General features: G+C 38.3%; 2 protein-coding genes, 1 non-coding gene and 1 pseudogene across 6 annotated transcripts; 1 reads left to right on the forward strand and 3 right to left on the reverse strand.

Moving 5' to 3' along the window:
- Positions 1-232: 232 nt before the first annotated feature.
- On the reverse strand, positions 233-38,731 carry SMARCA5 (SWI/SNF related, matrix associated, actin dependent regulator of chromatin, subfamily a, member 5). The gene is made up of 24 exons (XM_053901225.1): positions 38,106-38,731; positions 34,589-34,663; positions 30,652-30,818; positions 27,315-27,415; positions 25,714-25,814; positions 24,796-24,975; positions 23,513-23,668; positions 23,287-23,418; positions 21,474-21,542; positions 17,819-17,928; positions 15,761-15,987; positions 13,948-14,069; positions 13,714-13,866; positions 12,393-12,525; positions 9,651-9,799; positions 9,096-9,215; positions 8,195-8,305; positions 7,182-7,295; positions 6,957-7,079; positions 6,100-6,232; positions 5,407-5,525; positions 4,772-4,984; positions 2,175-2,282; positions 233-1,495 (listed from the first exon to the last, which is right to left on the reverse strand). Exons 1-24 carry the CDS (start codon positions 38,280-38,282, stop codon positions 1,430-1,432), a joined length of 3,159 nt encoding a protein of 1,052 aa, XP_053757200.1. The 5' UTR covers positions 38,283-38,731; the 3' UTR covers positions 233-1,429.
- Positions 38,732-65,954: 27,223 nt separating this feature from the next.
- On the reverse strand, positions 65,955-66,061 carry LOC128776733 (U6 spliceosomal RNA). Its single transcript, XR_008421911.1, has one exon. It is a non-coding gene; the product is annotated as a U6 spliceosomal RNA (small nuclear RNA).
- A 5,657-nt stretch (positions 66,062-71,718) lies between these two features.
- On the forward strand, positions 71,719-72,570 carry LOC109246796 (60S ribosomal protein L7a-like; annotated as a pseudogene).
- A 22,153-nt stretch (positions 72,571-94,723) lies between these two features.
- GAB1 (GRB2 associated binding protein 1) lies at positions 94,724-218,554 on the reverse strand. Of its 4 annotated transcripts, XM_019420408.2 has the most exons (12): positions 217,629-218,554; positions 136,727-137,021; positions 125,103-125,328; positions 124,654-124,734; positions 120,482-121,083; positions 119,176-119,261; positions 118,693-118,996; positions 109,904-109,993; positions 108,114-108,207; positions 106,976-107,099; positions 101,907-102,029; positions 94,724-99,033 (listed from the first exon to the last, which is right to left on the reverse strand). In XM_019420408.2, exons 1-12 carry the CDS (start codon positions 217,698-217,700, stop codon positions 98,875-98,877), a joined length of 2,256 nt encoding a protein of 751 aa, XP_019275953.1. In that variant the 5' UTR covers positions 217,701-218,554; the 3' UTR covers positions 94,724-98,874. The 4 variants fall into 4 exon arrangements, with proteins under 4 accessions (XP_019275953.1, XP_019275965.1, XP_019275960.1 ...); XM_019420420.2 differs by lacking the exon at positions 109,904-109,993 and having other exon boundaries at positions 217,629-218,549; XM_019420415.2 differs by lacking the exon at positions 124,654-124,734 and having other exon boundaries at positions 217,629-218,548.
- Between the last annotated feature and the right edge of the window lie 34,325 nt (positions 218,555-252,879).

Below are 252,879 nucleotides of genomic sequence, written 5' to 3' on the forward strand. Positions count from 1 at the left end.
GCAACAATTCCACATTTTGGGAAAGTGAGCAGTATTAGTAATACTTTAAAAAATCAACACTGAAAATAAAAATCTCAATGTGTGGGCAGATGACAAGTGATAGGAATTTTAGAAGAAATTTAGAAGAAAATTTTAGGAATTTTAGAAGAAATCTAAAGGAAAGAGATAATGTCCTAAGGAAAAAAGGTAAAAATCAAATGAGAAAATTGAAGAAATGGAAAGAAAAGACCACTTAAGGATTATAAAAGTTATATTTATTCACGATGCTACATTTATTGCATTCCCTTAGAAAAATGGAGAACTGTTTATGTACCCAATTTGCACATATAAAACTTTATACAAATTATGTGTAGCACATAAAGGCCTCTGGTACAGCTAAAATCCTGACACTACAATTTGGGTAAATCCTGCTTCAGGGTCTCCAGTTTATCAAGTCTGTTCAGAGAAAATAAACACTGGTATTATACTCAATCTTGCCATTCACACTTAGAAATTATTTTAAAATATAAAATTTTCACTCTAAAAACTCAAAAAAGGTAAACTGGAAGGGGACACATTTTGTTACCGATTTCAATTTAACAGTATGACAAATTCATACCTTATTTTGGCTGGGTCTTTTTAAAAAAAACGATCACCTTAGTTTTGACATTCTTTCTAAGTTGTGGCTGCTTCAAGAAGGTAGTATGTCAAAACATTTACCAAACAGTAAAAATAATATTCCTTTTACAAAATGGTACAATAACACATTACGGAACCAGAAAATACTAAATGTCTTTGGCTATACAACTAAAAGGCCAGTCTTCCAACAGAATAGGGCATATTCACACCTCAGAACCAACTACAGACACAAAGCATAACAGAAATATGCATAGAATTTAAGGATAATTTGTCTTGCCTTTTTTTTCCATTCTACCCATATAATAATCAAGGAGAATGCAATTTACATAATCTTCCCAGATGAGACTCCATATCGCACTACAAAGATACCCAAATTTCTGCAAAGGCAAAGTGAATTAAAACAATTACACAACTAAGACCAAAGGGACAAATGTTTGTTATCTGCAATTTTAGTTGTTTGCTTGTTTTTTTAAGCTTCTTTTTTTAAGCTTTGAGTGTAGAAATCATAGCTGATAAACAAAAAGTCACAATCTTCACAAATGAAACTATAATAGAAAAATAAATCAAATGAAACATTTATTAATAAATGAAGCCTGTTTTATTACTTCAAGTGTTAATGATAAAAAAAATTTCAGCACAGCTGTTGCATTTAAAAAAGTGAAACTACATACTATGTTTCTAGCTCAGTAAACAGATGAACCTGATGTCTTTGAATGACATAACAATTGAGCATTGTACAGTACATCTTATGAAGACCCGTAAATTAACGAACTACTGGTTTAAAGTTAGTGATTATGAAACAAATATGTATTCATAGTTTCAGCTTCTTTTTTCTTCCTCGACCATCAGGTGCTCCATCCATTTTACGTTTCTGTGTCTACAAATGAACAGAAGGATTGCTTTTCAGCACAAGACAACAAAGGTAAAACCTAGACTATTTTTACTTTATTAATAACTGCTACATAGTAATATGTATTTAGCCTTTCTTACCTATTATAATCTTAATACTCCAAATAGTCTTATCTACTCACTTTACTAACACAAATTTTATTGCTAATGAAATGATTTACAATAAGCAATAGTGAGTCAACACATCAAACCAGTATAACATGCCCTACCAAAAGAAAGCAGTACTAATTACTTTATGAAGTTACATAAATACCAAGGACATTAGAGGCATTCACTTATTCATGACTTTTTAATTACATCTAAATAAAAATATGACATTTTTTTCTCTTAAAATATCTGTATTCACAGTGCTAAGATATCACTGGGACAATAAGCCAAACCTTGGAAGTTTACATATTCTAAAATTGTAACTTGTACTCCTCAATGTCAACTGTAAGCTCCTGGCATTCACAGGACATGCCTTCCTAGGTTTTCATGAATGCCCAAATTATGAACTACCATCCGATTACCCACAGAATGCATAAAAGCAGCTTACTTAAAAAAAGAAAAAAAAAAGGACTAACACCTCAATGATAGCTAAGTAATGTTCAAATTCTTACAAAGAAAAGTCTTCTAAGAATGTTATTTACATATTCATGAATACTTACAGAAGGTTTTGGTCCTCTCTTCTTTTTCTCTGCCTTCTCTTTTTCTTCTAGTTCCATGTTTTCTCTTTCAATCAAGGTAATTAAGGTGTTACACCTCCTCTGGAGTTCCTGAATTGTAAAAATAAATTTATATGGTAAACATGTATTTTCCATTGTTTTCATGATACCCAAGTTATAAAGCTATAATGTTTTGGGGCGCCTGAGTGGCTCAGTTGAGTGTCCAACTCTTGACTTCAGCTCAGGGTCGGGCTCTATGCTTAGCATGGAACCTGCTTGAGATTCTTTCTCCCTCTCCCCCCACTCACACACTCCCTAAAATAAAAAGAAAATTGTAATGTTTTAATGTAATATAAAATCATTTATGCACCCCCCATAGATAAAATGTATAAAACAGACCTAACAGCAACTGAATCACTCTTTAATTATATTTATAATGCATTTATAGTGCAACGTTTCCCAAACAAAGATACACAAGACAAGAAGATGCCCTTAATGAAAAATAACCCTTCAGAGGTCAAACACGAAAAGACTGTGCACCATCCTCCATCTTAAAGAGTGACAACATAAATACGCTGAGAGAAATCTTACTATGAAAGATGTTTAAATTTTGCTTATCCCTGTATATCCCAAACCTAAAACTACAGAACATTTTTAGCATTTTCATCCTAAATAAAACAAGACGGAAGTTAAAAGCTCAGAAGCAGTAAAATGCACAATAAAAAGAGGAATTAATTCGCTGAAGCCCAACTTTCCTGAATTATAACTTTAGGAACTTACTTATCAAAAACAGCTTTTTAAAATAATCCAGACTCGGGGCGCCTGGGTGGCTCAGTTGGTTAAGCGACCGACTTCAGCTCAGGTCATGATATCGCAGTTTGTGAGTTTGAGCCCCGCGTAGGGCTCTGTGCTGACAGCTCAGAGCCTGGAGCCTACTTCAGATTCTGTGTCTCCCCCTCTCTCTACCCCTCCCCTGCTCACGCTCTGTGTCTCCCTGTCTCTCAATAATAAAGATTAAAAAAAATTAAAAAAAAACAAAAACAAAAAAATAAAATAAAATAATCCAGACTCAACATTCAAATGGGCAGAGGCCTAAGTACAAGTTCTTTCTTTATAGAAATGTGTTCATTTATGGGAATGCAAGCTGGTGCAGCCGAAAACAGTATGGAGGTTCCTCAAAAAACTAAAAATAGAACTACCCTACAACCCAGCAGTTGCACCACTAGGCATTTATCCATGGGATACAAGTGTGCTGTTTTGAAGGGACACATGCACCCCCATGTTTATAGCAGCACTATCAACAACAGCCAAAGTATGGAAAGAGCCCAAATGTCCATCAATGGATGAATGGATAAAGATGTGGTATACATGTATGTATATGGATATATACATACACACAATGGAGTATTACTCAGCAATGAAAAGGGATGAAATCTTGCCATTTGCAACCACGTGGATGGAACTGGAGTGTATTATGCTAAGTGAAATTAGAGAAAGACAAAAATATGACTTCACTCATATGAGGACTTTAAGAGACAAAACAGATGAACATAAGGGAAAGAAAAATATAAAAACCGGGAAGGGGGACAAAACAGAAGAGACTCATAAATATGGAGAACAAACAGGGTTACTACAGGGGTTGTGGGAGGGGGGCTAAATGGGTAAGGGGCACTAGGGAATCTACTCTTGAAATCATTGTTGCACCATATGCTAATTTGGATGCAAATTTTAAAAAATAAAATTTAAAAAAATGTTCACTTAGAAAACCAAAATTTTCGGGGCGCCTGGGTGGCTCAGTCGGTTAACCGGCCGACTTCGGCTCAGGTCACAATCTCGCGGTCCGTGAGTTCGAGCCCCGCATCGGGCTCTGTGCTGACAGCTCAGAGCCTGGAGCCTGTTTCGGATTCTGTGTCTCCCTCTCTCTCTCTGACCCTCCCCCGTTCATGCTCTGTCTCCCTCTGTCTCAAAAATAAATAAACATTAAAAAAAAAAAACAAAAACAAAAAAAAAAAACAAAATTTTCTGAACAATTCAAGTTTTAAATTATGATCATCACATTCAAAAGGTGGAACTGATGGTGATGCTTCCCATTTAGAACCTGATTAATAATATCAAAAACTAGCGCTTATCAGACGTGGTGATGTTACAAGATATGTGATACTAAAGGATAGAACCAGGAAATTTTTTAAGTTATCCATGATAACAGTTTAATTTTTTTTAATGTTTATTCATTTTTGAAAGACAGAGCACAAGCAGGGGTGGGGCAGAGGGGGGGGGGAGGGGGGGACACAGAATCTGAAACAGGCTCCAGGCTCTGAGCTGTCAGCACAGAGCCCGACACAGGGCTTGAACTCACAAACCGCGAGAACATGACCGGAGCTGAAGTCAGATGCTCAACCGACTGAGCCACCCAGGCACCCCTCCATAACAGCTTTTTAACTATAGATAACTGTTTTCTCATGATCTGATTTAACCTCTAATACTTACAATACTGTAACTACAATGTACTCCAAAGATGGAATGAAACCACAATTTTACCTATTAAGCAATACTTACTCTGAATGGTTTGCTACGTTACACAAAAAGGCCCAAGCACTCACCATTGCAGTTCTGGACTTCAAAAACCAGTCAAATCTGAACTGAGGAGAGTTGCGAATACACTGTCGTAATTCATCATAAACGTTTTCTTTGTCGAATCCAAGTTTGTGAAGCATACAGATTAGAAAACGATCCTCTTCTTCAGTATAGTTTTTTCCTTTGTTAGTACCATACGATATTCTCAGCTGATGAAAAGGTGCTTTGTACCGTCCAATCTATCAAAGTTAAATTTTATAATATTATGTAAATCCTGTATAATACATATTTCAAATCAACATTAGTAAAATTAGCTAAAAATGTTATGTTCCAAATCAGAATTTTCTACCCAAAGCATCTCAACTACGTTATATAACCTTTGTTGTGAAACAACCTTATAGTCTTTATTATTCTAAAGAGAAATATAGGCTGAGACTTTCTGATACTATGTAGGAAAGAGCAAAATCAGGGTTGCTGACCAAGATCCATCAACTGAAGTACTAAGGTAAATTCTGTTGAGACTTCATTTGAATGTTGTTCTTTGAAGAAAATTTACATTTGAAACCATCATTTCATTTCCTTTTAAAAAGTTACTTTAACTCGCATATTCTCAGGGAGAAGTTATATTACTGACTGCCAGATTTATTAATACACAAAGTACCTTCGTGTCAAGTGCTTTTTTGATACTAATTCTTCTTTGAATTCTTGCCTCTCCCCTTTCAATCTGAGCCATAATCTTCTCTATGTCCTGGAGTTCATTGCATCTTTCCCAGAATACAGCTGGTAAAAAAGATGGACAGATGGGACAGATGGAGGAAGGGGTAAGATATAAATAATTTCTCACAAATGCTCTCATTTATTTAACTTGCTAAGGATTAAGAAATATTTCCATTTCTCTCGTATCTAATACTACAAAGTAAATAAGTCAATTATTTAATTTTCTTAACTGTAAAAAAAAAAAAAAAAAAGATGAGCTGGATGATTTAAGTATCTCCCAACTCTTAAATTTCTATTATTGAATCCTAAGCAGACTCATCACAGCACAACCAGACCTATTGATATGACAATCCAATTGACTTCAGGAAACAGAGGCATATAATACTTGAGTCATTACAGAGAAAAATAAAATGAAAGCACAATTATTCAGTGTATTCAGTACCCTATTATTTTCTTGGCTATAGCCAGTTCACTAGGGTAAAAAAAGTATCTTTTTTTTTTAAAGAACATTTTCTAAATTGATTTTTTAAAAGACCTAACTTGATTTTTTAAAAACACAAAAAAACTAAACCTCCCCAACAGCTCTCCAAAGAACCTGAGAACATTCTTGTATCTATTAAAATAATAAGAAAATTACCTGAATATTCAATAACTTCTTCTGGAGTTTTTCCTTCTACTTCTCTTGCAATATTTTCAATATCATCACGACCCCACTTCTCATTAGCTTTGATAAACTGGTTAAAATCTCTCTTATTCCAATTGGTAAATCCCTTCAAAGCAGCAGAAACAAAATATTAACACACTGAACATGGATAAGACACTACTACACTTTTCTGTAACACTTAAGAAAAATTGGTAAATTTTCAACTACTCCTTGTTTTTAAGTTTTTAAAGTGGTAACTTTTCATACACACAGATGTGCATTTTTAGCAATATGTCATATATTGCTTAGATAACCAAGCAATTAAATCTGAGTGGAAGAGAGTAAGGAATGCTGCATGCAAAGGTGACCTTTTTGCTGAGTGCTGAGGATTAGCAGGACTTTGCAAAAAGGAATGAAAAACATATAGCAAAGAGCAAAGACATAACAAGTGGGAAAACAGAAGAAAAACAGAGCTTCAAAAGTAGGCCAGATACTGGCCTACAGTAAGGCCAGATTCTGAAAGACCCTGATTAAACCCTAATGGTTGTTAAGTAGAAACTTGTGTTTGAGAATAGTAACTTAATACCAGTGTGGAAGATTCATAGGAAAAGAAAATGAGAATACTGAAAGAAAGGTGATCAAAAGGTTATCCACTCTACCAAGGCTGGTACAAATCTCTCCTCTTCTAAACTACCTCAACAACTCATGACAATCAAAATGTAGCATGCTTTATCATCTCCAATTACTCCATTTTTTAAAGAAGACTTGTACTTTGTATACCCCAACACAACCTAAACACAGTACCTTACAAAATGATAGTTACTAAGTTTTATGTTGATTGAAGACTATACCTGTGTTAGAAGCTTCTCTTTTTCCTCTAACTCTTCATCATTAAGGGGTTCAGCTTCATCAATCTTAAGCTGTTCTTCTTTTTGTGCCTGTGCTGCATTTGGTAGGTCAGGATTTCGAGGCACCTAAAAAAAAAATAATAATCCAACCATGAAAAAAAATACTGCTATATACCATTTGTTAAGAACAAACCAGATTAGTTATGATCAAAGTGTTACTCCCATTACCTTGTACCCAATAGTTTTTCTGTAATACAGAATTTCTTTTTCCAATAATTCAAATAAACGCGGAGGAAAGAACTGGAAATCCTGAACGTTAGGTTGTTTCGGAGGTCGAGGAGCCTACAGACAAAAACAGCATTGTTCATTTAAAAAACCTGTTTTAATTAATGGTAACCTTCCTGTTTCCATACACCATGACAGCCAATTCTCTAAGCAACTGATCAATTATTAACATTGAATATTAATCAAATTTTTTATTTTTTTTTAAATTTTACTTTTTATTTTTAAAAGTTTATATCCAAATTAGTTAGCATACAGTGCAACAATTTCAGGAGTAGATTCCTTAGGGCCCCTTACCCATTTAGCCTATCCCACCTTCCACAACCCCTCCCGTAACCCTCAGTTTGTTCTCCATATTTATGAGTCTCTTCTGTTTTGTCCCTCTCCCTGTTTTTGTATTATTTTTGTTTCCCTTCCCTTACAGTCATCTGTTTTGTCTCTTAAAGTCCTCATGTGAATGAAGCATATGATTTTTGTTTTTCTCTAATTTCACTCAGCATAATACCCTCCAGTTCCATCCATGTAGTTGCAAATGGCAAGATTTCATTCTTTTTGATTGCCGAGTAATACTCCATTGTATATGTGTACCACATCTTCTTTATCCATTCATCCATCGATGGACATTTGGGCTCTTTCCAAACTTTGGCTATTGTTGATAGTGCTGCTATAAACATGCGGGTGCATGTATCCCTTCGAAAGAGCACACGTGTATCCCTTGGATAAATGCCTAGTAGTGCAACTGCTGGGTCATAGGGTAGTTCTATTTTTAGAACATTAATCAAATTTTAAATGCATACATTCACAACTAATTTTTAGAAAATTTCTTAACAAAAACTGAAGGAAATACACTGTAAGAAGCGACAAAAATACCTAATTCTCAATCTGATTTTACTGCAAGAATATAAGAAAAAAATTACATTTCCGGTATTTTTAAATGTTTTATTGCTCTGTCAACTCACCTTGGGTGCTTTAGGTTCACTGACACGAAGAGCTTCCCTAAAATAGGCATCAACAGCATAGTTGGCTTTTCTTTCTCGTTTTGGTGGTTCAATCCACTCTGTGAATGCTATCTAGTGTATGGGAAATAATTCATATTACCTATTTTTATTATATACAGTCACAAATCTTATACGAATGCAACTCTTACTGTGTACAATACAACTCTTGTTTGTAATGGAAAGACATTCGTAAAATGCTGGACTATAAGCTCTAGGAGGATAGGAACTATGCTACTTTGCTCAAAACTATGTAATCAATACATGGAACAGTGTCCAGTAAATAACATATATACACAGTAAGTACCTCTTGATCAAATGAAGAACATTCTATCGGGTAGGGGGAAAAAAATTACAGAATATGCTACAACCCAAACTAGGAGAAAAATGTAGGTGTGTACTTAGCCCAGAAAACATTCAGAGGATATACAGGCCTAAATGTTAACAGAAAAAAACAGTGAGTAGAATTCTTTTTTTCTTCCAACCTGTAGGTATTTTTAAATTTCTCTACAATACAAACAAGTATTGTTTAAGGAATTAGGAAGTTTTTCCCTTTAATTACCAGCCAATTCTGTTAAAAAAAAAAAAATCTAGTAAGGTTGTGACAAATTTCTTTGCCAATTATTTTAATTTTCAAAGATTCCAAACTATAATCACCCCATATTTCAACTATAATAGTATATACAGTAAGCCTCATTAAATTTTTAAAACATTTCAGAGATTACTAACTGAAAATAATTTAGATGTGAATATACAGAAATGACTGCTTTGAGACAAATTTACAAGGCATTACACCTAACACTTAAAATTGCAAGTTTCAAGTAAAATAAAGTGTTCAAGTAACCAAAATGTCTTTCAAAATTACCTTTTGTTTTTCTCTATAATCCTCTCCTTCAAAGTTATAAACACTCGACTCTGTATCCATTGTGAAGTTTCTAAGGGAGCTTTCACCCATCTTGGAGAGCTTTTCATTCATCTCTGCAGTCTAGGGAAAAAAACAGATTAGAGACCAAAAAAAAAAAAAAAAAAAAAACAAAAAAAAAACAAAAACAAAAAAACAACCCAGAAGAATTGTAGTCAAAATTAGGCTTTACAGTACACAAAAGCTTCTTTTTATGGTTCACATTAACAAGTACTTCCTCAAACAGTTCTGATTTAAAACTGTTTATATATTAAAAACATTATCACATTTAGGGGTGCCTGAGTGGCTCAACTGGTTAAGGGTCTGACTCTTGATTTCGGCTCAGGTCGTGATCTCAGTTTGTGAGTTCAAGCCCCGTGTCCAGCTTTGTACTGACAGCGTGGAGCCTACTTGGAATTTTCTCTCCCTCTCTCTCTGCCCCTCCCCTGCTTGTGCATCTCTCTCTTAAAATAAATAACTTAAAAAAATAAAAACATTGTCATTTAATCTGTACCTCACCTTCTTTGCACCTCTTTCCAAAATACCATCAATATCCTCATCCGTAATCTCACTTTCCTTTGAAGCAAATACATGTGTTGCCCCATGTCTAATCATTTGAAGCATTTCATCTTTCCCAATTTTGTTCAGATTCTGATCCACAAGCCTTCCTGGAAATAAAAAACAAAAACAAACAAAACACATGTTATATAATGTTAAACAAACTATATTTTACTGGAAACTTGGTATTTTAAATGTTAGATGTAATACCATGTATTCTGCCTCAAGCATCAATCATTTCTGTTTATTCATTTCTGATAATTTTCATTTTCACATAAACAATGCCAAATTCGTAGTTGTAAGCTTTGAAATATTCTAAAGTTTATCTATTACATAATGAAGCCTACTGTATACCATCTCAATAAAATACATTCTTATATGGGCTGAATAAAAGCAATTTGGGATTTTTGAAAATCAAATTAGCAAGGTTTTTAAGTATCAACAGATGAGATTATAAACACAAGAAATTTCTGATAAGCAGAAAAGCATTAATATTAACTCCCCAATCACCTTTTTCTACCTAGAAAAATTAAAAAAAAAAAAAAAAAGTGAAGTACTAAAAAACTTTTTACATTGCCAAACTTTATCTAAGGTCTGAAATATACATCAATTTCTGAAAATTTCCTAATTTTAAGAACTGAAACTCTTGAAAGTATTTTTTGATTGTAGAACAAATTCAACATAAGAAAATTAAGATCTTCAGTTGGTAGGAATCTGGCCAATACTGTAACTGTATTAAAAAATGCAGGCATCAAAACAAAACAAGCCAAAATACAAAAAGAATTACTTTCACCCAGAAGGGCCATTCACATACAACATACAAGCGTCAAGTTTTGTATTCCAATCAACTTGTAATAAGTGAATAAAGATCCAAGTTGTTCTCTCAGATCTTAAATGCTTATGTATCATGGCTCTGGATCCCTAACAGAATGCACAAACATCTATGAGTTACAAAGTTAGGATAGACCTACAGAACTTGTTTCTTTGGACTGAAAGCTCTCACTATCAAAATGTTCTTAGCCTTATTAAAACTACTTCCCTATTGGACAGGAGGGAGCTATTCAGACATAAAGTGTTCTATGGTTTCTTATATTTTTAATTATGTTCCTTACTCCATGAGACAGTAATACAAAAGTATACACCTGAGGCTTGCTGTTTGACTAATTCCTGTAAAGCTATTAGCACAAAATGTGCTCCAAAATTTGACACCCTCCCCTACAATAAACCCAACTAAGTAAAAAACTCAAACAGCTTTTCTGAGCTGACTTGTCAACTAATTTTTAATCTTTTTTAAAAAGTGTTTCAAAGATGAGAATTAAAAACAACACAAGGCAGGTGTTTTTCTAAAAACATGGATGAAGAATGTGAGGGGGGAAAAAAAGAAGTAGCCATTACATTACCCATGAGAAAACTCACTGTTGGGCAGGCCCCAGAGACTTTCATAATTAAACACTTCACTCTAATAGTTAATATAGTTCTTGGTCCTCGATGAGTCACCTCCTAGCTATACGAATGGTAAACTAGTGACTTGCCTCTACTTATGCCAACCTCAAGCTGCCATGAAGACTACAGGAAGTAATGGATGCAATTTAGCACCTTGCTTGGCACAAAGCAAGCACATGATAGTAATTATTAATAAAAACAGTTAATAAGCCATCATTTATTGCCACATCTGCAGAGACATGACTAACACTATGGCTGGCATTAATGGGATATCAAAGAAATGTAACAGTCCCTTACTCACATGAAAATTAAAAGCTGGTTGACAAAACGAAGACAGGTAACATGGAATCATCAGTGAGCAGTATTAACCAGTGTATCTCTGGGCTTTATAGACAGATAAAAAGTACATGCTCATAATGCAAATTTGAGAAGGAAAGAAACCAATGTGATTCCAAGGTTAATGAGGTTTTCCCCCCTATTTTTCCGTGTTACACATCCCATCACCAACCTTACTGTGATACAGCTCCATGAAAATGTAAATGTCTTCCTTAAAAGCTAATCTGGCACAAGAACTTCACTCTCTTCAATCAGCCCAAAATAAAATCCCACTCTTACCTTCTAGTCCTATTTACATTAATGTAATAAACATTACATTGTAACATTACATTACATCACCCACCCTCTCACTAAATTATAAACTCTATGGAAGTAAACACACTTGTTGCTTTCATTCATCACTGTATTCTCAGCAATAAGAACAATGCCTGGCATCTGGTGGCTGTTCAGTAAATAGCTGGCAGACTAGAAAAAAGAATAACATCAGATTCTTTGAGTTTCATTTGTATTTCTTCATTTTACCCCAGACTAATTAATAGAGTGCTTATTAGTACACGTAAATCATACTCACCACAGCTCTATTTAATGTGTACCACACTAAATGCTGGGTTTTTTATATGCATTATCCCCTTTAATCCTTAGTAGTCCTAAACAGTATTGCCATTATCCCCATCTAACAGATGAGAAAATAGGCTCAGATGGTATAAAAAAACTGCTAACTGACAAAGTCAACATGCAAACTTCAACCTTCCTGAGCCCAAACCAATCTTAATAAAACTAAAGCTCACTTTTCTCTGGAATATACATACTGTCCAGGCTGCTAGCTTGATTCCATAGGTGCTCAATAACAAGAACCTCCTAAAAAATCTAGGAAGCAAATGTGTCAATCCAACTTGGTAAATTTTTCAAAGTTCTAAGGCTCACCTTGTTGAATGACTATTGAATCCAGTCTGAGTTTCATCTCAGCACGTTCCACTATTCTTTCTTCCACAGTATTATCAGTTATAAAGCGGAACACTCGGACTGTCTTGGTTTGTCCAATTCTATGTGCCCGGTCCTAGGTAAATTACTATGTTACTTTGAATACAGTTAAAAATTCACATAAATAACATCTGATTATGTACACTGGCAAATAAAATATTCTCAAGAATGAAAGTTTTTAAGGTAACAAAACTACTCTAAAAATAGATTTCTATTAGATTAATATTTTTTAGATTCTCAAAGATTCTCCATTTCAATAAGATTAATTGGTTATCTCACAAGGGAAACTTTTAAGAGGTATGGAATACATCAGATGCTAAATCTGTGAGAAACTACCTGGTTACTTTTACTAGGTTATACTGACATAAAATTCACATCTCTAGCTAAAACAAAAAAAAATTATAATTTTTAGGTTGGATAATAAAAATCTTTCCTAAATCTATTTTTATGTTTACATTCAAATTGCCTTTCCACCTAAATCATATATAAATTTTCATTGCTTAATTAGGAAAAGAAGTAACATGAATAAAAGAACTCCACAACAATATAACCCAATTAACTACATATAAGTAGTCAAATTAATTTAAATTCCATTTCTGTTTAACTCCTGTTAAGTTCAACAAACACATTTTTATAAAACATCCCTTATTTCTAATTGATCAACATTCCCCATCTACCCTATAAATAGTATAGGATAAAAGCAACCAACATGAGTTATGGTCAACAACATTATGGGTCATTAATGGTACCAAACTTAAGAATTCGTTAAGTTTTCGTATTTATCTACAAATCACAAATTTTCTCAACCTAAAAATGATCTTCCTGATCTAGCCAAAGTACTCCCACACTCCCAAACGGGGAGGTTTGTAGCTCACCAAACCTGTTTCCCTTTCCCCCCAAGGCACAACTATACTATCATTTATCAATTCTCTTGCAACCCAGTTATGCTATGTGATTGAGTGCTGGCCAATGAATGTGGGAACACTTTCAGGTCTGACTCAGAAAAAATTTCCTAGGCAATCCTCAGCTCTCTGTCATACCCCTTCTGTCATCAGTATAGACAGGATATAGCTGGACTCCAAGGTCCTAAGATATGGCAAAGCTATAAAGACAGAAATATCCTGCTTTAGATGAAAGATCTATAAAATACCCTCACTGAATTATTAAGTCAGAGAAAAATAAAATGCTACTGGGTTTAAATCACTGACAGTTGTAGACTATTATCTTGCGCCAATGAAAATGTTAAGCATGGAACATCTCTTACCATAGCCTGGAGATCTACTTGGGGATTCCAATCTGAATCATACAAAATTACTACATCAGCAGTAGCAAGATTAATGCCAAGACCACCAGCACGTGTACTTAACATGAAAACAAACTTTGTGCTGTTTGGTTCATTGTATGCATTGATGGACTCCTATAGATATAAAATAAAACAAATGTCAGGAAATTGTTTTATCTGATTATTTTTTACCTTCCCTCCTTGGGTTTTACTTACTTGTCTCTCATCATGGGGTGTCTGCCCATCCAATCTACAGTACTCATAATTTCTCCACATGCAATAATCTTCCAAAATATCCAATACCCTCGTCATCTGACTGAAGATTAGTACTCGTGAACCTGTTAGCAAACAGAATATCCTATTTTCAGAAGCTTCAAAAGTAAAAAAAAATTATTTAAAAATTTAAGGCTAACCAAAACTAAGACTAACCAATTACCCCCCCTTAATTCCAAGTTACCTAGTTGGTCATAAGAAGAAAACTACACATTATTTATTTACCCAAGTCAGTCATTTCCACATTTTTCCCATTGTGGCACAAATGAAAAAGGGGAAAATCTGTACAACACACTAAAGTAAACAGAAAAGGGTTATCTGTTCTGGCATGGGAGGTCTTGCCATCCCAAGGCTGAGAGAACCATTCTTTTTATTCCACATACATTTAAAAATAACTTTCCATCACCACCACTGTAATTCTCCCACATGATGGCCCCAAACATCCCCTAACACATTCAAAACCATCTCCTTGTGGTTCTAAAGACCCAAATCCAGATCAAAAGACTAGAATATAAATGTGGCCTCACATCTACATCTACATTGGTCATCCTTCACTTATGCCATGATTCAAGTTATCCAACTGCCTTCCATTTTTTCAGCCAGCTGCACAATGCCTTCAGTGGAATGTATGAAGATCAAGTGATCATTATAAAAAATGATTATAAAATTATCTTGTTTTGGAAGCTGACGCCAATAATCTGCTGTTGTCTCACCTTCTTACACCTGAAATACTAAGGATGTTCAGTAGGCCCCCATTTTTCTTACAAGGTTTAATACAGCTTGCATTAATATCTGAGTATTCCTACCAAGGTCTTGCTATTTCTCTCCACCAATTCAATCCTTTAATTACTACTTAGCTTTCAAAGAAAGCATTTTTAGAAAATACATTTCCACAAAAAGGTATAAAAGCAGTAAAAAAAAGGCAAACCAATTCACTGACAACTCTTAGAAGGTTTTTGATAGTCAATATCCTAAAGGAGACTGGTATAAAAATCATTCTTATCAAAACACACCGAGAAACACAAATTGAAAAACTTGAAATTTCTATTATTTCACATTACAGAATAATTTGTGTATGAAATGCTTTGATGTCTAGGGCTTCCTTCAAAATAATCTAGGAGAAAAGCAGATATGTATAAACAAGTTTTGCCATAAGTTTGTAATTGTTGCAGCTGGCATCATACTAAATTTGTTCTATAGTCATGTATTTTAAACACATCTCTACACATATACTACAGACATACTCATTTTCATATAAAAAGTCATGTTATAAACAAAACTGCTTTGGGTCCATGCACATATTTAATAATTTATAATTTATTGTTTAACTTGTTTAAATTTAAATAATTTATTATTTAATTATGCAAATACCCATATAAATAATTGAACAATACCATGAACACAACACTGTCTACCAAAGTATCTGGGACCTGTGTAAGGTGGAAAGCGTATTCGTGGCATTTTATAACAAAAAGCTGATATATGCAGGAAAGCATCCATAAAATGAGAACTCTCTCCCAAAGTCCAGGAATATAACCGCCCTAATTAACTACTGATCACTATGAAGATTTTATAAGCCTAAAATTAGGGGGTAGAAGTGAAGCTCAGATAATGGATAGAAATTTGTAAATGTCCCACACTTCAACTTTGCAAGTACCAGATTAGTAATTTCAAATTGTAGTGGTCCCTCATTTTACATTAGAAATTTTAAAACAGTTTTCATCACTTCTCAATTTGATACTAAGAACATAGATACCTTGTTCTTTTAATTTAGGGAGCAGCTTGTCTAACACCACCATTTTGCCACTGTTGGTAACTAGATGCATATCTGTTGTATAAGGTGGACCAGGTTCAGCTCCATCAAAGAGATATGGATGATTACAGCATTTCCTCAACTGCATCAGAATGTTCAATAACCTCATTTTGTCCATCTTCCCTGCAGAGTTTAGTATATCTATATCCTTCATTAATATCCGAGTATACCTATTGAGAAGAAAAACATTTTAAAAGGGCTCAAGTTTTCCCTGACCAGTCCCTGTTACTTTAGATACTTAATTCCCTCCCCCACCTCAACCCAAAAATATCTGTAAAGAACCAATCAACTTCTAAGATGTGGTTAGGAGTTTACCATCTATTATAACATCTTTCTTTTTTCTTGTTTTTCTTTATTGCCCCCACTGTTCCAATGTTCACTTAGGCTTTGGGCCTTGAGATCCAAAACAGTGTGTCTCCTTGGGATGAATTAAAAGAAAGCAGTATGACACAACATTAACTAATCAAAACTAACACTTAAGCTTTAAATGTAATTTTAATTCGTAGTCTTTTCCTAATGGAAGAGTACCACTATTCAATGTAGCTAGTGTAGAATTTGGGTAAGAATGTGAGGATCTGGGGAGGTGGAAAGAATCATGTTAGGGTAAGGCATGATGATGAGAAAAAAATGAATACAATGTGATTTAAATATAAACAGAAGTACATGGGGGGGAGAAGGAGATATGAGGGCAGTAAAGCTATAGCCATATATGGATTGTAAAAAGCCTTGAATGCGTATCAAGAACTTAAACATCCTGCAGGTAAGAGTAATCTGTCTAAATACCAAAGTTTCAAGACCTTGAATCCTCTGAACAAAATAATTTCAATAACCTAAAGCCATCTATGCTTAACAATTCCAATTACGAGGCAGAAAATATTCATGATAGACCTTTCCATCACATTTCTGACTGATACAAAGTTCACCAAAGTTTTTAACTTAAAAAAAGACTTCTCTTCCTTTAACATGGACTCAATGTTGTAGTTATTTTAGAGCCACAAAAGACAAAGCCTAATAGCTTTGAACCTTATAAAAGCCTTCCAAAAGTTTTGAGGACATTTAGGATGGACTACCTTCCACAGTAGTTACCTCTTTCCCAGATAATGTGCCCATTTCTTACATTCTATCTTTTCTGTCCTTTTATCAACAACTCCAGCCCTTTGCAAATACTTATCAAGTACAGAATTAAATACACTTGAAATATACTGTAACCAGTAAAGAAAAGGGCGCTGTTTATTTCCCTCCTTTGAACACTATACTTATGTTAATATATGCTAAGATAATAATGTCTTTTTTTTTTTTACAGCCACTTCACTTTGTAGATTCATGGTGACCTATCTATAAAAAAAATTTTTTTTAATATTAAGTTAGTGGTTTATAGCCTTTTGGATTTCATACACACATAAAACCTAAGAAAAGAGAAAACTTACAAGGTTTTCAACATTTTTATTACGCCCTAGAGAGATGTTTAAAAATAGCTACCATGTATTACCACCATAAATTCACAAAAGGCCATTTTATCCTGCCTAAAATAACACATCAACTCAGAATGGAGTCTTATAAATTAAACATATGTAGCTTTACAAATTAAAAGAAAGCACCTGAATTTTCTATCTCTACAATCTCCAACTTCATCAGAGATTAGCACTAATCCACAATCCAGTATTTGTGAACCACCAAGTTAACTATATGTCTACATCTGTGCCATCAGTTTCTTTTTAAAAAATCCAAGTAGAAGAGTTTACATATATACCCCTGTTTAGTTAAATGCGAAGTTTAATCCTTGGATTCATGAACCTCCCACTCTGATTCTGTCAGCTACTAGTTTCAACTCTTTGTATTATAAGTTTGATTAGCAAGTCCTAAGTCATATGACCAGAAAACTCTTCGGTCTGAGTTCAGAGAGCAAACAGGAATTCCTTGAAGACACAATTAGGAAAACAAGGTACAAACAAAAGTTAGTGAAGAATCAATAGTGATTTCAAAATGTCTAAGAACACATACCATTCCCTTTGCATTTTGCTGAGACCCACATAGATTTTTACTTCCTTCTTTGGAGGCAAACTCTTTTCAACATCAGCTTTAATTCGACGAAGGAGGAATGGACGCAAAACCTTTCAGATCAAAAAGAAATGGAGATGACCTTATTTATAAGTATTATTTCAGGATCTCAAGATTGTTTATTACATGGAAATTTATCTATTTTTTAGGACTTCTCCCTTCTAAATACGTAATTTCTTATTACCAAATTCCTCAAGGGTAATACAAGATCATTACTTATTCAACACATACAATGAATATATACTTGCCAAATTGTCACAAAATACTGAAAACATTTAAGTATTGATGCTTTCAATAGTCACTGACTTTCAGGTTTAAAACCAGTCATAGTACTCCCTTATCTGTGTATTAACCACAGTCTGGAAGCAGATGATCCTCCTCCTAACATATCATAAGGTCAGTAGTAGCCTAACCCTATAGCACAATGCCTAATGTCCTTCATTTCACTTCATCTCATCATGTAGGCATTTTTATCATCTTATCACAACAGTACAGTAAGGTATTTTGAGAGACCATATTTATACAACTTATGTTACAGAATATTTACGATTATCCTATTTTATAATTACTGCTGTTAATCTCTTACCTTGACTAATTTATGAATTGAACTATCACAGGTATGTATGTATAAAAAAAACCCGTACGTATGGGGTTTGGTACTATCTGTGGTTTCAGGCATCCACTGGGAATCTTGGAACATATCACCTGCAGACAAGAGGTGGTGGGGAGGGAGGGGGAGGGACGGGACGGGGCAAGGGGCAAGGACTACTGTATTTGCAGGTAGTTTGTCCAACAGTACTTAAAGCTACGCTCACATTTAAATGTTTTTATGGTTACAGTTTTTAAGTTTACCACCCTTTTGGTGGGTGAGCAGATGGGTGAAATAGATGATGGGGATTAAGAAGTGCACTTATGATAAGCACTGGTGATGTACTGAATTGTTGGATCACTATACTGTACACCTAAAACTAATATAACACTGTATGGTACACTATACTATACCATTAAAATAAAAACTTAGTAAAAAAATTTTACTACCCTATTTTTTACAGAAGTAGACCATACATAAAGTACACAAATCATGACTATACAATTGAATAAATTTTAATCAAGTAAACACACCCATGTAACCAACTACCACCTAGATAAAAATAGAATACTGCAGAAATCCCTCTTACAACCATCCCAGTCACTATTCTTTTTTGTCCCCAAGGGTAAACAATATTCTTATTATTTTAACATCCTAGATTAGTTTTGCCTGTTATTTTTAACTTTACCCACATATATACAATATATCTGTATTTTTATACATTTTATCTCATTTCTTTTATTCAGCATGTTTGTAAACCTACCCATGTTATATTGTATGTAGTTCATTTTCATGAAATTTAAAACATCTACAAAACTAAAGATTTTTTATTTTTATCTTCCTATGTTCTATTTATACTAGCCTATAAAAATGTAACAAATTAAAAACTGGTGAGAATCAGCAACACTTCTCTAATATCATCATGTAAGGAAGCTAGTATAGTCTTAGCTGACAGCCAGCACCAACTGCCAGACATGTTAGTGAAGACCTTCAGCCCCACTGGCCCTTTTCTAGAATTGTCCAGGTAAACGCAGCTAGACAAATCCAGGTAAAACCAGCAAAGAAACCACTCAGCCAACCCATAAATTCTGGAGTTACTAAAATATGTACTATTAAGGGTTTTTTTTTTTGGGGGGGGGGGTATGTTAGGAGTATTTTGCAATAATAGGTAACTAATACATCAAGTAAGAAAAATCTCATTTCTAAGTATACCTATGCTGACTCTGAATATCCTCTTTCATCATGAGACCACAGGAACTACAGTGGGAACTTCAAGACAGAGTACAGAAAGGTAGCTACCAGGCCCCAACTTGATAAGCATCTTCATACTACTCTGAACAAAATAGAGATGCCAAAAGTGGATGGTTCTGTTATGTGGATTGTTTTAGTTTGCTTTATGTACATGTACCTATTTATTAAAGCAAAATCTACATATATACCCCACACTCCTAGTAAGTAAATCTAAATTGGGTGCTTACATGCTTAAATGCCACCTAAATTGAAACAAAGAGATCTAGGAGATTATCACCTTCAAATACTTAATATAATTAAATTTCAGTACACGAGAATTTTAAAACACATAATTAATTTATATAGAAACAAGTATTTGAACATTCATAAACTTAATTATTCCTCTGTTCAAATATCCACTATGAATGAGGCACTGTGCTGGAGATACAAATGTAAGACATGTTTCCTGACTTTGTTTACAATGCACAGCAGGAAAAACATTTGTAGATTAAACATTTCAAAACTCTATGCAAAGTCCTATTCTAGTTAGAATGCCATGATTATTAAAGATGGGATACAAAGAAATTTCTAGGCTGGCCTTGTCCTGGGTATTCAGTGGAAAAGGCGACATTACCACTGAGTGCTGGACTAGGTAGGGAAAGAGGGGGAGAGTAGGAAAGGGGACACTAGATGTAGCAGAAAGGATAGGCAAAGACAAAGAAACTGCCATTAGCACAATGTTTACAGAAAACTGACAGTGGGGTCAGGAATTTTAACAAATTAAATTGATGTAAGAAGTGTAACAGAAGTTAGAGAATGTCAGAAAAGTTAAATCATGGGGGTTGGGGAGGAGAGCTGCCCACACCCCCGCCAGGGGGCACCTACAATGCCCAGCAACACGTTTGGTTGTCACAAATAGGAACATGCTATTGGCATATAGTGGGTGGAAGTGTCAAAACTGCTGTTAAACAGGAAAACCACCTAAAACTATCTAGACCAAAATGTGAATATGAGTTGAGAACCCATGAGTTAGGTCATGAAAGGCCTTGTATGCCATGTTTACAAGGTCTGGCTTTATTCTGCTCGACACGCTATCTTAATCTGGGTTCTATTTGAGAAATTACCTACCAACTTTCACTTGTGAACCTTCATGAAGAAGGAACAAAGCTACATATCAAAACAAAAAATTACCAACTCTGCTCACAATGCACTATTAGCAGTTGCTTATACAGTCAATGGATTTAAAAACAAAAGACTGACCCCCTTTACCTTTGAGAACCACATGTCTTAAATTCAGATTACTTTTGCATTTATTAAATTAGGATTTCATCCTAGGTTCTAACATTAAAAGCACCATACCTCACCCTGCTCCCCCTTACTGTAAGATCAAATGGTTAAGTGATAGGATTCAAATAGATCTGATTCTGCAGTGCACCTGGGCGGCTCACCTGGTTAAGCAACCAACTCTTGATTTCAGCTCAGGTCATGATCTCACGATTTGTGAGATTGAGCCCGCACTGGGCTCTGTGCTGTGGGTGCACAGCCTGCTTGAGATTCTTTCTCTCTCCCTCTCTCTCTGCCCTAGCCCCACTGGGTGTCTCTTTCTCTCTCAAAAATAAAGAAATAAACTTAAAAAAAAATAAAAATAAAAACAAATAAATCTGATTCTGGTCACTATGTTTTGTTTGTTAACAGAAAAATAATCCACTAATTTAAACCTCTCTACTCATGTTTCCCATTAGAAATATGCTCTATTTAACCTTATTCCAAAATACTTACCATATGAAGCCTCTCAACTAGCTTTTGATCCCCAAGGCAATTGTTTGTATCAAACCATGAATCAAAGTCCTAGATTAACAAACCAAAAATATATTAAGATCAGAAATATTAACTACCAGTATTAACTACAAATAAACTATTTATGCTAGAGATAACAATGATTTCTAGAATTAGTTGAGTATTTGAGTTGTAGATTGCAAAAAATCATTTGGTTCAATCCCATACATTTCACGTGTCACTGTTAGCAATTAATTTTAGAACTACTTTGAGAATCAGATTACTTCCTAAACAATTTTCTCAAAAACAAAGATGACAAGTTTCACAATGAAAAAAACAATAGTTGGAAAAGAAATTCTGTAGAATTAGAGAATTAATATTCTTGAAAAATATCTTTCTTTAGAAAAGCTTAAAAATTAAAATCACTTTAGTTTGTTCTCTAAGGCTACTCAGACTACTCAAACACAAAGTTTGCAGAGCAATAGTCAATTTTAACTAAATTAATTTAAATTACCAACATTTCATTAGTATTTGGGTAGGATCTGAAAAAGAGTAACATTTCCATATTCTTACCTCTTTAGTATATCTGGTATATATTTGTGCTCTGTTAGTAAGCATAATCTTAGAATTAACGGTGTTAACTACAAGAAAACTTTAACTTATTGCTAAACAAAGTATCAATGCACTAAGAAAAAGAAATGATCTCAAACAAAAGCGTCTAAATACATAAAAGCAGAACTAAAGTATTTTTCTGAGTTAAATGTCTTCCAAGAACACAAATTTCTCTATTCTTTTAAAATGATCCTTAACACAACAATCCAAAATTACCCCTTTTGGAACTTAATTGAGTTCTTCAAAGCCACACACACACACACACACACACGCACGCACGCACACACTAGCGCGCACGCTCTCTGTATCTCTGTATCTCTGCTCTGTATCTCTTGCTCTCTCTAGCCATGGAAACAAAGTTAAAAAATGAACAAATGAACTCTGGTTCAGCAAAACAATGAAATTACAAACGGCATAGACTTTCAATATACATATTATATTCTTAGGTACAGCCAACAGTTTGAGTACCTAACCATTTTTATGAGTGCAAATAATCTATTAAAAGGTAACGTTTAGGTTCAATGTTTGTCAGACCATAAAAAAAGATGGCTAGACAGGTTTTACCGAATTTGAAGACAATCTTGGGAAGAGTACATTTATGGGACTTAAAACACAAGCAATGTGAAGCTCACAAATTCAACTGGGGTATAACCTGAGCAGTACTTAAGAACACAGGCAGTCCACCGACAGCCGCTGAAATTCAGGCCGTGACTACCTGTTTGGTATATGAATCTATGATATTCCAGAGGGGGAAAACAAAGGTTTGTAAAATGGTATTTGTCTGGGTGGCTCAGTTGGTTGAGCATGAGACTTCGGCTCAAGTCATGATGTCACTGTTTGTGTGTTTGAGCCCCACGTAGGGCTCTGTGCTGACAGTTGGGAGCCTGGAGTCTGTTCCAGATTCTGTGTCTCCCTCTCTCCCTCTGCCCTTCCCCAGCTCGTGTTCTCTCTCTCTCCCTCCCTCCCTCAAAAATAAATAAACTTTAAAAAAAGAAGTTAAAAAAAAAAAAAAAAAGAAACCCAAAGACACAAACAAGTAACTCTCAGGAGGCATAGAAAAAATTTGGTAGGTTATACCAGGCCATATAAAAGATGAAAAATTAACAATTATCTCAAGCAGGGCTGAAAGGTCAATTTTATTATAAAAATGTACAGCACTAAACAAAAACACTAACATTCCAACCAAACGGTAAGACATACTTACGTCTGCTGAATTAAAGACATCTGGCAACAAAAAATTAAGAAGTGACCAGAGCTCGTGCAAGTTGTTTTGAAGAGGTGTTCCAGTTAATAATAGTCGATTTGTAGTCTTGAATTCCCTCACTATTTCTGACAACTAAAAGAACCAAATTCATCATTAGAAGATTCTACATATTGATCAAATTCTAAATGAAGGTACAAATGATTTTCATTTCCAAATACTAAATTACCTTGGATTTTTCATTTTTGATCCTGTGAGCTTCATCTATAACTAAGTATCTCCAATTAAATTTTTTGAAAACTGACTTCTCTTTTATAAGCATTTCATAAGATGTTACACATACATCCCATTCTCCTGGTAATAAAACATCTCTGACAAAAGCAGCCTGTGCAGCAAGAGAAAAAAATTACATCAGGCAGAAATAAACTATACATTAAATTTATTGATGACAAGTAATCTAATACATAAAAGAGGGTAGAAATATTAAAAAGAGATAGTTACCTATAGTATGCAAACATCCAGAAATGGCTCAAACTAACTTCATTAATCATTTTCACTAATCATTTTTAAGTGTCAGAGCCATTTAGTAAAATAATTGACAAATTGATCAGTGCAAAATTCAATAAACTAAGTAACTCTTAAATGTCTTTTTTCATTTCCAACAGGTGCTAAAATTCTTAGGAGAGACAGGTTTAGGCAAAGGAGTGTACGGTTTGTGCCATAAAGTGAAGACTCAAGGATGGTTTGCAGAAACCATTTTCACTCCTTTCATATTTACAATCTATTAAGGCTTTGCTATTGTAAGTCTTATTTTACAAGAAAGTAAAGCAAGAAGTGGTTTAAATTGGGCTCCAAAACATAAAAAGCAATTTGGTAACTTAAAATACCCAAAATATCTATACAAGGAGAAAAAGAAATCTAGAATCATCACTGATTGCTAAATGAAGAGGAAACAAAATTAAGTACATTTACTTTTAACATAGTACACTTTAAAATCTGAACTTTATATTCTCAAAAGTATCATTATTTCCTTCCAAAAAATTTCAACTAACCAACATTTTAACTTATTTCAATAAATACCACACCAGCTAATCAAAATACTGTGATTGGCTCAATCCATCTTTAAAAAATACCGTGACTATTAATTACCATTATGCATATCAATCTAAACAAAATCTGGCTCCTCAAATTTCCAACCACTTCTCAAACTCAAAACTTCTTTAAACAAGGATTTTGCTTCTAGAATGAGAACATGCCCTTTGATTTTATACAACCAATCTCAAAATAAAAGAAACTATATTCATATGGCATCATAGTGTCTACAACTCCTTTTCCCCAGTAGGATTCTTGACCACCAAGATAATATGACATCTGTAAATTATGAATATTTGTGAAGACCCAAGTTTACTATTGGACTCCTTCTCTTTTATCCTCTTCTAGTTACCCCCCTCCCCTAAACCTAAACTCAAATTGTTTTAGTATCAAAAATGTAAAGGAACATGAAAAGCTTACTCTTTGTTCTTTATCTCCTATCAAGCAAACAGATCTAAGTGTTGGTACCCATCTCTTGAATTCACTCATCCAGTTGTGTAATGTAGACTTAGGAACCAAAACCATATGAGGACCAGGAATGTTTCTATAGTGTTTCATGTACCCAAGAAGAGAAATTGTTTGAAGAGTCTTTCCCAAGCCCTGAAAGAGTAACCACAAAGCAATGAAAAACAAAAACAAAGTAGACATCCATATTTGTATTTCCTGACATACAAAAATATTCAAAAGCAAAGCTGTGTTTGCAATAACTAACAAATTGCAAGCACATGGTATGTGTCAAGTTCAGCAGTGTTGTTTTTTAATCTTCAGAGGTCTATAAGGAGGTACTACTACCATGCCCATAAGGCCCAGAAGTTTAAGTGACTTTCCCAAAGTCGCATAGCGGGGCTAGAAGTAAGACCCATTTCTTTTGACTCCATGCAATTAAGTGTTTTAGCACTATCGCTGCATAGAAATTTTGAAACGTTTCACTACATAACTAATAAGTAGTAAATGAGGTAAATGTTTTGAGACAGAATTACACAAGCTGCCACATTGAGAAAATATTCATTGATGAGAAATCAATGAACCTCACTTGTGTTTTACAGAAGTGGAGGGAAACAGCCAAAACATTTTATTATAAAAGTCTGTCAAAAACATGTTTCTCAAAATGTATTACTTTTAAATTTATTACACTTTTATAAATAATAATTTCTCACAACTGAAGTATAGATTCTGCTTCTGCAGCTAAAGCAAGTCTGACAGAGTTTAGTTTGCTAACAGTTCTAGATTGTAATCAACAAAAATTATGTTCTACTGTCTTAACTTGTATAAATTTCATGGTACAAAGGATTTTCAATTACAAAAATATGGCCTTCTAAAAAACTATGAAACACATACCATTTCATCTGCAAGGATACCATTGATGCCATTCTCATACAAAGAAATGAGCCAATTCAATCCTCGGACCTGATAATCTCTCAGTTTACCCCATTTTACATCTGAGAATAAGAAAGAAAACACAATGCACGTTTTAAAGACACAAGAAATAAAGAAAGGCTATCCCTTTCATCTGATACTTGGGTTTAACTTGGACTTGCACAGGTTTACTCTGTGACTTTCCTGTCTTCAATTTGCAAGTCATTAGAAACAACCACTGTGATCTGGAGCCGAGAAGGAGCGGACGGATAAGGAGAATAACCAAGTGCAAAAAACATGACTGTAAAGCATCAGATTACCTACCCCAATCACTCAGTTCTTACGTTACCAATAATATATTGGTACTAGAGACTCTCTTTGCTCTTTATATCCTTCTTTTAATGTTATCACAAATGTTTTTAAACCAAGTGTTTTCACCTTCCATGAAAACCCATAGACATTCTCTGGGGATTTAGTTTTCCTCCTAACAAAGGGGAAATAAGACAAGATATACAGAAATTGTTTTTCCTTTACCTTTTATAAGTTACTTTTTTAACAGGCTCAAAAGAGACAATATCTCTTCTGGGGAATACTACACATTTCCCACCCCAGAAAAATTACTAAGTATATACATCATAATCACCAGATTTTTTTAAAAATATGCACATCTATACCCTATCGTCTTTCAAAAACCACTGCTTTCTGGGAAAACTAGCTACAACGTAGAAATGTGAGAAAGAAACAACCCAAATAATTCAAATTTCCTTCTCCCTTTGGACGAAACACCTGGCTCTAGTTTCTAACTTCATGAAAAGAAATGGAAACTGGGTATTCCACAGCCCAAAAAAACCCCTGAAAATACGTACTTTAAACAGATCGCTAAATTTCTAACCAGATCCTGTCTTGTCTGAAGTTCAACTTGCTAAGAGTTAAAATTACAGTTAATTTAAATAACAAGTCCAAACTGTAGGTCCTATAGTGACCTTTATAAAGTTTTGCTGTTGGTTAACAACCATTATGACCACACAAACAAGTTATCCAGTAGTAAGAGAAAGGAGATCAGGAAAAAAAACAAAAAAACCCAAAAAACTATCAGGCTTCAGTAAAGACAAACATGCCACCAGACAAAATTATATATATGTAAAACTTACATCTGGTTAACCAGGTTTTCTTTAGGAAAACCATTAAAAAACAAATGTTTCAGAAAAAAATTTAAAACTAACTTAATACAAAATCCTGAGATCAGTTAACCAAAGTGTTCATGAAGTGCTTTTCTTTACACATTAAGTTTTCTTATCTGGGGCAAAAACAAGGCAAAATCCATTCCTAGTTTTACACATACATTCAGGCAACAACAAACACAATGGCATTTTATGCCCCTTTGAAATACAGCATCGCTATTAATATGCTACCACTCCCATCCAAAAAAAATCTGAAATTTATTTCATGTTCAATAAATTTCAAAAGATTACTAAAAATTCCCTTTATAAATTACAGTCAAAACAAATCCAAAACATTAACCAAAGAATGTTTCAAAGGGGATTCTGGAAAAAATCAAGTAGTTATAAATGTGTATAACATACATGATGGAGAGTCTTCAAATCTAGTGCAAACATTGGTTGCTTTAGAGCTTTCGGTTAATAGTTCTTCATCCTCCTCTTGCTCAGTTCTACGATGTCGGTAGCTGTCAAGTTCATGATAAAATCAACTGATTAGCACTTTAGTTTTAACTACCAGCTACTATTTCAACATAATAGTCAAGTGGCTGACCAAGATTCCACAATAATTTTTAAGAGGCATTTACATTAAGACCAGAAAAGTGGAACAATAGATATTAGTAAATTTAAACCTGAAATATTTTACATGGCTTTCTAAATATATATAATGCAATTATTACAACAGTGTAACACCTGAAGTAATGTGCTAATCTCATTTCAAGGAACTACGCAGTCAGAAAAATTTCATAATTTGTAATTTGAAGTTATATTTTAAAGTATTTCCACCAGGAAAAAGAAAAAAAAAAAAAAGACTCCAGAAATCACATTTTAAAAACTACAACTTTCAAAAGGATAAGATTGTGCCATCTGAGACAATATGGTTGGACCTAGAGAGTATTATGTTAAGTGAAATAAGACTGAGAAAGACAAATACCATATGACTTCACTCATAAATGAAACCTAAAAAAATAAATAAGAAATAAACAAACAAAAAGCAAAATCAGAACTGTAAATACAGAGAACTGAGTTGCCAGAGGAAAAAAGGGTGGGGCACTGGACAAAATGGGTGAATGGGAGAGACATATAGACCTCCAGTTATGCTGTGAGTAGGTCACAGAAAGAAAAAGCAGAGCACAGGAACACAATCAATAATATTATAACAGTGATGCAATGGAACCGATGGTAACTATACTTATGGGGAACACAGCATAATGTATAAATCTGTCCAATCATTAAGCTGTACACCCAAAACTAATGTCAACTGTATGTCAACTATACTCAAAAATAAAAATTAAAAATATAACTGTGACTTTCACTGTGATAATAATATAGCATAATGTATAGAGTTGTGGAATCACTGTTGCACACCTGAAAGTAATGTAACATTGTATGTCAACTATGCTATTAAAAATAAATATACTTAAATCTACAACTTTCAGCAAAAGCTGCAGAATATGCAGAACAGAAATTTAGTGCTTAAGCAATGACTCTTCATCCAAGATTTCATCAGAACTACTCAAAGCCTATTACAGATGCCCAGATTCTACATCCCAAGAGAATTGGATACAGCCCCTTAAAAACTGATTTTCTGCAGTTTTAATATTGCCAAATTTCTTAATCTCTAAAGGGCTCAGGTTAGAAGTACTTCAATTCTCCAATTCTGAAGCTTCCAATTTTGAACCTTCATACTTCCAACAAATATTTTCATTTAAGTTAGAAAACAGTAGATTATGCACTCTTGTAACTTCTAAATCTAAGTGCTAGTTTGATCTGTACCAAAACTACATGCTTGAAAGAAGAGGATAATTAGCCTTCTCAGAAGAATTCTTCAGAAACTCAGACCAAGGCAGTAAATATATGCAAGAATATTCTTGTTTCATGTGCTTCAAAGTAGAATGTCTTCGTTATTTTTCATACTTCTCCTCCTTTTAGCCCTATAAATCTTAATACAAAGATCTACCCTCAATTCCAATTTATTCTCTAAACTAGGAAAGAACTTTTTTTTTTTAAACGTTTATTTATTTTGAGAGAGAGAAAGGGGAGGGGCAGAGAGAGCGAGAGAGAGAATCCCAAGCAGGCTCTGCTGTCAACACAGGGCACTGCATCGATCTCAGGAACTGGTTCGTAAGATCACGACGTGAGCCAAAATCAAGAGTCAGATGCTTAACTGACTGAGCCATCCAGGCACTTCCAACTAGGAAAGAACTTTAACTTTCTTTTCTTATTTTTTTTTTTTTTAAATAAAATCTCCTCACAGGCTATTAAGATGATTGATTATTATGGTCATAAAACTGAAGATAAAGGCTGGAATGTGCTTATTACTTCAAATTGAAGGTTAACTGAACATAACTGTGGATGATGGATTAAAATAAATAAATAAATACACACACACACACACACACACACACACACACACACACACACACATATCCTTATACTTAAGGACAGTACCATCACCCTAATTAGTTCACATAAGCTAAATTTCCATTTAAGATGGTCTAAAGGTTAAAGAAGAAATGTGCTAAGACTCCTTGTCCCCAATAACACTAGTAAGACCAAGCTAAACAATATATTATATATTTACTATAGAATACCTTTATGTTATATAATCTTAATACAAGTGTTTCTTTCCATGACATATTAACTACACTACAAAATACCCATTATAAGTAGTTCACATTTCCAGAGCACGACATCTGATGCTATTTAAATAGCTGAAACTTCTCAAGTCAGAACAATTTAAATACACCTGAAGTACAAGGGTCTCTTATAAAGTTTCGTAAGTATTAAAACAAAAGCACTCTGATTACACACAATGGGTAAGAAGATAGATTAGATGACTGGAATATCCAAGTAAAATTAAGGTATTATGCTTATGCTTTTTGACCATAATCCCTTCAAGATATAGCTCACACTTCCGTGTTTCTGTAAATTGTGTGGTAAACTTAACGTTACTGGTGAGTTTGTAATTTCCTCTTTTAAGTGTATTTACTGATTATTTTTCATTTTTCACCTTGGGAATTACATGGTCATTCCAGAGAACTGAGATTGCCCTAAATCTATTAATATTAAATCTATTAGTTATTACTAATTAAACATCCTAATTATCCAACCAGCACAAAAATTCCAAGGCAGTATTTATAAACCAAACATGTTAAGAGGTATTTTACACATTGTAAACAACCACCTAAGAGCAGGATACAATCTGGCACTTTCATTTACAGAAGGACAACTAAGTATAATAAAAAATTTTAAACAAACTGCTGTGTTATAAATCATCACTATATTCCATACACAAGCACAGACTTCAGACAAAAGCAATCCACTTGATGCATGTTTGAGGATTATGACTAGGGCCTATCCCAAATCAGACCGAAAGTCAAGCTTGGACTATTCTAATTACTTCTAAGGGATGTTAAACAGGTTGCTTACACTCTGCATTTGTTTTCTCTCCAAGGAATGGATGACATCTGAATTCCATAAACAGTATAATGCTGTAACAGCTAAGGCATTATGCATTATTCTTAATTATTTATACACGTATGGCTACATCTTATCAAGCCAACAACTAGGGCCAAATAAGTAACAGCCCTAAAACAATTTTCTTAATGAAGTAAATTCTTAATGAAGTGATTTTAATGTTTCTAATAAAGATTATCAAAAATAAGTTTGTTTCAACTATGAAATACAAACTATTACTCACTCGCCAACTGATAGCAAGTTTTGTTTCTCATCCTTTTTTATTCGTGGGCGCCCTGGTTTCATCTTCAAAGGTGAGGTTGGAGTCTTCTGAGCAGCAGGCTGAATGAAATGTGCAAACAGTTCTGTCTGCTTTAATAAATACTCAAATCTATTTGCTCGGTCGGTTTGCTGCAAAAAGTTTTTAAGACACATTTTATCAGAATATTAATACAACTTCAGAAATCAAAGCTTCAACATTCCCCCATACGATAAACTCAGCAAAAAGGAACTACTGAGACATGCAACAACATAGATGAGTTTCAAAAGCATTATACCTTATACATACATATATATATATATATACACACACACACACACATAAAAAACCATTATACTAAGTGAAAGAAGACAAACACAGACTGTGTACTATGACTTTACTTACACAAAATTATAGCTAGAGATAGAAAGCTCATCTGGAGTGTTCAAGGGGATAAGGACAAGAGCTCATTTTGGGCGGGATAATAAAAATGTCCTACATCATGACTATAAGGTGGCTAACTAATTGCATAAATTTGCCAAACCTCATTAACTTAAAATTAAAACTGTTGTGTGTCAATTATATAGCAATTTGGTTGACCAAAAAACATTAAAAAATTAAAACAGTTTTTAAAGAAGTGAATTTATTCAGAAATGGAAAAAAATGTGTTGGTCATTCATCAGTTAAGCTGTGCCAAATTTTAAAAAGGCATCAGGTTGAAATACATCTATTAAGGTGCTCCTGACCAGGGGCGCCTGGGTGGCTCAGTCGGTTGAGCACCTGACTTCGACTCAGGTCATAATCTCACGGTTCGTGAGTTCGAGCCCCACGTCGGGCTCTGTGCTGACAGCTCAGAGTCTGGAGCCTGCTTCCGATTCTGTGTCTCCTTCTCTCTCTGCCCCTCCTCCATCCATGCTCTGTCTCTCTCTCAAAAATAAATAAAACATTAAAAAAGAAACAAAGAAAGAAAGAAAATGTTTAAGGTGCTCCTGACTGGCTCAGTCAGTAGAGCACGAGACTCTTAATCTCAGGGTCATGAGTTCGAGCCCTATGCTGGCTGGGCACAGAGCTTACTTTAAAACAAAAACTATTAAGTTCATGAAATACTCATTAACCCAATGCAGTTATTAATACTATTTCTTCCTTTCATTTCTAACATCTGCCATTTGAAATCTTCTCTATTACCACACTAAGAGAATGGAAGAATTTCAACCAAAAAAACTTAAGATCACTGAAATCAGCATACTTCTCTCCATGATAATTTCCTATAGAAGACAAGCTTCAGTTTTTTGTTTTTGAAAATTACAAACTATTTTATAATTTTAAGCTTACTTATTTTGAGAGAGAGAGAGAGCATGCACAAGAGAGCATGCAAGGGGGGAGGGGGCAGAGAGAGATAGAGGAGACCGAGAATCCCCACCAGACTCTGCACTGTCAGCCTAGAGCCCAACGTGGGGTTCGATCTCACAAACCATGAGATCATGACCTGAGCCGAAATCAAGAGTCAGATGTTTAACTGACGGAGCCACCCAGGTACCCTATGAAGATTAAAAATTATTTTAAAGTACTGATAATATACGTATTTTACAGTATTTCATTTCTTTATATGTATATAATAAAAAAGGCAAGCAACTAGTAGATGTTGGGGCTGAAAAAAATCTATTCACTTATTGTAATTATATTTGGAATCAAGATAAATTAAGCTATGGAAATTAATTCAGATAGGTCAGAGCTAGACATTTTAAGGGAAGTGCTATTCTGCAGTATTTAAAAATCACTAAGTATTCTTCACTTCTTCCAAAGTTTTCAGTCAACATTATCTTCTTAAATAGCTTTTCAATTCAGCAACTACTTTTGTGTATCTGCCAGAAAAGGCACATTTGTTCATCAAATTCCAGTATCAAAAATAAACATAAGGCATAATTTAAGATGGTCAGAAGGTAAATGCTTGGAAAATAAAGCAGGATAAAAGGAACTGGGAATGGCACTAAAATTTTAATGGGGATGACCAGAAAAGTCCTAAGACATGATGTTTCAACAGAGAAGAGGGTCCCCTCCACCCCCATTCTTAGATCTTATCACATATCTCTAATGCTCAAAAACCTTTAATGGCTCTAGATGTCTTAAGATTTTCAAAGTGCTTCACAACCCATCAGAGCAAAAATATCCAAAACTTGATCTGCATGATCAAGTTTTGAAACTACAGCCTTAAGGAATTAAGTACAGACTTCACCATAGTTCTACACATGATCAACGACTTCAAAATTCTCACTACTCATTTATTCAAGTGGTAGTAGGATTATAAACTAGTTGCAAAGAACCAAGGAGGAGTTCAGAACAGCATTTACAGAATAATTATGGCAAACATTGAGGGAAAAACAGGCCAAGACCTTGGTTGTGAATGAAAATATTAACATAAAATGATGTGAGATCTTAAAGGGAAAAAACAGATCCTTAAAAAGTAAAAATAGAGTAAGATTAGGAACCTGAAGGACATGAATCATAAAATCAAATGGATGATTATTAAAATCAATAGCTTTAAACCAGTTTATCTCTCTGAAACAAAAGGAAATGACACAGGGTAGCAGAGGCCATACATGTTTGGAAATAGGAAATAAACTGAAGAAAAGCCTGTAATTCTTTGTGGAGGAAGACTGAAAATAAGGCTGTGGCAGAAATGGAATAGAAAGTTTAACCAGAATAGTAAGTAAAGTTTTAAAATGGCTAAATGGGATTGTTGAGCAATAAATACCGAAAGCCTGAGAGTAAAAACCATAAATTTATTCTGGTACCAATCAGCACTATTATTCAGTTTTCTCAAGTAGTATTCAGTATCCTTGGTTCAAGAATAAAGCGTGGATACTGAGACTTACTTACCTATAGTTAGGAGCTAGCAGATGACAGGGGAGCTTGATTAAAAAAAGAAAATGTTAGTCAAGACCATGATGTTGAAAAAGGAAACAATTAGGAGACTGAAAAATTTGGAAAAATGTATGAAGAGATCTGGAAGAGGCCTGATCATAAGAAAGGAAGCAAATACAGAAGCCAACGAAATAACCCATGCAACAGAAGAAAATGAATTAGGGCAATAAGGGAAAAAGAGAAGTATTTATGATGTTTAACTTGCAAGATTATTAAAATTATGAAGTACTGCTATAGACAGCTTGGGTATATATTAAGAGGAACTGTCACTGATTGAGGTAACACTAAGTATATGTGTGAGGCACAGAATAAATTCAATTTTGGATATTCCTAAGTAAGAGGTACCAAAGGGACTTAAATGTCCAACAAAAAATGAAAATACAATGGTTGGAAGCATCTGGGCTAGAGGTAAATATTGAGAAGAATTCAGTTTAAAGAAAACCAATGATGAGGTCACCTGACTGGCTCAGTTAATACAGCATTTGACACCTGATCTTGGGGTTGTGAGTTCAAGCCCCACATTGGACGCAGAGATTACCTAGATATAAAACCTTAAAAAAGAAAAGAAAAGAAAAGAAAAGAAAAGAAAAGAAAAGAAAAGAAAAGAAAAGAAAAGAAAAGAAAAAACCAATGACAAGGATCGAACTATTCAAGAAGAAATGTTAGAGTACAATGGTAAATAGATGCAGAATACACACATCTTGAATAACTACTTCTCTGGTCTTTTACTCTCCCCACTCTCTGATACTAAATCATAAAATAAAGGTAGATAAAATAACCCAAATATGTATATGATATTATTTTGTGCGTTTATGTAGTACTTCTATATTTGTATAGAAGTACTTTACGTATGCAAACAACAAAAGTTACAGTATCCTATGTTACACACACTTCAACTGAATATCTGTACCTCAACTATAAAAATTAAATGCAGAAATTTGGTCCATTCAGTTACTTAATTTAAGTAATTATAGACTCTATTCATATACCTAGAGCATACCATTTTTTCTTCGTAAGTGGGATCTGGTTCTTGGATTTCTTTTTGCTTTCCAGGAGATGCATCATCAAATACTTCCTGGTAGGAAAGAAAAATCATGGATTGTTCTTCAAAAATAGTCAACACATCATTATTAAACTAATTTCTGCTGAAAACACATTCTAAGTAATACATTTCTACTGCAAACTTGCTAGTTACTCAAATGGCTGTTACCTAACCTGATAGGATATCTTGATGAAATTAAACGCCATGATGAAAACAACCTATTTAACCCAAATATGTAAACTACATGGCTACTGGCCAAGATTTATACAACACAAGACTATTATCTACATCATCCTAGAATAAAAGAGTAACTTTCAACAAATCTGTCTATTTTTTTACTCAATAATTATGAAACCAAATTAAATAGTATATACTATGAAGAAATCATGTTCCTTTTTAATTATAAAACTGCAGTATCTACCTTGCTTGTATGTAACTATAAACTTGAAATACAGCATCATTAGTCATGCTGATTTCCATCTTCTGGAAAAATATAAAAAAATTTCATGCATCCTAAATCAAATACTCTAACAATCTGATTCCTAAATTGGTAGTAAATATCCTATCTTGTGAATTTATTCACCCTGACATTCAAAATGCCACAAACAAAAAACAGCAACAACTATACTGCAAAGTTCCACTCACCTATCAAAACAGCAACTAAGAATAGTTGGTAAAAGAATAATTTTCATTAAAAATGTACAAATCTGGGCTTGGTACTATGTATTATAATAAAGCTACCTGTGATTAAAAAATTGGGAGGGCTGGAGATGGTAGAGTAGTAAAGAGGTCAAATGACCTAAATTGTAGTCTAACTTCATTGCTAAGAGTTTTACGTACCTGTGTAACCGTAACTTAAGCTCATCACAAATCTCTGGTTTCCACAAGTAAAAAGGATAAAGCCACCTGTAAGCCTACTTCACAAAATAGTATTGGATGTCATGAAAGGCCAAATACACCCTAAAAAAATAAAATGTGGTTTCCAACAGTAGTCATTATTTCTTCCATAGTTAAAAAAAAAAAAAAAAAAAAAAAAAAAGGGATTTGGACTCCAAGACTCTTGAGGTCACATGACACACATACACAGTGTGTCTATCTGCCTAGTCTGTCGGCATTTAGTGTACCTATCTATCAATCAGTCTAGTCAATAGCGAAAAAAGGCAAAGATAGGCTTAATCTACAACGCCAAAAACATCATAATAAACAAAAACTGGAATTACTCCCTTGACTTATCAGTATCCAAGCAAAAATGAAAACTTTACTGAATACATGTGAAAGCTAACATTTCTGGGAAGATCAGCCTTGTCAAAAAAAATTCGTGAATGCAAGATTTCATTTGTTTTCTAATTTTGAAAAACACCCACCTTAAATTCTACTTTCAAACAAGAAAAAGGCATTTAAGACTGCCAAATATATTACATATTTTTGCTCAAATCTGTTTTTTACCAGGGAACCTCAATGACTTACAAATTCAGTTCAGAAAAGACTGAAAGTACATTTACTTAAAAAATTTTTTTAATCACACTATAACATGCAGAGAAAAAAAAAATCCAGGCTAAAATTAGTCACTGAATAAACTTATGAAAGATGAAATTACTGATGTTCCTGTACTGAGAAGGTTAAAATAACTGTCATTCTTCAAGAAATGAAATTGTCAAACATCCTTCTTGAAAAAATATGACAGTAAAATATGTGGGAAATGGATCAGTTTCAGAGCCAGACCTGGGTTCTACCACAGGTTCTACTTATCAGAAGACTAATTTCCTCATAGAGCAAATAAAAATACCCTGGACTTCATTTGGTACTGGTTATCAAACACGAATGTCCATACTTAAATTCCATTTTAGTTTAAAAACAGCAAATAAAAGCCAAATTAGGCTTTATTACTCTTTCTGATATTTAAATAACATCTCTAGTGAGACATTGGTTGTTATTCCAAAATTTGAATGGAGACTCTTTTGAGAAGCTTATAGAAACTATGGACAGCACTGTGCAGAGAATTGTCCATTTACACACAACTGCTTTTCAGTGTGACGGATCTTCAAACCCCCACGCCATGGAGCTGGAATCCAAGTTAAACAGCCCTAGTAATCCGAAGAACCACTTTAAACCTTAAGTAAGAAAAGTAAGGCAACACTAGTGAGGAATTTGAAACAGATCTAAAATCACTTGAAAGTACAGGATATCAATGTTCTATTGCACCAAAACTTACCCTCACCACTAAAAGTTCGCTCATAAACTATTAACATGTTACTTCACTCTAGATTAGACCTTGGGTGCCCAAATAGAACTCTGCTGTGCCAAAACCGCTTCAATGGTAAACTGCACTTCCATTTACTGATTTGTTAATACTGCATAAAAGATCATTTTTTTTAGAGCGGTATTACCTTCACCCCTTGTATCTTAAGGATGGAAAAATCCCAGAAATCTTTGGGCTACGACTTTAAAATATCTCAAAACCGATCGAAGGCCAGGAATAAAATTTGGAAGGAGCAAGCAATCACTTTGTTCCCAGACATCGCACAGTCTTGGAGCATACCCAAGAGACCCGCCTGGCAACTCCCCAAACTTTCCACCCCCGCAGCACTGTCACCATACACCCTGGCCAACCCCAGTCCTTAAAGCAGGCTCGGCAGCGAGCGGTACCAATGTTCAAAAAATAAAAAAATAAGTGAATAAAAAAGGCCAAGGCCTCAAAAGAGGAATTGCGCTGGACTGAAAGCTAACCGCCCCAGATTCATCAATTCATCCATCCTCCCATCCATCCCCCGACTCAAAATTAAATGGGCGTCCACGACGGCTGCTGCTACCTCGGTCGCTTCTCTCCCAAAGGAACAGTGCTTGGGAGGAGCCTCCGTTCCCTTCACAGGAGCAGCTGCGCCCCGCTTATCCCCACTGCGCACTCGGCCATCCAGCTCTAGCCATTGTTTCTGCCCAGAACAGATACCGCCCCCACAAGGACTGGGATTAAGAAAAGGAGGCCTGAATCCTCGGATGCGCAGCTTTTAAATGCCTTCCCCACCCGGTGCATCCTTCCCTGACTACTAAGGGGCATCTCCCTCGCCCATCCCGCAAGTTTAGTGGAAACTAAAACCAAGAATCGGATGGGCCAGGGAATTATGGGAGTCCACCGGGGGGGGGGAAAAAAACCCAAAAAAACAAAAACGGGTAGATCCCTCTCTGCCTCAGTAATCACTAACATCTGTTTAATAAAAGGGTTCGAGGATTTGGCAAGGTTCGCTAAAGAGACAAGTAATGTAAATGTGAAATGCCAGAAATCCATAGGAGTCGGCGTGGGTAGGTTAAGCACAAGGGCGCAAGGGTGAAAGAATCATTCCGGTTCCAAAGGGTCTGAGGCCGAGTTTGAGTGCCGAAGGGGTGGAGTACTGCTCTGCGTCTGAGCACTAAAATCTGGGAGAGGGAACCAGCTCCTCGCCCCCCTGCACGCTCTCCCCGCGCCACAAGCCACCCTCACCTCCATCTCGGAGTCCGCGGGGCCGGAGCTGGCCGCAGAGGGAGCCGCCTGGGCCGCGACACCCTCGGGGCCGCCTTTGTTGCTGCTGTTGCTCACGCTGCCGGCGGCCGAGGCTGCTGGCTTGGAAGGCGCGCTCTCGGGAGGCGGGGGTGGCGGAGGCTCGGCCGCGGACGACATGATGTTCCGTCTGCGTCACCCGCTGCTGCCAGAGGCCCGGCAGAGATGAGGAGGCCTAGGCCTGGGTGGCTACGTCGCAACGAGCTGACGGAAGTGCGAGAGGACCACCCGAATGCGCCCCTGCGCCGCGGCTCAGCTAAGAGCCTAAGCCCTGCCCAGCAGCCTCCCGGTCTCGTCTTCCTCCTCTTCCGCGGGGCTCGGGATTCGACCGGCGCTTACCTCACGGCGGGAATCACGTCGACGAGAGTGGGCGGGGCCACCTGGGTCACCGAGGTCAGGGAAGGCGGGTTAATTTACGGGAGGGCGGAGGGTTGGGTAAGGGGAAAGGAAAGCGAAAGAGACCGACGCGAGGAACTAGCTTCGCCGCCTCCTTTTCTTCCTCTGGTAGAAATCATCTATCTCGCCAGCATCCAGGACAACTACCTACGCCACCGACTTTCAACCCTCGCGAGATTAATAGTTGGCTAATTGACTCGGTTCTGAGTGCGCTTGCGCGGTCTTCTCGCCTCACCCTTGGCCACGCCCTCTCTTGGCCCCCGCGGGCTCTAGGACGAGGAGTGGGCGGGGCCCCGAGGGAGAGCTTGGGGACGTAGCTTTGTGCGTCGGTTCCCTGGCGTGACGCGAACGCAGTTCCTAACGGCTGTCCTCATCTGCCCTGTCTTCTGGGCCTGGCCGGGGGTCGGTGTCACCCCCTGAAAACTTGCCCAGGTTTTGCGGCGTCTGTTGAAACGTGGAGGCCTGTGCTGACTTTAACACTTGTACTGCCTCCGCTTATGGCATGACACTGTAGTGTTGACGTTATGGTTATCCCAAGTGACATCTTGTTTGTTTTCTCAGGAAAATTGTCCGTTAGTGTGATTTTTTTTTTTTTTTTTTTTTTTTTGTCTTCCCATGTTAGCTGTATCAGTCATTTCTAAATTTCTTCTACTTCGGTACATTGCCTCCAAATTTACATGCTAAAAGTAAGCAAACTGTGCACGCTGCCTTCTGAGTGAGAAACATGAGTAATCAAGGAAGAGGTGGTGGGTTGTATTGTTCCTCGACCACCAAATACTTAACAAAAAATACATTCTTTTCTCATTAAGAAATGTTGCAAGTAACCACTGTTTTGTACACTACCTTAGGCTCTCAACACAGCCTAAGGGTCTTAGTGCATCCATCCAGTACAGATTTTAAGCACATTGTATTCTATTTGATAACAAATATGCATATTACAGTAAATTATTACTTGCACTGCACAAGGTTTTATTCATTTTTGCATCCCCCTGTCAAGTATTCCATCAGTGAATGGAGGAGACATGCTTTTCAAGAATTAAGGTTTCAGCTAACTGGTTAATTATGTTAAATTCCACACACGAAGGACCTCCTTAGAACGCAAAGACTACAAACTTTTAACTAAATGATAATTCTTTGAGATCTAGAAAATGTCCACCAGTCCCTTAGAAATGCTATTTCTAAGACTGTAAAAAACTGCCTAAGGATATATGACAGAAATACCTGCAATGACATTCAACATAGTCTTCACATATAATTACATAAAGCTAGCAATAGGCTGAATTCAACATTGAACTGTTTTTAAAACTATGCTGTACACCCACAAAATTAATCTTTTAGCAATGATAAACATAGAAAATGTTTATTACATGGTGTTAATTGAAAAAAATTTAACAGTTCAAAAACATAGATAAAAATTGGAAGGATATACATAAAAGTATTGAAAGTATTGCTGGTGTATATTTCCTAAGTCTTCTTTGTATTTTTTTATTTTTCTAAAATGGGTTTCTATATTATTATACTGAGAAAACTTATTTTTAATATTAAAAAATGTTCTTTGGGGTGGCTAGGTGGCTCAGGCAGTTGAGCATCCAACTCTTTTTTTTTTAATTTTTTTTTTAACGTTTATTTATTTTTGACAAAGAGAGAGACAGAGCATGAACGGGGGAGGGTCAGAGAGAGGGAGACACAGAATTGAAACAGGCTCCAGGCTCTGAGCTGTCAGCACAGAGCCCAACGCGGGGCTCGAACTCACAGACCGCAAGATCATGACCTGAGCCGAAGTCAGCCACTTAACCGACTGAGCCACCCAGGCGCCCCGAGCATCCAACTCTTGATCTCAGCTCAGGTCATGATCCCAGAGTCATGGGATTGAGCCCCAAGTCAGGAACCTACTTAAGATTCTCTCTCTCTCTCTCTCTCTCTCTCCTCTCTCCTCTCTCTCTCTGTCTCTCTCTGTCCCTTTGCTCCTTTCCCCTGGTTGTGCACCCTTTCTCTCGCTACAATAATTTTTTTTTTAATTTTTTAAAATGTTCTTTTACCTAAAAAGATTTGGGTGGAAGAGTAAAAGGTAGTAGTGTTTAGGGTGGTACCTGACATATATAGACATGCAACAAGTAGTTATTGACAAAAATTTATTTAGTATTGTTAAGTAGGAAGAATATAACATTTGTTTAGTATTCAGTATATTTCTCTACTCTATAGTGATGGTAACTATCTTGGGTCCTGGTTTGAAAACTCTAAAAATTATATACTGAAGTATATAAATGGGAGGTTCCTAAGCCAGACAGCTGTTTAAGGAAAGCAGTAAATAGCAAGAAAAGCAATAAACAAAATTTCTTTTAAAATGACAATTGTATTTTAACATGTGCATTTATACTGTTTCTCATATGAACATATGAAAGCTATATAAGAATCTTAAGAATTGTAGAGGAAAGATACTTAGAAGAAAGGAGGAAGAGAAGACAGAACGTTTAAATCCACTAATCTAACATTAGGGACAGAGAAATTTTGAGCAGGATCTAGAAGCAGAGAGAAAGAGGAGAGAGAAGCTGCAGAAAACACAGGATGCCTGGACACTGAGCTATAGGGACATTAGCTAAGTTAGGCATATAGTACTTATCTGTGGCCAAATCACAAAGACCTATTTTTCTTCAAAGACTAGTAGGTTAAAGTAATAGCTAGTTCTGGAACTGATAGTATAACATGGATTAGTATAGTGGTAGGAAGGTAACTGGGGAGTCAGGCCAACATAGATTCCAGTGCAGGCTCAAGAACTTAGTAGCAGCATGAATGACCGCAAGTTATCTTTCAACTTCTTTGAAATCAGTCTTCTCATCTTTTTATTATTATCTCTACTTTATATTGGGGTAATATTCTTGCAATGACATCATAAAATTAAAGAGATAGTGTGTGTAATGTGTTTAATACAGTGCCTGACATGGAGTGAGCTCTGTGTTCAAGTATTAGGTATTCAAATCCTGAAGAATCATAAGCCAAAGCATCAGTCCAGTTGGAGGGATGGTAATCTAATTTTTTTTAATAAGAGGAAGGGAAGATGAATCATGTCAAGAAAATTCCAGAAAAAAAAATGCTGCTTTAACCATGTTCCCAGAAATAGAATGTCATAATGTGAAAACATGTCAGTGTTCTATCTCAAATATGCAAATATATATTGTTTACACCTAAAATTTCCTCTGTTAGATTTAGTGTACCCGAACAGCATGCTCTGTGCTGGAGAATAGAACAAAGAGATGTTGCCAGAGGACAAAAGATTCTCAAGAGCCAGGACTCAACATTTTGGCCTTGAATGATAACAGAAAGGAGTTACATTTATCAAGGACAAAGTAGGAATGCTGAGCCTCTCTTCATCACATACTTATTTTATTTTGTGAAAGTCTAAGAAAATAAAGTCTGTTACTACATGACAATAATAAAACAGTATTGATTGAGTTTGTATCTGTGGAGATTTCCAACACTAGATACCAATGATCACATCTTCTATGTATCTTTTTTCAGAATTCTCTTACATGGGTCATTTGCCATGTAAGAACATTTTGATTAAACAAAAACATTAGCTCAGCTCTAAATAAAAAAGATAAATAAGGTTTAAGTATATTTTCCTCATATTTGGTTACTAACACACAGTGGGTGACTTTGTATCCATTAGGTGTTTATACATATACTTATGTGATCATTTAAAGTTACCTTTTCCTTACTGTATACAAGTTAAAAATTCAAGTTCCCTGCACATATTTTCCTACTTGTGAAAAATATTTTCTTCTTTATTGAACTTGCTCTAGGTAAAATACTCCTAGGAAGCTAAGTATAATCCAAAGTTAAATTTTAACTACTACCACTCCTGAAATATTTTCAAAAGAATTAACTATGGCCAAAACTATGGTTAAGAAATTTCGGATACCTTTGCTCAAAATATTGAAAGTAATGGAAAAAGATATGCTTCCAACATTATTCAAAAGAAAGCAGGAGTGGCTACATCATTATCAGGTAAAGTAGACTTCAGAGCAAAGAAAATTACAGAGAGTGTCAATCTACCAAGAAGTGTCAATCTACCAAGAAAATACAACAATTGTAAATATGTATGCATGAAACGACACAGCAAAATATGGAAAGCAAAAACTGACAGAACTGAAATAAAAAATAACAAATCCACAATTATAAGTGAAGACTACAGCATCTCTCAATAACTGGTAGAACAATTAGGCAGTGGGGCACCTGGGTGGCTCAGTTGGTTAAGCATCCAACTCTTGATTTCCGCTCAGGTCATGATCTCACAGTTGGTTTGTGGACCCAAGCCCTTTGTAGGGCCTCCTACTGACAGCCCAGAGCCTGCTTGGGATTGTCCTTCTCCCTCTCTTTCTGCCCCTCCCCCACTCATGCGCACATTCTCTCTCTCTCTCTCTCTCTCTCTCTCTCTCTCTCTCTCTCTCTCTCTTTTAAAATAAATAAACTTTTAAAAAGTGTTAAAAAAAAAAAAAAGAACAACCAGGCAGCAAACCAGCAAGGATATAGAAGAGCTCAGCAACACTGCCAACCAGCAGAATCTACCTGACATTTATAGGACATTCCACACAACAATAGAAAAATACACATTTTTTTCAAGAACCCACAGAAAATATAACAAGATAGGCCATGAAACAAACCTCAACAAATTTTAAAAATTGAAATCATACAGAAGTGTGTGTTCTTCACCCCCAGAATTGAGCTAGAAACCAATAACTGAAAGTTACAAGAAATATCTCCAACTAAACAACACACTTCTAAGTAATCCATGGGTCTCAGAGGAGGGCTTAAGAGAAAAAGTAAATTGATATGAATGAAAATATATCAAAGTTTGTGGAACACAGATGAAGTGCTGAGAGGGAAATTATAGTACTAAATACTTATATTCAAGAAAAGGGAATAGTCTCAAATCTAAGCTTCCCTCTCTTGGGGCACCTGGGTGGTTCAGTCAGTTAAGTGTCCAGCTTCAGCTCAGGTCACGATCTCGGGGTTTGTGAGTTCGAGTGTCACGTCAGGCTCTGTGCTGTCAGCTCAGAGCCTGGAGCCCACTTCAGATTCTGTGTGTCTCTCTCTGCCCCTTCCCTGCTCATTCCCTGTCTCTGTCTCTGTCTCTCTCTCAAAAATAACATTTAAAAAAATGTTTAAGCTTCCATCTCAAAAACCTAGAAAAACAGGAGCAAAGTAAATCCAAAGTAAGCAAAAGGAAGGAAGTAAGAAAGGCAGAAGCAGACATTGATGAAATTAAAATCATAAAAACTTAAATAAAATAAAATGAAACAAAGAACGGGTTCTTTGAACAGAAAAAAATGACAGTTTCTAGGAAAACTGACAAAGTACACAAATCACCAATGTTAAGAATGAAACAGAACTTACTTATTGCTACAGATTCTGAAGACATCAAAAGGATAACAAGGGACTACCACAAACATAAATTTGACAACTTAAATAAACCATTTTCTTGGAAAATTCAAGCTACCATGATTCAGACAATATGAAATTGGCAATTTGAATAGCACCATAAATATTTAGGAAATAAAATTTATAACTTAATAATTTCCCAAAAGAAATCTCCAGACCCAGATAGTATCCTGGAGAATTCCACCAAATATTTTTGCACAATTTTATACCAATTCTACACAATCTCCTTCAGAAAATAGAAGAGGGTACACTAGCCAATTCATTTTATGACACTACTATAACCCTGATACCAAATCAAACAAAGACACTATTAAAAAGAAAAGAAATATCACTGATGCATATAGACACAAAAATGCTTACCAAATATCAGCAAATACAGTTATGCAATATATATAAAAAATTGTGCACCCTGACCAAGTAGAATGTATTCCAGAGATGCAAGACTGGTTTGATATTTGAAAGTCAACTAATGTTATTTGCCTATAAAACTCAAATGATCATATCAACCAATGCAGAAAAGGCATTTAACAAAATCTCAACACCCATCCATGATAAAAACTCTCAGGAAAAAAATAGAGGGAAACTTCCTCCGCTTACTTGACAAAGGACATTCACAATACCTACAGCAAACATTATGCTTGATGAGACTGAATGCTTTCCCCCTAAGATCAGAAATTGGCAAGAATTCTGCTCACACCACTAATATTCAATACAGAACTGGAAAGGAAAAATAAAACTGTCCTTATTTGCAAATGACATGATTATTGACATAGAAAAATCCCAAGAAATCTACATAGAACATCTTAATGCCTGGTAAGTGAATTACGCAACGTTCAGGATACAAGATAAACATTCAAAACTCAACTGTATTTCTATAAATTACCAATGAACATGTGGACTCAGTGCAAATAGGCTTTTCAACAAATGGTCCTGGAGAAACATCGATAAATAAAAACAAACAAACAAAGACAACACCTTGACCTAGGTTTCACAGTTTGTACCAAAATTAGCTGAAAATGGATGATACATTTAATGTAAAACAGAAAACTGTAAGAAACTTTTAGAAAAAGAAAAAAGAAAATACTAAGGACCTAAGGCTAAGCATAGAGTTCCTAAACTGAAACCAAAAGTATGATCAATGAAAGGAAAAACTGATAAACCAAATCACAAAATTAAAAAGATTTGCTCTTGTGAAAGACTGTTAAGAAGATGAGAAGACAAGCTACAGAGTAGGAGAACATATTCGCAAAATACATATCAGGCAAAGGATGAGTATCTACAATATACAAAGAACTCTGAAAACTCAACAAATAGAAAAGCAAAGAGTTTATTTAGAACACAAGGAAAAGAAATGAAGAGACAATTCACCGAAGAAGATATACACATAGCAAATCAGCACATGAAAAGATGTTCAACATCATTAGCCATTTGAAAAATGCAAATTAAAACCAAATGAGATATCACTTCACACCTAACAGAATGACTAAGATAAAAAATGATAACACCAAATGCTGGTGAGGATAGAGAGAAACTGAATCACTCATACATTGCTGGTGGAAATGTAGTGTAGAGTTTATAGACCAAAAAACTCTGAGAGTGGCTGCTTTTGGAAAAAACTTTTCCTTGAAAAACAAAAGCATGTGCACAATTTTATGTCTCTGAAACTATTGCTCCTAGGTATAGTTTCAATCATTTATATTAATTGTAACTTGTATAATTTTATTATTTTAACCAAAGTAACTTTTATTTCACTCAAAACTAGAAGTAAGTAATTATAAACTGTATGTCATACACTGACGTTTTAGCAGACCGACAAAACTCATGAATACACATAACATGATATTTTACAGCCATATACATCCTTTATAAGGCTTCTCTAAGTGGCAAAAATAAGTACACTTATTAACAAGCCCTCAGTGATAACCTCTTTATAGCACTTAAAATACAAATAGAAGCATATAAACTAAAAACTATGCTTAGTAATCAATGTTTTAGTGTTGTATCTTAGAAATGATTTCAACATCCAATGAAAAGTAATTTAATATAAGTCCAAGGTTTTTTTTTTTTTAAGTTGTTAATGTTTTTATTTATTTTTGAGAGAGAGACAGAGTACTAGCAGGGTAGGGACAGAGCAAGAAGGAGACACAAAATCCAAAGCAGGCTCCAGGTTATGAGCTGTCAGCACAGAGCCCAACCCGGGGCTCGAACCCACGAACCACAAGATCATGACCTGAGCCGAAGTCAGATGCTTAACCAACTAAACCACTCAGGTACACCTAAGTCTGAGGTTTTAAGTCACCTAAAGAAATTACCACCAAGCTAAACATACTATACAATGTAACTACTATTGAAAATGAGATAATGATTCAATTTGGCTAAACACAAATTTGTATTTTTTTATAATCTTAAAAATTAAGTGGAAGTAATGCTAGCTTATTTGATCAATAAACCAGTGTAAATTTAGAAAGAACATTCCCAACCAGAATAAGATACAGACTTGTACTATACTTAACAGTGATAAACCAGAGAAGACATAGCTAAACTTATTAAACCCAAAATATTGAACTACTTTTGTTTGCTTGAGATTCTCTTAAATTTTGTGAACTTGCCTTCTTCAAAAGTGATCTGTTAGTTTTGCTAAGAATACTTTTTCTTTCCTTTAAGATTCTAACACATTTAAAGTATTAGAATTTCATTGTGTTCTAGGAATTTTAGGAATATTCAATCCATGTAAGTGCTTCTTTACCTCTATCCACCAATCGGAACAGGACTGTTTCAGAGTTTATGATCTCATCTGTCAATAGCATCCTGAGATGGAAAAGATTACATACTCACATGATGAAAAGTAAAGATCTTTCTGAATTATAGACAAATAGCGCTTAAAGTTTCAATTCTAGAATTTTGGCCTCAAGGCAAGCAAGAATAAACACAACATCACAGTAAATGTCTGGTCCAGATATCAAAGAGGTATTTTTCCTAGTGTTGGGCAGGAAATTCTTTTTTTTATTATTTAAAATTTTAAAAATGTTTATTCATTCTTGAGAGAGAAAGAGCATGAGCAAGGCAGGGACAGAGAGAGGGAGAAACAGAATCTGAATTAGGCTCTAGGTCTCTGCACTGTCAGCACAGAACCTGATGCAGGGCTCAAACTCTCAAACCATGAGATCATGACCTGAGCCAAAGTCGACGCTTAACCCACTGAGCCACCCAGGTGCCCCAGGAAATTCTTAATTGATTTGAGCTCACAATAGATAAATATACAAAACACTACCAAACCTAATACTCTGTTGTCTCTCACCCAGCAGAGAATAGGTCTCTACAAAACCCTAATTCTTTTAGAGAAATCATCAAACGATCAGACCATAAAACCAAATCAGCAATCATTGCTGCCACCAATAGAAAGAAGTTTCTCAGATGCAAACGAACCAAAACAAAGCACAAAATTAGTGGAGAGGTAAATTTTAAATAGAAAAAACAGCACCACAAATTTATTGTTTGGGATCCACTTCTAAGAACCAAGAAAAGACATACATGTGCTTAACCCACCCATGAGGTGCACTTCTCCAGGAACCAAGTTACCTGGTCCTATTAGGGAATTCATCGGACATCATGGTGGAAGACTTTTGAAACTGATTAAAGAAAAAACTTTTTAAAAGTAAAATCATGACTCTCATATAGATCTGAAAAAGAATGCATGTTAGATGTGTGCTTTATTTAACTTAACAGTGAAGCAATTAATGAGGTGTTAGAACCAGTTTAAGGAAGTCAAAACAGCACAAATTTCTATGGAGTAAAGGAATGATGACAGGAACATACAAATGGAGGTAAAACTAGTTTCTTTCACAGTGGGGGTGGAATGTCAGTTTACTCTTTACTGAATAGGACAGGATTTGCATTGCTCTGGATAAGAATTATCTTGCATTTGTATCAGTTATTTGCAATTTAGAATTCTAAAATAGTCCCATAGAATCAGAATACCTAGAGTGTTGTCCTCTACACCCTAGATAATTCATAATTGTCACTGAAGCACATTTTTCCCTATATACCACTGCCTTAGATTATTATAAATATTTTCATTTGGACTGTTAAGTAGCCTCCTAACTGGTTAATTCTTCATTTTGCATTAAGTGTAAGAACTGAAATTCAACTCAAGTCCATGCTGGTAACCACTATTTTTGCCATTCTCCTTCATCTCTCTAGGATAGCTTTCTCTACTTTCTTTTTGTTTCCCTGCCCCCAGTTAAGTGCATTCCAATGGGCTATGCATTGTAGTACCTCATAGATTACTATCTGTATTCCAATTTCAAATGTTTATTTATTTTTGAGACGGGGGGGGGGGGGGGGGGGGGGGGCGGGGCAGGGAGTGTGAGCTGGGGAGGGGCAGAGAGAGAGGGAGACACAGAATCTGAAGCAGGCTCCAAGTTCTGAGCTGTCAGCACAGAGCCTGATGCAGGGATCGAACCCACGTGAGATCATGATCTGAGCCGCAGTCGGAAGCTTAACCGACTGAGCCACCCAGGTGCCTCAGGAGGCAGGTTTTCTTTAAAAAGAGACTGGTCAACACAAAGTCTGGCATCTCCAACATATGTCTATAGTCTATGCCACAGAAAGTAAATTATTTTTTATAGAAAAACCTACTAATGTTCCCATTTCAGCACTGTGGTCTTTTTTTTTTTTTAATTTTTTTTTAACGTTTATTTACTTTTGAGACAGAGAGAGACAGAGCATGAACAGGGGAGGAGCAGAGAGAGAGGGAGACACAGAATCTTAAATAGGCTCCAGGCTCTGAGCTGTCAGCACAGAGCCCGACGTGGGGCTCGAACTCACAGACTGTGAGATCATGACCTGAGCCGAAGTCAGACACTTAACCGACCAAGCCACCCAGGCGCTCCTGTGGTCTTTTTTTTTAAATAAACTTTTATTTATTTTTATTTTTTTATTTTTGATTTTATTTTATTTATTTAAAAAATTTTTTTTAATGTTTATTTATTTTTTGAAAGAGACAGAGACAGAATGTGAGTGGGTTAGGGGCAGAGAGAGAGGGAGACACAGAATCCGAAGCAGGCTCCAGGCTCTGAGCCATCAGCACAGAGCCCGACACGGGGCTCAAACCCACGAGCTGTGAGATCATGACCTGAGCCGAAGTCGGACACTCAACCGATTGAGCCACCCAGGCGTCCCTTTATTTTTGATTTTAGAGAGAGAAAGCACAAGTGGGGAGGGGCAGAGGGAGAGAGAGAGAAACCTAAGCAGACTCTATGCTTAGTGCAGAGCTCGATGTGGGGCTCAATCCCATGACCATTGGATCATGACCTGAAACAAAATCAACAGTTGGAAGCTCAACCAACTAAGTCACCTATTTTTCTTTTTTTAATTGAAGTATAATTAACACAGTGTGTTAAATCAGTCTCAGGTGTACAATATAGTGATTCAACAATTGCATACCTTACTTAGTGCTTATCATGATAAGTGTACTCTTAATCCCCAGCCCCTCTTTCACCCATCCCCTCACCCACTTCCCCCTGACAACCACCAGTTTGCTCTCTGTATTTAAGTCTGTTTGTCCGTCTTTTTCTTTGTTTGTTCATTCATTTTGTTTCTTAAATTCCACATTTGAGTGAAATCATGTGGTGCCTGTCTTTTTCTTACTTTCACTTAGCATATTATCTAGCTCCATCCATGTTATTGTAAATGTCAAGATTTCATTCTTTTTTTTATGGCTGAGTAATATTTCAGTGTGTGTGTGTATACACATTACATAGCACTATGATCTTTTTAATTTTTATAATACAGTTTAAATTTCATTAAAGGTGTCAATTCTAAGCTCATTGGTACTTGAAAGACATTCAGCCAAATTGTATTTGAAATATGTTTTTGTGGGGCGCCTGGGTGGCTCAGTCGGTTGAGCGACCGACTTCGGCTCAGGTCATGATCTCGCGCTCTGTGAGTTCGAGCCCCGCGTGGGGCTCTGTGCTGACAGCTCAGAGCCTGGAGCCTGTTTCAGATTCTGTGTCTCCCTCTCTCTGACCCTCCCCCGTTCATGCTCTGTCTCTCTCTGTCTCAAAAATAAATAAACGTTAAAAAAAATTTTTTTTTAAATAAAATAAAAAAAAGAAGTATGTTTTTGTGAGAGCTAGAGATTAATTTCACCCATTTGAAATTTGATTCTTAACTTTTTAGGTATGAAGTTATTATTCTATAATAACTCATCATGAAAGACAATAAGAACTTAGTATCTTGTAAATTCTAAAAAATTCTTTTCAGTTTTTGATGTATCTCAAAATAGACGCTCTTTATAGTGTTGAACTTTATCTTCTGTCTATAGTAGATGTCCCAGGGTGCATGTAAGGGGAAAAATTCTGTTAAGTCTCTGTTACCAGTCAGAAGACCCACTGAGTTGCATTCTTAAGAAAATGGCACAACTTTTGGTTCTGCCCTAGGAAGATGGGCCACTTCAGATCCTACCTAGTGGAAGGAAGTGGAGATTTTGTAAGTCTCACATTCAGAAATAAAAGAGAAGGAGGGGATGTCAAAGGAGGCTTCCACTTACTCTTTTGCAAGAGAGTCAGGAATTACTGCACAAGGACCTTGACAATAAGAACTTTGCAGGCTGCTCCTGCTTGATACTTTGGTCACTCCTTTTCATGGCCATTAAAATCCAAGTTCTTTTACCATTGAATTTTCTTGTTTTACATTCTTTCAGTACTCTGAATTGATGAACCATTATATTTGGAAATAGACTGAATTTTAATTCCGGATTTTAGTTAAGCTCACAAGGAAGTAGTTATTTATGATGCTGTAATTTCCCTTACTAAACTAGTAAATCTTAAGTACTTTGATTCCAAATCAGAACCTTAAGGTGGAAATTGTGTTAGGAATGGTATCTTCCAGCTGGTTGGCATTTTATTTACATATTGTGTCCATGTCCTCACAGAAGCAGACACTAGGATAGGATTGAACATGCAAAAGATTTATTGGGTAGGAAATACCTGCTAAGGGGGGAAGTAGGAGCAGGCGGGGAGCAACTTCAGGAGAAGATGCAAAGCTAATACTTGTGCAGAAGAAAGTAAAATGGAGGGCTGGGAAGGAGGAATTCCGTTTATAGCAGATCTCTAAGAGAGTTTTGACTACACCGTTGTGGAGTCCTCAAGCCATAGTCTCCTGTTAGATAAGTCCCATGTTCCATGGTAATGCTCCTGTTATAGCACCACTGCCTGCTGGAACCCCCTGGAAAAAGTGTGCTTTAAGCAGAACACAGGGGTGAGGTTTTTTATGGGGGTTGTAGTGAGGAGAAGATGGATGGGTTATGAAGTTTGATCCAGAAGAACAGAGGTTGGGCCTACCACAGTAGAGCTGAGGTCAAGGTGTCACGGTGATGTAGGAGGCCAGAACATGACACTTTAAAATACACCACTTCAGCCTGAGGATTATTTTGAGCTAAAGGTAAATGTGAATCAAGAGATGCACAAAAAAGCCATCCCAGGGCTTCTCTTCTCTGACTAAAAGCAGAAACATCTGAAAAATGAGGAGTGCTGCAAATCCCCTCTCTCCAGGGAAGTCTTATGGCTATGAAAAAGACTAAAGGTCAGCACCCAGATGGATCTACACAAAAAATATCCTACTCCGTTAGTTTCCCCTATATATTACCTTCTCACAGTTTGCCACACTTGAAAGCCTAAAACACTTTTTCTTTGTCTTGTCACTTCTCTACAAATGTATTGTTCTTTGGTTAAGATGCTATATAAGCCCAAGTTCTAACCACCCCTTTGAGTTACTCATCATTGGGGTTTCTCCTGCATCATGTGCCCTGTGCATGTTGACAAATTGTTTGTTTTTTTTCTTGTTAATCTATCGTTTGCCAATCTAACTTTACAAGTGTCCAGCCAGAGAACCTGAGAGGTAGAAGGAAAAAGAACTTTTTTCTCCCTACAGTCACCACAAATATATATGACATATTTTGGAAAGAGAATATGTACTTTTAATAAATTTGTCTTCTAATTTTAATTGACTAATTTCAACTGATTTTGTTTTTTTTTTTAAATTTTTTTAACTTTTTTAAATTTATTTTTGAGACAGAGAGAGACAGAACATGAACGGGGAGGGCCAGAGAGAGAGGGAGAAACAGAATCTGAAACAGGCTCCAGGCTCTGAGCTGTCAGCACAGAGCCCGATGCGGGGCTCGAACTCATGGACCGCGAGATCGTGACCTGAGCCAAAGTCAGATGCTTAACCGACTGAGCCACCCAGGCGCCCCAAATTTCAACTGATTTTGTACACACATGTATATGTACCCACACACTACACAATCTTCAGGATGGAAAAATAAAACATAAACTTATCATTGAACCCTTATTTGTACTCACAAAGATCCCTAAGGTACTCAGAGTTAGAAAAAATTTAGATGAAAGAAGACTTGGACTTTGATGATGATCATGATGACGACAATTAACATTTATTTGTTATCACATGTATTGTGCCATGTAGTGGTCTGGGAGTTTTGCATGTACTGACTTATTTGGCCCTCATGTTAGCCCTTGTGAAGTGGGTAATATCTGTCCCCATTTTGCAGAAGGAGAAACAGACACAGAAGGTAGAGTGGCTTGCAGAGCATTGTACCACCAGTGTGTGATATTGCCAATTAATTAGACCAAATTGCATAAGAGTAAAGACGAAACCTCTAGCTCAGGGCTGGTAGCTTATTTTGAGTGAAGTAAATGAAGGCCACCCAGATGAGAACACCCAGAGGCTATTTATTCAGAGCCTACTCTCTACCAAGGGAGAGTTAGGGAGTTAGGTACCATCACTTGCACTTGGCATGGTGGGAAAGTGGCAGAGTGGGGAGTGGAAAACTTCACGGTGATAAGCTCTGATTAGAGACTGTCGGCAGGGAAAAGCTAGAGGAGAACTAACTAGAAGCAGGGCATCTTATATGATTGGTTTGGGGAGAATGTTTGCCTTTCTCTGGTTGGTCCTGAGTTTGAGGAAAAAAATTAAAAAAAAAAAATAGGGAAGCTGACAGTCATTGACCAAGTCCTGATCATTCTGGGCAGATTACTGTAGAAGTTGTGGTTTAGCTTCTCAGACTGGTTGCTACAGACTTGTGGGTCAGAGTTACATTGTCATATTTGATCAGTTCATATATTCAGTCTCTCAGGAAGTCACCCAATTTGTGTTATTCCGCTAATAATAGTCTAGTTCTGTTTAATGGTAATGCTGATAAAATGCTATTTACATTATCATGCTATATATGCATGCTGTGAGGTTTCCTACAATAAAAAGTTAAATAAATACTACAAAGTATATGCATACACACACACACACACACATACTTGTAATATTATACATGTATAATATATACATGTATGTGTGTGTGTGTGTGTGTGTGTGTGTGTGTGTATAATTGTGGGGAAAGGCTAATTCTAAGAAAAATGAAAAGGTTGGTACCTCTACTAGTTCCTATATAATTTTTTACCTGAGAAGGTTCATTTTAAAATGTGTAATTATGATGGACTTAGAGTTCTTCTCCAAAAACCATTCTCCAGTACTCTCATTTTAGTTAGGCATGTGGTCATGCTGAGTGAAGACAGCATTTCCCATCCTCCTATGCAGCCAGGTGGCCATGTAAGTGAAGGATGAGCACAGTTTCTCATGTTCCACTTAGCTGAGAGAGAAATAAACTTCTATCTTCTGTAAGCCACTGTTATGTTGAGCCCTTGTTACACTCCACGAATCTACACTCAATAATACAAAGTTTAATTTTTCTTTTGTGCACGGTTCTGGCCTTGATACTGTGATTTTTTGTAACTAATTGAAATCAAGGGAAATAAAGTTATTTACAGATAAATACTCAAAAGTGTTTTTTTACATGGAGCAGGTACCCTTTAGAAGAAAACAAAAGATACTTTTCAAGTGTCTGAAAATTAATTTCTTTTTAAAATTTCTATATAAATGTGTATGTGTCACCTATCCAGAAAAAAGGTAAATGTTTGGTTAAAATACATTAATAATTATAAGTTTCATGATAAACTTCAAGAAAAGAAAAGAAAAAGGACAAATAAGATACCAGGAATGAAAAAAGAATATCACTACAAAGCCACTTGGCATTGAAATGATTAAAGCTTATTATGAACATTTTGTCAGTAAATTTGAAAATTTTATTTGAAATGTACAAAATCCTAGAAAAACATGAAATCTAAAACCAACAAAAGGAGAAATAGAAATAGGAATGTTGAATAATTTTAAGTCTACATGAGGTATCTCTGCTCCTATCAAAGTCTACTTGGGCTCTGAATTCCAGCTGTAGCCGTTTCAAAGAGTTTGCTCCTAAAGTTATTCTTTCTTTTCCCAATATCATAGCTATTTTTCCTGGATCCTTGCTATCAGCATGTAAACATGGGCTCATGTCTAATACTCTTTCTTTTCTTTTTTTTACTTTTTTAAAAAGTTTTTTTAGTGTTTATTTTTGAGAGAGAGAGAGACAAGGTGCTAGCAGGGAAGGGGCAGAGAAAGAGGGGGACACAGACTCTGAAGCAGGCTCCAGGCTCTGAGCTGGTCAGCACAGAGCCCAAGGCAGGGGCATGACCTGAGCCAAAGTCAGATGCTTAACCAACTGAGCCACCCAGGCGCTCCATGTCTAATACTCTTAAAAAAGGAAAACCCCACATATTTGATATCATACACTCCCACTCCTCAATATTTCTGAGTCTTTTCATAGAAAAACTCCTTGAAAGGAGCCATGATACTGATGTCTCTACTTTGGCCCCATCTGGACCGCCATAACCATGCTGTTGTCTTCAACGCTATACTAAAAGTGCTCTTGACAACCAACCATTTTCATGGAGCCAAATCATCTGGATGCTTCTATGTTCTTATCTTACTTTAAACTCTCTGTAGGATTTCACACTTTCAACCACTCCCTTTTTCCTGAAATACTCTTCCATGAGACCACACAGTCCCGGTTTCCTTTCTACTTTACTACCTGTTCTTTCTCAGTCTCCTTTACTGATTACTTGTCCTCTGCTTGATTTCTACATGTTGAATTTAGTTCTGTGATGAATTCTCTTTTCTAACTATGCATTCTCCTTAGGCACCTTCATCCATTTTTTAGATTTATACACCTATATTTTGAGAACTCCCAAATCTCTATCTTGATCCTTGCTTTCCCCCTGAAACTCTATCACATTCAACAGCCTATTTATCTTTTCTATAAGAATATTTAGAACATATCTCAAACTGAAAATGGCAAAACAGAACTTTGTCCTCAAACCTCAAGTCTATCCCGTCCCATAAATGGGTGCACAATCTAGCCAGTTAATCACACCTGACTTCTAATCTCTCAGGACCTCCTGTTGAATATATCCTAAATATATCCTGAATCCATTCACTTCTTTCCATGTACTAGTCCAAGGCAACATCATCTCTTGCCTCGATTACTGAAACTCCTAACTAGCCTTTTTACTTTGGCTCTTGCCCTGTAAAACTATTCCCCACATAGTACCCAGAGCAATCATTTTAAAACTTAGATCATGTCATTTACATACTTAAACCCCATCCAATGACTTCTTTAAATTTAGAATGACATCCTGTATGATATAGTTCTTCCTGCCTACTTTTGAACATCCTCGTATGCCACTCTCTAGCTTATTCACTACACTTCACTACAAATCTCAAATTGATTGCATCAATTATCTATTTCTGCTTAACAAATTACCACAAGATCAGTAGCTGTCACATTTATTATCCCACAGTTCCCATGGGTCAATCTCATTTATTTGATTGCCAGTGGGAATGGGGGGTAGTTAGAGTAGGGGGGAGGGTACAGAAACGTGTGAAAGTGGTCCAAGGAAACAAACTTCTGGTTATAAGATGAATAAGTTCTGGGTATGTAATGTATAGCATGGTGGCTACAGTTAACAATACTGCATTCTATACTTGCAAGTTGCTAAGAGAGTAGATCTAAAAGTTCTCAAGACACATACACACACATACACACACACACACACGGTAGCCATGTGAGGTGATAAAAGTTTTAACTAACCTTGATGCAGTAATCATTTCACAATATATACCTATATCAAATCATCATATTGTACAGCTTAAACTTACACAATGCCATATGTCAATTATAATTCAATAAAGCTTGAAAAAATATCGCTTAAGAGATTCCTACATCCCAGTGCATGGAGAAGCAGTTCATTCATTTTTGTTTCTGTGTAGTATTCCATTGGATTAATATACCACTGTTTTCTTAAACCATTCTACTGTTTATGAACATTTGGGTATACCCAGTTTTTTGGCTATTGTGAATAATGCTGCTGTGAATATTTTATCCATGTGTTTTGAGCAATACACATATGCATTTCTATTCTGTAAGTATCTAAGGAGTAGAATTGCCGGGCTTCAAGGAATGCATTGCTGAGCATTAGCAAATACTATCAGATAGTTTTCCAAAGTGGCTGGGCCAATTTGTAAGAGCATTCATTATGTGACAATTCCAGTAACTCTACTCCTTGCCAATACTTGATATTGTCACTCTTTCTAATTTTAATCATTCTTATAGGTGTATAGTAAATCATAATGTGATTTTAATTTGTTTTACTTGAAAATAATAAAGTAGGGAAAAGTTGAATGTGTTGCCATATCTCTTAAGTGCCAATTCAAGTCTTTTGTCTACTTTTCTATGGAGCTGTTTGCCTTTTCTAATTGATTTGTAGGAGTTTATTATATAGTTTAGATGTGAGTCCTTATCATTTACATATATTTCTTTTCCCTCTAGTGGCTTGGCTTTTCATTCTGTAATAGTATGTTTTAATAAACAAGAGTTCCTAATTTTAATGTATTGCAAGTTAACAATTTTATCTTTCAGTCTTTTGTTTTACAGCTAGCACTTTTTGAGTTCTATTTAAATTATAAAAGCTCTGTGATCTGGCACAATCATTTTTCATCTGAGCAAATTAAGATTAATTGTCCAAAGTTCTATGGGCAATTAGTGATCCTCTCAACCCTTCAACCTTTTGGACTCCAAGTCTAGTGCTCTTCTCAATTTTTAAGTTATTATTTCCCTCTTCAAATTTAGTAATATAGATTTTTAAATCCTAAACTTTATTGGTAAATCACTAAAACTGTCCTTTACTGTTACCACTACGAGTTGTGTTTATTTTTTTTTTTATATTATTTAGTATAGTCTAAGTGATTCACGTTATACTAAGTATTATGTAAGACTTTATGGGGTTTGGGGATCACAACAAAAATCTCATTGGGCAACTATAGTACAATGTCACAACCAGGATCTTGACATTGATATAGGCAAGATATAGAAGATTTGCATCACCACAGAATCATCTTGTGTCTTTTCATATCCACAGCCACTCTGTCCTACCCCCAACCCTTACTGATGTCCTGGCAACCATGAGTCTCTTCTCCATTTCTATACATTGCTATTTTAAGAAGGTTGTGTAAATGGAATCATACAGTAAGTAACCTTTTGGGATTGGTTTATTTCACTCAGCATAATTCTCCGAAGATTCATCCAGGTTGTTATATGTACCAATAATGTGTTTTTTGTTTGTTTTCTTTGGGTAAATATCCAGTAATGGAACGGTAGTTCTATTTTTAAGTTTTTAAGGGACATCTGTACTTTTTTCCACAGTGGCTTCACCAATTTGCATTCCTACCAACAGTGCATGAGGGTTCTTTTTCCTCTGCATCCTGGCCAACACTTGTTATTTCTTGTGTTTTTGATCTTAGCTATTCTTACAGGAGTGAGGTAATATCTCATTGTGGCTTTAATTTGCATTTCCCTGCTAATTAATTAGGTTGAGCATTTTTTCATTGGTCCATTGGCTATCTGTATGGAAAAATGTCTATTCAGGTCCTACACCCATTTTTAATCAGATTGTTAAGTTTTTTTGATGTCGAGTTGTAGAAGTTCTCTATATATTTTGGGTATTAACCCCTTATCAGATATGTCATTTGCAAATGTACTCTCATTCAGTAGGTTGACTTTTTGTTTTATTGATGGTTTCCTTTGTTGTGCAAGAGCTTTTTATTTTGCTATAATCCCAGCAGTTCAATTTTGCTTTTGTTTCCTTTGTCTGAAGAAATATATCTAGAACAATGTTTCTACAGCTGATATCAAAGAAATTACTGACCCTATGTTCTCTTCTAGGATTTTTATGGTTTCAGGTCTTGCATTTAGATCCTTAATCCATTTTGAGTTTATTTTTGGGTATGGTGGAAGAAAGTGGTCGTTTTCCTAACACCATTTATTGAAGACACTGTCTTTTCCCCATCGCATATTCTTGCCTCCTTTGTCATAGGTTAATTGATCATATAAGTGTAGGTTTATTTCTGGGCTCCCTTTCTGTTCTATTAATCTATGTGTCTATCTTTGTGCCAGTACCATAATGTTTTGAGTACAGCTTTGTAGTAATTTGCTTTTTATTGTTACAAACTCTCCTAATTATTTTTGACACGAAAGGAACAATGACATTAATCAATAGATGTCATACTTTAAGGAATCACACAACAGTGGTTTAATGATAACAGTTGTAACTTCTGTTTCATGTATGTCTGGAAACCAGTGTTGAAAAGTCATTTAGATTAAACTGAGATCACTTTAGTAGAGGAGGTGTATGACAACAATCAAATCCCCTTGGTAACAATCAGTTTACAACTTTCCATGTATACTTACAGAACGGTAAATTTTAGAAAATATAGCTTTTATTTGACATAATTGTCTCATCATTTAAAAGCCCTCATATACATAATAATTACCAAACACACAGGCTCCCCTGAAAGTCTGAGCACTTGCAGGAGCCATGATGATGTGAAGCGCTATACTGAAGAGATATCCTAAATGCTGTGCGCTCTAGTTCCTTGGAATTGCTTTGTTCTTTTTTGAATGAGAATCGTATCCTAGGATTCTCTGACCACCTCAGATGCATATTTGAGTGCATTTCCTCTCTCCCTCCGTGCCATCTAAATCCCAGCCTCTGGGTCAGGTTTGGATGGGACAGCCTTCCTAGGACACCCACAGCCTGCAGTTCATCCCAGGAAGGGCTGAATAACCCTAGAGCCCCAGGAAAACCAGGGACACCTGGGGCTGTATTAAAGTAGAGAAAGAGAGAAGGGCAAGAGCATTTGGAGACATAAAAGAAAATGAGGCCAGAGAGGAAACATATTTGTATTCTATTACGACATTAAAACACACACACACACACACACACACACACACACACACACACACACACACAAATTTGTAGCCTTACAACAACATATATTTATTGTCTCACAATTTCCATGGGCTAGGATTGTTGACGCAAAATGAACAAACTTTTTAAAAATTTTAAAGAGAAAGGAAAAGAATTTTATTCCAGCCCACATTAGGACAGCTGCCAGGGATACACAATCTTCACAAAGAAGAGAGTGCTCCAGGAAAGGGACATTTGATGCAGGGTTATATATATTTTTTACATAAAGAGTTACAAATTATCATGATGAAGGACATTCTAGAAAGTTACAGACTTTATCCTACGTGTTTAGTATATGCAAGGCTGTATGACTTTAATCTGATGGGAACAAGAGAGTTTTCTTCGTTTTTATCATCTTTATGTTCAGAAAGCCCCTTTTTGGTTATTTTCTTTTTTTAACGAAGCAGATGAACAATGTGTGCTTGGGGCAGAAATGGAGCCCACACTTTGAGGTTTTGCTGAGTCATTTTGTCCTTGATAAACATTAAAGTGTAGCTTCTCTAAGAGCCCAGGAACAGGTCCCACACACATTAAAAGTTGAAAATGTCCTTTATCATTTCCCCTTGTTGACCAGTAATCTTTCCTCAGAAAGCATTGATGATCAACCTTATGTTTTTATGTCCCTTGGTGACAGGGTGACTGATCTTCCCCGAGTCCATCGAGCCCCTCATTGCTAGATATGAATACATATATTTTTTAACCTAGTATTGCTCATTGGGGGGAACTTAGTGTAACACAAATGATGGAAAGCTTAAAAGTGATATATATTCTCTGTTAAGTCCCATTGACAAAAAAAACTTGTCTGTGTTTGTCTTAGATCATCTGTTTTTGCATTTGGTAAAGCATTTTTAACAGAGTGCACGGATAACAAAAGAATTCCAGTAAGTACAATGTGAAGGAACAATGCAACATTGGAATAGACTTGAACAGACAGGAGAAAAAAATCCAAAGAATCCTTTACATACATCTTGATAAAGGGTAAGGAAATTTATGATTATTTATGAGGAAAGATGGAGTATGTGGATTGAACAAACATGTATGTAATGTATATTCCCATGTTCACTTTGGGGTGGAGACTTGACATCAGAACAAGGCAAAGTTCAGTTCCTGACATCAGGAGATTACTTTAGAACGGAGAAGGGGCTATGGACTTGCTCCAAGAGCTGGTATAACCTGGATGGGTCTTAGGCTTGTGGTCTAGGTTAAGGCATGCAGGGCCTTGCTTGTTCCTAGGCTGGAACCGTATCAGTGGACCTTGAGTCCAGGCTCTTGCAGAGACAGCTAATGAGTTTGTGGGTGGGGTCTGAAAAGACACACTAGCTGATCAGGGGGAAACAGTTATCTGAAAAACAAACTTTAAACTTTCTGGTAGTTTAATCTCATTAACTCTATGGGGCACAGTTTCAGTTTCCCCCTGAGTTTTGATCACTTTTCAATCTTGAAGAATTGGGATGATGACCTCTCTGGCTACTTCCTCATTGCCTCAGATAAGGTAAGTTTTGGGTAAAGAGCATTTTTTGTAAGTCTTTTTTTTTTTTTTTTTTAATTTTTAGTTGACTTCTACTTAGTTAACATACAGTGCAATATTGGTTTCAGGAGCAGAATTCAGTAATTCATCACTTATATACAACACCCAGTGCTCATCACAAGCACCCTTCTTAATACCCATCACCCATCTAGTTCATCCCCCACCCACATCCCTCCACCAACCCTCAGTTTGTTCTCTTTTTCATCTTTCCCATATGTTTATCTATTTTGCTTCATAAATTCCACATAGATGAGTGAAATCATATATTTGTCTTTCTCTGACTGGCGTATTTTGCTTAGCACAACACACTCTAGCTCCACCATGTCATTGCAAACAGCAAGATTTCATTCTTTTTGATGGCTTAGTAATATTTCACTGTGTGTATATATATACATATATACATATACATATATGTATATATGTATATATGTATGTATGTATATATATACACACAGTGAAATATTACTATATATAGTATATATGTATATAGTATAAATATATATATATATATATATATATATATATATATATATGTCACATCTTTATTCATTCATCAGTCAATGGACATTTGGGTTTTTGCCATAGTTTGGCTATTGTTGATAATGCTGCTATAAACATTGGGGTACATGTACCCCTTCAAATCTGTATTTTTGTATCCTTCAAGTACATACCTATTAGTGCAATTCCTAGGTTGTGAGGTAGTTCTATTTTTAATTTTGTGAGGAAACTTCATACTGTTTTCCAGAGTTGCTGTACCAGTTTGCATTTCCACCAACAATTCAAGAGGGTTCCCCTTTCTCCACATCCTCACCAACACCTATTGTTTCTTGTGTTGTTAATTTTAGCCATTCTGACATGTGTTGAGTGGTATCTCATTTTGCTTTTGATTTGTGTTTCCCTGATGATGAGTGATGTTGAACATTTTTTCATGTGTCTGTTAGCCATCTGGATGTTTTCTTTGGAAAAGTGTCGATTCATGACTTCTGCTCATTTCTTCACTGGATTGTTTGTTTTTTGGGTGCTGAGTTTGATAAGTTTTTTGTAGACTTTGGATACCAACCCTTTATCAGATATGTCATTTGCATATATCTTCTCCTATTAGGCTGCCTTTTAGTTTTGTTGATTGTTTCCTTCACTATGTAGAAGTTTTTTATCCTGTGAAGTCCCAATAGTTCTTTTTTGTTTGTTTGTTTGTTTGTTTGTTTGTTTGTTTTGTTTGTTTCCCTTGCCTCCAGAGACATGTCTAGTAAGAAGTTGCTATGGTCAAGGTCAAAGAGGTTGCTCCTGTGTTCTCCTCTAGGGTTTTGATGGTTTCTTGTCTCACATTTAGGTCTTTAATCCATTTTGACTTATTTTTATGTATAGTGTAAGAAAGTCCAGTTTCATTCTTCTGCATGTTGCTGTCCAGTTTTCCCAACACCACTTTTTAAAGACACTGTCTTTTTTCCATTGGCAATTTTTTTCTGCTTTGTCAAAGATTAGCTGACCAAAGAATTGTGGGTCCATTTCTGGGTTTTCTATTCTGTTCCACTATGTATCTGTATCCATCTATGTATCTGTTTCTGTACCAGTACCATACTATCTTGATGACTACAGCTTTGTGATATAGCTTGAAATCCAGAATTGTGATGCCTCCATTTTATTTTTCTTTTTCAGGATTGCTTTGCTTATTTGGGGTCTTTTGTGGTTCCTTACAAATTTTAGGATTGTTTGTTCTAGCTCCGTGAAAAACGCTGGTGGTATTTTGATAGGGATTGCATTAAATGTGTAGATTGCTTTGGGTAGTATAGACATTTTAACAATATTTGGTTCTTCTAATCCATGAGCATGGAATGCTTTTCCATTTCTTTGTGTTCTCTTCAATTTCTTTCATAAGTGTTCTACAATTTTCAGAGTACAGATCTTTTATCTCTTTGGGGAGGTTTATTCCTAGGTATCTGTTTTTGGTGCAATTGCAAATGGGATTGATTCCTTGATTTCTTTCTCTGATGCTTCATTTTTGGTGTATAAAATGCAACAGATTTCTGCATGTTGATTTTATATCCTTTGACTGCTAAATTCATGTATTAGTGCTAGCAATTTTTTGGTGAAGTCTTTTGGGTTTTCCACATAAAGTATCATGTCGTCTGCAAATAGTGAAAGTTTGATGTCTTCCTTGCTGATCTGGATGCCTTTTATTTCTTTTTGCTGTCTTGTTGCTGAGGCTAAGACTTCCAGTACTATGTTAAATAGTAATGGTGAGAGTGGACATCCTTGTCTTGTTCCTGGCCAAAGGGGAAAGGCTCTCAATTTTTCCCCATTGAGGATGATATTAGCTGTGAGTCTTTCATAGATGGACTTTATGACGGTGAGGTACGGTGCATCTATCATTACTTTTTTGAAGGTTTTTATCAAGAATAGATGCTGTACTTTGTCAAATGCTTTTTCTGCATCTATTGCCAGGATCATCTTCCACTGTTTTGTTGTTGCTCTTTTTGTTGTTGTTTCTGTACCAGTTATTTCTGCTCTAATCTTTATTATTTCCCTTCTTCTGTTTGCTTTACGCTTAATTTGCTATTCCTTTTCTAGTTCCTTTAGGCATAGAGTTAGGTTGTATACTTGAGACTTTTGTTGCTTCTTGATGTAGGCCTGTATTGCAAAATACTTCTCTCTTAGGACTGCCTTTGCTGCATCCCAAAGGTTTTGGACTACTGTGTTTTCATTTTCATTTACTTCTATGTACTTTTTTTATTTGTCTTTAATTCCTGGTTAACCCATTCATTCTTTAGTAGGATATTCTTTTTTTAAAATTTTTTAAATATTTATTTTCGAGATAAAGCATGAGCAGGGGAGGGGCAAGAGAGAGGGAGACACAGAATCTAAAGCAGGCCTCAGGCTCTGAGCTGTCAGCACAGAGCCTGAGGTGGGACGTGGGACTCAAGCTCATGGACTGCAAGATCATGACCTGAGCCTAAGTCAGATGCTTAACCAACTGAGCCACCCAGACGCCCCAAGTAGAATATTCTTTAACCTCCATGTATTTATGGTCTTTCTAAAATTTTTCTTGTGGTTGCCTTCATGTTTCATAGCATTGTGGTCTGAAAATATGCATGGTATGATTTCAGTCTTTTTGTATTTGTTGAGGACTGATTTGTGACCAAGTATGTGTTCTATTCTGGAAAATGTTTCATGTGCACTTGAAAAGAATGTGTACTCTGCTGCTTTAGGATGAAATCCTCTGAAAATGTCTGTTAAGTCCATCCAGTGAAGTGTGTCATTCAAAACTATTGTTTCCTTTTTTTAAAAAATTTATTTATTGTTTAATTTACATCCAAAGAGCATATGGTGCAACAATGATTTCAGGAGTAGATTCCTTAATGCTCCTTACCCATTTAGACCACCCCCCCTCTGATAACCACTTTAGCAACCCTCTGTTTGTTCTCTATATTTCAGTCTTTTATGCTTTGTTCTCCTCCCTGGTTTTATATTATTTTTGTTTCCCTTCCCTTACGTTCGTCTGTTTTCTCTCTTAAAGTCCTCATATGAGTGAAGTCATATGATATTTGTCTTTCTCTGACTACTTTTGCTTAGCATAATACACTCCAGTTCCATCCATGTAGTTGCAAATGGCAAGATTTCATTCTTTTTGATTGCCAAGTAATACTCCACTTTGTATATATACCACATCTTCTTTATCCACTCATCCGTCGATGGACATTTGAGTTCTTTTCATGCTTTGGCTATTGTTGATAGCGCTGCTATAAACACTGGGGTGCATGTGACCCTTTGAAACAGCACACCTGTATCCCTTGGATAGATACCTAGTAGTGCAATTGCTGGGTTGTAGGGTAGTTCTATTTTTAATTTTCAAAACCATTGTTTCCTTGTTGATTTTCTGCTTAAATAATCTGCCGTCCATTGTTGTACGTGGGTGTTAAAGTCCCCTACTATTATTGTATTATTATCAATGAGTTTCTTTATGTTTGTTATTAATTGATTTATATATTGGGTATTTACAAGTTGGGGGCATAAATATTTACAATTGTTAGATCTTGATGGATAGACCCCTTGATTATGATATAATACCCTTCTTCATCTCTTGTTACAGTCCTTATTTTAAAATCTAGTTTGCCTGATATAAGTATGGCTACTTCAGCTTTCTTTGATGTCCATTAGCATGATAGATGGTTCTCCATCCCCCCACCTTCCATCTGCAGGTGTCTTTAGATCTAAAATGAGTCTCTTGTAGGCAGCATATAGATTTATCTTGTTTTTTTTTTAATCCATTCTGATAACCTGTGTCTTTTTTTAATGTTTATTTATTTATTTTGAGAGAGAGAGAGTGTGTGAGCTGGAGAGGGGCAGAGGGAGAGGGAGAGAGAGAATCCCAAGCAGACTCCACATTGTCACTGCAGAGTCTGATGTGGAGCTTGATCTCATGAACCATGAGCTCATGACCTGAGCTGTCAAGAATTAGTAGATTAAGCAACTAAGCCACCCACGCACCCCTAACACCCTATGTCTTTTGGTTGGAGCATTTAGTCCATTTACATTTAGAGTGATTATTAAAAGGTACAAATTTAATGCCATTGTGTTACCTGTAGAGCTGGTGTTTTGGTGATGTTCTATGTTCCTTTCTAGTCTTTGTTGCTTTTGGTCTCCCCCCACCTCACTCAAAGAGTATCCCTTAATATTTCCTTCAGGTCTGGTTTAGTGGTCACAATCTCAAGTTTTTGGTTTGTCTGGGAAACTCTATCTCTCCTTCTATTCTGAATGACAGCCTTGCCAGATAAAGTATTCTTGACTGCATATTTTTCCCATTTGGCACATCGAGTGTTTCCTGCCATTCCCTCCTGGCCTGACAAGTTTTTGTGGACAGATCTGCAAACATGATCTGTCTTCCCCTGTAGGTTAAAGAACTTTTTTTCCCTTGCTGCTTTCAGGATTCTTTCTTTATTTGTGTATTTTGTGAATTTGACTATGATATGCCTGGTGATGGCTGGCTTTTGTTGAATTTAATGGGAGTTCTCTGTGCTTCTTGGATTTCGATGTCTGTGTCCTTCCCCAGATTAGGGAAGTTTTCAGCTGTTATTTGCTCAAACAAATCTTCTGCCCCCTTTTTCCTCTCTTCATCTTCTGGGACTCCTATGTTATTATGTTTTAGTAAGTCGCTAAGTTCCCTAAGTCTACCTTCATGGTAAACATATGAAAAACTTCATGAATTTTCATGTCATCCTTCTGCAGAGGCCATACTAATCTTCTCTGTATCATTCCAATTTTAGTATATGTGCTGCCAAAGCAAGCACACATTTTTTATTTGTAAATCTGAGCTGTAACATGCCTATATGCAGGACTAAGCCGAAGTTTTTAATCTATAGGTCTTAGCAGCAAGGGAAATAGAAGCAACAAAGAGTCAGACATGCTAAATTTTCTCCTGTTATAATTTTCCATTGTCAATCTTTATTCCATTTCTATGGAACAGGGGCAGAGGTGGTCTTCTGTAACTGCTTCAAGCCAAAATAGGGCACAGAAGGGCTTTGGAATGGAAAGATTTAACATGGACAGGTTGTAACTCCCTTATTCTAAGGGATGGGATATCACAGATATTTCCTTATCTGAGAACTTGGATATTTTTCTGCATAGTTTGGCACTATATGACATTATTAGTTTTATCCCCAAGTATACTCCCAGAAATATTAACAGTAGAGTCAAATCCAGTTTTTCATTCCCTCTAAAACTGATCTGATATTGATGGGTATCCAATAGATCAGTAAACCAGTCCCAGCCACCTTGGAAAAGGGGGGTGGGGTATGGTGGTCAATGGTTTCTTGTAGCCAAGTGGCTTCCTGCTTGATTTTATATGGATTCTTATTTCCCAGGAGGAGTTAATATGGGTGAAGGCAAGTGGTATTAGCCATCGTATAGATTCTGCCTTTTTCAGCAAGCAATCAGTAATTAACAAGAGGCATTTCAATGGAAATAAAAGAAACACAGGTTAACTGTTGGAGCAAACTATAGGCCCAGTGTCTGAGTCCAAGTGCTAGAGAGAAGATTTTTAGGTGTCAGGCTTGAAGCATCCTCAGAAAGAGTGGGAGCACACAGCAGCAATCTGATGGATTTTTCTGTTTTGTAGTTCAAATGTCTCTGGTGCTCCTTTTGAGTGGCTCATAGAGAACAGGCATGAACATTGTCTATACATGAGCTATTGTGGCAATTTTTCTGAAGTTTATCTCAAGTTGTCCAACTTCAGTTTGCAGGACTTCAGGAAAAAGAAAGTTTTAGTTCTTAATGATTTTAAGATAAGAGAACAGGAGAAGATTGTAATCTTTAGTTTGGAGAGTCATGGTCAGATATTTGAGGAAACGAGAAGAATTCAGTGTCAGTCCAGTTTTATAGGCAAACAACAAACATCCAAAGATAATTAACCAGACGTAGAACCTAACACGCACAAAAATGTGTTATTGAAATACAACCTTTCTCTTTAAACTCATTTTCTTTCCTGTCAATGATAGCCAAATTAAGGGTAATTTGCTCATAAGGGGCGAAGCATCTGACTTCAGCTCAGGTCATGATCTCACGGTTTGTAGGTTCAAGCCCCACCTCTGGTTCTGCACTGACAGCCTGGAGCCTGCTTTGGATTTTGTGTCTTCTTCTCAATGCCCCTCCCCCACTCACACTCTGTCTCTCTCAAAAATAAATAAACGTTTTTAAAAAAATTTTTAAAGACTAATTTGTTTGTGAAATAAGTCTAGTTTTTACAAACTTGGCCAAATTATTTGCATATGCACAGTAAGAATAGTGATTGACCATATAGGTTTTTTTTTTTTTTTTCATTTGCTTTGCTAGACCTTTTTATAAAGAATTTCAAATGGAGACTCTAACAGCTTTTTAAGGCCAGACACCAAGCCAAATAACTCGCCATTAGATTCATCTGCAATATCTGTAGATTGGGTGAATTCCTCTCTTCTCAAGGTCCCCAAAATATCCTGAGGTTCCTGCACCTGCCAGGAAGTGACATCTACTCACCTGGTAAGTCTGCTGGGAACTCTGTAAGCAAGGTATCAGGCCAACATTTCCAAGAGCTCTATTGGTTCCTTAAAATCGACCTGAGCTCCTTAAAGTCATATGGTCATATCTGAGTCTATGCATGCATCTCTCAAATATGACATTTCAGTCAAAGCCTTAGTAATATAGCCAATGTTTCCAATGAGGTCGTGTTATAAGAACATATTTTTATTGAACTAATCCAAATAATTATAATTCCATAAGAGAAAGAAGAATATTCATTGAGAGTTTTTTAATTCTGGAGGGTTCAGTGATGGAGAAAAGGTAAATGCTTATATTTTTTTCATAAAGGAATATTTTATCAAATTTTGTAAGTCATAGATGTCTTAAGAGAAAAAGTTTCCCTGAATCTGGAAACGCAAACAGTAGAGAACCAGCAATGTTTGTTGTTTTCATACAATATACATTGTTTTCAGCAATGTTTTCATACGTTTCCTAACAGACCCAAATATCTTTAGCTTTTCTGTAATGAGACAACACAGACAAACCTTGTGGTTTAGTCATTAATGTTTAGTATTTTATCTTATTTACAAGAGACTTAGAAATCCAATGAATTCAACCCAATTTATCATTTAACGTAGCAAAACCCCCAAAGTTTTGGGTTACCAAAGATTTTGGAAGTTATTTGAAAGTGTATCCATAAACTTTTTTACCTAACCTACTGGCTCTTAACAATTACCCATGAAAACTTTATGAGACAGACAAAAATCAACCATCATTTTCAGTCACTTTTTGTTGGCAAATTGCAACTGAGATAACACAAGCTTATTTGACTTGAGTAAACCTTGGTAGAATAAAGGTTTTACATTCATGAGGATAACTCAAAAGACACGTTTATTTTCATTAAGCCAACAACCTTGAAGCAGCTTTAATACCAAATATGTTGCACCTGTGTCCGCTCACAAGTCAATCCACTGGTTCCCCACAGTCAGTGTTACCTGGGGCTTCCGTGGGGCGCTTTGGTCCAGGGGAGCACGTGGGCCTCTTCATGCTGATGGAGGAGGTCCTCCAGTTTGAAACTCATAGGGAGGTGGCCCAGCGGCTTGGGGTGCTTTTTGCTCCTTGATAGTGAGGGTGGGAGGAGCGGGAGCCTGTGACGTGGAGACACTGATGATGGAATGGGGCGGGGCTGTGTGAGCACCCAGGTGCCGTGTAGGAGGAGGGGGAGGAGGAAGCATCAGGTGTGCTGCTGGCAAGGCCGGAGGCAGATTGAAACTTTGGGACTAACGACATCTTTTTTTTTTTTTTTTCTTTAATAATTTCCATCTCCTGGGGCGCCTGGGTGGCTTAGGTCATGATCTCACAGTTCGTGGTTTGAGCCCTGCACCAGGCTCTGTGCTGACAGCTCGGAGCCTGGAGGCTGCTTCAGATTCTGTGTCTCCCTCTCTCTCTGCCCCTCCCCCGCTTGCGCCCCTGTCTCTGTCTCTCAAGAATGAATAAACTTAAAAAAAATTAAAAAAAGAAATAGGGGCGCCTGGGGTGCTCAGTCAGTTAACCTTCTAATTTCAGCTCAGGTCATGATCTCGTGGTTCAGGAGTTCCAGCCCAGCGTCCGGCTCCGTGCTGACGCTCAGAGCCTGGAGCCTGCCTCGGATTCTGTGTCTCCCTCTCTCTCTCCCTCTCCCCGCCCCTCCCCCACTCGTGCTCTGTCTCTCTCTCAAAAATAAATAAAAACATTAAAAGAAAATAATTTCCATCTCCTGTCTTTTCCTCCTAGAGAACAGGCTTTTTCTCTGGTTGACTTTCAGCCTTCTGGAAGAGCCAAGAGGAGCAGGCAGTGGGCTGGGCATTGGTTCTGGGGCTTGTGCCTGGAGGCGGGGCTGGATTTAGGATTTCTAGTGTCTGCCTGTCTTCCTCCTCCTCTTCCTCATTATCCTGACTATTCGGAAGGGACAGTATTGAGGTGTCTAAAATTTTTGTTCATCTTTATCTCCTTGGACCACCAGTTGGGTCCCTTCCTGTGATGCATCTTTATTATGGAGTCACATAAAAGTCTAAATGTAGGGAGTTTTATCCCAGATCGTGTGAAAACATCATTGAAAAATATTTGGGTTAGTTTTTATCTTTTTGAGTTTTAGAATGCCCACTTTTCACATGCGCTCGCCTTTAAATCAATTAAATAGAGCTCCGTTACAAGTTCATTTTAGCTACATACTACCCGGAGGTAAAGAAAATATCTCACATTTATAACACACATGGGCACAAACAAGATGCAGACAAAATTTAGCCTTTGTTTCACTAATATTTGTGTAGAGGACATTAAAGACCCAATTGCCAAATAGCCCCCTTTTATTAAAACAAAACTAATAATGAGACAGCATCATAATTTATGGAGCCCTTAATTATTTTTCATTTCTAGTTAGAACACGGCCATTTTTGTGCAAAGATACCAAAAGCCGCAGGAACAAACACAAACAAACAAGCCCCGAGAATCTCTATAACTGGAGACTCCTCCCCATAAGCTGGGGGCTTCACTGACTCGACCAAGTAACTCCCTAGTTTCTGGGTACTTGGTCTTATAGCCGGGTTTCTCTGCGCATGCAAGAAAACTAATTCAGACATGTCGAAAGAACATTATTTGGGTCAGCTGAGACCCAGGTTATCCTTAAATTTTCCCATCGAAGTAACCACTTCAAGTATAGGTTCCATATGCATTGTACATATAGCCTGCTGCAGTTTTCCATGGGTGGATGCTGGTTTTCTGGGAGCTGTTCCAACCTTGGAAGCACGGTTCCCCATTTCTTTCAGTCTCAGCTTTTAGAATAAGGCTTGAATAAGATCCAAGGATATCAAGTGTGGTGAGTCAAGAGGGTGCTACTTATGACAATCACTTCCAAATGGTCGTTATAGACTTTCTTATTTGTCTCGGTTTCTCTCAGTGAGGTCTAAGACCATCAAGGGGGCTCAGAGCACTGACAGATCAATCCTTATGGACGCATCCCTGAACTAGCCAATCATTAAGTATCTTATGAGATGGGAAATTCCTGTGGGACCACATCTCCAGGAATATCCTCAGACACTTCCACTAGGCTTTCAGTCACCTGAAAGCACCATGTGGCAGGAAGGAGCAAGTGTCCTTGCTCTTTGGAGCTCAGTGATTCAGTCTGTCATATTTCTAGACAGTAAATTTACTCAAACCTTACATTAATAACATCAGTATAATGCCACATTGAAACAACCAACACACCAACTCCAACCCCTCCAAGCTATTTCCACCTACAGAACATTCCTGGTAACCCTTAAGAGTATGAATAAAAGTCAGGACCATCAACTCAAATTGAGGAGGTCCAGATAGCAGGAGAACTCACCTCATATACCTGTGAGGTACTGAGATGTCGAAGGGGCACAAAGGGCCTTTGCTGGTACCAAGCACCAAGTTCCAGAGAACCCCAGTGATCTCAGGAGAGTTGTTCTATATCCTGCAGAGTATGCCAAGAAGTGTCGATGCAAAATGAGTTTTATACGAGCCCAGGGTAGGACAGATACCCAGGATACAGAATTTTCACAAAGAAGAGAGTGCTCTAATTTTTAATCTTGCCCAACTACAGTGGAAAACTAAGAAGTAAATAAGTTAGGATTTATAAAGTTAGTAATTTCAATTCTTAACATGTGAGAACACATAAAAACACATCAAATGGAACACAAGAATATATTGTATCCATGACTAGGAACAGAATTTATGGCCAAAAAGCAGAAAATAGGAAGTACAAGAACAGGAATCGTATTTTAAGGTTACAGAAGCATTGAAGATGGAGAAAATCATGGAAGTGGTACTAAAAATAAAGGGGTGGAGGGAAAAAGGTAAGTAAGTACTTTGGGGTGTTTTGAAATGTGCTTACAGAGAACCTGAAGTTCAGAGGTCACAACCCAAAGTTCAGAGGTCAAGGAACAGCATTTTGATGACTGTCAACCTATCACCAATGTTTTTTTTAAAAAGAAGTAGAATCAGCTCTCCTCCCGCTGCCCAAGATGCAAAAGGAAAGAGGGCTGATGGGAGGAAGACACAGGAGGCCAAGAAGGTATTCCATCCCCTGACAGAAAAGGCCCAAGAATTTTGACATTGGACAGTACATCCAGCCCCAAAGGGACCTCATGTGCTGCTTTGTCAAATGGCCCTACTACATCCGGCTGCCTCAACAGATGGCTCTTCTCTGTAAGCTTCTGAAAGTGCCTGCGGCCATTCAGTTCACTCAGGCCTTGGGCCACCAAGCAGCTATTCAACAGCTGAAACTGACCCACAAATACAGACCAGAGACAAAGCAAGAGAAGAGCAGAGATTGTTGATCCAGACAGAGAAGAAAGCTGCTGTTTAAGGGGATGTCCCCACAAAGATGCCACCTATCCTTCAAGCAAGGGTTAATAGTGTCACCACCGTAGTGGAAAACAAGAAGCCTCAGCCGGTAGTGATTGCACAGGATCCCATTGAGCTGGTTGTCTTCCTGTCTGCCTTGTGTGGTAAGATGGGGGCTCCCTACTGCATCATCAAGGGGAAGGCCAGGTGGGGACGTCTGGTCCACAGGAAGACCTGCACCACTGTCACCCTCACCCAGGTAAACTTGGAAGCCAGGAGAGCACTGGCTAAGCAGGTGGAAGCTAGCAGGACCAATGATGACAATAGGTACGTTGAGATCCACCGTCACTGGGGAGGCAACACCCAAGTTCAGAGTAGGTGGTCACTGCCAAGATGGAAAAGGCAAAGAACTGTCCACCAAACTGGGCTAAGGGTACACTGTTGGGTTTTTGGTACATAAAAGTAACAAAAACTGTCTTTCAGCCAGTGTCAAAAGGAAAAATAAGTAAATAAAGGGTGGGGGTGCCTGAGTGGGTCAGTTGGTTAAGCGTCCGACTCTTAGTTTTGGCTCAAGGTCATGATCTCACAGTTCATGGGTTCAAGCCCCGCCTCGGGCTCTGCACTGACAGTGTGGAGCCTGCTTGGAATTGGGATTCTCTTTCTCTCTCTAAATAAATAAATAAGCTTAATAAACAAACTTTCCCTCCCTTGCTTTCTCTCTCCCTCAAAATAAATAAATAAACTTAAAAAAAAAAAGTAGAATCTGATGGTTCATAATTAAATCACACGAAAACTAATTGTGAGAAACATTTCTGAGCATGATCAAATCTGAGATAAAAATCACTCTTAATTCCATTAAGTTATGGTAAGAAGGCAGGCAAGCAAGAAATGGGAAGTGGGGGAGGGAGAAAGAAAAGAGACAGAAACAGAGGGTTAGGGAGGGAGAGAAAGAGGAAGATGAAGAGGAGAAAGAAAGAGGAAAGAAGAAGGGTGGAAAGGAGGAAGGGAGGGAGAAAGGAGAGAGGGAAGGAGGTTAGGACGCCCACCAGCAGCTGGCTTTTATTGGGTGCCTTACCACAGAGAATTCTTTAGTTTTCTCTTAATTCTCTGGACACTCTTCCAACCAGGTCTTTCTTCCCCTTTCTCCACCTGACAGTCTCTCTGAATTAGCACCACTAGACTCATTAAAGACTCTGAGTCTTTTATCCAAATCAAAGTTATAAACCAACCACACTGATGACTAAAACGTCATTAAGCAGGTTATACATTTTAAAATCATGCAAGCCACAGTTAGCAGAATGTTTTTGACTTGTTTTAAACTGTTGTTCCTCCATCAATAGAATAGGCCCACCTCCTACTGCTAAATATGCATGGCTTCAATAATATTTAAAGAGCACTTTTATTTTTTTATTTTTTTTATTTTTTTTCAACGTTTTTTATTTATTTTTGGGACAGAGAGAGACAGAGCATGAACGGGGGAAGGGCAGAGAGAGAGGGAGACACAGAATCGGAAACAGGCTCCAGGCTCCAAGCCATCAGCCCAGAGCCTGACGCGGGGCTCGAACTCACGGACCGCAAGATCGTGACCTGGCTGAAGTCGGACGCTTAACCGACTGCGCCACCCAGGCACCCCTAAAGAGCACTTTTAAATAAGACTAAGTGCAACCACAAAGAGCACCCAATCTTTCATGATGCATTAACAGACAGGCCACCTTGGTTTTCACACTTCACCCAAATGCAGCCATCTTCTAGGAAAATTGTCAGTTATTTTTAATATTCATAAAACCAACTGACTTGTTTAAGAATAATACTTGTATAAAATTGCCTAAAATAGACATAAATTCCCTATTAGTATTCCCTGTCAGTTTTATACCATACAATTTATCGTCTACTTCAGGATGCTTATGAGACACAGAAAGCTTTTTAAAATTGCACCAGTTCATGGACAGCAACATGCAGAAGAATGAAACTAGACCACTTTCTTAACTCAAAATGGATGAAGGATCTGAATGTGAGACAGGAAACCATCAAAACCCTAGAGGAGAAAGCAGGAAAAAACCTCTCTGACCTCAGCCGCAGAAATTTCTTACTTGACACATTTCCAAAGGCAAGGGAATTAAAAGCAAAAATGAACTATTGGAACCTCATCAAGATAAAAAGCTTCTGCACTGCAAAGGAAACAATCAACAAAACTAAAAGGCAACCGAGGGAATGGGAAAAGATATTCACAAATGACATATCAAACAAAGGGCTAGTATCCAAAATCTATAAAGAACTCACCAAACTCCACACCCGAAAAAACAAATAATCCAGTAAGAAATGGGCAGAAGACATGAATAGACACTTTTCTAAAGAAGACATCTAGATGGCCAACAGGCACATGAAAAGATGCTCAACGTCACTCTCATCAGGGAAATACAAATCAAAACCACACTGAGATATCACCTCATGCCGGTCAGAGTAGCTAAAATGAACCAATCAGGAGACTATAGATGCTGGAGAGGATGTGGAGAAACGGGAACCCTCTTGCACTGTTGGTGGGAATGCAAACTGGTGCAGCCGCTCTGGAAAACAGTGTGGAGGTTCCTCAAAAAATTAAAAATAGATCTACCTTATGACCCAACAATAGGACTGCAGGAATTTATCCAAGGGATACAGGAGTGCTGATGCATAGGGGCACTTGTACCCCAATGTTTATAGTAGCACTTTCAACAATAGCCAAACTATGGAAAGAGCCTAAATGTCCATCAACTGATGAATGGATAAAAAAATTGTGGTTTATATACACAATGGAATACTACGTGGCAATGAGAACGAATGAAATATGGCCTTTTGTAGCAACATGAATGGAACTGGAGAGTGTTATGCTAAGTGAAATAAGTCATACAGAGAACAACAGATACCATAGTTTTCACTCCTATGTGGATCCTGAGAAACTCAACAGAAGACCATGGGGGGAGGGGAAGGAAAAAAAAAGTTAGAGAGGGAGGGAGGCAAACCATAAGAGACTCTTAAATACTGAGAATAAACTGAGGGTTGATGGGAGGTGGGAGGGAGGGGAAAGTGGGTGATGGGCATTGAGGAGGGCACCTGTTGAGATGAGCACTGGGTGTTGTATGGAAATCTATTTGACAATAAATTTCATATTAAAAAAAATTACACCAGCTCAACAGGTATAAAGCAGAAGGTAGACTCATCCTATGGTGGGATGTGGTCTGTATGTCATCCTAATCAGAGAAGCAGTTTGTATAGAACTGATGGTTTTAGAACACTTATTTAAGGGTAGCTTTAAAATTATTCACTATTTGTTTGAATGAAGTAGACAGTCAAAAAGGGAAAATGGAGTAGGACTAAAAGAGAAAAAGAAAAGAGTAAAGAAGAAACAAGATATATTAGAACCAAGAGGAAAGAGAAATAAGTATTTATGAAGACCATCTACCATATTATAAGATACAGTATCAGGAAAAGAACACATTAGGATAGGATAATATGGGGGAAAATATACAAATTAAATTTAAAAACCACAGAAGTTAGGAAGAAATCTTACCTATCAAACTAGTTTATTGCTCAGAGAGACAGAAAACATCTTCTCTAAAAACACTGTATATTGTTCAATGTAACTGCTCAAGGCTGCCATGCATGGTTGTTCAAGTTGTGCAGTATACAAGAGCGCTACATTTACATCATAGATATTGTGGTAACCAGCCTCTAAGATGGCTTCCAATAATCCTAGCTTCCTGGTACCATGTCCATGTATAGTTTCCTCCATGCTTAGTGGGAATAACCAACCGATAGGATATTGTAAAAATGATAGTGTATGACTTCAGAGGATGAGTCTTACAACATATTGAGGCATCCATGTTCTTCCTCAAATCACTTGCTTTGGAAGAAGCTAGATGTCAGGATTTTAGGATACTCACATAGACCTAAGGAGAGGGCCTCAGAGTGAGGAACTATCAGCCTCTGGCCGATACACATGAGAGAGTCACGTTGGAAGCAGATTTTCCAGCTTCAGTGAGGCCTTCAGGTCCCTGTAGCCTTGGCTGACATCTTGACTGCAATCCTAGGAGAGACCTCCAGCCAGAATTAACCACCCAAGCTGCTTCCAAGTTTCTGGTCCACAGAAACTGTGTGAGATGATAAATGTACATTGTTGTCCAAGGCCACTAAGTTTCCAGGTAATTTGTTAGGCAGCAATAAATAACTAATACAGATATCTTTATTGCTTTGGATGAGTTGCAAAATTATAGTGATAATTTTCCAACAGACAGCCCTGATGTGTCTTATGCTAACAAAATCACTATATTATAGTCATCCAACAGATGAAGGTTAAGGGTCATTTTCTAACCTGATTGATATTTTGTATTCCATTTTATGAAAGAGGCAAGAATTTGATAACTGAAAAATCTCACTGATTTATTATCTAAAATAATATGTGCTTATCATAAAAAACTGTTTTTCTGGCTGATAGAATGATTATCAAAGATAATGAAAATTTTTAAGAGCGAGAGAGAGAGAAATCTCTTCTTGGTACTGGTTGCACTGGTTAAATTTAACAACTCATGTAGTGGTTCAGATATTCCTCTATGTTTGCTGTACCAAATGCTATTGGTGAGTCCCAGTTTAAATCAACAAAAATTTTCACTATATGACAAATCATCTTTAATGAATAAAAAAGTAACTATAATAAAAATTATGTATTCATAATATAAATATGTTAATAATATGTATTATGTTATACATATGTAAATAATATATTTATATAAATATGTATGGATACAGTGTAATTCTTTATAAATGTAGACATATATAAATATAAAATTATATTATAAAATATATTACTACATGCTATAGGTAGTGTGTATATTATCCTAATGGAGATAATATATTACGTGAAAGTATTATATATCGTATACATGTATAATGTTTTTATGTATAAATAAACATCACATAAGTAATATATATTTTGAAAAATATAACATACAACATAGATACATAATAAATATTTATATTTATAAATATATAGCATAAATACATATTTGTATTATATATTTATAATATACTTATAATGATAACATATTATTATAAGTAAATGTGTTATACAGATATATTACTATAATAAACTATAAAGATATAAAGGAAATGTTGGTAAGTAATTGTAAAAATTGTTTTTTTTATGAACTTTTCTTCAATACAAAAATTAATTGGTATTAAAATTTCACTGGTATATTGTTTGCATACTATATCAAAATGCTACAAATGCTAAGTTAAAATATTAAGCTATATGTTACATTTCCGTAATGTCAGAAAGAATTTTTAAAAATATATATACATATCAGAAAAGGAAAAATATAAAGCTATCAGAAAAGACATGAAAGAAAATTACTACATTTCATTAATTCTAAGACATATTTATTCCTGTGTTCGTTATTCATGGGCTCAGTCCCACAAGACTGCCCCCACTTCAGATGCCAGTTGAAAGTCCCAGGTTGTCACTCGTACTTGTGACCAACTGGCTACATAGATCTATAAGTTGGGGATTCCCACAACCTTCTCCTCAGGGTCGATAATTTGCTATAATGGCTCACAGAACCCAGGGAAACACATTTACTGGCTTATTATAAGTGATATAACAAAGGATACAGATGAACAGCCAGATGAAGGTCTATGTAGGGTGAGGTCTGGAAAGGTCTCCCCCACAGGTGCCTTTGTCCCCATGGAGTTGGGGTGCAACACCCTCCTGGCAAGCGTATGTATTCACCAACCCGGAAGCTCTCCAAACCCTACAATTTAGGGAATTTTATGGTGTTTTCAATGATTAACTCTGTCTCCTGGGAGGCTGAGGGTGGGGCTGAAAGATCCAAACTTCTAATCAGGGCTTGGTGTTTCTCCTGACGAGACCCAGCCCCCACCCCACCCCACCCCCAAGCTCTCCAGGAGCCCATCAAGAATTGTCTCATCAGAACAAAAGATGCCCCTATCATCCAGGAAATTGTGAGGGACTTAGGAGCTCTGTGTCAGGAACTGGGGTCAAACACCAAATATTAGACCAAAAGATGCTTCTAGAGCTCTTACCACCCCAGAAATTACAAGCGTATTTAAAAACAAAAAAATTTAAGTTTATTTATTTTTGAGAGAGAGAGAGAGACAGAGTGCTAGCAGAGGAGGGGAAAAAAGAAAGAAGGAGAGAGAGAGAGAGAGAGAGAGAGACATAGAATCTGAAGCAGGCTCTAGGCTCTGAGCTGTCAGCACAGAGCCGAATGTGGGGCTCAAACCCACAAGATGTGAGATCATGACCTGAGCCAAAGTCAGATGGTTAACCGACTGAGCCACCAAGCACCCCACGAGTCTTTTAAAAGGAGCTCTGTGTCAGGAACCTGGGCAGAGACCAAATTCGTATTTCTCGTTATTCACAGAGACTATTAAATCTTTCTAGGTAATAGTCAAGTAATTTGAATGTTAAACAATGGTGCACTCTTGTTGAAAATAATACACCTCAAGTGATAAGTTTTAACTTTCCAAAGGATAGTTCAGACTGAGATTTTTCAGAAATTTATTATAGATATATTTTTCCTAATGGTGGTGGCGGGGGCAGGGGAAGGGAACCAAGCAGGGGAAAAATTGGTCTTTATTACATTAGCTTAGAAGATTGTGTATTTTGTCTGTTTTGCAAACTCTTTGGGAATGAGGGGAAAAGCAACTGAAGAATGAGAACAGACATAAAGACTGTTAGATTTTGTATTATATTCTTAGTAAACATGAAGTGAAATGAACATTGTAAAGTGTTCAAAGTTGATAGGAATCTAACTTTGCAGCAAAACAGGTTGTACTGGTAAGACAGTGTCCAGTCTATGACATAGATGATGCGGTTTTTGGCAAGGCCATGTTTAACCGTCAGAGAATCGTCCAATAAATGTTAGCGTGAGATACTGAGAATGTTTTTTCATATCACACAAACCACAGCAAAAATTCATAACATTATGGTGTATATTTATGCAAAATACAAACACTGACATGAGGTAATACGACATAATACAGAGAGAGTGAAATACAAAAACAACGTAAATAATAGCAACTGTGATTCACAAAATCATTTTCAATGAAGTAAGATGTGCTATTACCTGATTATTTTTCAGTTGAAGTAGTAGATGTAAATCATGTGAAATAGTTTAAAATTATCGTTAGATTCATGGATTTAAAAGTGCCATTATTTCTACCTTGAACAGTTTTTAGTACACTGCTTAAATTTCAATCTTGTTAAAAATAAATTGGGAAGCTCCTGGGTGGCTCAGCTGGTTAAGTGTATGACTCTTGATTTTGGCTCAGGTGATGATGTCACAGTTAGTGGGTTCAAACCCCGCATTGGGCTCTGCACTGACGGTGTGGAGCCTGCTTGGGATTCTCTCTCTCCCTCTCTCTGCCCCTCCCCTGCTCACTCTTTCTCTCTCAAAGTAAACGAATAAACATTAAAAAAAAATTGGGAGTTCAGGGATATGACAAGGCCATGCATCTGATGCAAAAACAGACACTCAAAAACATTCTAGGGATTCAGGTCCTTGTTCTATTTATTCTTTAAACTTGGTAATAAACGAAGCAACAGAAGAATGTCTTTTATACCCTGAATTTTACACACTAATTTTACAACTACTTTTTGGTTTCCATAACACATTGAAATGTATCAAAAACACATTTGCTAAACAGAAATTGAAACTACTGCCAATACATCATGGGAAAATTGAGATGATACCACCAGGCCATTAAAAACTCAATTATAGCTAATATGCAATCCTTTTGTAGACATTATTGATGTCATGAATAAAGATGGAGATTTTAAAACTCAAGCTATAGGCATAAATTGAAAATATCCCCTTTAAATTTGTTTTCTCAGGATAAACTTGACTATTTTAAGTAAAAAGTATGGTATAGCCAAAATGATACAAGACTTTGTAAATAATGCCCTTTACCCACAAAGATAAACACAGTGATGAAATTTACAAAGGCATATGTTATTGGGCTTGCTTTAACATCACATATATAAAAATTGGAATGATATGGATGTTGTTAATTGGTATAGATGTTCAGATTTGCAGATGAAAAGGTTCTGGAGATTTGTTTCACAATAATGTGCATGTACTTAATACGACTGAACTATGCACTTTAAAAATGATTAAGATGGTAAATTTTATATTGTGTGGGGTTTTTTTCTTTTTGTAAATTTTTTAAATTTATTTTTGAGAGAGCGAGTGTGAGCAAGGGAGGGACAGGGCAGGGGCAGGGAACAGAGGATCCTATGTGGGCTGTGTCTTGACAGCAGCAAGCCAGATGTCGTACTTGAACTCATGAACCAAACCGTGAGATCATGACCTGAGCCAAAGTCAGATGACCAACTGACTGAGCCACCCAGGCACCCCTATGTGTTTTCTTACCACAATAAAAAATGTTACTGGGGTGCCTGGGTGGCTCAGTCAGTTAAACATCTGACTTTGGCTCAGATCATGATCTCACGGTTTGTGAGTTCAAGCCCCACATCAGGCTCTATGCTGACAGCTCAGAGCCTGGAGCCTGCTTCGGGTTCTGTGTCTCCCTTTCTCTCTGCCTCTCCCCTGCTTGTGCTCTGTCTCTATCTCTCTCTCAAGAATAAATAAAAACATAAAAAAAAAAAAAAAGAAGATCTAGAAGGGTGAGAAATCGTTTTGATAGCAAATGTCACAATCAAGCTGTCTTTGATCCAACATCAAACTGTTTACACATTTATTTGGTTTGTTTGTACATTAGATACAGCAATAATATTTTTTTTTAAGTTTATTTATTTATTTATTTATTTATTTATTTATTTATTTATTTTGAGAGAGAGACTGCATGAGCAGGGGAGGGAAGAGGGAGGGAGAGAGAGAGAGAGAGACACAGAGAGAGAGAGAGAGAGAGAATCCCAAGCAGGCTCTGGACTATTGGTGCAGAGCCCCATGTAGGGCTTGATCCCACAAAACGTAAGATCATGGCCTGAGCCAAAATCAAGAGTCAGACATTCAACTTACTGAGCCACCCAGGCACCCCACAACAATAATACCTTCAAAAGAAAGATTGTGATGGTGATTTCCTGGATGTATACATACATCAAAGCTCATCATTTATAAACTTTAAATATGTACAGCTTCATATACATCAATTATACCTCACTAAAGCTCTCCTATCTTTACATAAAAAGATTAGCTTACGATACTGAAATATCATGGCTTTTCTAGTTCAGTGCTTCTCAAACTTTAGTGTACATGTGAATCACTACTGGATCACATTAAAAAACAAATTCATAGAATTACTCTATGACCCAGTGTTTCACAACAGAATGAAAACACTAATTTGAAAAGATATATGCACCCCTATGCTTATTGAAACATTATTTACAATAGGCAAGATATGGAAACAACCTGGGTGTCCATTCATAGATGAATGGATAAACACACACACACACACACACACACACACACACAGTGAAATATGAGTCATTAAAAAGATGAAATCTTGCCATTTGCAATAATATGGATGGATGTTGAGGTGAATATTTCTAAGTGAAATAAGTCAATCAGAGAAAGGCAAATACCATATGGCTTCTCTCATAAGTGGAATTTAAGAAACAAATGAAAAAAGAAAACAAAAAACCTCCAAATCCTTAACTATAGAGAACAAACTGATAGTTACCAGAGGGGAGGGAGGTGGGGGGTGGGTGAAATAGGCGCAGGGGACTAAGAGTGCACTTACCGTGAACAGCACTGAGTAATATATAGAATTATTGAATATTATACACCTGAAATGAATATAACATTGTATGTTAATTATATTTGAATTAAAAAAAAAGACCTTTGGGGTAAAAGAACTGCTGATAAAAAGTTAAGTTTTGACAATGTATCTAAAACATCAGAAAATAACAGTGATAATAATAATGGCTAAAGTTTGCTGAGATTCTTGTATATACTAGGCACCATGCAATGAACTTTACTTGATTATTTCCTAATGTTTACAACAATGTTTTCAACTAGGTAATAATCTTACATGCATTGCACACACACACAATGCTGAAGCTTAAGTATTCATTCATAAAACAGATAAAAACAAAAAAAGCAGATTCTGATACCCTAAATGTAATAGCAATAGTTCATTGATGCATACCTGAAAACCTTGTTATTTTCTAAAATCTACTATGAAATCTGTTTAATTATTACAATAAAGCAAGACTTTACTGAACACATTTCCAAATACTGTTGGAGCTCTCAGAGATATTTTTCTTTTCCAGTATTATTAGTCAGTGAGACTGGCTAATTTTGCAAAATTAAAGATTTTTGCAAACTACTTAAGCCTATAATGTGGCAAGAAAGACCATGAATCTGGTAACTATTGTGGAAAATGAGATGTGAGAGTAAGTAAGCACTGAAATAGTTCTAAAGAGTTTTATTTCAGGGCACCTGGGTGACTCAGTTAAGCCTCTGACTCTTGATTTCAGCTCATGGTTTGTGAGGTTGAGCACCGAATTGGCTCTGCACTGACAGTGTGGAAGCTAGTTGGGATTTTCTCTCCCTCTCTCTACCTTTCCCCTGCTTGTTCTCTCTCTCTTTCTCTCCCTCATTCTCTGTCTCATAAAATAAATAAACATTAATTTTTTTTTATTTTAAAAAAGAATTTTATTTCTATGATTTTTTTTTTTTAATTTTTTTTTCAACGTTTTTTATTTATTTTTGAGACAGAAAGAGACAGAGCATGAACGGGGGAGGGGCAGAGAGAGAGAGAGGGAGACACAGAATTGGAAACAGGCTCCAGGCTCCGAGCCATCAGCCCAGAGCCTGACGCGGGGCTCGAACTCACTGACCGCGAGATCGTGACCTGGCTGAAGTCGGACGCTTAACCAACTGCGCCACCCAGGCGCCCCTCTATGATTTTAATAGATTATTTTTTAAGTTTATTTTGAGAGAGAGCACATGTATGTGAACGGGGGAGGGGCAGAGAGAGGAAGAGAGAATCCCAAACAAGCTCCATGGAGCTTGATGCAGGGCTTGATCTCACCACCCTGAGATCATGACCTGAGCCGAAATCAAGAGTCAGACACTGAACCCACAGAGCCACCCAGGCACCCCTAGATTACTATTTTTAAAATTGATTATTACTTCATAGTTATTTCAAATTCTTGATTGTTATGATTAATTTTAAAAATACTGATAATTTCATGATGAATGAGTTCCCAATTATTTTAATTACAGTTTTAAACATCTTTTAACTTCATGTTAAAATTTGATGTATAAATTTATTTAGAAGGTTTTGTGTTGACTTTATGTATGACTCATTTGTAATTATTATTATTGAGAAGTATGTAATAAATCAACTTGGTGATGTTACGGACCCTGCTTGGGACTCTGTCTCTCCTTCTCTCTGACCCTTCCCCACTCATATGCATGCACTCTCACGCACACGCGGTCCTTCTCTCTCAAAATAAATAAATAAAACAAAAAAAAATTTTTTTAATTGGGTGAATTGTATGGTATGTGAATTATACCTCAGTAGAAAAGGACAGTAACTCCTGTTCTAATCAAACAAAATATGGATGCGACAATACTTGGGAGACCAAAAAGTACCAAATACATATGAAATCACTAAGGGAAGCATGGGGACACCTTTTTTAAGGGCTTAAAAAAAAAGGTCTAATATTTTGGAGCTGGCCTTAACTAAATAATTGATGTGAAGACACACCATATGACCTCAAGGAACTTTTACAACTGTAAAAGAATTTCGAGTTTATTCCACTTTTTGTCCGAACTTGACATGCAGATTCAGTTTTATACACAAGAGGGCACTGTCCACCAAATGACAAACTTGTTCAAACCTGCAGGAAAGTAAACAAAATCTCAGAAAAAACCAAAGTGTCATAGAAAAAAAAACAACTAATATTTATAAGTACCATATATATAAAAATATGTATATATTCATATATATATATATGAATTTGCTTATGAGTGCACAATATCTAGAAGGGCAAATAACATGGACATGGATGAGAGGGATACATTGGGGGGTTTGTTTTAATTTTTATTATTTAAGTATAGTTGACATAAGATGCTATATTAGTTTCAGGTACACAACATACTGATTTGACAATTTTATGCAACTCACCACAATAAGTGTAGTTACCATCTGTCACCATAAATGTTACTACAATATTAGTGACTATATCCCTATGCTGTACTTTTCTTTTTTTTTTTTTTACTTAAAAAAATTTTTTTTAATGTTTATTTATTTTTGAGAGAGAAAGGCACAGAGCGTGAGCAGGAGAGGGTCAGAGAGAGAGGGAGACACAGAATCTGAAGCAGGCTGCAGGCTCTGAGCTGTCAGCACAGGGCCTGATGTGGGGCTCAAACTCACCAATGATGAGATCAGACCTGAGCCAAAGTCTGACGCTTAACAGACTGAGTCACCGAGGCACCCCCTGCCCCCCACCCCCCGCCTTTTAAAAAATTTTTCTTAATTGTGCTCGCTTCGGCAGCACATATACTAAAAAATTTTTCTTAACGTTTATCCTTATGCTGTACTTTTCATCTCCTGACATTTATTTTACAACTGTAAGTTTGTACCTTAATCCCTTTCACCTATTTCACTCACTCTCCACCACCTCCAGTCTCCTCTCAATTTGTTCTCTGTATCTATCAGTCTGTTTTGTTGTTTTATTGTTGCTTGTTCATTTTTTCAGGTTCCTCATACAAAAGTGAAATCATATGGTATCTGTCTTTCTCTGTCTGACTTATTTCACTTATTTCATAATACCCTCTCGGTCCACCCAGGTTGTCACGAATGGCAAGATTTCACTCTTTTAAATGGCCAAGTAAAAGTCCATTGTGTATATATACACATCTTTTTTATCCATTCATCATCTACTGATGGACATTTAGGCTGTTTCCACATCCTCGCTACTGTAAATAATGCTGCAATGAACATAGTGGTGCATGTATCTTTTCAACTTAGTGTTTTCATCTTCTTTGGATAAATATCTGGTAGTGGAATTATTGGATCGTATGGTATTTCTATTTTTAATTTTTTGAGGAACCTTCATACTGTTTTCCACAGTGGTTGTACCAGCTTGCATTCCCACCTACACTGCACATGGGTTTCCTTTTCTTCTCTTGAGAGGGATACTTTTTGTTGAATATTTTATGCTTTTTATGTTCTGAACTATGTGGTTGTATTGTTTGTGTGAAATGTTACCTTACTAGGAAAATTATTTTGTGCCTATTTAGATTAATATACAAATTTGATAAAAAAGGATGTGGAGAATATGTACAAAATTTAGACAGATGATTTTAAAATATTTTAATAAATGATTGCCAATTTATACTAATAGCTTTTTTAAAAACATTCTTCTAATGAACTCAAGAATCTTCCCATGTGTTATTTATTATTGCCATTCTGTTTTCTTTCTCTTTCCCCTTCTTTCTTTCCCTTCCTCCTTCCTTTTTTCCTCTTTCTTTCCTTCCAGGTATAGGAAAGATTATTTAATTTTTAATTATTTTTCAATTTTCTACTACCAAACTCTTCAAAGGAAAGTTTGAAAAAAGTTTACAGTAAGTACTCACCATTTTGACAATAATAATTTTTTGTTTTGTTTAAAACTGTTTCTCTACATATACTTGTAAGGTGAGTATTTTTTCAAGTTTTTTTTTTTTTTCAGATACTCTAACCTTAAATATTTCAGTATGCAGCTATTTGATGAAAGATATTCAATTACACTGCCATAATGCTATTACCACACCTGAGAAAATTAAGGGTAGTTTTTTTAAGTTTATTATTTAAAGTATATTTATTTATTTATTTATTATTTTTTAATGTTTATTCATTTTCTGAGAGACAGAGTGTGAGTGGGGGGAGAGCAGAGAGAGAGAGAGGGAGACACAGAATCTGAAGCGGGCTCCAGGCTCTGAGCTGTCAGCACAGAGCCCTACGTGGGGCTTAAACTCACAAACTTCAAGATCATGACCTCAGCCAAAGTCGGATGCTTAACTGACTGAGCCACCCAGGCGCCCCTGTTTATTTATTTTGAGAGAGACAGAGAAAGGCATGAGTGGGTGAGGGGCAGAGAGAGAGAAAGAAAGAATCCCAAGCTGACTCCTCACTGCTAGCACAGAGGGCTCAAGCTCATGAAACCGTGAGATTTTGACCTAAAAGCACGAGTTGGACGCTCAACCGACTTAGCCACCCAGGTGCCCCAAGGGTAGTTTTTAATATAGTTTATTATCCAGTCCATTTAAAATTTTGTACTTGTGCCTAAAAGTCTGCCACCCAGCATCAAGGTTTAGACAAAGTACTGTGGTTGTTATGTCTCTTCAGTCTCTTTTGTTTTAGAGCATTCCCTCATTGCTTTAATTACTAATTTTTTGTAGAGACCAGGCAAGTTGTATTATATGGAACATTTGATCATTTCCTAGTGGTATCATTTGAATTGTTCCTCTGCTCTCTGGAAATTAGATTCAGGTTAAAATTTTTTGACAGTTTTTAACATTTGTATTATAAAACAAAATACATAAAACAAAAACAAAAAAGCAGTATAATGAATTATTACAAGATAAACACACTTTTATAGCTGCTGTCCTAATCAAAACATAGAACACTGTCAGCACCCCAGAAACCCTCCATGGACCCCTTCATAACTCTTTAATCCTCTCTCCCCATCCAACATGATCACTATTCTTTTTATGGAAATTGATTCCTTACTTTCTTTGTAATTTTACCATCCAAACATGCATGAAATGCCATGATTTCGTTTTCCCGGTTTTTGAACTTTATGATTAAAACCATAGATTAAGTGTTCTTTCATGTCTAGCTTCTTTTAGTGAACGTTGTCTTTGTGAGATCGTCTGTGTGTGTGTGAATAGTTGTAGTTCATTCATTTACATAGCTTCGTTGTAAGAATATATAATTCATGTTTTTTCCAGTGTTCATGGACACTTGGCTTATTTCACATACTTGGTTTTTATAAATAATGCTACTATGAATGTTCTTGTGTCTTTCTCTTGGTACACATGTGCATGCATTTCAGTTGGGCTTATATTCAGGAATACCACTATTGGCCCACGGGGTATGCATATGTCCAACTTTCATAAAAGATGATAGTCTTCAAAGTAACTGTACCAGTTTGAACTCCCATCAACATTGTATGAGAATAACTACTGTTGCTGTATATCCTTGTCAGCACTTGGTACTGGCAGTTTTAATTTTAATCATTCTGGTGGAGGTACAGTAATATGACATTGTGGTTTTAACTGCATTTCCTCTTTTTAGAAAGGTTGAACCATTCATGTTTCAGCCTTTTTGTATGTTTTTGTGAAAATTGTTTATTTCTCTTATCTTCTTCCTCCCTTCTTTGGATTACCGTATTTCTTGTTGATCCTTAACCTAAATATTTTTGGGGTATGAGTCCTTTGTTAATTACATGAGTTGCAAACATAATCCACAGTGTGTTTTGCTTTTGATTCTCTTCATGGTGCCTATTGATGAACAGATGTTCTTAATTTTGATGTAATCCAACCTATCAATCTTTTCTTTTTTGGTTAATTCTTCCTTGTCTTCTTTAAGAAATCTTCTCTTCAAATCATAAAATAATCCTGGATTAGCTTTATTATTGTTTTGCCTCCCACAATGTCTATGATTTACTGGGAACTGATATTTGTCAAATATAAATAAAGAATAAAGTCAATGATCTTTAATTACATGGATATCTGGGTTTTCCACCACAATTTGTTGAAAATGACATTATTTGCCCACTGCTCTGCAGACTGCCTTGTCATAAATCAAGTATCCATTTTTGTGGCCTTCTGTTTTTGTGTTGTCTTGAGTTTCATTAGTATATTTTTCTTTCCTTGTACCAATATTACACTGCATTAATTGCTGTCTCTTTATAGTAACTCATAAATTTTGTGTAGTGTATTTCACATTGTTTTTTTCAAGAGTGTTTGGCTATGCTTAGTCTTTTGCACTTCTATAAATATTGAAGAAATCAGTTTCTCAGGTTCATTAAAAAATAAGGAAACAAATAAAAATCCTCCTGGGATTTTGAATGAGATTGCACTGAATTTAAGGGTTAAATTTGGGGGAAGACTGACATCCTTACAGTACTGACTACTCAATTTCCCAATCCATGCATGTTGCATACTCCTTCATTCTGGTTTTATTTATTCTTAACAGTGTTTTACATTAGAGATTTTTAACATCCTATTTTAAGTGTATTCCTAAGTATTTGATGTTTTATGCTATTATAATCTCCAACTTTTACAAAAGTTTCATATTTGAATTTTTTGTTGTAGGCACATAAAAACTTAATTTTTACATATAGACCTTGTGTGCAGCAATCTTTAATCTGTAGATTTCTTTTGGATTTTCTACATGCAATCATATCATCTGTGAACAAGGGCAGTTCTATTTATTATGTCCAAATATTATACTTTTCACTGGCTGGGTCCCTCAGTACAATAATGAACAGAAATGGTAACAGTGAATATACTAGTCTTGTTTAGGTCTCAAAGGGAAAGTTGTAAATATTTCACCAGTTAAGTGTGAGGCTTGCTGATGGATTTTTAAAAATAGATACTATTTTCTTTGATGTTTATTTTATTTTTGAGAGAGAATGTAAGAAGGGAAGGGGCAGAGACAGAGGGAGACATAGGATCTGAAGTAGGCTCTAGGCACTGAACTGTCAGCACAGAGCCTGAGGTGGGGCTTGAACTCACAAACTGCGAGATCATGACTTGAGCCGATGTCCTTAACCAACTGAGCCACCACAATTTATTTCTTTGTAATAAATTTCCCTTTTACTTCATGTTGCTAAGAATTTTGTTTTTAAAATCGTGCATAGATGTTCGAATTTATCACCATCTTTCTGCACCAATTGAGATGATTGTATAATTTTTCCCTTTTATTTTATTGATTTGGTGTCTTACCTTTCATTCTTGAACTTGCATAAAATTGGCATTATTTATTTCTTAACTGTTTGGTAAAATCCATTTATCTGAGCCCAGAGTCTCCCCCCCCCCCCACCTTTTTAATGTTTTATTTATTTTTGAGAGAGAGAGACAGAGAGAGAATAAGCATGGGTGGGGCAGAGAGAGAGGGGAAAGAGGATCCACAGCAGGCTCTGTGTTGACAGCAGCAAGCCCAGTGTGAATTGAGAGATCATAATCTGAGCAGAAGTCCAACGCTCAACCGACTCAGCCACCCAGGTGCCCCTGTAAAAGTGTTTAATAACAAATTCATTTGAGTTGATACAGAACTATTCAAATTTTCTTCTCTTTTTTTTTTTTTTCAGTTTTGGCAGCTTGTTTTTTTTCTAGCAATCTGTTGATTTTATATAATTTCCAGAATATTGGCCTAAGGTCGTCCATCTTTTTTTACCTTTTAAATGTCTGTGATATCTGTGGTGATATCCTGTTGTTACAGGTAAACATAGGATTTACCATATTTAGTTACATAGCCTTAAGTTTTACACAGCAGTGTATCTTGAAAAACCATTAATGACATCAAATATTGTTTTATTGCACCACCTTGAACTTTTTCATGCCGTGGAACCTATTTTTCAAATAAAGTATTATTATCTTTCAATGTAGAAACAGAAAAAGTGGAGGTAGCCTGATTAAAGCAAAGTGAAGGGGTGTTTGGATCTCTCCAATACTTGGGCTCCCTTTCGTTGGAGGTCTCTCCTGTTGGAAGAACACGCTGAGAATTATATTCTATATTATACATATGCATATACATATGTATGTATGTGCAATTTAACCAAACTTCCATTGTTGGATGCTTCTAACTCCTTAAACTTTTGCGCACACTTTTTGTTTTGTTTTTTAAATAGCGCCACCGAATGCAAACTGGTGCAGCCACTCTGGAAAGCAGTGTGGAGTTTCCTCAGAAAATTAAAAATAGACCTACCCTATGACCCAGCAATAGCACCGCTAGGAATTTACCCAAGGGATACAGGAGTACTGATGCATAGGGGCACTTGTACCCCAATGTTTATAGCAGCACTCTCAACAATAGCCAAATCGTGGAAAGAGCCTAAATGTCCATCAACTGATGAATGGATAAAGAAATTGTGGTTTATATACACAATGGAGTACTACATGGCAATGAGAAAGAATGAAATATGGCCCTTTGTAGCAACGTGGATGGAATTGGAGAGTGTGATGGTAAGTGAAATAAGTCATACAGAGAAAGACAGATACCATATGTTTTCACTCTTATAGGGATCCTGAGAAACTTAACAGAAACCCATGGGGGAGGGGAAGGGAAAAAAAAAAAAGAGGTTAGAGTGGGAGAGAGCCAAAGCATAAGAGACTGTTAAAAACTGAGAACAAACTGAGGGTTGATGGGGGGTGGGAGGGAGGGGAGGGTGGGGGATGGGTATTGAGTAGGGCACCTTTTGGGATGAGCACTGGGTGTTGTATGGAAACCAATTTGACAATAAATTTCATATACTGGAAAAAAAAATTGTTGTCATGTGTAAGGAAAAGAATAAAAATGGTTCAGGCTTTAGAACTCAGTTGATCACCACTATCATTTTAATGTCTATCGTAAGTACTTTTTCTATTAAAATGATTTTTATAATGTTAAAAAAAAATAATAATAAATAGCACCACCACCTTCCCAGGCAGGAGGCTCATGGCTCCATGTCTATCCCTGGCAGGCGGGGCTCTCGGGTCACAAGAGCATGACAGCCTCACTGCAGCAGCCAGTCTCCCCAGTGGTGGTGGAGAGAGAGTGGGAGGTGGGGGTAGGCTCCAGCCCTGGGGACTGCGGGCAACTGGAGAGCCTGCGGGGAGCGACCACACTGTCCTCGCCATGCTCTGTCCTGCGCTCCGTCCCCTGCCAGTGTGCTCCCCACATGCCCTGTGCACCTCTTGAATTAATGCTTTAGAGTTAATTCCTGGAAACGCAATTGCTGGGTAAAAGGTTATGTACAGTTTTAAGACTTTAAGATTGTATTGATAAAGTGCTGGTTTAAAAAGTTGTACCAATTTATGATCCCAGTGTACCCACCCTGAATCAACATTGGATATTATCATTGAGTATTTGAAAATACCGGAAGGAGTATTATTCAGTCTTTAAAGATGACGATTCAGATCCTTCACACCTGAGGGAATATTTGACAGCAGTCAATGCAAAGAAACCCAGAATCCAACTGCACTTTCAGGAAAAGATAGTGAAGTAACACAGTTTGTGAGGAATTTTCCTGTTTCTCCCCCCAAATTTTCTTTCATCACAGTTTTACAATATGTGGGTAAGAAAAAAAATCCAGAATGCAAGAAGGTTGGCCCCTGCATCACTTTCACCAGACTTAAGTCACTCCAACTAATTTTAAACAAAAGGGAATTTAAGCTAGAGAATTAAGAGTTTACAATCGCTGACAGGTGTGAAGGGTCTTTAGGGATGACTCTCAGAACAATGTCATAGAACCACCAGACATGGGAACAATCAGGAGTCTGGGTTTAGGAAACCACTGTACCAATGGTTGAATCCAGGATCACGTGCCCATTGTGTCATGAAGGTGAATACCTTACCTTAGCTATGAACCAAATATCAGGAACTCATTGCTTTATTTACTAAATGTAAATTGCTAGATTTAACAAGATTGATGCCCCTACAAAGTTCTGCCTCCCTCTTCACTGAGTCGATTTCTGAGTTTGAGTGAATGCGACTAGCCTAGAGGTCAAATATAGGCAAAAGTCAAGCTGCAAGGAAGTCTGGGAAATGTAGTTTTTATACTTACAGCTCCTGTAGTACAGGATGGCACTCCAAAAAGAGCTTGGATCAACTGTTTAGCAATCCAATCTTTCACAGGCCCTTTATTGCCTTGATGGTTTGACATGATAATTATAAATATTGTTAAAGATTTTCTGTTTGACCCACCTGATCTGATGATGCCCTCTACCTTTCTCTGCCTTGACATGGCCATGGGAGGCTGACCCCTATATTTCATTTCCTGGGTTATTTCTGGCTGCTGGCCAACTTTAGCCAATGGCAGATCATGGAAGATGTAATCGGACTTCTTCCCTTCTGGTCTGACTTTGGTAGCGGCTGTGTCCTTCTACCTAAGAGTAAGGCACCTGCTGGTGGATAGTTCTTGCTATCTTGCTAACTAGAGATCAATTACAGTGCCCTCCACTTGCTTTCTTACTTCTAGAAATATTAATGCCTTCTGACTGCTGCTAAGTGGTTTTTAACCACTCCTTGTTTGTTCCCTTAACCGGATCCAGATATGCAGTAATTCCTTCATTTGACTCTCTTCAATTACTTGAGTGTTCCATCTTTTTTCTGCCAGGAATGTCACTGAAATAATGATGGATAAGACATAATTTTTAATCCAAGGTGCATTCGGGTCAGGTAGATGAGAATATTATAGCCATCTATTATGGAACGAATTCTGTCCACACCTCTCCCCCTCCCACAAACTAATGTTGAAATCCTAATCCCAAGTACCTCAGAAAGTAACTGCTTTTAGAGATAGGGTCTTTAAAGAGGTAATTAAGGTTGAATGAAGTCATAAGGGTGATCCTATGCTCTAATAAGCATAAGTGCTAATCTAATGCTGCTAGTGTCCTTATAAGAAAGACACCAGGACGTGCATGAAGAGATGAATGGTCATAGAGAGAAGACAGAAGAAACCAAACCTGTCAACACCTTGATAACTGGACTTCCAGCCTCCAGACCTGTGAGAAATTAAGTTTCTGTTTTTAACCCACCCGGTTGATGATACTTTGTCATGGCAGCCCTAGCAAACTAATACACCATCATAAAAACCAAATAAGAAAAATAGGTGGGGTTACCAATTTTGTTACTCTAAGAGGAAGGAGCCAAGAGAATCAATCAACTCATCTATCCATCCATCCATCGGAGAGATTTATTTTAAGGAATTGGTTCACACAACTGTGTGCCAGCAAGTTTGAAATCTGTAGGGCAGGCTGACAGGGTGGAAGTCCAGGCAGGATTTCTACGCTACAGTCTTGAGGCAGAAATCCTTCTTCTGTGGGAAACCTCAGTTTTTGCTCTTAAAACCTTCAACTGATTGGATGAGGCCTATCCACATTATGGATGGTGATCTGCTTTAACCACATCTACAAAATACCTTCACAGCAACATCTAGACTAGTGTTTGAACAAACACATGGGCACCACAGCCTAGCCACGATGGCACAACCATCACAATACTGGTACTTGAGAAAGTGGGCTTTTGGGGGCATTTTTTTTTCTTTTCTGTACACTCTACATCCCTCACGCTGCGTGTTATAAATGTTCTGGGCATTACACAGAACACAAAATCAGAGCTACATTATGCTAAGAGTTAATCACCAAGATAACCACTGCAATAGTAATAAAATTCTGTCTAATGAAGTATAGAAACACATCTTAGAAACTTAGTTTTCTATATATGTTCAAGTTATTTTATTACAAAAACACTTTTTGTAATAAAACAGGGAACTGCAGGGAGGAATGTTACCCATCACGACAGTTAATAAAATGCCTCCTATCATTGACTCAGTTTTTAAATATGCAATAACACACATTCACAGAATTGCCAAGTTATTCTCCATAAAACTCTCCTAATAAAACTGTAACTCAGAAAGTGTTTATCAGACAAAGCAGCTTTTTTCCCAAAGAAATAATATGCAAATAGTCAGAAATTTCATCATTTACAAGGTGCTAGAAACACAGATGAGGAGAGAATGATCTCAGAGAAGATAACCTCACCCTCCCAGAACTTCCCAAATACGATTTAATGAGTCAAAGTTGCAAAATGCTGGAATGAGTGGCCAAAGGACTCACATGGTCCTTCTTGGGGTTTTATGAGGTAGTAGAGGTGTTTGGAAACTCTCATAGAAATGAAAAAGCCCAGCCAGTTATCATTTCCCAAGTCGTGTTTTATACATAAAAAGTATTTTCTGAAGGAGAAGGTTGCATGCAGACCCTTACTTATCGGCCTTCTCTTCAATGAAAGGCTGGTTGTACTGGTTAGATGAGGGAATAACAAGAGCATATGCATGTGGCAACCGTCTCAGAAGCTTTTCCTATTTAGGGTGTGTTTATTGTACTTTAGCATGATCTAGTGCAATCTTTGTTGCAGAAAATGAGTGACCCCTATAGACGTAGGGCTGGGAAGTGCAGCTGACCCTTGAACAAGACTCAGGGGGCACAGACCCCTTGCACAATCAAAAATATGCATATAACTTTTGATTCCTCTAAAACTTAACTACTAATAACCCACCGTTGACCGAATGTCTTACTGATAATATAAACAATTAACTCCTATTTTGTGTTACATGTATTAGATACCGTATTCTTACAATAAATAAGCTAGAAAAACGCTATTAGGAAAATCATAAGGAAATTACATTTAGAATACTGCTCTGTATTTGCTGAAAAAAATCTGTAAATAAGTGGACTCACACAGTTCAAACCCATGTTGTTCAAGGGACAACATATAGTTAATGGCAGAGTTGGGTTTTTGATTTAAAGACTCTGAGGAAGGGTTAGAAATATAAATTTATATGTCTTTGGTTTACAATCTCAGTATCCAAACTGACTAAAGTCTTGAAACCAAACTGTTTGAAAAGTTTTATTTGGTAGCAGAAAATATCTACAATTGGATCTTTACAAAAGAAGTTGTGCAAGAGGGAAAAATATACATAAGATTTTGCTGTTGAAATTTGGGATGATTATCAACAATTGATTCAGATTACAACAACTCACACAAGTCCATGTCTTTCTATGTTAAGAAAGTAGAAGCTACGTTAATCCGTTGACTAAACAGTTTGTTGAGACTCATAACAGACATTATAATGAACCGAAAGAAAGTTACGTCTATGGAAGAGAAGACAAACTAAATTATTTCAAGTTGTAGTAATAAACATATTTAGTCAGAGTAAAAACCAATTATCTCCACAACCCAACAATCAACTTTTCATCTTATCAAGTCCATAATGTCTACATTATTTATATACACCATGGCTTTTCATCTAAGAGCTGTATTTTAAATTACAATACAGATTTACATATAACGTATCAGATGTTACTGACAATAAGTCTTACCCTAGGATAGAAGTCTCTCTCCCTGTAATCACTTGATTTGGTCATATGTACAATCCCTGCTATGGAGCTGATTGCTTATCTGACAATAAAGGACAAGACCTACAGGAATGACCCAGGACAGGATTAGGAGGGACAGGCTCACCTCATTGTCTCTATAACTTTACTGGCTTTGTATTCATTCAAAATACTACTAACCAGTACTTTCAATGGGCCAAAGAAAGAGGCACTAAGAGTGCTTGAAAGCATCCAAGAATTATGATCGGTGTCTACAGTACAGGCATAAAGTAGCTAACATTTTAAAAAACATCAAAAATACCGTTTTCACTAAAGGGGGTAAGCAGACAACTTCCTACTAGTAGAAAAAGAAAGACAAACACTGGTGTTCAATTTCCAGTTTAAATGCATTTATGAATACGAAGATTGTGACCCCCATTAATTAAATACAAAGAGTCCAGAAGAAATTGATGCATGACCTTAAGATGCAAGTATAGCAGTATTTCTGTATCAAATTTAGTCTAGGATTAAATACAATGCTACACACACACACACACACACACACACACACACACACACACACACATTCATAGTACCTTTATGGAATTCTCTAAAATGCTCACAGTAGCTTATATGGTATTGATGAAAATAAAGATGAAACTGTATAAACTAGAGTGTAGATAAAAATCATCTTTTATAGCTTACTAAGTGATACCTTTTGTGGCTTAAGTAGCTTAAATTATTCAAGTTTAAATTTCAATTCTTGAAAGCAGAACTGTGCTTTGGTATTCAAACCTTCATAAGATTTTACAGTTTTTCAAAGTAAGGAATAGAGAGTAAGAACATCAAACATGTGGGAGAAAGAGACTTCTGACTTTTGTCACATGATTAACCAGTGGCTTTCAACTCTCACTGGGCCAACACTCAGCTTCTTGGAGGTGATTAGGGTTTTCAAAAGGTTTGAATCAAATTAAGTTTTGAAAACTTAATAAAAATGCACATTCTAATGTGTTAAATATCCTCCCCCACCTTTTTTTTTAAACCATACTGGAGAATGCCTATGTATTAACTTTTACGACCAGAATAATTTATTTTTTTTAAACCTTGGAATATAACTTCAGCTATCTATAATTAAAGAACCTCCTGAGATGTGTGTTTAAAACCTGCTATTATTTACACTTACTTATGTTTGTGTGAACCCAAATTTTCTTGATAGTATGCAAATAAAATAAGATATAAAAATAAATGGGCTGCTGAGGTTTTCTACCAACTCTATAATGCCAATTACACATTTGTGTTATTCACAAATTCTATTCCTAGTAATGGACTAAAACAAACTTAAATGTGAACCCAAAATATTTATACTGACAAAACGAACCTTTCAGGCTTTATGTGTTGGGGTTAGACAAAATTTTATTCAACAAATGTTTGGAAAATAATGCTCCGTAAGAAACTATCTTTTAATCTGTTAATACGATGTATAATGTGATTTCATTTGCTAAAACTGTCTAACACATTTCAGTTATTAGATTACTCTGCACAATGGGAAAAACTTCGACCAATTAGAATGCTGCAGGTCTTCAAAAAGGATAACTTGTAAAAAATTGAAAAACTGCACTAAAAGTCTATTTGCCTTAGAACTCTTCTGATAAGATCCCATTTTTGAATTAATAATATGCTTATTGTGTTATAATTCTGAAAATACATTCAACTTCCACATAACACAATTTAGCATCTTCACACATCAACTGTGTTGTGTGTTTTAATGGTTTAGGCACATTTCAGTAACTTTGGATTTTATTTTGTGGTTTCACTACAAAACAGCTTGTGCACACCAAATTCAAACAATCTTTTTTTATTTAAAAATCCATCTGAAAATTCACTTCTGAGTTTTAGTTTTTGTTTAAAAAGAAGCAAACATTTAAAAGCATCAAATGTTACTAGTCTACAATTCATCTTGTTATGAACAATTTTAGTTCGTGGATTGGGGAAATAAACCCATTACATTGATTAGGCACAGTACTATGGCCAAAAGACCAGAAATCAGGGCACATCTGTGTGTTCAGGCAACAGTTAGAGGTCTGAATGGAGGGAGTCACGCCTCAGCTGTGGGTACTCTTATCTCTGCCTCCTCCAAAAACTGTTAGTAAGTCCCAAATCAATACATAAGAGATTGTTTGTAACTTAGTTAAAAAAAACAAGCAAACAAACAAATTATACCTGCTTTCTAAATTACACTGCAAAGCCAAAACAGATAAATACAACTGTAGTCTGACTATATATAATTTGTGGTTTTGATATCCGTATCACAGGACCGTATTACAGGTGAGACAGAATTATATAATTCCTCTGGTGATTTCAGACATCTGGTTGGAAGAGGTTCATGACTCTAAGATTTCACATTATAACAATACTCCAAAATTTCTCAAATTAGGGCAGTGAATATAAATCACAGTACAAAATCCTTAATTCTTTTACTGGAAAAGCAACTGGTGCTACATACAAGAATCACTTATAGAACATCTATTTTTTTAAAAAAATGTAGATATAAAATATTAATTGCATAGGGATTTAAATATAAGGCCAAGAAGAATATTAAGTAAAGTTAAAAAAATCATAGAAAGGGCACTATGGTGTCAAAAGATAGAATTTCATTCTTAGAGTAATAAATCTGAATTACTGTCTAATTAAAAAAAAATCACAGTATGTTGCTATAACTAACAGTGAATGTTTCCTTAAGTCCAAATTGGAAACCAATATTAGGACTAACAAGAACACAACTAAAGCTCATTGTCTAAACCTGATCAGTGTATTAGCACATCAGTGCCTGGTACGTACCTGGTTATATAATCTATCTTTGCAAATAATGTAAAGTTTAATACATGTTAACAAGTGTGAGAGCACATCATCACTGCATGCCGGTAAGTGATCTGTAGGCTTACTTGATAGTGTAATTATTCAGTCTTCCCAAGGTGCAAGATCCCACCTGGCAGAATCTTCACTCAATGAACCAAAAACACTGTAATTAACAAAATATAATAAAGTTCCACCATTGAAAACTAAATGTACATGAACCAGAGAATTAGTTCCTGACACCAGTACATATATTATCCTCAGCACTTTGGAACGCAGTGAATGACGAGCCCGTCTATACTGTGTAGTTTAGGCTAATGGCTACCACCTGATGTTTCAGGTAGACAGGTAAATTGTAAATCTACTTCTCATTTTAATGTTGTTAGAGTGCAGTTTAAAGAGCAATTTCCAAATCTAAAAGTAGCTTAGTTAACTTAGTATTGTTATATAGAGTAGTGTGAGGAAAAACAGGAACTCCCAAAGGAATTATGTTAAGGAACATTTGGGAATACCCAAACCAACGTTTTAAATGAAAAAGTGCATAAATACAGTAATACTACAAGTGTGTTAACTATGGAACAAATGTTTCTCTGGGAGCTAAACAATAGTATTTTCCCACATTATTTACATGTTATGGATTGTTGAGATACCACAAAGCACCATTTACAGTCTAAATTGCTTGATTATGTGTGAAAAGTCCTCTGACTTCAATTCTACTCAGTTGAGGATCTACCTAGAATAGAAGTGTCAGGTCATCTCAAACAGGATTTATGTTTACAATTCAGTTCTCGTTATTCAGAAACAGCGAAGCAATATTTTCATTTCACATTCTTGGCTGGTGTTTCAGATTCTGTGGACTGTCTCCCATCTGTCCAGGCTTCCCGAGTGCTCTTTAGAGCCAGAGTCTTCTGTTGGTCAACCACAACATAATCTACTCTCTCATCAGCTACACTGCTGCCTGAGCCACTGCTCTTTTGCTAAAAAGCAAAGAAAGAAAACCATAAAACCCCACGTATAAGAGAGTTCTTCTTGGTGAAATTTAGCCTTAAAACATAGACACTCATGCACTGTGAATAACTCGTGAAGTTCTACTGGGTCACATACATACAAAAATAACATTACTTCAATTTAACAATGTTGTTTTTCTCCTCACTGTACACTGTTTTTCCCTTAAATTTAAAATCACTGTATGTAAGTATTTAGATGAATGCTCCCAACACAGATGAAATTCTTATAAAGTAAGGATCACAGACACTTGGTTCATCTTAAGATATACAGCTTGCTTCTCCCTTTAGCTTAACCTTGACCTTTTCAAATCCTCAGAACATGTACCAGTGTTGACTTGCAGAGCCGAGAAATGTTTTTTGAAAAACAGTATTTCAAGAATGGCAAACTACATAGGATGACACGACCTCTTATTCTAAAATACAAGTAGATACTAACTAACTTAAAACAAATATAATTATTGGGGCACCTGGTTGGCTCAGTTGCTTAAAGCACCAGACTTCAGCTCAGGTCATGATCTCACGGTTTGTGGGTTCGAGTCCCATGTCAGGCTCTGTGCTGACAGCTCAGAGCCTGGAGCCTGCTTTGGATTCTGTGTCTCCCTCTCTCTCTGCCCCTCCCCTGCTTGTGCTCTTGTCTCTCTCTCTCTCTCTCTCTCTCTCATTCAAAAAATAAACAAACATTAAAAAAAATTTTTTTTGAACATTTATTTATTTTTGAGAGACAGAGCGTGAGCGGGGGAGGGGCAGAGAGACAGAGACACGGAATCTGAAGCAGGCTCCAGGCTCTGAGCTGTCAGCACAGATCCCGACGCGGGGTTCGAACCCACAGACGGTGAGATCTTGCCCAGAGCCAAAGTCAGACGCTTAACTGACTGAGCCACCCAGGTGTCCCCAAACAGAATTATTAATGCGTTGCTGGGCTCTCTAGAAAGTAAGAGAAATACCCAATGTGTGAGGGAAACAGGGCATGAAGAGCTGTTCAATGTAAATTTTACAGGAACTGTTGTCTTCAGATGAATGTCAATCTCAGCAATGCAATCAGGAGGCCCGCAGTGGGAGGGTGTGTCGAATCTGAGGCTATCCTGTTAAGCTAGGGACCAATGAAACAAACTGAGGTGGTCCTATAGTTGTAGCACATTGCTTCCCAGCAGAAGAAAATGCAAATCTAGTCTGAAGGAAACTGAAGTCTGCAGGATTCTCAGATAGACTCAGCAAAATGAATTTGCAAAAAAATGTATAAAACATGGAAGGAAACAAGCCATCAAGAATGTGAGCAGAAACAATAAACAGATTCAGACCTCCAAGGACTTCAGATATTGAAATGATTGCATAAACAGAATAAATTATGTGTGTATAAAATCTTCAAAGGAATTAAAAAATAAAACTAAATAAAAGGAATAAAATATCATGAAAGAAATAAGCTATTCAAAACAGCTATGCATATTTGAAACAAAAGAGCAAAATTCCATGTTAGAACTAAAAATAATTGAAATTAAAAATTAAACAATGGGTTAAACAGAATAATTGGAATTAGTGTACCTGGTGATAGAACTAAAGAAATAATCCAAGTAAGAACAAAGAGATGAATAAAGAGAAAATATGAAAAAGTGAAAAGAGGCACAGAAAATAGAATATGTTCTGACTAATCTTTAATAAGAAACCTCAAATGAGAGGATAAAAGGAAGAGTGGAAAAGCTATATATTTAAAGAGATGATTGGGACTTTGCCAGAACTGATAAAAAATACAAATCCAGAAATAAGAACAGCACAACTTCCATCAAGCATGATAAATAAAAAGAAATCTACGTCTAGATGTCTAGACACACTGTAGTAAACCTGCAGAATACCAAAGATACAGAAAAGATGTTAACATCAGCCAGACAGAAAAGACAAATTATCTATAGAGTAACTGTAACTAGATTGACAACATACTTTTCAGTAGGAACAATGGAAGCCAGATGATAGTGAATAGTATCTTCCATGTGTTGAAAGAAGTATATTGCCAATCAAGAACTGTGAACGCAAAAAAACTCTTTTTCAAAAATGAGGGCACAATATAGACATTTCCCTCAAACAAAAATTGCAAGAATTTACTACTAACAGACCTCCACAAGAGGAACTTCTAAAGAATGTATTTCAGGTAGAAGAAAAAATGATTATGACAGGAAAGACTGAGGAACAAGATGGAATGATAAGAAAGGGAAGGTGGTAAATATGTAGGACAATGTTAAGTAAGCACTATCTATATAATAAGAATATTACTGGGGCGCCCAGGTGGCTCAGTTGGTTAAGCGTCCTGTGACTCAGGTCATGATCTCGCGGTCAGTGAGTTTGAACCTCGTGTCGCACTCTGTGCTGACAGCTCGAAGCCTGGAGCCTACTTCAGATTCTGTGTCTCCCTCTCTCTCTGCCCTTCCCTGCTCACACTCTGTCTCTCTCTGTCTCAAAAATAAATAAACATTAAAAAAAAAAAAAAACCCAGAATACTACTAATGTGTAATTTGTGGTTTAACAAAAGTAAAAAACCAAAACTTTGGACAAAAATAGCATGTAAATCAAAAGGGGAATAATGTGAGCTAACACTGGAAAGAGAATGAAGACAAGATTTTGTTAAGTAGGCATTTCAACAGTAACCACTAAAAGAGGAGAACGTGTATAATTTCTATTATATACCATTAGGGATTACTCTCCATGACTGTTAATTGTGACTTATGAAACAATATTAAGTAATAGACTTTACTAAATTTAAATTAAACATACTAATAAAATTTCCCCAAAGGAAACATGATTCTTTGGCTTTAAAAGGTGAGCTAATTGTGTCTATAGAATGAGATTTCACTTACCTTACGTGGTGGTGTGGATTTCCCAGAATCTAAATCCAGATCTAGGTATTCTACTTGTTTGTCTCCTTTGGGCTTGACCATAGGACTGCTTCTCCCATCAAGGCTGTTACTGCCAAAAAGATTCTGAAAATGGTGATACAATGAAATCTACTATTGAACATCCACGAGACCTGTTGCTTATTTTGTCTGCCATCTACCAAAGCCAAAATATTTATTTTAAGAGGCTATGGTTTAATAAAAAAAAAAAATGTCTTCTGAGAAAATTAAATCTGCTTTTAGGATTGGAGGAACATATGTGATATAACAGAACTGATTACAACTAGGCTTTAGAGTAAGCTAAACATGGTTTCAAGAGTCAAACTGGGTTCAAACTAAGACCAAAACATCAAGCTAGAGTTGGCTGCCAATAGCTCCAACTGAACATTATTTAAATGATATCTTTACTCGATTATATTTTTAAACTACTGGATCCTTTCACTCCTTGCTTTCTAATTAAAATTTTTAAAAAGTTCTGTATTTTAAGACTTTCACGCTAAAATTTAGCTTAGAATATGTATGTTAACTAAAGCCTACAAACAATGACTGCACCGGCAAAGTCTGCTTTGTTTCAACCTGTAATTTTTAGCTCTTAATTTCTTCTGTCTTCTCTTTAGCCTTATCCCTTCTGTTCTACTAGGAATTGTACAATACAAGGGTTACTCTCCATAAACAGATAAAGGACAGATAGAGGACAGCAATACATGACAAAAACAAAAAAGCCTAAGGCAGAAAAATGCAAAATCAACAGGATGTTAGGAACTTCAAGATCAATGCTCATAAGAAGGAAAGCATGACACGAACTGACGCCCCGACATATGCCCTCTATGTGAATTACGACAGTCCTTCCCAAGGTGTGCCAACAAATGCCTTGTTTCTCTGCCTTGATGCTTTGAACCTCACCCAGAAATGTTCTGGACCTCTCATAGGCGAGACTATATATTTACTAGCAGCTAGCATTCTTTTGTCTTCTATCACAGAGATAGGAATACTCACATACTTTTGAAGAAAACCTTAACGATGTGATATACTTAAAATTATACTTGTTATGATGAACAAAACAATTTGGAAACTGCATAAACCTGAATCTGCTAATCCTTTTATATATCACTACTCCTTTTGTCTTTGCTCAAGTCACACAGAGTAAGCTGTGATTTAGGCAAAAGACAATTGCTAGAATTTGCAATATTGACTCTATTCCCTCATTTGAAGCAGGGCTGCTGACAGTCCGCGTGAAACATTTTTGTGAATTAGAAAATGGTGCTCCTTCCTGTGGGGCTACCCAGCTCTGTGCCAGGGCCCACAGCTTAGTGAGCAGGACATGGTCTGAACTGCATGTACCCATGAATGCAGTACTATGCAGTCTACTCGACACACTACATACTGTGTGTAATGTGAGCAAGCAACCTGCATGCTGGAATGTGAGGGCTCTATTTGTGGGAACGCAGTTTTATTTTTGAGAGACAGAGAGAGACAGAGCGTGAGCAGGGGAGGGGCAGACAGAGAGGGAGATACAGAATCTGAAGCAGGCTCCAGGCTCCGAGCTCTAAGCTGTCAGCACAGAGTTCCACATGGGGTTCGAACTCACGAACTATGAGATCATGACCTGAGCTGAAGTCGGACGCTTAACCGACTGAGCCACCCAGGCACCCCTGTGGGAACACAGTTTTAAACTGAATTTACCAACTACTGGTGATAAAACATTAAAAAAAAATTTTAACAATAACATGTAAGGCACAAAAAAGGTAATGTACAAATAGCCATTCCCCTCCCCCCCCCCTTTTTTTTTAATTTATAAAGAAACTAGTTTTTTGGGTTTTTTTCTGAATGACTCTACATTTCATTCTCATATAAAAATATCAAGCAGGGGTATGGTGTGTGTGTGCAATTTTGTATTCAAATATGACTTGTGAAAGAACCCCTGCCTGGAATACCCCTAATTGGAAATGCCTACGGTTGTTCATACTATTGCAAGGCTCATGAAAGGAACACACGAGCTCATATGATGTACACATTTAATTTCAGTAAGTTGTTTCTACAGAGAATGTCTCAGAATTGCTGGTTAAACTGTTTTCTGTCTAGTTTTTATTAGAATTGGAAATTTTTCATCTTTAAATACTGTTAAAATTTGTGTCCCTGCAAGGCAGTCCATTTGCTCTAGATCGAATTTCAACTACGAACAGCCTGTCTCTGCGTTCTAGCCTTTAACCCAGTATTTTCCCAAAACAGTTTAGAAAAACCCTAAGATTCTAGGAGTTATCATAAATGTTCTGTGAATTGAGAAAAAAAGATAACAGTAGTGCTTTGTTTTTCTAAAATTCTTTTTAAAATGTGAAAAGTTACTGAAGGTATTTTTGTTGTTACTGTTGTATAACAATATTCATGTCTTTAATAGTGACGTGTGGTCACTCACATTTTAGGTGTCACATTAAGGGTTCACCTCACGAATGCCTGACTTTGGATCTTTTTATAAATTAACAGGCAGCACCACCAATTCACTGTTTCATTAAACACCGCCTGCTCCATGATCACTAGTATGAGAAATAAGTCATGCTTCAAAACGTCAATGTATAGAATTTAATCTTCATTGTAGGTATAAGCCAGGTTTGATCTGATCCTGTCTCAACTTCTCCAAGACAAATTTTTTTTACTGATCAGTCCAGGCACAATGACATCTTGTGAATTTCTATGGTATACCTTTAATGCACTAACTGCAAAGAGGTGTGGAAAATATTGCTGTAACTATCACATTCTTTTCTAAGGAAGAGTTGTCCGGATTATGATCAACCCTTGCAGCTGGCAGTGTGAAGAGATGGCAATGGTGGCTGGTTTTTCTATTGTGAATGGTGGGCAGATATTTTCACCCAGAACATTTTTGCTTTTTCTAACACTTAGGACCTAAGTATTTCAGAAATTCACCAGCTGGCAGGCAAAAATACCTTTCTGGCTTAATGTTTTATACCTTACGAGGTATAAAAGAACAAACAATTTCATATTTTTATTTCCTTTGACTTTTTGATTGTAATATTTTTCTCTCTAGTCTTTTCCCTTCATGATAAATCACACTTCCAAACTTTCCTATTACATGCCCTTTGCAAAATTTTTATGGTAATTTACTATTTCAGGCAAAAGGACACGCTTTAGTATCTCAGAAAAAAGTTACTTTTGTAATAAAAAGTCCATTCAGCCACCTAAAGATTAAAATTGAGGATAATATGTACTCTGATGTAGCACTGAGGATTTATGTAGACTTTTCCCAGTCTATTTGCTATAATGAGGAAAAAAACAAGGTAATAAAAATAATAAAACACCACTTATCAAGTTGAAAAACAGTGAATCCCAAAGCAGAAGCCAATTAATAAAAATTGCTCTGCCTTCAAATTAGGGAAAGTGTTATTGATATAGCTGGTTTGTATTCTAATCCAGGCTGATGTAAATATTTTAAATTATCTTATTCTTTCTGAGCACTGCCGAAATTTGATATTTTAAAGTGAGTTTAAGCACCAAATCAAGCTTTTCAAATCACTTAATTTTGTTTCCTGACAACATAGGGTTGTGAGGAATCTGTTTTTGCTTAAAGTACATTAAAGACGTAAAACATGTCGAGAGAACTGGACTTTGTATTTTGAATCCCTAAAGAGTATTGTTTTAAAGAAAATGAAGCTGGGGCGCCTGGGTGGCTCAGTTGGTTAGGGGACCAACTTCGGCTCAGGTCATGATCTCGCAGTTTGTGAGTTCGAGCCCCGCGTCGGGCTCTGTGCTGACAGCTCAGAGCCTGGAGCCTGCTTCAGATTCTGTGTGTCCCCCTCTCTCTGCCCCTCCCCTCTTCATGCTCTGTGTCTCTCTGTCTCTCAATAATAAATAAACGTTAAAAAAAAAATTAAAGAAAATAAAGCCACTAAAATGTTAATCCTTCCAAATTTTGACATCAGATTTCTGCTTCTCCTGGCAGATACGACCTGGTTGTGCCCTGATAATATCTGCCCTCCCCTCTCTCACATGAATAGGATTTTTAGTCAGGCCCGCTGTCCCTCAGAAGAAAAGCTATGGTTCCCAGCCCCTTTGTGTCTCTGTGTGTATGGCAGTTTCTGGGAACCTTCTTTATAAGGCAGTTAGGCTGTACCCTTGCTCCTTCTTCCCTTCCTCTGTTTTGTAGCTTGGGATGTGAAGTGTTGGTGCAGCAGCATCTTGTTCTAGGAGCATGTGAGACACACCCAGAAGATGGTGGACTGGAGAGCTGGAAGGGGCAGGCATCCCTAAGGGCTTCCTAGGACAGGGCTGCCACACAACCCTGGCTAGACTCTCTCTGGACTTATTTACATGAGAAAGAGATAAATGTCTGTTACTCAGAGGTGAACCTAATCATAACCAATACATGCATCTACTAAAATACAAATAGCAGAGCAAGAACTGAATTTGATTAGAGGGAAAACATAAGCAAAGTATTTTTAAAAATTAAAATGGGTTTGTATTCTTAAGTATCTGAAGTATTTTCTGGCAACTATCTAATTTCTGGGGAACGCAGGCTTGCTATGATTATTAAATTCTTGTGCCTTGTGGTAATACAGCCAATATGAAACAAGTTAGGTTTGTAACAGGTCTTTAATCTTTAAGCCTTATCTAAGAGTGTATTATTGAAAGATTATCAAAAGACCTCCTATAGAAGAGCACTTCACTATAAGAGTGCCATGAAGAGGTTCTGGAGGACTGCATTATGAAATGCTTCTAGTATATTTGCTTGAACAGTTTCAAAAATCAATTATTTCTCAAAAATAAATATAACTAGAAAGATTTTATGATTTTTAACTCATTTTTAATCTACTTTATAAATACTGGCATTACACTTTGACCCATTATCGGCTTCAAATTTTACAATGCTATTTTTAAGAAGCATTTTAAAAAGTTGTCTTCTATCCTTTTTCCTTAAGTATATAAAGAAGGATGTAAGGGCCAGATTTAGAGACTGGAAGAAAGGTGCACGACTTGGAAGGGCTGCTCAGGAAGACAGAAGTTAAGGTGCAAATTTTACATACTGAGTCTTCGCTGGATAGGTTTGGGTTCATAGGAACATAATTCTCTTCACTGTCGTGTGAGTCACTGCTTGAAGTTGTGCTATGCACTGAATCCGGTCGGGGAGACAAGGGAAATCTAGAGGAGCTAATTAAAGAGATTACCGTTACAAACCTAAACCTTGACAACAATTTCTAAAATCACTTCCAAGATAAAAATGAGTGATCATTTACATTCTTTCACCAAGAGTCACTAAAGTTTACAATCATTTATTGTACACATTTATTCATTACAACTTACTGCAAACCCTCAAATGCACACCTAATATTTATAGCTATATTGTAAAAAGTAGACCTTTGGGCATCAAATTCCTGTGTAAAACAAAAGAAGTATTGCTAATGATTTGGGGGACAAGTAGAAAGTCACAGACATGAAAAGGAAGGTTTAAGTTTCTATTAAATACAGCTACCTATATGTAAACATAAAACATGAACACATATTTAACGCAAGTTTATAACTTCACATATCCTTTAATTACCCTATATATATTTGTTTATATCTCTGTATAAATACATAATTTAAATATATAAATTTATATTTATAATCTCTGCACCCAATGTTGGGCTTGAACTCACGACCCAGAGATTAAGAATTGCATACTCTTCTGACTGAGCCAGACAGGTGCCTCTTCTATGTACATTTTAGCAAATTTTGATTAAATAACCTCTGCCAAGAAACTACCGTATTTGCCAGATCAGCAGTTCTGAGAAATTTCTAGCCTCATGAATGCTTTATACCCTTGAACATTACCAGGAACCCTGAGGAACTTTTTGTTTATATAGGTTGTATCTATTTACTGTATTACAAATAATAGAACATTTTTTTTAAAACCCAGAGTACACAAATACACATTCTATTTATTAGCTGTCTCAGGGATGTGATCATACATTACGCAGTCCCTAGAAAACTCCAGTGTGCACTCATGAGAGAAGCAGGAGTAGAAAGGCAAATGCCATCTTAGAATCTTAATGAAAATAGTTTTCACCTCACAGAACCCCAAAAAAGGGGGGGGGGTCCCCAGACTATACTTTGGGAACCACTGTTTCAGGTATTTTCCATCATAGTGAACAATTAAGGTACACATTTCAAACAAAGACTTACTCTCGAGCAAAACTCCTAGTGATGGGAGATCTAACTGGGGCTTGCAGTTCTTCCCATTCTGGCAAAGGTTTTATTTCTAAAGGTGCTGGCTTGGCTGAAATGAAAGAGAGAAAAAGAGGCTTCAGTATACAGACATTTGAAAAACAAAACAAGATCCTCTATGTCTCTACTTATGTGTTATAGCCAAACACACTTAAGACCAATGGTTTCATACATGAAACGAAGTTCATGGGTGTTAAGTGATTTGCCCAAGGTTACCGAGCTAAATAATTAGTGACAAAAGCTAAATCAGATAATGCTTCATGACTGTTGATTCAAAGTCTAAAGCTCTATTACATCATGTTGCTCCTTAATTTAATATTTTATGAATATAAACTAAAGAAAGGGTAACGTGACCCAATTCCTTAACAGTTACTTGATGTACAGTTTTCATTACTTCCTTACTTCTTTTTTTTTTAAATAATTTTATTCTCAAGTATGGAGATTTAATCTATGTAAAAACATTTCTATTCAATATTGAAGCATCAGTTGTACAGCTATACGTATGACGTACAAAAAAGTATTAAATACAAAACTCTGATAAAATCAAAAACTGAAAACAGAATTCACCAAATCTTTTAAATTAATTCAAGCCCAGTCTGAAAACAAATGAAAGCAATAATATTTTAAGACTCACACTCAGCTGAGAGAAGGCCTAAGTAAACAATTACCTTGAATTTTCAGCTTAATTTAACCAACAATATCCTTTATATCAAATTAAATAATAAACACACTAATAATATTCTTATTAGCCTGATTTATAAGTGGTCTTTGTTTATTTACCTCATTATCACAATAGGCAATTACCACGCTAGTGCATACCACAGAGCTCTCATTTTTTTCATGAGAGTGAAACATTTTTCAGAAGAACTAAAACAATATTATGTGTTAATGCTAATTATATTTTAGGAGATTATTTAAACATATTAGGTAAATATTCCAATTACATTTCATTCTGCCACTCCAAAGAAAAGTTTTCATTTTTCTAGGTTTCCTTCTTCTAGTCTTTGTCCATACATGGACATACTTTTACTCAACTCGTATTTTTAATCAACTATGTTATAATTACAATCAAACTATAAAATAGGTGGTCATTTTAAAGGGCAATGTCGATTCACTGGGGCTTATAAGTATTTTTGCCTGTTCAATACGAAAAACTCAGTGCGGTTTTCTGAAGACTAGATTAAATTTAAATCTTGCTCATCTATACCCTTAAAATGGACCAGCACAGAATACTGTGCTAAGTGAACATATTTCTTTAACTCCTTATGTTTCACTTTTTTGAAACCCAAAGGCTAATGGCAGTTTAGCAGTCAAATTCTAAATAATGCCATAAAATAATGAATCTATGGAAGTGATTCTGTATTTTGTCTTAGAATAGAATACATACATTATATATAAATAAAGGACACATTTGGAACTCACAAGTAGCTAACAAGCTTAAAGAAAACAATGCACTGATGTCTAAAAGGTTAAGAGAATAATGTAAAAGAACAAGACTGAATACCATGTATTATCAAACTTAACATGCTGCTGTTAATGGCATAACAAGTAGACTTACTACGTCTATGGAAAGACAATGGGAACACACACATTATGGGAAGCATTCACTTTAGAAATAACGTGCTAGGAAACTTTATTTACAACAGCGGTAGTATTTAAGTCTCTTCTCCTTTACTTTTTAAGAAAAAACATCACAAAATAAAGAAATTCCCAATGCCCCATCCAGCATGCGGTGCTAAAGTACATACCCTTTCTTCTTGTAGCAAAGTCACCTATGGTTTGTGAATCAGTTCGCTCTAAACCAGGGGGTTTGGGTCTTAAAATTTTAGGACTTTGACCTAATTGGTAAAAAGAAGATGCTCTTAATATAATGTTATTTTTTAATTGGAAAAATGGATTCTGTAAAAAAGCCACAGAGCCCTGAGCAGAAATGTCACACCTCAAAAGCATAAACATAAGTTTGATTGGGGAGAATATTTTAACCTTGCCACACATCACTCATGCTCAGTCCAAGGGAAAGGATGAAGCTGCATGCAACAGGGTAACAAGCAAAGTGTTATAAAAGATGGCAGGGTGTTCGTGGGGTAACCAGCCTGGTTAGTGGTTATCTTTACTTGGGGGAAGCGAGGAAAGCCACGTGCCGTGTTACTCTTCTAACATGCCTTAGAAAACCGGACTAAATAAAAAATTATAAAATACCTCCATCAGACCTCAAGTACATCTTTTCTTTGAAGTCTGATGTCTGATATGTAAGTACCGGGGCGTACTTCCCAATAGTATTATTTTCTTAATTTTATTCAGGTGTTTAAATAACCTTAATCTGACTATTCCTTTACCTCTTGACCAAAGCCCTTTGAGAAAAGCAGGTTGATGCCATGGTGTTTGCTAATCCAATATTAAAACCAAGACCGACATTTGTCTCCCCTGGATATACTGGTAGCTGCCCGGTGACATAATTTTGCAAGGATCAGAAGCTAGGTTCTGGAACTGCTGACTGTCTAGCTTTGATTTAAGTATTTGAAAGCATAAATTCAGTTGCCATTATTTTCTTTTCATTTACTCTCTGCCACATGTAAGTACTGCTGAAAAGCCTTATGAAAAGTACAGAGTTAATACCCAGCAGTGGCCTCACTTATTCCTACAGGAAGCTTGGACGCTAGAGCAGCAACATCGTTTAAATCAGTTATTTGATTATTAAATCAGTTATTTGCTCTCTTCTCAGTGGCACCAAATTTACTTCTTTTTTGGCAATTACAAAATTTAGTCGACATCTAATAGATGGCAAAATCAGAATTTGCCGATTAAATGACAATATCTAGTACCTGATCTACCAAAGGCTAAAAGTTTCTGAAAATATGAGTCTCTGGGTTATAAAATAGGAAGAGTTCTCTAATGAACCAATTTTCTGAGTTAGGTAATTAATACCTTGAGTTTATTCAGAAAGGGGGCAGGCTTAGTTTAAAATGTGAGTGATAAAATTTGAGGTCATAATCCTATCCCTAATGTTGACCTATCCAGGGCCCCCAATGGCAGGGCACTTTCCTAAAACAATGGAGGATGTCAGCTTTTTATAAACTCCCCAAAATAATATACTTCCCTTCAAAAAAAAAAAAAAAAGTAAGAGGCAGAGGGTAAGGTTTACTACAGAAAAATACACTTATTTTACAGCCGAAAGGCTTTTACAGATCAATCCAGCTTCTTCATTTTATGGATGAGATACCCTTAAAGGACGAAAGAGGTTAAGTGACTTGCTTGGGTCACAACATTAACTGGAGGCCAAATGAAGGCTTCCCCTAACCTCCCACTGCTGGTGTATGCTCCTGTGCTGTCCACATTGTCTATCCCTTTGGGAATAGAAAATCCGAAGAAACCAGTGTTTAGAGGTCAGTTTTGAACTGCTAAGTTCAGTTTGAGATCTTACATCTACTTAAAGCACAGATAACTGATTCGTGAGTAATGTGACATTTAATAATTACAAATTGCTTTTCAGAGCAACTTTTGGTTTGGTGGTGTTCACTCAGTGTCTTTTGCCCTGCTCCTTTTCAGTAAGACCCACTTTCATTAGCTCTCAGCCTCCTTCTGAGTTTTCAGTGTGGTTATCTCCCAGTGGTCACCCTCAGCATCTCTCAACTTTGCACCCTCAGTTATGTTCATCTATGTTTACAGTTACATACTCGAGGTCATGTGACTGCTAAATCCACCTGCCTGTGAACTATCCATTCTTCCATTGTCTGACAAGTCCCCATAGTGATCTTTCTAATACCTGACCCTGAAATGATCATCTCTTCTCCAAACCAATTCTACTTTTTTTTTTTTTAAAGTATCTCAAGGGTACTCCTTGGTTTTCTTAATAAAAAATGCTGTATTGGAGAGTCTGGGTGGCTCAGTTGATTAAGCATCCGACTTCAGCTCAGGTTATGATCTCACAGTTCGTGGGTTCGAGCTCTTTATTGGGCTCTGTGCTGACAGCTCAGAGCCTGGAGCCTGCTTCAGATTCTGTGTCTCCCTCCTTCTCTGCCCCTCCCCTGCTCGTGATCTGTCTCTCTCTGTCTCTCAGCAATAAATAAGTGTTAAAAAATAAAAAGAAAATATTGTATCAAGTGCGGTTTTAAAAGTGTAGTTATAAAATTTACCTGTATTTTCCACTTCATGCAAAGCTTGAGGATTTGATTTTGGGGCTCAAGTCGCAATGTGGAAATGTGGCAGTGAATTGTAGTGAGTCACTTAGTCATTTTGTTAGCTTTATTTCTTTACATCCCTCCAAACTCAATTTGACATTCATGTTCCAGAAAGAAATGAACGTCATACCCAAATGAGAGCCCAGTTATTGCTTATGAGGAGAGAAAGGTGAAAACGGATCCAAGGTGTTGGTATGCCTGTCGTGGCCCTGTCTTCTCTACTGTCTACTGGCAAATATTTGAATGTTTCCCTGATTGTTGGAGAAAAGTATGAAATAAGAAGAAATAAGAATAATAAAGTAAAGGCAAAAATAAACCAACTTTGGAGATACATTGATTCTGAGAGTAAGCAGAGGAACTCATTTGAGCGTTAACTTTTAAATCCAAGGCAGTTTGCAACCTGATTTTAGCTACACTAAATTTGAACAGATAAAGCAACATTATTTCTTTTGCAGACAGCCATTCACTACTGGTGAAATTCCTATTGGACTTTAACCCTTGAGGGGGTCAATCTCTGGATCATGTGACTTATTCCCTCATTTGGAGTACAAATTAATGAATCTTCATCTCTGGTTTAGATCTTTCCCTGGAGATCCTAACCTACACCTCTGCACAACTACCCCATATGGATATTCCGCCAGCGTTCACACTACATGTTCAAAACGGAATTTATCCTTTGACTCAGCACCACAAACCTGCTTTGTTTTCTCTATTAGCAGGTGCCATGGCAGATCTCTTAGGAGTCATTCTAGCTTCTACTTTCTCTCTAATCTTTATTCTGTATTTATAATGACAATAGTCTGTTTTCATTTACCTAAGAAAATAAAAAAATCTGCAAGTCTGAAGTCCATTCTTTAAACCTCCCTGTTTTTAAAGTGCACTTCACTTACCTGGTTTGTTTCCCTGAAAGTGATGAGCTCACACTGTATGGCTAAATGACTTCCATCTATATTCTAAATGCCCTTAAAACTTGTAAAAATCACTTAAGTCCCCAAGTTAAGGGACCATGAGAGCCAGGAAAGGGATTTTGTTATGCCTTTACCCATCTAATCACTTCTAAACCAAGGCTTTAAGAACCTTGGATTTGGAAAACTGAGCGAAGTACTCTCTGAGGAAGACGCTGAAAAAATGTGATTTTTATAACATTTTAGAGAATACAGGTTTTTTTCTTTTTTCTATCATATCCTTAAATCTTAAACTGAGCTTTCTAGGGGCTAACCTGATTATGTTACTTGCCTGCATAAAACCCTTTAATGGTGTACCCAGAATAAAGCCCAGACTCATTAGCATGGATTATAACACCCTCAGGATCAGGCACCTGCAAGGCATTTGGCATTCCCTCCTCCATTCATACTTCACTCCCGTCCTCCCTTCCCATCTGATTTCCTCCCTCCCACTCGCGACTCAGCCAGTCCCATCTGTCCTCTTTTAAAGGATCTGGGTATGCTATTTATTCGGACTAAAACAATCTCTGCCATCCTCCCCTCCTCTACCATCGTTTAATTGCCATTCACCCCCTCAGACTTTCCTCAGGGGAGCTTAGATAACAGTGCCAAAAGCTTACCTCAACCACAGTCCTTTCCACGCTAATTATGATAATGTGTTTACTTTTCAACCTCCTCCACTAGACAGTGAGCTTCTTCAGGGAAGCCATTTATACCTTCCTTGTATTCGAAGACCCAAGACCCAGCAAAGACTATATCCTATAATGGCAGGCACGTAAATCTATGTGGATGAACTGCAGTTCTCTTACAGCTGGTGGTGTTTAATCTGATCAACACCATAATTTTTTGTTGTCCTTTAAATGGAAACTAAGAGCAACTGAATGTTGTTTCAAAAGTTGGTCACCCCAAATATGGTCAAGGAAGTCACACGAGGTCACGTTTCAAATAAACAGATGCAATCTTTTTTGGAAAGTCCATACACTATCAAGTATTATTGTAATAGGTACTGCTTACATAAATTCAGCACAAAGTAGAACATTTATTTTGTGTATAATTACAGGTTTATCTTAGCCTAAAATATTTACTCTTCTGCAGTTTTACAGATCATTTTGTTTCCATTGGGCATCTCGAAAATTAAGAAAGCTAGAAAGATAATTCACAACATTATTATCCTCTGCTAAATTCCAAAAAGTAATCCAGGTAGTATCATGAAAAACTTTTACACCTGTTTTAATAGTCTCATTGTATGAAGAGGAATATAATAATGATACTTATATATTGGAAGGTAAAGAATTTTCAGGAAAAAAAAACCTGCATGTAAAAGTTATGCTATAAAAATGCACTCCATTGTTCTAAAAAGTGTGTATTTATTTAAGTCATCTCTATACCTAATGTGGGACTCAAATTCATGACCCCAAAATCAAGGCTCTCATGCTCTTCTGACTGAGCCAGCAAGGCTCTCCAAAAATGTACTCCATTCTCATTTCTTTTAAATTCTAACTCTAAACCAAAAATCTGACTTGAGATTCAAACTTAATACTTGTTTATTAAAAATCTAGTTTTATTTACTAGTATCATTCATCCAACTCCCAAACATTTATTATAGTATAAAAGTAGTTTTTAAAGAGCATGTTGGGGCACCTGGGTGGCTCAGTCAGTTAAGCATCCAACTCTTGATTTCAGCTCAGGTCATGAGATCGAGCCCCGAGTCAGGCTCCATGTTCAGCATGAAGCCTGCTTGGGATCCTCTCTCTTCCTCTCTCTGCCCCTCCCTCGGCTCATGCTCATGCTCACTCTGTCTCTAAACAGAGTGAATAAATAAATAAATAAATAAATAAACATTAAAAAAATAAAAATAAAAAGTATGTTAATTTTTAATCACAGTCAAAAACTTTAAAAGATCTCTTAAAAAAACATTTAGAGCCCATATGTCAACTGTGCCAAAAAGACCCATCAAGGGAAGATCCTTGGGACTCGTCTTCTGGATCTGGACTAGTCTTCACCTATACTGAGGTGAAGACCTGAAGATACTCTAATCAGACTAATGTACAAAAATACCAGAAATAAATCAAAATCAATACAATAACTAATGGTCAGAACTACTGCAGAAAGCCACGGATGGACAAAGCTGAAGAAAACAAACTATAAAGATAGCATCTGAGGCTCAAATGGCTGCCACGTCATGTTAGAAGGAGACTGGATGGAAGTAGGGGGGACCTCGGTCAGTACAGTGATTAAATATGGTAGGTTCATGTAATGATTTACTTTAAGAGAAGCCACAATAAATACAGAAATTTCTAAAACTTTATAAACTTGATTTTCAAGTAAAATATAAATTTTAGTTGAAGCAATCAAAACAATTTGCTCTGCATTTACAATGACTCATATGATCTTCTATATTTAATACAATCTATATAAATTATGCTTTTTCTCCTCTATTAATATACCCAAAACTTGGTTCAAAACAAATACTATCATGACAGAAATAGTATGGCTGAAAATATAGCTACCACAAGTTGGGTGACGGGCAAAGGGTCCATGAAAATACATTAAACATAAATGTTAAGAACATCTATGTATTTCTGAAGCTTCAGTTACTCAGAAGTATTTGAAAAACGTATCTGAACTGCTAACTACAGCAGCTGACATCTATATTTGGGGTTATAAACAAGGCCAGAATGTCACTCATTTGTTGCAGACTCTTCCAAAGAAGACAATCACAGAAATTGGTTATATTGGGTGTTGAACCAGTTATATTGGGCTTTGAAACGAATCAAGCCATATTTGATAGAATTCGGTTTGCTAATTATGAAGTTTAGTTAATAAGAGATACTAGAACAATAGATTGAGACATGCATCTGATGTCACAAAATGTGAAAGTAAAAGACTCATCTGCTGCTATGCATGAGAAGAATTTCATGAGAAGAACAAAAAAGACATTTGTTTTACAGCTTAAGTTTTTAAAGACAAACTGCTCCAAGATCTTTACTTGGGTTTTAAAATATATTTTTCTTGAATCGCTTTAACTTTCTGAAGTGAGTTGACAAACTGCCAAGTTAAATAGTCTCTCATGCTTCCTTTCTTGTATATTTATTTAAAAAGTAGAATAGTACTAACGAAAAGCAAAACCTTATTGTTTTTTAAATTACTATGATTTTAGTAATCTCTTTACTGTTTTGCTAAACCAATTCTTCTTGATTTTGCCCAAACTATGTATTTTATTCTGGGTGCTTTCTCAGTTCATTTTGTATCTAAGCATAGATACCAAATAAGCAACTGGCCAATGAACTCAGGATTGTCTCTCAATAGTTCACTTAACTTTTAAGACTGAACACAACCTCCAGAAGTAACTAAGAACCTACTTTGTTCTGTTCTACTATAAAGTCACTTCAGGTTGGTTTAGAGTACTGGGGCAATTAATCTCTAATGTACTTAGAATATACTGTACTTTCACCATATAAATAGGAAGGTATAATTATACATATATGTAATATAAATGATACATAGCATACATGCCATATTATCATGATAATACATAGGATAATACATATTATAAAATGGGGTACACGAGCTGTCAGACCTAGAGAATACTAAAAGATCTTAAAACTTTTCTAACATATAAATAAGGGGATCTTTTGCATATTGTATGCAAAGAAGAAAATGACTAAAAATGTCTAAATAGATTTAAAGACAAATGAGGACAAAGAGAAGCAAAAGGAAAAGTTGTCAAATAAAAAGCCTGTGATGCTCACACCCTTTCTAGGATAACTATTCCTGACTACGGCCCTGCTGCTGGGGCTGTCTGGGTGGCTGTGGGTGCTGCGCATGGTTATCTTTCCAGCTGTGAGACCAAAGGTGGGCAGCTGACCAGTGGCAGCCAGTGTATGGGCTGGCCTGCAATTAATCACATGGCCTGGTGTGAAAAGACAAATAACAGCAATCGGATTATCCATGAGCACTCTAAAGTGAGTGAATAATGATCAAGGCAATTAGCAGCAGATGTGGAAGCTGCAAGGGCACTAAAAAGGGGCCCTGAGGCAGAACCAAGGCCACAGAGGGGCACTGTAGGCCAAAGCTCTAGGAAAGCAAAAAATTGTGCAGAGGATATAGAACAGGAAACAGAAAAGAAGGAAATAATGTGAGATAGAACAAAGCAGATGCAAAGACTTCCCAGAGGACAGAAATGCAGACAGCAGGACAAAGGGACAGTCCCCTGGGAGTGCCTCTGTTTCCAGTAACTTTCTCATTTCAGCACAGGACCATCCTTATTTACTTAAAGGCAAAATAAAACAAAACTCATTTTCTTCATATACCCTGAGTGAGTCTCACACTCTGTTCCCCACAATTGGAACTTAATTAGAATTATTATTAATGATCTAAACCCAGGTTAATGAGAAATTTACACAAATATTACATGCTCTTAAAAAGCTATATACAGCACATGAGACTTTTCAAATGTGCTGAATTCCCCAGAAATGGTGCCAACTTATCACAGAGCCAATATACTAACTTACTTGGTTGTCAAGATTAAATCACACTAACAGCATGCTGCAGCACTGCTGGTTGTCTGGGTTTTAACCACTCAAACCCAAAACCTGGGTATGTATTACCAGTTTGAGAATTTTCTTTTATACTGAGTTCTTAGCAAACCATGCTACCTTAGAATTTTATGTTACTTAGGAGGGCCAGTGTGAGAGAACAGACTAGAAGCATTTATAATAACCCAGCAAAGGCAGAATAATTTTTAAGAAGTTGTCATATGGACAGACTGGAAAAAATTGTGCAAGCAACCTCACTATTCTTAAAGAATTTTAGCAAATGCACTAATAATCTCAAATCTGATTTGATATCCTATATTCCGGAGAAGAGGTTACAAAACAGCAGTCAAAGACCAATCTAGCCTATAGAAGTGTTTGGTTTGGTCTGCAATGTTTTTATTTGGTTGTTTTTAAATTAAACTAGCTGATCGAACTCCAAAATCAAAAGATAATACTTATATGTAAGTGCTAAAATTTTTGGCTTCTTTTGATACATCAGATGATTTGCCCATATGGGCCTGTATTATTTTCACAAGTCAACAAAGGATTATAGCCAAGGAGTTAGTTATTCCATTTAGAATGGACAAGTGCATTCCAGTTTCTGCTAATTTTCTCCTGTTGCTTGCCAAACCTTGTGAGTATTTCAGTTTGTAACCTCTGCTCTAGAGACAGGAGGCAGAAATCTCACCTGGGCCATCAACATACAACAATTATTAATCTACAAATAGCAACACCGCACATGAACAGATTGATAACTAAGGTACTATGAAATACTTCAGAATTTCTAGTCCCAATTCCATTTTGGATTTAACGACAGTTAAGTGCAGATCTAAGCTGGCAGTCCCTGGCCCTTTCACTATGCCAAGGCCCTTCTTACCTTTTCTGTCGGGCTTGAGGTTCCTATCCACGGGGGGTGGTTCACAGTCTGCAACAGGAACTGGCCTTCGGGGAGGGGTCTTTGGGCTGGACCGGAAGCCCATATGAGCTGGAGGAGGAACTTGCATTCCAAACGAAGAGAAATCAAATGTTCCCGGAGTCATTGGCACATAATTTGCTTCCTGAATTGGTTCCGTAAAACTGCTGGAATGTTGTCGTGGAGGAGAATTGGGATTCATTGGGACATAATTTTCATCCAGTTCTTCACTTGATACACTTCCCACTGTCAATATATTTTTGATTTTCTAAAACACACATACATTAAACAAAAACTATTATCAAACAGGAAAACACAGTTGTAAGTCACACCTATTCATATGGATCTGAAAGGACTTTTATTTCATGATCTCATTTAGTTTCAGGGCACTAAGTGTGAAGATCCTGACAATGAAACACACTTGATACCAAGGTCAGTTATACTTACAAAGTGGTTATGGAAGCCTTCAAGTGAACTAGATCTGTCACTTGGAAATGTTCGTGGAATATCATAGCAGTCTTGAGAACTAGCATCTAAAATAGAAAACAAACTATAAGCATTTCTTCCCATCTTTGCCATCTCTTAGGATTCTCAGAATGATCTGTTCTCTTTCTTTACACACATGCATGCAGGTAAGCATGCACATGCGCAGATTTTTAAAAAGATGCTCACAGAACAGTATCTTGAATGGACACATTAAACCACCCAGAAAACAGACACTCACTGATATGCTAACCAGTACCAGCATTTGATTATGGCAATGAATGATTGTCTAAGCCTGGGATGAGATGGGTATTTAATGACGGAGAAACGAAATACTTCTATTTTCCCATCTTTTGCACCACCTTGGGCCTAACTTGTATCTCAGTAACCTATAATTAGATTACAGAGCTACTTCAAGTAGGGAATTAAAAATTGGTATTGAATGGCCAAATAAAGTATCCATATTAGTACTATTCACAATGCATTAAATCTTCATTTTCTTTAGGACAGGTGGATAACTACCACAAAACACAGAAACGTTAGCACATAGTTTATAGGGTATGTGCCTCTTAAACTCTGGCCTTCTATTTTTTAGGACTTTAAGAACCTCAGATTGGAACCCCGACTGAATTTTTCCCCTCTCAAGGTCTGTAATTTTTGGCAGGCTCTAGGAGATGGTATAGGACTCAGTGAAGTGGCTAGGGTAAGGGGAGAGAAGATTCAGAGCTTTAAAAATAAATAAAACCAAACAAACAACTGATTAGGACTGAGTATACTCGTTGGGTACAACGTATAAATTGCTTATCGAGGAAGGAAGGAAACGGAGCCCAACAGATGTGACACGGAAGCAGCTATGATGGCACACAAATACAGGAAAGGGATGACTCGGAGAGGCTTTGTGGCTGGTCCTTTTCCTGCTCCTCTGTCCCATTAGAGTCTACACACCCAGGATACAGGGAAAGCAGGAAAGAGGGGTGCACACTTCCTGAGGCAGGAAGGTATTACTAAGGCCATACTTCTTCAGGGATGGAAAACTCCACCTCTTTCTCCCTTCCAGCAGAGCATGCACACAGGCACTCGCTGCATGCACAAACACCCTTCAAAGGATCTACTGAGACTCTGCCATCTTCCTACATGAGTGGGTGACTGCAGAGCTGAGGAAAAAAAGGACTATCATTTACCATCATTCTATGCTGAAAAGAACAAATATTCAGAATTACAGATTTTCTATCGTTAACTTCTAACACAGTAGAAGCCAGTTAGAGCTGACCTTTTCGCAATTTGTTCAAATCCACAGTGGAAATGGTATTACTACGTGATGGTGGCATCCCTGCTGTAGGGATACAGTAACTACTGTCAGTATCTGAGGCCGTGCGTGTGATACTACACGTTTCCACAGGCGATCGGTCATGAGCCGGATGTGGTTTCGGTGGCCGAGGTGGAGGAATATCTGGAATAGTGTCTAGCTTTGACGTCTGTCCCAAAGTTCCTTCTGGAAATGTTCGTGGAATCTGATAAGTATTACCAGGTGTTGGAGGAATGTCATAACTAATAGATACATGCCTCATTTGAGTCTCTACACTTGATGTCCCAGATGGGGTATTAAAAACATAGAGTTCTCCATCTGCCTCGGTACTTGATGGAGACACCTTTGGTAAAACATCGTGGGAGTAACTTCTGGGCAGGTTATAAAGGCTGGAGTCTACAGAAACAGATGCAGCACGAGACGGTGGAGAGTCATACATCATTTGCTGCTGAAAAAAGCCATTCACTCCATGTTTGCTCTGGGAGGAAGCAGGATTTTTATGAGAAGGGACGTTATCATTGCAGTCTGTTTCAGAAGAGGTGGATTTTGCAGAATCAGCATGTGTTCTAAATAAAAATTGTTAATGACAGAAAATAAAACACAGTGAAGACATAAGACTACATTTTAATAAATATATTTATAGTTTAGCAATCAAACTACATGGCTTTTTTCATTAGATTTTTTTGTGATCCATAAGATTTAAAGCATGAATGTTCCTTAGTTTTTATGATTATACACCAGACAATAAAACCACCACCACAAAACCACCAAAAGCATTCTCCCTAATTCCTGCCCTGTACGTGCCCACACCCCCAAATCCACCTATTAAATCCATGATCCCTGAAGCACTGGAATTAGAAAGGTACAAAACTCTGAGAAAGGTAAATGATTAAGACATAGACACAAGGAAAATCATTTCCCCTGAAGAGCATGCAGAAACCTCGTGCCAATGCAGTTTATCAAGCTGGTCCATTGCTCTTTAGCCCACCTGTGGCAAATTTGTTGTTCTGCAAGACTATAAGTCTAATGATTTCCTGGTATTGAATAAATTCAATGTGACCTACAAGGAGGTGGCAACTTGAAAGGTTTGTATATCTTCCTTTCCACTAATTTTCTTTAACGAACACTCAGCCAATACTATAAAGACGATCAAAATATAACGCCCAGAGTTCGCCAACTCCAAAAAATAATTAACCTTGAGAAATCTCATTAGAGTATATTTAATGTTTTGGGTACATTTCCAGGCTTTGCTTTCTGTGGTATCACAAAATTTGGGTAAAAGCCAAAATGAAGCTAATGATACCAGCACATTGCACTTCCTTAACGGTTAACTAGATACTTAACCTCTTGTGAGTGATGTCTAAAGTCTGGTAGGAACTTGAATTTAATCTTTTAAAATGTAACTTGTGAGAGTTCTTTAAGGTCTGATCTTCCCTGATCTTTTAGTAACACCTAGCACTATGTATCACACGTATTTATTCAAACTCTCCACCGCTGGTGTCATGGAACCCATACTGTAACATCCTCACTTCCATTCTCCCTCGCTGATTACTCCCTTGTTTCACTGACTGGCTCCTTCTCCCCGTGTCTCCACCCGGGAACAGCCAACAGAATCCAGTCTTCTGGATTCTGATTCTTGACCACACACACCATTTAAAAACCCTCCTTTCTCATGACTTCACATTCCACTGAATGCTGATGACTCCCATCATCTCACCAAACTCTTGAGTCCCATATTTTCAAACTGTTCAAATATATTTCTATATGGTTACCCCAGTGTTAACCCTGCTTATGCATACCAAGCCAAATTCAACTTACTTCTCAAACTGATTGTCCTTTCTGACTTGCCATGAAAAGAAATGTCTTTATCCAGATTCTCTAGGCTCAAAAGGCAATCAGCGTTGACTCACTCTCTTTGATCTCCACCATCCCCCTTCAGGCACTGACTCCTTCTTCCTAACCAAGTAACTATTCCCTGCTCTGTTCCCACTGTCCCCACCCCAAGTTCAGGTCTGGGTGTCTGCTAAGATCCACACCACCGAACCCTCCTAAGAAGTCTCAGTGGACCTCCTTCCTCCAGTTTCTCCCTCTTCCAGTGAACTCAAGGGACCCTACTGCGAGGCTGCTATAAGGTCAGTATTTTCAGAACATGGCTTTCATATCACTCATCTATTTGGACAAAATACTGTTAAAGGTCCCAGCAGGCTGTGGGAACTACAAAAAAAGCCCACAAGCAACTCCACTTACCATCCCTGGCTGAGGCTATACCATCCCTGGCTCCACCTGACATGCCCTATCTTATGCCCTACTCTCCCCCAGTGGAACCCTCTACTCTGGGCAGGCTTTCCTCTCATTTGCTTCCTCTGGCCCCTCACTCTCACCTCGCCTTTCTCTCAAATGCTTTTTATGCAGATTGCTAATGACAGGGTCCTTTTCTCTCACCAACAAGCATAGTTCAAATCCTACACCTCCTTGGAAACGTTTCACCTTCCATTTTAAGAACACTTGCACTGTCCCTTCTAGGAATTTCTAATGCATCTACACATATTCTAAATTTGCACTTCATTTAATTCAAACGTGGGTTAAGAGAAGTTAGAAGCACAAGTAATAAGTTCCCTGCTCTTGACTAGCTTATGGTTTAGCGAACAATAAACTATATACATCAAACTATTTCCAATTCTGTGATAAAAGGGAGGCATGACCAGGATGCTATGAAAACCCACAGAGGCATTTAGTTCAGGCTGGGAGTTTGGAGGAATGTTTCCTAGAGGAGTAGATGTCTGAGCTGAATCTTGAGTCCTGCCAGATGAACAAGAGTTTGCAAAGCAATTCTCCTGTCTTCACCTGCAGACACTTAACATTTGACTTCTTCATAAGCTTTGCTTGTAAACTCTGAGGGTGACTGTATCTGAGGCGGCTTATGTAGTTAGTCTGTTCCTTCACAGCACCTACCAAGACAGTGGGCACATAGTGGATACTTCATAAATATCAGTCAATTAACTGTCACTTCTGTGAAATACATAGATACAAAATCTATCTGAGCAGGGATTCTCAGCATAATTTCTACTATAACAGGAAAGCTGTAACACCAATGAGATCAATGAAAGGTACCATACAACAAGAAAATGCACTGAAAACGGTGACTTAACTATTGGCTTTTAAAAAGTTGATACTGAAAAATAATTGTGAATCTCTATAAAATAAAATCTTAGTTAGTAGCAGAGGTAACAAAGTTGCGAATGTATAATTTTAAATATTCACAGCAAACAAGCAAAATCAAGTTAGAATTTGATATTATTAACTAGTATTGATTTATAAAAAGATTTTTGTTTGTTTGTTTTTGTTTTTGTTTTTTTGCTCTTACAGGTAAAATCCCATTACAACAAATATCTAGAAACCCATCTTTGGAATGTCTGTATTCCATTATCTCGGGGAATCATTCACAACAACCTAATCTGTAGTTCTTGACAAATTCCATATAAAAATTGTTGAACAAGCACTTTGTACCATCTTAGTCCGGTAACAGTCACTTTCTCCATGAAAACAATCACAACATTTTTTTGTTATAAAATAATGCTTAATATCCAATCACTCCATTTAAAAAGCATCTTTCACATCTACTATGTAATTCCCACTTTTATATACCTCAAGTGAGGACATAAATATCCCCAACATCACTAGTTGCCACCACACTGCTGATGGCAGACACGGGTTCCCTGGTCTTCATTTTCTGGCTCCAATTCTGTTACCTCTGGCCTTCCAATTAACAGAAAATGACAAGAGTGATCAAATGAAACCACTGCACAGCTTAGAAGAAAAGAAAGAAGCAGGAAGGGAGATGATGGGGAAACCAAGGATTTGGGGAAGGCTTTATGATACCTTTGGGCAAGCACTGAAGTCCATAGATTTGTTTCTACTTAAAAATGTATAAACTCAGAGCTTGAGGTAAGCTCTGCTTCACGGCTAGGTACGATGACTGGAAAGTTTTACGGTTTTTAGCAATATACTTGATTGATTAGATTTCATCAAATTTCACTAAAACCCAATTTATATATTCCCATAGAATTTGCTATATTGAGATTTTACCTGTATAATTAATTTCTCACACAGATCCAAAGCAACCACAACACACTCACTGCAATGGAATCGTTTTGCTTTCAAAATCTTCTAGTAGTAGGTATTCCTCTCCTTCTTCAGAAACAAAAGATGACCCTTGGCTGGTTTACAATCACATAAGAAATGGAGCAAGATCACCATTTATAAATCAGTGAAATCTGTTAAGCAAGTAATACTGTGAGTCTGTAACAAAGACTATGAAACAGGAGACAGATTTCTAAAAGAGCCTTGTAGGTACAAGTGTTCTTTGCCAAAGATAGTAGAGAATGCGTTTCTTCCATAAAACTCCTGAATATCAGAAACCATTAGGAGAATATAACCTGAAATATAGTAAGCCTAAACTATAACCCTAGATAGTTGGGTTTCTCTTAAGCCTTCAAATCAGAATTTTAAAAGTTTCAAGATTCTAAGTGCGCGCCGCGCGCACGCACGCACGCACGCACGCACACACACACTCACAGGTATTTACCTGGTGGGTTCAGGCTTCTTGCTTTGACAGTTGATTAGCAAGAGGTAGTCTTGAGGATCCTCCTGGATGCCAACAGTTTCCAGGTGTGGTGGAAGGTTAATTAGCTGATAGGGAGGAGGTGGAGCAGTGGAGGATGAATCTACCTGGGTGGACGGCGGTGCTGTGTTGACCGCCAAAGGTAAATCGGCTGGCGCCTGGGCAGAGTTGCCAGGGGGCTTCACAAGATCTGCAACACCAAAGTAGAACTGTCATCGTCTATCCCATTTTAAGGGCTGTTTCTTAAATAAAGCTCCTTGAAAGTTTGAAGACAAACTGTTTAAACACACAGGAGCGTGATAAACCATGACAATGTCAGTTAAAACAAATTCTACCTATACAGCAACATTTGTACAAGAAATTATTGGCTCTTGTCAAAGAGATATGAAGAGTAAGGCTCTTTCTTCCAGAGGCTATAATAAAGCCATGTTCCCTTTGCCTTGAACAATCTTTAGTTTTGAGGCTACTGGCAATGAAGATGTTATATAATCGTAGCACCAGAGGTAGATTTTTTCCATAATAAAAAAACAAAGTGTTTCCCATGCCAGGCCAACTTTCCAAGGAGGCCCATTTTATTATGTGGCATTTACAGGCACAAGGATCACCTCTTCGCCCCATCTTTATTTTGCTGTTCATTCTTTTCCTTCTACTCCTCAGCAGACTAAGGAGAAATAGTTCTAATTCTGGGATTCATGTTCAGGGAAAGAGATTTTCTTTAATGCTTCTCCTCTCCCCTCAGCTCATAGCCTCATTTACCATTTATTGGGTTTCTGTAATATTTTCAGGCAAAAGGGGTCAGCAAGTGAGGGAGTAATTTATTAAGCACTCAACAATGTTCTGAGAAGATATACGAAACTAGCTAAATTGGTTACAGTTAAGTAATCTGAAAACAAACTGAAAACCTAGAGATAAAATCCCACGTTAATCACTGACACAACCAAGTAAATTTTCAAGAACCCAGAAGAAAAATTCTCTGTTAGTGTGGTTAGGAATATAAGACTATAAATCCAGAAAAAGGTAAATACTCATATATGAATAAACAAATTTATTTACTGTCTATGTTAGAACAGAAAAGGCTGGCTTCAAACTGAGATTTTTTTTTTTAATAACAAAACATTATCTAAAAGACACTAAAAAGTGGTAAAGGATTTAATATGTTCAACCAAATAAAATCAAATGGGAGGTCATATGACCTGTCAATTCACCAGGAAGGAGCTACATGTCAGCTCTAGCTTCCCTAGACACTACAGGATAAGTCCACATGGTTTTGATAATGTCTTTATGTATTCAACTTTAGTATCTGTATATGCACCACAGCAAAATTTATGTAGTTTATATTTTATAACTGTTCTTCCTAAGCACAGAAGCTCATATCATGGGGCGCCTGGGTGGCTCAGTCGGTTAAGCATCCAACTCTTGGTTTCAGCTCAGGTCATGATCTCATGGCTTCGTGGGATCGAGCCCTGAACTGGACTCTGTGCTGACAGTGTGGAACCTGCTTGGAATTCTCCTTCTCTCTCTCTCTCTCTCTCCCCCTCATGCATGCTCTTTCTCAAAATTAATAAACTTTTTAAAAAAGCTCATAATTATAAAGCTTGAATAAACACATGAGTATGGCTAAATATAAGCTTACCTTTATTTATGGGTCCCCAAAACAAACACAAAGGATCAGAACTCCTATGCATCAGTGTGCCCCACAGGTGGTAGATGCTTAAACTGTTTCATTCACCCAGCAGAAACTCACTAAGCACTTTCTTTCTTTCTCTCTTTTTTTAAATGTTTATTTAAAATAAATAAATAAATAAATAAATAAATAAATAAATGTTTATTTTTGAAGGAGAGAGAGACATAGCGTGAGCAGGGGAGGGGCAGAGAGAGAGGGAGATACAGAATCTGAAGCAGGCTCCAGGCTCTGAGCTGTCAGGACAGAGCCTGATGTGGGGCTCGAACTCATGAGCTGTGAGATCATGACCAGAGCCAAAGTCGGACTCAGCTTAACCAACTGAGCCACCCAGGTGCCCCACTAGGCACTTTCTCTATGTCATGCTGGAAGAGATTAAGGCAAGGGGCACTCCCAAATCTTCAAGATCCATTCAACTGCAAGTGCAGTTTGGAATTTGCTCAAGCATTATGTCAGCCCTACTAGGTGCTAATTTAAGTATGAAGACTTCTTTCACTTGGAGAGTTTGGCCTGAGTACATAGAAGTTGAGCTAATTTCTAATATTTTCTCTTTGTTATGCTGCATGCAATGTCAAGTCTTCATACAAGCTCATCTAATAAAATCTAATACTTTATGCCAGGAGTTAATTCCTTCTTATTTATGAAAGGTGAGAAAAGAAAATGGTGAGAACAGAAAAATATTCTTTTGGACATTTATACAACATAATGCCATAATTTCAGTGGGAACTCATAAATACCTCATTACGTCTAATAGATGTTGATTGCCAATAGTGCACATAATGTACTCTGTGAAATGTTTTACTGTTTTGACTCAGTTGCAAATATATAAAGATTTAGTTAAGAGGATTTTACATCAGTGACTCAGTAAATCCTTGTGCATTGTTAAACTTAAGAGAATTATGAAAAATATTTACCTGAAATATAAAAATTTTCAGAAAAAATATTTTCTGAAGAGCTTTCAGAAAAACCTATACAACTTCAAGGAAGAAAAGGGGGAGGGAGAGGTCAGAAAGCAGTTACCATATCCTATAGGCTGTATTCACAAATACATTTTACATACTTCTTTTTATGCCATAGATGTGTGGTAAAATCGTATGATCCCATTCAATTTTTAGTTCTGACCAAAACAAAATGAAACTCAACACTGGAAACACATCACTAGATAAAACAGTCTGAATCCTAATTTTCCACTGTAACTCCTAAAGTAAGCTTCTCAGGTGGATGTTTTTAGAGATACACTTTTCCTGTAATATTTTTTCTAAACTTGATAGCTACACACTAAATGAACACAGTGATTCATCTTCAGTGTGGGAAAAGAATCACCCAGCCAGGCAATCCTTTTGTCTGACCTTGTGTTATTAACACAATGGGACCATCTCTTTTTTAACCTTCCATTTCTTCTACCTGTGAATGACTAAAGTTTTTTATCCTCTTTAGAGATGCAAGATCCTCTCAATTTCTGGGAAAAAAAAAAAAGACTGGGATTCAAAGGTTCCTTTTTAAAAAATATATAGTATCTTGTTCACAATATGGGAAAGCTTGCATCTACTTCTAAGAGGCAAGAACTGGAGAGAACTTCCACTATGTTCACTAGCAAGCTCATGAAAGAAGAGACCTTTAAACAGCCATGAAAAGCAAGCCCAACCATTCCAAACAAGATGGCATATGAAGGCCTTAAAAAGGAAAGGGAACCGGGGCACCTGGGTGGTTCAGTCGGTTAAGAGTCTGACTTCGGCTCAGGTCATGATCTTGCGTTCGTGGGTTCGAGCCCTGGGGCAGGCTCTGTGCTGACGGCTCAGAGCCTGGAGCCTGCTTCGGATTCTGTGTCTCCCTCTCTCTCTGCCCCTCCCCTGCTCATGCTCTGTCTCTCAAAAAAATTAAATAAAACATTAAAAAAAATTTTTTAAAAAGGAGAGGGAACACTGCTCTGCCACTTTGGCTCAGATAATGCACTATCTTCAAAGTTTTAGTCTTTGGGGCTGTTTTACTCATGTTAATTTGACTATATACTCAGCTCTGCATATTTTAATGCAAGCATTGCAGTGTGTCTAAGTACTCTCATTTCTGGTCAAAGTTAACCAATTGGTCTGAAAAACTTCTGTTCCACTTTATAAAGACACATGATTTACCTCCTTCTGCCAGACAAGTAGTTGAGCAGATCCCGTTTGTTGTTTTCTGCCTCACCTGGGTCTCTAACTTACTGCTCTTTCTAAGTAATGCAGGTATCAAGTTTCTGAGAACCAAATATCAGCTCAGGGTTTGCTTATGTGTGTAAAATCATTTCCTGTGTCTTAATTCAAAAAACATAAAGAGTATAATTAGCATTCGTTAAAGGCCTAATAAGCTGCTGGAGCAAATTCTTAACTAAATTTTACTTAGAAAGGTAACAAGTACTGGTAAGGTAAGCTTCAACCAGCTTTTGGTGAAGGGAAGTATATTATTATGTGAAGAGAACTACAAATAATAAATTGGTCCACATGACCCTGGCTTAATGCACAGTTTTATCCTGGTTGAAACCATAATGCCCTGGTGTTACTGTCCCTCATAGAAGTCGGGTGCCTACGTAATGCCTCTAAACAGTCAAAATAATATATACAGATAATATTTTTTCTTTTAAATTAATTTTTTTTTTAATTTGGGAGAGAGAGAGAGCGTGTGAGTCGGGGAGAGGGGCAGAAGGAGAGGGACAATCTTAAGCAGGCTCCACACTCAGCAAGGAGCCCAATATGGGGCTGGATCCCATGACCCTGGGATCATGACCTGAGATAAAATCAAGAGTCAGATGCTCAACCAACTGAGCCACCCAGGTACCCCATATATACATGCGTACATACATACATACATATATATATAAAGGCACAAGAGCTCAAGCCCAGGGAAGCAATTCTACTCTTTCTCATTGATAAGGAGAATATTTCAAAGTTAATATGACCAGGTCCTCTGATTTTGTAACTACTGCCATACTGTATTCAGCATGTGGTAATAAAACTGCAGTGTTGCTCATGTCCTTGTCAGGAGACTAGATGAGATCCTTTTCTCTCAAGCTGGGCTGCATTTGCTGATAGGATACTTTCTGGTTTCTACAGCAAAAATTTTACCTTTATGTTCACAAACAGGTCAACAGGCAAATAGGTGAAGGTTACTCTGTTTCTATTAATTACTAATTTACCTGGTCTGTTGTAGAATTTTTTTTTTTTTTGTCAAGAGATGCATTTTGATTGGATCTATGCCTAATTAACTTAACAAATTAAGAGTCTATCGACAAAGATTATGCATCAATTAACATCAATCCTAAAGTAACTGTTTTCTCATTTCAGAACACATCATTTTTTATAGAAGAACATTCTGTAAAGGTAAATCTAGCAAATGTATACCAACGAGAAACATCAGTAGTTGCAATTTTTAGTGAAGCAACCTGCAATTTCAAAAATTGAAGACCTTTAATCATAGCCCAACCTATTTAATGTGTTTCAAATAGAAATTTTTTTTATTTTGATGATCTCCTTAATAGGTTGTGCAAACATTCTTGGAAACTTTTTAAATAAACCCCTAGGAAGTGCTGAAAATGTCTTAATTCTTAATCCAGAGGCATCCATCCTGTCATCAGAATCACTGCGGGGATTTTAAAGACCTAGGTGCTGGAGCCCCATCCCAGGAGACTCAATGAATCAAGATCTCAAGAGCAGCAACTTGAAAATGTGTAAGAAAACAAAACAAAAACAGAATAAACTCTAGTTAAACTGGTCCTCAGGGAAATGCAAATTAAAACCACAATGAGGGGCACCTGAGTGGCTTGGTGGGTTAAGCAGCCACCTCTTGATTTCCACTCAGGTCATGATCTCAGGGTCGTGAGATCCAGTCCCCTGTTCGGCTCTGTGCACAGCGTGGAGCCCACTTAAGATTCTGTCTCTCTCCCTCTCTCTCTCAAAAATAAAAATAAATAATAAAACTACAATGAGACACCAGTACACATTCATGAGGATGGCTAAAATTAATGACTGACAAGACCAAATGTTGATGAGAATGTAGGTAACTGGAAGTCTCCTACACTGCTGGTAGGAAAGCAACCAGTACATATCCTATGATGTAGCAATTCCATCCATCGCTATTTACCCATAAGAACTAAGGGTTTATGTCCATCAAAAGATATATATAACAGCGCTCACAACAGCTTTATTTGTATCAAAATAGAAATAACCCAAATGTCTATCAACAAACACATCCATAATTTGTGATATACTCATGAAATGGAATGCTACACAAGATGAAGAACTCCCACTACATGCTACATGGATGGATCTCACAGACTTCTATTGGAAAAAAGAAGCCAGATTCAATGGTTTTGCTCATATAAAGTTCAGATACAGGCAATACTAATCTATGGTTATAGAATCAAAATCAAAAAAATTTTTTCTGGGTTTGTACTGGAAAGAAGGATGAAAAAAACCTTCTGGGGGCTGGACATATTCTCTTTTTTTAACTCTGAGTGGCAGTTACACAGATTTATGTTTCTATCTATAGATATAGATGGATGTATACAACTATATTGTACTGTATACTTAAGATCTGTACCTTCGACAGTAATGCGTCATACCTGAATAAAAAGTAAATAAAAATAAATCTAGCAGTTCTCTAATTAAGAAGAACTGCTTTTACAGGAAAAGGGAGCGTATGTATATTCTTACATTAGTTTACCTACTTTTCTAAAGGGAAGAATATCAAACAGTGACTATTTTTAAGCCACTATTATCTGGGCACTTTAAGGAAAGCAACTCAACTGTTTGATAAGAGGCAACTTTCTAATCTTGCACCCTGAAATTAGACCAGGAGCCATTGCGCCAAGTTAGTTAGCTGTTTAGAGCCCTTAGGCTGTGTTTCCTGGCACTTGTTAAGCAGATTTAACAGCTTCCACCTTGGTGTAGAAACAAAAATAAATCTGCACATTTCCAAGAAAAACAAAAGAAATTAGTCTCTACCCTCAAATCTGCTAAATAAAAGCATTCATAGGAACCGCACACAGTTCAATGAACTACAATTTAAAAACAGATTCAGCTTGCCAGCATTCTGAGTATTCAATAATAGCAGTGGTCACCTGGGGCAGCGGAAATAACATGGTAACGATATTTTGAGAGGTTCCTGGAATCAAAACACAGGTCAGATTTTTCCCCTTTCCTTTTGTTTTCAGCAAAAAGTAGTTATTCTCATAGGGACTGGGGATAGTTATTTTCTCAGACTGTAATACCCAAGCATAGGATATTTCTTCCCACATCTTGCCTGACACAAGCATAGGGAAAAATGATTTCGTGTCATTAGTTTTAAGCCAAGAGTAAGAGCATACTCAACTTTGAAATGGGAAGAGCACAGGGCTCAGGGGACAGATTCTAGGTAAAAACAAAAACACCTATTATTTAGTGATTGGTGGGGAGATCTATTTAGAAGCAAGAGAATATAAAGCAGGTGGTAAAGCAAATGGAAGAACAAAGACATTCTGATGTTTACTTTGTCATATTAAATTGTATGAATGTGATCACAAAGGATAATAGCAGTTCTCTGCTGTTTGAATCTTTAAATGTGTGGATTTTTGTTAAGGCATCTAGCAAAGTCAGCTACTACCAATGAATAAAATGCAGTGGTTAACTTTGAAGCATTTTTGCAGTTTTGCTACCATGCATGAAAAATCAAAATTATAGAAAAAAAATTTTTTGTGGCTCCTAGATACTACGCAATGAAGGACTATTCATCTTTCACTGATATATGACCTACTAATTTATTTACAAGTTCATAATTTATGAGACACTCAAGTCTTCAACATCATAGTCAGACATTTCTAATTGTGGCTATTTGGGAGAAAGCCAGGATGAACTTGCAAAAAATTCTATACTGTAGAACTTACAAAAACAAATGTAGTTGCATTTAGATATAGCTCATGAACTACACTTAGCACTGGCAAATTGAACTCCTTAGCGGCCTGTTATGTGAACAAATAAAAGTGAGTTATGATTAGTACAGCTGTTTGTGGTAACCAACTCATTATATACATCAAATTTGATTAACAATACTGGAAATTTTCTCACAACCTCCCCTTTTATTGATATTGTGAAGATAAAACATTCACAAATTAAGAGTTTCATTCAAGACAAATGTATTTAAAAAAATTTTTTTTTAATGTTTATTTATTTTTGAGAGAGAGACAGACAGAGAGAGACAGAGCATGAGCAGGGGATGGGTCAGAGACAGAGGGAGACACAGAATCCGAAGCACAGTCCAGGCTCTGAGCTGTCAGCACACAGCCCGACATGGGACTCGAACTCACAAACCACAAGATCATGACCTGAGCCAAAGTTGGACGCTTAACCGACTGAGCCACCCAGGCGCCCCTAGACAAATGCATTCTAATCTATTTTAAAAGGATTTGGGAGTTTGCGCCCCTCCCTATATTGGTAAGTTCATGAAGCAAAAAACAGACATTGTGACTGATTATGACTACAAATACATCGAAAATGTTTCACTAAGTATAAAATAAAGTTCTCGGTACATTATCAGCTATTACAGAGCCATTTAAAACTACCTATGCTTTTCCTGACCTTCTTAAAACTAAATTAACTGCTATCGATGCTTATTTATTTTTTCTTTAACTGGACACTTATCTAACAATATTATAATTCCTAGATTATTTTCCTGTCTCTGTTAGACTGACTATAAGCTCTATGAGGGCAAGAGCTGTATTAACACAGTCCCATAGTTTCATACTTTGATATATGTATATAATCATACTTTAATAATCATACTAAATTATATATAATATATATAATTATTAAATATATTAAATTATATATATTATATATATATTTTTTCCACACACATTATGTATCTTGCACTCATCAACTGTAATGAATTATTATTCTGAGTATGAATCCTTCCCCACTAGACGCTCAGTTCCACATCTGTAATGTTTGCCATTTGTCTCCCTAACTAGTCACCTAATAATATATAGGTTGCAGGAATATCCAAAGCCTAGTAGAGTGCTGGCAAATTCAGTAATTTGGTAAATTAATGAATCAATTTCCAAAACAGATAAAACCTTCCTTCTTCCCAGAGATGACTGGGTGTTCATCAAACTTCCAGATGATGAGATGAGAGTCATGCTAAGGTGGACAAATGGACCAGACTCCATGCCTTGAAACTCACAAAGTTAATCTCAGATACTTGTGCATTTGAAATTCTTATTTTGGGGGTTCTCAAGTCTACCCACCCCTGAAAGGGCTTCCAAAAATTAGACATATTCCTTGACTGAAGAATGTATCTCCTCTTGGAGGGTATCTCATTTCCTTTGGCAATATATTTAGGAGAATTATACAGAAAACAAAAAGAGACGAAGAATCCCTACTACTTAGTCTTTCAGATCAACTAAATCTATACAGGCAACTGATGAAGACAGAAGTCTACTTTTATGTCCCTAAAAACAAAATCTAAATTGAAAAGAAAGCCATCACCAAAAAGCGTATACAAGGACTTAAATTATTTTAACTGAAAATCCATCATATAATGAAATTAATGTGGTATCTTAATCGAAAAATTATCATTACTGCATGGTCATTAAACAGCCATTAGAGAGCTATCTTATTTGTGACTTTAACTTTAAAATCCTCTACTGCACTCAAATATAGACCTTATATGCAAGAATGGAAAGGAGTTTAACTGGAGTTAGGAGTCATACCTCCACACGCACTTAAATGTGAACATACTTATTAGTAATTTCACAAAAACCACTAAAGCTTAATTCCACAGGTGAAACAATTTCTTGAGGCTTTTAATCACTAGAACTCTGCTGAAAAGCTCTAGTTCATCAGCCACCTCCTGTCTAAACTGGATGCCTCCTTGCCTGTTACAGTGCTGCTCCCTCTCAGGATTCTGGATTCTCTCACCAAGGGGTTTCCCCACCCCACTGGGCCAATCCCAGCCCTGGAAGGCTCCTCCTTGTGGGCTGCTGACTGGCCAGAGAGGAAGCAGCATGCTGACCTGAGCTAATTAGAGATGACTGCTGTTTCACTTCAATTCAAAACTTGATGTTGATTGTTGATGCAATTTTTCCAGCCCTCACTGAAACTCCAACACTCCTAAATATAGATATTTGGAAATGCACACTGTAAATGGCAGTATAACCATGAAGATGCTAAGTTCAAAGACCTGAGGGCGCCTTTCTTTCTGATTTTTGGATTTACAGACCTAAATTTGTGTTGGGGTCCCCTAGATATGTGTTTGTTGTCAAAGTAAGAGAAGTAGAGAAGTGGACGGGGAATAAGTGGTCAAGACAGCTATATAAGCACCTGAAGAGGAATTCTGCTTGTAAAAATCTTTAAAAAAAATTTTTTTTATTAATGTTTATTTATTTTTGAGAGGGAGAGGGGAACAGCGTGAGCAGGGGAAGGGCAGAGAGAGAGGGAGACAGAGAATCTTAAGCAGGCTCCAGGCTGTGAGCTATCAGCACAGAGCCCTAGCAGGGCTCAAACTCACAAACCGTGAGATCATGACCTGAGCCAAAGTTTGATGCTTAACTGACTGAGCCACCCTGGTGCCCCCACGTGTAAAATTCTTTATGAGATCTTTACTCAATCATTCAGTTCTTCCCAGGACAGATACTCCAGAACTCAGTGCCTCAACCAACTCTCTTTCCTCTCCTCCCACCCCCACTTTTATCATTCACAGCCCCCTGCTCTAGTCACATATGATTCTGTTCCACCTCAGGGTCCTTGCTCTTCCTTGCCCCTAAGCCTAGAGGGTTCTACATCCCTTTTTTCATTTATGTAGAAATACTACTTCCTGGGGCGCCTGGGTGGCTCAGTCAGTTAAGTGTCTGACTTCGGCTCAGGTCATGATCTCACGGTCCATGAGTTTGAGCCCCACGTCGGGCTCTGTGCTGACAGCTCAGAGAGCCTGGTGCCTGTTTCAGATTCTGTGTCTCCCACTCTCTCTGACCCTCCCCCGTTCATGCTCTGTCTCTCTCTGTCTCAAAAAAAAATAAATGTTAAAAAAAAAAAAAAAAAAGAAATACTACTTCCTTCAAAAACCTACAATTTACCTAAGAAGCTTTTCTTCACTACCTGTTATCCAAACCTTGAGCCTCTTCTTCCTCCATGCTGTTTTTAGGATCTTTGTGTTAAATAATCTCATTTGTTACTTTTTTTTATCATGTTTTGTGACTGTCACTTGCTTTTCATAGGTATTGATAATCCTCTTGACTATTTCATAACTTCATAATCCAATATGGTCTTCTAAATTTTTTTTAATATTTATTTTTTGAGAGACAGAGAGAGAGAGAGAGACAGAGGAAAAGCGGGGGGTGAGGGCACAGAAAGAGGGAGACACAGAATCTGAAGAAGGCTCCAGACTCTAAGCTGCCAGCACAGAGTCCAACGTGAGGCTTGAAAGAATGAACAGTGAGATCATGATCTGTGCTGAAGTCGGATGTTTAACTGACTGAGCCACCCAAGTGCCCCATAATCCAATATAGTTTTTAAAATAACATCAAAATAATTGAGTCACATAAAAATGCTGTTTTTAAAATAGGTGAAAAATAGTCAAGTATCAGCAGTGCTATAAAGTTCAACTTAATATTTATATAGAAACTCAGGAAATGCTCTCAAATAAGTATGTCTTCTTGTTACCTTCTTCTTCAAGACATTTATTTAGATACTGCCCCACATGGTTAAGTCTCTCTTTCTAAACCTATGAAAAGCTTCTCCCCAAAATGATTAGAGGGTTATTAGTGCTTTTTCCAAATGGTGTTAGCTATTATAAAAAAGAAAATATTATACTGTGTAACTGAAATAACAAAGAATTTTATAATAGTTCTAAAAATGCAGCAATAAAGGAGAACTCAGGTTGAATAATAAAATCTTGAGCTTACCTTCCTCCGTAGGATTAAACCCACAGATGTCACAAATGCAACGAACCCACTTATTCATCTCTTCCTCACTGTCTGCTACCAAGTAGAAAATTCGGTCAATGGTGTTGATATCAAAAATGTAGCTGTTTTCAAACTCTTTTTTGTTAAATGTCAATCCAGCATCAACTTGCTGACATAAATTTAAATCAATAATACGGATAGGCTTCTTGGCATGATCATTTTTGTAATATTCCAAGACATCTGGATCTCCAGTTAAGCGACCACTGCGTAACACAAACCATCTCCTCTTCCATGCCTAGGGATGAAACAAAAATATCCATCTAGTATTAATTTGAGAGAGATTTTTCAAGAAGATGCACATTTATCAATGCACATTTCACAAATGAATTGTTGAAAGTCACATACATGTTTTCTTTGTTTCCAGGGAATAATCTACCACTCTTTACTGATGCCTCAACTTAAAAATGTGTCTATATATACATATTTATTATTTTCTATTATATCTAATAGAATATTAGAAGATATTGATGTATATTAGATGGTATTACATAATGTAACATCAGGTCAATAAACTAAGGAAGACGGAGTTTTTACTAAATACAAAAAAGCAGTGGTTTCAACAAATGGTGCTGGGAAAACTGGATATCCACATGCAAAAGAAGTTGGACTCTACATCATACAAAAATTAACTCAAAATGGATCATCAAAGACCTACACATAGGAGCTAAAATTAGAAAACTCTTAGAAGAAAACACAGGGGAAAGCTTCATAACATTAGATTAGGCAACTGACAGGACATTAAGAATGCAGAAGAAACACAAAAGAAAAAAAAATAGGTAAACTGGATTACATCAAAATTTAAAATGTACACATTGAAGGACTCAATCAATAGAGTGAAAAGTCAGCTCACAGAATGAGAGAAAGTATCTGCAAATAATTTGTCTCATAAAAGATTAACGTCTAGAATATATAAAGAATTCCTACAACTCAGTAACAACAAAATAAACTAGTTTAAAAATGGGCAAAGGACTTAAACAGAGTCTCCAAAGAAGATATACAAATGGCCAATAAGCACATGAAAAAATGCTCAACAGCCTATCATCAGAGAAATGCAAATCAAAACCACAATGTGATACAATTTCATACACATTAAAATGTCTTTTATAAAAAACAAAAAACCACAGAAAATAACAAGTGCTGGTCAGGATGGCAGAAATTAGAACCAGTATGGAAAACGGTATGGCAGTTCCACAAAAGATTCCAGTTGTAAATATCCAAAAGAATTGAAAACAAGGTCTCAAACAGGTATTTGCACCCCATGTTTATAGTAGCATTACTCACAACAGTCAAAAGATAGGCGCAATCCAAGTGTCCATTGATGAATGAAGAAATGAACAAAATGTGGAATATACATAGAACACTGTTCAGTCTTAAAAGGGAAGAAAAATCTGACACATGCTATAACATGGATGAATCTTGAGATGTTATGCTAAGTGAAAAAAGCCAGTCACAAAAGGATAAAGTATATGACTCCACTTATACGAGGACTTACAATAATCAAAATCTAGAGACGAAATGCAGAATGGTGGTTGCCAGTAGTTGGAAGATGGGGATAATAGTGTTTAGTGGGCAGTGTTTCAGTATGGGATAATAAAGAAATTCTGGAGATAGATACTGGTGACGGTTGCACAACAAAGTGAATGTACTTCATGCCACTGAAGCTGTACACTTAAAAATGGTTAAAATGGTAAACTTTATGTTAGGTACAGCTTACCACATTAAAAAAAAGGCAAGGTTTTTCATGCCTTACTATCAAGCCATCAGTACGTAAAGGGCGGGGGGGCACCTGGGTGGCTCAGTCAGTTAAGTGTCTGACTTCAGCTTAGGTCATAATCTCACAGTTCGTGGGTTCGAGCCTTGCGTCCAGCTCTGGGCTGACAGCCCTCTCTCTCTCCCTCTGCCCCTCCCCCACTCATGCTCTATCTCTCAAAAATAAATAAATGTTAAAAAAAAAAAAAGAATACATAAAGGTACTTCTTCAAAAGACTCCTTTGTATTTTAAGCTATAGATCTCTTCTCACTCACTTCTGTGTGAGGGTAATGGAGAAAAAAGAGTTTAAAAGCTTTCCTCGTTTCTCACCTGAAAAGCAAGCAAAGAAATGGGCTGTGTCTTTCTTCCGGTGAGTCTATTTTCAAAGACCACATGGATAAGATCTGTATTCTTATGGGTTGCAATTTTCCTCCTCCTTTCTCTCTCTCTTTTCCCTTTTCTTCCCAACAAACATATACTAGCAATCTAGATCTACACTCACCATGTACTTCCTCCACAAATTTTGGTCAATTACGGGTTTCATACTATGCCTCAACAGGCCTAAAATTCTTTTACTATTACTCTCTAAAATCTCGTTGATTAAATAATAAAAACAGAACTGAATGACTGAAACAGTGCTTCAGCAGTCTTTAAATCCAACAACTCTGCCCAGAAACAATATTAAGTCTTAATCCTCCTTGAATGTTTTTTTTCTCTTAAAAAGATTTTTTTAATGTTTATTTATTTTTGAGAGACAGAGCATGAGCAAGGGAGGGGCAGAGAGAGAGAGACACGCAGAATCTGAAGCAGGCTCCAGGCTCTAAGCTGTCAACACAGAGCCCGAAGTGGGGCTCGAACCCATGAACTGTGAAGTCATGACCTGAGCCAAAGTCAGCCACTTAACCGACTGAGCCGCCCAGACCCCCCAACGCCTTCTTAAAACCTGGACAACTATACTTATAACTGAATTAGCTTGGGCGATAACTTTAGGTTTAACATTTTAATAGACTCTAAACTGTATCCATTCAAGGAAATGTAGCTACATTAAAAGGTAAATCAGTGAGCTAACCAGTCAATAAGTTATCTATTCTATTGTAAATACCTGTGGGGAGAACTACAAGTAGGTAATTCATGACCGCTACTCTTAAGGAGTTGACTAATCATGAAGCAAATATTTACAATACATGAAAATATTTGATAATACAGCAAACCTGTCAACGTACCTGCAGAACTATTGCTAAATGGAGAGGCATTCCTTCATGGAAAAACTGGATGCAATCCTTCAATAAGATTTAGTAGAAATATCACAAAGGCCTAAAAATATTACGTAGTTCTTTAATGTCAACAAGGTTTTAAATTAACTTCTCAGTCCAACTATAACTCCAAGCAAAGAGGAACTAGTCGTGTCCAGAAAGAGATGGCAGTGGGAAGTTCTTCTAGATGCTTTAGAGAACACTGAAAAATCCTAACATGTTAAATAAATTCACATGACTTTAGCACTGGTTTCTGGATTACAAAAATCCATTTAGTTAGTAAGTAAGACATTTATTTACTTCAAAATAAATAAATATCATCTCTTAGTAAAGTTATGTGATACCTCTCTATCAAGCGGTAAGCCTGAAAAAGTAATAGAGAAGAGAGACGAAATGTAGTATTATGTCACTTCTTTAGGGCCATCAAGGAATCATATCTTTTAGTAAGTGATTTCTCCAGATAGTAAAGATTCTGTCTTTAAATGCAGAAATGACTTTTTAAAACTTTAATGTCTCTTGTCGAAATCTTTCTACAATGCCTCACTACATAATTCATTGAACACAATCCACCCATTCCCCAATGACTCAGACGAAGTATTATAGGCATCAATCTCTATACTGCACTTTCAGGGAAGCTCTGAGAGGCTGCTCAACTATTTGCCGCTATACTAAATAGTGCCCTACTGCTGTGCCTGTGTAGTTGATCTATAATCTTTTTAATACAGTTAGCCTTGTCAGTTGTCACTTCTCTCTTCTAATAATACAGTTAATAGGATGCCAAACTGCTTCCTGCCTCAAGAGACTTTGCGCATGCCATTTCCTGAGTCTAGTATGTTCTCTTGCCAGGCGGACTCCGACCTTTGGGCCTTCCCTTCCCAGCGACCCCCAATTTAAGTAGAGCACAGTTTTAGGGACCTTATTACCCATGTAATAAGGTACCTTACTACCTAAAGGATTATTATCATTTTGCAATTTAAATTTTCTTTGTTATTTATTTATTTAGTATCTAACTCCCTAGGCAGACCGTAAAATCCACAAAGATAGTGACTTGTCATTACATATTCCATGCATAACACAGCACCTGGTACCTAGAAATACTTGTACGATAAGGAGAATCTCCCCTAAGACTCTGAAGTTGTAAAATTTTGCGAATATTAGATTAGATATAAGGGCCACGTTGAACAGAAGGCGTGCTTTCAAAAACTCTTCCACTTGAGAAAAAGACCTGGATACTGAATATACACATAATAACATAAACATAACTAAGAGAGCTTTACCAAAACACATGCACAAAACACCTTGGAAAAAATGACAAAAAGAAAGGAAAAGAATGTGTCCTTCTGCTACAGCTTATGGGTCACTCTTTGTCTTCTGGTTAACTGTGGCTCCCCAGCCATTTCTTTGCTTCTCTGTTGAAATGATATTGTTAAAATGTAAAAGGCCCTTGGAAACTAAAATAAATAGCCAAGACATGAGTAGCACTGGGGAACAGGAGTAGAATCAGGGAGTACGAGCTAGGCTGTACTGGCGATTACAGAGGATAAGAGATGAACCCTTACAGCAGGAAATTACAGCATTAAAACACAGAATTTAGCCAACAGCACCTGCCACTTATTTATTTATTTTTAACATGGTCCAAATGTGAATGTTTGTCTCAGTCACAAAATGAGTCACTCTTATTGAATCTGGCACAGATTAAACTGGAAAACAAAAGCAATTACATAAACTACACACTTTAATAAGGCAGATACAAAGGTTCTCTGGATTATGGTACAAAGCACAATTTAGCCACAGAATAAAGCTTGATGCTCGACAAGAGAACTGACATCAGCGCCCTTGCTAATCACAGCACAAAAGCTTCTCTATGTTTTGTCAGAGCACAAAATGGGCCCACATAAATCAGTCTTTGTTATCTGAAAATATCTGGGATTCTTAAAGTTTGCCCTATTTTTATCCTCGCTGCCTTGGTAGCCCCAGAGAAAGCTGTACATTGCCTCACCAATCCTGCAGCAGTAGCAGACAAAAGAGGACAAGTTTTCTAGAAATCTTCAAAAAAAAAAATACTCAAAGCAATTTTCAACAAAACTCATGTGGAAAATCATTTTCACTACTGGCATGCCATTACAAGCAGGTCTGCTTAAGAGGAACTATGCAAAAATCTACTTTGTTGTCTTTCCTTACGTTGCAATAATCATTTCAAGTTGAATAAATGACGCAGTAATAAGACTTCATCAGCAGGTCTGTGTTTTAAAGTAGCTTAAAAGCACCCTACTCTGGTCCCCGGGTCTTGTCTCAGGGTTTTAAGAATAACTTTGGCTACTACATTAACATCAAAAGAGAAGAGCCTGTACAGTCCATGGATGCCAATGGAAATCTATTTAGATGAGATGACAAACTAAATGTCCATAATGCATTGCCATTTACCCATTCCCTACATTCAGTGACTGCCTACAGGATAAAGCCCAAACTCTCTGGTAGGCAGGGCACATGGGGCCCTCCACGCCTCTCTCTGTCTCCCCAACCTTACTTCTTGCCTCTCTGCCTTCCAACCACATTGGAAATTATTGCAGTTCCTCTAATGCTCTGCTTCTGTCCTGCCTCTGGCCCTGATACATGCTGCCCTGTGGCACATAATCTACTTCTAGACTCAACTCAGACCCCTTCAGGGCACCATCCCTGAGTGGACCCCTCTAAGCTCTCCATTTCCACCTTGATCCTAATTATGATGTTTGACATTCCCAAAAGTGAGTTTCCTGCGGGCTGAAGCCGTATTTTTTCACCTTTCATCTTTGTTTTCCATTGCCCAACCCCAAGGAAGTACTCAGTCTACATCTGCTGAATATGCCAATCACAGGAGGCAAGGATAAAAATACAGAATTTCTCACATTACCTATGTGTCATGGGGATAATGATATAACTATACTCTGCCCAACCACTTGTAAATGGAGAACTGTCGGGCAAGGTAGAGGTATATAAGCTATAAATTAACTTGTCTTAAAAACTCTACAGATAATAGTTATTTTTAAACTTCATTTTAAAGGAGTTGTTCTTTTAAATTTAAGCAAATTTCTGCATTTAAGCAAATTACGTAAATTGAAGATAAGCTTGTCACATTGAAACAAGGTCTTAAAATAGGTTTATCATATACCCTGCAGAGTATCGGTGTGCATACATTGGCTAGAAAGTACAGATGGAGTCCCATTATCTAGTGGGAAGAAGAAAAAAAAATTTCAATCTAGATTAGCCTCAAACCATCACCTGCAATAATATTAACAAATTCACAAAATATGCCTAATTTGTCTAATAGGGCAAGTGGGCTCAGTTTTAAAGAAATACACTGTAACTACTGCACTGATGTTTTCTGACTTCTCTGTGGCATAAGTGACAGAGAACATGCCTGGTGTAACCCTTGCCAAGACTGCCTAGTGCCTTCCTTTACAGGAAGAACTAATTATTAAAGAAATAAGTATATGGGTGGGCAAAAAAGAAGAGGTCAGGGTGGTCCAGTGTTTCTCAACTCTAACTGCTTATAAGAAATATCTGGAGAGGGGCACCTAGGCGGCTCAGTTAGTGAAGCATCCAACTTTGGCTCAGGTCAAGATGTCAGGATTCGTGAGTTTAAGCCCTGCATTGGGCTCTGTGTGGACACCTCAGAGCCTGGAGCCTACTTTGGATTCTGTATCGCCCTCTCCCTCTTCCGTCCCCCACTCTCTCTCTCTCTCTCTCTCTCAAAAATAAATAAATATGAAAAATAAATAAATAAATAATAGAAATATCTAGAGAATTTTACTTTAAAAAAAAAACGATGCCTGGGGCCTCATCTCAGATAGATAGTAGGTCTGGGACATTAGCCCTGGCACATAGTTTTAAATGTTAAAGAGATGATTCTAATGTACCACCCAGACTGAGAACCACTGGTCCAATCAATAGACAGAATTAGGTTGCTCAACGAAATGGAATTTCAAAAACAATCAGAGATCCTTTCAAGCTTATGTCTATCTAATTCCTCATGCCTTCTACTCTTGCCAGTGAGGTTAAATATACTTCCCTCCTTGTTTTTGTTGAGTATTTATCCCACTGGTGAACGTCTGAACTCCTTTCTGTTGTTGGAAAACTAATCCATTCCTTAAGATTCTATCCTAACCTTCCCCTTTCCTCTCCACACCTTCCCTCTGGACTCTTGGCAACTCATCAGTTACTGCTCTGAAATGTCTCTTGCTACAGTTCAGTTTGGAACCATCTGTTATTTTACTACATACATTTCCAAATGTTCCAAATGTTTATGAATTATTTTCCCAACTAGACATCAAGTTCCTTGAAAGTGAAGACCATTCCAAGGGGCGCATGGGTGGCTCAGTAGGTTGGGCGTCCAACTTCGGCTCAGGTCATGATCTCGCAGTTTGTGGGTTCGAGCCCCGAGTCGGGCTCAGTGCTAATGGCTTGAAGCCTGGAGCCTGCTTCGGATTCTGTGTGTGTGTGTGTGTGTGTGTGTGTCTCTCTCTCTATTCCTCCCCACTCGCGCTCTCTCTCTCAAAAATAAAAATTTAAAACATTAAAAAAAAAAAAAAAAAAAAAAAAAAAAAAGGCAAGCCAAGACCATTCCTTAAATTATTCTGTATCAGCAATAGCACTTTACAACTTGTGAAGTCCTCAGAGCCTTGATGGGATGTTTTTAAAGTTTTCTGTTCATCAGAATGATTGCAGAGTCAGCAAACTTAAATGAAAAGATCTCAGGGAAAGAAAAAAAGTCTAAAGTTGTTATTAGGGGAAACTCCAAACTCCTTTCATACAACAGCATACAAGGTTCTTTAAAGTCACACTTACCTGCCGCCTCACCTCTCCAATCTCTCACCTTCACAGACAACTTGCACCAAACACCCATGTTATGTTGTCTGGAGTCTATCACACCCTCTCTCTCTCACGCAATGAGTTCCCACACTCATTCTTCAAGACCAAGCTCAAGACCTATTCTTTGAAGCTTTCCTCAGCTTCCCCCTCATTAAGGCATCTACCTGCTACACTCTTCTGAGCTCTCAGCATACAGGTCCCAAGCAGCCCATTAGCAAGCCCATTCCCTTCAGAAAGAACTCTGATGCCTGCATTTAGGTCTCTCATCATTGCCAAAGTTTGCCTGGACCCAATAAGCTGAAGAACAGCAGTTTCTACATTGTTTAGCCAACTACCTAAGAGACATCATCACTGTACTTTTATTAACCCTACATCATCCTAGGAAACTGGGAAAGCAAGGACAGTGGAACGTTCTTATTTGCAATCTCTTAAAAGATATTTATTTCACAACTGATAAGGAAAGAAAATCATTACCATGAATTCTTTGCTATAATTCAAAATTTATGTATAATCATAGAAATGTGTAAAATTTTAGAGTTGAAGACATGTGTTTCATAAGATGAAAATGCTGTTTTTAATAAGACAGGTTTTAATCTAAACTTCTTCATAAGGTTAATGGTTAAATTAAATGACGAGACTTCTATACGGTAATAAATAGATGCAAAACACTTAAAATGTGAGATAGATTTATATATATGATAAACGACCACAAGATAACTGTCAAATAAAAAAAAAAGCAACTTTCTGAATTACACATATGGTATGACTCGCATTTGTCTGAAATGATTGTGTGCTTATACACACAAACTATGTTTAGATAACAAGACTGGAAGGAGACACATTGACAGTGTTAACTGTGGTTAATTCCAGGAATAGGGATTGGAAGGTCACCCAAGTTTCATATTTTCATTTTATATACTTTTGTATAGTCTGATTTTTTCAAGGAGTTCCCATTTATTACTTATAATGTAAAAAAGTTACATATTTAAAAAGCTTATGACTAAAAATGCCTAAAAAGAAAGTCTATTAATATTTAAAAATTTAGGAACGATGTACACAAAACAAAAAGGGTTTTCATATGTATGGAAATGTATACTCTTCTTCTTACTCTGAAATTAGTGAATGAATTTAGCCTTTCTTTTAAATATAGAATTCCAGGATACATCTGGAAGGGCTCTTAGTCAGGAAATAGCTTAGACAAAGTATAACTACTTTGTTTCAATGACTGGAATTTAGGGGGTTAAAAAAGGCAAGTTGGGAGCACTTAAAAGATTTCCCATAAAGTTTTGATAGTTATAATATTCTTAATATTTTAATTTTCTTTAAAAACCATGTCAGTAAATGGTAACATACTTAGATATTTAAATATCTAAAAATAAGCACTTTAGGAATTACTTTACCTATTAAAAATATTAAATTTCCATAATAATACAACTAAGGTAAATAAAATAAAGAAAAACAAATTAGCCATGAAACAAGGACAAAAGAAAACCATTTGCTTTAAAAACTTGAGTTGTTTTCCAGGAAACACCATCTTTTCTCATAGAGCAAAATAAGGAAAAAACAGGCTCGGTGGAAGTTTCCACTCCACTGGCTCTATCATTATGATCATCTGTTCCAAACACACACAAGCCTAAAATTTCCTGTTTTCAAACTATTGTCACCATTTTCTAGCCTGGTGCTATCTGTGCTAACTTTAGCTTAGTAATATAAACAAAAGAATACACCAAAAATAATGCAGAACAATACCTAGATGTAGGCTAACAACTGTTCCACAAACCTTTCAAATAGTTTACATACATTGCCTGGACAAAAACAAACTGCTGGACCTGAAACAACTTCATAATAGCAAAACTAACAACAACAACAATAAAAAAAATCAAATTCAATTCAGAAAAAAATATTATAGTACCTGGAGGAAACTCAGGGAATTTGCAATTAAATAAAAGTACATATAATTTACTTGTTGAAATCATTGCTAAACTGATGCCCACCTCAAAGCCCTGGCCTAAGTCCTACATAAAACAAACAAACGAAAGAAGCAACAGCAGAAGCTGCTGAGTGTTCAGTGTATACAAGGCAGTTTTTACACCTTTTCTGGGTCATAGATCGCTTTGAGAATCTGATAAAAGCAATGGAAACGTTTCTTAGAAAAAGGCATATAAATAACATTGTACACAGTTTTAGGGGTTCACAGGACCTCTGAGGCACATGTTAAGAATGTCTGAAATAGAACAACACTTTAATATTTCTTACTACAAAGAACAGTTTGGTATGAGACCTTGGACCCCAACCAGGGAAATGTAGTTACTGAAGTTCCACAGGAAAGTAGGTCACCTCATAGCATTAACTCTCAATACAGCATGGTGGGGCAAGTCAAATATATTTTTACTTGTGAATGCTAGTTCAAGTATCTCATCATATTCCCAACTGTCAGGGTTGAGGGGACACACTCTAAGTCTGGGGGTTTTCATGGCTTCTTTACCCTGACCAGGAGCAGGCTGAAGAGAGGCAGGATCCTGGCTGGCAGTGGGTCCAAGATAAGTTTGCAACATCCTGAGTGGCTAGGGGTAGAGGCCTGGGTGACGTATAGCTGAACCTGTACTGGGAAGAAAGATCGCCAGCTTTGGGTTTCATGTGATCTCATCCTTTTCTTACTATGATGTGCCCCGAGAAGGAGCAAGGGTCATAGGAGAATGGAGTCAGGAAGTCCACTCTATCTTTTGGGAATCAGACTTCAGCCTTGCCTCTGGCCTAGACAAAAAGTAGACTGCCTTACGGCAATTATTAGTCTTGTGCTCTAACAGTGATTTGGGACAGTATTTTATATTTATTTGATATTTTGCCACACTTTGTTCAGCATGAAACTAAACACAGAGTAGGTAATAAATACTTGTTAAATGTAACTGGACTTCAAGAAATATTTATGTGAGGGGCGCCTGGGTGGATCAGTCGGTTAAGCGTCTGCTCAGGTCATGATCTCATGGTTCGTGAGTTCGAGCCCTGTGTTGGGCTCTGTGCTAACAGCTCAGAGCCTGGAGCCTGCTTCGGATTGTGTCTCCCTCTCTCTCTGCCCCTCCCCCACTCACACTGTCTCTCTCTCACAAATAAACATTAAAAAAATTTTAAAAAAAGAGAGAAATATTTATGTGAAATAAAATGAGAGTGTTAAATGATAAAAAAAAAAAAAAAAAAAAAAAGGAAAAGGTCGTTGGAATGTCATATGTAGTCTGGCCAGTTAGCGATTTAGAAAGGGAGCCACAGCTAGTGATATAGCAAGTATATACATATCTCTGTCTTCTGCGTATCTCCCTAAGAATCTGTGGACACAGAGGTAGCACAAAATGTCCAGGCAGACTCTTATCAACCTAGCTGAAAATAGAAAAAGTAAATACAACAAAGGGCTGTGAGCATTATCATGAGCTCCAAACACATCCAGGGTCACTGAGCCATTAATTCCTTTCTAGGAATCTCATCTAAGGAAATAATGCAAAATGCAGCTAAATACGTGGGCACTGAAATATTCAACACAGTGTTGTTAATGTGAGTATATAATTGAAACAATTTAAATATTCAACCATAGGTAGGGTGACCAACCATCCCAGTTTTCCCATGACCATCCCTGTTTTAGAACATTGAAAGTTCCACAAGTTGGGAAACCCCTCAGTCCTGAGCAGACCAGTAAGGTAGGTCACTGAAGGGAACCGAGTAAATAAGTTAGGATACATCTCCACAAAGCAGTCTTACACAGTCATTAAAATGATGCTTTTGAAAGGCATTTTTAAGACTTTCCCCTCGGGGCGCCTGGGTGGCGCAGTCGGTTAAGCGTCCGACTTCAGCCAGGTCACAATCTCGCGGTCCGTGAGTTCGAGCCCCGCGTCAGGCTCTGGGCTGATGGCTCGGAGCCTGGAGCCTGTTTCCGATTCTGTGTCTCCCTCTCTCTCTGCCCCTCCCCCGTTCATGCTCTGTCTCTCTCTGTCCCAAAAATTAAAAAAAAAAAAAAAAAAAAATGTTGAAAAAAAAAAAAAAAAAAAAAGACTTTCCCCTCATGGTTTATAAAGTTTCCAAAACACTGAGAGATCTTGGCAAGGAACTAATCTTTTCCTTTGGAGTAACTGGAAACTGGTGTGAAGAAATACTGGCAACTTTCCTTTGTATCGTTCTACCTGTCACCTGTGCTAGGCAGAGCTGACTGTTCCAGGGTGTCCCCAGCACCTTGTGCAAACTTCTATCAGAGCATTCTCACCTTGCATGTCAGGCCTTTCTCTAGCTGCTTTCCTCCCCAAGACCCTGTCTTATTCCCCTTTAATCGAAGTGCTTAGCACAGGGTACAACATGCCAGGACTCGGAGGCTTAAAAGGTACATATGACAACTGTTACCTGAACAAATGGACTAATGTCTCCTGGTGACCCTGAGGATGCTGTCTCTGTTGTTCACTAACTTAGTCTCCACATAAATGCATGATACACCAAAGGCAATAGGGGGCCTTCTTATTCTGTAAGAGTACAGCCATAAATCCTATCAAATCTCCTCCACAAGGTTCAGTCACCAAAAAGTGAAACTAGCTTAATCAAGAAATAACTCAATATGAAACCATGCCAATGTACTTAGGAAACTACCACTTCAGACAGTGCCTACAGTATTAGGAGAACATCTACTTTGCGGAAGTAGATTTAACTGTATGTAGTTATATTCTCTTTCTTCCTACACATACCGATATATATTCAGAACTGTCGCATATGCATATACGTGTGTAAAATGATATTCCAGTGCTTGAGGGTAGAATGTAATGTCATCAGAGAGAATATGGGCAAAATGCCATGGGCTACGAAGTAATGTCAATGTACATGTTTAACTGATGAACAAGATGTGAGAATTTTAGCCAAACATTATTAAGTGGTAGGAAGTTGATATCACATCTTAAAGTCACAAAAATTTCCAGCAAAGATACAAATTCAAATTGCAGTTTCGAGCAGTGCTGTCCAACAGAACTTTCTGCAACTTGGGAAATGACTGTGCGGACCATCCCAGCAGCTACTAGCCACATGTCACCATAGGAGACTTGAAAAGTGGCTGGTGCAACTGATTTTCTTTTCTTTTCTTTTTTTTTATTATTTTTTTTTACTGTTTATTTTGAGAGAGAGAGAAAGAGTGTGAGCGGGCAGGGGCAGAGAGAGGGAGACACAGAATCTGAAGCAGGCTCCAGGTTCCAAGCTGTCAGCACAGAGCCTGACACAGGGCTCAAACTCATGAACTACGAGATCATGACCTGAGCCAAAGTCAGATGCTTAACTGACTGAGCTACCCAGGTGCCCTTGATTTTCTAATTTATTTAATTTAGTCACATGGGGCTAGTAACTATTATATGGACAGTGCAGTTTTAAGGTCCATTCTTTGACTTGAGAGGCAATACCAAATGCTGTAGAGGCTGTAGCTCTAAATAATAAGACCCACAACCAATGTTTAAACCGTGTAGCGCAACTGTAAGTTATTGTGCCGGAGATGGGAACAATTATGTGAACTTATTTCCTCATTTTACTGTGTTCCACAAGCTTACTATGCCCCACAAATACATCTAATCTATGTTGTTATTATTTCTTGGAAAAGAACATGTTTGCTGCAAGAGAGATTTTTTTAAAAAGTGAATACCAATAACAATCTAGAATTTAAGAAATTTATCTTCCATAAAACCGACACATTTCTAAACTCTATTTCTTGTTCAGCTATCCAATCCAAAATAATTAATGCTGGAATAGGGCTTGTATTTTGAGTTCCCAGCAAGACATACAAAAAATGTTCTCATTTTCTGTTTTATGTTTCTTACTGAACATTCACAATTCACAATAAAGCAAAACACAGATACGTTGAGACTTGGATCACAGCTCAAAAACAACACTTTCATATTAAGAACTAGAGGAAAAGCATTGAAGTGTTACAGAAACAAATTTCAAATTTCCATAATTACATTTATACATAATAAACCAAAGTAATGCTTAGTACAATTTTCTGCTAAACATAAAACTCATACACCAAAGCTTCCAGAACCGAAGAAATGTGGCAATGAGAATTTCCCTTAGAAAGACACTTCCAAATAGGTAAGTTATGCATTCTGAAGTCACTGACTATAAAACATATCAAGTTCAAAATGCAAGGAAGAATAACCTCATGCAAAGAAGGGAACTGACTACAAAGTTGAACATGATACAGAAGTTAGGCCACAGATAAATGACATCAAGAAGATCTTTGATGCAAATGTGGGAGACTCGGCCTAAGCACTCCTGCTGCTGCTGCTGCTGGTGACTTCGCATTCCCCTCCATGGCACTGGGGGTGGGGGTCACCGTTTCACAAAACATGATTCTTTGCGTAAAATCACTTTTTCATCCATGTAACATGCAGACAATGATCTCCTCATACAAGAAAAGCTATTGATCATTGACTTCTTTTTGTTTTCAACAATTCAATGCCATCTTACCTATTTTGTGATGTGCCAGCCCTAAAATGAGCCTAGCTTTCTTTTTTTCCGTCAACTTTCTATCTCCCCCTCTATACCACTCAAGCCTTATAACCTTTGACCCACAGGAAATAGATACAATGGGTTGAAAATAACAGTGACTGTAAGGACTTCTGTATGAGGATTTAATGCTTGAGGACTAGGAGAAAAGGGCTGGGGGAAGGAGAAAACGACCACCTATTTGTGCCAGAGGAGTAACAGTGCCATTTGGCAGCCCCCAAGTCATCTTTGAACTCCAAGCAAAACTGTTACCCAAGTTACGCAGTTCATAAAAGCTTAAAAATTATGTAGAGTATGCAGAATCATACATATATAGATACACCACACACAGTCAACACAAGATAACTTATCTGCTTTAAATATGTTAGAAACCCTATGAGACAATCAGAGTCATTCACAAAGTGCTGCCATCTGAGGTAACAGACGACAACTGACTGTGTCTGACTTGCCAACTTGAAAGTTCAGTAAAGTCTGTAAGAGCTAAAAATAACCACACAAACATGTTTACAGCATTTTGAAACTACAGGATCCGCAGTGTCTTCTAAATATAAACCTTGAGTTTGGAGGACAAGGATTGGCTTTGGGTTTTCAGGGACGTCATCAAGACATCCCACACTTCACCACAGAAACTCACATTTCAGTATTTTATTTTCAATATGCAATTGGTGGTATTTAACTAGAGTGAAGGAGGGGCAGATTTGGAATGGGGAAGATGAGCAGAAAAGGAAAAGATGGTACCTCTTCCCCCCAGTTAATTAGAGGGCTCCAGAATACCACAAACCCCCAACTCTTTATGGTGGGACATGACCTTCTGAAAAAGGATATCCTGTCTGTATTTTTCCATTCAACCTATTCATTCTCCGATCCAATCTCTTACCCCTTCCACATTCCTGTGACTTTAGATGCTGCTGCAACACATAAATGTAGACAGGAAGTCAAGTGGAACATATACATATATGAAAAAGTCCCCACATCCCAGCTGCTACATGAAAGTAGGCATGTTGAAGGCATGTTGAGCATAGGCATGTTTAATTTTTATTCTATTCCTAAAAAGTGAGATAATTCTAAATCACTAATCATTAGGGACATACAAATCAAAGCCACAATAAGATATCACCTCACACCAATCAGAATGGCTACTGTCAAAAAAGACAAGAAGTAACAAGTGTTGGCAAGGATGTGGAGAAAAATGGAACCCTTGTGCACCACTGGTGGGAATGCAAATTGATGCAGCCACTGCGTCAATATGGGAAAACAGTATGGAGGTTCCTCAAAAAAAAACTAAAAACAGAAGTACCATAGGATCCCATCAACAGTAATTCTAATCCTGGGTATTTACCTGAAGTAAATGAAAACACTAATTTGGAAAGATATATGTACTTCTATGTTTATCGTAGCATTATTTACAATAGTCAAAATATGGAAGCAACCTAACTGTCCATGGACAGATGAGTGGATAAAGAAGATGTGGCATACGTACATACAGTGGAATATTTCTCAGCTATAAAAAAGAATGAAATCTTGCCATTTGTGAATGAACGGATGGACATAGAGGTATTATGCTAAGTGATACAATCCAGACAGAGAAAGACAAACACCATTTATGATTTCACTTAAATGTGAAATCTGAAAACAAAACAAACAACAACAGCAGCAACAACGAAGAGAGAGAGAGAGACTCATAAATACAGAGAACAAGCTGGTGGTTGCCAAAGTGGAGGGGAGCAGGCAGACAGGCAAAACGGGTGAAGGGGATTAAGAGGCACAAACTTCTAGTTAAAAATAAATAAGTCATGGGGATAAAAAGTACAGCATAGGGAATACAATCAATAATATTGTAATATATTTATTGCACTGAGCATTTTGCAATGTATATAATTCTTGAATCACTATGTTGCCCATCTGAAACTAATTTAATATTATAGGTCAACTATACTTCAATTAAAAACTTAAAAATTAAAAAAAAAAAATAAGCCAAACACATGGAAAATTTTCCAACTAAAAACCAACTGGGATTGGTGGGGGTGGGGTGGGTTATACTAAGACTTTTGAACATTCAAAGAAGCATTTTATTGGTGCAGAAAAAAAGTCCATTTGTTCTCTGTGAGTTATGTAAAGTTATTCAAGTTTATTTATTTTTGAGAGAAAGAGAGAGAGAGCGGGGGAGGGGCAGAAAGAGAGGGAAAGAGAAAATCCCAAGCAGGCTCTGCACTGTCAGCACGGAGCCTGGTGTCGGGCTCGAACTCACAAACTGTGAGATCATGACCTGAGCCAAAACCAAAAGTTGGATGCTTAACTGACTGAGCCACCCAGGCACCCTTGTGAAATTATTTTTGATATTAATTTTTGGACAGGATTTGTTTAAATTTTATCCTCTGCCTTTAATTCTTAGACATCTTGAAAATGTAGCAGCTATTTAAAAAATAAAGAGAAAGAAAAACCTGCAACAGACTTCACCCTATACTTTCATGTCAGAAACTTCAAGTGTCTGCACCTCTATTTTATTTTTTTTAAACATTTATTTATTTTTGAGACAGAGAGAGACAGAGCATGAACAGGGGAGGGGCAGAGAGAGAGGGAGACACAGAATCCGAAACAGGGTCCAGGCTCTGAGCGGTCAGCACAGAGCCCGACTTGGGGCTCGAACTCACGGACCGTGAGATCATGACCTGAGCTGAAGTCGGACGCTTAACCGACCGAGCCACCCAGGCGCCCCTGCACCTCTTACTTTAAAGTACTGTGGTGGGGATCGCCTGGGTGGCTCAGTCGGTTAGGTGTCCGACTTTGGCTAAGGTCATGATCTCACGGTCTGTGAGTTCAAGCTCCACATCGGGCTCTGTGCTGACAGCTCCAAGCCTGAAGCCTGCTTCAGATTCTGTGTCTCTTCCCTCTCTGCTCCTCCCCTGCTCATGCTTGATCTCTTTCTCTCTCTCAAAAATAAATAAACATTAAAAAAAATTTAAAGTACTGTGGTGGGATCTTTATTTCTGGAGGTTATCCAATTTCCAAGTGAAGTGTTCTCTAGAATAAAATGGTGTAAGTCATATAGGCATTTTCTTAAATTTATTATTACTAAACTACAAGGAACAATGAATTCAACTGAAAAATTAGGGAGAAATTCTATATAATCCTACTAATATCAAAAAAACATTTGTTTCCATATATTCATCTAATTCTTATTCATGTACATATATACTTTTTAGGTAGCTAGCTTTTTAAATAAGATTAATGTATTTTTGTGTTTTTTTACTTTATTTTGTTTTTGTTTTTTTTTTTTTTGACAGAGTGCAGTAGGTGAGGGCAGGGAGAGGGGGACGGAGGACCTGAAGCGGGTTCCACACTGTCAGCACAGACCCTGACATGGGGCTTGAACCTACCAACTGTAAGATCATGACCTGAGCCAAAGTCAGATGCTCAACCGAATGAGCCACCCAGGCACCCCGAATGTATCTCTGGTTTCACGAGCTTCATTCTTAACTTTCAGAGGTTGAAAATTCTCAAGTTTAAAATTTGAATCCATTAATATTTCACTTATTGTGACTTTTCCCAGGTCTGTCTTATCATGCTAGAATTATGGAAATTGAAGGTGAAGCCCTGGCTAAAATGTTTTCTGAAACCCGATAAAGAAAATATATTTAATGACTGTACAAACACAAGATACTTATTTACCGTGGACTTTCTTAGCACAACATCCTAGATACATGTTAGTAATTAAGATTTAAAAAAAATTTTTTTTTAATGTTTATTTATTTTTGAGAGAGACAGACAGCATGAGCAGGAGAGGAGCAGAGAGAGAGGGAGACACAGAATGAAACAGGCTCCAGGCCCTAAGTTGTCAGCACAGAGCCTGATGCGGGGCTCGAACCCACCAACTGTGACATCATGACCTGAAGCTCAAGTCGGACGCTTAACTGACTGAGCCACCAAGGTGTCCCAAGATATTTAATTATAAACTCAAAGAATGTCCTGTTAAGTCCTGTCCAATTTACGACAGCATGCAGTTTATGCTATACACAAATAATAACCAGAACAAATGTGTATAATCCTCGACAGAAAGGCTATCACTTGCTTTACCAATAATTACTTTCTCATACTGTACAGAACGATTTGTTAAATCTAACAGATGAAGAATTTATGCCACCAAAAAGATCTTTTAATATTTCACTTATGTTAGGCGTTGTAACCTAAAGACATTCCTGGAATACATACCTCTCCCTCTTGAACACTTACATGTTTATACCTTAAAAACTAAAAGATTTATAAGATTATCTATAATGAACAAAGGATAGTTTGTTCCAAAAAACAAAGTAAAGTTGGGGAGAAACAAAGTATCTCTAGTGAAAATTTGACTGACTTTAAAAAATGAAATAAACAAAAGCACGGCTCTTTATTTTGTTGAATGATTGGCCAAGAAAAGGCAAAGCAATGAGATTTTCACTTACAGATTAAGTAACCCAAGGTTGGCTGAAGTAAACAACTTTTTGGTAACTAAAATGCAATTCTTGGTGGAGCAAAGACAATGGTTAAGAAGAACAAAACACGGGGTGCCTGGGTGGCGCAGTCGGTTAAGCGTCCGACTTCAGCCAGGTCACGATCTCGCGGTCCGTGAGTTCGAGCCCCGCGTCGGGCTCTGGGCTGATGGCTCGGAGCCTGGAGCCTGTTTCCGAGTCTGTGTCTCCCTCTCTCTCTGCCCCTCCCCCGTTCATGCTCTGTCTCTTTCTGTCCCAAAAATAAATAAAAAATGTTAAAAAAAAAAAAAAAAAAAAAAGAAGAACAAAACACAACATCTCTGGCTGTCCTCCTAGACACAGATTAAGAGGAGGGGCTTGTTGTCTCACGTAACAACTGAAGTCCCCACTCCAATCCCACATGGCATTCTAATATTTATGAGCAGTTAAAAAAAATTAAGCCATTAATAAAAAGTGTCCAGCACTGTAGCCATTAAGAATTTCTTCTGGTTCCTCTCATCCTAGTTCTTTCATCAAATGGTTCAGAGGGCAACCGAAACTTACCATTTGTTTATGCCCAGTCTCCCAGGCTCTACCTCTTTTCTTCACTGCTCTATTCTCAAAACCTGACACACACAGTGCCTGACAAAAAGGAGGGACTTAAAGTTAGGTGAACAAATGAATGAGAGTCTTCATGTGTAAGGTGGACCTTATAGGGATCATCATTATGGTCATCCATAAATAATTATTAAGTGATTTGATGGTGGAAACATGCTATGAAAGCAAAACAAACATGATGACGACTAATTAAAAAATTATCATTAAACTTGTATAAAAATGTTTACATTTTAAATGTAGAAACAAGCATATTAAGAATCACTTTAGGGGCGCCTGGGTAGCTCAGTCCGTTGAGCGTCCAACTTCGGCTCAGGTCATGATCTCATGGTTCGTGGGTTTGAGCCCCACGTCGGGCTCTGTGCTGACAGCATAGAGCCTGGAGCCTGCTTCGAATTCTGTGTCTCCCTCTCTCTCTGCTCCTCCCCCACGCATGCTCTGTCTCTCTCTCTCTCTCTCCTTCAAAAAATAAATAAAATATTAAAAAAAAAAAAAGAATCACTTTAAATATGTACTACTATATGAAATACAGCTAAATAGAAAAACTCTCCCCCAAGCTATCCCGGAGCAGCAAACATAGGGCTTAAGGTTAGAGTCAATGCATACACCGGTATGGGTTTCTTCTCCATTCTTCTGTCTGCCCCCTAGTGGAGTCCTTATGAGCAGAGAAAACAACAACCAAAAAGCAGCACAAAAATGAAAACCAAACAAAAACAACAGAACAGAACAGAACAGAACAAAACAAAGCAAGATGCACTTACTTTGGACTCCTACAAATCAGTCACTCAAGAACACAAAGTTAATTTATGAATTCCTACTAAACACCATGATCCAAAGACAAGACTCTTGTATCAACCTAGGCAGGTTCACTATTTCCTTGAGTACCTTTGGACTTCTGATCATTGCCTTTTAAGGAAGAGTTGGCATCTCTAAATTGAATCTAGGTAGTACATGGTTTTCTCAATGTTTAAGAAGACCAAACAACTTACTGCTAGTTTCTAAGTTGACATGATCTGGCCGCTATTTTTGGTTTTCAGATATCTCAGACATGAATAGCTAAAACAAAGTCATTTCCATAACAAAGATTCTGGAAAACTATAGATTTCCAACGTACTTCAAGTCAAGGAACAGGTAAAGTGAAACAGACACCAGGGTTCAGTGGCGGCGTGATTGAGTGACTCCTCTCAAAAAGCATGCTTATCTCCATGGGATCTGTCTGTCTAGAGAGGAGTGTGGGTTTTGGTTATGATCTCATCATCAGCAACAACCGACTCTCCTCTAAACTGTCTGCCCATTTTATACTAGAGTTTTGCACTAACATGCACACTCTTTATATATGAAGATGACAGATGTAAATAACCAATCATGTGGCACCCTCCATCCCCCCGTGACTGGTGATACACATTTGCAAGACAACCAGCCAGCATATACAAATCACACTCACTGAAGAAAACATCAGAAAATGATCTCTGAAGGGGAGATGCAAGCATTAGACACAGCTTCTGGGCTACAGTGATCTCGTGGTTCCATTTCTTAACTTCTAGAGCAATAAGAATGCATAATTCATGATAATTATAAGCAATTCTAGATTTTCTCCCATATTTAAGTACTTGAACATGTAAGGCTCCTCCCGCATTAGTAGGAATTCTGTTTCCCAGAACTATATCAAAATCAAATGAGAGGATCCATTGAAAAACATTGAGATGAAGAAAGGCACGAAAACAGTTAACTTAATGACCATTTTTAACAACCTTTGAAGAAGTGCATTAGTACGTTAATTCTGGCAGGTTCTAAAAGCAGTGAGCTTCCAGTGATTTATGACTACGTTTTACATGTATGCCGTATCAGCTTAAAACACCCTCACCAGCTCTTTCATGGAGGAAACAGAGTAGCCTAAATCAGGAGAGAGAAAATGTTCAAAGGTTTATTTTAATAAGCAAATGCTCAAGATACAGGAGTACAGGACTTAACATTGTTTTTTCTGTTCTCAGACTGCTGTGAAGGCTATGAAAGGCGCGAGGAAGGAGGAGGCAGCTGACATCCATCTTCCTCATTCGCTTATCTTTCCCCTCTGGACAACACCCTCAGCGACAGGAAGTATCAAAGAAGACAGGATACAACTCTTATGCTTTTAATGCTTTCCCCAATTTCTCTGTTGTTGCTCAGATCTCTACTAGAAAAGCAGGAAAAGGCAAATCCCAACGAGGGACCCCCAAAAGACTTATTCAAATCATCAAGGTTCATATGTCAGGAAAAAGGAGGTGGGGGGGAATTTCCCTAGTCTCTGTACTTGGATATGGATCCATGGGTTAATGTTTATCTCTTTTCTGTTTTACTACCAGATTATTTATAGACGGTAAAGCAGCTAAAATAATTGACTTTAAAAATTTACTATATTTAGGCAATGATATCACTCCTAAGTTTTAAATACACTAACATTATGATACAACCCTTAAAGCATGCTTATACATCTAATTTAATGTTTTGGAGTCTGCTCAAATTATTCATTAAAATGAACAACAAAGGAACAAAACAATGAAGAGGCAGCTGTTCAATTTGTGTATCTCATTTGCAGTATGTTGTGTATTTATAGTTAAAAAGAGCAAAATAAGCTACTCAAGACAGAATTGTTCCCACTCTCAAATAATTGTATTTTTAAAATCTGTGCAGTATCGTTAGTAGACTTAAGTTTATACAAGCAACACTAACTTTTTTGTGTGCTACAAAATTAAACTTTAGCATTCATCCAATTTGTAATCATATTTATTATCTTTTCTGCTGGTTTGTTTAGCATTTTCTTTCTCCAAGTAGACTACATACAAGCAACTTAAGAGCAGAGATTGAGTACACTCCTGCTACCAAGCTCACAGCACAACAGATGAAACAGTAATAATATAAATAAGAGTATTTACATGAAAATAGCCTATAAAATTCATACCTACAGGAGGGTAAACATCAAATTCTACACTATCAGTTAACACAGTAATCCCCACTTGTGTTATCCACATCCCCGGTTCTGTTCTAAAGACAAACATGTCTTCATTTTGGCTTCTCTTGGTAATTTCTCCAGCTGGTTATTCTTACTTTAATCCCCCCACCCCCACCCCGCTTTGCTCTATCCCTAACCATTCTCTGCCCTTCTCTGTGTTTGGGGAAGAGGTGAATGTATTTACTCTCTTTTCCCCTGGCTTTAGCTCCTAGTTTCCAGTGGTGGCCGCCTAATTCCTAAGCACAGTAACCCTGGGCGGTGGCTCCTCCACTGTTGCAGAGCTCGCAGGTCTTATGTACGTTTTTTAACTTAGCTTTTATTATGTCTTCCCTTGTCCCTCCAGCCCTAAGGGTGTAAGAAACCTCATCTAAACCCAGCCCACAGCACTGTAAGTAGGCCTTTATTAAAGTCTGCATTTGAATCTTCTGAGCTGAATTCAGACTCTTACCAAGACACTAAAAGATACCTCATATTTCCAAACACCATGCTTATATATAACTTATTACTTTTCAACATTATCTACCCAGCCCTGCCGATCAGCTCACTTTCCCCCTACTGCTTCTTTCCTTCTTCCTCCCAACATAGAGATACCACCAGTTCAGTCTCTCACAGAGGGGATTTCAAGCCACATACTTTAGCAGGTTTTAGTTATCAGTCCTAGAGTGTAACTTTCTTGGACCCATCAGTTTTCATCCCCTCCTTTCATCTTCCCTCTGCCCCCTCCATTGCCTAGTTATCACCTGCTATACATATACTTTTGCACTGTCAAGGCTGATAATATTTACATGCTGTTGTATAACCACCTCACTTCTCTGTTTTTTCACTCTATAGGTTGAGTCCAAGAGTTTAAAATCAGCAAAGGGTACTTACACTATCATGATGACAGGTGTGTTGTTCCCCTACAGTCTCAAGTTGGGGCTAGGACTGCATTTGCCTCTATACTTGTCCAGTGTCAGTGTCACTACCCCATGTTCCACAACAGAGAACGCTCCTATGGCCAAAGTCTAAAAGATTCTGTTTTTTACCTCACCAACTGTCTTTCTCAACTTCCACTTCTTATCAATTTCCTTCCTTTCGTAGGTCCACTCTCCCCCCTCTTCACCCTTCTCCTTCACCAGGACTGGGTGCTAAGAGGCCTGGTTGTGGCTTTCACCTGCGGATTTCCTACATTGCTTCCCCAGGGTGGGTCCACCAACCCCTGCACGCCATGTCTTCTTGATTTAGTCCTCATTTTGTTACACTGAAATCCTGACAAAGGGCACATGGAAGGCATTCTTAAAGGAGACAGCACAGGACAGTGGTTACTAATGTTCATAATTCACTTCTGTTTGAAACAACAGTTTTAAAAATTAGTATTTGTTGGGAGGGGCGGCTGGGTGGCTCAGTTGGTTAAGCATCCAACTTCAGCTCGGTCATGATCTAATAGTTCATGAGTTCGAGTCCTGAATTGGGTTCTCTGCTGTTAGCACAGAGCCCACTTCGGATCCTCTGTGCCCCCCTCTCTCTCTGCCCCTCCCAAGTTCATGCTCACTCTCTCTAAAAAATAAACAACATTTTAAAAAAATGAGTGTTATGCTACTCTATTAGAATAAAGGAAACAACTATTTATAAAAGTTCTTTCAAACATTTTTTGGGGGTTGAGTTGCAACTACAGGCCTAACTCATGTGTATCTGATAATCTTATTATTTACCATTTAAGTTATAATAATATTAACCCATGAAAACACGGACTTCATGTTCAATTTCCCTTTTATGTACAACTGTATACTTGTTAAACAGAATTCATTCAAAATCAAAAATACTCTTCTTAGCACAAAAACATCTAAAATGATATCAACTGGTGATCTATAGGAGTGTGAAGAGGGTATTTCAGTGGCAAATGAGTAACTGTATTTAATTTACTCATTCACTCACTCCTCCAAAAATATTTACTGACTACCTGCTCTGGCTACTGGAGGAATAGTAGTAATTCAAGAAACAAAAATTCACCTACCTCAGCAAACTTCCTAGTGGAGGAAGACAAAAACAAGCAAACATGGCTGATTTTAGAGTTCTACAATTGCTATAAAGGAAAACTAAAGTTGATCTGAAATACCTAACCTTATTTAAATAATCCAAAGGGTGTATGGAACTTTATAGTACTCTCATGGAAAGTATTTTAGTACTCTAAGCCACCACTACTCTTAACACAGTCCCACCGGGCAGTGACAATTATCAAGCTCTTAGGATCAGATCCTGGGAGTGAGGACAGGCTTGAAAGGTCTGCAATCTTGTCTTCTCAAAGGTTTCCATCAGCTAATGAGATGAAGTAATCAATGCGCGGCTTCACCCTGTAATCTCCACACGAGGCCATTACTTCAGTCCCTTGACATCATCGAATACCAATCCTGGAACACTCATTGCTCTGGTCCGATATCCATAAACACAGTAAACAATTCAAGTGAAAAAGAAGGAAAAAGAAAACGTGAAATAACCTTCATTACATTTTTTTGTTTCTTTTAACATTTTCTACATTTTGTAACCAACGAAGTTTGCTCTTTCCCTACCGGAGAGAGAGCAAGGGAGCAAATGAAGACGTATTAGAGGGGCGCCTGGGTGGCTCATGTGGGTAAGTGTCCAACTGTTGGTTTCAACTCGGCTCATGATCTCACAGTTTGTGAGTTCAAGCCCCGTGTCGGTCAGGCTCTGCACTAATGCGCAGTGCTTGCTTGGGATTCTCTCCCTCTCTCTCTGCCCCTTCCCTGCTCATGCTCTCTCTCTCAAAATAAATAAAAACACTAAAATTTTTTTTAAAAAAAGAGGTATTAGAGACAATGAAGAAAGTTATTAAAAAAACAAATGTTGTATGATAATAAGGCAAGTGGCTAAAGATAATAACATTACTTGGCCTCAAAAATAAATAAAGTATTATAGTTTTGTATATATGACAGGTTTCCTGAGGGAACACACCTTGCACACATGTGTTCAATAAACATTACTTGATGCTGAAAATTCACTTCTGCCAAGGAAAAATAATCGGAAAGAAATACACTCTCCTTCAAATGGGAGTAATTAAATTGGGCAGAGAGAATAACTGAGGAGGGCTCCGTAGGGAAGTAGAAATGTTAGCACTGGACACGCTGGAGACACCCCCCAGCCTTCCTTTTCATCTAAATTTTTCTCCTCTTCTACTGACTACTTTTCCTATTCTTGTTTCTTTTTTTTCTTTCTCTTTTTAACCATGTCTCTCATCCAGTTCATTTCCTCTTACACTTTTCATATATACATCAAAGAATTTGCTTTTGTTAAGTGTCTGTCACATTTAATGTCTTTTTCTTAACTTAAAAACAGGTATCTTTATTATTTCTTTTCATGCTTTCAAGCATTTTTTTACATTTGAGTATGGGTCATCTTGACATCTTTTTTCAGTACAGCAGGCACTGTTAAAAATAAAATAGCCCTGCATTCTTTTTGTTTGTTTGTTTGTTTGTTTTAGAGACAGAACTAGAGAGCATGAGCTGGGGACAAGGTCGGGGTAGGGGCAGGAAGAGACAGGGAGAGAGATTGAGAGCAGGAGTTGTGGAGAGGGACAGGGGTGGGGAAGGGGGAGAGGAGAGAGACAGAGAAAGAGAGAGACAGAATCCCAAGCAGATTCTATGCTCAACACAGAGTCCAACATGGGGCTCGATCTGAGGACCCTGGGATCATGACCGGAGCCAAAATCAAGAGTCAGATGCTCAACCAACTGAGCCACCCAGGAACCCTGGCCCTTCATTCTTGATGCAGAAAATAGAAAATGATCTTTGATATTATGGACATTCATCAGTCAAAAGCAAGCACTAGTTTTGATTCTCTAAAGACTTTCCACCACCACTACAATAAAATAATCGTTAACATTTATTGAATACTAAATACCAGGCATTGTCTGAAGCACTTTACACATTAACATAGTCCTCACCACAATTCTATGAAGTCAGCACTGTAATTACTCCGGTTTACAGATGAGAAAACAAGTCACAGAGAGATTAAGCAACTTGCCCCAGGTCATACCAGATGTAGTAAAGTCAGGATTTGAACCAGTGCAGCCTGGCTCCAGAGCCCGTGCCCTTAACCACTGTTACACTGTCTATCTATGACAGGGGGCGGCAAACATTTTTGTAAAGGGCCAGACAGTAAATACTTCAGACCTTGCAGGCTACACATGGTCTTAATCTCATTGTCTTTTTCTTCTTTGTCTCTTTAAGCAATTTTTTAAAAAATGTAAAAAACCTTCTTAGACATAATCAGGGTTATAGACTGTAGTTTGCTGACTCCTGGGCTATGATTTTATTATTTCCTGCGAGCCAGTCTACTACTTTTTAGTTAGACAAATTCAGACAGAAGCAACGGTAAAAGATTCCAGACAGGTAGTCTACAATCCATAGACCATGAACGCCCAAGAGCTATCAATTGTGGGGTGCCAGTGAAACAGTAAAGAAAATACAAACATCAAATTCAAAGCATTGTAGGTAGTTTGTGGACACACACAACAGCATATAGCTTACAGACATGAGCCAGGTATGATTATTACAAGTGGGAATTAATAAAAAACAAAAATCTAAGCGAGTTTCAACAACCTAATATTTCATAAGTAGAAAACTCTGGATATGCCTCTTCCTTACTTCATCTGTTGGGCAGAACTACTATTGTAATCTCCTCATTGATGTCTAAGAACAACATCTGCGTATGAAAGAAATGTCTTTTTCAAAGTCCCTCCTAAATACTAATTCATCGTTGCATTATCAAAATATTCACGATCTTCCATGTCAGAAACTAAAGAAGAGCAGCTAATTGGCTATTAGCTCAAAACCCCTGAAGAATTTGGAAATCCGTAAGAATATGAATTTCTTCAGTTGGTATTCCTTCAGGTCCTCTGGCAAGGTCCTACTCACATATATTTTTTTTAATGTTTGTTTTTGAAAGAGAGCACATGAGGGGGGCAGGGGGAGAGAGAGGGAGAGAGGAAGGGAGGGGGAGAGAGGGAGGGAGGGAGGGAGGGAGGGAGAGAGGGAGAGAGGGGGAGGGAGGGAGAAAGAGGGAGAGAGAGAGAGAGAGAGAGAGAGAGAGAGAGAGAGAGAGAGAAGAGAGGATCTGAAGTGGATTCTGCACTGACAGCACAGAACCCAATGTGGGGTTCGAATCCATGAACTGTGAAATGGTGACCCGAGCTGAAGTCGGACTCTTAACTGACTGAGCCAACCAGGAGCCTCTACTCACATTAACATGTTATCACCACTTAGCACTGTCTTATGATTTCAAAATTTTCTAAAAATTTTTAGCCTCCATATATTTTACCACAGCTTAATTTTCTTTTAAAAAGCAAAAGCTCTATTTCAACAATGCAGTGTTCATTTTGATAAATGCAATCAGAAAGTAGGAACTTATGCACTTTATTTTGGCTTTTGACTCTACCAAACCAGATAAATCTACAAATCCCACCTCTTAGGAAACCTAACTCCTTAGAGGTAAACATCTAGATAAACCTTGGTTCAGGGACTACTGTTAATTATTTTTGCCATTTTGGTGGAGGGAAAATAAAAACTGAAAAACAGATTCACTTCTGTCTTTCCTATCAGCTTGGGACCATCTGTTTAAAATGACTGCAACTATTTTTAGCAATTAGGCAATGGGTTACTTACAAAAACAAAAACAGATGCCTGCTCTTTAAGATGACGGGTTATCAAACATATGAGCATTACTTGTACACAAGAGTCCAGTGCAAGTTACCTGCCAAGCCTAAAAATGCAGATAAAAAAATATATATATACTATAGAGCAACTCAGGACATGATTTCATTCCTTCTAATCGTTTCTTAGCAATTGCTAAACACACACAAATAAAATGACTGGAGAAGTCATTTTTATAAGAATTTAAAAATATTTGCTGTAACACTACATCTTTACTCCCAATTCGGCTGTCCTTAAAAATCTGTACATTTCTGGGGTGCCTGGGTGCCTCAGTCAGTTGAGTGTCTGACTTTGGCTCAGGTCATGATCTCACGGTTCATGGGTTCGAGCCCCACATCGGGCTCTGTGCTGACAGCTCAGAGCCTGGAGCCTGCTTTGGATTCTGTGTCTCCCTCTTTCTCTGCCCATCCCTCATGCTCTCTCAAAAAATAAACATTAAAAAAAAAATTTTTTAAGTCTGTACATTTCTTCTGCTGAGAAAAGTTGCTTACTTTATAGTTAATTTTTACCCGAAGCATTTTCTTCTAAATGCAAAAAACTTGTGCCTTTCACCTTTGCTTTTTCTTTGACAACTGTGACAACTGAGAGATAATTTCAATGAATTATTTATGTAATTGTTTCTTAACACACTACAAAGGAGAACTTTTAAAGAGAAAAATCAAAGATGGAGGTTCTCCCTATGAACCTGCTTTCTTTTGTCTGCTTTGAAATAATCACCTTGCTCCTATAAAAAGTTTCTTTAGAAGCTGGTGTACTTTGTCCTTGCCAGGTCGGATAAAGGCTTAAGTTGAATTTACAGATCAGGCCTTTCCAGTAGTGGCTGGCTGGAGGAAGGAGGAGCACAGTTAAATCAGCATTCACTCCTCTTTACCACAATCCCACCCCTCAGGCTCAGTATCCACCCTTTCTACCCCTAGGCTTACCTGAATTCGAGGTTCAATACTTGAAAGACCCCTTCCCCCCAAAAAACTAGCATCTTACGGGGCAAAAAATTCAGCTGCAGCAGGTGTTTGATTCCCCTAGAACAAGGATATTTAAACGCTTACTTAAAATGTTCTTTTTTACTAAATAAACAATGTTAGCAAACCCCGAGCTGCTCACCCAAATCTGCTCTTCTATCCTTTCACAGTGAATGAGCTGTAACTGGGTACAGGGCTGTCCCAGCTAGTAGTGACACTTAGGCTCCCTAGTAGCCACATGTGGCCAGGTGACATAATTCTCCCCAGTGGAGTGACTGGCAGGGATGTGTACCAGTTCAGGGTGTGGGTCTAAGAGCACTGAACACGATGTCTTCACAATCTCCCCCCACCCCAACCTCAATCTAGGACACAGACATGCCCATGACCTTGCCTTAACCACATAGATGGATTCTGCAATGTTGAGGGGGGAGTAACAAGGCAGAAGGAACCTGGCTCCCTGAACTTCCACAAGGGGCATGACTGTTTCGCAAAGCCTGGAAGGCTTACTTTGTTACGTGAGCAATAAATAAAGTCCTATCTCCTTTAATTCATTATAGTTTGGGGCTCTTTGTTCCAGCAGCACAGGCTTTCTCATAATTGATGCAAACACTGTATGTAGCTCTGTTCTAAGTGCTTTACGTGAATTATCTCATTAACACGCCTCTGAGGAAAGTACTGTTATTATTCCCATTTCCCAGCTGAAGAAATAGACTTGAGGGGTGAGTGCTTTTCCAAGGGAAAAGAATAGGAAGGATGGTGCAGTGGTCAACTGCAGATCTGTATGATGCAAAGTTCAGATGCCCAACCACACTACAGTGTTCCTTAAAAGGAAACTACTAATGATCACTGTGCAAGTATCTCACTCTGAGATTTTTCTTCCGTGTTATCTCTCATATACCTAGAGCAGAAACATTATGAGCTCAAAAAGGAGGAATAAAAATTATTTTTGGCTTGTTCATAAATGCCTTTAATTTACTATGCTAAAGATCTAAATTTGTATAAAACCCCGAAACTTCAAAGGAATCAGACAGCAGGCCAAGTTGAAACTTCTGGTTGAAACTTTTTACTCCATTTCCAAAACTCTATCATGTTACACGCAAAGCCTAAGTCTGTACACCTCAGTTCAATGCTGTTAAGACACAGGATTAATTCAAAACAAACTTTTTTTGGCTGCGTTTAATATTGTGTTTGTTATGAAAGAGCCCATGAAACACTTACACAACACTGGGGTTTTCCTTTCAGTAATATGAGGCCACACACCTTCAACCTTCACTTCTTCCAAACTTTTTGAACTCAAACCAGAAGATTTGCCAGAAATCTATGTATTAGAGAGGTCTGACAGGGTGAAGGGACAAGGGGGACTTTGTCTTTATATTTCACGCCTTAAAAAAACCATTTTTTTTAACAATCCATTTAATCTTCCAGAAAGCTCTTACAATTAAGTGCCAGAGTCCATTTATTTATTCATTCAATAAATATGTACTGAACACTGTTTGTTGAGTCTGTATCAGACACGGACACAGAACAGTAAGTAAAAGCAGAGTGCTACGAGACAGAGGTAAAGCCGTGACTTTCTTGTAATGGTAATGATTTTTTTACCCTAACTCAAGCTTGTGTGAAAATTCCAGAATAAATTGCCTTACATTCTAATAATTGAAAAATGCAGAGACTCTAAGAAAAGAAAACCCTTCTTTGCACCTCTTCCTGCCTCTGTCAGAGGGGCTGTGAGCACTGTGTATTTATGCCTCCAGGATCAGCTCCTGGGCTTACAGGGGAAGCCCTGCCACTTTGTCTAGGTCGTATCCTTCCTTCCAATCCTTCACAAGGTCCGAATACACACTGAAAATTCATCCTTATCCATCTGCTTCCCAACCCTGGCGCCAGCCTCACTAGGTTTTAATTAACAGGAGATGAGCGAACAGTATGAGTTCTTGGCCGGCATAAGCAAGTGTTTCGTGATTTAGATGGGCCTCCTCATTCTAGGCTGGGTGAAAAAGACCGAGGAAGAAAAGAGAGTTGGCACTCCATAGTGCCAATCATTCCTATAAAAATAAAAGCTCTTTTGATTACCCACTGTGGAAAGACGAAGCTGTGAAAATACTACTTTCTGTGAGTATTACAGGCGTGATTTTAGAGGGGTCTTCTCTGTGGTAAGGTATGTCCCTGGCAGCGCAGCTGAAAAAATGCCCCAATCCTGCACCAGGAGTGGCCTACTTGGCTTTGCTGCAGGTGGCCCATCTGCACTCAGGGATTCTGCCCACATGCTCCTCCCTTATGCCTCACAAAAGCACGGTCTCATTTTGGCTAAGCCTTGGCTTTCCAAGGAACTGTTTAAAACTTCCAAATATGACTGCATTCAAATACCTCTTCAGGTCTTAAGAAAACACTTCAAAAATACTGCGTTCTTTCACCAAAAACTAGTTAAAAATGGCTTTGGGTTTTTAAGATCTTAAGTGGCACTCATTTTGAACACAATTGTCAGAGCTCTGTTTTCATTTGCACCTAAAAGTGCAGACGGCACTGTCTATAAACAGCATCACCTTGACACTGACCAACCTGTCCCGGATGAAAGCGAAGATTGCACAGCGCAGTGAGTTCTGAACCTGGCCACAGAGATGTTGCAGGCTCTGCAAAACTAGAAATACACACAGAGTAACTCTTAACACCACACAGAAAAGCAGTGAGCACCACAAGAGATAGAAACAAGGCATTCAAGGAGGAACCAAGGTTGGGAGAAGGGGGCCCAGCTAGAAAGGGAAATAGAAACGTGGGAGGTAACAGAAAGAAGTCAGTGCCCTCATCTGCTTCAGCTGTAAATGTGCTTACTGGGTGTGAGCCACAGTCTCTAGGTCTCCAAAGTCTTTCAATGGAGTGAGGCTAAGGAGACAACCAGAGGAAGTACACAAAGACAGCAGAGACAGCAAAGTGCAGAGTGGGTGTGAGGTGTTTCTCTGAGGCTATAGCCCGTAGTGGAAAGCTGTGAAGAAAAGCAGGACAGGAAATTAAGATTAGTGCCAAAGTATGGGAAGACCTGGAGAGACAACCTAAGGGACTGGGCCTTTATTGAGTAGGTCATGGGATCTACTGGAAATCCTTTAAAGGGGAGCAGCCTAAGAGCCACACTTACAAGGTTACCTTGCAGGATATAGAAGAGGCTGAGGCGCCGGGAGACCAGTGACAAGACAGTGGGGAAAGAACACTGGACCTACAGCCCTGGCCATGGAAATACAGCAAAGCCACATGCAAGATGGAGAAATGGTCTGCAGGAAGCGTGGGGGAAAGGGCTATCATGCTCTACTTTAAAGATGGAAGTTCACTTCTGTACCCTCCTCGTCTACTTCTACCAGATCACTTTATGCTTAGCTCCTGAAATCTTTCCTTAAATAGTGCTTCTTCAACAGTCAGTTGCATACCAACTCTCTGCTCTATGGGTCACTAGACTTCGTAAGCAGAAAGTCCTGACTCTGAATTTCTAAGGCAGTGACTCATCCTGCTTACCAGGCCTCTTCCTGTGGGTAGAGACTACCAGTTGCTCCTCTTATGTTCATTTCTCTTGTCAGAGAGCCCTCTTGTTCAACTATAGACACCAACTATTTCTTATGACACTTTCCTGAGGCATTGACAATTGGTGGAAGATTCCAACCACCAGTCCAGAAAAGCCCTGATAGCAACGTAATGCCTAGAAGACAACAACCCACACATCCCTTTCTGTCCATGATCATGAGCTGAACACATACTGACCTCCACCCATGATCACAATGCTCCCTGCCTGCTCTCTCACACATACCCCCTGAACCTTTCCCTACAAACCTCTAGGTATCTATCTTATGGGCAGAGAGGTTGAGTGTTAAGGCTTGAATCTGCCGGCAACCAAAATAAATTTCTCTTTTTGCTTTTCCAAACCCTCAACTCATGAGTTATTGGCTTCTCTTGCAACGTTTATCCGATTTTCTTCGCCAGTGTTGACAAGCCCAGCCAGATTCTATGCTTTCTATTTGCCCAACCCCCTTCGGGATTCCCCAGAGAATGAGCAGTTGGCTGGGGCAGTGTGCCAGGGCTTACCTGTTTTCTGAGTTAGCAACTGAGATAGATCATTCAGTAACACTGTTTTTCGATAGTAAGCCAGCAAACTTCTTCTATAAAGGGCTAGATAATAACTTCCTTAGGCTGTGCAGGCAATATGGTCTCTGGCACAACTATTCAACTCTTTCATTGTAGTGTGAAAGCAGCAATAGACAATTCATGAACAGATGGGAGTGGCTGTGTTCCAACACAATTTTATTTACAATGACAGGTAGCTGGCTGATCTGACACTCAGGTCATTGTTTGCTGACCCCTGTTCTACAATAACAGAAGCTTTCACGGGGAGGCTGACTTGCTAAAGATGATGTTTTCCAGCCTCCTTTACAGCTAGCTGTGGTCATGTGACTCTGTTCTGGCTAACAGGATATAAGTGAAAATGATCTGTACAACTTCTAGATCAGCCCCCTTCTCTGGGGCTGAAAGGAGATCATGGTGAGTCATCTTTGACTGTGAAGATGGGGCAATATCCTTGGGATGGCAGAGAAACAAGATGGCAGAAATCTATCTAGTGAAGAACTGTTAACTAGTCCTGGAGCAGTACGGACCATCTGGACTATTCTAAGACAGAATACGAAGGAAAAAGCCCCCCAAACCTCTTAGCCTATTAAGCCACCATATTCTGGCTCATCTTTTTATAAAGCTTTGCATTTTCAGGTTTAGCTCAGCATATGAGATCGTATTCTGAAGGGGAAATGCCTTTGTTGCACGGCTATGGAATGATCAATCACAAACCCATACACTGGTCAGATGACTGCACGAATCTGCCACCATCACAGGAACTAATACCAAGTGAAAGCTTATTCTGTGGCATGCACTAACATAAGCTCTCATTTATCCTGAAAGCAATTATTATGATGATCATGTTTATAGACAAAGTTCAGACAGCATTAAGAAATACACCCAAAGTCATAAGTAGCTGCCCAGATATACAAACTTGGGGACGTGACTCTCAAACATACACTTTTCCACAAATCAGCTCCCTTGTGTCAAGGACAAGCCACGGTAGTCAATTCTAGGGTGATATTTAGAGATGGCTCTGTGACTGCAAGTTTCAATTTCCAAACCGAAAAGCACCACTAAGATCCGCTGACAGCTCCATTTGGTTTAATTACTATTCCCCTTAAAGAGCCAAGTAAGCCAAAATGACACAAGTTTAATAACGTACCCAGATTCTTTTGAAAGACTCTGAGAATGCCAGAGTGCAGATTTGATGAGACGGCCATGGGGGCTGCCAACTTGGTCCCGGCTAAGGCCACCACCTCCTCCTCCACTGCCCATTAGAAGTTAACTGCCTGGACACCTGCTATACCAGGCTGAACGGAGCCTGCATAGTGGTTTCAAAGTATACCAGCAGAGGGGAAGATTTTCTTCTCTCCAGGAAAGGGTGAGAAATGCCACCGACATGTGCTGTTGACCCTACTCTGCCAGGTGTAGCATCCGTCTCTGCTGGGGGCCTGGCACTCATTTGGGGACCATCTGGCTCCATTTCCCCGACCACATGGCCTTTCCTGTTCTGTACAGCCTAGAGGCTCAAGGAAAGTCAAATCCACCCTAAAATTAAAGCATAGCCAATGGCACCAACTGTTCATGGTAGATGAAACCAAAATTCAGTTCCAAGAAATGTTAACCTTATTTCAAATTTGAAGGCAAGAGCTATTTCAAAACAGTGTGATTTTTAATAGGATAAGTTTTGAAAACCTCACATGTTTAATCAGCTATAAAAGGCTAATTAAAAATTAATTATTACAATTAATTGTTACCGTACTAAGGATTATGTAGTTAAAAGAAAATGTTTTGTTACAGAAATGCAGTGAAGAATAAATAAGTCTATCTTGAGTAAAGGCAAAAAAATTAACATGTTCTCAGTTACTTTTTAAACCAATTATTTAAAAATAGGAAGTAAGAACCTTACCCTCAAAACAGACTTTTTAATTTGGCACATTTTTAAGTATTTCCAGAGCCAAATGGATGCGAAATTATACAGCCATTTAAAATCATATTTTCAGGGGCACCTGGGTGGCGCAGTCGATTAAGCATCCGACTCTTAATATTGGCTCAGGTCATGATCTCAAGGTTCATGAGTTTGAGCCCTGCATCAGACTCTGTGCATGGTGCAGAACCTGCTTGGGATTCTGTCTCTGCCTCTCTGTCTGCCCCTCCCCCGCTTGTTCTCTCTCTCTCTCTCTCTCTCTCTCTCTCTCTCTCTCATCAATCAATAGATTTTTTTTAATTTTTAAAAGATAAAAAAATAAAATCTTATTTTAAAAGAATATTTTGGGATTGGAAAATGTTCTCACATATACTGCTATGCCAAAAAAAAAAAAAAAAGCAGTTTTCAAAAACGTATGTAGACATTCTTATAGAAGAATGACTATGGATCTATATAAATATACATAGAAAATTAGTCTGGAAGTAAATACCTCTACATTTTAATAGCAGTTTTTCTCTGAGTGGTAAAATTACAAGTGGTTTTTATTTTCTTCTCAGCATTTTCAATATCTTCTAGAATGTAACATAAAAGTACACATTTTTAAAAGAGCTGGACTATATAAAGAATATCACAACACTAAAGGCACAGGCTTCTCCTTTCATTGTGTTCTGTAAGTGGATATAGAATGTGGTCTGGGGAATAGTGCAAGTTATTTTATGTCCAAATCTCTCTATATAAACATCTCGGAAACTCATACTAAACACACCAAATCTCAATGTTCCAACAGTGGACATTTCAGGAAGAACCATAACATACGGAGAAAGAGCCACTGGGGAGAGGGTCCAGACTCATTACAACACACAGCTATTCTCCACACTTCAGCTCCACTAAATCGACATTAAAAATGGTGTGAGGAGTGTGTGTAGCACTGAAACATCTGTGACATGTCATTACGGAAGAATAATATTTCCAGGAATTCTAATTCACAATTACTGTTTTCAAATTGAGAAAACAACTGTCAAATTAAAAAGAAATACACACATGTCACAATGCAGCGGTAGCTAAAATCAACTAGAAATCAGTTTCTATTTCATAATGGGAGTTACTAAAACCATAGAAAATCCCCACAAGTTGGAAACAGAAGTTAGAATAAAGTCTAAGATTGGAGAAGGGATCTCCTACCCCAAGTCACAAGGCACAACAGGATCTGGGGCAACCTATCTGTTTGTAGATAATGAAAAAAAAAAATCTTAACGGCTCAAGCTAACAAATCACTGCCCCAAGTTTCACTCTAATGGTCATATGATCCTCCAAGTGCTGTTCTCAGAAAGTCTCTTCTTTTGTAAAGCCAAGGGTATCACCAAAAAGGCCTAAACTAACCAAACTCCTTTACTTTTTAAACGATGGAGGCTCGGAACAAAGGAAACCAGGACTTTGAAAGAAATATTTCAGGAAAAGGTGAAGGGAGGGAGTTTCAGGAAAATGTCTGATAAAATTCCATCACATTTCTAAAACAAAAACATAAGTCTCCCCAGCCTCAAACACAAAAGCAGAGCTGAAAATAAAAATGTGTTCTCAAATTACATTATTCCTGAGGGAAACACACTTTCACTTGCTATTTCGATAAATATTTCCCCACAGGATTATTTTATTTACAGAGGAAAAAAAAGAAGACAATATAGACTGTATAATTCCCAAATGTCATATATATCCTATATAGGATATATAAAATCCTACACAAATACAAATACACAGCTTTATGGAGAAATTTTACCTGCCTTAAATAAATATTTAGTTAACTGAAGAGAAGATTTTCAACAATGAAACAACAATGGAGAGAGACGCATAACAAAACAGCATTAGTCTGTCCAGGCAGAGAACAAGCAAAATGACAGCTCAAAGAGATAGACTGTAGGGTAAGACAAAAAAAAAAAAAAAAAATTACATACACTAAATAAGATTCTGATCTATCAGCATCAATGTGACGAAGACAGCAAACACACCTTTTATGTGGGCTGCCTAAAACGACAGCTTCCCCATACCTCTGACTTCCATCATCCTGCTCCTGCCAGAGTCTAGGAAAGTAATATATGCCCACAGAAACACTGGTCTGGCCTGCACCCAAGTCAGTGACTTCAACTGCTCCACATTAATAACAAAAGCTGTACAGAGTGGACATGCAGGGAGAGAGGAAGAGATGAAAGGCTGATGCAGACTTCTAAGAGCAAATGTATCTCCTGGCCCAGCACTGTTCGGAAAGAACAGCTTCCTCAATAGAAAATATCGGTTATCTTTATAAAGCATGTAGTCATTCCACGCAATGTTTTTAAAGTTTGCATTAAACTCTAACAAAAAAAGATTTTCACTGCAACAGACTGAAGCAAACACAAAGACTTATCATATGCCAGGAACTGTTCTGAGCCTTGTACACAGATTAACACTCGTGATCTCCCAACATGATGAAACAGGTGTTATTATCCTCAGTTTACAGATCAAGAAACTGATCTTGACAGTTAAGTGACTTTTAGTCACTTTAGTTTAAGTGACAGATAAGTGACTTTTCCAAGATCACAGAGCTAGTCCAGTAGAACCCAGGCTCTGCTCTGAAGGCCAAGGGTTTAACCAACACACTAGGCTATCGATTTCACACTGAATCCTGCTAGTACCAGCAGCCCTGCTTGCCTAAACCTGAGGCTGGCCTTAGAAGCTATTACTCCCAGGGCTACTATTTTGTTCCTGCTTTCCGGCTGCTCCCTGGATTGGAGGGGAAAGGCAGAGTGTCTCCTTCAGAAAAGATAAACATTCTCATCTATGATGTCGTATCAACATTATTATTACTATTATTACTATAATTATTATTCCCATTTTACCAATGAAAAACTGAGATTCTGAGGGTTAAGTATCTTGCTTAATGCTAGTGACCCTAAACCTGTTTGTACACGGTCCGTGCTCCTGCCATTACAGAAAGCATCCAACCTCCCCAGGCAGAAGTTCATCTCCTAACTGGGCAATTCATCCGACAACCAGAGATGCTGTCCATATTGAGCTAATTGCTTCACAAACAAACGCTGCCTGAATGACTGGGAGGAACACGAAGAGTGAGGGAAGAAAGTTGTGTAAAGTTCCAACGTAACAGCAAAAAAGCCTCTCAAACCATAGAAAATTCCCAGAAAGCACATTTGGCATGCACATGCTCAGCACTATGCAGACAACTATGCATCGTAAATATAAACAACCATGTATTTCTGATGCACATAAACTAAGCTTCTGCAAATCATGTTATATTTTACATGCACAAGGACTCACTACTGAAAAGAATTCTGTGGTCAAATCCCTTTGTAAAATAATATTATAAAATATTATTTTATAATAATTATTCTCTAGTTTACTTTCTAAGTCTGTGAATACTCAAAAGCAGGTATATTCTATTTTATAAAGCTAATGAGGTATATATAACAACCCAAATTATTTTGCATAGGTTTGGGATCTAGTTCTGCCTTAAAATTGAAGCTATGGACCATTATACATTCCCAGACTTTTTCCAGCCTGTGGTTCAATAAATTGTTAAGCTGCCTATCACATCAGCATATAATTTAATTAGTGTCTACATCCTGGCTAAAAATTTCTTGAAACAAATAATAGGGTTCAAGAGACTGATGACTAAAATAAGAAAGTATCATGAGACTGTGACTCACAAAAGGTATGAGATACAAGAACTTCAGAACTGAATCTCATTTTATGGTCCAAGAATGAAACCATTTCTCAGTCTTAATGACAAGCAATGGAAGAAATAAAACTAGAACCCAGAGCACTAATATCTAATTCAGTGAGTGCCACATGGTCCAGAATTCGCTCCCTCTAATGATGTAAGATAATACGGTATTGTAAGTTCTGATTTCTGGTAAGATTCTGGTTTCTCCAACCTCTACAAAATGCCTTGCTTAATAAATATTACTAATTCTCACTGTGGTGGGGGAAGGGAAGGAGGTGGGTAGCCTGATATACCATTTCTGATTCCCTTCTGATCTTTGTAAACTGTTAGGCAAATCCTACGGTCCCAGTACACAGCTGTACAAAATCAGTGCCAACCTCATACAGAGAACAGAGGCGTAGTGGGGACCAGATGTCAGTGTCTTAAAAATGTCCCATGAAAGCCTTTAAGATTGGAAGGCACGACAGACCTGGAAATCAGTTAACCTGTCCAGCTTAAGATTCCTCTACTCTAAAATGAATTCGTTGCATTTCCTGATCTCTAATACTTCTTCTAGTATTAAATATTATTTTGTTGCATCTTAAATTTATAACTTTGACCCCCAAAATAATACTTTAATCAGCCCCCCTTTCAATTTGCCTCTTTGTCTGGTGTGTTAATGTGACTCTTACAAGTACGCAAGTAATCCCCATGCCCATCCTTCCTCAGGCAGGGAATGGGAAAGCTTTGCTGTGTGATGGCCAGAGTCCCCATTTCCTTTCCTGGTACCACTTCTACCAGAAAATCTCCTAGGTCTGGGAGATTAGGCCCAAGCACTTCTAGCCTTATTCCTGGCATCAGGGTTCAAGACTGGACCTGTCACACCAGCAGTACTATAGCAAGGCCACAGTCCCCCAGCAAGGCCTCTGGTTGGTACCCAGTGAGACCCTAAGCAGAAGAGGGCCCCAGTCAGAGCTGGCCAACTACAGGGTCTTTGGGCAGTGCGGTGCTGGTTTGAGGCCAGAGGTACAGGTCAGAGAGAGGCCAGGCCACTGGAAGGACCAGCCTGGAATGCCCTGGTGTGAAACTTGAGAAGGCGATAAAGAATGGGATACTCTGACAAGAAAAGAACAAGAGAGATTTAGAGACTAAAAAACCGTCGGGGGGGGGGGGGGGGGGGGGGGGGGGGAGGGAAAGGGGGAGGGAGGGAGGGAGGGAGAGAGAGAGAGAGAGAGGTTATGGTGGGAGTTCATTAGTCTCAAAAAAGCAAATGTTACTGTTTTCCAAGTGGGCCAAAATAATATGTATTTATTTTGTCTGTGAGCTAAATGGGACCTTACTAATTATTGTTAGGCATAAAGAGTTCTACCACTACACCTATGCCAAGGAAAAGGAAGATCAGGTCATAGCATTTTCATTTTCTTTCAAGGAAAGAACCAGAACTTACACTGTATATTTGTAAAGAGCTGTACAGATTACAGATCGCCATCGTGTGCACTTTTTGCTCCGACCCTCACAATGACAACATTTGAAGAAACTGAGGTTCGAGAGGTTCATTTACTTGTCCAAGATGCCCAAACTAGCAAATGTTATATCTTTAGGTTGGTCTGGGGCTCATCTACCACATCACCAAGTCTCTTTAAGTTACTTTCTGGCAGACCCATCTTTTCATAGAAATAACATTTATTTATTATTTATTTAAAAAATTTTCAATTTTAATTTCTAGCACTGAAATAGGTTGCAGTTTGAATACCATTCAACAGTGTTTTGATAAGCTATATATCACTGTCCCTTGTAGTGCAAAGCATGTTAGCATATGATGGGTTAAATAAGCTGTGAGGCCTCATCTGGAAAATTTACCAGCACACATACTATACTATTGTTTCTATGGGAAGTTCTGTTCCAAGTTCCAATCAACTGATTTAAAAGAGATCTTTTAACACATGAACATAGTCTAAAAATAATCACCACTGCAAACTTAAGGAATTTCTTGGATTTCATTTTTCTTTTTCATTTCATTTAAATATATGCATACATACACAGAGCCTTTTCTCACTGAGCAGCATGTATGGTATGAAAAGCTAAGCATTTCAGTATAACGGAAGAAATTTCATAAAACTCCCACATATTATGATTGTGGATTACATAAAGAAATGGGAAAGTCCCCTTCTGCCCCAAACTGTGCCAAGACATCTGACATGTTCACGTCTGCCAGGACTCTACAGTTATTCAAGTCGGAATCCACTCTTTACATAAATAGCATACTATTACAATGATTCAAAGTTCAGAAAGGACTTCTTGCCAAAATAATGAACTTTGTGAGGTCCTTCAAAAGATGTGTTTTGAGAAAAATGTCTCCCTGCCAAGGGATTTCAAGTACTAAAGCAGAATGGTAGGTTTTGGTTATGAATTTTTAAGAAATCACCAACATGCATGATTCAAAGTGTTTTCACTGAGAATCAAGGTGCCCAGTTTAAGAATATTAAAAACAACAAAAAAAGACCCCAGCTTATATAAAGAAATAAATCAGAGCATGGTTATAATCACTGTTCTTTTAATGGAAACAGGGGACAAGAACATTAGGATAAATTGGCAAGTTCAACCAGTTTATTAAAAATGGACTTACCTACAATTTTTCAGAAACATTAACTGTGTATAAGTTCATGACTGTATTGTGCTTAAACCCAACCAAAAACAAGAAAGAACCATCTGAATCTAAATAGGACACTCTCAGCAGAAAAGTTCTGACAAAAGTCTGCCAGCTGGATTTTACCCTACCTCAAACAGCAGGTATCGTGTGGCCCCGGTGGCTCAGTACCCTGCTATTTTCTCTGGTGTCCTCACTCAGGACAGTCCTTCCAGCAGAATCTTAAGAAATACAGACTCAGAATGATAGGGATCAAAACAAAAGGCGGCTTACATGCATGAGAAACTCTGAATTGCCCAATTTCAGTCCCAAAGCGTCTCAGTCTGCCGATCCTCTATAATCTTTCATGAAGTACAACATAAACCTGTTTAAAGCTGTTTGTAATCAAAAGGTACAAAGTGTGAGAACCAAATTCTCTTGGTTATTGAGAGGAGTCTTAAAATAACCACAAGCAGCTAATATTTAATTTGGAGTTCTTACCTTTATGTGAGAATTCTTAGTAAGATACAAAATACCCTTATAAAACAGAACCTACAGTAGAAATATCTCATCAGGTAGGCCATTATCATGATTATCTAGATGTAAAAAGCAAGTCATTTTGAAAAAGCCAAATTATTATTACTTTAAATATTCTTCACTGTTTATTTTTAGATATGTGCACTTAAAATAGTCTAATATGAAGCCCATACAGCTTCACAAGCCTGTGCCAGAAATCTAGCCATATCCTAGTGAGTTGCTCTATTCTTTTTAATCTGAGAAGTATTCAATGTATATCTTTAATTCTTTTTTAGTGGTGCTAATCTTTGGTTTTTCTGTGATATGAATCATAAGCTTATGTTTTCTTATTTTGAATTGCCTACAAGGAGACACTTCTTTTTCCAAGGGTCTGTGAACAAACTAAAGCCTACAGTCCAATTTCAGTATTACTTCAAATACTTCTATTTTTTCTTTTTTATATTCACTAATTCCCCTGGGTCATAGTTTGTTCAGGTAAAAAAACAGTGGTATGTGTTGGAATGGGGGTGGGGATGAGGAGAACCAGAGGAATATGTGACATGATTTCTAAGTTCCCTTCCAACTCCAAACTTCCATTATTTGCTAGTTTCTTTGTCTCAGCATTTATCTCAGCCAGGAGCTCCGGTACAGCAGCAGTTCTCAAAAGGGTGGGGTGGGTCTCTATTTTGCCCCCTAGTCGCTTGGCAATGTTTAGAGACATTTTTGGTCATCAGCTGGGGGTGGGATGTGCTACTGGCATCTAGTGGGTAGAGAGCAAGGGTGCTGCTAACTCGACATCCTACCATGCACAGGCAGCCAGCCCTACAACAGAAGCATCCAGGCCAGCACTGTCAATAGTGCAGAGGTTGAGAAGCTCTGGGGCAGAGTAACAACCCTGGGAAACTAAGTGCTGTGCCCTATCTAGAAAATTGAAGAGGCCGTTTCCTAAAATATTTACTACCTTTCATATTCCTAGACAGGCAGCTCAGGTGCTTCAATTCTAAAAGGGAAGGAGAAAGCAATAGGGCTTATTCACAGCCCCTTTCTTCCCCTTTCTCTCAGCCGTATCTACTGAATGCTCAGTGCTTGGAGGCAAGAGGAATAAGGTATGGTCCCTGCCTTCCAGGTGCTATCATCCAGAGAAGGGGACAGATAAATGAAAAGGGTGGTCAGTATTTGGACAGAGCAAGGTGCAATGCGACCTGCAAAAGTTCATGGTTCTTTAAAAGATCCTCCATTTAAACAGCAGACATTACCAAGGAGGCATCATTGGCAAGTTCTCAAATAGATCCATTCAGCAAAAAAAGTTTGGTTACATTAAGAAAATGTGTTTGCAATCTCCCAAACGATGCAAGTTGCTCCTCTGCCATGAATATCATCTCTATCCTTCTAAGGAAGTATGGAATCAAATGCCCCTTCAAGAAGACAAACAGTATTCCATCGATCTTTGGGTTTTCTGGTCCTACAAGTCATTCTGGGCTCTTGTTGTAAGGAAAGGTGAGTAAGAAAGGGCCAGAGGTCAGGGCAATGATGACATGGTGAGAAGCATGTGCTTTCTAGGATATTCTGGGATGTATCCAAAGGAACCATATAGTTTTTCTTCCAAACCAAGACACTTTGGAGAAGGAGTTATGCCAGAATAATGGTGTAAAACAGGGTTAAGCGTTCACTAAAGTGTGACAGCCACGGCAGCACTTGTGAAGCAACCCCAAGGGGACAACAATGCCACGCAAGCCTGGTTACAGCTGCAGGTACTAAACAGAAGTACAACTTCTGCTCTTTTCAGTCAACTAAAATTCAGTGATGGTCAAAAGGAAAGAAATTTGATGCTTATATAAAACTGACACAGAACACACTCAGGGAAGTGCCAAATCTAGAAAACCTGAACATGCTGTTTACGAATCTAATGTATAAAGTTCCCACAATAGCATGCACCAGATGGAGTTAGCCTTTTCTCTGCAGTATGTGAAAAGCAAGAAAAATTGTTAAACAGCTCCTGGTCTTGAAACTTAGCTAATACATGATCTTCCAATCAGCAGAGGCACAGACATCTCTAGTACTTGCAGTCAATGCACACCGGGAGTTAAAAGTCACTTGACTTTACAGGTCTGGCATGTTTAATTACAAGGTCCACGGCCACTTGTGTGCAAGGCAAGACACAGCTTCATTCAGGAACTCTTTCCTATAAAGTCACACTGCCAGCAAGGTGTATGTGTTCTTAGGCAATGGAGTAGAGTCAACATTTTATATTTAAAATCTAGAAAATCCTAGAAAACAGGACACCAAACTCTTTGGAAAACAAAAACACTAGCATGAAGAATATGGCCAATACTGTCTTTTTTCCAACCCATAAATAAGGAAGCCTCTAAAAAAAATACCGTAGTCTTACAGGAGCTCACAAATTAAAAACCAAACCAAAAACATGTCTTAATGCTCTAGACACATACCTAGGGCTGAATGTAAGAGTGTACTCCCTGCAAGCGCTTCAGGGAGGCTAGAGAGGGCCCAGAAGGACCTCAGGTATGGCCAGCAGCAGCAACCACAGCAACACATCCATTCTCCTTCCCACTTTCTTTTAAAATCCTGGGGAAAATGACACAACCCTCAGAAAAGTGAGAGGGTAGAATCATCTAGCTGCTGTATTGCCTCCATGTTATAGATTTGATCAAGGAAGAGACTTAAAACTGGAAATGGTAGCCCTCCCTAAAAAAGGGAACAAAGGCCACTTCTAAAGTTTAGCCTCATCTCATCTTCAGGAACCAAACAATCAGCACTGGCAAGTTCCCTAGAGTTCCAGAAAAGAAGAAAAGGGTACATACAAAAAGGGGAAATTACAGACATGGATGCTTGGTATCAACTCGAACAAAACTCTACCTTGGGTTTTCGAGTAGACAGATTATAAAGACTTGGGTATGGGCAGGGCAGCGACAGCCCATTGTATTTCCAATGTCATGTCCAATTATCTTAATATGCTTTTGGATAAGCCTGGTATTAGAGAGAAATACTGTAAACAGAATATATCTTCATTTCTTGAAAATGTCTGGATAAAAGAGAGAAATATGACATGGATGACATAATTAAGGGTGTTCACAGTTCTCTGAAACACCATCCTAAGAGAATATTAATTACTGACCTGCTATAATCTGAAGGAATGATCTGGTGTCACTGTTTTTCTTTAATTAAACAGTTATATTAATCACATAGATGAAGTGTGAGAAATATGCTTAATACTTTTGCAGAGGACCAAAAGTTCGATTAAAGACAATATTCAGGGGCACCTGGGTGGTTCAGTTGGTTGAGCGTCCGACTTCAGCTCAGGTCATGATTTCGTGGCCTGTGAGTTCGAGCCCGTGTCAGGCTTTGTGCTGACAGCTCGGAGCCTGGAGCCTGCTTCAGATTCTGCGTCTCCCCCTCTCTCCCCCTCCCATGCTCATACTCTGTCTCTATCTCTCGATAATAAATAAACATTAAAAAAAAAGACAATATTCAAAAGAATCTCCATGTAGAATACTGTATGGACAGGGATGAGATGATATTTTAATAAAGATAGATATTACGTCTTATATTTGAGTATAAACATAAATTGTACAAACAGAAATGCTGGAAACCTGGCTTAACAGTACTTTAATGTTGGGAGTCAGAAGTAACACAGCTGTTTAAAAAAACAACAACAGGAAATTCAATCCTCAGCTGCATTACTAAAATTAAATAACTAGATCAAGGGAAGAAACAGTTTATTAGGCATTACCTAAGTTAAAACCACATATAGAGAACGGAGTTAAATTCTAGAAGCAGAATTTTAAGGGTAAATTAATTATCTGAGAAAGATTAGGAAGGCCAAAAGTAGACAGATGATATCACATGAGAGACAGATGATATCACATTAACAAAACTGGGAAAGTCTGGCCTAAAGAATACTCTGTGGCCTTCCTCAACTATTTAAAAGGCTATAATGAGGACATCTGAACAAGTCCCAGTCTGTCAATGTCCCTCTAGAATGTAAATGCAATACTCCAAGTCCAGGTGGACAATAAGAAAGCAGAGGAAGGGCACCTGGGTAGCTCAGTAGGTTAAACATCTGACTCTAGATTTTGGCTTAGGTCATGATCTCACAGTTCCTGGGACAGAACCCTGAGTCAGGCTCTGTGCTGACAGCACAGAGCCTGGTTGGGATTCACTCTCTCCCTCGCTCTCTGCCCCTCCCCCACTTGCACATGCATGTACTCTCTCCCTTTCTCTCTCTCAAAAAAATAAATTAACTTTAAGAAAAAAAAGAAGAAGAAGAAAGTGGAGGAAACACTACTTCTCCAATGCTGGACATTCTATGTACATAGCCTAAAATGGAATTAGGCTTTTTGGCAACTGCATTACAGAACGGACTCATAATAATTTAGACCCCAACTCAACCAGAGTTTTCTCTTGTGAAAGATGGCTAACAGCTGACAGTTCCAGCACTTTTCACTGCTGGACATCACATTATATATTTGCTCAATGTCTGTCTCTACCCACCAGAATAGAAGCTTCATGAATGCAGGAGTTTTTTGTCTTGTTCACCACTGAATATCCAGCACCTACAAGTCTTGGCCCAGAGCAGACAATAAATACAAGATTGATAAATAAATGACTGTTAAACAACAAAGTTAAATGGGGATAAAAGAGAAATGGGAAGAGGGTAGCCTTTTCCTGCATGGCTCCAAAAGAGAGAACTGGCAACCGCTACAAGTTACAGAAAGGTAGGTTTCAATGCAAGAAAAACCTTCCTAATAATTACAGCTGTTTAACAACAGAACAAGCTGCTTCTTGAAGATTTTGTTCTCCATAACTGAAAACATTAAGCTAGACGTTGGATGAATAGGAAGTGTACATTTTCTGCATGCTTGAACTAACGAGGCAACCTTAAGTATTTTTGAGATTCAAGGATTTTTCATAGAAATGAGTTCCATTGTATCAATAGGGATGGGAGGGATACCCCAATCAATACAGAAATCTTTTATGGCATCTGCAGTAGTTGCCATCTACCGCTCCAGATCCACCCTCCATCATGTTCCATCATGCTCTGAACCTGGAGGGCTGAACTATGAACGACTGCTTCAACCCTTGTTCTCTGGCTTTCAGTCAGCTTTGGCCAATGTGGATAATAGAGAGAGGAGCCTGAGGGCAGGGGACTCACTGGCTTGCACCCCTGTTTTCAATGGATGGACATGTCCCTTGACTGGAGATCTCAACTCCTACAAGGCAGCTATTTCTACATCGCCATCTTTCTGGGGGTTTGGTAACATTCCCTCGTCTGTCCTCTTCAGGAATAGGTACTAGCCCTTGCCCACCCCATTTATGTGCCCTTATATTCTCACTATACTCAGTATTTTAGGAAGTAGTCTTTTTATTGAATGTTCTTCAAATTATGGATGTTGCCACCTGCTTCTCATCTCACCAGGCCCCTAACCAATCACTACCTAAGCAGGTCCTCATCCAGGACCTGTATGAATGCTTACAGGAATGGACAGGGAGCACGCTAGATTTTGGAGAGCTCTGTTGCTCAGCTCTCATTGTTACAGATGTCTCCTTTATATTCAGTCAACTCTGTAATTCTTATTCATTAGTTTTAGCGGTATTATACTAACACCAGGCCTTTCACTTATTTGAAGCTGTTTTTTTTTTTAATTTTTTATTTTTCAATATTTATGAGAGAGAGAGAGAGAGACAGATCATGAGCGGGGGAGGGGCAAAGAGAGAGGGAGACACAGAATCTGAAGCAGGCTCCAGGCTCTGAGCTGTCAGCACAGACCCCAATGCAGGGCTCAAACTCACAAACCATGAGATCATGGGCCACCCAGGCGCCCCTTGAAGCTGGTTTTTAAAAACAGCCACAACAGTGGGAAGACATGCAGCCTATACAGTTTACAGTTAGCCTTGTGCCTCAGCACAACTGCTCAAGCAGTCTGATTTCCTGTGCATTTTGAAGTAGCAGTTTCCTGGTTTAGCAAGCAGTTTGGCTTCACATCCAATCATTCCTTCAGAAACAGGAAGCAATGTCAGATTATCATGCAACAATATCAAATTTTGGACACCAAAGGCAGTTATCAGGAAATCATGTATATATTATGTTTTCTCCAGATAGGAATTTGTAAAAGAACAAACACTACAAAACTTCTTTTTCATCTTTCATTATTGAGGCTGACCTTTTGCAGGAATTACTAGAGCAATAGGATATTTTCTCCTTGCCCTGATTCTTACCTTGTAAAGAATGTACCAACTGGGAAAAAAACTGCCTTTTCTCAGTGCCAACAGAGTGGTTTAAAATGCAAGAAAATGTTAGGAAGGGTCGGTGTTTCTTTATATGTCCTCGAGTCACAGCAAATAATTAAGTAAATAAAAGATCACGTGGGAAAATTACACATAAAAACAGATGAATTTAGACAAAGGAAAACAAAGATAACTTTGTAAGTTATTATTAAATGAAGAGGAACAAGGGCACCTGGTGGCTCAGTTGGTTAAGCATCCGACTCTTAATTTTGGCTCAGGTCATGATCTCACAGTTTGTGAGATCAAGCCCCACATCGGGCTCTGTCCTGACAGCATGGAGCCTGCCTGGGATTCTCCCTCTCCCTCTCTCTCTCTCTCAAAATAAATAAATAAACATTATAAATAAATAAAGAGGAACAAAGTTTTGAGAGCTGCACAAAATATAACCAAAAAACCACTAAAGGAAATCTACTCCCAAGAACAACTGCTTATATGTTTCATAATGAAAATATTTTGATTGTATATAGTTATAGAAATTTGGCATATCTATAGTAACTTAGAGGGGTGGGAATAGAGAAGATAAAAATGAAACTTTTATATTACAATTCCTACAATAAGGAGTTTTCAAATCGTTTAAATAATCTAAGTTTTAAATATAATCACAAAATGATGGAGTACCATCACCTACTCCAAAAACAGCACAGTCCTATTCTGGGGACAACTGTCATGGGGAAAAAAGAAACTAAGCGAACCTCAAGAGTCTGGTGCTTACTTCTTCCCTTTCTCTGATCTTTGACCACATAAAGTAATAAACACTAGAAAGTAAGAAATTGTTTGCCATGCTGACAGGAACCCCTGTTTACTCTTTTTCTTCAAAATCTAGACCCACCAATAACATCTTCCTTCCTTTAAAGCCCTATGGATGTGGCTGAAAGTACTAGTTCAGAATCAAGATCCCCGTGGCACCCTAGAAGAGCATTTTGTGGACGGCCCCCTTGTCGGAACGTAAAGACCTTCATCCAAATTTACAACTGTACTCCTGACGTAAGGCTGGTCCAAATAGGGCTTCAAAAAAGATGGAAGATGTACCTTCAGACCTTGCACTTACAGGACAACTTATTGCAATCTGTTTTATTAAGTCTTATGTAGTAACTAGAACTTACTTCTCTGGAAGAAAAAAGAAAAAAGCAAATAATTACTGACATATGTAAATAGGACAGTGAAAAGCAACTCCTCCGTGGCACTCCTGCCTTTTCCTCATTTGACCAACATATGCTCTCACTTTATCACTCTTTCTCTTTTATTTATTTTTAATTTTATTTATTTTCAGAGAGAGAGAGAGAGACAGCACGAGCAGGGGAGGAGCATAGAGAGAGAGGGGGAGACAGAATCCCAAGCAGGCTCCTCACTGTCAGCACAGAGCCCGACGTAGGATTTGATCTCATGAACTGTTGTGATCACGACCTGAGCCGAAATCAAGAGTCTGACGCTTAACCGGCAGAGCCACCCAGGTGCTCCACACTCTCTCTCTTTTAAACTTGGGGTTTCTAAATGTCTTTATAAACAAATATAGAATTTCCTTTCTAGAGACATTGAAAATTTACCCAGTCCTGCTACCGGATACCAGGTCCAACTCAAGAAACATTTACTGAGTTCCAATTATGTACCAGACACTAAGTCACTGCATTAATAATGAGAAGATAGGTTTTTCCAAAAACATAGTTATCTTCTTTATTCCTAAGACAGTTTTTGGCATCCCAACTAGAAATAATAACTATGAATGACAGCCTTGGTTTATGACACCCAAGTGATCTTCAATGATCTCATTCATTACGTTAAAAACTATGTATTGATTTTTGGCTATTTGCAGGGTTATTTCTGATGGCAACAGAAATGTCCCTGGTCTGATGCATTAAGATATGAAATGAGAGACACGTATATAAATAACCAAAACACAAGTTGAAACTATGGCAAAGACGAAGAGCCGTGAGAATTTGAAGGAAAGAGATTACTTATTACTCAAGCAATTGAGGAAAAAAATTTCAGAAAGTAGCATTTGAGATATTCCTCAAACAAGGAAATAGTACAGTGAAAACCCAGCCATGAAAGGTGCGGGATGTGGAGAGAGAAGAAAGAGAAAGAAGCCTGGGAAAGTTACAGAGGGCTTTGAGGATTGCCAAATTTTCAATTCAAAAATAATTTAATCTACTTTGGAGAAACAAACTGTGATATATCCATGCAATAGCAAGGAATGAGGTTCTAAAATATGCCACAACGTGGAACTTTAAAAACGTTATGCCAAGCGAAAGAAGCCAGACACAAAAGACCACATATTATATAATTCCATCATATGAAATATGTAGAATAGGCAAATCCACATGGATGGATTAGTGACTGCCTAAGGCTGGTGGGGGGTTAGCTGGGGGTGCGATATGGAGAATGACTGCTAACGCGTATGGGGTTTCTTTTCTGAGGTGATAAAAATGTTCTGGAATTAGTGGTGATAGATACATAACCCTGTGAATATACTAAAACCCACTTAATTGTACACTACGTAAGGGTACATGTACACTTTACAGTACATGATTTATATCTCAATAAAGCTGTTACAAAAAATAAAATTAATCCATTTGAATATTTATGTTTATATAGAATTGATACCTAGTTAATGCCCTAACAGATTTTTCACCAGATATATGTATTAACTACGTATAGAGGACATCACATATGCATAGAACATAATAGCAGGTTGACATTTTTAAGTTTAAGATTCAGTGCACTAGAATATTCCTAGAAGAAATGCATCTGCTTATCTTCTTAATCCCCCAACTCAAGATTCATTTCAGGTATTAAATAAATGGTAAACACAAGTTATATGAAGCTCAGTATTTGAACATAAGGTAAAATTATTAGTATAAAGAATCAGTTTCTTTTACATGGCATCAGGTGTAATTTTCAAATGGCATTGTTTTTTGAAACCTGGGAATGCTGCATTCCATTCCATTCTATACTGGGAGTGTTGTTTTCTAAGACTGCATAAAAAAAGACAAATCACATATTTTCAGATGCTGGTTTTTGTTTTGTGTTGGTAGCTGATTTATTTGTTCTTAATTACACAAAGTGGGCCTCATATTAGTATTTAATTTAATCTGTCTCCCTGAGAAAGACTCCGAGTTTAGAAAGCTCAAGATTTCCTCTTCAGGGTCATATTTGTCATAAATTTCTGATTGTGTGCTTTGCTATACACAGTGAACTTAGAAAAACTTAAGTATAAGCAAAGCTTGACTCATCACAAGCAAAAACCTAGCTTAAACAAAAGTTCATTTTAAGAGTAAAAGCAAATTGGGGCATGGTTAAGCTTCCGACTTTGGCTCAGGTCACGATCTCATGGTTCTTGAGTTCGAACCCTGTGTTGGGCTCTGTGCTGACTGCTCAGAGCCTGGAGCCTGCTTCAGATTCTGTGTCTCCCTCTCTCTGTCTCTGCTCCTCCCCCACTCGTGTTCTCCCTCTCTCTCTCTCTCTCTCTCTCAGAAATGAATAAACATTAAAACAAAATTTAAAAAAAAAAGAGTAAAAGCAAATGAAAGAAAAAAACACGAGTGCATGTAAAACGATTAAAAGCTTACCAATTTTGCACCGTGTACACAAATTGAAGGAAAATGCCTCATGATGTGCAGATCTGTGACCTGTGAGGTGACCTTAACTTCTAAATCTGAATATTTACCTTCTCTGTCGTAAATGAAACTATTACTTATTGTGTACCTAGTATTTGCCAGTCATCAAGAAAAGCATTCCTCTCATTTTAAATGTGAATCATTACTTTGCAATGTGATTTTCTCCTAAAACAGAAACTTTAGTTAAAAACAATCTTCCAATAAACTTGTGGAAGTGCCTCTACTTTCAATTCCTATAATGGTGAAACACTAACAAGTACTGATTAAACCAAGTTAATATGCACCCAGTTTGTTTTAGTAATGCAAGATTCTTGCCAACTCTAGATAATGATCTCTTTTTGTCAACAGAAGCACTGTGTTATATACCTGTATGAGTTACCATTCTGCATTAAATGAAATAACAAAGAATAAAGGACCACAGAAGCCAACTAATGAATAATTTATAAATTGTTCTTTCTCTAAAACCGAATTACTCCTCAAATGTGGGTTTTCAATCTCCTGTAATTATGGGGACCATATTCTAGCTAGTGATTGATTTTTACATTAAAAGAAACTGCTAAAATGATGAATAGGAAACCAATAAGGCAATAAAACATGTAGTTTATTAGTAGTTATTGTAGAGAAAAAAAATAACACTCTAAAACTCATTTGCAAATTTAACTCTAGATACTAATTCAGGGAAAACCCTGATCATAACACGGAATTCTAGAAGCTAGATATAGTACCTGTTTTCTCCAGGTGCTGGGAGGAAACAGTCATTAACTCACTTGCCAGACACAAGTTATATTACTTGAATTACAAACTTTCAATAAAAATCAGAGATCTATCAATAAGGAAGTTTGTGGTTCCAATATTTGAAATTAACTACCAGGTAACTTTTTAAGTTTCAGGGCAGAATAAGACTGTTTTGACAGAATACAAGTCACAAGTCAGAAAGCTCAAGAAAGTCTTATTTTTTGCTCCACAGAGTTCTTAGTATATTTTATAAATATCTATAGAATTTTTTATCTAAATATCCAAATTTTCCACATTCCAATTCCCAGAAACTAGATTTTGTTCATCAAGTTATTTATTAAGACACATGGGTAAATGATTTGAGGAAAGACACATACCTCACTAATATGTTTACTTATCTGAAGAAATACTGCGTTGTATGCACATGAATGTGAGTATGTTCAACGATGGCGGTGGGAAAGTGACGCATACTTGCTATAAACTGTTCAAAAACTGCAGAAGAGCATTCAGAAAAAACAAAAATATTTGTTAATCTCAACACTTATATATGTTACCCTTGTGGAATATACACGCTTTCAAACTAAAGTCCCAGTCATTCAGTGTATTTTTACGTCAATTTCATCATGTATCTTGCTTCATTCTTTCTATGAAAGAAGCGAGAATGAAAATAAGTGTTTTTTTCCCCTAGATTTCTCATTGCTAATAATAAAAACAGATTTAGAATTACTTAAAAATTGTAAAGGTGGGTTTGCTGCCATTAATCGCTACTCGTGAATGCCAATGCTTTCTCTAGTATTATCTAAAAATACATTTTATAATAGAGCCCCATATGACAAGGAAAATGGGTCAATGAATAGAACAATTCAAAACTCGGGAATTACTGAATTTCAGAGCTGGAAGTGACCTTGTGGGCTCTATGAATCCAATTCCTATTTAAATGGAAACCTGGCTGTGACCTTACCAGGATACAGTCCCTATTTTATCCACATGTGAATCCTTTGTACAAAACCCAGTATGTGCTAGGCACTCTATAAATACATTTGAAATAAACTACCATGTTTGTTGGATGAATGAAATTCATTTTAATGTAATAGTTTATAATCTCAGAAAGAAAGACTTCTGGCTCTGGTCCTTCTACAAAGAAATGGCTTATTGTTCATTTACATATTAGTAATGAATAAAAGCCTGAATGGGAGATCATGCAATGGTAGTCTCCAACTAATGGAAAGGTTGTAATCCAAAAGTCTGTATATAAGTAGATTCATTTGAACTCAGAATGCATTTGCCCATTGAAACAATGTTGTAAACATAATGGTTCACTTCTCTGACCAACCCACAAAAGCTTCCTTAAGTACAAAGTTCCAACAGACTAATCACTATGCAGAAAAATCCACCATAGGAAAATGTGTCCAGCACCATACTGTGAGAGCCATCCTCTTGATGTTGTCCAGGAGGCAGGTTCCTTCAGGATTAGAGATTTGGGGGGGCAGAGTAAGAAATCAGACCAGGATAGAGTTGTCAAGAATGATACTGACAGAAATAATGGTTTACTCCCATGGCTTCCTTTCTTCACTCGTTGACCAAGCAAGCACATTCCCAGTGCCTTCTATACATCAGGCCCTATGCTAGGCAATGGGGGGCATACCAGAGACCAAAACTGACATGGTGTGACATGGGTTTTTTTTCTACCTCGGGAGCTTACATTCTAACAGGGAAGACAGATATTGGAGGGTAAGAAATAAGAATAGGGATGAGGGGGAGAGGGGAAAGGTGTGATGAACAGAAAAGGAAAAGAATTTTAAAGTATTAGATATCATTTCCCTCTCTTTCTTCCTTTATCTACATTCATTTCATCATTGAGGTGAGAAGAGATGAGGGACAGAAATAACTAAAAAGGAGATGCAGGGAGAACTTTTATTTTCATCTCCCCTACTCCCTTTTAACAAATCCCAATACCTCCTAGTGTAGGGCAGAGATGACTGGCATTGACCAGGGCTAAGGAGTGAACTAGCAAACACTAGGGCTGTATAGTAACCAAAAAGGTCTGAGAGGAGGGAAATACCATCACTCTGAAACAAAGGAGAAATTGTGCTGTGATCAGGAATAGACAAGATAAGCTGTACCTCAATCAGGAAAAAGCTATCCTGCTCAGGGCTCATCCAAAACAGACTCTGCTCCGGACATATAACCTTATAGACATTAAAATCTACTCCAGGGGCGCCTAGGTGGCTCAGTCGGTTGAGCATCGACTTCGGCTCGCGTCATGATCTCACGGGTTCGTGAGTTCGAGCCCCGCGTCGGGCTCTGTGCTGTCAGCTTGGAGCCTGGAGCCTGCTTCAGATTCTGTGTGTGTGTGTCTTTGCCCTTCCCCCGCTCGTACTCTGTCTCTCTCTCAAAAATAAATAAAACATTAAAAAAAATGTTTTTTAAAATCTACTCCAACACCTCTCCAATTTTCCCCATAATTTTCTATAACCCATTCAGGAATACTTTTATTTTCACTCTTCCTATGCCTGTGTACTCTAAAGAGGTTCTCTAGAGAGGGAAGAATTAAATAAACTATAAAAAGTTAAATTTTAATCACTCATCCTTTCTGAAGTTTAATTCGAAGGATGTTTCAAGGTGACATGATGCTCCTCTGATTTGCAAAAGACAAACAAATAGCATAAGAGGTTGGAAGATTTCACAAGTCCGCGTGAGTAGGAAGGAAAGTGGACGATTAGCTTCCATGTGGGCAGACGTAAAATAACAAGACTGACAGGGAGTCAATCTAAGTCACTCTTGAGGCACGATGGTCTTTAAATAAATAAATGTGATGTAGGGAATGGGATGTAGGGAAAACTCTAGTCCACCTGGACTGTTCACTCTATGGGTGTGGCCCCAACGACTACCAAAGCATTATTTAAAAAGGAATTAAAAATTTAAACACAAAATTGTACATGTCCGTGGAGTATGTGAACCTAAAATACAGGATGATGTGTCCATCACTGCACTATGGTAGGTTAACAGAGCAGGGTAAGATTCGGAGAATATTATTCCAAATTATGAAAGGCCACCATACCTTCCTGCTTGGCCAGTTCACCTCAGTGGCTATCTTCTACCTCATTCTATTTCGATTCCTGAAGCACCTGAATCTCAACCACACCCTCCTTCTTATAAACTCTTCTAACAAGTACCTACTCTGATCTCCTCCTACCAAGTGACCGTCACTGTGTCTTTTGCTGCTTCCTCTCTCCTGATCCACGTGACAAACTAGTGTTCTGCAAGGTCTCACCAACTCCTCTCACTCAACAGATTCTTCCAGGAAGATGGCATAGATGTCCAAAGCACCCAGGGACACTTAGGCTCTTATCATTCCTGAATCTGCAGCTCTAGCCCCAGTCCCTCTCCTGAGCCGAGGAGGGTCTCCCAATTCATGATAAATGGTAAGTACTGGATTAAGGGAAACAATGCAGAAGCACCCACAAAAACTTCTGGTTTAAATCAGGGAGGCTGTATGTGCTCTTTCACAAAATTTCTGGGAGGACAAAGCCGGAACAGTAGAAAGAAGAGGGGTTCTGGAACAGACACAAATGAGTTTGAATTTCAGCACTGACATATACCAGCTATGTAATTTGGGGAAGTTACCTTGGAACACCAGTTTATTTACCTGTAAAAATAAGGGCAATAATGTCTACTTTTCAAGGTTGTTTTATGGATTAGAGATAAAATAAAAAAAAAAAAAACCACCACTCAGCACACAACAGCTGTTTAATAAACAGAGTGCTTGCTTTTATGTCTGTGGAAGCTGCTGAGATGAGAATACTGAGAAATTATGGGTTTTGTTATGACATTTTTTCCTCATACCTATTATTAGCAGACATTGTAAGTTCTGTAGGAGGGTAGTTGTTGTCCTTATTTTTTTTTTAAGTTTATTTTATTCACCCTGAGAGAGACAGCGTGCGTGCACAAGCACAGTGGGGAAGGGGCAAAGAGAGGGAGAGAGAGAAAATCCCAAGCAGACTCCAGACTCCACACTGTCAGCACAGAGCTAGATGTGGGGCTCAACTCACAAACCCTGAGATCATGACCTGAGCCAAAATCAATAGTTGTATGCTTAACTAAGTGAGCCACCCAGGTGCCCCTGTTGTCCTTATTTTGAATCCTTCTACCTCTACCCCCAATATGCCTGGAACTGTAGGCTTATAGGATTCTTTTAGGATGTCCAGCATCTGCACTCCCCTCCCTATCTTCGGAAAATCATTAACCCTAATACTACAAAGGCAGAAAATTCCAGATAATTGGTTTCTTAGCTACCATGCAACAGAGTGCAGGTACACAATCAGGTACACTGGTTCTACCAAACTCATTCCAGATTTTAAATCTCAAGAAATCTCAAGAAATAAGAACTGCACAAAATCTGGGTCTGTGGTTGGGGCAGCAAATGCAGCTTGCAGAGGTAGCAATGGCAGTGTTCAGTATCTAGTTGTCAACGGTGGTGGTAGTAGGAGACACGGGGCCTATGGTCATGGCCTGTGAGGCAGGGATGATGTGTTCCCCCAGTGGAGGGAGTTCCTGACTGATGTGCTTCTAAGCTAGGTCCTCAGCTTTCCAGAGACACTGTGCACTACTTAATGTCTTTAATAAACTCCTTTTCTCATGAAATTAGCCAGGGTTTTTGTTGCTTACAACTGAGAATCCTGACTGATAGAACAGGTCAGGTAACATTTTATTACTTTTGGTCAAAGGCCACTGTAAGATTTATAAAGTAAACAAATGTAGTGAGAGCCTCCCAGTAAGTCAAGGAGTCAGAGTGAGCTGCTGAACAAGATGTTCTTGACCATTTCTGAAATCATTTCTTAAAAGAATAACAGGAGGAAAAAAATCACATGCTGTTTTAATAGTAGTATCTAAAACATGATTTCTTTTTTCCTATCAGACTGAGAGATGCAGAACACTAGCTATCCCCTTAAAAGCATTCAGTTAGAGTATCTTCGAAGTATTTTAAAGTATCATACTGCTCAAGAAGTCCAATCACGCCCTCTTAAAAACTTGAATTTTTACCCTGCTTAATTATTCCCAAGGAAACCATGATGTCATCCCATTAAGCTGGTTCAGTTAGTGGCATCACCCTGCGTTAGCCTGATAGAAAAATCTTAAAAATATGCATCCTTGGAGGGAAAGACCAGGTAGAAACTGAAAAATGTAATTTCTGAAACTGAAAATGAGCACTCATAGTTCTTCTTCAATTAGAATTATTTCTCCTATAATAATTTAACTTCATTCACCTTGGATAATACATTTAATTCCCCCTAATCACTATAACTAAACTGTACAGAAGTCCGTATTAAATTTTCCTTTTGGCTTATTATCAAGAACTTTTGCCACTGCACTTAAAAAAATATTTTCAGTAAGAAATCACACTGCAGAAATCACATGAAAAACAAAACTCTGGCACATGAAAAAAAATATTACTAACAGTAAGCAGCAGGATTCTGAGAAAAATCAACTTGCAAGAAAACTTTTTTTAGCATGATGGCAAGGGATTGGGAAAAAGGAACTTACAGGAAAACGGGTTTGTGTTGCCAGTTATTCATTCCCCTTTTTTTTTCCGATTTTTGCAATATCCAAGTAGAATTCCTTGTCCGAACCTAATTTTATTTTCCATTTTATCCTCCAAAGGTCTCACCATCTTGTGATTATAAATTACGATAATTAACCACTGACACAATGGTAATTCCACGGATATAAGTTTTAAATCTTCAGTTCCAAAATAAAAAGTTAGAATAAAAAATGTATTTCTGATTTCAAACAATAAAAGCAAATTTAAAATAGCAAAAATAACATTAAAAAAATCAGAATCAGAAGAATGTGAACTGTTTGAAAATTTTCCCAGCTCTGAGTTCTGTTTTTTTTTAAGAAAATGTATGTGCTAGCCAAATTATGGAAAGAGCCCAAATGTCCACTGACTGCTGAATAGATAAAGAAGATGTGGTGTATGTACACACACACACACACACACACACACACACACACACACACACACAATGGACTACTACTCAGCGATCAAAAAGAATGAAATCTTGCTATTTGCAACAACATGGATGGAACTAGAGTGTATTACGCGAAGCGAAATAAGTCAGTCAGAGAAAGACAAATATCGTATGATTTCATTCATATGTGGAATTCAAGAAACACAACAGATGAACACAGGGGAAGGGAAGGAAAAATAAGATAAAAACAGAGAGGGACGCAAACCATAAAAGACTCTTAAATACAGAGAACAAAAACTGAGGGTTGCTGGAGGGATGTTGGGTGGAGGGGATGGGCTAAATGGGTGGTGGGCACTAAGGAGGGCACCTGTTGGGATGAGCACCGGGCGTTATATGTGAGTGATGAATCACTGAATTCTATTCCTGAAACCATTATTACACTATATGTTAACCAACTTGGATTTAAATTTATAAATAATAAAATAAAATAAAAATAAATACATAAAATAAGTGTATGTGCTAAATGTGGGATGATTCCAACACTCATTATTTCAGACTAGCACACAGGGTGGTGAATCGACTCACACAAATGCAGATTCTGTCTATAAGGCAGGATTCACGTGAAGTTAGATCATTTGCACAAGGCCACAGAGTTTTATGCAACATTCATAAAAGAGCCATTTCCTCTTCTATGCTCAAACATTATTAACCAGAGATACTAAAAACTCAAGCAGGCTGCAACCTGCCTGACCTACAGAAATGAGAACCTCTTTTAGCATACTTCAAACTAAGCATGGACTCACAAGGAAAAAGCAGGCTGCTGTTAAACTGAGGATCTTCTATGTTAGGGTCCCCAGTCTCTTGGCTCAAAGAGAACCCCTGAGATTGAAACAGGTGAGAGAGTAGAGGGACTGGAGCGTGCAGCATGGCAGGGCAGGGTTGTCACCACCACCACCCACTGTAAGTTTAACAAACACCCTGAGGCACTAGGTACCGTGCAAACCTCAAAGCAGCCCTGTATGAAGGGGAGGGGCATTCCAGGAAAGACTTCCACACCCACCAGGAGATCCCAGTTTCCAGCTGGGGACCTGATGAGTGAACGTGAGAAGGACGTACTCGTTGCTCAAGGGGACACAGCCCTACAGAGGGTTTAGAGCACTCGCATGAGATGAATACCTTTCACAAAGTTAAACAAGTAAGGTCAGAGGATGCTTTAAAAAAACCAATAGCCCCATAAACTGGGGATAAGTTAAGCTCCATATGTTGGCTTAACCCAGTAGTGTGCAGCCATAAGAAATGCTCACCACAAAGCATGTGGAAATGTTCTCTCATTATACACGGAGGGAGGAGGGGAACAAAACCCATCTAGTTACCTTCCTCCTTCACTGTTTTCATACTGGGCAAAGCCAGATGAAAATGGTTCTACCAGTTTGATTTGGTGGTTTCTGCCTATGTATACAAGTAATTAATGGACACAGTTAATACCTACTTTCAGAATCAGACATTTTCAGTATCAGAAATGCATGTGGGATGTCATCTGTAAAATGGAGTGGTCCTCTGGCCAGGCATTACTACAGTTTCGTGTTTATTTACTGTTACCCACAAGAAAACGGAAATGGCCTGAAAGAAGGCAGACCCGAGAGCACCTGACAGCTGGGGCCCTCTGCTACATCACTCCTCAAGTACTGTTTAACTTCTAATGCCATTTAAAATGTTATCACCCATTTACTTAGCCCTGCAGTTTATAACAAACCTACCAAACAGGACAAACCAGTCTGGATTATATAATATGTAAATATGCCAGGGAGCTAGGGAGCACCTAACAGGAGGGTAAGACAGAGCAATGGTTAAATGAGCTAAATAAACCTCACTATACCTGAAGGTAGCCTCTTCATTCACATTTCATTCCCAGCACTTTGTTACTAAAATGTGGAGAATGCAAAAACCAATGAAGAAATTATTATATGTATCCCCACAAATACCACCTAGTGAGTCACTAAAATTAATTAAAAGGGACACAAAAGTCAGTATCTACATTTCATTCAGTTTTTAAAATCTTATATACCTACTGAATGACTCATATTTGGACCTAAAAATCTTAACACATTCTAAAGAAACCATCAATGATTAGTATCTTTTTCACACACGCACGCACACACGCACACAAGCACACGCACCCTATCAGCTTAAATGTGGGCCTAGTGCCAGAACTCAAGTTTCACTAGCGTTGTTACAGGACTTGAATAAATTGTTTCATGCATGTACTTGTTTGAGAAACAGATTTTATATCTACCACCCTCAGAGATGTTAAACATGTACAAAACATGGAACTGGTAATATTCCATAACTATTCCCATAACACAATAAACTGACATAAGAGAGAAACTCCACAAACACAATATTTAACATTTTATGATAAAAAAGATAAATACTGAAGTGATGATCAAAGGCACTCATTAATATCACATTGCTTCATGATTACATTCACCTATAAATTTTTTCTTTTAAAAGGGCTGTTATGAATCAACCAGAAAAAAAACAAAACTATGAAGACTCAGTTATATTTATATACTAGGTTAAGAGTAGATAGTGATTTTGTAAAAATATAAATCACACACACTATTCAAAAAATTACAAGTAAATCAATGAAGTTCAACAAAAACGAGCTGAAATGTGGTAACTTCAGCCTAGAAATTTAAAAGTATATATATTTATATACACATACATGATTGGCATATAAAATATAAATACATATGCTCATTATAATACTTCTTAAAAATTTAGGACTTGACAATGTACCAGAGTTCTTCCCCAGGTTCTCATTTTTTAAAGTTTGGTTTTTTTTAATAGCTATAATAAAATTTTTCTTTCCTGTTTTCAATATACTGTATTTGTGTGATTTTAAAAAGTCAGTCTTGGGGCACCTGGGTGGCTCAGTCGGTTGAGCATCCGACTTCAGCTCGGGTCATGATCTCACGGCTCGTGAGTTCAAGCCCCGCATCAGGCTCTGTGCTGACAGCTCGGAGCCTGGAGCCTGCTTTGGATTGTCTCCCTCTCTCTCTCCCCCTAACCCACTCACATTCCGTCTCTGTCTCTCTCAAAATTAATAAATAAACATTAAAAAAAAAATTAGAAAAAAAAAAAAAAAGTCAGTCTTAAGAACCATCTTTGACGAGACAAAGAAAAAAAAAAAAGCTCCAAGTAGGAAAAAAACCCTCTTTTGGCAAGCCTATTAAAGGTAGATTTAACATATTATTTTAAAATCTTTCATAGGAGCAGTGAGAGTTAGTGTTACCACGCTACACCTTTCCATTCAAAAGAATAAGAGACACAGGGTTGCAAACTGGCCTAAACTATGGAAATTACCACACAGTGGTAAGCACCCATGGTTTCAACAGATTGTAGATTCAAATGCCCCCTCATTACGTTGTCATTCCACCCTTTACTGCAATAAGTGAACAGGAACAAACAATCAAGGTGAATGGTTTTTGAAAAAGCTCCCTGGTACTCTGATACTCCCCTGACCTGCCCCCAAAATAAGAACTATAGAACTAAGCATATGTGCTGCCTCATTTTCTTACCTTTATAATCTGCCGCATCACAATATCTGAGAACCCCTGGTTTTAGCTGACTACTCCCTTAACTAGTTTTAGAGCCCCAAGTTGTGGTTTCAGCCAGAAGGTGTCAACACAAAGCCAAAAAAATATTTCTGGACACAGTTGCAGGCCACAAAGCCAGAACCTTGGAAAGACCATTTCTGTACTCTATAGAGCCAAGCCAGGCTGGCATCTTAATCATCCAAGCATCCACTGGGTAGGAGTTGACTCTACATGTGCCCTAGCTTATCCTGTCTGTCCTGTTCCAACCATCTGTGTTCACATGATAAGCCTGCAGAAGAGGTTCTCCAGCTCAGCTCACAGAAAGAGCTTTAGGACTAATTTTGCAAAGAACAAAAACAGGCTGAGTAGGAACTCAATGTAATCCAAGAGAGATTACCAAAGGTATTTCTGAGACAAATCCTAAAGTACATATTCTAAAAACAATACACAAAGGTGGTGGGAAGAGAAGATCTCAAATTTCTGCGGTATTAAAAAAAAAAAAAAAAAGGGGGGGCACCTGAGTGGTTCAGTAGGTTAAGTGTCTGACTTCAGCTCAGGTCATGATCTCTCAGTTTGTGAATTCGAGTCCCGCATCAGGCTCTGTGCTGTCAGCACAGAGCCTACTTCAGATCCTCTGTCTCCCTCCCTCTGCCCCTCCTCCATGCAAGCGCTCTATCAAAAATAAACAAACATTTGGGGGTGGGGGGAGCTGTTCTTCTAAAATGTTTCCCTTCCAAGAAGAAAAAGTAAACATTTTACAGGCTCATATCTCTATGGGCCTCTCAGAAATTCCCATTGCTCATTTGGCAGGCATCCAAATAGCCCAGCTTGGCTGGCAAATGTTCAAATACAGTTATTCAAAATATGTTAATGAGGCTAACGTGGTGCTTCCACCATGTAACCCCACCTCTCCTTTCTTTGTGTGAAGTGAACCTGTACAGGTTAAAACAGGCGTGCCAAACACTTGCTATGTGAAATTACTGACTGCTGGCTAACCCACTGCCAATTTAAAATAAGCATTTAGGGAGAGTGGCTTGTTCAAATGTATGCTGTCTTTAAAAATGGATATCGTGAGGTTCAAGTCACTTCCACTCCCATATACCTCTGTGGGTATAAAAATACAAACGTTAACGATTTATATTCTTTAAGTACCACATTCCAAGTACCTTGAAGATTACAAAGTACTTCACAAGTATTCTTTTAAAATAATTTCCCAGTGAAATATTTTTCATTCTATAAAGAAATGCAAGTAGTGGTTACACATTGTATGGATAACAGTAACTGAAATGAAAAGCAGAACTCAGTTATTTTATCAGTTAATACACCTATCCAACAATATCCCTTTAGCCCGAAATCAAGTATTTATTTTGTGTACATAAAGAAATAACAGAGCAACTAGTCAGTCATCTTTGGTTTGTATAAATCCTAAAAATCCCCAAATCTCGCCCCCCCAAAATCTGACTACCTTAAAATTTTCACTCTTCTTTCCTCCTGCCTCCCAAAAAAGCATTTAACTTGTTTCTTCATCCACACAGACATTCCACACATACTCTGAATTTTAAAACTTAGGCCATAGAGACTCATTTTCAGTAGAACAGAAAGTGCTGGTTCCAAACAAACAATCTCAATCTCAACATTGCCCAGTCCCTAATTAGTCCTCCAGTCACCAGACCTTACGCAGGAAATCAGGATCTAGTATCTTAAGTTTAAAAATTAAAGGGAGGTTGGAAGGAAGGTATAAATGGGATTACATACTTCCCCAGGGTGACTCATTCTCATACGCTCAGGATTAAATTCAACACTGACTCTGGATCAGGAAAGAATTTTTCCTCAAGGGCAGAAAGGGGCATGGGATTTCCAAATGTACACTCAAGTAGGATCTTCTGTGTGGCTCAGGTGAGCAAATCCCACATAATTAACTTCCTACTACAGTGAAGGAGTAAACATAGGTGAGGTGTACAACCTCCCCAGATGGTGCTGGTATGAAGCCCCTTCTGATGTTTCTGATGCTACACAGATTAGACAGAGGCAAGAGACACTGGGGTGGCACAACAGTGGGAATATATTCACTGTTACTGAACTGTGCACTTAAAAATGGGTACGACAGTACCTGTTATGGTATGTATTTTTTACAATTAAAAAGAGAGATTGCGGTGAACTTACCATATTGCCATTGCTCTCGGGGACAACTAAAATGCTCTCACAATGTCTAAGTGTTTGAATGTGAGAAATTACACCAACCTACTACAGACAGAGGGGGATATGGCAGGCTGGGAATGGCACCGGGTCAGAAGCCTGTGCTCATGCCTCTGTCTGTGGAAACCAGCTGGCCTTGGACTCAGGGTATTTCCTAGGTTCAACTGCCTAGGGCCTCATTTTTTCCCATTAGGAATAGGAAGAGTAATAAAAGTGTTTTTCCTTTCATCACATTAAGAAAACCTGGCCATTATCTTTCTTGAGCCATTTTCTTCTCCCTAAGGTTTTCAATAAAAATCTCAAAGCTATGAAAATGTATTCTGCTTTGGAAATATATCCTTTAGAAACACAACAGATTCTATTTGAAAACATACATGAATGAATAGAACCTTATTTGAAAGAGTAAAAATATTTCAATATTCATGCTCCAATTTACCTTAGGAAAAACATGGGTTTCTCAACAAGTACTATTTCTCTAAGGAATAAAAACTAATTTCCTCAAAAATTTAGTATGTATGAAACTTACCATAAAAGAGTATCATAAATTGCTTAAGAATCACTGAAATTAGTAGGGAGATATTAAACATTTAAATATGTGTGAGCATTAAAAACTATACCTTAAAACATAAATAACCAAAGTATCAATATACTATAAATTTTAAGTCCATCTATGTAATTTTCTTTAATAATAAATCATATGTAATTATTAAAGAAACCCTTCCCTCTAGTAACTTATGCAAAGGGCAACAAATCTGCTTACCTAAGATTTTCTAATATATTTTCCAAGTTAAACCCAAACACGAAAATTTTAATTTAAAATACCCCACTGAAACTTTATAAGCTATATATTTTTTTTATGCTGCACTTGTATGACTACTTAATGTTACAGTTCTCCCTAAGAGCATTCATCCTTGTTTTCAGCAAATACAAAATCTGAAGCATCTATCACTATGGTAAAGAACATATGGATTGGAATAAATTATAGAAAAAAATCTGAAAAAATAACTAGAAATATTAAGAGACTCATAACAAAAGAGGGTTACCAAGTACAGGGCTTAAAAAGTACAAGAAAGCAAGGAAATAAGGTCACCTGGAATGAAGAGAGCAAGTCGTGAGTCCTGCTTTCAATTCTTTGCACAGAGTAGAGGTCCCAGGAGTCTAGCCTTTCTTGGTTGCCAGGCGTAAGTGGCAGAAGCTGGTTCTAGGTCTCCACCATATCCAGCAACAGCCCTTCTACTCACACTTCAGGAGCCAAGTGATCTACTAACCAAACTTACTTGGACTCACAGTGCAACGAGAGGGTGTGGTGGACACTTCATATAATAACAGTAATGATACTCGACACTTACAAAGCAGATGTGGAGGAGATTCCAGCAGATCTTGTAAGCAGATGCACAGAGTACATAAGAGGCTGAAGTATTCCTGAGCAAGTAAGTGGAGAAGGAAGACAGCATGAAGGATGGTAAAAGGGAGGGAGGAAAGATCAGCAAGCCAGTCAATATGATACCATAGTGGTGAAAAGCTTTACAACAGCCTGGGTTCCTAGCATGGAAAAATGCATACTGACACAGAGATGGCTGGAGCAGGGTGAAGAATAACTTAACAAAGGAGCACCTGGGTGGCTCAGTCGGTTGAGTGTCCAACCTCGGCTCAGGTCATGATCTCACTGTCCGGGAGTTCGAGCCCCACGTCGGGCTCTGTGCTGACAGCTCAGAGCAGAGCCTGGAGCCTGTTTCAGATTCTGTGTCTCCCTCTCTCTCTCTCTCTGCCCCTCCCTCATTCATGCTCTGTCTCTGTCTCTCTGTCAAAAATTAATAAACATTAAAAAAAAAAAGAATGATATAACAAAATCTGATAGCCATCATTTTGTAGGTAACTCTCCAAAATCCTTTTACTGTGGGTGGGGGGTAGGGCGGGTGTCACAAGCTTTCTGTAAGGTAACTGAATGGAATCAGAAAGTTGCCCTAAGGAACTCATATGCCAAAAAAACAGAGACAGCTTTCTCGAAATGGATTAAGTTCAGTAGGCAGCTGGAAATAAAGTAAGGGTTTTACTTTATTCCTCTAAGATTAAATAACCACTCCTACCTAGTCCACTTCTTGACCAGTTTTCTAAATAGAGTCTGTCTTGTCTGTTTGTCTTGTCTTCTCTTTCTCTAAAATGGACTTTAAAATCAAAGTTTAGATTTAAAGAGCTAGATTAGAATGTCTAGATTAAACACTCATACACACACAGAGACACACACACACACTGAAAAACAAGAGAACCTCTTTAGTCACGTATAACTGCTTTGGTGCTCTTTTATAAATCGACCACATCTCAACTAACCAAAATTAGGGTGAACAAGACATGAATAATAAAGACAATGGGAAAGAGTGTTTGAAATTAGAACTATTCTAGGAAATCTGGACCATACTTTAATAATATGCTTTCAGAACCAAAAACCAGAATAACCAGAACTTCTGGTGAAGAGCTAATCCTTCTTCACCTTCCCTCCTTTGTCTTCAAGTCATTCATAAACGCTTGATTCGGGAATGCACATTCTTTTTTAAATCAATAGTTACATAATACCTTCCTTGATTTAATAATGTCTTTTGAGAGTCTCAGGTACTTTCTCACATGCTAACCTTTTTAAAATTTCCCTTTCACTTTTGTCTTCCACTAAATATGTCCTCTTTAGGGGACAGTTTGATCTAAGTCACTGCTAGAAAACAGTATGCACACAGAATCGCAGCATATTTCCTTTATCTTACAGTAGAGAGGCTAAAGTTACTTTCTGAGTTTTGGTTCTTGCCTTCCTATCCCACTCTTTATACGTATTTACTTCTATTGGATTTTCTTTCTTCTCCCTTTTTCCCTCCATGCCCAACTCAGGATTTCTCGAAGGATAATTTAAGGGACCACCTCCATCAGAATCAGCAGGGCCTTGAGTTAAAAAGTGTTCTGGACTTCTACCTAAATTTACTAAATATCAGAAGGTGGGTAGGGCTCAAGATTCCTCACGTTAAAAGTTAGCCAGGTGATTGTTAAACACACTACAAAAGTTTGAAGATCATGGTCCCAAACCCTTGATTCTTCCCAAGACACAGGGACTCGACTAAACTATAAACTAGTACCATCAGAGCATCTGAGAAGAGAGAGCATGGTGGCAATTCTCCCTTCACCTTCCTTTTAAAAAGCAGATGGAAGAGGCAAGAAAGCACAGTGAGTAGAATATAAACTGAATGTGAGACATCAGCACAAATGCAGACTCGTCAGCCCAGCTCTGTGGCTACTGCCAATTACAGTAGCCAGACCTGCAAGAGGACTGATTACATGTAATTTATAAAAAGTAAACAAGCTGGGCGGCTTATGAACAATGAATGAGGATATTCAAGCCAAGAGGTAATAAAAATCATGAATAAATGACTCAACATCCCCCTCCCCACCCAGACAACAAGTGGTTGTATTCTGGCTAGGATTAGCAAGGACAAAAAAGAGTATTTGGGTAATGATTTAAATGACAACAGACCATTTGACAGAAATTCTATCAAAAAAACCCTGGTGAAAGGTTACTGGGTAGCAGCTTCTGGTGTGTTCACAAGCTCAGCCATCTCAGTGACTGTTCTCCTCAGCCTTACTGAGGTTAAAAAAAAAAAAAAAAAAGTTTGGCTCCAGTGCTACAACATAATCCTACACCTAAAATACAGTTGACTCTTGAACAACCCGGGGGTTGTTAGTGAAAATCTTGCATATAACTTCTGACTCCTCCAAAACTTTACTGAGAGCCTCCTGTTGACCAAAAGCCTTACCGATAAAACCATCAACTGACACATACTTGGTATGTTATATGTATTAAATACTGCATCCTTACAATAGTACCTTTTTCTTCTTCTTTTTTTTTGGTAGTCTAGGCCACGTGGTTTGTGTGTTTTTCAAATTGTTGCACATCTCCAAAAATCTTCCAATACAGTCACTGAAAAAATTCCATGTCTAAGTGGGCCCACTTGGTTCAAAGGCATGCTGTTCAGGGGTCAACTGTATAGCTTTTAATGGACATAGGAAAATAAACTAAATAAAACACATGTAGAAACTAGGTTTTATGAAGAATTCGTCTACATAGGGTTTCTCAACTTCAGCACTACTGATATTTTGGGCTAGATAATTCTTTATTATTGGGGTTGTCCTGTGCAATGCAGAAATGTTTAATAGCATCCCTGCCTCTACTCACTAGTGGCCAGTAGTACCCCCAGTTGTGACAACTAAAAATGTCTCCAGACATTCTCAAATGTCCCCTCTTGAGGCAAAATCACCTCCCCACTCCCACTAAAAACCACTGTTCCATGCAGAAACAGCATGAAGAAAAGTTCATATTAGTAAAATAGCTCATATAACATATTTTTGACATAAGAAACCTTACAATTTCTGCTTTTAAATATAAATATAAAATATATGCCTTTTGAGTATATCACCCAATTTTTCCATAAATTTTTCTATTACCAGGGGCTAAAACACAAAATCTTAATATTGTTTTAATAAGCTATCCAAGCCATTATGAAAAGGGACACACAATAAAATAACTGAGTAGGTCCAAGGTATTTATGCCCATGTAACAGAGCCAACATACCCATCAGGCACAGGAGGCACAGAGCTAGGGCCCATGAAACTTTTTAGAAGCCCAGAAAAAGTGTTTTTATATTAATTTCTTTTAAAATCAGAATAAAAAATGAATATAATAACAATACCAGCTTGGAACATATCCATCTTTATAGTGACACAGATACAAAGTACAATTTTTATTCCTTTTTTTTTTTTTTTTTTTTTTTTGTAGAGGAACTGGGGCCCATGAAGGCAAAATTACCTGGGGTTCATAAAAGTCACCATATGGTCCCACCATCTGAAGGGCAGTAAACAATTAAAACAAGCATGTATGATCAGGTGCGACAAGCACCATGCCATGGAAACGGCAGAGCATTAAAGGAGGATAAAGCAGATACTCACAGCCCACCAGCTCTATGTGTGAGAGGAACGGTGGTGGTGGAAGTTCAGAGGAGGCTTCGGGGGAAGAGAACAAGCAGAACTTAGCCTGGTGTGAAAGCAGACAGTAGAGGACCAAGAATTTCCGGAGAAGAGCATGAGCAAAGGCCACACAGACAGGTCCCACGGCCTGGGACGCAGAAGTTCGGTACAGCTGAAGCAAAGGGCAAGAGTGAGAAGGCAGCAACAAATACTACGGGGGGGCACACGCAGGCCCCTCATCACAACGGGCCTTGCAAGCTGAGAGAAAAGGTTTGGGCACTTGTAAGGGCAAAGGGACACAGCAGAGCAGCTTCAAACTGGGGAATAGCATTCTCAGATTGGTGTTTCAGAAGGCCATTCTGGCTGCCTCAATGGAGCCAGTCTGGAGGAGAAGTGAAAGAATGGAAAGGTAGAGGCCACTGGTTTCTGCAGCAATTGAGAAGGCAAAAGGCACCTTAGGTAGCAGAGGTCAATTAACTCAAGAGATATTTGAGAGGTGGAGGCACCTAAGTGGCTCAGTAGGTTGGGCATCTAACTCTTGATCTTGGCTCAGGTCATGATCTTATGGATTGTGGGATCGAGTCCCATGATGGTCTCTGTGCTGACAGCACAGAACCTGCTTGGCATTCTCTCTCTCTCCCTCCCTCTCTGCCCCTTCCCCACTCACACACCTCTCTCTCTCTCTCTCTCTCTCAAAATAAACAAACATTAAAAAAAGAGAGACCTGGGGGCGCCTGGGTGGCGCAGTCGGTTAAGCGTCCGACTTCAGCCAGGTCACGATCTCGCGGTCCGTGAGTTCGAGCCCCGCGTCAGGCTCTGGGCTGATGGCTCGGAGCCTGGAGCCTGTTTCCGATTCTGTGTCTCCCTCTCTCTCTGCCCCTCCCCCGTTCATGCTCTGTCTCTCTCTGTCCCAAAAATAAATTAAAAAAAAAAAAAAAAAAAAAAAGAGAGACCTGGGTGGTAAAACTGATAGGATTTGTCACTGGGTGTGGAAAATGAGGGAAGGACAACACAGAACACCTCTGGCTTAAGCCAATAGACAAGGGTTGGTGGAGTGACTGACTGAAGGAACAAGAGGACTAGGTTTAATGACAGGATGATAAGACCTGGCATGGACATGCTGAGTCTCAGTTGCTGTGGGAGATCTAAGCAGTCCTCGACCTAAGCAGTTAGATACACAGATGCGGAGTGAGAAACGGATTGAGATAATGCCTACAAAGCATCCACACGTATAATTCAGGGCCATTTAAGATCCAGAGATGGGCTTTAAAGGTTAGAAAATGTTCAAGGCTATGATAATGTTTATGTGTAAGTTTGTAAGAATTCTGCAGAAACTGAGAGCTGAGAGCTTTTATCAAATTTTCATAGGGGTTCACAAACACACATTGGATGACAAACCACTAACAGCATGTGAGGGGAGAATGGGCCATCCAGGGCTAGCACTAGCCTACTGAAGAACACACACATATAAGGAAACCCAAGCCTGGTATCAGGATGGCATGGGAAAGAACAGATTTTGAAAGAGGGACTGGTCATCTCTTCAACAATGTAGTCAGAAGGTCCATGAAAAGCAAGAGCTAAAAAGTTCAAATCTAGTTCTGCTAGATTTGGCAACCAGGAGTCACTGGGGATCTCAGCGGGAACTGTTTAGGTAAGAGTAGTGGAAAAGGACCCAGGCTCTATTCCATTACGAAATGAGTGGCAGGTGAGGAAGAAGGGGCAGTCAACCGTACAAAACCTACTCAAGAGTCTGGCTAGAAAAGGAGCAATAAAAAGAGTCTCACTCCAGCTCCATCTTTGAAAATGGAATCCGCCATTTAAGGTCGTGGTAAGAAATCTCTTACCACCTTCATTAAGCCTTCAAGTGCCCCTGAGTTTACCTCCTTCTGCTAGATTCTTCTGGAGTCTTGCCTCAAACATCACTGATCATAATATAATTAGCAATACTGAGTGCATCCTATGTAGCATATAAACTCCCAAAAAATGAAGACAGTGCCTTCTTGGTCCACCTCTGAATTCTTCACAGTACCTTGTTCATAGTGGGTATTCCCTCAGTGACTGAAGGATGTGACCCAAGAGGTGAGAGATCTGGCTCTGCCTTAACAGTTGGTAAACATGTATGACCTGGGACAAATCAATTAGTCTCCCAAAGGCTAATTTTTCACTCCCTGTAAAATGAAGAGGTTGGGTTCTTGACTAGGGAAGAAGGAGATTTATGAAATATAGCTATTGCTTTGGTAATCACAGAAATCCAAATCTTTTGTATTAAAAGCCAAAGGACATCCAAACAATACATGAAAGAGAAATGGGTTAGAAAGGTTGAGAAACAACCAACTAGATGATTTATAAATTTAGGTTTAAAATTCTGTAATTATTTGGTCATGCTGCTCAAGAGATTATGCAAAGGATCACATTGTACATTTAGACACAGAACAAATGCCATCTTTGTCCTCTTGAAATTAATATCCTATCACAAACACTAAAAAATGATAAATGAAGGCATAATTTTCTTTGTAAGCAGATCATGTGTACACACCTTCGACTGTGTATACTGTGGGTCATTATGAAAAGCATCTAAAAAATATATTAAATATATTAGGCTTTCTTTTCCTGTTTCGACTATTTACTTAAGTGAAGAAAAAGAAAAAAAGGAATACCGTTCAACAGCACCAATTTAATTTTGCAGCCTGTTTTTTGGAGATAAATGACCTATATACCAAATGAAGATTACTCAGAAGGCTTTGGTTTTATGTAACAGCATCACTAGGATCAAATTACCTTCCCAAATAGTTTGCATTCTTACCAGTTCAGTATTTCCTTTTACCTTTTCTCAACACTTCAAATATTTAAACCTGAAACTGTCAGGGAGAACTTGTAAAATTTAATACTCCTACACAACTTCAGGGTCAATTATAACTTTGCCAGAGGGAAGGGGGTTCAAATAATACCTCCTTAACTGAATGAGGTTATCGTTCCTCTTCATGTTCTACCTAACACCACTGGAATTCAAAACACTGGAGGGAGCATTTTACCGTGTTTCTCTTTCAAGAGTGCAACATTAAAACTCCTCTCCCGCTAATCAAATGGTCATCCCTCCACCAGAAGCACTTTCATCCTGGCTGCTCTGACTCTGGCCAAGGCACTAAAGGGAATGTGTGATGGACTGGAGTTGAGAAAGCACACCAGGTACTTAATTCTTTCATCAGGTAGTCATCTCAGGGAGGAGATCTGCTACTCGGAAAGTGGCCTGACCACATTTCCCAATACAGTAGTAACTGAAAACTGCATTTCAGGAGAGAAAAACAATCTGCGTGCTGGGTTGAACATTATTATTCCCAGTCTTGATTACCAGGGTACAGGGACAGAAATAACTTCCCACTTTTAGAGAAAAGATAAAAGAATGTGTGTGTAAAGATTCTAACACAAATACTCTCTGATACTGGTGGCGGGGCTTATATTAGAGAGAAAGAAGTGAAAACAAAGAGGAAAAGAACAAGAGGTTAAATAGAGAACCACAGGACAAAGAGTGCCTTTACCTTTCTCCCACTTAAAAAAAAGTTAGCAAATAAAATATTACGGCAACTGGCTAACTGATGTATTAAAAACAAAAATAAATGGGCACGCCTAGCTGGCTCAGTTGGTGGAGCATGCGACTCCCGATCTCGGGGTTATGAGTTTGAGCCTCACAATGGGTTTGGAGATTACTAAAAAAATAAATAAAAATAAACTAAAAACAAAACAAAAATAAAAACAACAACAGAATTCTCAACCTTCTCCTGATAGCTACTGTCCTACGTCTTCATTTCACAAAAGCAAACCTCTTGATCAATATTATATTTACCTGCTTATTTCATGTATAATAGCTAAATATCTCTGGACAATACCAACAAATATTGAACTCAACCAAGCAACAGGAAAGTAATGTACAAAGCCTTGGCGCTAAAGGACAATTTTTCCCCTCTTCAGACCACAGGATGGATGCCTTCCTCTCACTTTTCTCTTGAAACGTAAAGTGGAATTTTGATGTTTTCTTTTTCCATGAGTGCCATTCTTAAAGAACATATAAAACTATGTTCAAAAAAATTTCAACTACATGAGTCAAAGAAAAATTAAAAAGGGAAAAGAAAAACAATGAACAGGATAGTTAAAGCACAGTTTAGTGTTTTTCTTCCTTTAAAAAAAAAAAAAAATGACCTAAGATTTTTACATTGAAAAGAAATGTTTGGACTCATGTTTGGACTCTCTTGTATATTGTTTTTAATTCATGGAACAATGTACCCATTTGTTTTTTTTCCTTTTAGTATATTTTTTTTTTTCTTTTTGAATACACAGGAATTTTTTTAGGCCAAGTATGAATTCAAAGTAAAAAGCTGAGAAAGAAAAAGAAACACCACCATAAGAAAAACTCGTGGTGAACTTGGCATTCTTTCCAAGATAAAAAAAAAAAAAAAAAAAAAAAAACCCTCAGTTTAGAAAGATAATAAAAATTTCTGAAATACACATAAAGGAAAGAATATTAAATGAAAAAATTTAAGATAACTCACATTTCCTCTTCTGGAAGCTCTATTTCTTTGCAACTTACATCTTCATGTGCAGTTTGCATATAGCAGCTCTGCTAAAAACAACCACATGGAAAATTTTTGTTCCAGATAAATACTGCAGGACAGGGCTTGGCAGCTACAAGTTGTAATCAGAATGCTTCAAGAGCTAATGTAACAGAGATAACAACCAAACATGTATTTCGGTGCACCGTGTTAACTATTTTTTACAAAGCAGGCTATCACACAGTCAAAAGCTGCTGGGTTCTACTTCATATGCATTTAACAGTGAGAATTCTTCCCTTAGTTAAGGAGAATTTTGCGCATATGAATAAAAGAACTGCTTAAAATATAAAAGACTCTCTTTTCCAGTCCAGTTATTCTTGTATTAAGGTGCTCACGCGTACAAGCCTGGAATGGTCAAAAACGCCCAGTTCCTAAAGTGACTTTTCCCAGTAATTCCACAGGCCTGAACTGCCACCTACTATTCAGTAAGACTCCCCAGCCATCTAGTTGGCAACTGAAGACGCTACTTACTTAATGGATGTGGAAATCCACGGTACAAAGAACCACTTTTCCCCAGGAGTAATCTAAAGAAGAAAAGAATGCTAATTTCATTTGTGCTTGTAGCCAAAGAGGGGAGGAAAAAAAAGACCTGTGACTTGATAAGTTTCCTGTACTCAAATCCACACACAGAGATAATAGGAGTCACACAGAAACGTGACTTTCAAGCCAAAGTTCAAATGGCAAATTCTGATGAAGCTCTAAGTTGGTGGAAATTAGCCACCATGTTAATTTGAGGAATGTGAAATGAGAGAACCCCTTCCATCAACAGTCAGAGGGGGTTTAATGAGACCCAGTGGCGTTCTTCTCTTTCCTCCAACACTAGCTGGCACTCACACAGCTGGGCTAAGATGGCTTCCAAAGTCCAAAATAAGACACTAGCCCAAGGCAGCACTGGCCCTCCTGCTGGAACTTAGGAGCAAACGAATCAAAGGCTCTTTTATTCTCCCTCCCACCAGAACATGCTCCCTCTCTGTTGTAAACTAAACGCTTGCCAGAATGAATTATTTAGCTCAAAACAGACATAAAGAAATCTTAAATAACACATAGCCCTTGAATTTGAATAAGCTCAGGTGACCAAAGGAGTTGTTTTGTTTGTTTCTAGTCTGACACATAAAATTCACTTGCGGTCAGGATCCCATCAGAAGCATTAGGTCATGGCAGAAACAGAAACTTCTCAAACTAGATGTTACAGCTGACATCCAAACTCCATGCTTGAAACTGAGGTGTTCGGAAAGCCGTCCCTTAACTAGGAGGTCTAAAATCAACACAAAGTCTTCTTCGTTCTTCCTTTAAAGCCAGGCTTCCCTTAGGATTTGCTATTTTTGCCAACAGTAAGTACCTCTGTTCTTCCAAGAACAGAGCCTAAAAATTCATCTGTGAAATCTTCCCTGGCAGCCCCCTTCCATTCCCTCCCAGTCTGAACTCTTAAGCAATTATTATCTGAATCATTCATCTGGCAAGTAATCATATATGGCCTTATAACATATGTCTTGGAAAATGATTTAAATGTAGGTGCATTTACAGCTTGTCTTCACAAATAGATTAAAAACTCCTTGAGGGCAGGGAGTGGGCCCTTCCGTCCATTGTATTCCACACAAGACACATTACAAAAGCTCCAGAAATACCTGTTTATTCAGTCAACAGGTACTTGTTGCTCTTCTATTCTGAGCCAGGCACTGCTCTGGGTGCTAGGGTCACAACTGAGGCACCCACAGCAGGATGCAGCAGGCCTGTGTTCAGTAAGCCTGTGTTCTGTTAAAGCAAATGCTGGAGGGTCCCTAAAGAACTCTGCTTAGGCAGTTCCTAATATATCCACTAAACTATTTAAGATGAACAAGAAATTAAAATTTATTTCCCAAAAACAGAGGCCTAATGAGAAGCTCCCCACTCTGCCTCTCATTTCCAAGCAAATATCTAAGGAATGTTAAGCCGCAAGAGTTTAGAATCTAGATTTTTACAACATTTCTCCATTTTACAGATGAGGAAACTGAGGGTCAGAATGGTCAAAGTATCAGGTGGATAATGGCAAAGTCAAGTCGAATCCTGGGTCCTGACACTCAGTCCAGAGTTCCTTCCACAGCAGCACAATTTACCCCAAACTCATAAAAAAATAAAGCAGTAGTCCACCTGCTGTATTGTCCCTTCTCCTGTGTTAGCTTCTGTAAGAAAATTAGGAGTAATGACACTTATTGTTCTGAATCAATCACCTCTTAAACTTCCTCAATCTGCAAATTATCAAGACCTATCTACATATTTTTTATGTTGACTACAAAATATGGAATTTTATTTAGTCATAAAAAGTGCTTTGTCATTTTATATCTTCTTATTTTTAAAGCAGACTCAATGACAAAACACACAGAAATAACCAAGTCAGCTGGCAACCAGATTATCCAAGTGTAACTCTTGTCGTATTACTATTTTGTCCAAAGATGATCTTTTTAAAAAATTTAAAAACCAATTTTTAACAAAGAACTCTAAAACCACCCTCCAAACTGATAGAACTTCCTAATGGTTATTTTGAATCCCAAAAGACAACAATCAGACTTAGGAATCCAGCAAGTTTTACATGGAGAATTTTGTACTCATCATTAAGTCCAGGCACAATCAGAGAATGAACTATTATTACCTATCATAAAGGCTTAATGTAATTGGTAGTTGATGATCTTTGTTAATAGAAACAGTGTTCCTGCCACATTAGAAAAAGTAAAAAGAAAACATTAAGAATTTGAGTGTAATGTTTACTAAAGTGAAGTTTTCCAGAAGAAAAATTCCTTCAACAGAATAATTATGTTCCTTCAGTCACTACAAGCAAAAGCTTCAGAATCCCCTGATTGTTACTGGTAATTGCAAAAAAAAAAAAAAAAAAAAAAGTGCAAGAAGAGCTTCCAGACATCACAGTCCCATTTGCTGTAGCAACAATATTGAGCAGAGACAATGCTTACTTAGCACAGATCCTGGGCTGTCCTTAAATAGGACAGCCTGCCTGTCTGTGCCCCTCTCCTCCATGTAACATGTCAGATGCCCACCCGGAGGAAAAGGCTATTTCTGTTTCTAGGCCCATTTCCAAAACCAGGGGCATGTTCTAGACAAGAACCATCCTATTAAGTGACAGTAGAAGAGTGGACCCCAAGCTGGGTACAGATTACACACCCAAGAACTGGCCAAGGTCTTACTCCCAGGCTGGCTGGCAGCTAATAGGCCACCTTGGTCTAGCCTCAGAAGTAGGTTCTCCTGCTGAGATTGCATACCTGCCCAATGCTGACAGCTGGGCCATGGAGGAGTACAAACTCAGTGTCCAGACTTGAGGCAGGCCATAGGGAAGCTCCCCCTACAGAGATATGGTGATAGCCAGCTGGCTTGAATCAATCCTTTGTTTTCAGACTTACATTTTCTCTCAGCTGAAATTTCAAGTCCTGATGAAAATCCTACCATTATTTCAACCATCCGATTTGTCTTTAAAGAACTCTTTTAAAAAATCTGAGCATCACTGTTTAGTGCATACTACCAAGAGTTTACTTGTTCTCTGTAACCCTGGTAACGGTGATCTGTAAATGATTCCATTCAGGTCCTTACAGTAAAAAAGCAGCTGTTTAATATACAACACAGGACAAAAACCAAAACACGGTAGTAGCAAAATTGCAAGAAAGCATGAACACTTTCACCTCCACTTTAAGTAGACTTCAAAAAATTCACAGAGAATGAATTGAAACACATACAAAGGTTCTTGCTCTTTTGCAAATAAATACAGAAAAAAGTAAAACGAGATGAAAAGGCTAGAGGAACTACTCACTACTCCAGTATTCCTCTTTTATGTCCCTTTTACTCTCTTTAGGAAATTCAAGAAAAGCCTTCATATCAGATGAACACACTAGTGTGCAAAGACAACAATGCTGTGTAGTTGACTATGAAACAGTAAACATAAAATGGAGTTGTATAAGGAATGCAACGGGGCCATAACATGAGATGACTTTAATGATAAAACTAAAACAATTTTTGCCACATAAAAGCCCTTAAGGATCATCTTAATCAATGTTTGAATACCCTATAAAAACTGTAAACAGCAAGACAACTGTCAAAATTCCGTGAGCCAAAAGTTCCCCAACAGAATCAATGCTCAAACTCCCTGATGTCTTGTTTAACAATTACAGTACCACTCATCCAAGACATCTTTTCACAGCAAATTCATTCATTAAAAACCATTATCAAGCAACATTTTGCATACTGGATGGTCAACAATGTTTCCTTTTACCCTTTATTTTCATAAAGATTTTACATGAAAAGAAAACAAGCATAGGAAATGCATATATATATATATGAATGTCTTTGAGGGTCAAAGCTAGTTTAGCAAAAACAATCCGAACTGAATACCAAAGCCAAAAGATCAAAAATCTGGAAATGTCAAAATCTTCTGGGCAACCAAACTGACAGCTAAAATATTAAGACCGACCTCACTTTAACTTATAATATTCTGGTCATCCTCAGGGACCTCTTAAATTCTGGTAGCACCCTGCACGCTATCTTCCTGGGCCATAGCCATGTATAAAGAAAACACTAGTGCTCAGCCAGGCAAGAAAAACCCCACCTCCCCCCAGCTGTAAAGCATATTCTTCCCCCTGTTGAAAACACAACTTAGGGATCCTGCTATGTCTCTAAAGTATTCCCACGGTTTCAGACTACACTGAGCTTGTTCCTCAAAACATCTATTTAAAAAAATAAATAACAATCAGCTTGGGCACACAACATGAAACCACTTTATGTTGTGGGCTCACTTTTTCACATATTCTTGTCTCATTTCCCGAAGACTCAGAAAACTGCCTGAAGGGTCTTATGTTTCTTTAGCATTGCACATCTGATCCCCAGCTCGCCTCTTCCTTGCATTCTCAACTAATAGTCATAGACTCCTAGAAAGCTATAATCAGAAAGGAGCTTTAGAGATGATTTAGTCTGCACTCCACTTGAAATGAACTAGATGAGTCATTAACCTTTTATATAGCCCAGTCAGGCAGATCTGGGTTCAAATCCTATCCATGGCATATTCTGGATACAGAAACTTTTCTCATCTATAAAACTGAGATAACACCTACCTCATAAAACCGGTGTAATGATCAAATAAAATAATATATATTTTTTAAATTTGGACTTTTCATTTTCTTTGTCCTTGTTAAGACAATCTTTCAGGCTGATTTTCATCCTAGGTCATTTTACATTAAATTGCAAGCCCAAAAGGCAGGGCAAAAGGCAGGGCTTCTTCCCTACTGTATTTTCTAACCTTTTGGTGCCTAGTCCAGTGCTAGGCATCTTTTGAGAGAGCCATAAACCAACCGTGTGAAAGAATGCCTTAAGTCTCTATAATCACTACTTTTTAGGCAAAGGTACTGTCCTTAAGCTTCCTCCTAGAACCTACTTAGGTCTATATGTTGCCTAACCTATGCCTCTCAAATACACCTCTCTCCCTACTCCCTCTTCTCACACATACACAACCTTCTCTTTAGAACCACGAACTGAAAAAAACCACTTATCCCCCCCCCCCCCAAATTTTGCAATACAGTTAGCATCTTCACCAGAATATTCAGGCAAACTGTGGTAAGTACAAGGAGACAAGATTTGGAAGGGTTCAAGATTTCTGGAGAACTTTCTCCGGATGTGTGGCATCAAGTCCTTAAATGAGAATTACTTGTCTATAACAAAGGCTGACAGAAAGTGAACCAGAAACTCCAGCGAGTCCCTGAAGTTAATTATTGCACTTCACTCCACCATCCAAGCAGTGACTAATAGGATTAATTTGGGCTCTAATATCAGGTGTAAAAATCCTTCAACAAGATTCAAGTTCCATTCGAAGTGCTGGTCACTGACAATGAATTTATATTTAAGGGGGCATAAGTTTTGCTTTTGAAAACACACTGTACTAGAAAAACATTGGCTCCATACGCCAGGACGAACGTGTCATTTCTTTCCTTTGCAAAGGGCAGCAACAAAAGAACCAATGGGTGAGAAGGGGATAAGATTCCAGACCCCTGAAGAGGACACAGATTTCCACCAAAGTAAGGTTGGTTCTTTCAAGGAATATTTTTAACAGCTAAAATAGCTTAACACACAATCAGTATCTTGTATCAATTACACAAATGCCGTTTATGTAACCCTGGTGGCCTGGAAAAGGACCGCAACACACAGAAATCCTACTGGCCGCAGCTGTCCCCCCTCCTGCGAGGCTTGACAGCGCGTCCAACGCGCCCAAACACCAGCCGCCAGGCTCCCCCCAGTGCCCTCCTCTCGCAGCAAACTGCCAAGATTCTCCGGCCAAACTCCACGGTCCCCAGGATTCAAAACCGCGAAAATGCGAACCCTTGCTAAGCAAACGGCAGGGCGCGTAGTAACTTTTCTTTCTCTTTGGCACGGATCGGAGATGCTGGTTTCTAACACCAACTTTTCAGGTCCACAGCCTCCCGCACGCAATGCACCTCGAGGGGTATGACTAGAGAGCGCACCAGAGGGCTGCTGAGCTCTAAAACCTCAGCGGTTTTCCGATTGCGGGAAATTCAGGATACAGCAGCCCCATAGTGATTAAATGCAGATATAAAGAAAGGAGAATGCTCTTCCCCTTACCTCTGCTACAAGGAATAATAAAAACACGCAGCAGGCATTAGGTGGAAATCCCGGGGCCTCCCACGGGCCGATGAGGCCCGCAAAGCAGGCCATCTGGAATCTGGAGGAAGAAAGTTAGCCGGCAAAGTGGAGGGAGCCAGGGCGTGAGTGTACAGCCTCGGTCACGAGCCTGCGGAGGAAGGGGCCGAGGGGAAAGAGATGGGGGACTAAGCTGAAGAACCAGTCCCGCGCGCGACCAGGGCAGGGGTGCGGGCGCGGAGGCCCACGGAGCGGCGGCCGAAGCTCTACTTACATAACGTTTCAACTTCTTCTCCGGGGGGGACTTGCGGAGCCATCCCGAGCAGACCACTTCGCCGCCGCTCATGGTGCGCGCCTCTCCGGCTCCCGGCCGGGCAGCTGAGGGGCGGGCGGGCGCGCTCCCGACAAAGCCGACGCCTGCCGCCGGCGCGGTGGCGAGGACCTCGCTCTTCCGAGGCGCAGCCGGGGCAGACGGGACGCTCCGCCGCGCGCTGGCTCTGAGTGTCCAAGTGTCTCCCGCGCGGGTCCGCAGATGTGAACAGAAGCGGGTAGAACCGCCAAGGCCGGCACCTCCGGGCAGGGGTCGCCGCCAAGCCGAGGGCGCCCCGGCCTCCTTTCAGTGCGCCCGCCTAGCCGCCACGCGCACCGTCCCGCCTGCCGCCTCAGCAGCGCTCAGGCTCAGCGGCACTGTGCCCCGACACAGAGCCGAGCCTCGGTCCCCTGCGCTCCGCCCCCTAGGAACAGGACCTCCCCAGAGCTCTTTCCGAAACAGACACTACGTTGCACGCGCACACACACACACACACACACACACACACACACACACACACAATGCCCCCGCGTGGCGCCCACTCTGGCTCGCCCCTCTCGGCTTCGATGCGCCCGGCGAGATCCTCTCCTTCCCGCTCCTCTGTAGAGGGTGGGTCACTTCCCCGCGGCGCGGGGGGGCGCACAGAGGAAAACAGGGAAGCCGCGAGGGTTTCGTGCGGGCGCAGGGCAGGTCCTGGGCCACGCAAGGAGCCGCCCGGGTGGCGGCGAAGCGCGGGGCGTCGCTGGGCGGCGGGCGCAGGGCAGGGCGCAGGTCCCGCCGGAGGGTGGGTCCGTTCTCGCCACCTCCGGAGAGGGCGGGGAGCGGCGGAGGAACGAGGTACTCGGCTGCTCGGCTCCGGGGACGGACCCCACTGTCCCGTCCCCTCACGCTCCTCCCGCGCCGCCTCCCCCACCGCGGGGCGCGCGGCAGGTTCAGAACGGCCCGTCCCCCGGTCCCGATCCCTCCCTCTCCCGGCCTCCCCGTTCCCTCTTCCTTTCCTCCTCCCCTTCCCACGTTCGGGCCGGCTCCGGTTACAGCCCAGACTTTCTCTGAAACTCCGCCGAGCGCTTCCAGCCAAAACAACAAGGGCCGGGGGCGGAGGGAGCGGACGGAGGGAGGGAGGGAGCGAGAGAGGGAGGGAGCGGGAGTCCGAGAGGCACCCTGGGATCTGTAGTTCAGGAAGCTGGAGCGGGGTCCTCGGCCACCCGGCTGCGGCAGCGGCCAGAGCCCCCAGCAGTCACCTAGTCTGGGAGGGCGGCCGAGGCCTTGGCGAGGCCGGCGCCGCCGGGGCTCGGGCCCTGGGAGGAGCGAGGAACGTTCGAGCGTCAGTTTGTGGTTTGCCATGTTGGCTCTGTCGAATGTCAGTTCAGAGTTTGTACGGAACAGAAGATCGGGAGTTGGGGGGGGGGGGCGGGTTTTCTCCACTTGACAGCCTGCAAATCAAAGCAGCCTGGAGGGAGACCGCGACCCGGCGGATCCCGGCCCGGGAGACTTAAGGGCGAGAACAGGAGGGAGAGGGCCAGGGGGAGCGTTCCATGGCGACTAGCCTGGCCGGGTGGACAAAGGGGTACCTACCCGGGCTGGCGTGGGCTGGTCCCGGGAGCAGGCCTGCCAGAGTGGTGGGAGTGCCTTGTGTGGCCAGAGTATTTGACTGATTCTGTCTATGGGACATTTTAAAGTCTCACATTCCCTCCGTTTGTTGCCAGTTTCTTCCACTTGACTTTGTTTAAAATCTACTCTTGGAATGTTGGACTAGAACGGGGACACTTACTGGATGTCCTACTTCTATTTGCCTACTTGTGTGTGTTTTACAATTATGACACCTGGTCCTGAGCTTAACATTGTCCTGTAGTAGAAATATCTTTTCCAGTTTATTTATGAAACAAATTTCAGAATATAAATAATCAAATAAAAAGCGCTAAAAATACTAGGAGATAAGTTAACACAGGGATTTGTTTATTAACATGACACTCATAGTCTGGAGTTCCTCTATTTTTGAAGATGTACAATTGCAGTGGAGAATTAGGTGCTGTGGTGGTGATAAAGATTCCTGCATTCAGGGAAGTGGCATTCCTGTGGTGGCATAGGATCCTAAACAAAGGGTCGGCATACAGATAGTGATAAATGTTGTGCCCTGAGGGAAACAAATCAGTAATGTGAAACAAATCAGTAATGTGAAAGAATACTGGGGTGGACTTAGATGGGATGAGAGGGAAGTCTTCCTTGAAGGGGCATTTAGACAGATTTGTAAAATAGTGTGAAGAGGGGAGAATCAGACTTGTTTTACGAAAAAATAAAAGGGATAACCATGAGGAGGGCAGAGGGAAAGAACAAGCAAGGGGGCTTGCTTTTCTTAAATTGTAGAGCTTTTTAGAACACCAGTGATTATAATTTTTACAGCAGCTAATAAACCAAAGCAATTCTTTTAAAGTGTGTGAATACAGATTTTGTCACAAGTCCAAAGGAAAATAAATCATGGAATTGGTTTTTCACTTTTCCCATTGGAACTGTGTCTGTACACAGAGTCAAGAGTATTTATAATTAACATGCATTAGTTCACTGTTCTGTAGTTAATTGTTGGCTTTAGAAAATTTATCACTATCCATTCCTGTTACAAAGTCCTTTAAATGGAAAATTGTAGTATATCTTGTACTATTTAGCTTTTCAAAATTCAAATAATCTTTTCTTTATTTCAAATAAGGGATTCAATGATCTCATTTCTATGAGAGAAGAATGTTTGAAGAAATCTTTAAGTATATTCTCTATTTTCAACGGTGTTGTTTTAGATTTGTATTTCTAGAGGTCAAATAAGGGTTGAGGAAAGGTTGAATATAGATACATCTTCATGCATGTATTTTAGAAAGAAAATTTGCATTATTTTTACATTGTATGCCATTTTTAGATTATCTGTTAAATCACATTTTATATCTTTATACATTAAAATGTATGCTAGAAAAAATTATCATACATAAGTATCTTAAATTTCATTCATACAACAAATATTTATGGTATATCCTAGTATGTACAAGTTCTTGAGGACTGAACACAATAGGGAGGAAAACCAGACCTACTCTTGCACTTCAATACCCTGGAAAAAAACATTTTACAGATAATAAACCCCGTAACTTCTACAATACAGTCATGTGTGGTGTGAAATGGGGTAAAAGAAAAATAGAGACTGATTTGGGCATATAAAAGGAGAATCTACCCCAGGGAGGAGAATGGCTAGGTAGGGATAGACTTCCCTGAGGAAGCGACTTTAAACTGAAATCTTCAGGTTGAGTAAAGTTAGCTTGGCAAAGTAACAGTATTCCACGCAAAAGAGAAACTGCTAGGTGCACAAGTCGTCAGGCTAGAGGGAGCTCCTGAGGACCTGAATGAAGGCAGCAGTGAAGCAAGTGTGAGGGACATTGGACTGGGTGAGGTTCCAGATGCTTGCAGATTAAACTTTTTCTTAGAGCAAATGATCATATAATTTCCTGTGATTCAAATCACCTCAAACAATCGCCACTATGGACTTTGTCATTCGCCTCCAGCATCCTACTTTAACCACATACCTTCCAACTTGACCTTTCACGATCTTTCCATGTAATCTTAACAGCTTTTCTAGTCTATTTCTAGCCTGTTGATACTTTTTTCTTTCTTACGATCCATCAGACCTCTCCTTTCTCCACTTTCCTCCCTTACCCAATTTAAATTTCATGGTGCACATTTTTAATGACATGGTCCCAACTCCCAAAACCCAACTCTGGATGAGCCCAACTCTACTTTCTTCTGCACCCAAGCAACCAAGTGCTGTTGGAGAGAATCACCCAACAGGATAAGTGGCATCTCTATAAATTCATGTCCAAAGACCTCAAGTAGATCCTCAACTATCTGCAGGGGCAGATCTTAGTTTTCTGGGCCCTGTAGCTTTTATGGTTTGGGGAGTTCTTTTAAAGGAATAGAATATACAATAACAAATATAAAATTAGGATGAATATGTATTTGGAATGAAAAAATAAATCTCAAACATATTACTGGAGCCATGGAGATACAGAAGCCTTTCTTTTGAGAGCTCTGTAATGATTTACCAGAATCCTTACACAGATTTGATTCCTGAATGCATCCTGGCTTTCCCTCCTGACTAGGACACTCCACCTCTCCCAGCAGCTCCCTGCTCTCACGGGAGCCTGTAAAATGAGTGGCCCAGTGCTGAAGTTACATTAGTGTTATGGATGTCCCTGCTACCTAGAAGTCCTACTTTCTTTAACTGGATAGTGCACTAGCCTACCCTCTGCAATAACTTGTCTTAAAAAAAAAACAGCTTTATTCAGATACAATTCACATACCATAAAATTCACATTTTTGAAGTACACAATTCAGTGATTTTTAATATACTTACAAAACTCTTCAACCTTATCACTTATTTCATAATATTTCAGTGCCCCCAAAATAAACCCCATTAGCAAAGAAATTCCCACTAGTAGTTACTCCCCATACCACCCCCCCCCCCCCGACAACCACTTAATCTTTCTGTTGGCTTCTTTTGGACATTTACATAAATGGACTAATACAATAAGTGGCCTTTTGTGACTGGTTTCTTTCAATTAGCATAATGTGTTCAAGGTTTATCCATGTTGTAGCGTATATCAGTACCTCATTCCTTTCTATTATCAAATAATATTCCATTGTATAGATATACCGTATTTTGCTTATCCATTTATCAGTTGATGGGCATTTGGATTGTTTCTACTCTTTGGCTATTATAAATAATGCTTGCAATAACTCTTAAACCTTCTTCAGACTTCTCAAGTTTCCAACCCCCCCTACCTTCCCCCATCAACTGAAGAAGATCTTTCTTACAGCATCCTCAGAAGGCCAGAGTGCTTAGATGGAAACTTCTTCAACCTGTAGCCATTAAATATGCAAACCTGCATACTATCTTCACTCCTCCTACTCTCCCTTCTTCCTATGGAAAACAGAGAACATCACTTTCTTCCTACGAGAGGCCAATCCCTCCACTTATGCTTTGGATTTCATCCCACTGCACCTTCTCAAGAACCTCACCCTATAAATGATCTCTTCTTTCTTTATCTAAATACACTCAATGCAGTCCTTTCCATCACCTTTTGTGTATGTATGTATTCCAATAAAACTTGATTTACAAAAGCAAGTGGTCAGCTGGATTTGGCAAACGGGCCATAGTTTGCCAAAGTTTGCTTTATGTGATCATGATCTGATCAGGTGTACATTAAGACGCACTACCGTTTTTAAAATGGAAATGAACCATTATTATAATGCCTTTTAAAATAGGTATTGTGAGGGGAATCTTATATGAAATTGCTGATAACATGCAATTGCAGATTATTTAATTCTTCCCTAATGTTAGCATTATTCTTCTGAATAAACTACCATCTAATTAAAATAAGAATTGGCTGCATTGTAGGTGACAAAAGGATTACAGGCAATAGACTGCAGTTCTCTTCAGTTTTAATTGATCACGAAGTTAAATTATCCATTGCATTTTAAACCTATATCTCTTCTGTTAAAACAAAACAAGGTGAGGGGCACCTTGGTGGCTCAGTCAGTTAAGCTTCCGACTCTTGATTTCGGCTCAGGTCACAATCTCATGGTTCGTGGGTTCGAGCCCCTCATTGGGCTCTGTGCTGTAAGCTTACAGCACAGAGCCTCCTTGGGATTCTCTCTTTCCCTCTTTGCCCCTTCCCCACTCACACTCTATCTCTCTCTCAAGATAGATGATAGATAGATAGATAGATAGATAGATAGATAGATAGATATTAAAAAGAAAACGATGTGAAAAACCTACATTTTATGTTTCTTTTCAGGTACCAGCTCTTCTCTCTTCTCTCACAGCCAGACTATTATTAAGTGCTACCATGGTTTCTATCTCTAGTTCATCTTTCATCATTCCTCAACCTCCTTGAATCTGGCTACCATGCCAATTTCTCTCTTTTAGTTGCCAACGTCACTAGTGACCCCCCACATCACTAACTCAGACCAAATTTTCAGTCTTCATATTTCTTGATCACCCCTTCCTAAAACTCTCAGTACCCCTGTTCCCTGAGACACTGCAGCTTTGAACCTTCCTGTCTCCTTGCTGCATCTTAGATCTCTCTGCACGCTCTTCTTCTACTCCCTCTTGGCATTCTAAAGTCCAGCTCACCTCTCTTTTCATTCTATGCTTCCTCTTGTGTGGTGGTATCTGTGTCTTTATCTCCACACAGACACTTCGCAAATTTCTATTCCGGCCGAATTTTCCCTTCTGAAAGACCATTCTGTGAATCTAACTGACATCTTTATATGCCACTTGGCTCCACAGAATCAACAAAATAAAAATCCTGATCTGCTCCCAGCTCTCACTAAATCCAGTCCTTTTCCGATTCCTTCCTTTTCTCCTGGAGTCATTCCTTACATCTCTCACCTTCCATCACCAGCCCACTACCAAATGTAGATGAGCTTCCTGTGGAATAATTTCCCATTTCATCCATTTCTGTACTACCACTCTTTTTAAAACTACTTCATCTCTCACTTGGACTTTTAGTCATGTTCTTAATGTATCCACATTTTATTTACCCTGATCAGTAGATTCTCCACTTTTCAGCCAGAGTAATTGTTATAAAACACAAATACAATCACTTCATTGATAGCCCATTGATCACAGGATAAACCAAAACTCTTTAACATGGCCTACAGATGTGTATGGCCTCTCCCCTCCACAGGTATCCAGCCTCATCTTGTACCACTGTCCTATCTCCTTCTGTGCCAAATCACTCAGCCTTCCTCCAGTTCTGCAAATACACCCTTCTCCCTTCCTCCAACAAGGCCTATTTTCTTGCTATTCCAATGCCTGGCATGCCACCATCCCCCTTGTGTGACTTTCATTTAGTTTTATTGGGGCTGGTTAATTCTTGCCCACCCTTCAGATCTCAGGTCACCCACTTCTCCCACAGGGAAACTTTTTCTGGTAACTTGGTTCAGTTACATTCCCTATTCTACCCTCTTGCCTCGCTATTAATTGTCTTCTCCTTCTGAATAAATATGGCAGTTGTCATTTTGCATCTGTTTCTGAGGTTATTTTATTGATAATTACTTTCTCACTAGACAATGGACTCTATAGAGGGAAAGGACCGGGTCTATTTTGTTTATTCAGTTTCTTTGTACCCCTATCACATAGCATACAACAGACATATTATATGCTGGCATATAATAGACACCAAACACATGCTTGTCCAATGAGTTACTGAATAGATGAAGTAAAGGGCTTTCATCAGGTGGCTGAGTGAACCAGAAGTTTGCTCACTACTGACATGGTAACAAGAGATTGTGCTGGCATCAAGGTGCAGTGCTATGGTCTGAATGTTTATGTGCCCTCGAAGTTCACATGTTAAAATCTTAGTCCTCAAGGTGATGATATCAGCAGGTAGGGCTTTGGGAAAGTACTTAGGGCATAAGAGCAGAGCCCTCATGAATAGGATTAGTGACTTTAATAAAAAGTCAGTAAAAGCTCCCTTACCACCTTCTACCGTACGAGGACCCAGCAGGAAGGCGTCAACTATGATCCAGAAATAGGACCCTTTCTAGATACCAGATCAGCTGGTGCCTAGATATTTGACTCTTCAGCCTCCAGGACTGTGAGAAATAAATTTCTGTTATTTATAAGCCACCCACTTTAAGGTATTTTTGTTATAGCAGTGCAAATGGACTAAGACAGGTAGACGTTGTCTCCTGAATAACCAGACTCCAAAAAGTGACAAACCATGCTTTGTATCATTATCCAAAGGTGGATTTTTTTTCTTTTAAAATTCTTCCATTTATCGGGGCGCCTGGGTGGCTCAGTTGGTTAAGCGGCCGACTTCAGCTCAGGTCAAGATCTCACGGTCTGTGAGTTCGAGCCCCGCGTCGGGCTCTGGCCTGATGGCTCAGAGCCTGGAGCCTGCTTCCGATTCTGTGTCTCCCTCTCTCTCTGCCCCTCCCCCGTTCATGCTCTGTCTCTCTCTGTCTCAAAAATAAATAAAACGTTAAAAAAAAAATTTTAATAAAATTCTTCCATTTATCTTATGTATATTTGATGATTTCTCTATGACAAAAATTTGTAATTGGAAGTTTTCAAGTTAAAAAAAAGACATGTAATATTTTTTGATTAACAAATCACTTAAACCTCAACTTTAAAAGTTGAAAGTTTCATACACCTAAGCGTTTCTAAGGAAGTTCTATTTAAATAATCTTGGAATGAAAATATCCTTGGAATAAGATTTACACAGATATAATGAGAAAACAGTCTTTTGACAAAGGAATAAAATATTGTTTGTTTTTAGAATATTTCAATTATAATTATTATGGGCCATGAAAAATATAAACAGATTATGATAAAACTGCCTGAATTATATAATTTTATCTCTAGCCTAATACTTCAAAATGTAAGTTATTAACTGGGATAAAAGAAAGTATTTATTTTGTAAAATGTAAACCAAATTACTTACGTCATTGTAACATAAAAAACCATTACATATAATGGTACTAGAGTAATTTAATATGATAATTATATTTCACACATCTTGAGTTAAAATTGTATTTTGGATGAGCAACAATATTCTACTAAGTCAAAGTTATATATACTTAAGAAAACTAAATTTTCTTTTATTTTTCTTCTTTTCTTAAATTATTATTATTATTATTATTATTATTATCTTAATTAAGCTCAATGCCCAACGTGGGGCTCAAACTCACAACCCTGAGATCAAGAGTAGCATGCCCTACTGACTGAGCCAGCTAGGCACTCCCAACTCAGTTTTCTTTTAAACTGAAAATTATCAAATGATTGCTTCATAACAGTGCTACTTATCAGACTGAGATAAAAACTGTGTGTACAGACAGTCAAGAAACAGACCCATGCATATAGTCATTAAATTGATGACAAAAGTTGATAGTACAGTACAGTGGGGAAATGATAGGCTTTTCAATAAGTGGTCCTGGGTCAGCTGGACATTCATATGGAAAAAAAAAATCTTGACCCCTATCTCACAACATATGCACAAATCAATGCCAGATGATTTGTGGGTTTAAAAATTAAAGTGAAAAAAACCCAGAATGTTTCAAAACAAAAACAAAAATCTATCTTTTTGATTTTGGAATAGGTCAACAGAAACAGAAAACACTAATCCTAAAATTAAAAAAGTTATATATTGGGCAACATCAAAACTGAGAACATCTCTTCATCAAAACCCTGTTTAAGGGAATATAAAAACAAGTGATGGGATGGAAGAAGACATTTGATTGCTTCTATTTTCCATAGAGCCTGTATTCAGAATATATGAAACACCCTCAGAACCAGTAAGAAAATGATAGGCAATTCAAAACTCCAGCTTCTAAGCAAGATTGCATAAAGGAGACTAGATTTACCTACCGTACTGAAACAACTTTTTAACAAGAGAACAAAATATATGAAACAACAATTTTCATGACATTGGACCTCGAACATTGAAGGACAGTAATACATGGAGGCAGGAAACAAACAAGGTGATTATTACAATGGCCCTGGCTTACTGTCTGCAGATACTTTCTAGTTCACAGCACTGGGAGCTTGCATTCTGTCTGAGTTGAGAAGATGGATCTAGGCATTTGAGGAGACTAATATGGTTAGAACTTACAGGACAGAGCACTAGACAGGAGATAGCTACAGGGAGAGAGAGCCCTGGAGATCCCCTACTCAAGTAGTCCTGTCAAGTCTTCAGCTGCACACTGATCAGCAGGTACAGGTGAAGAAAGTAACTGACACTAGGGAAAGAACCACTGGAAAAGATTACAGGGAAAAATCACCAGGGAGTCACATACAGTAGAAAGAGTTCCTATTCATCCAGAGAGAAAAACATTGTAATTCACAGGGCTATAGGGTACTCTGAAGGATTTTGTCTCAATAGTGGGGCAAAATTAGACTACACCAAATGCTGCTCTGGTCTTGTCTAAGAAAATTTAATAGCAAGACTCAATGGAATCAAACTGTTTATAAGTAACTTAACTATGTCCCAAATAAGAGTTCAATATATTTATATGTAAACAAAAATATCCAATACTCAACAAGATATAATTTGCAGTGTTTGACATCCAATCAGAAATTACAAAGAAACAGGTAAATATCACCCAAAATGAAGAGACAAATCAACTGAAGCCAACCCAGAGATGACGCAGATGATAAAATTAGTTGATAAAAATAGAAGTTATTAAAACTATATCCTATATGTTCAAGAAGATAGAGAGATGACATCATTTAAGTAGAGACATAAAAGATATTACAAAGATGTAAATAAATCTTCTAGAGATGAAAAATGCAATGACATGAAAAGTATACTGCATAAAATTAACAGCAGATTAGACATCACAGAAGAGTAGTGAATTTGAACACATAGCAATATGAAACACAGAGAGAAAAATATTGAAATAAACAGAACATCAATAAAAATGTGACCACTTCTACTGGCCTAATGTACATGTAATTGGAGTCTCCGAAGGAGGGGTGAGGCACAGAAAAATATCTGAACAGATAATGGCCAAAAATTATCCAAATTTATTGCAACTGTAAACCCATAGATTAAAGATGCAAATATTGGTGGGAGAAATTAAAGACCTAAGTAAGATATGCTGAGTTCATGAATCACAAGATGATATTATTATCAACTTTTCTCCAGATTGATCTATAACTTCAACACAATACCTCAGCAAAGCTTTTGTTTGTTTGCAATACTGATAAGCTAATTCTGAAATGCAAAGGACCTAGAGTAGCTAAAACAACTTTGAAAAAGAACAAAGTTAGAGAATTTATAATACCTGACCCCAAGATCTATATAAAGCCACATCGGTAATGACAGCGTAGGGGCTCTGGGTGGCTCAGTCGGTCAAGCGTCTGACCCTGGTTCGGCTCAGGTCATGATCTCATGGTTCGTGGGTTTCAGCCCAGCATTGGCTCTGTGCTGACAGCTAAGACTGAGCCTGGAGGCTGAAGCCTGCTTCAGATTTTCTCTCTCTCTCTCTCTCTCTCTCTCTCTCTCCCTACCTCTTCCCCGCTTGTGCGCCTACACACGTGCTCTCCTTCTCTCTCTCTCTCTCTCTCAAAAATAAATAAACATTAAAAAAGAGTAATGACAGTGTAGTATTGGCATCAAGATAAACAGATAGATTAATGGAACAGAATACAGTCCAGAAATAGACATACGTATTTGGTCAATTGATTTTTGACAAAGGTACACAGGCAATTCAAAAAAAGAAAGGATAGTCTTTTCAGTAATTGATACTGAAGCAATTGGATATCAAAATGCAAAACAACCCCCCCCCCCCCAAAAAAAAACCCCAAAAAACAAAACCCAACTTTGGCAGAACATGCTCAAATGCTCACGATAGATTATAGACCTAAATGTAAAACTTCTGAACAGTAAAAGTTCTGAAAGAAAATATAGAAAAAAATCTGTGTGACTTTGTGTTAGGGAAAGTTTTCTGAGATATGACACCCAGAGTATGACCAAGAGAGACAAAAATTACTAAATTGAACTTAATCAAAATAAAAAATCTCTTCTCTTCATCAGGCACTGTTAAGAGAATGAAAAGACAAGCCACAAACTAAGAGAAATTATTTGCAAATCACATATTTGATAGAGAACATGTATCCAGATAATATAAATAACTGTCAGAACTCAATAATAAGAGAACAGACAACCTAATAAAAACATGAGCATATTTGTACAACGCTTCACCAAAATAGGCATATGGATAACAAATAAACACATCGAAAGATGTGCTCAAGATCATTAATCATTAAGGAAATGGAAATTAAAATCACAATGAGATAGCACTATACACCTATTAGAATGTCTAATATTAAAAAGATTGATCATATCAAGTATTAGTGGGAGGCGGAGCCACTGAAACCCTCATGGACTGCCTGTGAGAGTATAAAATGGAAGACATTTTGGTAATTTCTTATGTTAAACATACACATAACATAGGACCCAGACACTCCACTCTTACACATCTACCCAAGATAAATGAAAATATATGTTAATTCAATAACTTGTGCACAAATGCTCTTACTAGCTCTATTTTAAATAGCCCCAAACTAAAAATAACCCAAATGCCCATTAGCAGGTTATATCAGCCAAGTGTGGTATATCCATACAATGGGATATTACCCAAAAATAAAAAGAAATGAACTAGGAATGATCCATGTAATGATGTGGATCAATCTTAATTATGCTGAGTGAAAGAATCCAGGCAAAAATAAGGATATACTGTATGATACCATTTATAAAAAAATTCTAGAAAATACAAATGAATCTATAATGACAGAAAGTGAATCAGTGATTAGCTGGGATTGGGAGGAATGGATATGTTCACTATCCTGATTGTGGTGTACAAATTCATCAAATTGTGCACTTTTTAAAAATATTTATCTACTTTTGGGAGAGCACAAGTGGGAGGAGGGGCAGAGAGAGGTGAACAGAGGATCTGAAGCAGGTCCGTGCTGACAGGCTGATAGCAGAGAGCCTGATGCGGGGCTCAAACTCAAGAATTATGAGATCATGACCTGAGCTGAAGTCAGACACTCAAACGACTAAAGCACCCAGGCACCCCCCAAAATTTGTACACTTTAAATACATGCAATTACTGCATATCAGCTATACCTCCATAAAGCTGCTTTGAAAACTAAAACAACAACAAAAACAAGATAGGCAACTTAATAGGAAAAAAAGGGTCAAACTCTTAAATTTAGGCAAAGCTAATCTATGGAAGTCAGGAGAATGGTTATCGTTGCTATGTATTGGGACAGGAGAGAAATTGCATCTAGGAGGGTGGTAATGTTGATTTCTTGATGTGGTTGCTGGTTACATGAGTGTTTCCTTTTGGGAATTCATCAAGCTGAACGTGATTGGTGCACACTTCTGTATTTATGTCAGACTTCAATTTTAAAAAGCTTATTTATTATAAAAAACAATTGTGTGTGTGTGTGTGTGTGTGTATGTGTGTGTGATCGTGGTACAGAATTTTGTGACAGGTTGCAGGTCTGTTTCAGGGTAAAGTCTTTGCCACTATTATTCTGGAAGAAGAATCCTCTCATTGTGCTTTTCCAGGTGGTAAAAAAATTTCCTCAGAAGTTTCTCAGAAAGCTGTTTATTATTTTTATAAGTGAGGGATGTGCCTATTTTAGCTTCAAAGAAATCAGCAACCTCTTCCAGACAGGAAATTGCTGGGGAAGTGAAATTAGATTGTTCAGAATGTTAATGCAGTTAGATTCCAGTGGGGTTGTGCCTTGGCATGCTAGCCAGTTTGCTTGTTCAGCTCATGTGTTTCTTCTCTGAGAACTGCCTCCCTTCCCAAGCCCACCAGGGTGGCTTCTTTGGTCATAGTTGTGCCCTCTAATGCTGTTGTCTTTGGTGACAGCTGATGGTACCATTTGACATACGGGAAAACAACTGATAAGCTGTGCCAAGCCAATCAGATTCACTCTTGAAGAATTTGGATTTGAGACAGAGACTGTAATACGTAGTGATGGGCCCGGGAGCTGAGAGGTCTTGCAATTCTCCAATAAGGAGAAAGGAGATGCCCCTGAGGGAAAGAGAGATGAATCTCATGAAGAACCAGAAAGACAAAGAGACAATCCTGGTTTTAGCCTCTCAAGGGGCCACCCTGGAGTTCTTGTTCTTGGACTCCATAAGAATCCATGCATGAAATTAAAACTTCCCTTTTTATTTAATATAACTTGGGAGGTTTCTCTTCCTTGTAACCAAATGCCTCCTGTCTGAGAAATTTGGCAAGTAATAAATCTAAGTAAGTAAAAATCTGGGTTGTGGTGCAAAATGAGAAGAGCTCTATCCTGTAGAATTTTAGACTTGTAAGGAAACTTTCAAGTGGTCCAAGCCACACTTTCCTCCCATTTCAGGAACTCTTTCTGTGAGATCCGCTATGTCTTTGCTTGATCACTTCAAGTCTTCTTTCCCCTCCTTCCCTCCTTGCCTCCTCCCCTTCTTTTAACAAATGTCTACTGAGTGTCTACTATTAGCTGGGCACTGTTCTGTGCGTCTGGGATTGAACAAACCAAAAATGGATAGTTATCCATTATCCATTAGTAAATATCCATTACTATCCCCAAAGAGAACCACATTTTCATTTTTATATAGCATTCTAAACTTCTTACTATGCATACGTTTACATATTTAACCCCCTCCCCCAACAATTCTTCAGCTGTTGAAGGCAGATATTCATATTTTCTCCCCTTATTATCTGGGCTAGGGTTTCTTATTTGGGGATCCCTGGAAATATATTAGATATATTAGATATATATATTAGATATAGATAAATATATTAGATATATTCTCTGGCCAGGGTGTCTTATTTGGGGATCCCTGGAAATATTCCAAGGTTCTAGGAACTTTTTGCAAAGGTAAAGAAAATTGTGTGTGTTTATGTAGAGGAAAACACAAGCTTCTTCAGCTTTTCAAAGAGGCATGTGACATCAAGGAAAGTTAAGAAGCTGATACAAAATATTTTGGGTATTTGCCTGCCACAGAATACTTCATTAATCATCTCCATCTCAATTCATAGTGGTGGGTTTCTAGCATCCATGTTTATCTAATGGACTCCATCCACTTGGCCACATTGATAAGGATAGGGGTAGGTACTTGACCCATGCTACATCAAACAGAATCCCTTCTATTGGGAACATGGAGCTAGGATAAAGAGAAAGCCAGTTTTTGGCAAGTAGACTAGGAACTGGAGAAAGCTGTGTCACAGAGACAAAGCATAATGAAGCAGAGGGGAGGAGGAGACAGCCAATACTGCCTTCCCAGTGACATTCCATTTCCTGGCTCTAGCCCTTCTTAAAGCTCAGCTATATTCCTACCCTTGGATTCTATGAGGCACTCCTGTTTCTAGGGGTGATATTCAAAATATTTAAAGCTGGTACTCTATGGGAACCAATGAATCAGAGCAGATGCTAGAGATAAACAACTAGCTCAGCCATACCTATGTATCTCATCTGAACGGCAGCCCTGTCTCTATCGTTAGGATTCATGACCCCCTCTTTGCCTAAACCAGCTGAGTTTTTGCTGTGGCAAAAGAGTTTTAATGATACAGAACTCCTGCTCTGGCTAAGCAGTGGTCCCAACTGTTCCCTACGCAGTGGAGAGCTCATACTTCTCCATCCTGGTCTGCTTCCCCTGAGTTGGCTGTGGTTGCTGACAGCAACTCTTAGAGAATGGAGGTCACAACTGGGTAGTCAGCTGTTGCCTGACCAGTTGAAGGTGAATCTACTGAGATTATTGTCTTGCGTGATTTGGACACAATCCTATTAATGCAGCCCACAGAGGATTAGCTTTTAGAGCAGCTAAGTCATATCACACTGAACTTATGATCAACAAAAAGCCCCAGTCCTTTCACATAAAATAGTCAAACCATTTTTTCCATCATCTGTATTTATGAAATGGTATTTGGAACCCAGACTCAAAATTTTGAAATCTCATTCTGTTGCTTTTGAAACAGCCTTCCAACCTCTCAAGAGCTTCAAATATCTTCATCATATGAGCCATCTCTCCTAGCTTTGTGTCATCCACAGATTTGAAAACTTGGCTTTATTGCATCCCAGCATGATTAGGCTTGTCTGATCCAATCTGGGGGCATACTCAGCCAGCAACTGGAGTCTTGATTGAGTATCAGATGTTGCCCAATATCTAGAAGGCTGGACTGCGGTTAGACAGCTGAGCTGGCAACAGGTATTCTTATGAGAGGCACTGAGCTGGGTTTTAGGAGGTGTCAGAAGTCTGCAGCCAGGAGCAAAGCTGAATTGCAAACCAAATGGAATAACCACTATTGGGAACTGCAGATATAAATTCTAGTAACCCAGACGGGAAGGATGAGGAAAGCAGTTATACTGATAGAGGACTCGGCCCAGAACTGCTCTTGTATATGTGAATGAGTGATCTTTTCTGCCTCATTGACCTCACTGACCTGGTCACCACGAACAACCCTCTCCCTCACCTCAGCCTTCCTCCAAGTTGTTTGATAAAAACACAGATCAGGGAAACATCCAAGCAAAGCCACTAAAGACCTGGATATTGCTAGGCCTATAAATCTACAAAATGTTGAGGTCAGAAAGCATGAGAGAAAAGGAGATGCTGAATCCAAATGGAATGAGAATCCAAGGTGCTGGTCTGAAAAGTACCCATGGGAGCTCCTGAGAGTGTTTTGCTGCATTGGGGATGCTTGTGGGTGCCAGCTCTTCCTCCTCAGACTTCTAAGCCCTCTTCCCTCCCCGGTGGTTTAAAAAGTATGCTTTCCTGAACCCAATATCTAACTGTTTTCATTGTAAAAGTTATCTTGCACAAATTAGAAAGGTTTAGAAACATGTTTCACTGTGGGATTCTCTTTCCTTTTCTATCTTTTCATGAAATGTTAAGTCCAGAGATTTCCTCATTGAAAAGCACTAATGTATTTATCTGGAAATAGTTACATCTTTAAATTCCTGGATAAGTGATTAATGATTTTCAGATTGCTAGTTGCACAACAAAAAGTTGAAGCTGGCGATGAGCAAAGAGTAAAACAAAACCATAGTTATTATCTTATTACAATTGTGAGCTATTTGGGGTCACTAAAAAGGAAATTAACATGCTTAAAATGTGTACACTACCAGTGATTTCCAAAAATGGCATTGCTTTCTAGTCAAGTTTTTATCATCCTCTTCTTTCATACCTTAAGATTTTTCATGCAATCACTACACAAATGTATGCTCTTGTAGTAGAGTATGAAACCATTACAACCTGTCCATACTTTCTCAGGATTTAGTTTTAAAATTTTTTCTCAGGTTATTTAAACTTAGTCACGAATGAATTCCAACAACAATCCGTCTCTTTCCCCCTTTTCTTTTATCTCTGCACTTAGATACCTAAACAAACATCTTTAGTAAGTTGATGGAAACTCATACATTGCCAACAGTATAGAAAGAGAACATTCAGTAAAGGCACTTGGTCCACTTCCTCTGTTATCTATGAGAAAAGTAGGAGCTCTGAGGCCTACTTGAAATGGCCATCATCACAAAATTCTCCATGGCCTACTGTCCATAATGAAGGCACAATCTGGATTAGGTGAGACATGGCCCCCAAATACACATTCACCAGTCCCTGTTTTCCAGAGCAACCAATGGGCCTTCTCAGGACTCACATATCTTTTTCATTCCACTCTGGGATGAAGTAGTCTTTTTCCTGAGTTCCCATATTCAACGTGCAGTTACCTAGACTTCGGGACTTAGGGGAGTATATTCCTCTTGGAGACTCTAATTAGACAACTGGACATATCCTTCCAGGGAGTATGATTTGTTCAGTTATTCATTTACCTTTCTGGTAAAAGACACCAGTGTGAGGAGATACTAAAAGGATATGTTATGAAATCTTTGCCATCAAGAAGCTTATAGTCTAGTAGGATTAATCTCCAGCTTGTCTAACTTTTAGATGGTGTAAATAGTGCCAGGATATTGGGAAAGGATCCATCTGTCCTTGAATCATTTGTCCCTGAGGGATCCATGGTTCTAGTTGTTTTTGCATACAGATTGCCAGTAAGATGTCCCTCATTCCAAAAGGGTCTGGATGGCGTTTTTAGGTCCTACAAATCTCTCAGATACTCCCATGCTATGCCTGGAAGACCCAGGAATTATTCTGCTTCCTTCTTGCCAAACTGAGATGAAGTGTATTTGCGACGTTCATGTCCTTATTTGCTCAGGCACACCTACAGACAGATTTCTGGAGTCCTATTGTCTCCCTGGAGCTCTGTGCAGTAAGCATCCTGCAGATGACTGCTGCTTTCAGTCCCCATACCTCTCAGAGGTCTTGTTCTTCCCCGAAACAGGTGGAGAAACCCTCCCTCTTGGGGATCCACTGAGGTCTCCTGGCTTAAGGCCTCTCCATCCTTACTCTTCTCTCTATCTAGTCTGTGGGAATCTTTTGGTCATCTCTTCTTCTCTTTGACCTAATTTTTAAAACATTCTGGAAATTTACTTGTATGGGTAACAAAACCCAGTGATTTATTTTCTGATGCATCCTTCTCTGTGGTCAGAGCTCAGGTCTGATGATGTGCTTGAGTGGGTCAGGGAGAGGAAAGAATTGGGAAAATCCAGGGAGAAAATAATGGTTAATATATGAAAATCCAGGGAGAAAATCATGGTTAATATATGAAAAAATGGTTAATATATGGTAAAACATGAAGACCATGAACACAAAATGCAAAATTACTAGTGCAGACTTTTCATGCTCTTAGAAGTATTCAGAGAAGGGAGATATTAGTGTTAGTTAGCTATAGAGGCAGAGCGGGCTCCAAGGAGGAGGTTGAATCTGAGCTGGGCTTTGATGGGTGGTTATATTTTGAGCAGATAAGGGGCCAGAATCTTGCATTCCAGGAGAGAGAATAATATCCTTAGGACCCAGATGCAGGAAGGTAAGAACAGAGAACATTGATAAGGAAGGTGGAAGGATTCTGAAGAGCCTTGAATCCCAGGAAGTCAGTTTAAACAAGTGGAACAATATTTCCTAGAATTAATGAAATTAATAAACAAATAAGTACTTCTATGGTCAAATTCATTTAAATAATTCATTAATTCTTACAAATATTTCTTAAGTACCTAGGATATGCTGGGCTTTTTATTGGAAGTGATGACTACAGCAGTGAGCGGGAGTTAGTTCCTCTTCTAGTGAGGGAAGCGGACATTGAACAAGACATTCCAGGGACGAGTGCTATGGTAGGAGTAGGGCAGGGAATGTAGAGCCAGAAACATAACCTGGTCTCCAGTTCAGGGAATCCCCTGGTTGAGAGAAGGGAACTTACAGTTGGGACTTGGTGAATGAGTTGGATGGAGTTCACTAGATGAGGAGGTAGAAGTGTGCCAAGCAAGGAGAACAGTACGTGCAAAGTTGGGGGAGGAAAGATGGGGTAGAATTTGTGAAGAACTGAAGAAATTTCCACATGAATGAAGTATTATCAAGGGTTTTAGGCCAGAGAAAGGATTGGATCAACTTAGGGATTTCAGACCCTGTCTTGAGGGTTTGCATAGTGAGATGACTTATGTATTTTAAGTTTGCTACAGTTTGCAGGATGGATTAGAGGGGCAAGACTGGGAAACAGGTAAATCCCATTAGGTGGCTGCTACAGAAAGTCAATAGTGACTTAAGTTAGGGGGGAGGCAAGTGAAGATGTAGAGATGACCAGAAAATGTGGGGAGAAGTGTAGTTTGGCGGGGAACGGTGTGTCTGACAGCTTCTCTTATGGGTAATTGGATGGGACGTCACTGCTCTGGGGAACTCTAACTGGCAAACTCAGGAGAGGCCTGGCATGAGCAGATTTGGTGTTCTGTGGGCTATGGGCAGAGCCTTGAGCCCAGGCCTGTTGGGCATGTGTGTTAGTTTCCTACGGCTGCTGTAACAATGTACCACAAAGTAAATGGCTTAGATCAACAGAAATGTATTGTCCCACCATTATGGAGCCCAGAAGTCCAAAACTCAGGTGTCAGCAGGGCTATTCTCCCTCTGAAGACACTAGGGAAGGATCCATCCTAGCTTCTGGTATTTTTAGGAATTTCTTATCTTATAGATGGTTTTCTTCTCCTATGTCTCTTGACTTCATCATCCCTTCCTGCAAGTCTATCCCTGTGTCCAAATTTTCCCTTTTTATAAAGACATCAGTCATATTGGATTAAAGCCCACCTTTATGACTTCATCTTAACTTGACTATGTCCGCAAAGACCCTATGTCCAAATAAGGTCACATTCTGAGGTTCTGGGGGGACATATCTTTCTTGGGGGATGTAATTCAACTCATTCAAGATGAGACCCAGATTATACAAACAGATGTAGGAGCAAAGATAGAGAGGGAACCAGGAGGTTAAAAGGCCAGGAGTTCTTGGGAAAAAATTAGGAGGCCCTGGATTCACACAAGCTGGGAGTTCAAACCAAGTCTGCCTAAATCTCCAGGGGATATGGAGGCTTTCCTATGAGATCTGGGCTGCAGAAGAACAGGAAGAGGCAAGGACACTGCCTCCCGGAAGGGAACACCCTCTTTGATGGAGCTGTAATGATCCTTGCACCGTGGGGTGGATTCACTGTCTACAGGAAGCCCATCTTACAATGCCATTTCCAAGTATTTTTAATATCGGTATTAAGGTGCCTTTCCAGCTGCCACCAGGAAACATTAACCTAAAATATAATCTTGCAACAACACATTACAACAACATCATTAGAGTACAGAGTGGGGAAGTGGGATGTAGCTGATGTTGTACTTAAATTGAAGGGAATCTTGAAAAAAGAGAATTGGGAAATAATTGTTTTTTCTTTAGTGCTATCTAAGGCAGAGGGTGGTGATTCTAGATCAACAATTTCAGGTAATTACTCCCAATGAAAACAATTAGATTTATTCAGCCACCCAGTGTCCCTGTCTATAGTGCCCCCAGTGACCCTCCGATGAGCTACTGGTGTCTTGCCATCTGGCTCTGTTCTGGTCAGTTCCCAGAACAATTCTGGCTTGAGGCAGGAATTATTTCAAGGGCCTCAGGTTCCCCTCAAACCAGTAAAGGATTACTTTTTAGTTCTCTTACAGGTTTATCCCAAACATAATATCCAAGTGCTGACTCTATGCTGCAAATCTTTACTAACCACCAAATTTCCTGATTTGTAGCTTGCTCGTCTGTGGGACTCTCACCCTAATTATGGGGTTGTTGTTTTCAAATTTTTGAATTTACACACACACACACACACACACACACACACACACACACACACCCTTCCCCACTCCCTGGTGCAAAAGCCCATTTGGAAGAACCATGCATCTACTTTGGCTTTCATTTTAAATTCCCACCCAAGTCATCTGTTTAATCCTCCAGTCCTGCAATGAGCTCTGGGATCTAGCTATTCCTTCTTCCAAGTTCCCACATGCTTATGGCCTTGTGCCCAGATTTTAGGACATTTAACCTAGATTCCCTGTTGCCACGCAGGCCATCTATTGTAATCCCTGTTAATTCCTCCGGGACCCTTCCTTGAGAATGGAGAATGTCATCTTATGCTTGTTCTTTTATTTCCTTGCTTTGGCGAGTTGGTCTAACTCAGGGATCAGCAAACTTTTCCCATAAAAGACTACATTACAAATGTTTAGGCTTTGCAGGCCATATGATCTCTATTACAATTATTCAACTCAACTGTTGTGGCATACAGTCAACCATAGACAATGTGTAAACCAATGGGCATGATTGTGTACCTATATATCTTTATTTATAAAACAGGTAACAGGCTAGATTTGGCTCAGCAGCCATAGTTCGCTGACCCCCTGATTTGTCTATAACTTGTGCCTTTATTGCTTCATTTTCTACTCATTTACTTTGATCTCCTCCATTGTTATCCCCTCCTATTATATTGCTGAGAGTCAAACACCACTCCTTAGCATCAAATCCAAGATAGGGCATTAATTACCACTGGTTATACCAATCTGTGTACCTGAGTAACACGTGTCTATAGGGGCTTTCTTAGAGGAAGCACAGAGATTAGGATCCTAGACAGTTAATGCTTTAATCAGGTGCCAGTTAGGCCATTTCTGCCGTTCCTTCCCTGGGAACCAGGACCCTGCCTTGACTTTCTGATATAATCTGGGTGGTTGTCACCATTAGTTGCCTTAGCCAACACTATTCCTTCCTTAGTGCTTGAATAAGGATCCTTTGTTCAGCTATGGCAGCAGCATGCTCGGGAAGGATATATCCGTCCCAAGTATAAGGAATATGTTGTCTGGAATTCATATTTGAATATATCTCAGACCCAGTTTTGTGCAAAGGTATTTGAGGAAATTCTCCTTGGGGCTTCTAGGAAAGAACTTTTCTCCATGATAAGAAAGACACATGAGGAGAAACCCATGTCCCTCTCTCCCTGCTCTTAAATATCATTGTATGAGAACAATATTCTTGTAGTTGTTGTACCCATGATGGGACCATGAGGGGAGACATGACCAACACTCTAATGTTCAAAGAAGGGGAAAAATGGAGTCTGTTTGATTATGGGGTGCTGCCCCATCCTCTCTGGAGAGTAGTGTATATGCCCCATATTAACCTTTTAAAAATCTGAAAGATTCCAAATTCTGAAACACATCTGGCCTTCAGGGTTTTGAATCATGGATCCTGGACCTGTACTATAATTTGTATCCTGCATAGGGTAACAAAATCTCGTTTCTAGGGTGAATAGTACCCCCACGTTCCAGGAAAACTTATTTTTCATATGCTAACAAAGAAGCAGCCTTTCGGTAACCAGCATCTCCCCAGAGTCTTCATTGCATTGAATTCAAAGCAACAAATGAAAAGAAATTACTGGCTACTACTCGTGAGAATTCAGGGGTAGCTTCTCCCTTGGCACACATTTACTTTTATGTAGAAAATTCCACATAAGGGTATAACTAGCTGGATGTCTCCTTCCTTCCTCAAGGTACAGTGGTGGAATGCAGCAAACCAATGTGGAGTCAGAGATCAATTCTTTCTCCTGACGTTGTGTGCAAATCAAGCTGAAATATGCAACGATAATATGTGACTTATCATTCTCACTGGAGCTTCTCATTTCAACAAATTTCTCCCATTTTATCATCAAAATCACTATATCTGCTTGGCTGATAAACTTCTGTTTTAATAAGGCCTATCTACTTTGGGTGGCCTACAACAAATCTGTCAGGGCAGTAAATTGCATCTTGGAAATGCAGGCTTTTTGGAAATGCGTCTGCATCAGGACTCTGGGGGATTTAAATGCTGAGGGATTTGCAAGGTTTGCATTTTTCATTCATTAAGACTGTGTTGCTGCCAAACTTGTCTTCCTGTTAGTCATACAGGGAGGAGGGCTCGACACAGCGGGCTGGTCATAAATTACTGTGCGGCTTAAGGCAGCCCAAATGTAATACCGAGGGGGCCATAGATCTTGGCACAGGTTTTGTGAATAATTTCTGAGAAATCCAAATGTATTGAAAAATCACATGTTTACAGAAGAATGAAAGACTCAGACTGTCTTTAAATTGAGCAGGCCAAGAATTAAGCTGGTCCTTTATCCAAACCAGTGTGAGAAACCCAGAATTAGATGACTGTAAATAGTCTATCTTTATAGCATTCCATAGAAAAATTACTACAATTAAATGATTCTTTAGTCCTGATCTGTGGTTCTTAACCTTTTTTTTTATTTCATTGAGACTATGAAGAAAGCCCTAGACCTTCTGACAGAAATTGCCCACAAATACACATGCAATTGTGTATACAATTTCAGAAGGTTCATGGATCTTCTGAGGCTCATCCGTAACCCTCAGGTTAAGAATCCCTGCTCTTTATACTGGAAGCTCCTTGATGGCAACAATTATGTCTAATCATTGTATCTAATTATGTCTAATCTGCATAATATTCCTCCTGTTCTTGCCTAATACCCCATTACATCTTAAAAATCTTAGTGTTTCCTGACGTGAACTTATAGTAAAATAAAGTTCTATTTTTACAGTCCTCTTTTGAAAAGTCCAAGGTGTTTATTTGATTAAATGTGCAAGCTTTTCCTTTAAGTGAGTTCTACAAGGTATCATTATATTCCCCTGATATGGGAAAATTAGTAAAAGGGGGTTACCTCCTCCCTAGCTCCAGAATTGCCCTGAACCAAATTTACACTTAGGCAAAAATGAAAGTGCTATTGTTGCTGCTGAGAATTGCCCACTAGCTATTCAACTTCTGCTTCACATGGACTTTGAAAGGTCTCCCCTTTTACTTACATCTCCCCAGAGTTACAGAATAAAATTTCCCCGCAGGCATGGCGCTGATCAATTCCAGGGAGCATCTCTCACCCATGTTACCATGTGGACGTGAGTCCTCCGTACTGTTAATGACGACCATTGCTGAGTCCTTACTGTGCTAAAGATGTGTATTATCTTTACAGCACCTGGCAGGTTAGATGTTACCTCCATTATTCACTTGAAAAAAGAAAAGCCAAGAAAACAAAAATAATCTGCTCAAAGCCATAAAGCTCATGAGTGCGGACTCACAGCTTGAACCCAGATTTTTTTTTATGGCAAGACCCTTGCACTTAACTACTACGCTTTGTACTTCGCACTCCTTTGCACTTGTAAATGTGCCAAAGCAAGTCAAATTAGAGAAACAGGCAAGGAAGAGATCAATTATCCATCTTCCCATCCCAGGCAAAAGTTCCCAGGAGGTGTGTCTGAGGAGCTTCTTTTTTTTTTTAAATTTTTTAACGTTTTATTTATTTTTGAGACAGGGAGAGACAGAGCATGAACAGGGGAGGGTCAGAGAGAGGGAGACACAGAATCTGAAACAGGCTCCAGGCTCCAAGCTGTTAGCATATAGCCCGAGGCGGGGCTCGAACTCACCGAGGAGATCATGACCTGAGCCGAAGTCGGCCCCTTAACTGACTGAGCCACCCAGGCGCCCCGGTAATTGACACTTCCATACACACTAGCCAGCATCCCCACTGAAAGTGTGCTGTGATGTGCATGGGATGGCACCTTTGTGAACAGCTTGTACTGCTGGAGAGAGCTGAAGAGAAATGGTTGAGGATTCTCAAGAGTGGCCCCAGGAAAAACTGTAAAGCAGACAGACATTGTCTTGGGCCCCCTCAGCTTCTCTCTCATCCTTCTATCACTTGGTAGCACCACTCTTTGCACGGGTGGAAAGTGTGCTGATGTGGGGGCTTTGGGTGTTTTCTCACTGACCTATAGGAAAGCTACAGCAGTTTGCTATACAGGCTTTCGTTGCCAGGCAACAAAGGAGGGGGTCCCCGTGGGAAGAGAGACAGAGGAGACGACTGAGGCTGGGAAGTTCAAAACCTGATATGGGTGTTATGGGCAGGGGGCGGGGGATTCGGGGTATGCAGGAGAGGCACACGTGCAAGCTAGCTAAAATGAATTGATTTCTCTTTTCTCAGGTCTGACTTGTCTAGGAAGTGCCCCTGGGGACATCCCATTGGAGAAAGATTCATTCTCTAGTCTGAGAACACTAACCATATCATCTGGATCTCCCAGCTCTGTTCCCTGAGCCTCTGATTAGGCTGCTTCCGAGGAAAACCAAGAGGTCATGGGCAATAACAACATCTGGACTAGTTACTGAGAAAGCTGAAGAATAACCAGATACTGTTCAGTTCTGTACTTCCAAGCTGGACTTAAGATAATGGAAATAGATTATCCTGGAGTTTATGCCTTAACAAGGGGGGACTAGACGACAGTTACCTGATTGAAGCCGAGGTTGACAGCGTGTGCAGGACGGAGAGGAAGGAAGAGGAAGGAGGCTGCATTGGAAAATACTGCGAGGCAATGTCCGGGATAGAAGCATGAGAGCCAAGGGCAAGCCTCTCCTTAGCCTCACATCACCCTTGGACAGGGGCCAAAGTCTCCTGGAAACTGTGCACACTGCCACAAATGGACTTCTCCTCCTTCAGTTGAGGCCATCTGGGAGTGCTAGCACCCTGTGCACAGAAGGCTGGTTCAGACCCCTGATGGGCAGTGGTGGTGTGGGAGGAAAAGCCTCTGCAGCAGAACTTGGGTGATGCTGGCTGGTGGGGAAGTCCACTCTTGCTGTAAGGTGAACCGGGAAATTACTTAGTAACATTAAAATGCCTCAAGCGTAATCGGGCAAAATTTAAAAACTTCACGTGGAGAATCTTTCCTGATTGCCGTTTAATCGGACATTTTGATTGGGGTTAAAAGAAATCAAGCTGGTCTATACTATTGCCTGGCAAGGATTACTAAAGCACAGGATGATAGACTCTGCTGTTGAAGGTCCTCAGAGGTGAGAAAGTCACCAAGCATAATTTTTTTGGACAAGATATAAAGAAAGCCTTGTAGGATTAACCTACAAAACCACTAAGCAAGTCAGTGTGGGAGATGAATAAACAATCCTGGTTATCTAAATTCTAGTCTCCTGTTACTTCTTTTTCTGCATGGTGAACGCTAGCCTGTGCCCACTCTTATCCCTCCGGATGAGTATTGTCATCCCTGGGCAGCATCACAACTAACTGAGGGGAAAGCACAAAAACAATAACTTGAATTTCATATTCAGGACTTTAGCCCTTTCACTTCCCTGAAATATGGGAACAGCTTAAAAACCATCCTTCTTTCCCTTTTCCAAGGGAGAAAGAAGGGAATATTCTAGGATTATTTCTCTTCCTTAGCCTGCTACTATTTTCTTCTCACTTCCATTAAAAAACACACTTATTGACTATCTTTTGTGTTCAAGACAATGTGACAAGCATTGATGAAGGTACAAGGGTGGGGTGCCTGGGTGGCTCGGTCAGTTAAGCATCCGATTCTTGCTTTCGGCTCAGGTCATGATCCCACGGTTCGTGGGTTCGAGCCCTGTGTCTGGCTCTGTGCTGACAGACTGCCTGGGATTCTCTCTCCCCCTCTCTTTCTCTGCCCCTCCCTCACCTGCACACGCATCCACTCTCTCTCTCTCCCAAAAATAAATAAACTTAAAAAAATAAAATAAAAGTACAAGGATGGACAAGCCTTGGTTCCCCTTCTGGTGGGAGTTCTGGTAGGGGGAATATGGCAATATGAAACAAAAAGAACGATATATCAGAGTCCTGTTCAATAAATATGAAGATAGTGCTTGAGAAGCTCAACAGGAAGAGATATGCTCCTGTTGGGAAGGACCAGGAAAGACATTCTGAAGAATGGACCTTGATAAATGACTGATATTTAATGAGTGAGAGGAAGATTGAGGGCTGAGTGTGTGCCTGGAGGAGGAAAGGGCTTGAGTGTAGGCCAAGGACAGATGGGCCTGAGGTACACCAGAGAAATAGCTAGGACGCTGGTGGGACTGAAATACACGTTATGAACAGAAGAGGGCCTCCAGGGCAATCATCTGCAGTAGCCCACTCTTCTGATGTCACTAACAGCCTGCCTTATAGGAGGTGCCTTAAGAGCCAGTGATTGGGCGGATTACAGAGTAGTGACAGAAAACAGGTGGTAGGGTTTTCTGTGACCTCACCTGCTTTTCCTCTCCCCAGTATTTGTATTTACCCCTCCTTCTATTTCCAACTGTAGTAGGAAGCAAGCTTAGCTTTTACTACCAGTAAGGGACTCCACATCCATTCTGCTTTGGAAAACATACCATTGGATTTTTAAACATACAGGCAACTTTTCTTTCATAGTAAGTAAAAGACAACTTTATGTAACTTCTGCTTTGAATGTAAATATCAAGTTTAACGTTTCAGTTTCTTAAACTTGCATTGACTACAGTTGTATGTGCTCTGATGCTAAGCAAGACATACTGGCTATTCAACAATCCTAAGTAAGTAGTATGTCTGAACGGAGAATATTTTGAGTAGTTTACATAAAAAGTTTTGTGACATATATTGTTTAATGGAATATTTTGGGGGGGAAACTATACCATTTAGTTCTGGAACTTGGGGAAGTCTTACAACTGCCTTGACTCCAAAGGGTTTTCTTGGCAATATTCCATTTCTAGGCAGAAGATTGTTCATAGAAAGATAAAATCTCTTTATTTGGAAGAAATCACAGCAGCAGAAAGGGTCACCCAGTCAAAACCTGGTAATGTTAGATAAGAACTTAAGAAACTTTCACAAGGGGACTCCAAGTCTTGGACTGCCCATGACTGGGAAGAGTGAAAATTGATAGAGACAAGAAGAAATACATTTTGAAAACCCTCCCAAGCTCATAAAATTCCCCACGCAGCATTAGCAACTTATTAAAAGCTGTAAAATACATATATCTCTTTGAAGAGGTGAACCTGCTCGTCATTCAGATAGCACAAACTACTTTACTCAGCCACAGTTTACTCTCATTTCGCAAGCCGAGGTAAGGAATGTGGAAGCATTGGAAGGGTTGCTAAAAGGTTGGTAGTGGGAGGGGAAGGGTTCATTTTTAAGCAAGGGGCACTTGCCTCCCTACAATTGGTAGGTGGGTTTCTTCCTGTACAGTGGAGTGGATGCTAGTGTAACTACATGGTCTTGATGACATTGAATGAGACCACATCAGGGCTCTGGAAGATTCCAGGAGCTGGATGGGAACTCTCCTAGAAGGGACAATGTAGTCCCTGGGTGGCAGGAAAGGGAGGTTGGGAGATGGGAAGTCTGTAAGCCCAACATCACCTACTTCACAATGTCGCTCAAGGACCTGGTGGTGGGAATCATTCCTGACGCTGGGAAAGACCTGAAAACTTCTTATTTCCCACTCAATGTCTGAGTGGCTTAATTGTAGAGCTGTTTTGAATTGTTCCCTTTCCTGTAGTTAATTAGAGGGAACTGGTGGAGAAGATGGTTACTTTTGAGTGAAACAGGCTCTGGTCCTTTTCCTGGTTCTGTCATTAATGTGCTGTGTGATGCTGGGCATATTACTTAACCTCTCTGAATGCAGAGGCAATAATCCTGACTTGCAGCATTAATGTTAGAACAAAATAATGTATGTTAAAAAAGCTCAGCAGGATACTTTGAGTAAATACTACACTTCTTTCCCATAATGCTTCATTTCATTTTGGAATTGTGGAAGGACAGTCTCACAGTGAAAAGAGCAGGGCATTAGGGTTATTCTTTATAGGTCCTCCAGATCTCCTCAGCCGCAGCCCACACCTCTAGGGCCCTGAAGCTGACTCATTCTCTCAGGGGAACTGGGAGCAGAAGAAGAAATGGACTTTGGTTAACCGCCAACTGGAGCAGATCCTTTCCAGAGCTGTCCCAAGCCCAAGGCGTTTCCCTGGAATTGGACCAGCCATGAATGGAAGAGTCCTGGCTTCACTGTGTTTAGCTTGTGTTGTAGTTTCCAAAGAACTCAGCCAGGGTCCTGCCAGAGATGCTGTTCCCTTTTTCTTCAGAGCTATTTATGTTAATTAATCAAGGCATTTTGAAGCAGAAATTCATCATGTAGAGGATATTTCCCACAAACATTCCTGTAAGACATCTTTCAAGCTAAAATTATTTTGTATATTCTAACCCCTAAAACTTTATTGATTTATTTTTATGTATTTTTACTTAAAATTTTTTTTAATGTTTATTCATTTTTGAGACAGAACGCATGCGTGGGGGAGAGAGAGAGAGAGAGAGGGAGGGAGAGAGGTGGGGGGAGGGGCAGAGAGAGGAGAGGAAGACACAGAATCCAAAGCAGGCTCCATGATGCTGTCAGCACAGAGCCCATCGTGGTTGCTCAAACCCATGGACTGTGAGATCATGGCCTGAGTTGATGTCGGACGCTTAACCGACTGAGCCACCCAGGCACCCCCTAAAACTTTATAAATTACCATTCAAACTGGAAGCAGTGATGATTTATTTGTACATGTTCCTTAATTGAATGTCTTTTGAGGTGAAAAAAAATCAATAGTCATCCCAGCAACCATCTAATGCATTATAGAATTAACTCGAGCCTCTCTAATTTGCATGATTAAAAGCACTTGCAGAGACCATAGGCCTAAGAGAAAAAATAATTACAGAGTTACCATGTGTTGATGTGTAGATTCATTTTTGTGCATGTTTCTTGGAATGGTCGGATAAAATTTCCGAAAAGATATTTTTGGTAGACGTGCCAATTCCTTTACTTTATGGTAAATGTCTCTGCAAAACATAGTTCACCTGACACAGACCGAGGCTGTAAACCTTGTTAATGGCACGTCTAAGCTTAACCCCGTTCCCGCATGAGAAAGGAAGATCAATAATTAGGTCGTTGTGATAAGAAGTGGCGTTCCTGGGGGAAAAGCAAGGAGGTTAACCATTTTTTCCTACTCTTTGGAGTACTCTCTGGAAGGGGAGGAGGACTTACTTTGATCTTCAGATTGTCCTTTCAATTTTTTCTATTTCTTTTTTTTTTTTTTTCCATGCGGCTGGTTCAAAGAGAGGTAAACTGAGGTAGCCTGTCAATTGGCAGGGAAGTCCTGGGCCTTTGGAAGTCCTGGAGGGAAGTGAATGGGGCTCTGAGAAAGGGAGGTATTTACCAGCTGTTCTTGCCCTGGTGTGGAAGTGCCCTTTCCTTGAATTTGTCTTGTCTCTTCCTGCTTCTGGAGATGTAGGACCCTGGAGTCAAGGCCTGAGTGTAGGTCTACAAGACTGATTCTCAAAATGTGGTCCCCAGACCAGCTACATCAATCAATATCACCAAAGGACCAGTAAAAATGCAAATTCTCAGGCCCCAGATCTGCTGAATCAAAAACTGGGTGGAGCCCAGTGAGTTATGTTTTAACAAGTCTACAAGATGATGCTAAAGCAGGTTAAAGTTGGAGAACCACTAGCCTAGGAAAGTTTAGCCTGCTTCTAGGCTAAGCTTTAATTAAGTTAGAGGGGCTGTACTTACCCAGCTCAAAAGTGGAAGAGGGATTGGGGTCAGAACCTCAGTGAGTGATGAAGTACTTGGACATGGGATGACTCTGTCGATACCCTTACGGAACCTGCAGTAAGTAACTGGTGGACGAATCTGGATTTTGACTCAATTTGCTTCTTTTTTACAATTTTTTAAAACTTTTTAAAATGTTTATTTAATTTTGAAGGAAAGAGAGACAGAGTATGAGCGAGGAGGGGCAGAGAGAGAGGGAGACACAGAAACCAAAGCAGGCTCCAGGCTCTGAGCCATCAGCATAGAGCCTGATGTGGGACTGGAACTCACAAACTGTGAGATCATGACCTGAGCTGAAGTCAGATGCTTAAATGACTGAGCCACCCAGGCACCCCTGACTCAATTTGCTTCCTGAAGATGCAATTTAAATACTAGCTCTTCCAAGTATATTTTCTCTACTAGCAGCTGGGCATCCTGGGCCCCATTGCTGGTTTAACCACTGCTTTGCTGACAGATCTTATATAGGCCATTCTCCACATGCCACAGGGGAGGGCTGCTAGCCAAAGCAAGCCTGGGTCCAACGGTTGGGATGAACCTTGTAGCTGAGTACGTTTTCTACTTCACCCGGGCATCCAATGCCCTTCTGTCACCACTTGTATACTGAGACCTCTTTTGACTGAGTATCTCTCAGGACTCTTCCCCCAAAGCTGATCTGCTATCATGCCAGTTATCCCAGCTTGCTCCTGATACCAACTAGTTCTTCTAGTCAGATGACTGAAAGTGTGAAAATTTCAAGCCCTAAGTCAGCCCAGCGGTGAAGGGTTCTGGGCACTGGACCCATTCAGATTTCTTAGTCTTGTGACTTTCCATCATCCAATATTTTTGAGAGGCTGAGAAGTCATCACATGAAGGGTTGTAAATACAAACAGCTCTTTGGCATAGATATTAGTGCAGTAGGAAGGAAGTGAGTATATAAAGACCTAGGTTTGAATTGAGGTTCTAGTACCTACTAGATCAGCGATCTTGAGCAAGTTGCTTAGTTTTAGTTTTGTCAACTTGATATAGGAATAATAATTTCTAATTTCTAGATAGAGCTAACATGATCCATACTTAATGGTAACTTTTATTGTTGGAATTAATAAAGTGATAGATCCAAGCTTTTTTCAAGTTGGGTCTTTTCTGTTTGACTTGGAATGAATCAGATATCTTGATGTTGTTTTCCCATTTTGGTTTTATTTTTGCAATGCTATGTTTTGGGGCTAATATTAATATGATTCTTGTCAATGAGCACATACATTGACAGGGCCCTGAAGCTTACTAGATATAAGGAAAAGGCCAGAATAAAATGTAACATTTACTGTAAGTAGCTGACAAGGTGTAAGGCCAGATAATTGAGCCAAAGTTTTAACTGTTTTTAATCATGCTTTTAAAGAAAAGGAATGTTTCCCCTTCATTCCACTCTGATGTTTGTTTCATTGGGAAGGGAATGCCTTAGCAAAGGTAAATGTGGTTCAAGAGCCTCACTTCTGGCAACTGCTAGCTGTATGGCCTGGGGCAAGTTGCTTAACCTTTGAGACTTATTTTCATCATCTATAAAAATAGACTAATACCTAGTTCAGTGCTGGTGTAAGGTTAGAGATTCCAGGTGACCCCAATTATCTGCCTTAATGGAGGAGAGCAATAGATAATCTAAAGAGAATGAGTTTCTCTTTCGGTTTGGAGGCATCATATGCTTCCTTTTGCCTACAGATTTATATTCCTAATTCTTTGCTCACGCCAAAAGGAAAATTCTCTTACATCAAGGGACTCATCCCCTTGTATTGTGGGAATACACCTAAGTGGCAGGAGTTTGCCAAGGAGATGCATAAGCCTTTTGCAGATAACTGAGAGTTGGCTGTCAAACATTGTTGGGTTCAAAGGTCACAGGCTACTGGAAACATCTTCAGTGCTCATTTAGGTGCCAGCTAGTGTGTCTGGGTGCCAGATGGAGGGTGAGCAGAGTGGGGCAGAGCAGGTGAGTGGAGGTAAGTCTGTGCTCAGGGAAGAAGACAGGCCTGGTGGGTGAGAGAGGACAGCCTTTCATGTTGGAGGGGACAGGTTCTCACTCAACACAAATGACTGCTCCAGAGACACCTTGGGGAAAATACAAGGGTCATTGAACCTCAATTTTCTCATCTGCAAAACAGTGATCTAGCATGTACTTTACATTAATGTCCTAAGGATGGAATGAGATAGCTGTATACAGCCAGCTTATAACAGACTATTTTATAAAGGAGTCTCTTTAAATCCTTGTTGGCCTTGAGTAGTTTTCATGATTCTATGTTTCCCTGTTCTGTCCCAGAAAAGCAACATTTTTAATCTGTGAAGCGTAAACATACATTGTTTCCCTCTGATATGTCATACTGTAGCTAAAAAGAAAACGTCTTCATTTCTTGAGGAGAGCTAGCTAATTCTTTCATTTCTTCATACTGCAGAATACAGCTTTAGCCTGGTCTAGGTAAGAGAGGTGCTGTTGGGGTCTGAGTTCAAACACAAACTCACAAAAACTCCCAAGGTTCTCAGGGCCTCCTTCTGCTCCAGTGTTTGAAGAAAGAAAGACTAGGACAAGGACCTCTGTGAGTATCCTCATACCTGCTTTTTTTGGTCTCAAGTTCAAAGTTACTTCATCTCATTTTCTGAGACTCCTCTTGAGAGTAACTTGGATTTGTTCTTTTTTTTTTTTCCTTGAAATATGGTAAATCAATGTTTTCCTTGATGGTTGTTTTATCAATCTCCATATTTTAATGAGTGCCATAGTAACCTGTTTATTAATACATTTTGTTCTCTAATGCAAAATGGAGACACAGCAAAATGGCAGCATGATGCTGTGGGAATTATGCATGCTTTTAAGTTCAATAGGCTGAAGTTCAATAGATTCAGTAGAGTCTGTTGAATGCAGCTGTAGGACTTCAGAGAAATCACTTAAACTCTCTGGCCTTCAATTTCCTTGTCTATGAAAGGGAAATAATGATGCCTATTTCATAGAATTATTGTATAAGTTAAAGACAGTATCTTAAGGGACTTTGCATAGGTAAGAAAAACAGAGTATAGCTATGACTGATTCCTAACACTAGAAATTTTAGCACTTATCTGAAAATTTAACGTTCTCTTCACAATTACCCTTTGAGGCCCTACTGTTCTCTTTTTGTAGATGACAGAATGAGGCTCGAAGTTAAATAATGTGCTTAGAGGTATGCAACTAGGAAATGGAAGAAGCAGGATTCAGCCCAGACTTTTCACCCTAAATTCACGGCGTCTTTTACTCTACACTGCTGTCATGATGAAAACTTAATTCTTTGTGGTATCATAGGACCAAAAATTGCGGAATGCCAAAGACACAGACTTTGTCTGTTCCCGATCACCTTTGGCCTCACAGTCTGATTACTTACTCATTTGTAAAGTAGCCTATGCAAAAAATATATATCTCAAAGCAGAGGCTGATTCTGGGCAGTTTTGTATTCTCCAGTACAGGGCCTTGGGCCCAACGTGTACTCAACATATGTTCATTGAATAAATATAGAGCTGAGTGGTATAAGTTTATATCCAGCTTTGCAAAATGGTTACACCAGCATGCCACCCCACTCCTCTTTTGTGCCCCTCAGAGCTCGTGTTTTAAAAATACTTTTCTACACCTGTCTCGATTTCCAAAATGCTGGAGGTGGCTCATCGCTTGAATTAATCTGTACCTGATTTCCCTGACTCACTTGGAGAGATCAACAAGTTTGCACACCGATGTGAATAAAGAAGAGGGAGGGAACAGGCATTTTCTAATTTATCAAGAGACAAGCACTGACATATCAAAAATGTTGTATGCAAATGAAACCATCTTTTAAATAAATCAATTAACAGAAGTATATGTTGCAATCATTTCTAAGCAATGCCCTGAAAAAAAAATTAATGTAGTGGAAGGACTTACCAGATAACCAAATCAAAAAGCATCCATCTGCTTGGCTAAGTCGTCCTGTGGACTCCTCCTGCACCCAACCTGCCCACAAGCCTCCTTGCTCTTAGTAAACACTTTATAGTATCAGTGATTCTGCACATACAGTTATAGGCATGCTGCTCATCCATTTCATACTACATGGACGTGCCCCCTTTGAGAGAAGAGTTGGTCTCAGAAGTTCCTTAGTGAGTCCCAGGAAAATAACACCAATCGGACATACTGAACACAGCCAAGCATCCAGTACATCATGAGAGAAAATTTATATTGACCACTGAGTCCTAGTGGTTAGTGGTCAGAACTAACCAACCCGAGGAATAAATTAGGGACTCAGGGGAATAACTTAGGGACCTGTACGACTTTCCATGGAGGTAGGCAGCAGTGGTGGTAAGCGTCACCTGCTTGGGACTCAAGAATCATCATTTTCTTCTTCCAGTTTGGCCACTGCTTTCTGGCTGGTGCTGTTGTGCAAGTTTATTGACTGCTTTGTGCCTTGGTTTATTCATTTAGAACAGTGTTTCTCAACTGGGGAAGATTTTTGCCCTCCGAAGGACACATGGCAATGTCTGAAGACATTTTTGGTAGTCATGACCAGGGAAGGGAAGGTGGCGCTAGTGGCATCTAGGGGGTAGAGGTCAAGGATGCTGCACTGCAGGGGATCCCGCCCCCCCACTCCCACCCCTTCCCCCCCCCCCACGACAAAGAATTAATCAAGCTCCAAATGTCAATAATGCTGAGGTTGAGAAACTCTGATTTAGAAGGACCATGGTAATTTCCTAAATCTACCCCCACCATGGAATGTTAGACGATTTTACTTTTGTAGAATACTTTGAGATCCTTGAATAAAAGTTGCTGTGTAATTTTTTTTCTTTTTTCTTCTTCTCTTCTTTTTTTAATCATGTTGCTACAAGTCCCCAGGCCTCAGTGAAGCTTG

Source organism: Panthera pardus, unplaced genomic scaffold, assembly GCF_024362965.1.
Source record: "Panthera pardus isolate Hobbes unplaced genomic scaffold, ASM2436296v1 HiC_scaffold_13, whole genome shotgun sequence".
Classification (NCBI taxonomy): domain Eukaryota; kingdom Metazoa; phylum Chordata; class Mammalia; order Carnivora; family Felidae; genus Panthera; species Panthera pardus.

Coding starts and splice junctions, on each gene's coding strand:
- GAB1 (XM_019420408.2), bottom strand. CDS start 217,700: ATGAGCGGCGGCGAAGTGGTCTGCTCGGGATGGCTCCGCAAGTCCCCC. Junction 119,262..120,481: donor TTTGAACAAATTGCGAAAAG/GTCAGCTCTAAC, acceptor TTTCTATTTTAG/ATGCTAGTTCTCAAGACTGC. Junction 108,208..109,903: donor CTTTGCTACAAGAAGAAAGG/GTATGTACTTTA, acceptor CTTTCATTTCAG/CCAAGCCAGCACCTTTAGAA.
- SMARCA5 (XM_053901225.1), bottom strand. CDS start 38,282: ATGTCGTCCGCGGCCGAGCCTCCGCCACCCCCGCCTCCCGAGAGCGCG. Junction 23,669..24,795: donor TAGGAGATAAAGAACAAAGA/GTAAGCTTTTCA, acceptor CTTGCTGCACAG/GCTGCTTTTGTCAGAGATGT. Junction 12,526..13,713: donor AAGTAGATCTCCAGGCTATG/GTAAGAGATGTT, acceptor TAATTTACCTAG/GACCGGGCACATAGAATTGG.